Source organism: Anabrus simplex, chromosome 3, assembly GCF_040414725.1.
Source record: "Anabrus simplex isolate iqAnaSimp1 chromosome 3, ASM4041472v1, whole genome shotgun sequence".
Taxonomy (NCBI): Eukaryota; Metazoa; Arthropoda; class Insecta; order Orthoptera; family Tettigoniidae; genus Anabrus; species Anabrus simplex.
Genome location: NC_090267.1, coordinates 343,862,822 through 344,151,179, shown reverse-complemented (window position 1 = coordinate 344,151,179; position 288,358 = coordinate 343,862,822). Strand labels below are relative to the sequence as shown.

Genomic DNA, 288,358 nt, shown 5'->3' with positions numbered 1-288,358 from the left:
CATGGAACGTAAGAACACTTAATGATAACCCTTTAAATGAGAGACCCGAAAGGAGAACAGCCCTTGTGGGTAGAGAGTTACGAAGATACAATATCGACATAGCAGCACTCCAGGAGACCCGTCTTGCTGAAGAAGGTCAGTTGAATGAAAACGGAGCAGGATACACTTTCTTCTGGAAGGGTAAACCTACCAGCAAACACCGAACACATGGAGTAGCTTTTGCTATCAAGAATAAGCTTCTCAGAGACCTGCTGGAGCTTCCAACTGGACGTAATGAACGCATCATGACATTAAGACTTTGATTAAATGGCGACCAGCATGCCACAGTAATTTGCGCATATGCCCCCACATTAGACTCTGATGTTGACAACAAAGAAACATTCTATTCAGATATGGACAACATCCTATCAAACATCAATAGCCTAGATAAAATCATCTTTCTTGGTGATTTTAATGCCAGAGTGGGAAAGGACCATAACGTATGGAATGGTGTCATTGGCAAGGAGGGAGTTGGCAGTGAAAACTCCAATGGTATTAGACTCCTCTCAAAATGTGCTGAGCATGGGTTGATAATCACCAACACCATCTTTCGCCAAAGGGATCGCTTCAAAACATCATGGCATATCCTAGATCGAAACACTGGCACCCCATTGACTATGTAATCGTCTGCTAGCAAGATCTATGCAATGTTCTCATCACCAAAGCAATGACGGGAGCTGGTGACTGTTGGACAGATCACCGACTTATTAGATCAGTGATGCATTTTTCACTATCCACCCAGAGGAGGAAACAACAGAAGAGCTTCAGACATACTTTTGACAGTGAGAAGTTTGGCAATACAGAAATTACTTCAAAATACAGAGAGCTCCTTCATTGGACTTTGCCAAAGGAATATCAACCTGATGTAACGCAACACTGGGAGAGTGTGAAGACCACTATTCAAGATGCTTGCAAAGAAACAGTAGGATATAAGACCAGAAAACATCAGGACTGGTTTGATGAAAATGATGAAGAAATTGAAGCATTGATCTCAGAGAGAAGAGAAAAGCCTTGCAAGCATGGCGAAGGGACATGAACTCCCACTCTAAGAAACAAGCCGTAAGTATTGCCAAAGCAAATGTCTAAAGAAAAACCCGTGAGCTCAAGAATGCATGGTGGACAGCAAAGGCAAAAGTGTTGGAATATCTAGCAGATAAAGATTCACAACAGTTCTTCCAAGCGACAAAAGCAGTTTATGGTCCCACCACCTTTGGGAGGAATCCTCTTTGGTCCAGCGATAAGAGTACACTTTTAAAAGATCAGTACTCCATCATGAATAGATGGAAAGAGCATTTTGAAGACCTCTTGAACCAGGATTCGATTATTGATGAACAGGTGTATGATGTATTAAAACAAGCTCCCATCAATGAAGAACTTGGCTCCCCACCAACACTAGATGAAATTAAGCATGCTGTCAATCAAGCAAAGCATCACAAAGCCTCTGGTCCTGATGGTATACCAGTGGAAGCTCTCAAAGAAGGAGGTGAAGAACTAATAAGACACATACATGAACTGCTTGTCAAAATTTGGAGCACAGAAGAAATGCCTCCTGATTTCAGAGACAGTCTGGTAGTTCCCATATTTAAGAAAGTGGATCGAACAGACTGCAATAACTATCAGGGAATATCCTTACTGTTGTGCCTGGGAAAGCTTATTGCTCGAATCTTGGCAAATCGTATTGTACCCCTGGTGGAGAAAATACTTCCAGAGAGTCAGTGTGGCTTCAGGCCTTCTAGAGGAACCACAGATGTGATATTCACAGCTCGTCAACTTCAGGAAAAATGTAGAAAACAAAATAGACTTCTTTATAATGCCTTTATTGATCTTACTAAGGCATTTGACTCTGTGAACCAAGAAGCTTTGTGGAAAATGTTAGCTCTATATGGCTTTCTACAGAAATTTATTGCCATCTTAAAATTGCTCTACACTGATATGATGGCAGCTGTCATTGGCAACGGATCTATTGGAGAGCCATTCCATATCAATACCAGTGTTCAGCAAGGCTGTGTGATAGTACCCACTTTGTTTTCCTTGTATGTTACCGCTGTCATGGAACTTGTCAGAGATGATCTCCCTCCAGTAATTCATATAACTTACAGGATGGATGGTAAACTTTTTAATTTGAGCCGTTTAAAGGCAGGAACTCAGACATCGTCTGCAGCATTAGTTGAGTTACAGTACGCTGATGATAATGCTGTCGTAGCTCAGACACAAGAAGAGCTTGTGATAACACTGAATGCTTTTTCTGCTACATACAACAAGATCGGACTCGAACTGAATACCAGCAAAACGCAGATCCTATACCAACCAGCCCCTGAGGAAGGTCAAAGAGATATCAATGTCACAATTGATGGAGTGAGCCTTCAAGTTGTAAACACCTTCCCATACCTTGGCAGCACCCTCTCATCAAGCGCAAATATAGATTCAGAAATCCAACACAGAATTAACCGTGCATGAGCATCCTTTGCTAAGTTAAGATCTCGAGTTTTTTACAATCATGATGTCAATATCACAACAAAGATTCTTGTGTACAATTCTGTTGTAGTTCCAACCTTACTCTACAGATCTGAATCCTGGACATGCTACAGTCGACACCTTAAGAAACTGGAACAGTATCATCAACGTTGCTTGAGGAGATTACTTCAAATAACCCGGCAAGACAGGCACACAAATATCAGCGTTCTTGAAGAGGCACACACCACCAATATAGAATTGATGGTTTTAAGATGCCAGCTACGATGGAAAGGGCACGTAGTTCGCATGCCCAATAACCGCATTCCCAAACAAGTGTTTTACTCTGAGCTATCAGTAGGTAAACGCTGTGTAGGCGGTCAGAGGAAGTAATTTAAAGATGTAATCAAGGCTAACTTGAAGAGATGTAACACTGATGTTGATAACTGGGAGAACTTAGCCCTTGACCGTTCATCCTGGAGATCACTAGTCCATTACGGCACAATGTCTTTTGAAGAAAACCGCCGACGTACAGCGAATGACAAGAGGCAATGTAGGAAAGAAAAAGAAGTGCTGAGGAGACATAGAAATAACATGACTGATCCACATGGGACTACCTGTCATCACTGTGGCAAATTGTGTAACTCCCGCATTGGACTGTATAGTCACCTCCAAATGCATAGATGAAGAGGCATCCTGCCTGGAAGACAAACCTACTCGATTACAAGTGTTTGCTAACATCATTGTGCTGGTGAATATTGTGCCCCTGTATGGGAAAACAGCGCTCATACTACTAAGATTGATGTGCAACTCAATGAAACTAAGAGAGTTATCACTAGTACTGTTAGATCTACTTCCACACAGTGACAACCAGTTCTAGCTAATATCGCTCCGCACGATCTAAGGAGGAAAGCAGCTAAGGTAAGCTTGCTCAAGAAGATCACCTCTCATTAGAACTCTCCGTTGTATGATGCCCTGCAAGATCCACCAACAACACGTTTGAAATCATGCAAGCCACCCTGGGTTGATTTAGAAGGTATCAATTCTTTCGACATGATCTCCAAGTGGCAACAACGTTGGAACGAACATCCACCCAACAACACTCACCTGGTTGAATATTCTACAAAGAAGATAGAGGGATTCCAACTACCACACCAAACCTAGTCGAAGCTGAACCGCATTAGAACGAGTCAAGAGAGGTGTGGTCACACCTTAAAGCACACCTTAAAGAAATGGGGGTTTTATACATCTGCTGCCTGTGACTGTGGAGTGGAGGACCAAACCAAACAACACATTGTTTAGGAGTGCCCACTTCATGCATCTGACGGTGGTCTGAAGACTCTACACCAAATGACACCATGTGTTCTGGAATGGTTGTCAAATTTGGATATTTCCATTTGACTATTTGTGAACTTATTTATATTTATATTTATATTTATATTTATATTTATATTTATATTTATATTTATATTTATCTATATCTTTCTTACAACTTTCTGGTAATGAATTAACACATTTTAGCAACATAATTATACATTCTTTTGCTCCATGAAACATTTTCAGTGTAAACTCTGATTTATGTGCTTGTGCTTTCTGTATGTTTTGTCTAACAACTCAAAATGCATCACTTAAATTTACATAAGTAACTACTTCCCAATCTATCGTGGATATTGCCACATTTCCTTGATCCTAAAAGTATATTCCTGAGGTTCTCTCATATGGTAACACTTGAAAATCTAATGCTTCTCTAATGATAATTCCATGTGTCATAATGTGAATGACTGTCATGACCCAAACTACCTTCCATGTGGAAGTCTCCATCTCATACCTCCAAGGAAGTGACCTGCAATTGAAAGAATTTTCTGCTATTCTCTGTGAGTTCGGGTTCCCATTGCTTATCAATAATACAACTACTTCCTCTGCAATAATGTACCAATTAATTATTCAGCAGACTCTATGACGGTAGAGTTATATCACCCTAAAAATACAAACACACCGAGCTCGATAGCTGCAGTCACTTAAGTGCGGCCAGTATCCAGTATTCGGGAGATAGTAGGTTCGAACCCCACTGTCGGCAGCCCTGAAGATGGTTTTCCGTGGTTTCCCATTTTCACACCAGGCAAATGCTGGGGCTGTACCTTAATTAAGGCCACGGCCGCTTCCTTCCCACTCCTAGTCCTTCCCTGTCCCATCGTCGCCATAAGACCTATCTGTGTCGGTGCGACGTAAAGCAACTAGCAAAAAAAAAAAAAAGAAAATACAAACACTACAGTAGTGATGCAAGTTCTCCATGTATGAGATGAAGAAATTGGGCAATGAAACCTTGCATTCAATTCATACACCTGAGAGTTCATCACGTTCACTTACAGATGACTTCTCTCTTAAAATAGTCCCCTTTAAACCAATAAATGATTAAGATGCTCTTTGTTGTTTACTATGGAAATAATTGGCTTCTCAAATCATCTTACATAATCACTACTTCTACTCTACAAAGTGAGGTCCTCACCAGAGGATGGTAGTGAAGCATGCATATATTTCTATTCTAGAAAGGGAGATCCTCATCAGAGGATGGTAGTAAAGCACACGCTCATTTGGACTTAGGGTAGATAGGGTTTGATGACGTTGTTGGTTACTGCATCCAATGGTACTGTACCTCATCTTCAACTAATCAAATGAACCAACTAAGCTCTTCTGGAAATGGAAAAGAGTAAGAAGAAAATATCTTGTATCTGCCTAGATAGACAGCATAAGGAAAAGATGGAAAAGAAGGTATTTTTTTCTTGCCTGCTACGAGAGACAGAACTAGCCGTGGCACTATTTTGCATGTGTATTTGTCTTTCACTCTGCATCTCCGTGTGTCTATGTGTTGTTTTGTGCTTGCCCGATGCCACACGGGCAAATAGAATCACTCCTTGTCTACTAACAACATAAGGGAATGGGCTCATTAATCAAAACATCTAACCAGAGGGCAATGGGTGTCCCATTGTCTGGACTGAACTCGCTAGGGTAAACCACATTCACTCTCACCTTCTCTAGCCTACCTTTCTGTCAACCAACATCTGAAGGCTTTCACTATTGTTCATTCATAACATGTGTTCTTTTATTTACAGGCATAGCCTCTTCGGGTAATTTGAAGATCTGCAAGAAATGTACTTTAGTGATATGTTTCATTTTCAAGTTATACCGGTAGCTTTTACTATGTAAATGACTATGTTCTCTAACTTCTAGTGGGTTTTCCCATATATAACAGGAAAAATGGGGATTGAACTGTGATCTCCCAGTGTTGCGGGGAGACATCTGGACTGTGGCCTCGCATCACACAGTCCCACTGATGAGTACATACAGCTACACACAATGTGCACTGCGTATTATATATTCCCAAGGCTCCTTCTACTGTTAGATTAAAATTCCTATTCTCCCCTAAATTTGGTCATGTGGTTTGGCTAGGTATTTCAACTATCCCTACCAGCAACCATTCATAGTTCCAAATAATCGTAGAAGTGGACAGGGGTGTGAAATCCACTATGATCAAAAAAGGAGCCAAACTATCCTCAACTTCTTGGCCCAATTTATTTGTAAAATTTCAATCTATTGTTATGTACTTTAATTATCTTACTCTTTTTATTAATTCTCAAAAGACGGTTCACACCTTCAACCTTCTCTACCAGAAAATGGACCCCTGTACGGTTAGGTAAATTTGGAACTTCTCCCTCGCCGTAACGTTTCATCTCTAAGCAGTACGTGATCACCTACTTGAAAGGTCACTTCATGATGCGTTTTGTCATCCCAGCTTCTCTTTCTCTTTATTTTGGATTAAGGTTTTTCGTGCGATCTTATGATTCTCTTGTAACTTACGGGTTAAGTATTCTACCACATGTTGATACTCGTACAGACAGAAGTGGCGGTGGGTAAATACTTGTCCCAATCATTCTGATCTTACATATATAATGTCTCAAGGATTCAGTGAGTGTTCTATGCTTCCATTAGATTGTGGCCTGAAAGCTGCCGTATGAACTTTTTCTATCCTCAACATTTTACACAGTCTTTTAAAAGTTTGACTCATAAAATTATACCCATATCAATCAAACACTTGGAATTCCAAAAATACTAATCACATTCATCGCTAGAGTCCTTGCTATGCTGTCTGCTTCTTGATTAACCATTGGACTGGCTATTACATATTTAGACAGCTGATCTTGACAGGCAAGTATATATCTGTGCTTTCTTTCGGTTAGAGGGAGGGGGCCCATCATGTCTAAAGCCACCTTTTCAAATACTGTACTAGGGGTATCAGTAACAACCATTGGCGCCTTAATTTCTGGACCTAAAATTTTATTCTTTTGACATAAAGGAACTGAGCGTACAAAAGCTTCTACGTCCTTCTTCATGTCCGACCACTGGTAAACATGTTTAATTCACGCTAGATTTCTAGTAATACTCTGATGACCACCTGTGCATCCTGCAAGATAGCTAACTTTTCTTCTTTAGTTAGCTCCTTCGTTACAACATTAGGCAAGCTCTTTTAATCATCAGACTCAACTTCCTCTGCTTCCGCATTTTCAGAATTAGAGTCCTGAGCTAAATCCTCATTTCCTGACCTCTCTGCTCTCGCATCCTTGAGATAATTCCATTTACCAACCTTTCCTTGCTCACCTATATCTTGGTGGGAATGCTGCCCTTCAGAACCTATCACTCCACTGCCTTCTCAGGCGTAGTGGGAATCCTACTTAACGCATCTGCATTCTAATTCATTTTCCCTGTCTTATATACTATGGTGAAGTCATACTCAGCTAATTTGATTCTAAATTTCATTAACCCATTCAAGTACAATTTGTTGGAATAAATATCTGACACAGAATACCATTTTTAAAATGCAATTCCAGCAGCTATATACTATAACCTTCCAATGAATGTCAGGTTGAAGCCGGTGAAGACATTGGAAGCTTATGATGAAAAATAAAATCAAGGAAATCGTATGTCTGACTACTATACGTCCAAGTGTGTCAGAAGTCCAGATAACACGCTCAACTGCATGAATAACAGGCAACAGATTGGCGGTATCAGTAAAGTTTGATAAGCTCCGAACCCCGTGGTACCGGGTATCTCATCAAATTACAGTGGATAATAAATGTCACAGCACGAGATAGAGAATTAAGCAGATATTGCGGTTTCTTCAGTAAAAGTTTGTTACATATGGATAAACAGCGAGAATGTCAATGATAGAATGCATTGGAGGCCATGGAACGTATTGAATTAATGGGGATGTATTAGTGATGGGACTATCGAATGAAAACTACCGAATTATTCGATAGTTGTCAACTACCGTTACAACCGATTGTTTCCGTTTGCATTCGGTTTTTCATTCGGATCGCAAATTCCAATTGTTTCCGCTAGTTAGCGCTGAAATCGCCACCTCTTTCGTCACGGAGTGGTCAGTCATTTATGATAAAAATGGCTGCGGTAGTTTTCAACATATAAGTGTACGCGCCAATTCACTCCGCTTCTGTGTATTTCAAGACGGTAATCAACCAAATCTCTAATGAAAATAAAATGCAATTACTAATATATAGGCCTACTTATACGCAGGTTTATGAGTAAATTAATGAGCACTTACTTTGAGCAGCACTGATAGCGCAACGGTTAAACTAACGAACTTCAAGCAGTGGGGATTCAGGTTCGAATCTTCCTCTTGGCGACTGTTTTTAACATAGGAGTATCGTTTTATCAGGGAGAATTATTACCGTTTTATATTTCGTTAGTGAGTTATGCAGCCGTTTAAAGCAATTATTTATTCCGTACAACTGGTAACCAGTTCATCCCTCATTATGACCGGCGCGCATGCGTCATTAGCAATCTTTTGGTGCTAAACAAGTCATCCAACACGGCTTTATGCCAACTTTCAAGGTATCGCATCGTAATCTGTTTACCCTCCAGGGTCGGTTTTTCCCTCGGACTCAGCGAACGAACCCACCTCTACCGCTTTAAGGGCAGTGTCCTGGAGCTTCAGACTCTGGGTCGGGGGATACAACTGGGGAGGATGACCAGTACCTCGCCCAGGCGACCTCACCTGCTATGCTGAACAGGGGCTTTGTGGTGGGATGGGAAGATTGGAAGGGATAGACAAGGAAGTGGGAAGGAAGCGGCCGTGGCCTTAACTTGGGTACCATCCCGGCATTTTCCTGGATGAGAAGTGGTAAACCACGGAAAACCACTTCGAGGATGGCTGAGGTGGGAATCGAACCCACCTCTACTCAGCTGACCTCCCGAGGCTGAGTGGACCCCGTTCCAGCCCTCGTACCACTTTTCAAATTTCGTGACAGAGCCGGGAATCGAACCCGGGCCTCCGGGAGTGGCAGCTAATCACACTAACCAGTACACCACAGAGGCGGACAACTTTCAAAGTACAAGCTCAAATTTATCATTCCATAGGCAGTCTATTGCCAAATGCTCATCAAGATCCTGAATTTTTACAGATTTACTTTGTTGGTGAAGATGAAAGAGAAGCACTAATCTGACTCAAAGTTATATAATGATAAATGCAATTTTAATATTGTGCACTTTATCAATAGATAATAATGTTATAGTTTATATAAATACTTCCCATATACGAACCATGAACCTCTAATGATTGAACATTAACCTTACATGAATGGAATTATTTTAAAATTATATCCACTATATTTGTTCCTAGGAAAATATGTTGTCTTTTCATTTAGTTTAGTTTGCTGCATTCATATTACTTTAATATGTGGTGTCGTTACAATAAGGACATAACCTTCGTCTGAAATTACCTAGCATTTGTTATGAACAGACGATCTTACATTCATTAACTTGTGGTTAGGGACACAAAAATACATTTTATATAAAATGAATCATAATGACCACAATTACTTTAATCGGGACATTTTATCTTATTTTATAGAACAACGTATTTCAGTTTCCAATTACTTCACTCGAACATTGTGTGTAACGTTGGTTACTAGTCGTAGTGTCTATATTTCCGCTTATATTAACAAAACAAACATCTATACAAATCGGTAGTATAATACAACAATCCACATTTCGGTAGTTACTAGCAAATGACTTATTACTAGTTACTAGTACTACCGCAGTACAAACCGTATAGGCTATTACTACCGATTTCAAACCGAATGAAAACTATCGAATGTTTTCATTCGATAGTCAAGCCTCACAATCGGTAGTCTACCGATAGTTTAAAACATTCGATATTCCCATCACTAGGATGTATCACGCAAAACTTGTCCGCTAGGCAGCGTAATGGTAATACCCGGTATGCGCTTTCCGCTGCTCGATTGTTTTACATGAGACTTATATGGAGTATTCCTACATTTGCGATCATCGAAACGAAACTTTTGCTTTAAATGCATTAAAATGGAGTTACCATATTCTGCTAATGTTTTCAACAAGACGGGAAATGGTATACCGGTAGGTGCAACGACGATTGTGGATTTGGAAGCAGAATTAAAGAAAAGGGGCGAAAAACTATCCGGAAAAATGCCAGAGTTGATTGAAAGGTACCAGTAAGGAATAAATGCAGCAACTCCTTCTTCTTTTAGCGTTTTTGTTAAGATTGAATTCTCAAAGTACAAATAACATTTTGATAACATTCCTAATACGGTATTTTTTTTCTTTTCTTTGCCGGTTATAGGCGTACATAAGGTACGACATTGGTGTGACAGCAATGCCTGGGGCTACATCCAGTACCGTACGACTGAACTTCATTTCCGTGTAGCGCACGAGTTTCAGGATCTTGTTTCGGACCAAAAGACAAATACCGGTATAAACATTTCAAATTTCGAAGTAATGAGTTATTTCCTGTTCAGGAAGTCTGAAATTGATGGTGCTCCAGTGTCAAATTATAGGTCACTCTATGATTCAGGGTACTGTACCGCACACGGTGTTATGACTGTCTTCCTACTTCTATATCTTCTTGCTCTCTGAGTTATTTCCAAGGTACCGGTGCCACACCATGAAAATATCGAAGGTACAGCGTTCTCCTGAAGTCTTTGTCTTTCGCCTAAAATTATTGAAATAGGTCATATTAACTTTTAAGAATGTACTGCCAGTTTCAGTAATAACATAATCTTCAACTGTAAAATGTTTCGAGTAGACCAAAGTCTGGAGTCATATTTTTAGGAGTCATATTTTTATTTCGTAGGTCTTGCCTACGAATCGCATGCAACCACTTTTTATGGAAAGCATCTTGCTTAGGAAATTGATGGTCCTTGATTTTGGGACATTGGGACACAGCAATAGTCAGGCATCACAATTTTCTTGTCGTCTTTGTTGTCGTAACGATATATTAAATCTTTAACTTCAGCATTTAACTAAGTAACTTCCATTAAAAACACACACAAACACATGACGATCGACAAGCGCATACCGGGTACTACACGTGAGACATCTATCGGTAGTGTTTCAGTACATCCCTATTGGTCTAAGTTCGATCTACATATGACGGCCATACCCTGCCTATCTAGTCCGATGCGATTCGATAATCTAGACGGGCGACGAAAATTGTCGATTAGCAACCAAAACATTGTACGGCAGATTGTTAAGCGACTTACTTTGCCAACGTAAATGATTACATAAGAGCTCTCCATTTCAAGAAGTCAGGTGTTTTGATTGTCAAAACCGTTGCCTACGCTATAATACAACGCCTTGAAATGCACTCGTGGAAACGGATTGCTTCCTAGTTCACCGTTTAGCCGCTAGGATGGCCGTATATGTCAATAAGTAAAGTATATCCTAAATAAAAAGAACTGAATGTTTTTGCGAGTATTGACAGTACTTTATTTATAGAGCGGTACTGCACTGGCTTGGATATGTCATTGAATTTTCAAAACTTTCCTTCTAAGGGCCTTCTTATCAAGTTTCAAAACGTTCTCTCTTCTACTTGAATGGCTCAAAGCAATGTTGTCTAACAGAGGTCTCAGAAATTTTCATAGTAGAAAAAGAGGCGGTTTGTCGCCTTTACACTTTCCACACTTAATTTCACTGTTGAACATGTCTTTCGAAAAAATAAACGTACACCTTTTAGTAACTCTCTTCGGGGTAAGTACTGCGTAGCGGAGGTAACAAATTCCGTCGTTCACTGTAGAAGTGCCACAGACGATGATTTTCGGTATCAGAGGGCTCCTCGATCTTAAAAACGAATAAGACACAATGTTGGACTTTGAGTAGCTGGAGAACAGATATGTTCTAAACAGCCTTTACAGTCTGTTTTTTCTTTTGCCACACGAACCATAGTGTCATTGTATTCCGCTTGGCGTCTTAGGTAGCTGAAGAAGAGCTCGATGTCATAGCTCGTTAGGTTCCTCGTCAATGCATAATGCAAATGTATACTTATGAGGTATTTTACGCAGGCCACATTGGACTGGATAGTCAAGATCTATGCCTGATACATTTCTCTCATGATTCTTTTTTACTTTCTCTGAATGCATTTTAAGTTTCTTAATATATGACAGGAAATCATTAATTAACCAACGGAGGAGTTCATCTTCAGTACTAAAAGATGCTTTTTTGCTAGTGACTTTACATCGCACCGACACAGATAGGTATTATGGCGACGATGGGATAGGAAAGGCCTAGGAGTTGGAAGGAAGCGGCCGTGGCCTTAATTAAGGTACAGCCCCAGCATTTGCCTGGTGTCAAAATGGGAAACCACGGAAAACCATCGTCAGGGCTGGCGACAATGGGATTCGAACCCACTATCTCCCGGATGCAACCTCACAGCCGCGTACCCCTAACCGTACGACCAACTCGCCCGGTTAAAAGATGCTCGTTTGTTCTCGTTCCTGAATATGTTCCATGTGAGGTGTTGCAGACGTTATGCGCATTGAACACTTTAATAAAATACTCCATAAAACAAATGCCGGCTCCATGGTGTAGGGGTAGCGTGCCTGCCTCTTACCCGGAGGCCCCGGGTTCGATTCCCGGCCAGGTCAGGGATTTTTATCTCTGGTTCGAGGTCCACTCAGCCTACGTGATAAGAATTGAGGAGCTATCTGACGGTGAGATAGCGGCCCCGGTCTAGAAAGCCAAGAATAACGGCCGAGAGGATCCGTCGTGCTGACTACACGGCACCTCGTAACCTGCAGGCCTTCTGGCTGAGCAGCGGTCGCTTGGCAGGCCAAGGCCCTTCAAGGACTGTAGTGTGGTTTTTTCCATTAAACAAATGGCTTATTTTAAACTGTATTTTATGCTCTCGGGAAAAAACCACCTCCATACTTTTCAAACCAGAGATTATTTCAGGGGAAAATTCAATATGTTTAGCTCTTGCTACATTTATTTTCGTGAAATTTGTTGGGCAAATTATTTTCCTCCTTGGTTTCCTAATTTAAGATTTCTGAGTTTGAAGATGCCTCTCAAATGATTGCCGGTCACGGTAGCATAGTTTTAAAAAAGTCCAGTGACAAATTTAGGGATCGCTCGATTCTTATGACGTAACTCGGATCAAAACTTAGGAACAGAGGCCTACTTCGATCAGCTTGAAGTCGTATCTCATGCGTAATACTTCGTTTGTATCATGCTTCGAACATTGAACATTCACTGGTAACTTGTGAAACGAAATTCCACTACCTTTAATTTCTCGTGAATAAACCATGACTGGAACTGCGAATGCTTAACATCAGACAAATACATAATATATTCACAACCAACTCAGTTAATAAACACGTTTAAAGGCGCGAACCTGGTAGACAGGGGGCAAGAAAGGGATCCTAGCGACCCGGCATTGAACTTCAGTGTAACCACTTCCATAGCGTTTTACGGGCTCTATTTCCAGGCCTTGTATTATAACGTAGGCAACGGTCAAAACCATATGGGAAGCCAGGAAATATGGAGAAGTGTTTCAAATGCAAACCGTCTGCTATTGTTGTGATCTGGTCTTAGATTTTTGTTTCAAATAAGAGAGGTTGACTGTTCTGTAAATGACTTGGAGAGCATTGGAAGTATAGCACACGTATTAGAAAGATTGATCAGACGAAAGGCAATATTGTTAGCTAAAATAAGAAATAACTTTTGTGAAAAATTAGATACGTATCTGATTTTCTTCATAATGTTCAGGCAAGTGTTGCGTACGAATATTACGGATGATATAAATGTAAGTGATTCTATGTTAATAGATTTTGTACAAGTTTCATGTAACATGAAGATAGAGAACGTTGGTTACAATTGTGAGATGTTTATGGATTCCAGCATGCATAACTTAAAAAAAAATACAAGGTCTCACTGGACCTTGACGAGAGCTGAGATGGTTACCAATGGCTAAGGAAACCAATATTGGATGATGAGACGTGTCTACATCACGAAGCTGCAGAACAAGATGAGTACCCAAATAAATGTCTTTTATCCCGCTATGTAGCTGCTTCTAAGTAGAGTAGTATATTTTTTTTGTGTGTGTCAAAATTTGTGACATGTTAAATTGCAACTTGAAGGCAACCGTCTTATTTTGTTGATCATTACCTTACAGTAGATAAAGGTGTCGTGAATCACGTCGTGAATGATCCTGAAATATGGTACATCGTACGTTACGTCGTTTGAAATTTTAGAAATCGCTAGCAAAGTTACACGGATAGGTTTAGACATGGATAATACCTGTGCTAGGGTAGTGTCATTATAATGATATTCCAGTTAAGTTACGGTTCGAATATATGCTAGAACGAGTTGAAATTTAATATGTACATAAGTTAGTCATCAGCGATCATATTTTATGTTTAACATAGTGTTCGGGAATGTGATTGTGATGTTGTTGTGGTGATATTATATTAAATATGGTGATGATAAATAGTCTTCGTAATGTAAAGTGCCAGAGGATACTTTCCTAATGAAATAAGAATTTGTTAAGCATGACGCATGTGTGATATGATGAAAGGGTGTTGTAATAGGATCGTCGAAAATATGTACATGGTTAATGTTACATGGATCATTATGAAGGTGTCATTGGGATTACGCGTTCTATAGAACGGTGAGCTACAGAAGTCCTGATGAGAGTTATTGCAGTAAGGATTGATGTAGTCATGCGATGAATTTGAATTTTGATATGATGAATAGTAATAACTTAGGCATGAGGCGATATTTACGACGATATTTCAAAGCGTTTCGAGAACACTGTTAGTATGATCGTCTAAAATGGATTAATCAAATACAATGTAAACAGCTTGAACATAATACGTGGGTGATATAAGATCTTCACGGATTAATAATGCTGAGTGTTTGTGAACCATGTCATAAAAGTGAAGTGTATGATTCTCATTTATACGGTGAGTAGATTTATTCCTTTTGCTAGATGATTTCTTCCTGTAGATCATTTGTTTGACGCTTAGAGCTGGCGTAGTTTTTTCAGGTTGATTTCACGGAGGACACCAGAGCTGCAGTTACCGTAGTTTTGAAATTATTGTAGTTGGTGACGATTTTCGAAAGTCCATTTGTCTAGGTGCAGATGCCGATGGAGTTCAGAAGAGACCTGTTCCATTTATTATTTATTCAATGTTATTATTTGAAGGATTATAGTGTTGTATTATGCCATTTAATCATTTGCTTAACCTGGATGATAGCTATGAGCATAGGACCGGTGCGTTCAAGTTATAGGTAGATTTTTGACAGATAGATCGATGATTCAACTGGAATAACGGGATTTTGAGACATTCATTTGAGTTAATGACTAACTGTGCCAAGTTAACAAGTATTATTGACTTTAAACCATCATTTTGAGGATGTATGTTATGAACGATGGACTCATTTTTAAAAATTTAAGCCTTCAGCATTGTAGTATTGATTTTCTTTGATATTTTCCAGTTAACTTAAAGTTATTATTAATATCATGGAAAAATGATGACAAGAGTCGAAAGTTAAGATTGTTCCCTTTTAGTTGATGTAATGTTTAATCACTTCCAACATCCATTTGTGTTGTTTTCTCATGTTAATTAAAGTTGTAGTTGTCATTTTTAAATATTACTTTTAATCATTAAACAGAAAATCCTTCCATAAGAAAGTCACATTTTCGGTGTTCTCATTTCATAGTATGAGGAATGTCATAATAATAGCCTAGATTTAGATAGTAATTAGTAGTAGTCTCTCTGCGTCAGTCGAATCGACTTAGGGCCAGCCATACGATTCTGTGACCCAACTCAAGAACTTTCACGTCCCTTGAGTGGAGGCTTATGTATCTCCACATGACACCAGCCGAGGCGCAATCTGAACATCGAGAATTCCAAACCGAGGTATTCGTGAAAGGTCACAGTGAATTGAAACACTTATATTTACATCAATATAACAAGAGGAAATGGGTACCCTGGTGTCAGGTTTACGTTGAGAAGTCCTTAGTTGTATGAAATACCATTAAACAGTTCTCCACATGTAGGGCCACCTTGCATTTATGGCATTCAAAAGACAATTCCTTCCGCAACCCACGGGCAGTGCAGATTTTGCATTTCCTTGATGGAATTTTTTCATTAATGTTGGTGGTATTTTGGATGGAAAATGTCCCCACTGCTTCCCCTGAAGTCTCAGTGATGTGTCCTCTGGGCTTGTACATCCTCTAGTTGTGTACGAAGGCAACACAACACTCACCAACAGCTGCTCAGCTACATTAATTCTGAAGGTTGTAAACCCTTCTAGCTTTTTATCAGCGTTGAGAAGGTGATGAATAACACTAGGTAGCATTTAATAGGGCCATGTCCAACATATAAAAATAGTTTCTTGTACCCTTTTACGAATTTCCTCATCAATGATAATGATGCCAGCCGCTGATCATGAGAATGTACCCCACCCATTCCACAATTGTAGTCAGTGACAAGATTGGGTTTGTAGCTTCTTTCTACCATCATGCCTTTTCACTTCAACAGAATTTGGCCTATCATGAAGTGTAGAAAGCATATGAACTGCCTTCTTGTCTGCCCATTTCACTGCTAAAACCTCATTAGTGGAAAAAAATGTAAGCTCGCCCCTTCTCAGTTTTGTGTCACCAAGTTCCTTAGGCATGAACTTCCTGTTTGGCCTATCTGTTCCAACTGCATAAGTCTTGTTATCCAGCAGATGTCTAAAAAGTGTGGGAGAAGTGTACCAGTTGTCCATGTATAGAATTCTCCAAGTGCCTAGCAGTTCTCTGCATGTTTCCATTACTAATTTCTCACTTGCGAGAAATTGGGACTTAGTTCCAGACACATCAATATCACTAACCTTCCCAGTATAAACCTTGAATTTCCAGCAGTAACCATTGTCTTATGAACAAACCTTGTAGATTTTTATGCCAAATGTAGCTCTCTTTGATGGATTGTACTGTATGTAAGATAATCTACCCTTGAACTTCATCAAACTCTCATCGGTGCAAACTTTTTCACCGGGCATGTACATTCTCTGAAACCTCTCTAAAAGTAATTCCATTACAGGTCTAACTTTCCTGAGTTTATCACTGTCTGTGTGCTAGGAGAATCAGTAGAAAAGTGGAAGAATTTATTGATGGATTTGTATCACTTGAATGGCATAGTTTCCCTAAATAATGGGGTCTCTATTACCCTGCGTTTGGACCAATTATCCTGTAATGAAGGATGAGGCTTCCTATTCTGGCATGTCAAAATACAAATGGCAAGATGTGCCTTCATTTCATCAGCAGTAACAGGAAACCAGTGCTCCTCTTCATAGTAATTATTCAGTCGAGCATCCTCGGCAACAGATTCCACAAGTAAATTAGCATAATCATTGGCTTCCCTGGTTACTTGCTCCCAAAACTGTTCAGTCAGGAATACGTTCGCTATTTCTAATTCACTAGGAGCTTCTCCTAACTGTCTCTGAATTACAGCATCAATTTCACCAATAACACTGCCAATATTATTCTGTGGAGAATTACTTACGTGCTCCCATTGCCACTTATTTTCATAGAAAATACAATAAGAAACACTGGTGATACATTGACGACAAGCCTGACATTCAATGGCGTTCTTGCCAGTAAAATGTTTTAATCATTGTCACTGACAAAGTCATCACTGTCAAATGAACTACTATAATTTCCAACCCAATCTTCATTACTTATATCGAGTTCTATGTCACGTTCTTCTAAAAATTTGAGTATCTCTTCTTCCTTGTTTTGCTCTAAAGCTGCCATCTTGATACACATGCGTCAAAGCCACGGATGCTTAGATACGGGATATTCTACTCGCTCGTATTATTTTTGTTCCGAGGTATCTGTGGAACAGCAGAGGTGAAAGAAGGTGCTGGGTGGAATAGGTCTCAACTTACGAAATTAAAGTTAATTTAAAACTTTAACAAAGGTTATATTTTCTTTTCAAGATAAATAAATAACAGAATATAACAGGTACCAAGTAGCAGATCAACAAATTAAGAAAGTACAATTTTAGTTCATTATAAAATTTGGGCTTCGAGCCCGACACTCACGAACCTTGAGCTACAAGCTCAACTTTACCTATATACCAAGTTCAAACAAAGGGGCAGAAAACCCCAATCATGCCAAGGAGCACTGGCTCCTGATTACCATATTAAGCCTCCCCGAGGCACACAGAAACCAAATTTAAGAAAGAGCAAACCCGCTCTCAAGATTCAAGCCCATCAAAGGCCACAACAAACTATACTTCAAACTGCCCTCAAGGCATACCAAGAACAGGGGTAATAAATACCCAACCTACTGGCCCTATTCAGTAAAGCAGGTTAATTACATGGCCCAAAATACCAACTTGACTGGAGGCGTAACTTGCACTCTTAATACACTTTTAAAACCTACTTGGCACTAGGCCGCATATACAAGGACTAATACCATACTAAAGAGGTGACTTGTATAAGAAGACTTAATTACATTAAGAAAGGAAGAAACGGTTGTGAAAACAAAGTCACCTCAAAACAATAGGAGTGGGAGCTCGAGAGGGTTTAGCACTCTCTATCCCAATTTATAGTTAAAGAGACGAAGTTTTACCAAGTGTTTATTACATTTTAAAGCTAGGTTACATGAGAATACTTTCGAACCTGCCCCGAGGATTAAACTGCTGAGCTAGCGAGAAATGAAGTTATTAAATGGCCATTACCTTATGGATGAACCGCTACCCGAAGAAAGAGGCGCTTTCCGCCCCCTGTTACATAATCACACTAGGAGAGATGTTACTGAAGTGGCGAGGAGACCAGAAAATCAGCAGTTTATATACCCTCGCGGAAAATTGAGACGTTTCATGAATGATTACAACCCGCCCACAAAATTTTATTGGATAACAGCAAAAACTAATACACCAGACGAAGACGAAAGACCTTATTGGTGGAAAATTAATTACAGAAATTCCTGATTGGCTAAATTCAAAACAGGCGGAAAGAAAGGATTATATTGCCAACCTACAACTGACAGAACAAAATTTAGTTAAGACAAAACTTATGAATACAAAATTTCTTCAGGAAGGTACATTCCTTTACACCAGAGTGCGATATTAGTTTCGGTAGAGACATATGTTAGAGAACGTCCAAATTTCTTGATCCGGAGGTAACAAATACAAGTCGAAATAGACACCGTTCAGACACGGCAAAATTACCAAATTTACTGTGGTGACATCTTTCGAGAAACCATTGGATTAATGTAGTTTGTTAAAGTTCAGGCGTTCTATTGTAGAGGAGTTTAAACAGGCGCAATATTAGAATTTGCATTGTGGAGGTGTACCGCCCGGTACAGACCTCCTCCCCCCAAAAGTCCTTCCACGGGGTGACACAGAAGAATACAAAATTTTGTTTTTAAAAAAGGTCCAAGTTATTCTGTTAATTATTGAACTTAGTTGCAGAAGGATTTAAAAGAGAAACTAAAGTTTTCCGGTAGCCGAAGGTTTCTTAATTTAGTTTGATATTGATAGGTGGGATTGACTTAAATCCATTTTCAAAAATTCTTTGTAGTAGCTTTTCATAAAATGTCTTTATGCTTGTAGTAATTGAATTCAGAAAAGAAAAAACTTTAAATTCTTGAAGGAAACAAAAATTGTTCTAACTCCACCAAATGTTGCAGTTGAATCCAAAAATGAAGTAATTGAGGATATGGTATGTCCACGTCACTGCATGAGTACGTTAGTTGCCGATTACTTTGACGGCCAGAACAGCCGCCGCTGCTTGTGTCCCGAGGAGGCCGCTCGGACTCCTCAAGTACCCTGAGATACGCCTCTCCCGCTACTATGAGAAGGGTAGTGGTGGTGAAGCACGCCGCACACGCGGCGAATGTTGACAGACCGCGGGCAGTTTGCAGGTGGTGCGCCGCACATGAGTCTTGGCCGGGAGGAGGGCTCCGGCTCGCCGTACACTGGTTGACCTCACTGGAGTAGAGCGGGCCCGTACTCCACCACAGTGGCGGTACGGCGCCGCACGGCTGCGGGGGCACTGAAACATTAAGATCTCGGCGGCAGAATTTGTTGGACCATAATGATTTTAGGGTACAGTATTTGTGGCGAGGCAGAGGGGCCAGCGGCGTGGAGGTTTTTATTTCATTTTAATTAGCCACTGGTGTGTTTGAGCAGGAGACGGGAGCTTGGTAATGGCCTAGGTGGACAGGACAGCAGTTTAACTGACGGGAGAGGTTGTACAATGAATATTTAAATACAAAGAACATGATTCAAAGGGCAGAAGGCCTCAAAATGAAACCAAAAATATAACCTTCAGATTTAAAATTATACAGAGCAAGTTAGCACAGAAATTACACAGGTTTCACCTGCGACAGGTGAACCCTAAATATCCTCTCGGTGGCTGGATTGCTTAGTAATAAGGTAACGGGTGTAAGGAAATCGAGAATAATACACGGCCCGTGAAATCTGGGGGCAAGCTTGCCCGCGAGAACAAAATTCTTGACCATAACGTGGTCGCCTACCTTCAAATGGGTGGGTCTCCGGCCAGGATCATATCTTTCCCTAACCTTTTCATGAGACACTTTAAGATTGGCCTTAGCCTTCTTCCAAAAATCTTTAATGTTATAAGGATCTATTGTCTCAGGTAGAATGTCACTCAGAGGCCAAATGTTAGAGAGCGGCGTGTTTGGAACAAACTTGAACATCAAAGAAGCTGGAGTAAATTTATGGGATTCATGAACCGCCGAATTCAAAGCAAAAGCTAACCAATGCAGGGATGTGTCCCACCTAGAATGATCTTCATGATGATAGGCAATAAGAGCCGACCTCAGGTTACGATTGACCCGTTCAGCCAGAGATGGTTGAGGATAGTAAGCAGATGTTGATACATGAGAGATAGATAGATCAAAACAAAATTTACGGAAAAGATTTGAAGTGAAAGCTTTAGCGTTGTCGGACACGATATATTGACAAGGACCAAAAGAAGCAAAGATAGAATTTAAACAGGAGATGGTGGACTGGGCGGTATCAGCTTAGTCGGAAATAAACATGAAAATCGGGTGAAGCCATCTACGCACACAAGGATAAACTTATTGGCATTCCCCTTTGACTGGGGAAAGGGTCCGACGTAGTCGATATAGAGTCGTTCCATGGGGCGCGACGCTTGATGAGAAGACAAAAGCCCTTGCTTAGTGGACATGGTGGGTTTACTAAGCCAACAAGATTTACAAGAATTTACCAATTCACGGATTTCTCCGTCCATACCTTTCCAGATGAACATTTCACGAATCTTTTCTCGAGTTTTGAAGATGCCTAAATGCCCCCCTATGGGGTCTCATGGTAGTATTTGAAGATCATTGGTACAAGAACCGCTGGAACTACCACTTTCATCTTCTGATCATGCCTCGACGGGCAACATAAAACACCCTTCCTCAATACATAAGGAACAACATGTTCCCCATAAGAAAGTGTTTCCATGATAGGGGCCAGCGTCGGATCTTCACGTTGATATTTCTCAAGATCCCCAAACAACATGGGAGCATCAGTTAAAATGGCATTAACCTCGGGTCGTATGGACTCGGGAGGTGAAGAACTATCGACCAGTTCGTGGGTCTCTACATCATTGGAAAACATACGGCTTAGTCCGTCTGCGACAACGTTTTCAGTACCTCTGATATGCCTAACGTCAAATTGGAAGGCAGAAATTCGGATGGCCCACGGGGCTATACGACCAGTACGACGCGGCCTAGCTAAGACCCAACTTAAGGCTTGGTTATCGGTCTCCAAGTCGAATTTGACATGTTCCAGATAGAGCCGGAACTTTTCTAAAGCAAATAAGACTGCCAAACCTTCGAGCTCATAGATGGAATATTTGGCTTCTTGAGCCGATAGAGTCCTAGATGCATAGGCGATGGGTCGCCTCCCTAGTTCGGTCTCTTGATGAAGGACCGCAGCCACTGCCGACGCCGACGCGTTGGTTTGGACGATGAATTTCTTAGAGAAATCGGGCATAGCGAGGACAGGGGCATTACAGAGAGCTAATTTGAGGTCTTCGAAAGCGGCTTGTTGGGAAGGTCCCCACTCAAATTTGACGCCTTTCCTACGAAGAAGGTTCAAGGGCGCCGCTCTATTGGCGAAATTTGGAATAAATTTCCTGAAGAAATTCACCATACCAAAGAATCTGGCAATACCTTTGATGTCCTTGGGAGGTTTGAAATCACGGATGGCCTGTGTTCTGGAATGATCCACTGCGACACCATCAGGCGAGACAATATGCCCTAGGAATAACATGGAAGGCTTAGCGAATGCGACTTTGGACAACTTCACCGTTAACCCAGCCTTACGAAGGCGACTGAGAACCTCTTTCAGATGATCTAAATGTTCTTCGAAGGTCTCCGAAAATACGACGACATCATCGAGATAGTGGTACAAGTACTCAAAATTGATGTCGGAGAAGACCCTATCTAGCAGTCTCGTAAGCACAGCTGCTCCCGTGGGGAGCCCGAACGGCACGCGGTTGTATTCATACAAATTCCAATCCGTGGCAAACGCTGTCAGGTGCTTGGATTCCTCTGCTTACGGTATCTGGTTATAAGCCTGATTGAGGTCTAAGATTGTGAAGAACTTCGCTTTACGAAACCATGAAAAACAAGAATGAAGGTCTGGAAGGGGCACAGATTGTAACACCACCTTCCGATTGAGAGCCCTATAATCAATCACGGGCCTGAAGCCACCTTGCGGTATCGGAACAAGGAAAATAGGCGATGAATACGCCGACTTAGAGGGCCGAATATTACCATCCTTCAGCATCTGATCTATGATTTCTTTCAATGCCTTCATTTTAGGTGGAGATAGCCTATAAGGTGGAAAACGGACAGGAATTGAATCCGTAACCTCAATCCTGTATTCAATAAGGTCAGTAACACCAAGAGTATCCGAGAACACCTCTGGAAACGACTGACAAAACTTACGAATACTATCAGCCTGCTCCTCAGGTAGATGTCTAAGATCTAACAACATCTCATCTTGGGTAGGCGAAACAGATGAACAGGACACAGAACTACATTTAAGTAAAGGGATTTTACAATTAGAAGCAAATTTGAATGTGCACGACTTGCTCTGAAGATCGAGCACTAGACCAGTGTGAGATATGAAGTCTGCTCCCAATATTTTGGGGCAGGGCAAACAATTTAACTTTCGAAGTAAATTTAGAAATACGAATTTTGGCATTTAAGGAGCCTAAAATTTCTAATGGAGAAGAATTAGCCGAAACATATTGAACCGAAGACGAGCAATAGTCAGGAAGTTTACAAACAGATTTCAATTTCGAATACCATTCAGCCGAAATAATAGAACAAACACTGCCAGAATCTAAAAGAGCAGTTACAGGCTCATTATTTAATTCAATTTTGAGAAAAGGAACAGGTGCGGGGTATCCGCCGCAATCCTACGACATTCTTTAGGGCCTTCAAAGGATGAATTCGAAAACTGAGTTTTCCTTGGGAATTCGGCAGTTTTACTTGGGGCTGAGCCCCGGAAGGTCGACCCAGCCGAAGCCACTAGTCACTTGTTATTATTGGGATTGGTGGAAGTTGCACCAGAAGTTGAGCAGGAGGGGGTGCTATTCGAATTTGGGCAATTCTTGGCTATATGAGAAAACGCGCCGCATTTAAAACAGCCTTGGGATGACCGTGCTCCATTCCTTGTGCCACTAGACTTGATCAATGGACATGTATTGCGAAGATGGTCAGGCGACCCGCAAGCGTAACATTTACGGGGTGTGACGGGTCGGCGAGGTGGAGGCCGAAAACTAGTAGAGGATGGAGGGGGTTCTCTCGCGACACGCAAGGTATCGGCGTATCTAACTCCTTCGGCTGAGACAGCCATAGCCTCTAACTCGGCAAAAGTTTGCGGACGCGACGCGAAACACAAGTATGATCGGTATGATGGAGAAATACCTTCCACTATGGCCTGAACAATTTGATCTTCGGGAAAATGAAGGGCAAATACCCTAGTATAGAATTTGATGTCTTGTGTGAAGTCTGCCAGGTTTTCATCAAGTCGCTGCACTCTATAATAATACTTCTGAATTAGAGATGACCTAGCTCGAGCTGGAATAAAATTAGCTAACAGATGGGCGTGGAAGTCTTCTATGGATGACTGTTCGGCAATTGCCCTAACTATTTTGTCCGATAGAACACCAATAGAATACGGGTAAATAATCTGAAGGATTTGACACGGAGAAAGAGATAAAACAAGGGCATGATCTTGGAACTCAACTAAAAATCTTAGGAATGAAATAACGTCGCTTGTGGAGTTAACGGAAAACTTACAAATACACCTGAGCAACATTGCTAATGGATGCGGCAAACTACTGAACCCGGGTGACATAGTAGGTAACGGCCTATGGGGTGTAGAAGCTGTTTCAGAGGGCGCATTATTTAACACAAAGGGTGGAATGGACGTGCGACGACCGGACTCCGTTTCTAATGGGGCAGACGTTCGTTGGGTAGCCGCCGCAGTACTACTTCCTTCCTCTTTAGAGGAATCCTCCATTTACTACCATAGGCTGGTCGACTTTAGGAAGAGCAGATCCAGATAACAAATGGCTAACTTTACTAGACATTTTAGACAAGTTTTCGGCAAGGACGCTAGCTTCCTTACCCTGAACATCAAATAACTTCAGAAACAAAAGATCACACACCCTATTATAAAAGTGGTACAACCTTGCCTGTACTCTTTTGAGTTGATTAGGAGATGGATCACTTACTTCAAAAAAACTAACTACAGATGCTAGCTCAGTAGTATTATCATTGATCGCGGAGAGAGCGTCGTCAATCCCTTTTTCTCCCAAAGTCGGGATGGTAATATGCAAATCAAGGGAATCTTTAAACTTATTAGTGTCTATCGCAACCGTGCCTCCAGATTGAACATTTCTAATGGTTAATTCATAGATTAATTCCTCCTTGCGCAAGTAGCCGGGGTGGAGGACTTCGCGAGAGCCGGACATGATGACAAAAAATTAACAGTTTTGAAATATGCGAAAGAAAAGTCCAGCGACAGAGAAAATTGTTAGAGTTCGAAAGCAAAGCAATGTTTAGCCGTCAAAAGGGGCTAAATTGAGACCCATTCAACCACGCTCTGCTACGACTTGTTCCGAGGTATCTGTGGAACAGCAGAGGTGAAAGAAGGTGCTGGGTGGAATAGGTCTCAACTTACGAAATTAAAGTTAATTTAAAACTTTAACAAAGGTTATATTTTCTTTTCAAGATAAATAAATAACAGAATATAACAGGTACCAAGTAGCAGATCAACAAATTAAGAAAGTACAATTTTAGTTCATTATAAAATTTGGGCTTCGAGCCCGACACTCACGAACCTTGAGCTACAAGCCCAACTTTACCTATATACCAAGTTCAAACAAAGGGGCAGAAAACCCCAATCATGCCAAGGAGCACTGGCTCCTGATTACCATATTAAGCCTCCTCGAGGCACACAGAAACCAAATTTAAGAAAGAGCAAACCCGCTCTCAAGATTCAAGCCCATCAAAGGCCACAACAAACTATACTTCAAACTGCCCTCAAGGCATACCAAGAACAGGGGCAATAAATACCCAACCTACTGGGCCTATTCAGTAAAGAAGCAGGTTAATTACATGGCCCAAAATACCAACTTGACTGGAGGCGTAACTTGCACTCTTAATACACTTTTAAAACCTAATTGGCACTAGGCCGCATACACAAGGACTAATACCATACTAAAGAGGTGACTTGTATAAGAAGACTTAATTACATTAAGAAAGGAAGAAACGTTTGTGAAAACAAAGTCACCTCAAAACAATAGGAGTGGGAGCTCGAGAGGGTTTAGCACTCTCTATCCCAATTTATAGTTAAAGAGACGAAGTTTTACCAAGTGTTTATTACATTTTAAAGATAGCTTACATGAGAATAGTTTCGAACTTGCCCCGAGGGTTAAACTGCTGAGCTAGTGAGAAATGAAGTTATTAAATGGCCATTACCTTATGGATGAACCACTGCCCGAAGAAAGAGGCGCTTCCCGCCCCCTGCTACATAATCACACTAGGAGAGATGTTACTGAAGTGGCGAGGAGACCAGAAAATCAGCAGTTTATATACCATCGCGGAAAATTGAGACGTTTCATGAATGATTACAGCCCGCCCACAAAATTTTATTGGATAACAGCAAAAACTAATACACCAGACGAAGACGAAAGACCTTATTGGTGGAAAATTAATTACAGAAATTCCTGATTGGCTAAATTCAAAACAGGCGGAAAGAAAGGATTATATTGCCAACCTACAACTGACAGAACAAAATTTAGTTAAGACAAAACTTATGAATACAAAATTTCTTCAGGAAGGTACATTCCTTTACACCAGAGTGCGATATTAGTTTCGGTAGAGACATATGTTAGAGAACGTCCAAATTTCTTGATCCGGAGGTAACAAATACAAGTCGAAATAGACACCGTTCAGACACGGCAAAATTACCAAATTTACTGTGGTGACATCTTTCGAGAAACCATTGGATTAATGTAGTTTGTTAAAGTTCAGGCGTTCTATTGTAGAGGAGTTTAAACAGGCGCAATATTAGAATTTGCATTGTGGAGGTGTACCGCCCGGTACAGACCTCCTCCCCCCAAAAGTCCTTCCACGGGGTGACACAGAAGAATACAAAATTTTGTTTTTAAAAAAGGTCCAAGTTATTCTGTTAATTATTGAACTTAGTTGCAGAAGGATTTAAAAGAGAAACTAAAGTTTTCCGGTAGCCGAAGGTTTCTTAATTTAGTTTGATATTGATAGGTGGGATTGACTTAAATCCATTTTCAAAAATTCTTTGTAGTAGCTTTTCATAAAATGTCTTTATGCTTGTAGTAATTGAATTCAGAAAAGAAAAAACTTTAAATTCTTGAAGGAAACAAAAATTGTTCTAACTCCACCAAATGTTGCAGTTGAATCCAAAAATGAAGTAATTGAGGATATGGTATGTCCACGTCACTGCATGAGTACGTTAGTTGCCGATTACTTTGACGGCCAGAACAGCCGCCGCTGCTTGTGTCCCGAGGAGGCCGCTCGGACTCCTCAAGTACCCTGAGATACGCCTCTCCCGCTACTATGAGAAGGGTAGTGGTGGTGAAGCACGCCGCACACGCGGCGAATGTTGACAGACCGCGGGCAGTTTGCAGGTGGTGCGCCGCACATGAGTCTTGGCCGGGAGGAGGGCTCCGGCTCGCCGTACACTGGTTGACCTCACTGGAGTAGAGCGGGCCCGTACTCCACCACAGTGGCGGTACGGCGCCGCACGGCTGCGGGGGCACTGAAACATTAAGATCTCGGCGGCAGAATTTGTTGGACCATAATGATTTTAGGGTACAGTATTTGTGGCGAGGCAGAGGGGCCAGCGGCGTGGAGGTTTTTATTTCATTTTAATTAGCCACTGGTGTGTTTGAGCAGGAGACGGGAGCTTGGTAATGGCCTAGGTGGACAGGACAGCAGTTTAACTGACGGGAGAGGTTGTACAATGAATATTTAAATACAAAGAACATGATTCAAAGGGCAGAAGGCCTCAAAATGAAACCAAAAATATAACCTTCAGATTTAAAATTATACAGAGCAAGTTAGCACAGAAATTACACAGGTTTCACCTGCGACAGGTGAACCCTAAATATCCTCTCGGTGGCTGGATTGCTTAGTAATAAGGTAACGGGTGTAAGGAAATCGAGAATAATACACGGCCCGTGAAATCTGGGGGCAAGCTTGCCCGCGAGAACAAAATTCTTGACCATAACGTGGTCGCCTACCTTCAAATGGGTGGGTCTCCGGCCAGGATCATATCTTTCCCTAACCTTTTCATGAGACACTTTAAGATTGGCCTTAGCCTTCTTCCAAAAATCTTTAATGTTATAAGGATCTATTGTCTCAGGTAGAATGTCACTCAGAGGCCAAATGTTAGAGAGCGGCGTGTTTGGAACAAACTTGAACATCAAAGAAGCTGGAGTAAATTTATGGGATTCATGAACCGCCGAATTCAAAGCAAAAGCTAACCAATGCAGGGATGTGTCCCACCTAGAATGATCTTCATGATGATAGGCAATAAGAGCCGACCTCAGGTTACGATTGACCCGTTCAGCCAGAGATGGTTGAGGATAGTAAGCAGATGTTGATACATGAGAGATAGATAGATCAAAACAAAATTTACGGAAAAGATTTGAAGTGAAAGCTTTAGCGTTGTCGGACACGATATATTGACAAGGACCAAAAGAAGCAAAGATAGAATTTAAACAGGAGATGGTGGACTGGGCGGTATCAGCTTAGTCGGAAATAAACATGAAAATCGGGTGAAGCCATCTACGCACACAAGGATAAACTTATTGGCATTCCCCTTTGACTGGGGAAAGGGTCCGACGTAGTCGATATAGAGTCGTTCCATGGGGCGCGACGCTTGATGAGAAGACAAAAGCCCTTGCTTAGTGGACATGGTGGGTTTACTAAGCCAACAAGATTTACAAGAATTTACCAATTCACGGATTTCTCCGTCCATACCTTTCCAGATGAACATTTCACGAATCTTTTCTCGAGTTTTGAAGATGCCTAAATGCCCCCCTATGGGGTCTCATGGTAGTATTTGAAGATCATTGGTACAAGAACCGCTGGAACTACCACTTTCATCTTCTGATCATGCCTCGACGGGCAACATAAAACACCCTTCCTCAATACATAAGGAACAACATGTTCCCCATAAGAAAGTGTTTCCATGATAGGGGCCAGCGTCGGATCTTCACGTTGATATTTCTCAAGATCCCCAAACAACATGGGAGCATCAGTTAAAATGGCATTAACCTCGGGTCGTATGGACTCGGGAGGTGAAGAACTATCGACCAGTTCGTGGGTCTCTACATCATTGGAAAACATACGGCTTAGTCCGTCTGCGACAACGTTTTCAGTACCTCTGATATGCCTAACGTCAAATTGGAAGGCAGAAATTCGGATGGCCCACGGGGCTATACGACCAGTACGACGCGGCCTAGCTAAGACCCAACTTAAGGCTTGGTTATCGGTCTCCAAGTCGAATTTGACATGTTCCAGATAGAGCCGGAACTTTTCTAAAGCAAATAAGACTGCCAAACCTTCGAGCTCATAGATGGAATATTTGGCTTCTTGAGCCGATAGAGTCCTAGATGCATAGGCGATGGGTCGCCTCCCTAGTTCGGTCTCTTGATGAAGGACCGCAGCCACTGCCGACGCCGACGCGTTGGTTTGGACGATGAATTTCTTAGAGAAATCGGGCATAGCGAGGACAGGGGCATTACAGAGAGCTAATTTGAGGTCTTCGAAAGCGGCTTGTTGGGAAGGTCCCCACTCAAATTTGACGCCTTTCCTACGAAGAAGGTTCAAGGGCGCCGCTCTATTGGCGAAATTTGGAATAAATTTCCTGAAGAAATTCACCATACCAAAGAATCTGGCAATACCTTTGATGTCCTTGGGAGGTTTGAAATCACGGATGGCCTGTGTTCTGGAATGATCCACTGCGACACCATCAGGCGAGACAATATGCCCTAGGAATAACATGGAAGGCTTAGCGAATGCGACTTTGGACAACTTCACCGTTAACCCAGCCTTACGAAGGCGACTGAGAACCTCTTTCAGATGATCTAAATGTTCTTCGAAGGTCTCCGAAAATACGACGACATCATCGAGATAGTGGTACAAGTACTCAAAATTGATGTCGGAGAAGACCCTATCTAGCAGTCTCGTAAGCACAGCTGCTCCCGTGGGGAGCCCGAACGGCACGCGGTTGTATTCATACAAATTCCAATCCGTGGCAAACGCTGTCAGGTGCTTGGATTCCTCTGCTTACGGTATCTGGTTATAAGCCTGATTGAGGTCTAAGATTGTGAAGAACTTCGCTTTACGAAACCATGAAAAACAAGAATGAAGGTCTGGAAGGGGCACAGATTGTAACACCACCTTCCGATTGAGAGCCCTATAATCAATCACGGGCCTGAAGCCACCTTGCGGTATCGGAACAAGGAAAATAGGCGATGAATACGCCGACTTAGAGGGCCGAATATTACCATCCTTCAGCATCTGATCTATGATTTCTTTCAATGCCTTCATTTTAGGTGGAGATAGCCTATAAGGTGGAAAACGGACAGGAATTGAATCCGTAACCTCAATCCTGTATTCAATAAGGTCAGTAACACCAAGAGTATCCGAGAACACCTCTGGAAACGACTGACAAAACTTACGAATACTATCAGCCTGCTCCTCAGGTAGATGTCTAAGATCTAACAACATCTCATCTTGGGTAGGCGAAACAGATGAACAGGACACAGAACTACATTTAAGTAAAGGGATTTTACAATTAGAAGCAAATTTGAATGTGCACGACTTGCTCTGAAGATCGAGCACTAGACCAGTGTGAGATATGAAGTCTGCTCCCAATATTTTGGGGCAGGGCAAACAATTTAACTTTCGAAGTAAATTTAGAAATACGAATTTTGGCATTTAAGGAGCCTAAAATTTCTAATGGAGAAGAATTAGCCGAAACATATTGAACCGAAGACGAGCAATAGTCAGGAAGTTTACAAACAGATTTCAATTTCGAATACCATTCAGCCGAAATAATAGAACAAACACTGCCAGAATCTAAAAGAGCAGTTACAGGCTCATTATTTAATTCAATTTTGAGAAAAGGAACAGGTGCGGGGTATCCGCCGCAATCCTACGACATTCTTTAGGGCCTTCAAAGGATGAATTCGAAAACTGAGTTTTCCTTGGGAATTCGGCAGTTTTACTTGGGGCTGAGCCCCGGAAGGTCGACCCAGCCGAAGCCACTAGTCACTTGTTATTATTGGGATTGGTGGAAGTTGCACCAGAAGTTGAGCAGGAGGGGGTGCTATTCGAATTTGGGCAATTCTTGGCTATATGAGAAAACGCGCCGCATTTAAAACAGCCTTGGGATGACCGTGCTCCATTCCTTGTGCCACTAGACTTGATCAATGGACATGTATTGCGAAGATGGTCAGGCGACCCGCAAGCGTAACATTTACGGGGTGTGACGGGTCGGCGAGGTGGAGGCCGAAAACTAGTAGAGGATGGAGGGGGTTCTCTCGCGACACGCAAGGTATCGGCGTATCTAACTCCTTCGGCTGAGACAGCCATAGCCTCTAACTCGGCAAAAGTTTGCGGACGCGACGCGAAACACAAGTATGATCGGTATGATGGAGAAATACCTTCCACTATGGCCTGAACAATTTGATCTTCGGGAAAATGAAGGGCAAATACCCTAGTATAGAATTTGATGTCTTGTGTGAAGTCTGCCAGGTTTTCATCAAGTCGCTGCACTCTATAATAATACTTCTGAATTAGAGATGACCTAGCTCGAGCTGGAATAAAATTAGCTAACAGATGGGCGTGGAAGTCTTCTATGGATGACTGTTCGGCAATTGCCCTAACTATTTTGTCCGATAGAACACCAATAGAATACGGGTAAATAATCTGAAGGATTTGACACGGAGAAAGAGATAAAACAAGGGCATGATCTTGGAACTCAACTAAAAATCTTAGGAATGAAATAACGTCGCTTGTGGAGTTAACGGAAAACTTACAAATACACCTGAGCAACATTGCTAATGGATGCGGCAAACTACTGAACCCGGGTGACATAGTAGGTAACGGCCTATGGGGTGTAGAAGCTGTTTCAGAGGGCGCATTATTTAACACAAAGGGTGGAATGGACGTGCGACGACCGGACTCCGTTTCTAATGGGGCAGACGTTCGTTGGGTAGCCGCCGCAGTACTACTTCCTTCCTCTTTAGAGGAATCCTCCATTTACTACCATAGGCTGGTCGACTTTAGGAAGAGCAGATCCAGATAACAAATGGCTAACTTTACTAGACATTTTAGACAAGTTTTCGGCAAGGACGCTAGCTTCCTTACCCTGAACATCAAATAACTTCAGAAACAAAAGATCACACACCCTATTATAAAAGTGGTACAACCTTGCCTGTACTCTTTTGAGTTGATTAGGAGATGGATCACTTACTTCAAAAAAACTAACTACAGATGCTAGCTCAGTAGTATTATCATTGATCGCGGAGAGAGCGTCGTCAATCCCTTTTTCTCCCAAAGTCGGGATGGTAATATGCAAATCAAGGGAATCTTTAAACTTATTAGTGTCTATCGCAACCGTGCCTCCAGATTGAACATTTCTAATGGTTAATTCATAGATTAATTCCTCCTTGCGCAAGTAGCCGGGGTGGAGGACTTCGCGAGAGCCGGACATGATGACAAAAAATTAACAGTTTTGAAATATGCGAAAGAAAAGTCCAGCGACAGAGAAAATTGTTAGAGTTCGAAAGCAAAGCAATGTTTAGCCGTCAAAAGGGGCTAAATTGAGACCCATTCAACCACGCTCTGCTACGACTTGTTCCGAGGTATCTGTGGAACAGCAGAGGTGAAAGAAGGTGCTGGGTGGAATAGGTCTCAACTTACGAAATTAAAGTTAATTTAAAACTTTAACAAAGGTTATATTTTCTTTTCAAGATAAATAAATAACAGAATATAACAGGTACCAAGTAGCAGATCAACAAATTAAGAAAGTACAATTTTAGTTCATTATAAAATTTGGGCTTCGAGCCCGACACTCACGAACCTTGAGCTACAAGCCCAACTTTACCTATATACCAAGTTCAAACAAAGGGGCAGAAAACCCCAATCATGCCAAGGAGCACTGGCTCCTGATTACCATATTAAGCCTCCTCGAGGCACACAGAAACCAAATTTAAGAAAGAGCAAACCCGCTCTCAAGATTCAAGCCCATCAAAGGCCACAACAAACTATACTTCAAACTGCCCTCAAGGCATACCAAGAACAGGGGCAATAAATACCCAACCTACTGGGCCTATTCAGTAAAGAAGCAGGTTAATTACATGGCCCAAAATACCAACTTGACTGGAGGCGTAACTTGCACTCTTAATACACTTTTAAAACCTAATTGGCACTAGGCCGCATACACAAGGACTAATACCATACTAAAGAGGTGACTTGTATAAGAAGACTTAATTACATTAAGAAAGGAAGAAACGTTTGTGAAAACAAAGTCACCTCAAAACAATAGGAGTGGGAGCTCGAGAGGGTTTAGCACTCTCTATCCCAATTTATAGTTAAAGAGACGAAGTTTTACCAAGTGTTTATTACATTTTAAAGATAGCTTACATGAGAATAGTTTCGAACTTGCCCCGAGGGTTAAACTGCTGAGCTAGTGAGAAATGAAGTTATTAAATGGCCATTACCTTACGGATGAACCACTGCCCGAAGAAAGAGGCGCTTCCCGCCCCCTGCTACATAATCACACTAGGAGAGATGTTACTGAAGTGGCGAGGAGACCAGAAAATCAGCAGTTTATATACCATCGCGGAAAATTGAGACGTTTCATGAATGATTACAGCCCGCCCACAAAATTTTATTGGATAACAGCAAAAACTAATACACCAGACGAAGACGAAAGACCTTATTGGTGGAAAATTAATTACAGAAATTCCTGATTGGCTAAATTCAAAACAGGCGGAAAGAAAGGATTATATTGCCAACCTACAACTGACAGAACAAAATTTAGTTAAGACAAAACTTATGAATACAAAATTTCTTCAGGAAGGTACATTCCTTTACACCAGAGTGCGATATTAGTTTCGGTAGAGACATGTGTTAGAGAACGTCCAAATTTCTTGATCCGGAGGTAACAAATACAAGTCGAAATAGACACCGTTCAGACACGGCAAAATTACCAAATTTACTGTGGTGACATCTTTCGAGAAACCATTGGATTAATATAGTTTGTTAAAGTTCAGGCGTTCTACTGTAGAGGAGTTTAAACAGGCACAATATTAGAATTTGCATTGTGGAGGTGTACCGCCCGGTACAATTTTCACAGCGAATATACCAAGGAAAACATATATGTTAAACATTCTGTCATCTACGGAGAAGCTCTCGTACTAATACGAAGTTGATAAACAAAACACAGCAGTCAAGACAGCATTCATAAACACGCGCAGTACCAGGACGGAACTTTCCGTCTTAGTGCAAGAAGACATGGCATAGCTCGGACAGAGAGATCCGTCTTTGTACGGGAATGGGTTAACCTGGAATATATATCTTGTACAATGAATAGCCATTTTAAAGGTTTGTGGTCCGTCACCTCTGTGAAGTGTCGACCAAATAGGTATGGCCTAAAATACTTCACGCTCCAGACGATAGTAATTCTCACAGGGGTCTCTTCCCGCATCGCGCTCACTTGTTTCTCTCCCTGTCCGCCTTCTGCGTGACGTCATGTGGTATGAGACAGCGGTCGCCTGTCCTGCTGACACGTATTACCACTGCAGTCTAAAATGGTCATAACTTCTGAACCATTCATGCATATAATGTCCTGACAAGGTTATTGTAATCCTTATAAAACACTGGAGGAGGTCAAACAATTTATTTTGATGATGAACTCGAGGATAATATCGAAATATTTATTTAATTTTAAGGAGTTACATTTCCTATCGCGGACTGTAGCATAAAATCGCTTCTAGAGATCAGCCGGTTGGAAATAGGTATGTGCCATCGCGGACTTTTTTTGTAGAGGATTCTATGCTCTACATTTCGTACGCTTACACTTGCGGTCTATCGTTGATGGTTTACGCAGTGTAAGCCAAGGAAGCAAATGACCGACCGACCGACCGACATTTTTATCTCTTTCTACGTATTTACTGTATATCGGATCACGGATATATAGTAATTTTTAGTGGTTCACTACGTGAACAGTGTTCGTATTGTCAGTATCAGAAGTAGAACCACTGTACTGATTAAAATGCAGTCAACATATTATGGAAACATGTGTGGCGCTATAAATTGTCGGCACGTAAAAGATCTCCCGTGGAACAAAATTACGGCACCTCGAGTCTCAAAAAACCGTAAATGTTGTTAGTGAGACGTAACACAAATAACATTATTATTATTATTTCGCATATTATAAAGACAATAACGACAACAACCATCATAGCCAGTTAGTTTGCTACTGTGATGGCATAACAATACTTCCTCGTCAGTAATGCTTGGTTATTGAAACACTTTGTAATAAACTCTTGAATATCTCCATTATTACATCCCGTACGGTAAAAAGGTGTCAGATATAAACGACTGAATGAAAATCATATTTTCTATAATTATTGTTATGTGCTAATAGCCGGGCTGAGTAGCAACTCAAATGGTAGATCGCTGGCCTTCTTAGCCCAACTTGGCAGGTTCGATCCTGTCTCAGTCCGGTGGTGAAGGTGCTCAAAAACATAGTCAGTGGGACGTAAAATCCAATAACATTAACATTATTATGTGCTAATCTATATATATAAAATAAGAGTTTTGTCTGTACATTGCTCAGAATTTGAAAAGAATGGTATTTCTGCATCGGTCATGTCCACAGTAACAAGAAAATGCATTTTTTACTTTTCCGTAATTTCTGTCTGTCTGTCTACCTGTCTGTACACGCATCACGAGAAAACAGCTGAAGAGAATTTAATGAAAATCAGAGTATAAAGTCGGATGATGAACCGCTACAACTAGGCAATAAATTATTTTAATCACGCTGAGTGAAATGGTAGTTTAGGGGAAGGCCTGAAATTTAATTCTCAAATATTTATGTTATTAGTGGTCGTGTCTTAATGAAAATCGCTAGACAAAGATGGGAAATAAGTCGCTACAATATAGGCTATACACGCTGAGAAAAATGGTAGTTTAGGGGAAAGCCTAAAATTTAATTGTCAAGTATTTATTTTATTAGTGGTTGTATCTTCACCAAAATTGGTATGAAAAGTCGGGGAATAGGTCGCTATACTCTAGGCTATCAATAATGTTATTCGCACTGAGTGAAATGGTAGCTTAGGGGAAGGCCTGAAATGTAATCTATATATATATAAAATAAGAGTTTTGTCTGTACATTGCTCAGTATTTGAAATGAATGGTATTTCTGTATCGGTCATGTCCACAGTGACAAGAAAATGCATTTCTTACTTTTCCGTAATGTCTGTCTGTCTGTCTGTCTATGTATGTACACGCATCACGAGAAAACGCCTAAAGAGAATTTAATGAAAATCGGAGTATAAAGTCGGGTGATAAGCCGCTACAATGTAGGCTATAAATTATTTTATTCACGCTGAGTGAAATGGTAGTTTAGGGGAAGGCCTGAAATGTAATTCTCAAATAAGTTATTTATGTCATTAGTGGTCGTATCGATAAATCTATATATATCAATCTCACAGCTGCGCGCCCCTAACCACACGGCCAACTCGCCTGGTCGTACCGACTGGAACAGCCTGCCTGTATATTGGCGGGAGGTAGCTGGGGAGTAAGATAACGTTCTTCTTTAGCATTCCATTCCTCTGATTCATACATTCTCTGATATATCTGGTTCGTAACACACTGGTTCATCATAGTATTCGAGCTATTCAATTCCTACTCTGAGGCACTGATTGGAATGAGTAGTGTGCATGTTTAACAGAATAATGACAGAGGAGTGTTCACGGCAGTCTGCGACCTGGTTATTCCAGCTCTGGAACTTTGGACTCTTAGATCGGCACCGTAGTACTGTTCGTTGAAAGTGTGCAGTGTTTCATTTGATCGAGTATTTTATATGATAACATTGCTTTCAATCGCTACATACCTACTGACGTTTTTGTAATGACCTATGTTGGATTAAGTTAGGAAAACCACCAAGTCAGTCTTTCTGAGAATCCCGTATTTCTGAGAATCCCTTGGCGAAGCATGGGTACATCAGCTAGTAACTTATATTTCTGAATATATTTTGAAGCTCGTGAAATAATACAGTATCCGTGATCCGTGTAATGGAGTTTGAATAACTACTCGCCATGGTACTATGTTGTCTCCATTACATTCATGCGTTCATATCATTTGTCTGCATCTCCGCGTGTTGGATATCGTGACTGTATGGGCTTTCAATTAATTGCTGATGGTGAGCTATCTAGTGGTGGATTTAGTACTAAAAATTCGAAGTGACTAGTTGGTGCTGCTATCTGGCCGCGAAAAGATAAGCTTGCTCGGCCGTGAACGGTGGCTCTAACAATCAACGTGGGCAGTTGTTCTAATTCTTGGCTTTTAACTGGAAGACGCGTCGAGCTAATCTCTGCTGGTTGTGCTTTAAAGATACAAATTATCTTACAAGAAGGGAAGATGGTGTGGACATTTGACCCCGGCTGATGGATTCTCCATCTGGCATAAGTGCCGAAGATGTGTTTTTTTTAATGATTTAATTTCTCGTAAACACCGACCTCGTAAGTAGCTTCATTGGATGTCATGACTGTTTTAACCTGAGGGACTAATCCTGTTATTTTATGATGTTAAGACGCTGAGTACTTAAGTGTACGATATGTAAGAATTTCTAAATGTGATTTTTGGGTCATTTGTGGTTTAAAAAAAATTAGAGTCTAAAACAGGTCATCGTCGTTAACTTGTAATGTGAAAATGTTTGGGGTTTCAATTTAATTTAAGAAGATAATTATATGTTAATTTTTGCTTCTGCATTCATTTATATTAGGTTTCGTGCACGAAAGGAATAATTATGTTCAAGGAGCTCCGACAAGATGGTGTACGAATTAACTGTATAACCTTAAAAGCCTGGTTTTATTTCATTTCCTGTTTTAAAACATAATCAAATATTTATTATTTAAAATATTTTCAAGCCATTTCGGGCTGTTAAAAGAAAAACTAGTGGTTTAAATGAAAGCTGATCTAATGACTTACTCGGTACATCGTGTTCTCATTTGATCATGGCGGTCGTCTTGTGTAACACAGCTGTGTAATAGAATGCAAACGCAATGGGGGCGTTGCTGTGTTGAATCTGACATTTGAGTATCAGCTTATTATTGTGGTCTTGACATTCATCTGAATTGGAATTTTTTTGTGCATGGGATGATTTCTGCTGTGTTTGACTTACTCTTTCGATTTTAGTTATCGTCTCTGGCCGATATTGGATTATTTTATCTTACTTCTGAATTTTATTGCATGTTCTTGAATTATTTCTTTGATTTCTGATATAGTGTGTTTGGTGGGTTCTTACTGTTTTCACGCAACCTGCGAAAACCGAGACAGTCCATTAGATAGGTTTTCATTATCCATTCTGTAATGGTTGATTCAATTATTTAATTTTCAATTGAACCACGTTTATTTATTATTCTAAAAAGGTCTTCTGTTTTCATTCAATAATTGTTGATGTAAGAATTTAATTTTCAACTGGGTTATTTTTTAATTGATCAGAATAGAATTCAGTATTTATCGTATTATTAAATTTTTTTAAAAAAAATTGAGGTCGGTAAATTATAAATGTTTTGAATTATTAAAGTTTTCTTTAAATTGATCAAGGAATTATTATTTCAGCCAATTAGTTAAGCTTAAGCTGATTCGCTTGGCCTCTTGTGTCCAGTGCTTCCTCAATCAGCGACGGCCTTTGGTTGGGATAATTGTAAGTATTTCCTTTAAATTTGCTTATTTATCCCTGGTCGTGCTAACACTCTTGATTTTACCTTACGTTGTGAGAGTGTGTTTGGTATCAGATTGCGTGGTTTTCTGTACAGCTACGTTCTGATATCTTGTGAAAGCATATTTTTCTTTCTTGTTTCTTGTGACCGTTGGCTATTTCGTCAGACCATCGATATCACCTTGGCTGAAATAATAAGTCAATTGAGACTAGGAAATTAAACATGTGAAGGGAAAGACAGGCTTGTGTTGAGTGCTAACCTTGGCGTTTTCTGTTTCATATCAAAATGAGTGCACGTGCCGTGTTGTTGCCAAGAATGCTGAGGAAGGGTGAGCTGTTGTACGAGCTCGATATTCGGGGTTTGGTGTCCACTGGTTCTATGGAAGGCGATGTTACCTTGCTTCTGGCCTCCCTGTAAATCCAGGTAACATGAGCATCGACTTGGGTAAGTCAGTGCATGCAATGTCCAGTTCCATTAACGAATTATTAGTGTTTATAAAACAGTTAAAAGAGTGTAGTCCATTAGATTATCAATTGAGAAGATTAAAAGCCCGTACCAATCACTTTATTAACAGGGTGCAAGATTTGATTTCTCTTGGACCTGAAGGTGAATTGATGTCTCAATGCACTTCGTTGTTAACTTCAGTAATTAATGTTTCGGTTGAACTCGATTTTATGATTAATATGAAGAAGGTTGGTCAGTTGTCATTAAGTGATGAGATTGAAACTAATGAAGGTAACAACCTTGGTGCCACTAATGAGTTAATTACTCCTCAGACCGTCACTAATCCGTCCTCATCTCATTGCTGCGGACTTAGTCCTGCGGTTGAGAATTTGTTGGTTAGGTCATGTTCGGCTCCCAATTCTATTAAGGATCTTTTCAAAAATGCAATGACCTTTTCTGTAGATTCCATTGACGAAACCATCAGATTCCTGCAGTTTCTAGTAGAATTATCTGGGTCGGCTAATGTGTATTGCATGGATGCTCTGGGAATTTTTAGAGTGTTATTTCCCAACTGTCAAGGTGTTCTTAAAAGAGACATTTCTAAGGCTATTAGCAGTAATTTAAGTGTAAATGAATTTCACGAGTTAATCTTGGCAAGGTTTATTCCGTCCCTTGCGTTACAAAGTCTGGTTCCAAAACATTGTTATAGAACGCAGTTCTTGCATGAAAATCTATTGGCCTATGTGTTGGATTTGAAATTTTATTGCGAGGTTTTTAAAATCATGGTACCGGAAGAAGAGATGGTAGCTCGTATAATCAAAGGCATTACTCCCCAATATCGGTCCTTTTTATCCTTGACTAAGTGCCCGAGTAATTTTGCAGAACTTGAGGAAGCTTGTACATTTGCCGAGGATGTAAAACATGGAGATGAGTCCCGGCACACTAGGTATCCCCCTCCCTGTGTTTCATTTCGCTCTAACAATGTCTCCACTCAACCTGTGCCTTCGTCTTCCTTCAAAAAATGTTGCGCTTGTGGATCTAGAGATCACCTGAAGAATAATTGCCCTTCCGAGAGAAGAAAAGATACATTGAGTCATAGACAAAATGGTAGTTGTTATGTTTGCGGATCCAAGTCACATATGAAAAGGCAGTGCCCTAAGGTAAACAATAGTAATTTTCAATGACCGTGTGGTATGCCCAATGCAGATAATGAGAGCTGGTCGGTTGAAGGTCATGTGAATAATGAGTTTCCTTTACCTCGAATGTTAGGTATTTCTAGTAATGTTGTTTCTAAAACCTCGACCATTGGTCTTGAAGTGAATAACGAACCTGCATTGGGATTGATTGATTGATTGATTGATTGATTGATTGATTGATTGATTGATTGATTCCGGTAGTGCTGTGTCACTTATGAGTGAGACTTGGTATTCGAGGATGAAGGTTTGTTGCAAATTACCTGAAATTAGGACTTCTAAACTTAATTGTGTGACTGCTAATGGAGGCAGATTAAGAATTCTAGGTTGTATATCTGTCAAGATTAGAATTGCCGAGTTTACTTGGAAAACAGATTGTCTCATGGCTTCTGATTTATCTTATCAAGTAATTTTAGGGACGGATTTTATGGGCAAGGTTGAATGATTTTGAATTTACAAGATAGGAACTTTAGTTTTAAATTTTGTCCTAATAGAATTTTCAAATTTCATGAAGATGTAGTGTTTCAAGGGTATTCTGCTTGTGCATTGATTGAGGATGTTGAGGAAAGCGAGGGTAATAAATTAGATCTTGATCACTTGCCTCTCGATTAAGCTCGTAAAATTCGTGATCTTTGTGCTAGGTATCCTGAAGTTTTCACTGATAAATTGGGATTGACTAATGTGCTTAAATACCACATTGATATTACGGACAAGATTCCTGTTAGATCTCCGCCCTATAGGCTGTCACCACCTAAGATGGTTGAATTAAAGAAAATCATCGATAAGATGCTTCAGGATGGTGTTATTCGACCTTCTATCTCTCCATACTCGCCTCCGATGTTTCTGGTGCCCAAGTCATCTGGAGGTTTCAGGCCAGTGACGGATTATAGAGAGTTAAACCGTAAGATCGTCATGCAGTCTGTGCCCTTACCGGATTTGCATACTTGCTTTTCTTCGTTCCATGGTGCTAATTATTTTTCGACCTTTGATTTGAATCAGGCATACAATCAAGTACCTCTTGATGAGGAATCTATTCCTCTCACTGCTTTCGCCACTGACTGGAATCTGTACGAATACACGGTTATACCTTTTGTGCTCTCGACGGGAGCGGCTGTGTTAACTCGATTACTGGATTCTGTGTTTGGAGATGTGAAATTTAAGTACGTTATTCACTATCTTGACGATCTTGTTGTATATTCTTCAAATTTTAAAGATCATCTCAAGCATGTGCAAGAGGTGTTTGAAAGATTGAAGAAAGCAGGTTTAACTGTCAAGCTTTCCAAAACCAATTTTGCCAAATCTCAGATCTCCTTCTTGGGACATATAGTATCGTCACAGCGTATTTCAATTGATCATGCCCGTACTCAAGCTATTCATGATTTCAAACCCCCTAAGGATATAAAAGGAATCGCCAGATTCATTGGCATGACTAATTTCTTCAGGAAGTTCGTTCCTAATTACGCTGAAATTGCTGCTCCATTGAATTCCTTACGTAGAAAAGATGTCAAATTTGTGTGGGAAGAACCACAACAAAGAGCCATTGAAACCTTGAAGAAAGCTCTCAGTAATGCCCCTATACTTGCTATTCCTGATTTTGAAAAAAGGTTCATTATCCAGACTGATGCCTCAGGCAAGGCTATTGCCGGAGTCTTATTGCAAGAGTCTGAAATGGGTAGACGTCCAATCGCTTATGCATCTAGAGCCCTCTCCCCTCTGGAAAGGAAGTATTCTGTCTATGAATTAGAGTGTTTAGCGGTGCTATTTTCGTTGGAGAAATTCCGTATTTATGTGGAGCACGTTGATTTTGATTTAGAGACCGATAATGAGGCTCTTTCCTGGGTTCTGAAAAGACCTAAAAGAACTGGAAGATTAACTAGGTGGGCGCTGAGAATTTATGCTTTCAAATTTAATGTTCGGCACATTCGTGGAACGGAAAATGTAATCGCTGATGGGCTTAGTCGCATGTTTGATGAGCAGGATGTTTGTGAAAACTTGGAAGTGAATTGTGTATCTCAAGTTGGTTTGGTGAATGTGAATACTATTTTAACTAATCTTCCAATGTTGTATCAAGATATTGCTCTGCATCAAAACGATGATCCTCTGTTAAAGAAAATTCTGGAAAAGATTAATTCTGGTAAAATGATCAAACCCTATTCCTTGGTGAAGGGGGTACTCTGTTGTCAATCTCGTTATGATAAAAAGATAAAGATTGTTGTCCCCAAGGTTTTAATTCCTGTCATATTTCAGTATTACCATGATAGTCCGGTTGGTGGACACTTGGGAAACTTCAAAACTAGGTCAAAAATAAGGGAGTTCTCTATTTGGAAAAACATAGATCGGGATATCACATCCATGGTTAAGTCTTGCAAAAGTTGCGCCATTAGTAAACCTAACCTAAACAAACGTGTAGGGTTGTTGTCATCGACTCAAGCTTCCAGACCTATGGAGCGATTGTTTATCGATCATGTTGGACCCTTTCCACGTTCCAGTCGAGGAAATACTCATGCATTGGTGTGCATTGATGGCTTTACCAAGTTTTGCTGGATCTTCCCGACTAGATCGACCAATTCGCAGTCCACTATTTCCTGTTTAAATTCTATTTTTGCCTCCTTTGGAACACCTTTCTTGTATCTGACAATGCTGCTGGGTTTACTAGTCATTCATTCAGGAAGTACTTGTTTGACTTGTGCATCTCCCATGTGACCACTACTCCATATTATCCCAACCCCTCATATTCCGAGAGAATGAATAGAAATTTAAAATCTGCTCTCATAGCTTACCACCACTCGAATCATACTAAGTGGGACACCTGTCTGCATTGGTTGTCGTATGCATTTAATACTGCTACCCATGAGTCTCATGGCAAAACTCCTATTGAATTAATGTTTAGTTTTGTTCCATTTTCTCCCCTATCTAATCTCCTTCGAATTGAGGAACTGCTACCTTAAGTCTCTACTCCTCGTGATGTGCGAAAGGTGTGGGATGAGGCCAAAACGAGGTTGGCTGTGTCGTATGAAAAGGTACGAAAGAACTATGACAAGGGCCGAAAACCCACCAAGCTAAATGTTGGAGACCAAGTCTTCGTAAAATGTTATCCTGTCAGCAAGGCTATAAATGAATTTACTTCAAAATTAGCTCCTAGATTTCAGGGACCTTGTACGATATTGCAGTTTTTGAGCCCTGTATCTATGCTTGTCAGTGATCCTGTGGCGAAAAGAATTCGGAGAGTTCATTTATCCCACGTGAAAGCGGCTTGATATATTGTGTGTCTGGGGTTGAATTCAAAATCTTATTTGTGATGGGTGGTATTGTCTACTGATTAGGTGTTTATGCCATCTTGAAAAGGGGAAGTAGCCTATAAGGAAAGTTGTGTTAAGTGATTCATCCTGTGGAAGTATTGAATATTCGTGTGGACTTCACGTTGTAAGGTGCACTGGTACCCTGCTTATTCATCGCTGTTATCATCATTTTCTAAGGTGTCTGTAGGGAAATTACTACTTATTTTCCTGTATATTGTTTAATTTGAGTTGTAGATTCATGTAATGTACTTAGAGTTTTACTTCTTCCGTCCGTTATGGTGAAGTGATGTTTGAGATAACTAAAGGATTCATGACCTAAGGACTGTACCTCCTTTTGACCTGTAGGGTATGGTTTCTGATCCTTATTTTGGAGGTGTGCTTTGGTATTATGGGTTTGATTTTGGGAATTATGTTGGGGTGGCATTATGGTTTCGTTGAGAGGTGACTGTGTTCCTCTGAAGTCAAGATCGTGGTTATTGCGGTTGTTGTGATGATATTGGGGTGGGCACTCTGTGATTTGTGGGATGCTGTCGAGGATTTGTATGTCCTTTACCTTCGAGGCTGACACATCGGCACTGGTGGTCATTTGAGTGGTAATGTATTGTTGTTGTTAGTGGAGTAACTTAGTATGTGGGTTGTTGTAGTATGGACACCTTGAGGAGGTTGTACATTGCCTTTTTATTTTTCTCTTGGTGTCAAGGTGGATTTGGTGAAAACTCATTTAATGTATCTACAACTCATTTTGGGAAAAATTCTTAACTATGTGTTTATTTTGGGGTCTGTCACCTGACTTGTGGCTCAATTTCTTGTATTCTCTGCCATATCTTGTTCATCTGAGGTCATATTACTTATGCTTGTGGATTTAAACGTTCATTTCAATTAACCTGCCTGGCTAAGGCATTTAATTATGGGAGATACATCTGAATGATGTCGTTGGTGTAGTAAGTTATCGTTCTGTCATGAAAAAGAATGAGAATGGGATTATTCGATTCGTGCAGTCGGTACTGCAGTCATCGATCCTCTACCTGCATATGGGGGCTTGTAGAAGGAGTATGTGATTTCAGAATAGTGTTGTCTCCCGTGTTTCTCCTGGTCATTTTCTGTCCCGGTGTAGATGTGATACTGTGTGTTGATTGCCTGGTAATTGCTGATAGTTCGGTTGTTGATGACCCACCTTAACGCGTACCCTTCATCCGAATTATACATATGTCTCCAACTGTGATTAACCTTTTATCATGGCTCTGAACATTGATATCGCCTACTCTAGTTTATTTCTTTGTATTAATGTGTTATCCAGTATCCTTCTATTTATTATTGTTTCTAGTTTTTCACCTTCTGCTTAGAATGAGTATATGTGTAGTAGGGCTATGAAGTTGAAGCTGTGTGAATGGAATATTAATTTAAGCCAAGAAATGATTTGAAATTTAAAAAAAAGGTATATCATCTTTTGATTTGGGGTTTTGATTTCACAGATATGTCTGTTAAAATTTTAACTTAATTGATATATTGTTTTTTTGCTACACTTAAACTTGATGTGATAATTATCGTGAGTGATCTGATATTCAGGTTACGGCTCTTGCTGTGGTATTCTGATCGGATTGGAGGAAACTGATGATAAAGCGATTAGTGTGATAAGTTACTTAAAGAATTATCTAATGTTTGTTGCACTGACTTACTTCTCGTAGAGGCTTATGTTTTCCTATTTATTTTTGTCTTTTCTTTCTTCTTCTTCTTCTTCTTCTTCTTCTTGTGTTTTCCTTTTGGGGTATTTGTGTGGTAATATGGTTATCACTCATGAAGTCTTGTCATTCCCTATAACTAAAGCCCTGAATTATATTCGAATGAGAATTATGCTATGTTCAAACATTGTAAGACTTGTTTTCTTGTGTAGGTTGTGCCTCTGAAAATTTATTGTGATTAAGCGAACTCCGATTACCTTAGTAACCTTGGTATTATCTGAACATTTCAAGGAAAATTGGCGTGCTGATGATATTGCGCGTGAAAACATGGACTTAATTGAACACTAAACAACTGCGTGTGGTCTGTATCACTGTTATATGTCACCCAAGTATACCTCTGTTCACATTGAGACGTGTTTATGTTAAATTATTGAAGATGGAACTTTTCTTACATATATTCTTGAGACAACAGATGGTTTTCAACTATGCCTGCTTGTTATACCCCACCCCATGTTGATGCTTTCGGGGGGGAGGCTGTAATGGAGTTCGAATAACTACTCGCCATGGTACTATGTTGTCTCCATTACATTCATGCATTCATATCATTTGTCTGCATCTCCGCGTGTTGGATATCGTGACTGTATGGGCTTTCCATTAATTGCTGATGGTGAGCTATCTAGTGGTGGATTTAGTACTAAAAATTCGAAGTGACTAGTTGGTGCTGCTATCTGGCCGCCAAAAGATAAGCTTGCTCGGCCGTGAACGGTGGCTCTAACAATCAACGTGGGCAGTTGTTCTAATTCTTGGCTTTTAACTGGAAGACGCGTTGAGCTAACCTCTGCTGGTTGTGCTTTAAAGATACAAATTATCTTACAAGAAGTGAAGATTGTGTGGACATTTGACCCCGGCTGATGGATTCTCCATCTGGCATAAGTGCCGAAGATGTGGTTTTTTTAATGATTTAATTTCTCGTAAACACCGACCTCGTAAGTAGCTTCATTGGATGTCATGACTGTTTTAACCTGAGGGACTAATCCTGTTATTTTATGATGTTAAGACGCTGAGTACTTAAGTGTACGATATGTGAGAATTTCTAAATGTGATTTTTGGGTCATTTGTGGTTTAAAAAAATTAGAGTCTAAAACAGGTCATCGCCGTTAACTTGTAATGTGAAAATGTTTGGGGTTTCAATTTAATTTAAGAAGATAATTATATGTTAATTTTTGCTTCTGCATTCAGTTATATTAGGTTTCGTGCACGAAAGGAATAATTATGTTCAAGGAGCTCCGACAAGATGGTGTACGAATTAATTGTATAACCTTAAAAGCCTGGTTTTATTTCATTTCCTGTTTTAAAACATAATCAAATATTTATTATTTAAAATATTTTCAAGCCATTTCGGGCTGTTAAAAGAAAAACTAGTGGTTTAAATGAAAGCTGATCTAATGACTTACTCGGTACATCGTGTTCTCATTTGATCATGGCGGTCGTCTTGTGTAACACAGCTGTGTAATAGAATGCAAACGCAATGGGGGCGTTGCTGTGTTGAATCTGACATTTGAGTATCATCTTATTATTGTGGTCTTGACATTCATCTGAATTGGAATTTTTTTGTGCATGGGATGATTTCTGCTGTGTTTGACTTACTCTTTCGATTTTAGTTATCGTCTCTGGCCGATATTGGATTATTTTATCTTACTTCTGGATTTTATTGCATGTTCTTGAATTATTTCTTTGATTTCTGATATAGTGTGTTTGGTGGGTTCTTACTGTTTTCACGCAACCTTCGAAAACCGGGACAGTCCATTAGATAGGTTTTCATTATCCATTCTGTAATGGTTGATTCAATTATTTAATTTTCAATTGAACCACGTTTATTTATTATTCTAAAAAGGTCTTCTGTTTTCATTCAATAATTGTTGATGTAAGAATTTAATTTTCAACTGGGTTATTTTTTAATTGATCAGAATAGAATTCAGTATTTATCGTTTTATTAAAAAAAAATTTAAAAAAATTTGAGGTCGGTAAATTATAAATGTTTTGAATTATTAAAGTTTTCTTTAAATTGATCAAGGAATTATTATTTCAGCCAATTAGTTAAGCTTAAGTTGATTCGCTTGGCCTCTTGTGTCCAGTGCTTCCTCAATCAGCGACGGCCTTTGGTTGGGATAATTGTAAGTATTTCCTTTAAATTTCCTTATTAATCCCTGGTCGTGCTAACACTCTTGACTTACCTTACGTTGTGAGAATCCGATATACAGTAAATACGAAGAAAGAGACAAAAATGTCGTGCGAGAAGAGACCTGTTACTGGATCTCGGTTATTTCAAAAGGGGGCCTCACACATCCCAGTCATGAGTGGTTAAAAATATAGCCCAGTTCGAAATTTCATTTGGTGTGTTTCACGGTAAGACTGTATCCAGGTGCAAAAAAGTGAAAACTCTTACTTCTATTATTAAGTCAAAATATCCAGTATTCCATGACAAAATAATTTGTCTCTACGTAAGGACTAGGACATTTATTAGGATATGGCATTTTAGTGCAAAGAGTAAGGAGCTAGCACTGAGAAAATATGCCAATAAGAAGGCTAAGCTTTGGGCTGGTTCATCAAGTAATTAAGTCTCCGGACACGTACGTTTTAATAATTTAATATAATTCCATAGAGATGTCGATATGATGAATATTTTCCTATGCCATTTAATCTAAATATTTACTTCATCAAGAAATAAATTAATTATTTTGAGTTGCATGGCAATATTTTATTTCTTATCGTGTTATGTGTCATGTATTTGATAGTTGATGTTCTACCTGCTCATCATGTGACGAAATTTAACGCATTTTCACGTTTTTAAATCAATTGGAAGTGCCGTTACTTATCGAATCGGACTAAACCAGACCATTATTTGATGAAAGATTGAGAAGATGATTCACAGAAACGAGAATTCACAGGCTTGCTGTACTGCGACTGTGTTCCTTACTCGCTATCGTTCATACCGCGTGGCGTCAGAGCGCTCCAGCCGATGGAAGCTTCAACCGCCGGAGTAGCCTACCTTATATTCTAGTTACCTTGAGTAATTCTTTTGAGGTAACTGAATAATTTCTTTCTGATTTATTCAAAGTTCTCCTAGCATATGCTATTGGCAAGTCCTTGCCTAATTTGCCTTGTGAGATAACCACTCCTAGAGCTTGGCCACTGGCATCTGTCGTGAAGATAAATGGTCTCTCAAAATCTGGGTACTGTAAGATGGATCTCCCTGTTAGCTTCTGTTTCAGGATACAGAAAGCCGTCTCCTGTTTATCCATCCACATATAAGGGACATTATTCTTTAGAATTTCATACAGAGGTTTTGCTACCTTACTATACTCTGGGACGAACCCTCATTAGTACCCACTCAAACCTAAAAATCCTTTCAACTGTTTAGTAGTTGTGGGTCTGGGAAAATATCTCACTGCCTCTTTCGCTCGTCTGGCTGTATCACATGAGCAGTAATAACATGACCTAGAAATGCCACTTCCGTTCTAAGGAATTCGCATTTTCCCTACCATTTCATTTCTATCTTACACCAATTATTTACCAACCTTAGCTTCCAAACAAAATCGTTTAACAGTAGATCGACTACAATTTTCCGCGTTACGTATAAGTGTGGGTACTCTCAAAACAACACCGACTAACGCCCTGTTAGTTGAAGCCTCAGAAGAGCCTCTTCATATTCGACGGTTAAAAACTGCGAAAAAATTCTTGCTCAAGCACATCAGTAGATCGAACTCTATTTCAATTCCCTAAACTGAAATTACTATATAAATGCTACCAACAGCGTCCCCCAAATAATCACCAATACCCTGCAATATATACGGCATATGTTGAAATGCAACATATTCCCGATTCCATTCTACGAACACCGCGTTTCATCATGTACTCATATATTTACGATATTACCATATTCCGTTTATCCATACTTATAGCGTCCTCTTGTCCACCTACCCAATACTCCAGTGGGATTAACTTGCGAACTTTCCCTCATAAGAGATTTAAAGGTTTATTATATTCCCACGATTATCATCTATTTACTGATGGGTCAAAATCGTCTACTGGAGTAGGAGCAGTATTCTATGATCCCCAAACACATACAAGTTTTAAATATCCGTTGTCGAATAGTTTAACTATATTTACAGCGGAACTCTCTGCCATATACCAAGCTCTTTTATATGTTCAAAGATTGAGTTCCCGAAAAGTAAATATTTTTAGCGAATCCCAAAGTGTGCCTCAGACTTTACAATCTTGTTCACAAAGTTACAATGCGTATGTGTACGAGGTTAAATACCTTCTTTTTCACCTCGAGAAGTCTGGTTTTTCTATAACGTTACTTTGGATAAAAGGACATAGTAAACACGTTTTGCTATCTTACTATACTCTGGGACGAACCCTCATTAGTACCCACTCAAACCTAAAAATCCTTTCAACTGTTTAGTAGTTGTGGGTCTGGGAAAATATCTCACTGCCTCTTTCGCTCGTCTGGCCGATTTAGCAGCCAAAGAGGCAAGTGCTGATATCACACATGTATTGCAACTTAAAATCCCGGTTTCTGATTTCTTTTCATGTATTAAACAGGATGCTCATCAAGCGTGGAACACAATATGGCGACTTTCTGCCGGTACGAAGGGACAACACTATTATCAATTACAGCCTACAATTCCGAAACAACCATGGTTTGCCAGCGGTAAGTACACGCGACGCCATATTATTAATATTATAAGGTTACGTTTTAATCATTCACTAACCCCTGTTTATCAATATCGCTTTCACTTAACAAATAGCCCTTCTTGTTCTTGTGGATATAATAATGGCGACAGTGATCATTTATTTTTTTCAATGCCCCCAATATGCGCCTCAACAGAGACTCTTAATGCGGAAATTAATCAGTCTTATCATACCTTTGCCCACGAGAATTTCAATCTTGCTATTCCAACCTTCACCACAAATCATCACTATTCTTAACGAGTACCTTGATTCCACTCAAATATCTATCTCGCGATAGTAATTCAGTTGTTTTTCACGAATGCTTGGAAGTGACAGTTCTATAAGTTGCCTGGGCGAGCATAGCATCCCTCGTTTTTGTGCGTCATATGCCTTTTTCATAGTATTACCTGCTATCAAGTATTTTAATTATGCTAAAGACTACTAGTGATGCGAGTGTAGCTTAAAAGTGAATTAAGTGTGATATTCAGAAAGGCTCGTGACTGGGAGACAGAACAATCAATCCCAACCAATCTCCTCAAGAAAGGAAGAAAAGAAGAAATAATTCGCATTTATCTGGCTGTAATTTCAACCGGTGTCCCTCGATCTCTGGAGCACATCTCTAAGTCTCTGATTATGTTCCTCAATAGAATTAGCAAATGTTAAAATGTCATCAAGGTAAATCACACATTTTACACCAATTAACCCTGACATTGCTACATTCATTATACTCACGAACGTACTAGGGGCATCCTTCAAACCAATCAGCATTCGTAGGTATTCATAATACTTACCTAAGACAGAAAATGCCGTCTTCTTAATCATTGCGCCTCAACAGGACTTGATGGTAGCTGATGCTAAATTCATCATTGAAAATTAGCAAGCCTTCTCCAGTGCATCTAATAACTTTGAAATTAGCAGAATTGGATAAGCAGAACCTATGGACACAGAGTTCAGTGCTCTATAATCTATACATAGACGATATGTCTGCTTCCCTGAGGTGTCCATTTGCTTTGGGCCTAGCAACAATAGGGCGCTCCAAGTAGAGGTACTAGGAGTAATTATCTCGTCCTCTATCATCTTGTCAATTTGCCTTTGAACTTCTTCCTTCTGAGCTTTGGGTAACCGATAAGGTCACATGTTAATCAGAGGTTAATTTTCCCTAATTCGAATCTTGTGCTGTAGTAAATACACATGTTTAACTTATCACCCTCTAAAAGAAATATGTCAATGAATGCAGGACATATAGCATACAATTGCTCCTTTTCCCTGGGTGCTGAATGATCTGCTCTTAATTGTTCTATTACCCTCTGTTCTCGGGGTTTTTCACTACCTTTTTTGCACCTGAATCACCTGATTTATTTCTTTTGACTGTACCCATTCAGAGGATTTGATGGGTTTGAATTCTTGAATACTAAACAATGGGCTCTCAAATTTAACTTTAGTTTCTCTCATATTTAACATGCTAACTAAAGCCTTATGATTACAAGCCTTTGTTATACAGCTTGATATGAACACCCCTGGCAACCCAACCAAACTGGACCTCAGGACCAATTGGCGAGTGATAGAGGAGTAACACCTCTTTAAAAAACCTTGGGTCGCCTGCCCCGGGTGATAGTACAATGTAAGGGGGCCTAACTATGAAGAAAAGAGAAGGAAAGTAAAAACTATGTGTAGAAGGAAAAAGAGAGAATTTGAGAAAAACAGACTGAAAGACATTGAAGAATGTAGAAACAAAAAGGATGTAACAAGAATGTTTAGAGGTATAAAGGAGATAAAACAGGGATGGCAGCCCCGTACAACAATATTCAGGGACAAAGAAGGAAAGATGATCGGTGATGAATTGAGAATTATTGGAAGATGGGAAGAATATTTTAAAGAATTACTGCAATTGCATGAAACCCAGGAGTGGGAAGATGAGGAACATGAAGAACAACAGGACAACTATGAAGAAGAAGAAGAACCAACATTGGAAGAGGTAACTGAAGCTGCAAAGGAGATGGGAAATAATAGAGCAGTGGGAGAATATAAGATATCAGGTGAAATATTCAAGTATGGTGGTATAGAGTTATTAAAGGAAATGCATAGATTGATAAAGAATATTTAGAGAAGCAAGGTAATACCAACAAACTGGAACACAGCCATTATTGTACCAATATATAAAAAGGGTGATAGAACAAAGTGTAATAATCATAGAGGAATAGCGTTGCTTAATGCAGCATACAAAGTTTTTTCTAGGATATTGAACAAGAGACTACGACCATATGCAGAAGCCACTATAGGAGAATACCAGTGTGGGTTTAGGGAGGAAAGAGCAACAACGGACCAGATGTTCACCCTCAGAATAATAATGGAGAAGTGTTACAAGTACAACGTAATGGTTCACCAAATTTATGTGGACTTCAAGGCAGTTTATGACAGTGTTAACAGAAGGGGCTTGTTAAGGTGTTACAGGAGTTGGGAATACCACCAAAGTTAGTGAGACTCGTAAAAATGACTCTAAGCAACACCAGTTGCAAAATAAAAGCAAATGACAGACATACCAATAATTTTCCAATCAATCAAGGAGTAAAACAAGGAGATTCTGTATCACCGACACTCTTTAATTTGGTACTGGATGGGATCATGCGCAAACTGCCAGGCAAATTAGATGGCACTATATTTAACAAAATGGCCCAGAGTATGGCCTTTGCAGATGATATAGCCATGCTTGGGAGGAAAAGAAAGTACCTGCTCTAGAACTACACAGTTCTGGAAAGAGAAGCGGCTACATTGGGCTTGGTCATAAGTAAGGGAAAAAAATGATCAACAAGAGAAATAAAACAAGGTGGAGAGGTATAGAGCAGTTTGAAGGGATTGAAAGAGTAAATTGGTTCAAGTATTTGGGAGAAATAGTCATGGAAGATAATGTAGTACCAGCAGAGATTTAACGCAAAAATAGCAGCAGGCTACAGATGCTATTATAGTTTCTATAATTTGTTACGATCGTCAAACATCTCAAGGCAGCTGAAGTTGACAGTGTATAGAACGATTATAAAACCTGTGGTTATGTATGGACCAAACACATGGACAATTACTCAACAAATTAGAAATACGTTGGATGCATGGGAATGAAAAGTGTTGAGGAAGATATATGGTGCAGTATATGAGAAGGGTGGCTGGAGAATTAGGACCAACAAACAGCTGTGTGAACTCTATAAGAATCCATCAATAACTGCAGATATAAAGATTAGAAGATTACTGTGGTTGGGACATGTGCAGCGAATGGAGGAACAGCGAGTGCCAAGGAAGGTGTTAGTCACCAAGCCCGAGGGAAGCCACTCAGTAGGACGAACAAGATTATGATGGCTGGATGATGTAGAGGTGGACTTGAGAAGACTAGGAAGACGGAACTGGAGAAGGCTGGCCGCTTCGAGAGACGACTGGAGGAAACAAGTGATCGACAAGGCCCAGGTCCTTCAAGGACTGTAGCGCCGGATAAGTAAGTATGTACACTCCTGGCAGAATTTCTTGCTTATCATTCACACCTTCTGCCTCTTGTTTGTCTGTTCTTACCTCAACAATCATCTCTGTCCTGGGTTTGAGACAGATATGCACTCTAGCACTATTTTCCGTGTAATATTGGATTCCCTTTATAATGGCATAGCCTTCCTTAACATTTATTATACTATCTCTTAGTATATTCCTTCCAATAACCCCATCGCTATTTAGGTGTACATCCTCACCAACTATGTAAAATCAGTATTTGACTCTCCTACTGGGAGTTTTACTCTCCCTCTGGTTCTAAATTCTCCTGAATCTATACTTGTTAACTGTGGGACAGTTTCCCTTACAATCTATGACTCAGATGGCACAAAGTGCCATTTTATGAGAGATACTTTGCTTCCAGTATCCAACACAAATTGAAGTAGATTCTGCTGATGCGGCACACAAATTTCTATTCTGCCTTCTACACTTTTCGGGATTTTACTACGAAGTACAATTATCTGACACACTTCTCGAACACTCCAACCCAACAAGATCCTTCCTTTGAAGATCTCCACATAACTATCAAGATAATTTATAACACTTTCTTGCAATAGGTTTCTCCCTATTAATCTATCATCAGACAATCGAAATGTGTCCCCTACAACATAAAATTCGGGAAAGGAGTCTCTTATTCTCAAAGTGACACTTCCCTTAGTACGGGATATTCGCCCTGTTACCCCACTATCAAAGGGTAAAAGGGTCCACCTATTCAATACCATTAGAATGTATAATGTCTTATAAAACTGGGACTAGCTTCAACCCCATATATATTGAGTCATCTTCAGTCATGCTCCAATTTGAAGACATAAGCACACATATAACCAATAATAATATAAACACTCTGGTATGACACAATTTACAGTCTTAATTTAAAACATTGATGAGGTCCGAACAACATATCCAAACTTGAAACTAAATGACACATTAATCTGCTGTGGTTGATGCCAAACTATTTTGTCGTTCCTAGAGCAGCCAACGTTCCTGAGTTGATCTGGGAGTTGGTATTGTTATCAGTGTAGATGAGCAACTTGATTGATAAAATAAGTTTGTTCATCAGTAATATGGGTAATGACTTACGTAGCTTTAAGGGGAACATTCGTAATTTGAAAAGGTATTCCTTTTCATCAGAAGTAGTGGTCTATTGTTTAATATGTTTTGAAATGAATGTCTGAAAAGAAAATACTTTGAAGTAAATAATTGAGAAAAGAAGGGAAGCTAGAAGATCAAGATAAATATAAATATGTATAGCTATATGAGATTTACCCCTATGTTCTTCGTAAGTTGCGTGCACTTGGTACGGATACCAACACCAGACTGATTGTTGAGAGGGAGCAGGAGTATAGCTTATGATGGCAGGGACTGGAGGAGGAATGTGTGAGGATGTGTGAGGAGGGGCAGGGGGTAGGTAGATTTGAAATGATTGGTGGATTTAACGTCTCTTTTTCTCATTTATACTTTGTGTATATAGGAATGATTTTATCGAACGGAATATTATAATTTTTATTAATTCCATTAACATTATGGTTAGGGTTAAAGTGCTGTTCTAAATGAATGTAACAGTTCTCCAATATGTTGAGCATGGTACCCTTCTTATCCACTTTTAATATGCTTAGATCTTGGTCAATTGATGTGAAATTATGTTTTAAGTCTGTCATGTCTTGTGCCATGGCAGAGAAATGATTGTATCTCGAAGCATTGACATGTTCCATGTATATTATTTAAAAATTACGTCCTGTTTGCCCCACCCGCCCCTCCTCACACATCCATCCTTGACAGGAAGGTTGGCCTTTAGTAAGTAGAAGCTATGGCCCAGCTGCTGATCCACCTCGATGGAACCAACCCACTTGGGTGCGAGACCTGCGTGAAACCCTCCATTCTTATTACCGACTGGGTAGTTGCGTCGCAGTACTTGGTAGGAAGATCTGGGTCTCATCGACATCTTGAGCCTTGGCCTGGGTAAGGGATCTCTTCTCAGCCAAAGCTTGCTTCTCCTCGATGTCCTGCTGCTGCTGCTGCTGCTGCTGCTGCTGCTGCTGCTGCTGCTGCTGCTGCTGCTGCCACTCTTCCAGGGAAGCAGATGCATCATCTTGACTAGAAGTGGATGTTGGACGAATCTCCCAATCCCCGGTGCCGTATAGTTGTCAACCAAGGAGCAGCTCCACTGAGGAATAGCTGGTGACATGGTTGATGTGTCGTTGCAGGGCAAAGAGTGACTGCGTTATCTGACGGTCCCACAGTCAATGTTCTTTGTCCATTAGATGGATCCGTAGCATACTTTTTAGCTTTTGGTTCTGTCGTTCTGTTGGATTGGCCCTTGGGTTGTAGATAGGGATAGTCCAGTGCCCCACACCCCATTTAGTCATCATTTGCTGCACCTTCCTTGCTGTGAACTGACTCCCATTGTCTGAAAAAATGCACCGTAGATAACCATAGCGGATGAATACCTCATCTTGTAGAAGGCTGGTGATGCGCCCTGTCATGGCTTCTGGTATCGGAAAAGCCTCAGTCGATCTTGTGAAGAGGTTGGTGATTACTAGGAGTCCTGTTTTACCCCTTGGTGTTCTAGGGTAAGGACCCATCAAGTCCAGGGCTATGACCTCCCAAGGGCGTTGCAGACGTCTTTCTTGCTGACTGGAATCTGCCTTCCTGTTGCTCGCCTTGGTGCAAGCACAGATGTAGCACCCCTTCACGTAGTCCAGGATGTCTTTCTGCATATTGACTCAGAAGAATCTTTGTCGGATAGACTCCTGGATGTCCGGCTCCAGTGCTGTCGTGGAACTTCTCGAGGATGTCTGTCATGTGCTATCTGGGGACCACCACTACTGCAGGCATGTTGGAGAGATGCGACCTGTAGATTAAGAGTCCTCTGTCAACTCGGAAGTTCTTGTAGCACATCTTGAATTCTCTCGGGACAAGTCGACTATCGGTGTTCTGTCTCCTAATCCACTGTGTCATGGTCCTACAGGGCTTGTCTTATTCTTGCCACTGTTTGATTACTCCTAGATCAAGTTCCTTCTTGATGGTCATAAGGACAGGTTCCTTAGGCTCACTCTGGTGTTTTCGTGGGAACTCCCTCTCGACAATGGTGCTCCTAACTTCAGGTTCCATTGCTGGGTGCCTAGATAAGCTGTCTGCTTCTATATTCATTGGTCCTGGGACGTGACACACATCGAAATGAAATTCTGCGATTAACAGAGTCCACAGGAGCAATTTAGTTTTTGAGCCAGAGACAGAGTTCAATCATTTGAGGTCGGTGTTATCGGTGTAGAGCTGAAACTTCCTTCCCTCCAAGTAGCCTCTGTATTTGCCCATGGCCCACACCACAGCTAAGACTTCATTCTCGGCAGTTCAGTAGAGTTGTTCGGTGGGACATAGCTTTCTGCTGGCATTCTCGATGGTGTCCCTTCTGCCGTCACTCCTCTCCTGGGATAACACTGCTCCTAAGCTGGAGTCGCTGGCGTCCGTCTGCAGGCAAATTTTCCGTTGAGAGTCGGGATGGGCTAGACCGGGAGTGATGCATATCGTAGCCTTAATGTCCTGGAATGCTGCCTCTTCCTTGGTGGTCCATTGGAACAGGTGGTTGTTATGGAGTAGATCGGTGAGTAGTATTGCCTTCTCTTTTCAGTGTGGGGCTCGAAGCTGCTATACCATCCAAACAAGCCAAGGAACTGACGTACTTGTTGCTTGGTATGTGGGCGTTCAGCTTCTTCAATAGCTCGATTCTTCTCTGGTTGCCTTTCTAAGCCTTCAGATGTTAGGACATGGCCAAGATATTCTATGCGGGAATGGGCAAAGTGGCACTTCTCCAGTTGGCAAGTCAGTCCATGAATTTTCAGTCATTCCAGTACTTAACACAGATGTACAAATTCTTGCTGTGAATTAAAATGCCGTCGAGATACACTTGGCAAAAATCTCCAACATATTCTGATAATACCTTATCCATCAGTCGCATGAAGATGCCAGGAGCATTCTTCAATCCAAGAGGCATTACTGCAAACTGGTATAACGTAATAATCTCGGTGTCATGAAGGTGGTCAGTGCTCTAGAACTTTCCTCGACCTCCACTTGCCAGTATCCAGAGTTGAGATCCAGCGTGATGAAAATCCTAGACCCACTTACTTGTTTCAGCGATTCTTTCAGTTCATGCATGGGGTTTCACTTTACAATGGCGAAAAATGAAAGTATCCTCCTATTCAATACATCATATATTCCGTCATTAGACGGAGTAAACAAGTTCAGACATGTTTCGGCTCGTTTGAGCCATCTTCAGTGGAAAAAATTAGGGGGGTTGGAATAATTTACATAATATGAGTTGAAAAAATGCTAAAAAACATAATGAAAGCGCAAATGAAAAAACAAACAAAAGAGAGCCTAGACGGAAACAAAATTAACACAAATATACAATATTTACATCAATATGCAGAGCAAAAAACAACTTATTGCGACAAAATTCAGTGAAACAGGTGTTAATTTGAAATAATAATTGATACTAAAAACTGCGTTAACCTAAGAAACAAGGGAATGAGAAAACAAATGATGCAGATGGAAATGAATAATAGTAGCACATGGTGAGGTTGTGGACCTCATAGTTTACAAATTATTAGTTTATAAAAACGACGAAACAGTTTGAAATCGCTGTCAAAATCCTAGTGGAAACCCATCACAACAAATTGGTCAGGAGGAGAGCGGGAGCAAACATTTTGAGAGAAACCAAGCCTGAATTAACCTGCAGGCGAAAAGCCTGTGATAAGGAGAAAAAACACCTTAAATTTTAAGGCTTCAGAAATGGCAGCATTCTCAATATCTTCTCAATCTAGCGGTCCCTTTCTTCATTATTGTTTCATAATGTTGGCTGGTGTTTTGCCTTATTATAGAGGGGTCGGAAGGGCCTCATATAAAAATATGAGAAGCTGTGTTAGGTAGAAGACAGATGCATAGTAAATTGTAGTAATCTAGTGGAAACCGTCAATGAAGTTCTAATGGTGTGCAGTAGGTGGTTGTCCTCTCTAGTGGCCTGGCTTTCTCAAAGTAACGGTCTCGTTCGCGTGATCGAGTCTATTGTTGGTTCGGCTGTCACTAATGGTCTTCTTGTTCAACTGCGGTAGTCCACGCATAGTCGATACTTCCCATTCTTCTTTTTCAGTAGGACGATAGGTGGAGCCCAAGAGAATGTAGAGGGTGCGATGAGACCTTGCCCTTCCATCTCTTGAATTTTCTGGATGACGAAGTTATGCTTATCCGGGTTGATTGGATATGGACGTAGCTTGATGGGTGAGGAAGTGCTGCATTCAATGGTGTGCGTTACAGTGGTAGTCCATCCTGTTTTATTGGTGATGACTTCCAGAAAGTCCCTAAAGGTGCGTCTCAGCTCCTGTTCTTCACTCAGTCGAAGATGCGTTAACGGGATATCTCCCAGGGCTACGTCGACTTCCGCATCCTTGCGAGTCTGGAGATTTCCATCATGCCAGGCGACCCTCAGACGTCTGTCTTTTCCCAAACAGACTTCATGAGCTGCATAGTCTAGGATCACCTTGTATTTCACCAGAAAGTCATGACCTAATATGATATCAGGTATCAGGTTCTGAATCGCTGCAACGTCAATTACAATAGGCATGCTCATGCATTTAGCGGTTAGATTAGGCTGTCCTTGGATGGAATAGGTTACCCCGTCTGCTGCTTCTACTACCCTTCCGAGATGATGAGACTTCATACGCGGTTCTAATCTGGCAACAGCCCCGTTGACGAATAAATGGCTTGCTTCGCTGTCGAGTATGGCTGAAAAATTCTCGTTGCCAATTCTTAAGATGATAGCTGGGCAGGGTTGGCCTGTTTTACTCACAATCTGGCCAATCCCTCTCCTCTTATCCGTCAGGTCTTGAGGCGCATTCCTGTTCCCGTCCACCCTCAATCCAGAAAGTGCCGGACCTAGTTTTCCGACGTCAAGGCTGGGCACTTGTTCTTCAGGTGTCCAGTTCTTCCACATTGGTAGCACTTCCTAACTGCGCTGGTCTCTTCCGTAGCTTTGCTCTTGTGTTCCTCCTCCAGCTTGGCGATGATTCTGCGTAGTTCATCAAAGGATCTCCATTGTGATGCTTTCACTAGGGGTCAAATCTTATCGTGGAGTAGCTCTGTGATGTCCGGTATGATCTTGTTTTTGCTTCCTTCCGGGTGCAGACGCTTGAAGAGTTGGTACTACTGTAGGACGAAGTCACTAACTGTCATGCCAGTGGGTTCTGCTTCAGTCAGTAGCTTCCTTTTCAAGGAGCTATGGAATTAAACCTAGCAAGGAATTCCCTCTTGAAGTCCATCCAGTTTAAATTTAAACCCTTCAAGTTATTCCACCAAGTAGTGGCTTGCCCCTTCAATCGCAGTGTGATGAGTTGCACGAAGATGTCCTCTGGTAGATTAGTCCTTCATAATAGGCTGACCGATCTCTCGACAAAGCTAGTCAGGTTCTCCTTCAGTCGCCTGTGGTATTCTGGAAGGTTCTCTATAATCACCATCGGGTCTAGGTGTCCTGTATTGCCAGTTAGGTTTGAGGGGGTTAGAGGTGTGGTGGTACGTCCTGCTTGGGTTAATCTATCTTCTACTGCATGAAGGATGCTTTCCCTCAAACCGGTTTTCTAACCTTCCTTCAACAGCAGAAATACGGCTCCCAAAATTTCTCTCGACGGCAGAGATACGCCTTTCAAAATTTCCCTCAATGGTAGAAATTCTCCCCTGAACCTGTTGCTTTAAGCCGGAAACCTGGATTTCCACCTCCACCTTGAGATATCCCCTTCCAGCTGGCTTACCCTACTATTGATCTGTTCAACCTGTCCCAGTGTTGACCTGATATCTGATATCTGCTGCGTTAATCGATTGGTGACGTTGCTAATTTGAAATGAAATTTTGTCATTTACAGTTGAAATTTTCAATTCTAGGCCCTGTTCTACTTTGCAAACATGCATGTACACTTGTTCTATTTGTCTGGTCAAAACTGTATTTGCTTGATAAATTTTGTCATTTACATCTGAAATTCTGTCATTTACTTTCAAAATTTGATCTGCAATCTGTCCTGTTAGGCCATAACTGACGTCTGAAATTTTGTCTGAACGTTTGTCATTTACTTTCGAAATGCTGTCTGTTAAGGTGGAATTGAGTGTCTGTATCATGTTCGTTAAATTAGAACACATTTTTGTTATATTTACCTCTTCTTCTGTTTCCAAATCTTCGTCGATTTCGATTAAATACTTTTCGGGATCTTCTCCTTTTTCGACAAGATCTTCCCGTAACTGTGCCTGCAGCAATTTCTTTTTCCCGTCCGTCGGGAGATTTCTCTTGGCGAGCTCATCTTTGAGCTGTTGCACGGACATATTTCCAAGTATCACTTGCATCTTGTTCTATTTCACAATACACTTGTATTCACTCGTAAATTCTTACGTCCTCGTCACGGTCGTCAGTTGAAGTATCCACAAAGACAAAACCTAACTAACTGCTGTCACAAACAAAACACTCACATTGGAAACATCAACAAACCACCATTTTAACAACTGACTATCACTAAACACGTGCTACATGGAGATTGCAACCTTAAAACAATTGTCTGCTGACTGCTTACAAACATATCTGCCTAAACACAACACGAGGTCACAAGTATTACTTCTGTTAAACCATAACTCTTACTGAACAGTAACTCGTCTCCACCTCTCAAGACCACCTCCTTATATATGTGTCTGGCCAAGGTTCTAGAAAGATATGCCATAACAGACCTTCTCGTAAATTCTAGAGTGTTTAAAGCCTAGATATAAAGTGAAGAATATTCTCCATAATTCTCGTCTTACCTAGTGCCATTCTGGATGTTACAGTGTGTTTCACAATACTCTAGTGGATTACAAATCATATATACAGGTAATAATAAATGATATACAGTACTATTAATTACAGGTTCTTACATTAACTGAACTCATATAAATATCTATATACAGCCCAAGTTTCATGACATAACCTCAAAAACAATGTGATCATCCGACTACGTAAATAATAATAATAATAACAATACTAATACTGAATGAATGGGAACACTTCATAGCCGTACATTAAGTAATATTAATAATAATAATAATAATAATAATAATAATAATAATAATAATAATAATAATAATAATAATAATAATAATAATAATAATAATAATCATAATAATAATAATAATAATACATTGAGCCAATACTTGTATTATTTACCCATGGGTGAGAGAATATTGTTTTCAAGTTATATCAATTTATCTCACTTGCGTCAATGTCCATTGAGATGACTGCATGTTACATGTTGTCTAGTGTGTAATGATGATGATCATAGTGATAATGAGGTAGGAAGAGAATAAAACTTAGTGTCGGTGCACAGCCTACTCCTTTCAAATTACACCAAGGAATTTGCTCGAGGCTTAATGGAAGAATCACTATCTATCACATTATATGCCCTTAATCCATATGAATCTCTTTGAATTCATGTGGCCAGGAGACTGTTGGTGTTTAGGCAGCCAATTTGTTTTTGCTCCTATAGCACAACTCAGGGGGGAAATGTGCAGGGCAATAAGTAGGTAAATCCTGTAGATGTGAGCAGTGTTCATCTATTTAATATTTGCCATACATTTAATAAATACTCCCTATGAACACAGCGGAGTTACACTTGAACCCTCACTTTTGGCACGCAATTTAGTGATTATAAATTGTAGCCTATACCACCACCTTTCCTAGCATGCCAACCGACGTTCTGATGATGAAATATTTTTTGATCAACAAGAATCAAACTAAATAACTCTGGTGTAAGTCAAAAAGGACTTGATGCCTTAATGAACATGGCCATCAGCTGGGCTAATCTTTGTAATCTATGGTAAATCATAATAGTCTCTGCTGATTTCTATAGTGAACCTACATACCTATGAAGCATTCTAAAGTTATAATTTTGGTGCAACGTAAAGCCCCTAGCAAAAAAAAAAAAAAAAAAAAAAAAAAAATAGTTATAATTAAATTTATAACGGGAAGTATAACATATATTAAACCATTCTAATAACAGTTAGTTACATGAAACACTGAAGGTGGGAAGAATGTTCTTACCCCATTTGCGTTCAGATTTGGGATGTCTTTCTTTCCCGGTTTCTCGAGCCGTCGGTAATTTGGTGTAGCAAGAAGTTCCTCATGGCGTTGTCTGGAGAGATGACTTCGAGCAGTGTTGACTCTCCAGAAGTTGGTACGACCCGTTTCCCTCCTCTCCGGCATTTTGACCTAGCATCTGTCACCCAATCTGCAATATAAAAAAATATTCTCTTATTTAATCCGTGAAGGAAAACATATTATATGTAATCTTTTAATAAATGCCGTAACATATGGTTGTTGGTCAGTTCATGATATTCCATGAGTGAGTTTTTGGAGGCAGATGAGGCTAAACTTAAACAGTTTCTAAAAGTAGGAAAGACCATTATATCTCTTAAGATAAGAGGCAACTTGTTCTGGGGTGTACAGATCCAGCAAGGCTGGCACTGATGCTGATGCGTAATTACTTGATAAGATAAGCAGTTATGTGGGGAACGAAACAGAAAGGAATATTATTGTAACAGGTGATCTAAACTTACCAATTGTTAACTGAGAAGGGAATGTGAATGACAGGAAGCATGACCAACAAGCGGTGAATAAGTTAATATGTGAAGGACAGCTGAATCAGAAAGTGACGGAAGCAATTAGGGAGAAAAGTATTCTAGACATGGTGCTGATAAAATCATATGACCTCTATAGAGGAACTGCAGTGATAGATAGTATAAGTGATCATGAAACTGTCTCTGTTGCAGTTAAAAATACATGTGATAGAAAGAAATGTTGTAGAACTAGGACTATTAGGCAATATCATATGCTTAATAAGAGAGGTGTGGGGAAATTTTTAAAAATCAATTGTGATCAATGGAAAATGACAAATAAAAATGTAAACAGCCAATGGGATGGGTTTAAAGCAATTGTTGAGGAATATGAAAACAGGTATGTACCTTTAAAAGTGGTAAGGAATGATAGGAACCAATTATATTAAAATAAGGAAATAAACAGATTAAGAAGTAGGTACAGATTAGAAAGAAATAGACTTAGTAATGATTGCAAGAGTAAGGAGAGATTGAAGGAGCTTACTAGGAATTTGAAAACAGCAAGAGTCCGCTAAGAATAACATGATGGCAAATGTAATTGGCAGACATAACAATTTTAGGGAGCAATAGAAGGATATGAATAGATACTTTACTGGAAGGATATCCCAGGGATTGTTAATGAATGAGGGGAGTGTATATGTGAGGACATAAAGAAGGCAGAAGTATTCAGTCAGCAGTATATAATTGGATATAAGGATAATGCCCAGATAGAGGAGGTGAACTAATACTGGCAAATTATTGAAATTTACCTATGATAATAAAGAAGTACAATATAAAAAGATAAAAAAGTTGAAAGCCAGAAAAACTGCCGGAATTAAGATTCTGGGAATATATTAATGGCAGTGCAATATCCTTATTTGAGAACTGTTTGAAGGAGCTATAATAAATGAACTGAAAGTTGCAATAGTAGCCCCAGTGTAGAAGAGAAAGGGTGATAAACGTAAAGCAGACAATTACAGGCCAGTCAGCTTGAAATGTGTTGTTTGTAAGTTCTGGGAAAGCATTCTTCCTGATTATATTAGACACATTGGCAAAATTGCTAACTGGTTTGATAGAAGACAGTTTGGGTTAGGAAAAGTTATTTCAGTGAGGCTCAAGTTGTAGGATTCCAGCAAGGTATAACAGATATTTTAGATTCAGGATTCAAATGGACTGTATTGCTATTGACCTACCCAAGATTTTTCCTAGGGTAGATGATGGGAAATTACTGATGAAAAAGGGCTATTTGACTAGACAAAAGTGTGTTTGAATGGGTGGCTACATTTCTAGAAAACAGAACTTAGAGAATTAGAGTAGGTGAAGTGTTATCTGATCTTGTAAAATTTAATAGGGGGATCTCCCACAGCATAGCATTATTGGGCCTTTATGTTTTCTTATATATACTGTATATACATGTTGAGTAAAGAACTGGAATCATATATAAGGTTATTTGTGGATGATGTTTACTGTATAGAGTAGTAAGTAAGTTACAGGATTGTGAGCGACTAGGCAATGTTGTGAGATTGATAGTGGTCAATAGTATGATGAAAAGTAGGATGAAAAGTCAGGTTGTAAGTTTCACCTAGAGGAAAAGTCATCTCAGTTTTAATTACTGTATTGATGGGGTGATAGTGCATGATGGGGATCACTGTAAGTACCCAGGGTTTAAAATAGGGTAATCACATTAATGAGGTTGTAAAGAAAGATTACAGATCGTTTTGCATGGTTATGAGGGTATTTATGGATTGTAGTAAGGATGTAAAGGAGAGGGTATATAAATCTCTAGTAAGCCCCCAATTAGAGTACGGTTCAAGTGTATGGTACCCATACCAGAACTACTTGATATGAGAACTGTAAAAGATCCAGAGGAAGGCAGCACGACTGTTTTGGGTGATTTCTGACAAAGAAGGAGTAGTGTTACGAAAATGTTGCTAGCATTGGGCTGAGAAGACTTTGGAGTAAGGAGATGAGATACTTGACTAAGTGGTATGTTCCAAGCTGTCAGTGGAGAGGTGGCATGGAATGTCATTAGGAGACAAATAAGCCTGATCAGAGCTTTTAAAAGTAGGAAAGATAATACCGTAATTTATATACATAAAAACTGTATGTACTCCTAAACCACTGGAGCAATTTCAACCAAACTTGGAACACATGTGACTTAATATCTACAGACAAACGCTGTGGGGATAAGACACCCCTAGCACCCTTAGAGGAGGGCGGGGGCAAGATATAAGAATATACAAAATAGTATTGAATCGGCAGTTTTTAGTGCCGCTGGGATGAAGAGTGATATGCTGAATGATTTATAAGTTCAAGCTTACCCCCATTGGCAAGAGGTGTGAGGAGGGAGTGGAAAAATAAAATGTCCAAAATGACCAAAATTATGGATGTATTTATGTATGTTCCAGCAAAGCTCAGAAACAAACTTGGTACTGTACCCGTCCTGAGGCTCGAATCAAGGTCCTGATCAGCATGATTTCGATCTAGATGGATGGGCTTGCATGCACTCTGGGTACGGAAGGCAAGTACAACTTGAAGCCATGGAATTTTCCACTGCAATGAGAGAGAAAGCAAATGTGGTGTGACAGAGTAAGAGACAGTGTGAATGTTTGAATTTCAAACGAATGTCTTGAAATGCAGGAGCGTGGAAAAGGCCGAGCAGAGAGCCAACACCCTGAATTATCATTTCCCAGTGTGCCACAGTATCACCATCCCAGCTTTTATTAGAAAAATTAAATTAGCACCAATTTTGGACCATCAACTAGGAAAACAAAATACACAGACTGCACTAGTGTAATTTTACAAAACCTTTGACCAGGAGAGTTCTTCTAATTCTCATCCAGTTATGTATGATGCATAGTTACAATGGCAGTTGGGCAAGAAGTTTTCCCTTTTGAACAAGTAGGTCAGCCATTGGGATTGTAAACTTTTCGTTAGCGTGCTGGACCGAAGCATGAGAATCAAGCCACTTGTGGGACATACGATTCCAGTGATAGGGTGATTTTGATGTTCCTCTGGATCTTGTGAATGCAGCCATGTTGGTTTGGGTGCAATATAAGGACCTACGTCAGAACATTCACCAGGCAGTACGATTTTGACTCTGTCTTTCTTTCTGTTGAAGCTAAGGCAATGATCTAGTACATTTGAGCAATTGAGATATGTGACATGCAGTAGTGCATAAACGGTTTAACTATACTTGTATTAAGAATGTAAAGAGATATGATAGTAACATTCGGCAGTAAAATTCATAGAGACAGTATGCTGCAGTATGTGCCGAATTCTACTAGACACAATGGACTGAGTATAATATATAGCGCCTAGTTAACATGCCAAACATGGCACAGATTAAGTCATTATTTTAAGGCAGTGCAGGTGTTAGCAATGAGTGGATTCTAAGTTGGAATTATAGAGTTAAGTTTTTGTCCAAATAAATGTATGCTGTAATATCTAGCCAGGTTTTTTTTTTTTTTTTTTTCCCCCAGTGTCCTGAGTGAGGCAATCCATAGATCGTTAACTCAAACCCTGCCCATTGGTTGGACCACCGGCCTGCCCGTGTTTCCTCACAAATGGTGTCTCATCACAATGTGTTCCAGTGTATTACAGTTAACTTGTATTTTGTGTGTTTACATCTAGGTCAGTTGTTGTATGTTTGTTCTTGTGTTCTGTTTTCTTTCCATTGCTCTGTGGACACTGGTTTGATTCACTTGGACCAATAGCTAGGTCAGTTGTCAAGTGTTGTTTACGTGATGCGTATTATTTTGGAAGGGAATTTATTAATTAGGCAGGCCTCTTCTCCAAGTCATTTATGTGTGTTATTTTAATCCCAGTGCTGGTGGGATATTAATTATGTGTGCACATCATGATGTCATGCTAATGAATCTCTATTCAGAAGGGAATTTTATCGTAAAACTACCTGAAGCATACATGGAAGTCCGAGGCATTTGAACTAGGGGTTTGACCCTGGAGTTTGTTTAATGTCTGTAAATACTGCCTGTTGATAAACTTAACCATAATAGGTATTTTATTTGATCCTGTATTGACTTGTCTGAATCTATTGAAGAAACAATTGTAGTTTTATTTCGAGTCCACCTTGTCAATACACCTTATAATGATAGAAAATTATGAATTTATGATTTCAGAAAAATCATCCATTCCCTTCATAAGTGATGTCAGTTCAAGGAATAAAACATATAACACTATCTTTTGTTTTTCTTACAATTTAAAGAAGTATTGTATCCTAATTTCACCATATCAATGAATAAAGAAACTAATGATATATTATGAAAATGATCATTACATAAAATTTAATATTTTGTTGAATTGAAAGAGAATACCTAAATAAATTTTTTATGATCTTCAAGTTTTTCTTCTTTTTTTCTTCTTTTTCTTCCTTAAATGATCAAATGCTAGTTTTTACAAAGGGTTCTCTTCTGTGCTTCTTTCATTTAAACTTGATTCAAGGTCATTTTTTATTTAAGTATTCTCTTTCAATTCAACAAAATATTAAATTTTATGTAATGATTATTTTCATGATATTTCATTAGTTTATAATTGAATTTTCACGACCGCATTGTAATCGGGAGGTTGTGGGTTCGGATCCCACTGGTGTCCGGCTGGCCATTTTTGTTCTGTACTTAACATCTCTTCAACACGTACTACATGTACGTAACATGACCTAAACGTTGAAAGTCTGTTTTGATTTCATTAGTTTCTTTATTCATTGATATGGTGAAATTAGGACACAATACTTCTTTAAATTGTAAGAAAAAATAAAAGATAGTGTTCTATGTTTTATTCCTTGAACTGACATCATTGATGAAGGGAATGGATGATTTTTCCGAAACATGTATGTTAAATTAATAATTTTCTATCATTATAAGGTGTATTGAGAAGGAGGACTCAAAATAAAACTTTAATCATTTTTTTTTTTTTATAGATTGTAAATACTGTCTGTACAAAATTACGTTGTATGCATCCATATGGGGTTTAATAAACCACTTTTAACAGTTGTATATGACACTCTTCTCACTCATAGTTTGCTGTCCCCCACTATTTATTTTAATTTTAATTTTTTTATTTTGGCGAGTTGCTGCCCTGTGAGCCATTACACACCTTAATGATTGTCGGAGTCTCTGAAGGGGAAGTGCAGTTGGGAACAGGGATGTTTATTAACACCCCTTTTAAACATCTTGATCGATCGTTCGTGGCTTAGCCGCGGGACGTGATGGGTCGCAACCAGTCACTGAGATGAACTATGGCACGCTGAATGCTGTTTAAGCCAATGTTCAGCCCCAGTAGGAATGGGGTTTAGAAGCGGGGAAAAAAACATCTAAAATGACCGAGATTATGGATGTATGTGCCAGCATAGCTCTCACCAAAATTTAGAACACATATGACTTAGTATCTGGAAAAAGTGTACTCTAGGGTACTCCTAAGTGGTGGGGTAGAAAGGAGGTTAAATATAAAAATAATAGAAAACAACCAATATCAATGTAGAATACATAGCTTTTGGGGTCACTGAGATGAATAGTGACACTCCAGATGTCATTTAAGTCCAAGTTTAATCCCTATAGGCATGGAGGTAAGAAGGGATGAATAAGAAAGTGTCCAAAATGACCAAGATTATGGGTGAATGTGTGTATGCTCCGTCACAGCTCTCAACCAAACTTGTTACACATGACTATCTGGAAAAATTACTGTGGGGGCAAGACCCCTAGGGAAGGGTGTGAAATGTAAAAATAATCAGAAGCTTTAGTTTTTGGAGTTGCTGAGATTAGGTGTGACACTCTATGAGCTATATAGTTCAGCTCCAGATTGAGAAGGGGAAAAAAACAATGTCCAAAATGACCGAGATTATGGATGTGTGTATGTTCCAGTATCCCTCTTAATCAAACTTGGTACACATATTACTATATGAAAAAAATACAATTTGTTTTATATCACACCGACAAATATTCAGGGTGCCAACAGTGGGATTTGAACCCACGGCCAATTCACCCAGTATGAAAAACATACTGTGGGTTACATATAAAAATACTCGAAAACAATCAACATTAGTGCGGAATCCATAGTTTCTGGGGTAGGTGAGATGGATAGTGACACATTGGATGCCATTTAAGTCAAAGTTGAGCTCCATCAGCATGGGGGTGAGTAGGGGTGAAAAAGAAAATGTCCAAAATAACCAAGATTATAGAGGTACTTGTGTTTGTTCCACCATAGGTCTCAACTAAACTTGGCAAACATATGTCTTACTATCAGGAAATAAATACAGTGGGAATAAAACACCCCTAAGAGTGTGGAAAGGGAGGGAGTGACATGTAAAAGTAATTGAAAACAACCAATATTAGCGTCAAATCCATCGCTGAGATGAGCAGTGACATTCCGGATGCCATTTAAGTCCAAGTTCTGCCTTCATCAACAGAGAGAGTAAGAAGGGGTGAAGGGTGAAAAGGAAAATGTCCAAAATGACCAAGATTATGGATGTATGTGTGGATGTTCCAGCAGAGCACTCAAACAAACTTGATACACATATGATTTACCATCTCGAAAAAGAATACTGTGGGGTTAAGACACCCCAAGCACCCATATGGGAGACAAATATTGGTGTCAACTCTGCAGTTTTCTGGGTCACTAAGCTCAATGGTGACAGTCTCAACAAGAGTTGGAATCGTGTACATATCTATAGCGTGATGCGTAAATGCATACATTTGTAATTTATTTGAAAGAATCGGTTACTTCCCAGACGATTTGTGCAAAACTAAATCATCTCCAATTTAAACTTAAATTAAACATATAACAATAACTATAAATCTGCCAAAGAGTTTGTAAAATATCAATCAAAGTCACAATAAAGAAAACTACATAAATTCACTTCAAACAGGTAATACAAATCCTAAAATTAAACATTTGATTAAGTACCCATGCAGAGCCGGGTATTACTGCTAATATGAAAATAAAGTTGGAATGCAAGAGTACAAATGAGGGCAAAGATATATAAAATAAAAGAGTTTTGTCTGTACACTGCTCAGAATTTAAAAAGAATGGCACTTATCTAGCGGTCATATCAACAGTAACAAGGAAATGCACTTTTTAATTTTCTGTAATGTATGTATTGCCCCCTATTTACCCAGTCTAACTCAGCAAGCATACGAGAGATCCCAAGGTGGACCGTTCATTTGCTAGCTGTCCCAATGTAAGAGGCATTTAAAGGACAAGGGTTGACGAAAATACAAAAGAAACAATTTAAAAACAGGCTTGACATTTATTTAACATATGCACATATAATAAAATGTAACAAAAATTATCTCTTGATGGACGTTGCCTTATAAACGCATGAACTTTTACACTTGCTAAATAAATACATAAATAATTTCACACATTGTTGGATTGATGCTGACATTTCTGGACTATTCTGTAAAAGAGTAAATAAGAAATATAAGCCTTCTCTTCTGGCTATGCAAAAATGAAAATAAATGGATGAACTCTATCCTAATAACATCCATAAATAATCTGAGATATCTTAATGCTTAATATCAGCTGCATCATTTTGAACAAGAAAAAAAAAAAAGAATTAAATGACTACTTAATGCGCGTGGTGACCACATTCTCCTCAACCTAATCTGTACAATATTTTACAGAAAAACAGTCGACTCTATGTCAAATAAGGATAATCTCTCACTAACACAAGTTAAGATTAATAATTAGCAAAAATGGATCATAAATATCTTTTAGAAAATTATTCTTTGAATATTTAGAGTTGGTTACGGCATTACAAAATTTTTAAAACATTCGTTACATTTACCATGGCAATACTTTCATATGCCTTAAATTTCTTTGCTTTTACTTGCTTGGATTTAAAAAATTTATTGATCTTATTCAAACCACTAAATCATGTTATCACTGGATTAAATTTGTCACTAATCTCTGTCTTCAGAATTAAACAACAATCTATAAGAAATGAACAAAAGCACAGACAACGCTGGAATAATTTGGTCCACCGTGATGAAAACGTGATCAGATTAAGAACCAGATTTCAAACAAATAACACTGAAAAATATTTCTAACTAAAATCACATTACAGTAATTCCATGCACACAGGATACTTGAAATTCATTTACAAATTTATCTTTGAATCTGAGACTCTATTTTTATCCATGATTATTATGGAAAAAGAAGGTTGAATGGTACTGACTGATGACTTTCTGTTAAATTCTATACTCTCAACAATCTCATTTATCCAAGAGAGTAATGATTATTACTAAAGCCTTATTTTTATAAATTGCACTGAGGTAGTAACATTTTTAGAAGACAAACTAGTGTACATCTAGTCTAATAGAACCAAATACACACATGTTAACTCTAAAAGCTAACTTGGCAGATTAAATCATTATCCAGATATATTCATAACAATGTTCCCAGAAATTTTAGTTCACTGCTGTCTGCGTTTAATTTTTTTCTTCTCTAACATCTGGGATTGCTCCTGGCGTAACCTTGCATTGTCAGCCTCAATTGCTGCACACAAAAAAAGTAAATCTCTCAGAAGTTTTGTTTGTAGATCTTGACATACCTAACATGTTTCTTCTGGCATGTTAACCTGGGTTGCTACATGGTGGTAGGTTGGATCTTCACAAATTTTCCCCGGTGGATGATTTTCCATGTGAATGGCATTAACTTGAACATCTGTCCTCTGTTTTGTATTTTTTTTTTTATTGCTCCTTTGTCATATTCATTGCTCCTTTGACTCTGGTCCGGCTCTCTTCTTCTTTCACCAAGCTCGATAGCTGCAGTCGCTTAAGTGTGTCCAGTATCCAGTATTTGGGAGATAGTAGGTTCGAACCCCACTGTAGGCAGCCCTGAAAATGGTTTTCCGTGGTTTCGCATTTTCACACCAGGCAAATGCTGGGGCTGTACGTTAATTAAGGCCATGGCCGCTTCCTTCCCACTCCTAGCCCTTTCCTGTCCCATTGTTGCCATAAGACCTATCTGTGTCGGTGCGACGTAAAGCAACTAGCAAAAATATAATAATAATCTTCTTCTTTCTTCTTGGTATTGAAGACTGCCTGCACCTACTCTATGATATCAGGATTGGTGTTTTGGTCTTGTATCGCATGCTTCCACCTTTCCTTCTGCTGGGCAGCTTGTTGAAGATCATTTAGGTATCTCTCTTTTTCTTCCTCACACTGGTCTCTCTTCTCCCTTGATTGATGGAAATCCTGACTTCTTTTCCAATATTGTTGGTAGTTCACGTATGGTCTTCTCCAGTTGTTTCTTCTGGAATATTCCCATGCTCTGGAATTTGTCTGGAGATTGGTGAAAGAATTTCTGGAACAATCCCTTCATAATTTCTTCTCCATATTCTCCAATTTCTGTCATCAATCCAATTTTCAGGGTTTTCCAGGTTGTGAACTCTCTTCTCATCTTCTCTGCAAGTTGTTGTAACTTGATGAATCTGATGTTCCTGACTTCTAACATAACGGACAGGCTCCTTAGATGTCATGTCTAATTGTTACAACGTCGACTATGCCTCATTGCAGATTGGACGTTAGAAGCTATCATAATCTTCTAAATATCGGGTGGTAGTTTATGAATGATGACCTTGACAAGTTCATGTTCAGATGGAGGTGAATTAAGTTCCCTGAGCTTCTTTAATTGACTTGAAAAGAAATTTGAGTACTTGGTTGGCAGTGATGATGCACACTGGCATGAAGTTCTGTTTCAAGATTATGATGAATATCGCTGTTCCAGTATTTTTCTAAGAATGCCTTTTTAAATCCTTCAAAGTCATCGAATGAAAATCTGAAGGCGACAAACGATGTGTGTAAAGAATTTTCTAGATATCGTTCTGTTACACGGAGTTGCCGTTCAGGAGGTATCTTGGCATCTCGGAAATAATCCTGAAGATCATTAATAAATCCTTTAAGAGTAATTCCTCTCACATTGTTAAATTTCTTCAGCTGGTATTCCTGTAGTCTAATAATATTCACAAACTGTGATTGACTTGTTTTGCTAGTTGCTTTACGTTGCACTGACACAGATCGGTCTTATGGCGACAATGGGAGAGGAAAGGCCTAGGAATGGGAAGGAAGCAGCTGTGACCTTAATTAAGGTACAGCCCCAGCATTTTCCTGGTGTGAAAATGGGAAACCACGGAAAACCATCTTCAGGGCTGCCGGTGTTATTATTACCTAATGAAATGCTAGGTTGATTCGTTATATTTAGGTCCTGTAATATCAGAGGAGTTGAAAATTTAGGCTCTCCACTAATTCGTTTCTCAAGCTGGTTTTGTTTTTCGAGCAACGAGGCAGTTATCAAACTTGTGCTCTTATTTTGGAGTTTTAACATACTCATTTTCCTTTCTAGGCCTTGAACTCCATCAGTGAGTTTTCTTTCATATGATTCAGCTTCAGTTTTGGACTCTGACATCATCTTCTGGATCTCCTTCACCAAGGTTGATTTTATTGTCTTAAGTTGGTCTTGATTTTCTTCTAGGACCTTGTAGTATTAAAATTTTTGAGTAGTATTTACCTGAGGTACTTTAATTTCCTCATGAAAACCACTTTCTACTTCTCAGATGTTTTCACTCACTCCTATAAAACGCTTGGCCCAAGCTGATTTAACAGCTGCTAAGTCAGAGATGTTATTTTCAATTTTATATTTCACACTCTGGATTGACTTCTCTACTTTGTCCTTATATTTATCCAGTCCCTGCTTGATGTCTTGTTTCACGTAAGCTAGTCTTTCACTGAATTCGTTAGACATGCCTGCCATTGACTTAGTGATATTTTTTGTACGTCCCCTTCATGGTTACACAGTCATTTTTAATGACTAATTCACTCTGAACTGAAGCTCATTTTCCATGAAATAACTTAGAATGCAACTTTCCAATGTGTTCATTGGTCTGTTTCTGAATGTTTTCGAGTGTACAGCTTAACTGCTCCTGATTTTGCTGTAAGCACTCCTGATTTCTGATTAATCGCCCTTCCAACTTAGCCTGGTATACACTTAAATTCTCAGTCAGTTTGGTCTGAATAGTATTAAATTCAACAGTTAATTTTGCACTAAGATTTTCTTCAAACCTGGCCTGGTTTTCAGTAAGGTTCATTTCTAACCTAGTTTGGTTTTCATTAAGGTTTTCACTAAGAGTCTTTTCTAAGTTGGCTTGATTTGCAAATAAACTGGCCTGATATTCACTAATGTTCCTTTCTATTCTAGCTTGATTTGTATTAAGATTTTCACTACGATTCCTTTCTAAGTTAGCTTGATTTGCTTCAAGAGTTTCTTTGAACCTAACTTGCATGTTGGCCATAGCTTCCGGGTTCCGCCTTTCCATGTCCTCCAACAATTTTTGTAACCCTTCCATATTCATAAATTATTAAATAGCATCTATACCAACATCAAAGGAATCACAATCGGAACGCAAGGATTCAGGAATCAAACCAATCGAGCAAGTACATGCAAAGTTCCCTAATGTCATGAGTTTCATAATTTCAACATTAATTTCCATTATCTGCCTAAATTAATTTCATCATCACAAACAATCCTAAAATTCCTAATTCATCAGTAAGGATATAAATTTTCCATCAACAGACATTAATTTTAGATCTGGTGCTATATCAGCCACAACTGTCACAAAATCAGCCTTTCAAGAAAATTGTTGTCACATCTTGTCAATGTCAAAAACACTGGATAGCACAAGATCGAGCCCCATGTTACAAAAGCCATTTAAATGCCTCCTATTTACATGGTCTAAGTCAGCGATCATACGAGGGATCTCAAGGTGGACCATTTGTTTGCTAGCTGTCGCAATTTTATAGGCATTTAAAGGACAAAAGTTGACGACAATACAAAAGAAACCTTTTAAAAACAGGTTTGACATTTATTTTAAGATATGCACACATAATAAAACTAGCAAGATACCCGTGCTTCGCTACGGTATTACATTGAAATTTTTATTTATATGCCAGGATAATCTACTGTAATCTAAGAACGTTCTCCGAAGGAAAAGATGGCTGTTGAAAACGAACGCAGGAAAGATTAAAAATGATCGGTTTATGATCAGAATACGTACATCAAAAATCTACAGCCTGTTTCCAGTCATTCGATAGGGGCAGGAATGGAATGAATAAAGCCCCATCTAGCGGCGACAATAAGTATTGTACCGGCTGCCGATGCACACCTCTGGGGCAATGATCGATGAATGACAAATGAAATGAAATATTGGACAGTGTTGCTGGAATGAATGGTGACAGGGAAAACCGGAGCATCTGGAGAAAAACCAGTCCCGCCTCCGTTTTGTCCACCACGAATGTCACATGGAGTGACCGGGATTTGAACCACGGAACCCAGCTCTGAGAGGCCGGCGCACTGCCGCCTGAGCAACGGAGGCTCCTTATAAGTTACATTATGAACAGTAAAATCAATTGGTCTCACCTCCTTTTACACCCCACCGTAGTTAAGTTTCTTTACCCCCCCCCCCCGCACCAAAAAATTAAAAGAAGGCGTGTTTCTTTATGTTTAAAGGAGATCCCAAACACCAATGTTCACGGCTATTACCTTCAGTTTTGAGATATAAGTACCCCATAAAAAATTCACTTTTTTCACTTCCTTTCACACTCCCCCCCCCCCCCCAGTTGAACTTTTCCAGAAAAAAATACTTGTTTCTTTAATAGTAAAGGATCTTCTAAATACCAATTATCATGATTCTAACTTCTTCAGTTTTTGATTTGTGTGTCCTCGTGAAAGGAATTCAACTCCTTTCCACTCCCGCCCCCCCAAAATGTCCCCCCCGCCAAATGCGATTTATTTGGTTTTTAAAGGAGATCAAAATACCAATTATCACCTCTGTAACAACTTTAGTTTTTATTAGATGTATGTATTCTCATAAAATTAAGTCAATTAATTTTTCAATTCTTTAAGCCCCCCCCCCCCCTTCATTGGATTTTCCGAGAATACGTGTTTCATTACTTTTAAAGCAGATTCCGAATATCAAATTTAACGTCTGTAACATCATCATTTTTGAGATATAAGTAGCCTAATAAAAGAATTCCACACCATTTTCAGTCACTTTTAAACCACCCAAGTGGTATTTCCGAAAACTAAAAATACACATTTCTTAATTTTTAGTAGAGATAAAAGTACGTATTTCACTTCTGTAACATGTTAAGTTTTTTGAGATATACTGTAGGAATTTTCATTTTAAAATTTCACCCCCTTTTTAGTTCCCCCTGAGTGGAGTTTCCAAAAACAAATCACCTATGTTTCTTTACATTTACAGGAGATTCCAAATACCGACTTTTTACGTCTGTAACATTTTACGTTTCTCAGATATTCTGTAGATATAGTCTATCAAAAAATTCACCTCAATTTGTCACTCTTGTTTAACTGCCATTAATTGGATTTTCCAAAAGCAAGAATATACGTGTTTCTTTATTATTAAAGGAGATCCAATATACAAATTTTCAGTTCTGTAATATCTTCAGTTTCTGAGATATATGTATCCTCATTAAAGGCATTCAACCCATTATTCACCCTTTTACACCCCTCCCATTGGGATTTAGAGAAAACAAAAAAATACGTGTTCCTTTATTTTTAAGGAAGATTCTAAAAACCAATTTTTACATCTGTAAACTTTTAAAGTTTTAAGATGTAGACACACTCATTTTAAAAAATCACCCCCCTTTTCACCCACCCCCATTATTTGGATTTCCCCAAAACAAAAAAATGCCTGTTTCTTTATTTTTAAAGTAGATCCCAAATACCAGTTTTCAGGTCTGTAATATCTTCAGGTTCTGAAATATAAGTAGCCTCATGAAAGGCATTGAACCTCTTTTCCACCCTTTTCCACCCTTTTCCACCCTTCCTATTGTGATTTTCCGAAAACAAAAAAAGTGTGTCTTTATTTTTAAAGGAGATTCTAAATACCAATTTTTACATCTATAAACTTTAAAAGTTTTGAGATATAGACACACTCATTTTAATAAAATTCACCCCCTTTTCACGCCCCCCCCCCATCTATTGGATTTTCCAAAAACAAAAATATGTGTTTCTTTATTTTTAAAGGAGATCCTAAACGCCAATTTTCAGGGCTGTAATATCTTCAGTTTCTGAGATATAAGTATTCTCTTTAAAGGAATTCAACCGCTTTTTCACCCCTCCTACTGGGATTTTCCAAAAACAAAAAAATATGTGTTTATTTATTTTTAATGAAGATTCTAAATACCAATTTTTTCATCTGTAAACTTTAAAAGTTTTGAGATATAGATGCACTCATTTTAAAATTTCACCCCCCTTTTCACCCTCCCATTAATTGGATTTTCCAAAAACAAAAAAATACGTGTTTCTTTATTTTTAGAAGAGATCAAAAGTACCAATTTTCAGGTCTGTAATACCTTCAGTTTCTGAGATATAAGTACCGGTATCCTGATTAAAGGCATTCAACCAGTTTTTCACCCTTTTCACCCCTCCTATTGGGATTTTCCGAAAACAAAAAAATACGTATTTCCTTATTTTTAAAGAAGATTCTAAATACCAATTTTCACATCTGTAAACTTTTAAAGTTTTGAGATATAGATACACTCATTTTAAAATTTCACCCCCCTTTTTTTCACCCCCTTAGCAACAGAATATCCCAAAATCCTCTCTCAGCGAGCACCTACGTCTTAATATAAATGTATCCCCAAAGTTTCATTTTTTTATGTCCAGTAGTTTTGGCTCGGCGATGATGCATCAGTCAGTCAGTCAGTCAGGACAAGTTATTTTATATATATATAGATTTAACAAAAATTATTTCTTGATGGACGTTGCCTTATAAACTCACGAATTTCTACACTTGTTAAATAAATACATAAATAAGTTCACAATGCAGGATTGATGCTGACATATCTGGACTATTCTGTAAAAGAATAATTAAGAAAAATCAGCCTTCACTTCTGGCTACGCAAAAATGAAAATAAATGGATGAACTCCATCCTAATAACATCCATAAATAATCTGAGATATCTTAAATCATAATATCAGCTGCAGCATTTTTAACAAGAAAAAAAAGAATTAAATGACTACTTAATGCGCGTGCTGACCACATTCTCCTCAACCTAATTTGTACAATCAATAATCTGAGATATCTTAAAGCATAATATTAGCTGCATCATTTTGAATAAGAACAAAAAAATGTTAAATGTCCACTTAATGCACGTGGTGGATGACCATGTTCTCCTAAACCTAATCTGTACAATATTTTACAGAAATACACTCAACTCTATCTCAGATAAGGATAATCTCTCACTGACACAAGATTACTAATTAGAAAATATGGATCATAAATATCTTTAGAAAATTATTCTGTGAATGTTAAGAGTCGATTACGGCATTACAAAATTTTATAAATGTTTGTTACATTTAACATGGCAATACTTTCATATACCTTAACTTTCTTTGCTGTTACTTGCTTGGATTTAGAAAATTTATCGATCTTGTTGAAATCACTAAATCATTATATCACTGGATTAAATTTGTCACTAATCTGTCTTGAGAATTAAACAACAATCCACAATAAATGAACAAAAGCACAGACAACGCTGGAATAATCTCGTCCACCGTGATGAACACGTGATCAGATTAAGAACCACATTTCAAATAAATAACACTGAAAAATATTTCTAACTCCAATCACATTAATTCCATGCACACAGGATACTTGAAATTTATTTACAAATTTATCTCGAATCCTAGGCTTCATTTTTATCCATGATTATTATGGGGAAAAAAAGGTTGAATTGTATTGACTGATGACCTTCTGTTAAATTCTATACTCTCAACACATGAGGTGACTTGTGACTGAACAAGAATGATCACTTAGTTGAACATTGCTCTAACATTACAATGGCAATATATTCAAAATCAATTTTATTACTCAGAAGACTGGGTAGAAACAATAACCATGCACATCACCTGGGTTAACATTAACACGTGGTTATTGAGTGTCCATAAATTATTATTCCTTAAATATTGAAATACATTTCAACACTTGCTCCACTTTCAGTGGAATGCATTGTAACCCATTATTAATGCTTCCAAAATTATATAATTGCCTGCAGGCCTACCATTTTCCAGGTAAATACAACTACAGTTGAGCGCAACTTCACATATTCCACATGAACAACTCTAACTTAATTTATCACTCACAACAATTATATTTCCATTTATCCTGATTTTAAGTGATATATTATTATTAGCATTGATTTTTAAGTCTATCATCAATGTGTGAAATAAATCTTTCTAGAAGATGACACAACTGGAATATCGTGTGGCAATGCAATGAATGAAACACAATCTAAAATTTATCCCACTATGTTTCATAAGACTCAAAAATGATTATTTTACATTCTCATTTATTCAAGAGGGTATTGATTATTAAAGCCTTATTTTTATAAATTGCACTGAGGTAGAAACAGTTTTAGAAGACAAACTAGTGTACATCTAGTCTAATAAAACCCAATACACACATGTTCACTCTCAAAGCTGGGTAATAATGAAGTATGAAAATATCTCAAAACTACCCAAAACTAATAGAAATACTACTCTACTGAAGATCGTTAAATTATCTAAATAGATGGATAGATAATATTACAAAATGGTACTTAAATCTGATGATGAAACTTGATCCCTTCTGCGGTCTGCAAGGCTCCTTTGATGTCCGTTATGTCCTTCCTTCGATGCTGACGGCGCTTACATGTTTAGTGCCACAGCTAAGGGCCCTGTGGTTTCCAACCCACCCTCCCAAGTTCAGAGCCTCTGGGGTCACATTTAGTCGCTTCTTACAACAGGCAGGGGATACTGTGAGTGTTATTGTACCACCCAAACTTACAGGGAGACAACTATAATAAGAGAATTCATGAGTTCAGATGAATTTAGACTTTCTTGCTTAGTCCATATCAATGCCAAGCATTGCTGAAATGGAAACATTCTTCAATAGTGTTAATTGACAATGGATTTTTTCATGATTGTCTTAAGGTGTAAAAATGCATGGTCACCGGTGCATATTGACAAGGAAAATTATGAAGATAATTATAAAAATGAGAAAAAATCGTAAGAGGGAGTCACGAAAGGAAGGAGGACTCACTTTACATTAGATGTCAGAAGACAACTAAATGTGAAGGCCTACAACATAGGAAGTTCATTGACCATTGTTTGTTGGGACGTGCTTTGTGGCTTCTGCTGCCACTCATCTTCGATAGATGGGATTACTGCTGCATACGGAGTATAACAGCCTGCCTGAATAGTGGCGGGAAGTAGCTGGAAAGTTAGATAACGCCATTCCTCTGGTTCATAAATTTTCTGATATTACTGGTATAAAACACACTGGTTCATCATAATATTCTGATAACCTAGCTGTTAGGTCCCTTTAAACAGCAAACATAATCATAATTATCATCATTATAGTATTTCAGCTATTGGATTCCTACTCTGAGCCACTGAGTGGAATGAGCAGTGTACACACTTAATGGAATAATGGCAGAGAAGTGTTCACAGCTGTCTCGGACCTGGTTATTCCAGCTCTGGAACTTTGAACTGTTAGATCGCCAGTGTAGTACTGTTCGTTAGAAGAGAGAAAATGTGCAGTTTTTTATTTGATCGAGTATTTTATATAATAGCATTGATTTTAATCGTAACATTCCTACTGATGTCACTGTATGACCTATGTTAACTTCAGTTGGTAAAACCACAAAGACAGTCTTTCTGAGAATGTAAAAAGGCAGCTGGAGAATGAGTGTCTGTCATTATAATGAAAACTGCCTAACTTGATTTTGACTGGCAGGAGACAAGTGGGCTTACCATCATAATGAAAACTCTCCAATGTGATTGTGACTGATAGTAGGCAAGAGGGCCTGCCATTACACTGAAAATTCCCTAATCCATTCTTCACACAAGAAAAGATGTATGGTGACTTCCCCATCGCGTTTCTGGGGTAATGTTAAGAGAAATGGAATTTAATACAATCTTGCTTACAACATGTACAATTCTTAACCTAGAGTTCTGCATACAGTGTAGAATTCCGCAGCAAAGCAGAAGTACATTAGCTAGGTCATTTTTTTTTTGCTACTTGCTTTACGTCGCACCGACACAGATAGGTCTTGTGGCGACGATGGGACAGGACGGGGCTAGGAGTGGGAAGGAAGTGTCCGTGGCCTTAATTAAGGTACAGCCCCAGCATTTGCCTGGTGTGAAAATGGGAAACCACGGAAAACCCTCTTCAGGGCTGCCGACAGTGGGGTTCGAACCTACTATCTCCCGAATACTGGATACTGGCCGCACTTAAGCGACTGCAGCTATCGAGCTCGGTAGGTCATTTATAAAATGAGGAGTAAGGGAGTAAGGGAGTAAGGGATTGGAATAATTTACTAAAGGAGATGTTCAATAAATTTCCGAAGTCTTTGACTTCTGTAGCAAAATATCGTGCTTTTATAAACTTTAACAAAAGAAAATAAACTACAATAAAAGTAGCATTTCTTCAACCAACCATGTTGATACAGAAGTCATTCCCTATGTAGTGCTTCAATTCTGCTTTAATTTTATAGTTACTGCTTCCAGATCTGTACACTCCAAAAACATCATGTTGCCTATTGTGAGCCATACACCTAGAATTTCATGTTTCTCATTCATATTTTTTCCATAGCTTACAAATTCTTCTTTCAGCAGTATGAATACAGTATGAACCTTTCTCTGCAATAATCTCTCTAGTTCAACGAAAATATTTCTACATCCATATTATCATTTCTAATTCATGATTCAATTCCTATTAAAATACTGTATATACTGTATATCTATTTACTTAATTCTACTCCTTTCTTTACAAAACTTCTGTAGTTTATTACTAACATTTTTATGTCCTTATGACTTGACTTCCAGCTCTGTGTGCTTTTATCACCTCTCCCTAGTCCATCCCATTTCCCTGAATGTACTTTTCAATAAAACCTCCAACATATCGCATTGCAACAAGTTGCAAAGACATTATCTAATGGTTCTATGTCCTTACTATATTTTAATGCTTCTTGCTTGTGACTGAAGATGTCTCAAAAGCGGAACCAAACACGTCTCATTAATATATTTTAACATAGTCTTAACAATAAAGATGATTCACAGAATTGTAAAGATGGAACATTTGAGGTAAGGATTTCACAAGTTAATACTTAACAACAATATGGGCTCAAATATGAAATTTATCACGTGTTATCTAGAATACCGTACACTATCAATCAAATCCCACTTCTAACAGTGGATGTTGTTCTCAGGACACGGTCTCCTGGACAGGGTATCTGTGACTGCAGTGTTTCCTTCCCTGTTTGTGTTTGCTAGTGAAATCATATTCCTGTAAATGTTGCACCCAATGAGCAGGCTATCCCTCCAGAGTTTTTATTTAAATTTAGAAGCTATATCAAGGCAAAACTGACCTTTACAGGTATTTGTCAAAGTACTCCAGTGTCCTCTTAGCTTTGGATAATGTCTTACTGTAGTACTGTGTTTATGACAGTATCTCACAAATGTCCACATTACTGAACTTCTCTCCATGCTTGGGATAACCTCACTATAGGTAATGGGCATAGGGACTCCTTGAGTGGCCAGAATGCAGCCTTTGCCTTTGGTGACCATCAGAACAGCCTGTTCTCTTCTCTTGAGATGAATGAACTTCTGGTAGTAGGTACACAGGCCAAGAAAACTCCTCAACTCCCACTTGTCTTTTGGCACAAGGTCAGTCTCTGAAGCTTCTAGCTTTCTCAGGTGACACATGTGGCCTAGATAGCATACCTCCTGCTGGAATAGTTGGCACTTGCCACAGTTCAGCTTCAGGTAAGTACCTTGCAATCTCCGGTACACTTTCCAGAGGTTTTCCAGGTTCTTCAGTAATGTGTGTCCTAACATGATAATGTCATCCAGGTACATCAGGCAGTCTTCATGCATGAGCCCTCTTAGCATGAACTTCATCAGTTGCTCTGAAGTTGCAGGTGAATTACATAGTCTGAAGGGCATAATGATGAACTGTCATACCCCTAACGGGTAGAGAAAGCTGCCTTTTCTTTCCTGTATATTACTTATCTTTTCCCTCAAGTTTTGATCCCCAAACTAAATCTGAAGTTGGGATATTGGCATGAGGCATTGCACCTAGAGGAAAAAGAGAAGACTGATTCACACTTGTTGACTCTGCTCTTTATATAGCCCAGTGGAAGATTCTTGCAGTTTCCACTTCCAGATCATTCTGGATACCTTCTTCACTATTGACCAGTTTCCAGCTTCTTTTAAGGAGTTCCCTCATCACAAGCCTGGGTCAGCTTTCCACAAAGTACAGTCATCAGATGCAACAATTTTTTTGTACCGTATAATGTTATATGTCAAAGAAAATGTAACTTATGCAAGTATTACTATTAAGATTTATTAAGTACACTATGCACAGAATAAACATACAAAATATTGAACGGTCACATGATCTCAGCAAACTAGTTCCAGATACTCTTGGCAATGTCATCTACAGAGAGTACAGAAGCATTGAGTCGATGCCTGGTGGTATCCTCTGTGGTTGCAAATTCTATAATGGAAACCATGGACTGCAGTCCTTGTAAACACATGCCTCAATGCAAAGTAGGCGTTCTTTAATTCACTCATTTTAGTAAAAGTCTGTATCTATCATCACAGCATTTTTTCTACCTTTCCCTGATGGGAGCTTCATATGCTGGTGTATTTGCTAGGATGTTTTGATCTTTATCATCTCTCTAACAAAGAAGTCTTTGTTGGCCAGCTGGTACACAAGTCTAATATGTGGAAGTTCTTTGTAGGCAAAATGCTCTTCTAAAATGTGCAGCTTTCACTGCTTACAGTCTCTTCAGGTTTGTAGGGGTAAGATAGATATGTATTTTATGGACTGTAGAGCATACTAATTGTGCAAAGCTGTTCTCAGATAGAGTCTCTCAAAGTTCTTTCTATCAAAGATGACCTCGAATGATGCCATTCATCTCCATTTCCCAGTTAATAGTGGAGTTATTCCCAAGAACTTATAGGTGTTACTTATTCTGAGACAGCCATTACCACAAGTGAAGATGACTGATTTTGGTATGTTCTCCTTTTACCTCAATTTCATAATCTTTGTTTAGCTTGTGTTTATTTCTGAACCATTTCTTTGGGACTATATGTAACCTGTCCAACCCTCCCTGTAATGGCAGTTTGGTTCTTGACAGCCATATCATATCATTTACGCATAGGAGTATTGTGATTTCTTCCGAAGCTGAAGGTTAATATAATCTCTTAGTTTCTATAGGAGATTTCCTTGCCTAAGCATGTCAGTTTTCTCATCAGTATGCTTCTGTTGACTCCCACCAAATGGTTCAGCAAAATCTATGAAGGCATCATATAGTTATCCTCCTACTGTGCATGTTGCTTCCCATATGAGGGTGAGTACCCTATCAATAGCCTGAATTGTGGATCTCCCAGCTATGAGCCCATATTGTTCTTCAAACATGTACGTGATAGTTTGTGATAGGATGCGGTTCAGCATGATCTTCCTGAGTACCGGTACTTACTTTGTAAAGTTGCACATTTAAGAGTGATTCCATGATATGCATCTGGCCCCTCTTTTGGTCCTCTTTTTAGTATAATACCTTGATAACAGGCTCTTTAAATTTCAGGGTATCCTTCATTGTTTAATACACATACTGAATATTGTTGTGCAGATTTTAACAGTTAGTGGTTGAGATTCCCTCAAAACTTCGTTTATGAGATTGCCAGGCCCAGAGGCTTTGTGTTGTATTTTGAAATTTATTAACATACCTTAAGGTGCCCCAGACAACTTGCCAGAACATACGCAATTCATTTCACATGTGTAAGCATTTAGAAAAGCTGAGAAGAATACGGTAGTTACCCCTTTGTACTGTGTCATTAAAAGAATAATATCCCGTGAAATCTAAGGTAACAGCAGTGCTTCATCCTCCATTATAACTTTTTGGGATTAGTAAAATTTACTTAGATATCAACGACATCTGCTGAGAATACCATGGCCATCCAGAATTGCTAATAAGATAATTTGGACCAAAAATGGATGAAGAGAGAGAAGGAGAAGTCTTACTTTAAGGACTTTTAAGGGCATTTTATCTTGCTATATGGTGTGGAAACATGGACTCTCAAGAACATATCAGTGAAACACTTGGAAGCCTTTGAAATGTGGATCCACCGTAGGATGCTCAGGATTTCGTGGGTTGCACGACTAACAAACCAAGAAGTATCAGAAGGGCAAGAGCAAGTCAGGAACTCATTCAAACATTAAAACACCAGAAGATCTCTTACCTTAGCCACATCCTTAGAAATGACCGTTACCTCATCTTAAAGTGGATTGTACAAGGCAAAATACTGGGTCAAAGAGGTGTTGCGAGGAGGCAAATATCATGGCTTAGAAACATCAAAGAATGGGCTGGAATTCAGTGTTGAAAGACTTTTCCACCTAGCAAGAGATCGTACTGCATTCACCACAGTGATCGCCAATGTCAGGGGGACTAACTCTATATTACGAGTATTCATAGCCAGAAGATTATGGAACTGGGCCAAGAGTGAAGAAACAAGTTTTTATTACTCCAATAATTAAGCAATTTATTTTTACTTTTTCTTATTTTTATGGATCATTTGCTGAAAGGTATTAAGTACCAGGGTGGGATTCAGTTAGGTGGAAATGTAGTAAGCAGTCTGGCCTATGCTGACAATCTGGTCTTAGTGGCAGATTGTACTGAAAGCCTGCAGTCTAATGACTTACAATTTGAAAATAGGTGCAATGAGCATTGTATGTAAATTAGCCTTTCTAAGACTAAATTGATGTCAGTAGATAAGAAATCCAAGAGAACTGGATGTCAGATTGGGAATACAAAGCTGTAACAGATAGATAATTTCAAAAACAGTATTTAGGATGTGTGTTCTCCCAAGATGGTAACATAGTAAGTGAGACTGATTCAAGGTGCAGTAAAGCTAATGCAGTGAGCTCACAGTTGTAATCAACAGTATTCTGTAAGAAGGGAGTCAGCTCCCGTACTAAACTATCTTTACATCGGTCTGTTTTCAGACCAACTTTGCTTTATGGGAGTGAAAGCTGGGTGGATGCAGGATATCTTATTCATAAGCTAGAAGTAACAGACATGAAAGTAGTGAGAATGATTGCTGGTACAAACAGGTGGGAACAATGGCAAGAGGGTACTCAGAATGAAGAAATAAATGCTAAGTTAGGAATGAATCTGATGGATGAAGCTGTACGCATAAACCGGCTTCAGTGGTGGAGTCATGTGAGGTGAATGGAAGAGGATAGGTTACTTAGGAAAATAATGGATCTGTTATGGAAAGTAAGAGGGGTACCAAGACTACGATGGTTAGACTCAGTTTCCAACTATTTAAAAATAAGAGATATAGAACTAAACGAGGCGACAGAACTAGTTACAAATAGAGGATTGTGGCGGTGATTAGTAAATTCACAGAGGCTTATAGAATGAACGCTGAAAGGCATAACAGTCTATAATGAAGATGTATGTATGTTACAATTTGCTTTAAGTTGCTCCAACACAGAAAGGTCTTATATCGACGATGGGATAAGAACGGTCTAGGTGTGGAAAGGAACCGACCGTGCTCTTAATTAAAGTATAACCCCAGCATTTGCCTGGTGTGAAAATGAGAAACCATGGAAAGCCATCTTCAGGGCTGCCAAATGTGGGGTTCAAACCAACTATCTCCCAAATGCAAGCTGACAGCTACTTGACCCAAACTGCGCAGCCACCTGCTCGGTTTAATATGTTTTAAAATAAGCTCAAACAAAAACGGTTGTTATTATATCGTCAGCTATTCATGCTGCTGCCTGAAGGGAGCAGTCACAGGTCTATTGCAATGGAATTTCTACAGTAATCCTAAAAGAAGCAAAAACATGCAATTATCAACAGAATCTATGAGAAAAGATGCTGCCAAAGTCATCCGTGGAGTTAAACATGGATTCCACTAACAACAGTTGGAACAGATAGACCAAGATTTCAAAAAGAACAAAACCCAGGATTTCTACAAATCTTTCAAACAAAGCATAAGTAAATACACCCCTCCAAGCCTTCAAAGAACCTAGATGGCAAAGTTGATTACAATGATAAAGAAAATTGTCAGGTTTTTGCAAAGTACTTCGAGTTCCTGCTTAATTGTGAAGTTCCAAAATCAAAATTTACCTTTGATTAAAACTTGTCCACTAACTCAGACATGTCTCCACCTACACTCTGGAAGTACGCAGGTGGGAAGGCAATTAATAAGTTAACAGATATCAACCAAGATATATGGGAAACTGAGAAACTGCCAAGTGACTGGACATCGGTCCTGATTCACCCACTTCACAAGAAAGGTGACAAAGCAGAGGTGAACAAGTATCGTGGCATATCACTCCTCTCAGTAACGTACAAGGTTCTCTCAAAAGTACTTCAAGCCAGGACAGAGGCACAACTAGATATGCAATTGGGAGAATCCCAAGGAGGGATTAGGAAAGGGCATTCATGTGTTGAACAAATCATGAATCTAAAGACCATTATTTCTTACCTGAAACTGAGAAATAAGGAATTTGTGGTAACCTTCAATGACTTCCAGATGGGTTATGATTCAATTGTTTTGAGATACCTTATTCCAGATCCTAAAGGTATTGGGCTTGGATAACAAGATGAGAGCAATCATTCAACAGAGCCTGTTAAACATAACATCCAAGGTGAAATTTAGGGGAGAAATTTCAGATTTCAAATTAAGACCGGAGTGAGACAAGGAGATGGACTCTCTCCAATGCTCTTCAACTGTGTTCTGGAGAAAGTAATTCGAGAATGGTGCAAAAACATGAGGAACGAAGGTGTTGAGAATGGGTTCAGACTAGGCTGTAAGAGCAAGAACCTAACAATTGATTAGGCCTACTTACCTTTTGCAGATGATCTGGCAATTTTTCTGATTCACTTGTAACAGCCAAAACTAAATAAACCAACTTCAGATGCAAGCGGCTAAGGCGTGCCTCCAGATTACATTTGAGAAAACACAGTTCATAACAAACATCAAGACAACTCCCAGAAATCTACAGATCAATCAGGGCAAAATAAAACAGGCAGAGAAATTCAAATACATAGGCGAGTGGATAGAACCTAATATTTCTGAGAAAGAGGCATTCAAATCAAGAATCAAGAAGATGGAAATGACCTACCATCTCACCAAAGATATCTATAACAAACAGTCAATATCTTTCAAATCCAAGCTTAGACTTCACAGTCATCTGACCTGAAGCTCTATATGCAGCACAATGCCTCTCAGTGAATAAGAAAGGTCTGGCAGAACAACCTAAAGCCAAAGAAAGGAAGGTTCTAAGGAAGGTCTTGGCCCCAGTAAAGGAAAATGGAGAATATAGGAGAAGGCACAATCATGAACTATAGCTGCATATGGAGAAAATAACAAGACACTGTTAGGAAAAGGTCACTTAACGCAAATCTGACCAGAAAGATCGTCCACTCGAATCTTTACCTATTTTCTGTGTAAGAAAACTAAAGGGGTCTAGTTCCCTCAGGTGGAAAAGGATTTACAAGAATTAGGGATCTTACGTGATGACACCTTGCAACGTGACTCTTTAAAGAAGAAACTTGAAGGTCTACAAAGTTTTCAAACCAAACCTACAATGAAGACCAGCAAAACGTGGATCACAGAATGGAAGGAAGTTCACCGAAGAAGGATGCAGTAATACTGAGCGACTGTTAAAGCTCAAGACAGAAAATTGTTGAAAGGAAACGAAATAAATAATAATAATAATAATAATAATAATAATAATAATAATAATAATAATAATAGAGCCTCCGTGGCGCTCAGACGGCAGCGAGTCGGCCTCTCACCGCTGGATACCGTGGTTCAAATCCCGGTGACTCCATGTGAGATTTGTACTGGACAAAGCGGAGGCGGGACAGGTTTTTCTTCGGGTACTCCGGTTTTCCCTGTCATATTTCATTCCAGCAACACTCCATTATCATTTCATAGCATTTATCACTCATTAATAAATCACTTTGGGAGTGGCGACCCCATTGTAATAACAGCCTATATGTTTCATTCATTACATCCCTGATCCGGTCAATGACTGGAAAACAGGTTGTAGGTTTTCATTTTCAATAATAATAATAATAATAATAATAATAATAATAATAATAATAATAATAATAATAATAATAATGTTACTTGTTTAACGCCCCTTCGGAAGATTTTAAGAGACGCCAGAATGCGAGAATTTTATCCCAAAGATAGCTGCCTCTGTGGATCCGTGGTTGAGTGTCGGCCTCCGGATCCCAAGATAGCGGGTTCAAACCTGGCAGAGGTAGTCGGATTTTTGAAGGGCGGAAAAAAAGTCCATTCGACACTCCATGTCGTACGATGTCGGCATGTAAAAGATCTCTGGTGATACATTTGGTATTTACCCGACAAAATTCATTAAATCTCAGCCATGGTCGCCCAAGAGAGATCTGGTTTACTCTGTCCGCCATCTAGTGCCTTGAGTAAAACGGAACGTCGAAATTGACGAGCAGACAGCCAGATGGCGTCAAATCGAAATGTCTGCACACGGTAGCTGAGGCCATACGATGATGATGATGATGATGATTATTATTATTATTATTATTATTATTATTATTATTATTATTATTATTATTATCCCAAAGATGTTCCTTAATGTGCTGAAAACCAACGGCACCGAGTTATCGCATTTCAACACCCTCAAATGCGACCGAGCTCAGCGAGGATCGAACCCGACACCTAGGGAACGGAAGCACAAACTAACCGACTGTACCACTGGGGTCTACTATAAGATGAATATGATGATGACGATAATTATTATCATAATTACCCGTATTATTATTATTATTATTATTATTATTATTATTATTATTATTATTATTATAGCCTACTTAACTTAGCGAAGCTTCTCTCTCTCTCACTATGCGATCGCGCACGCGAGTGCATATTCCCTTCGGGGTTTGGGAATGCTAGTGGTTTTACGTCTCACCGACACAGACAAGTCTCATGGAGACGATGGGATAGGAAAGACCTAGGATTTGGAAGGAAGCGGCCGTGGTCTTAATTAAGGTACAGCTCCAGCATTTGCCTAGTATGAAAATGGGAAACCAAGGAATACAATCTTCAGGCCTGCCGACAGTGGGATTCGAACCGACTATCTCCCGGATGCAAGCTCACACCCGCGTGCCTCTAGCCGGACGGGTAACTCGCCCTGTGGTTGGGAATGAAAGATAATTTCTCCTTGAGGAATGTAACTGGCTAATCTACAGTACAGTAGTTGCAATGTTGCGTTCTGCCCATAACCACACCATGTGGTTATCTCGAGATGTCAGAAGTTAGTCTTTTGCTAGAATTTACTGCAGTGACCCACTTTCCTGCCGAAAGAATCGGAACGAAGAACGTAAATAATACTTACATCTTTTAGATCGTGATGATCTCTAGAATTGCCATGTTCTCTTTCGACGGAGGAAGAGATGAATGAACGTCTCCACTTTGGTGCGAGACATTCTGAAACATTGTGTCTGTGCCAATTATTAATGTCTGAAGTGTTTAAAAATCAGCAGTCGGCTAAAATGACTGATTAACATTAGCTGTTAAGGTTTCTGAAACATATGATTCCCCATTGTAAATGTAGATAGTGATGTGCCCCTCTGTTCTTCAATGGCGCTCCTGAGAACACGGCGGATGTTTAGCTCATGATACCGATGGCTGATGGAAGTCCATCGGAATTTGTTAAAGATTGACGGTAGTTCATTAGAAGTTGTTGCCAAGGTTATACAACAATGACATCTTAAGAAATAGAAACAATAAACCACACCTACGTAGGGCGGGATTAATTTGATCGTCCACATATACGTATGGACAAAGAAAAGAAACCGAGAGAGATGTTCGAAGCCAACGAGCTGGTTACGCGGCACGGGACATGCAGCTCTAAGTTTGCATTCGGGAGATGGTGGATTCGAACCTCGTCGTCAGTAGACCTGAAGATGGTGTTTCTCACATTTCCCATGCAGCTGGCCAATCTACAGTATCGGGGAATGCTCGTGGCTAGAGCCCTGCACGAATGGGGTTTTCCGCGAAGTTAGTGTCTTGGCGAATACAAACTATGACTGCGGATAATTTTGCTGATAATTTCTAAATAATTATGTTTATTGATTTTCACTCAGGTATACTGTAGGAACCATAAGTCAGTCTTTCCTATATTTCATGCAGTTATTTTTGCTTAGGGTGAGATGACTCTTAAACGGGAAAATGTTGATATATAAAGATCCTTGAAAAGCCGTAAATCTGACCTAAGCCTAACTAACAAAGTTTCCGAAAGGAAACTACTCAATGTGTCGGTAGTTACTGTACGGCAAGAGGAAATTCCTCATAACCTATCAGAGTAGGGTGGCTGGTGCCATGTATCAGGCCTATCCGTTTCAATACCTTAGGTGTAATATAGGTTAATATTTACTATATCCGCGATGCGGGTGAAGGAAGTGCAGATGTGGAGCGGATAAAATTTTGTATATCCGCGCAGGGCTCTATTCATGGCCACGTCCTTCCCTTGCCTATCCCATCGTTGCAGGCACAGACAGGATTTGAAGTTTCTAGAATCTGTATTCGCCTTTAGAATAGGCTGTCCCGCAGCACAGGAAAAAGAGAAAGGCTGCGGACAATTAGGGAGTTTCCACTGAAAATCTACTTCACCGAAGCTCCTGCTCCTGCAGGCTCCCTACTTTCTGAGCTGTATATATTTGAAGTATGTGATACATAAATGAAATGGCGTACGGCTTTTAGTGCCGGGATTGTCTGACGACATGTTCGGCTCGCCAGGTGCAGGTCTTTTGCTTTGACACCCGTAGGCGACCTGCGCGTCGTGATAAGGATGATATTATGATAAAGACGATAAAGCCCCCGTGCCAGCGAAATTAACCAGTGATGGTTAAAATTCCCGACCCTGCCTGGAATCGAACCCGGGACCCCTGTGACCAAAGGTCAGCACGCTAACCATTTAGCCATGGAGCCGGTCATGTGATACAGAAAAGAGATGACTAAAAATAACATTCCTTGTAATTTTGGTCAATCACCCCCGTGGTGTAGAGGTAGTGTGCCTGGCACTTACATGGATGTTCCGAGTTCGATTACTAGCCAATCCAGGAATTATATTTCTAGACTGAGTGCTGGAATGGGGAGCGTCGTGGACCCAACAAAGGAGTGATACGAGAGGCAGCGGACCCGGTCAAGAAAATCAAGCAGTAAGGCTGAGGATGTTGTCGCGCAGACAACATGGCACTTCAATATCTGCAGGCCATCTGGCTGAGCAGGAGTCATCTTGGCAGGCCAAGGCGCTGATGAGTCACATGTTTATTTTGTCGTAATGTTTCACTCCGCAGGCTTGCATGAACGGAAAGTAGGCGTTCCGAAAATCCGCCCGTTTATAACAGGTGTTTGTAGCAAACCGTAAGTGATATATTCGATATTCCGTTATCTTTAGGTAATTCAAGGCCTCGGCTAAATGCCACAACAATAAATGGAGCACGATAACGCAACCTCTCTCCGCGGAGACTTCGTGCTTTAAGAGTTCTATTTCGCTCACTCAGTACACTTGAGTGCCACGGTACCGTAGCGAGTGAACGCGTTTGACTGATTTGAAATATACGTCTCGTTTAGCTCAAAGATAGATAGGATGACAAATATAAGTTATAATATAGTGATTACAAGTGTAGTTTGTAAATTTGTGACTGTGAACATAGAAAAATTGCAACAAAATGTTTGAAAAAGCTGCGTTTTGCCTTCTAAAATATCAATTCCGTCCCTTTATGTGTGGCTCCATTAGAAAGCTCTCAATGAGTAGTATCACACGGATTCCCCTACGACCGAGCCCGATAGCTGCAGTCGCTTAAGTGCGGCCAGTATCTAGTATTCGGGAGATAGTGGGTTTGAACCCCAATGTCGGCAGTCCTGATGATGGTTTTCCATTTTCACACCAGGAAAATTTTGGGACTGTACTTCAATTAAGGCCACGGCTGCTTCTTTCCCACTCCTAGCCCTTTCCTAATCCATCGTCACCATAAGACCTATCTGTGTCAGTGCGACGTAAAGCCAATTGTAAAGAAAATATCTCCCACGACCCTTTGGGGAAAAGTTATGCGGGGTCGAAAATGTGATCATTTCTTAAATTGCTTCTTATCTTATTCTGAATATAAAGTTTGCCCCATGATGCGTGTATCATTCAATAGAGAATCTTACACTCGACATAACGGTACACTACCATTCTGGTAGACTTAGGGCAATTAGGGCACGAGTTTTATGGTGTACGGAATTATGAAAATGACCATATCGCACCTAGGAAGATAATGAAAGAATTGGAAGGATCTTGTCAACAGAATGGGAAGGGGGGGGGGGGGGGCGGATCTTACAATACCTACCAACCCAGAGAAAGTTGCTCTATTCGACACCCAGCTAAGAGATGGGTCGAGACCGTAAAAAGGCACTTGACCTATGATTATACCTGTGGTCATACTCATTTAACAGGGGTTCAGGGTTATCATGTCCGATAAACCGCAAGCAGTAGTGGAAAAAAAAGATGATGATCTAGTACATAGTTGAATATATGTTGGGAGAAGGCTTTATTTCCAAAGTTGGAACAGGTATTCTTCCTAAGCGAACTGGCTACGCAGTGCGCGTCGTGCAGCCGTATGGTTACATTGGGAATTGGAAGCCCACCAGCGTTGGATGGTTTCCTGTGGTACCTCAAAGCTGGGGTTGTAGGTATCTCAATTAAGGCCAATGCTGCTCCCTACTTACTACAAGCTCCTTCCTATCCCAGTTTTGGGAAAACTTACAGTACGAGGTGATATATGTATTGATCCCGTTACCTAATTCCTACATGCGTAGAGCGTCGTCATTTGTGAGTGCTGCTAATCGCGTAACCCTTTCTCCACATTTTCTTCCGTGATCATGTGTTTACTGTTTAGAAGGGGAAGAGAACCTAAGACTCTAATCTCACAGGCCACAACATTTGTTCCACGAAAGCTATCTCCAAAGAGGCGGAGGTACACCTAATTCGTGATGCTGTCACTGAGCTATTTCCAGGAAATGAGAGGATAATTAGAGTTGAAATTAGAACGCCATAACATTAGAACTAAAATTTATCTTCCTGGGTCACAATATCGGCACATGGCAATCCAGGAGTGTTCAAGGCTAGCCGACACAGCGCGTTTATGGAACGTAACCCATGAGCTTACGGATGAAGAGATAGGTCTACCAAAGCGCAAGGGCTTTGATCAAAACCTATGAATGAAAAGTTGCGTATCTAAAATCTGAATTTTTGGAGAAAGACCAGCTAATTTAAAATGAAGAAAACCTGCCGGTTCGGAAAAGGAACCAGATCACCACAAAACTGCGAGGCAAATTTGGCGCCAAAGCAGGCGGTTACTTAAGCTTGGGAGGGTGAAAACGAAGTATTGCTTCTGCTGCTGTCTCATGGACATGGTCTGCGACACTTTGCATCGGGATTCATACTGAGAATCTTTTGATTCTTCCACTCTGTAGAATAATGTTTGAAGGCGGCACATACACGCTTTCCTATCACGATCCAGAGTAAGTATTGCAGGATTCGGAAACTGCGGCAAGCGCCGTCCTGTTAAGCGGGAAGTACGTCTGATGGAACATTTTTACTGTGGACTGGTATTTTCGAGCACCTGGATGTTTCAACTATATTTTCAAGTAACTGGGGGTACCGGTACAAATTTACGAACATATTTTGGAAACTTAATAACTTTTTAAGCACATAAATAAATACACATTTCTGAAATGTTAAGCACATAATTTTCTGAGACCTACTCATCATCATCATCATCATCATCATCTGCATTCACTTGCTGGCGAGTAAAATTACTTATCATCATAAGCATTCACTTGCTGGCAAGTATAATTAGACTATCTGCCGAGAGTATTAGTGTTGCTGATTTTGAGTTCTTAGATGCTAACCACAAGCTTTTTCACAGTGCTGGCGCATTAAATTTACGAAAGCTCCTTGTTGTAGTACCAAGTCAACAGTTCATTTTCTCATTATTGTCTATGTTTTCTTTTATTGGACTCATGCCTCTGTTGTTCAAAATGATGCGAGACCCGTGGACAATATGTAGCCGTATCGGCCAATCAGACGCTACATCTCTCTGGTAGTTGCAGTCAATTTGGCACTTCCTTATATTTGTCTTAAGAATGTTTTTTCTATAATTTTTACTGTCCTCCATGATTGTATTGTCCATCCTTTAACTGTGACTACATCACAAGCTTTGGAAGGTGTATTAGACACAATCTAACAATCTAAAACAATGCTGATGGCATTTTTGCAGACATCTCCCTTACACTGGACATAACAGTTCAGGTCAAAAATACACTCATGTTCATAAAAAACAAACACCTTTAAAGACTAGAGATAGGAAGTTCATATTCACAGGACATGTTCATTAATATGTTCTGCAGAAATGATTAGCATTTCAGTCACCTAGGTTCAGCATGTGCCCTGTTGCCTAGAAGACACTGGGTCCTCCATGAGCACTGATAACTTGTTCCATGCGTGATGGCATCGACGCGTATAAGGCGCGAATGGCGTCCTGGGGTATATCCATCCATGCTGCATTCACCTGGTTCCACTGTTCATCTTTGGTGGTTGGCATTGGGTCACAGCGCCGCATCCATCGCTTCACCATATACCACACATTTTTGATTGGCAACAAATCCGGTGATCGGGCGGGCCAGGGCAACAATCTGACATCCTGTGACAACAAGAAGGCACATGTTCGTGCAGCAACATGTGGTCGCGCATTGTCCTGCTGAAATATGGAGTCTGGGGTGTCGTGCAGAAAGGGTATGGTTACGGGTCGCAGGATGTCATTCATGTAGGTCAGACTGGTCACAGTGCCCTGGACACACACCAACTGTGATTTGTGATTGTACCCAATAGCACCCCACACCATAAGGCCTTGAGTTGGCGCTGTATGTCTTATGCGAATGCAGTCAATGTGATGCTTCTTACCCTGTCAGTGGCAAACCAAAATGCGGTCATCATTTTCAAACAAACAGAACCTGGTATTGTCCAAAAACACTATCTGCAGCCATTCCTGTCCCCAGTGACATCGTTCCATACACCAATGCAGTCTAGGATGTTTATGCACATTAGTCAAAAGTAGGCGGAGAAGTGGACGAAACGCCGGTAACCCAGACCATAATAAACGGCGACGGACTATCACTCCTGATAGTCAACGATGTGTTACACTGTTCCACTGTTGCGCCAGAGCCAAGGAGGATGCACATTTGTCCTGCAATGTCATTCGGAGGAGGTGTCGATCTTCTCGGGGGGTGGTCTGGGTGCTGCGACCAGACCCATCTCGTCATGTTCTACGGCATTCTGTGAACTATTCTGTACACACCTGTTGCACTGCCGACACACTTCGTCCCACACAAGCAGCAATTTCCTGGATGGACGCATGCCAATAATGCCAATAATGCGCCTTCTTTCAAACTCACTCATTTGATGGTACGGTTCTCGCATACGTCTGTGAGGCATCCTGCATGTCTACTCAAGTTACACTGATCCATTACGTTTGGTTTATAGCAATGAGAGCCACAGGCACATTTTACCAGTTGGTGGTGGTGCGCCGAGATATCGATATGGACCTTGAATTTGAGGGCCGACATGGTTCAAATGCTAATCATTTCTTCAGAACATATTAATGCACATGTCCTGTGAATATGAACTTCCTATCTCTAGTCTTTCAAGGTGTTCTAGTTGCTATGAACATAAGTGTATATTAAATACAAGTGAGTGGAAATATGGTGCAGAGGTGGCAAGTTTTTGATACCAAAATTAACAACAGTGAATGTTGTTCTTAATCAATACAGAGGGCACCTCTCTCAAATATTTCCAACAAATGACTGAAAACATAAATTACTCTTAAGTGAAAATGAAAATCCACAGCCTGTTTCCAGTCATTCGACCGGGTCAGGAATGGAATGAATGACAGATCAAATGAAATGATATTGGAGAGTGTTGCTGGAATGAATTATGACAGGGAAAACCAGAGTACCCAGAGAAAAATCTGTCCTGCTTCTGCTTTGTCCAGCACAAATCTCACATGGAGTGACCAGGATTTGAACCACGGAACCCAGCAGTGAGAGGCCGGCACGCTGCCGCCTGAGCCACAGAGGCTCACTCTTAAGCCATCTTATGAAAAAATATAGACTAGTTCTGATTGCAAGGTGCCTCGGGACCAGGCAAAGTGTGCCAACTGTCACGACAGCCAAACCACTTCCTTCCCTGGGTGCCCATACATTAAGAAGGCAATTAGAGCACACTACAGACATGCACATCACCTAAAATACTGTACATCAACAAACATCCTGTTTCACTGCTCAGCCTCCCCAACACAGCACCCTCAAACCCATGTACCCTTACCACCCAGTCCTTCCAGCCCAGTCAAGACACAATACCCTCTTCCATATACTCCTTCTAAACCTCCTCTTGACCCAATACAGACTACCTCCTCCATCTGTACCACCCCAATACCATAACCAACCGGTCTAATCAGACCCCCCCCCCCCCCTCCCCCAACAAGTACTGTACAGTAAGACCAACAATTTCTCACTTCTACAACCATTAACTGCTCAAACATCCAAGCATTTTAACCTTGAGTACAATTAAAATTAAAAGTACAATAGTTCCACCTTTTCAATACAAATTAAAATAATGTGGGTTACTTTACAGAAGAAACATTTATTAGGTACTAGTTTCAACCCATTATCAGGTTCATCATCAGACAAAAGCACTAGTTGCACAATGAATCAAATAGTCCATAGAAATTGTAAAAATGTTGCAAAAACATAGTGGAATTGACACTATGAAGATGAAGAAGAAATAGTCACAATTGTGATAAAAGTTTCAGGTGATGCATAAAATGTATACAATAATGCACTTAGCTATCGTTGAAGGAAGAACTCAAGATGATCAATTTGGATGTTGAAGAATATTTAGACTTGTAATTCTTTAATTATGAAGTTCTGATAGCTGGTGCTGTGATGTGTTGGACATATTGCATAACTGATATGATGGGAAGATAACAATGGTGATAAAAGTTTCAGCTGTTGTAAAAGATGCTTAAAACAATACCACTCTCAATAACTTATTAATGCACAGGCTAAATAAGTAGCATCAATTTAACAGTGCAGCCAGTTGCAACTTCTAAAGCAACATCGGGCGTGGTCAGTACCTGGATGGCTCACCATCCAGGACTGCCGCAATGATACACTAAGATTCCTGCGTCAGCCATTTCACAAACGGAATACAGAGTCCCCTAGCAACACACACAACACTGAAAACACCCCACAACACAAAAACCATGAAAAATAACAAATATTACATTAAAATGATACACAACCTTACACACACCCAACAAGACCGAGTGAGGAGCGCCAATGGGCGCACCGGTGTTGGTACTTCACACACCACCAATCTCTTCGGAGATAGGTGCACATGCAGATTCCCAGGGACTAATTATTCCAGCACAGGTGGACACTAAATTTACGTTCAATCACGTTCATCACACACAACATTCCAGCAGCACTAAAATGACCCCTACAAATGCTAGCATATTTCTTTACACAAATTCTATACACTGCATGCACTGAAGATCTCAGAAAGAAGTATGAGATTAATAAATGGTTGTCATTGGGCTTATGGTTGGCACTAGAGGGACAATTCCAAAGGAGACGCTGAACTTTCTAGGAATAGAAACAATCTTGGACACCATCATCCACACCGTAGTGGACTCTGTGCTAAAAATTCATTGGCAACTGTTTAGACACCATTTGTACTCCCCGACCTGAAACACCATGTAATGGATTTTCTTTTTTGAATAAAATCCAAAAGAGAAAATCCACCTGATGGCTGACCATTGTAATTTTTAGTCTTAACTCAAACCCCACTCACACACAAACAACAGATAAATGAAATATTTTTCATATTAACTGATTAGGAGGTTGATCATTTCAATTCCCTTATAGAGGCAGCTATCTATTGGATTATCTCTCATACAATTTTCTAAGTTAGGATTGCGCAGCTGTGAGCTTGCATTCAGGAGATAGTGGGTTCGAATCCCACCAAAGGCAGCCCTAAAGATGGTTTTCCATGGTTTCCCATTTTCACATCAGGCAAGGATGCTGGGGCTGTACCTTAATTAAGGCCATGGCCCCTACCTTCCCAATCCTAGCCCTTTCCCATCCATCCTTCTGTTGCCGAAAATCTTCGATGTGTCAGTGGGAGGTTACCTTTGTAAAGTTAAACAAGTAGGGAAAAAGAAGTAAAATAATTTGAACATTTTAAAACCCATTAACTGTTGTACGAGTACTTGTTTATTATGATGCGTGTGCCAGCTTGCTATCAAGTTAGCACATAGGAATTTGTGAAGGGGAAAGATACATTCCATTGTTATTTACATAGTATTTGTATCAAGGTATGTCCCATGTACAAAAGATTTTTTAAATTGCATAATAGAAAATTATAATGAGGTGGGGAAATTTTCATCTGTAGTATCACTACTAGTAGGAAGAAATGTTATAGTAGGAGAGCTGTGGATAAAATCACATATATCAATGCACCAAGAAAAGCTTCTATAAGATCCAATTATTTTAAAATGTTATTTATAATGAAGTACATATATTGTTATTGTAATTAACCCCTCTAACCAGTAGTATTCATTGTTGCAGAATACCCTTACAGCAGTGATTAATTCTAACAAGTTACCACAATTTTACATGCTAACACAGACTTTGCAATCAGTTCTTATCATCATAATGTGCCAGCAAACAATCGTAACATTAATGATTAGAAACTGAATCAATCCAACTGAATAACTTACCTTCGTAGAAATCCAGTTGAGTGCGACATGTTTTGAAGTAAGTTTCAACACACAGGCCCACATCGCAGTCTGGACACCAATAGATGCTCTCCTTCCTCTTCTATTCTTCTTTGGGGTTTTCACTTCTCTTCAGTAGGAGGGACTTTTTGATAAAATGCTTCGCCATGAGTTGCTTTGATGGTAGACTGATGGACTGCCTGCCAGCAGACGAAGCACGAGGAAGTTTTTATTTGAGTGTCAGTATCAGGGCTTTTATCGAGTCTAGTCCTCATGTTGAGGATTCTGTGCACTGTGTAGTATATAAGCAATATGCACTGCAACATTGAGGATTCTCTTCAAATATTTTATATACCACTTTGTGCATCTCTTTCCCTCCAAAGAGTTGCAACTTCTGATCTTTGAGATCTACCCCTCTCAAAGTTTTACTGTACGAAGTCAGAGTAATAGGTTTCATTTTCACAACCCCTCAGATACTAATAGATGCAAGTTGGAGGTCATGTACTGTATTGTGCAAATCATTACAACAACCTTATCATTCCACTTCAGTACCATGACATTGTTGGAATGTGCAGCAACACACTCACCTTTCTTCAGTTTTGCATTCTTTATGTCCAATGGGATGTGTTGTCAATTTTAGTCATAGTGTCCCTACAACATTAGAGCCATGGTTGTGTGAAAGTTGTGTTAAATGTGGGGAATTGCAGTACCTGTCCCTCAACAGCATACGACCTCCATTTATGTAATAAATTTCATTGCTAGGCCTGTATTGCTGGATATGACTTACTTTTTTGTTTACAAATTTTAATTTATTCTTCCATCTAATCAATATGTATTTTATATCGTCGAATAGTACTAGTTTCGGCTGTTCATTACAGCCATTCTCAGCTATTCACCATAAATCTTTAAAATCAAATGGAGTTGAAACTCATAAGTTAAAATTACAAAAACAAAACATGCACACAGATACAAATTTAAAAATTTCAAACATTTAACACTTGGAGTAATGGTCTTGTGGATTTGAGTTCCAATGAGACTATAGTTGGGTCACAGAATTCGTGTAAATTGATATTTACAGATAATTCAGTGTAGCTGCATTCAAATCAACATTCAATCAAATGAAAGCACATAAAATGTCATTGTCTAATAATTCTGCAAGAGAATCATTATAAAAGTATATATATTAAGAAAACTGTATCATTTTCAAAATGAAATTATCACAGCATTGATACAGGTAAAATCTATTAACTGTTGTGGTACATGCTGACTACTGTATAAAATTACATAAAATCAGCTCCATGGTCCGTATCGCACTTCAGTAGATTCACAATTAAGTATTTATTTATTTTCCACCTAGTCGATACAATGACTGCTTAAGGCAATTTTTAATGGTTAAAAGTGGTACATGTTTCGTATATTATCAACATCTTAAGCCACATAACACTGTTTAGATGAAAAATATACAAATTGACAAAGTAATGCTTTAGAGGAAGTGTCCTTAAAATTAACATGTACCACTTTTAACCATTAAAAATTGCCTTAAGCAATCATTGTATCGACTAGGTGGAAAATAAATAAATACTTAATTGTGAATATACTGTATAAAAGGTTCAATCTTCCTTAAGCTACAATTAATGAAGTATATCCCGATGTTTTGAAAAGAAAGTCATATCCGTCCACAAGGGCGTTAGTGGGGTTGATATCTAAAAGAAAGAAAAAAAAGAATTTTAACACAAATTATTATGAAAGAAAGAAAACAACTTACCTTTCCAGGCTGCTGCGGGAACACCTAGCACAGCTGTCAGTGTCGACAGTAGCTTTGAACTTCTTGTGGCATGGCAGAGAAGGAGATGGGAGGGGAGCTATGGGAGGGAAGGAAGAGAGTGGGGAAAGTTAGAAAGGAGGAAGGAGAGGGAGGGGAAAGAGAAGAACTGTTTAGAGGATCATTTGTACGGCCTGTATTACATTTTTTGGCATAATACTTACATGTTATGGTTTGTTTTTTTACAAGTTACTTTATGTCGCATCGACACAGACAGGTCTTATGGCGACGATGGGACAGGAAAGGGCTAGTAGTGGGACGGAAGCACCCGTGGCCTTAATTAAGGTACAGCCCCAGCATTTTCCTGGTGTGAAAATGAGAAACCACAGAAAACCATCTTCAGGGCTGCTGACATTGGGGTTCGAACCCACTATCTCCCGAATACTGGCCGCACTTAAGCGACTGCAGCTATCGAGCTCAGTGTTATGGAAATTATTGACTCAACAAGGATGTTAGTGTACCTGGAAATTTCATTCATTAAAAGCAGAATTAATGAACTAGTCTAAAGATATAAAATACTCTTCCAGAAAGTTGAGGATGGGATCTTTTTTGACTGAAATAAAGAATATTTAAATCTTGTTGAATGTTAGTGAAATGATGATTCAATTCCTTAACATGTAATCCTATAGCATAGAATCTGTTACGCTTAACAGCAATAACATGCTCTAAATATCGAGAATGAAAGCTCCTCTCTGTTTGACCAACATACGTTGAATTGGAGTGGGAACATTTCAGTCTAATACATGCCTGAACATGCAAATTTAACAGGATTCAATGAACTGGAATGATAAAATTTATGAAAATTATTGTTTGAAGTCCTGTCCTTCTTCTGTCGAGCTTGTTTCTTTGAAGAACTGAATCATTTCAGTCACACTTGTTCGAAAAGTCTGAGAGCGTATATATACCGATAATAGTTCACTCCACATTTTGCCAAAACTTTATTTAAGAATCAAAAACAAGTTATCAGGAAATCAAATTTTGAAGCACTAAATTTCTTTGAATTTAATAGCTCAAGAAATTGCAAATCACTGAAATCTTGATATCTCACCTCCATTTGTCCAACGACATTATCAATAATTTCATTGTAGGTAAGCACATATTTCATTTTTGGATTCAATGGGCCATCTTCTTGAGCTCGTTTCTTAGGAGGTTCCACATTATCATACACTGACTGACAGAGCAAATGCAACACCAAGAAGGAGTGGTCAGAACTTTATGCCAATTGCAGGGTAGACTGACGTCACTGAGGTATGCTCATGATGTGAAATGCGCCGCTGTGCTGCGCACGTAGCGAACGATAAATGGGACACGGCGTTGGCGAATGGCCCACTTCGTAGCGTGATTTCTCAGCCGACAGTCATTGTAGAACGTGTTGTCGTGTGCCACAGGACACGTGTATAGCTAAGAATGCCAGGCCGCCGTCAACGGAGGCATTTCCAGCAGACAGACGACTTTACGAGGGGTATGGTGATCGGGCTGAGAAGGGCAGGTTGGTCGCTTCGTCAAATCGCAGCCGATACCTATAGGGATGTGTCCACGGTGCAGCGCCTGTGGCGAAGATGGTTGGCGCAGGGACATGTGGCACGTGCGAGGGGTCCAGGCGCAGCTCGAGTGACGTCAGCACGCGAGGATCGGCGCATCCGCCGCCAAGCGGTGGCAGCCCCGCACGCCACGTCAACCGCCATTCTTCAGCATGTGCAAGACACCCTGGCTGTTCCAATATCGACCAGAACAATTTCCCGTCGATTGGTTGAAGGAGGCCTGCACTCCCGGCGTCCGCTCAGAAGACTACCATTGACTCCACAGCATAGACGTGCACGCCTGGCATGGTGCCGGGCTAGAGCGACTTGGATGAGGGAATGGCGGAACGTCGTGTTCTCCGATGAGTCACGCTTCTGTTCTGTCAGTGATAGTCACCGCAGACGAGTGTGGCGTCGGCGTGGAGAAAGGTCAAATCCGGCAGTAACTGTGGAGCGCCCTACCGCTAGACAACGCGGCATCATGGTTTGGGGCGCTATTGCGTATGATTCCACGTCACCTCTAGTGCGTATTCAAGGCACGTTAAATGCCCACCGCTACGTGCAGCATGTGCTGCGGCCGGTGGCACTCCCGTACCTTCAGGGGCTGCCCAATGCTCTGTTTCAGCAGGATAATGCCCGCCCACACACTGCTCGCATCTCCCAACAGGCTTTACGAGGTGTACAGATGCTTCCGTGGCCAGCGTACTCTCCGGATCTCTCACCAATCGAACACATGTGGGATCTCATTGGACGCCGTTTGCAAACTCTGCCCCAGCCTCGTACGGATGACCAACTGTGGCAAATGGTTGACAGAGAATGGAGAACCATCCCTCAGGACACAATCCGCACTCTTATTGACTCTGTACCTCGACGTGTTTCTGCGTGCATTGCCGCTCGCGGGGGTCCTACATCCTACTGAGTCGATGCTGTGCGCATTGTGTAACCTGCATATCGGTTTGAAATAAACATCAATTATTCTTCCGTGCCGACTCTGCTTTTTCCCCAACTTTCATCCCTTTTGAACCACTCCTCCTTGGTGTTGCATTTGCTCTGTCAGTCAGTGTATTCTACTTTCCTATACATCTCTTCAAAACCATTTCTTGCATTTCTAAGGTGAGATATCATCTCTTTTATTTTCTTGATGCAGTATTTCACATTCAAGGTTTCACTTTGAAGAATGTTGAATAGTGTGTCCGTGAGCAGGAAAATATGGCAGAAAACTTTAAGTAAAAATGCAAAATCGAAATCCTTCAATGACGGTACATAGCCTTTTGCAGTAATGAAAGCTTCCATGTCCCAGCTGTGTGGATCTTCAGCAATACCCTAAAAAAAAAAAAACCTATAAGCTGTGATTGTTTTTCATTCACTGCATTCGCTCTTCTGGAATTGACATTCCATCTTGTATTGGCAATACTTGAAAATTGTTTCGTTACTTCAGTAAGTGCGTTAACGCATTTTGACAGATGCAAAAAGACATTTGGATGTCAATCAACATTTCAAAAAATATTGTACATTCCTTGATATGGGTAACAGACTGGGAAAGAATGAGTTTGAATTTGTGATCATAGTTGTGTATGAATAATGTACTGGTGCATCTGTTTTTCACAAGGAATTGTAAACCGTTTGTGTGTTCAGAAAAAGTGGCAGCTCCATCATAACCTTGTGCTATATGCTTTTGCTCACAATTGAAATGAGAGAGGATTTGAAAAATATGACTGCTTACAGCAATCACAGTGCGATCACTAATGGGTCTGTAAAACCAATGAATCTCTCATGAATAATGCCATCTTTCACATATCGAATGACAACTGAAAGTTGAGAGAGCTCTGCAATATCCGTAGTTTCATCCAACATTATTGCTGTAAAAAATGCATGGTATAATTCTGACTTAATCTTATCCAGAATTACGTCACTAACACTTTCAATAATATTGTTCTGAATCCTGATCGATGTTCGTTTAAACACTTCCGTGCTGTGAAGATGAAAATTCAATTTACTATCGTATTTAGAATGTAACTTAATTAGGTCAATGTAGTTTCCCTGATTGACAGAATCTTCCTGCTCGTTATGACCTCTGAGTGGCAGCTCTTGTTTAGTTAACGAACAGCAGATATCAATCGTTTAATTAGTTATCGGCTTGAATTGAACTCTGCATTGTTTTAAAACATCTAACCATCTTTGTTCATTCAACTGAAAATTAATTCTGGTTCTCCCAAAAGTTTTCAATTTTGTTATTGTGGACAGGTGTGAATGACACTTTCCGTGGCTAGCTTTGGCTCTGTAAAAAAATACTGATTTCACAAAATCCATCATTATTCTACACTCCCTTTTCTGTTTTGAACAGAATGCAAGGCCAACAACTAGATATTCAATTGTGAAGCTTTGTTTCTCATCTGTATATATATATTACTGATATTGTTTGTATAAGCCATACACTAAATAAATAAGGCCAACAATACAGTTTGTTTCTTGATTTTAAGAAGCATAATAGTCAGCTTTGAAAGAAATCTAATCATCATTTCACTAACATTCAACAAGATTTAAATATTATTTATTTCAATCAAAAAAGTCTCATCCTCAACATTCCAGAAGAGTATTTTATATCTTTACACCAGTTCACTAATTCTGCTTTTAACTTGAATGAAATTTTCGAGAATACTAACGTCCCTGTTGAATCAATACCCATAAAATAGAAGTATTATGCCATAAAATTTAATACAGGCCATACAAATGATCCTTTGAACAGTTCCTCTCTTTCCCCTTCTTCTCCTTCCTCTTCCTAACTTTCCCTGTTCTCTCCCATAGCTTCCCTCCAGTCTCCTTCCCTGCCATACCACAACAAGTTCAAAGCTACTGTCAACACTGACAGCTGTGCTAGGTGTTCCCACAGCAACCATGAGGGGCAAGTTTTTTCTTTCTTTATTTTTCCTGCTTGCATTCCCATAACTTTTATATCAATTCGTGTTAAAGTTGCTTTTTTCTTTCTTTTAGATATCCCCCATTAACGCACTTATGGATGGACACGACTTGCTTTTCAAAACATCAGGATATCTTTCATTAATGTGGCTTAAGGAAGATTGAACCTTTTATACAGTAGTCAGCATGAACCTTAACAGTTAATAGACTTTATCTGTATCAATGCTGTGATTATTTCATTAAAAAAATTATACAGTCTTCTTAGCATATATACTTTTATAATGATTGTCTTGCAGGATTATTAGACAATGACATTTTATGTCACTTTCATTTGACTGGGTGTTGATTTGAATGCAGCTACGCTGAATTATCTTTAAATACAAAGTTACATGAATTCTGTGACCAACTATAGTCTGACTGGAACTCAAATCCACAAGACCATTACTCTAAGTGTTAAATGTTTGAACTTTTTAAAAGTGTATATATGTGTGTGTTTTGTTTCTGTATTTTGTAATTTTAACTTATGGGATTCAACCCCATTTGATTTTAACCCTCTAGTACACGCGCCACGGTTTTTCGACCGCAAATTTGTTCTTTTTGTTTCAGTCCAGTGAGTAGTTATCTCACCAGTTTTGCCTTCCGCCTTATCTTAGTTCGGGTCTCTCCCTTCCGGTCTATTACAACAGTTAACCTTCAGTTCGCCATCTGCCGGCTCTGGGGATGTTTTAGTTACTGTGTGGTGCTTTCCATCGTGTGCGTGTAGTAGTGTGCTCCGTTGTGATGGTCAGCTGGGTTGTGGCTTTCCCTGAAATGGATCCAGAAGAAGTGAAAAGGATAAATAACTTACTCGATAGTGTTGAAAAGGAATATATACAGAATGAAGCACTACTGAGAGACCAATGTGCTGCCAGAAAGAGACTCTTTCATGAAGACAACGAAGATGAGAGTGAAATGTTATCCTCAGAAGAGGAGATAGACAATGCGAACAATGACACAGAGAGAGTGAACACGACACGGACGTTTCGGCTGATACTGAAGAAGAAGAAGAAGAAGAAGAAGAAGATGGAACTGAGGATAACAGTGTCAGACTTGAACTCCTTCCTCCTCCACCTTAGTATACTGGAAGAGACTTGCAATCAAATGGAACATACACTGCAGCGCTTATTGGGGCCTAATGAAGAGACACAATGTCATAACACACATCCTTGGCACTGAAAATATTCACCCTAAGGCTTCGGCCACAGTGCAGGCGGCGAGCGGAGCGTTGCGTTGTGTGGCGGCGAAGATGAGACTCAAACCTGCGTTAGCAAATGCATGTGGCCATAGTGCCAGCGGCGCGTCATTTTGGAGGGGAAGTTGGCTCAAGGACAACGCTGCCTGCCGCCAGCCGCTCACTCCTGTTTGAGATTTCAGCGGCGCCGCTCGCAATGACTGTTCGTGAGTTAACAGGAGAGGAGATGAAAGTGTTAATTTCTGAAGTTCAAACCTGAACTTTCCTATGGAACGACAGGGAGAACAACTTCGAAAACCTAACAGCGACAAGGGAAGCCTGGAAAGAGATTGGAACGATCTTAAATGTACGAGATAAAGTCAGTTAAAAATCAATCACGGTTGTGGACATAAATAATATTGCCTTTAACGCATCATATTATTATTATTATTATTATTATTATTATTATTATTTTACGTCCTATTGTTATTGCTTAATTAATATTATTATCCTTTGTGATATATTGCCAATATGAAAACTTGTGTTCGTCATTACATCTGACTTTTATAGGTCTCTGAAAGTTGGTGAATTGCTTCTGCAGTCGCGCTTTATGTTTTAGAAAGAAGTCAAAAGTTTGAATGGACATAGAAGTATATTTGAAAAATCTTAGCAGGAAATCAATTCAGTTCTCTATATAAATGATAAAATTCCGAATGCATTTCACGTTATTTTTTACCTACTAGATGATTACGAAATTCTCTCCTAGTCCTGAGTCGAATTCTTCAGTTTAGATTAAAAACATTCTAAAAGCAGAGACAAACGAGAAACCTTTGAAACTGCCATTATCTAATCACCTCGTGCAGGGGAGACACCGCGCCGCTTACTGACTCTCGCTAGATGTCCACACAGGCGCTCTCTCCTCCCCACTCTTCAACTTTTCGACAGCGGCAACGCTCCGCTCGCCGCCTGCACTGTGGCCGAAGCCTAATAGACTCCAGGACATTCTACACGCAAAATATGGAAATTATGCTGGGAAACAAAAAGAAGGTCCCTATAAAGTGAGCAATAATGGCAAGGATGTGGTTGAATTTATTCTGCCTATTTCTGGATCTGGTCGAAACGTAACTGGGGATAATATTGGAATATGTCTCTACCATTAGCCCACAGTATGCTGGCTAAGCATAGGTTAACTAAAAAAAAAAAAAAAGAGGAAATTCCTCCCCTCTTTGTACAAGCCAAAGACAGGCAACCTCAAAGCAGTTTGTTTGGTTTTGGAAACATTGCAACTCTGCTATCATATGTGCCCAGGAGGAACAATGTGGTTTTGGTGTTGTCAACTATGCACAACAGTGATGAGATTGACGAAGAATCTGGTGATGCTCGAAAAGCAGAAATGCCCACTTTTTACAATCTCACAAAGGGAGGAGTGGCCGTGGTTGATAAGCTAAAAAGTGCATATTCTGTTTCACCCGTAAGTCGCCGATGGCCTCTAGCCCTGTTCTACACACTTCTAAATGTAGGAGGGATTAACAGCTTCAACATTCAGCAAGCAAAGTGCAATGTGAGTAGACGTACATTTCTGAAAACACTTTCAACTGAACTGTGTAACGAATATTTGCAGTATCGCCTGAATGGAGACTGTAGCCCCCAGGGAATGAAGCACAGACTTCAGGATTTACTTCAACCACAGCTGGTTCAGAAATGACCTGAAGAAAGGCCCCAATACCCTGGAAGATATATCTTTTGTGACAGGACCAAGAACTGGAAAATGAAGACTACTTGCCCAACATGTTCACACTTTATCTGCTGGGAACATACTGTCTTCACTTGTAAAGATTGCAGTTTGGGAAGAGAAGAAAATGGATGACGATGACTTATAATTAGTATGAACCAAGAAGCTGTCACTTGAAGCGATTATAAAATGTATAAAGAGAAAGTATTTGTTACAATATACTGGATATTTGCATTTTGTAGCTGAAGAAACTCAATGGACCAAGACATATCTTTCTAAGCTTTATTGTACATATCTACTTTTAGTATCTAAGTTTTGTGAGTTTTATGTAAATACACCGTCTCTTTAGTAAAAAATAATCTATATGTCTAACTACAGATGTGATAACTTTTGTGATATTAGTGTTTCATTGGTGATTAATTATATGTAAATAAATGGCTATGTACCTTACTTCCAAGAAAATAAATGTAGAAACAACAAAATAAAACATTAATATGATTAAAAGAAATTCTACCATAATAATACTGCGAGACATAAATTACGGTCCTTCCCACCACGCACGTGTACTAACGTAACACTACCCCACGCCTATCCTGGAGGGTTAATGATACTGTGTCCTAACGATATATGGTGAATAGCTGAGGATGCCTGCAAACAGCCAAAACTATTACTATTCGATGATATAAACTACGTACTGATTAGGTGGAAGAATATTATTAAAATTTGTAAAAATATAAGTGACCTCTCTGTTTAGAAGAGGTTCTACTAGCTTGATGACAATTTTAGTGCCCTTCAAATTGTCATCAACAGTAATGGATGTAGTAACATTACTGTAGGTGTACACTTGAAATGCCTTACATAGCTAGGGTTAGATTTGCTACTTTCAAAAGATTTTACCCAAAATTTAGCAGCCTTCAGTTGAATGTCCTGTCTAATACCCAGTCTGCTTTTCCATAAAGTTATCATCTATGCTGATATTTTCTTCAGGTAGGTACGCATTTTGAAATCTGGAATTTACCATGTCAGGAATTATGCATTTTGTTGAACATTTTATCTCTGCCTGTGGATGTGTCTTTCGTGCTGTCAATTAGTGATGGGCAGTTTGAGATGGGGTCTCAAGATTTCTCGAGACTAGCACATGCACTATTTCTCACGAGAAATTTAGAGAGATCTTGAGAGCGTGTCGTAGGCCTACAGGTAGAATGAGATGAGTGTTGTTTGTGCCGAGTATGCGAATAGCCAACCATGGGTCTTCTCCATTCCGTAAGTACGTGTCTACAAGTGACTGGGTTCTTTCATTTCTACCGAGGTCTATTTTGACGCACTATAACATAATTATAAAGGATACACATTCTGGCATTGTATGCAGCAGCAAGTACACGAATGATTAGGCTAAGTAGTGAAACTGGCAGCTACTGTAGGTACACCTACCTGGATACTAGAGGCATGCATTATTCGAACTCAAGATGGGGCAAGATGCGCCTTGCTGCATATGTAACCACCATTATGCATAAGTGAAATGTGTAATATAAAATGCCTGAGTTTGCTATAATTCTTTCAACAAATAGGTGCACATTGTTTTCAGACACCACATTCAATATCATATGACCACTGTTTGTGTTTACCGATATTTTGGTGACGAAGGAAACAATTCCCTGCAATGTTATAAAGTATAATTAGGTACTTTGGTATATGACAGTGCAATGTGTAATTATGTCTAATTGTACGCGACAACTTTAAGATGATGTTCGAAGCGCAGTGTAGGTCGTGGATGCCAGTTATTTTGAAAAGATGCCACATAGCACAGCCCGCTGTGTTGTTTGTTCAAAAGAAGTAAAATACGTTGGCAGAAATATTTCAGGATGATCCGGCACTTAAAAACACATAATATCAATGTAGGGGAATCGTCACAGATCACCTCCGGCCTGGTCTGCATCACAAGAAGCTGCCCCGTAGACAACAATTGTGAGGTATCCAGGTAGGTGTACATCTACAGTTATTCACAAATTATACAGGGTTATTCAGCTAAGATGTCCAACTCAAATAAGTCTTGAACAGTTTAAGATACTGATATTATGTTCTCACTTTCGTTAATGATATTAAGGGGTTCATAGTTGCAGAACTTTTCCAGGATTTTGACAAAATTTATCGCCTCACATATTTTCATATGAGAACTGTAACGTGCTCCCCTACGTATTTATTACTTCAAGATTTCTACTTTACCATCTGTCAACTTCTCTGGCCTGCTCTCACAACAGCGTGTGCTTCGACTGCTTACCCAACCCGCTATGCACTCTACTATTGCTCTCCCTCCGTCCCTTCCCCTCTTCTGCTGCCTGTATACGTCACGTCTATTTCTCGTACATTCTGGATTCTGCTATCTTCCACTATAAATGCCTGCCCTGGCCTCGAACAGGCAGTCAGACATCCAGTGACGAACTGTGTGGAGGGAGGCGTTTGCATTCGCATTACAGCTGGCCCATATGCGATATCTTATTTTAACTGCAACATCACTTCTGAACTTTTGACGGCTGGCTGGGTGAGCAAAAATTAATCATATTGTGCTTTCAATTTCTGAATAAGGAACTATTATTCTCTTCCATTATGCCCTTCAGGCTGGATTCGCAGTATTACATTTTGTGTGGCAACTAAAATTAGCTACCAGTATGTACATTCTGAACTTGATTTGTCATTTTCAAACCGTTATTGCCACTACACTTACTTCGTGTACAGACGTTTGAAGAGATAATCATATCTGTGATTTTCCTTGTTTTGGAACAGTGTGTATGCCTAATTGTGTGCGTGGCTTAATTACTTTCTGGAAACTTTTATGCAGGCTGAAAATCTTCCATACCCGTCCACTTGTCAGCCCTTTGATTTCCTTTTTCCCCCCTATTGCTCCTTTTTTTCTCTTTCTAGCTAACCCTGGTGGTTCTCTTATTGTACAGTGGCCTTTGTGGTTTTATATATCTTTCTAAACATAGTGCTGTTTTCTTTAATAGGGTATTAGTCATATTGTAATCTAGTCGTGATTTGCAGGATCTAACCTTATTAATTAGTCCTGCGTATTAAATTTTGTAAAATTTCTCTCTCTCTCTTACTGATTGAATCTATACTATTACGAATTTGCCCCTTTTTAGGGTGTTAAAATTTCTAGTTTCTTGGTTTGAATTAAATCTTGTTATCTACTCTGTAAAAATCAGCTTAGACACTAAAACCTGCCTATGTAACCATATTTTTTTATTGGTATTTATAATATAAAAATGTTGTGCTAATCTGAGTGGTTGTACGTTCCTGATAGTCCTTTCACCATTCCCTTGTCTCTTGCCAATTTGTACTTAACAGGTAAGACTTCTGGAAAGGTCTCAGCAAAACGCTTCGTGCAAAACTCTGCCCACTAGCTGCAATTTGGATTTTGAATTATAACTTGATTAGTCTCCTATTAATGAAGCATCTTGTTAAATGCTGGGCACTCACAGTGTAAAGGTGTCCACGGTCTTTACTGTTTACATCGCCAAACCGCAGTTCTTTGCCCATATCGCCTGCACCAACTACACTAGTCAGACTGGTGTCTCAATTTTGGAGTATATTTCTATTCTAAACTGTTATTTCAATTTTTACTTATCTGAGTACACATTTGTGAGTAAGTGTAATCGACCATAAGCCTTATTATTTTTTATATCATGTCCAATCAGTCACAATCAACAAAACAACAATCTAAAGTGTACGTCACAGAACGTTATTTAACACAATAACTGCTTACGGTATACTATCAAGTTTACAATCATAGTTACTGGGACGTCACACAGATCGCAGCACAGGACAATCAATCTCGAGATCTGTGACGTCAGTCTCAAGAGTCTTGAGCGAGAGCGTTGCCCATTACCACTGTCAATGAAATGTAACCATTTCAAAGCCGGTTCAAATCTATGCAGTGCCTTAGTTTAGGGGAAGTTTGAGGTCTCAAGAAAGGGGTCCCTACTGAAATATGACTTTGGTTTTTGAACTAGACCCATCAAAAAATCACTAGAACTATGAAAATTTATTCCCTACCAACATCCTTCCACTGATTCATTCGAGACTGCTCTCCTTTTATTACACCTGCTATGTACATATTTGTCTCTCTCATGATAATTTTCGCCAATTCTTGATCAAAAAATTAACATAAACACTTTAATTGGACCACATTTTCCTAATAAATGGGATTTTTGTAGGCGCATACAAGGAATTGACAGGTGTCCATGACCATTCAAATTGTTCATCATTAACTTGTCTCACATAAGTTAAAAACTTGTGTCATGTAACTATCAGTTGACTGTATGATGGCAAAGTGAACCTGATGGAATAACTTCTTTTATGCCATACCCAATGACACAATACCACTGAAAGAAGGTTCACTCCAAGGGGACACTCTCTATACTTCAAACTGTACTGACAGATTACAAGACGTCATGAAAGTGAACATGCCCTACATGGCTAGTAGAGTCTGTATGTTGAAACACCCGAGATATGACTGCCAGGTCCATACGTGTGTACATCAAACTAGAGCTGAGAGGTTAAACAAAAGCATGGGGGCATGTTTCTGTATGCACATATTTTACTTTGTTATTGCTGAGTTTTGAATTTTTGTCACTTTTACCCTACTTATGCAGAAAGAACTGACATCTACCATGGCTGGTTCTTACTCTATTCCATTTATAAACAATAAAAATACTGTATGTTTTCTGCAATGTGCTAGGCAAATATTCTTCTCCATCATGAGTGAATATAATCATTCTTCTCTTCTTAACCCTCTTGCACTCAGAATGCCAAAAACACTCAGAGCCGATGCCTTGTTGTATTTAGCTCTTTCAGTCATTTGTGAAGCTCCCACCTAATAGCAATAGAGGACCGTAATGATAAATTAATGCATTAGTTTGTATTTTACTCAACAGATCGATTCACCAGTTCTACAAATAATTTTAATTTTTGAGAAATGAAAGCTGTTAACCATTAATATTTATGTTGTGGCAGTTCAAGTTGTCATTGAGTGGATCTGTTTTTTCTTGGCTTACAAATATTTTAATTTAGTTTTGTTATAAGTTTAGAGTTTATTTTATTTTGTAAATATTTCAGGTGGTTGCTATCTTTCCCCAAAACCATAATTATATATATTTCTATTATTCCTTTGCTATGTGAACTTGTTGCAGTGTTTTTCTTTCAATGGCTGGGCTAAATTCAAGGTAAATTATTCTGAATATTTAAATGCTTTAAACTTCATAATTGAAAGTGATTCTGATTATGTGGAAAGTGATGATTGTACTTTTGAAAATACTGCCCACAAGTAACAGTCGCTCACAGTGCATCTGACTGTGGAGCAGATGGGATGGATAAAAGTGACATGTGCAGTGAATAACCAAATAACTTTGATATTTCAAGGGTTAATTGCAGTACACAAATCATACAGATATAAAATTATTCAGAATTAAATGTTCTTTCTTTTGGGTTTAACAGTCAAGAAGCGGGATAAAAAATGTGGGATATTCGTGATTGGACACCAATTACTCTTTTTCAAAATTTAGTCATTTTTGATGTGACATCTCAGTCTGCAGGTCTTCATGCATGGAATATTGGCATTACAAAAATCACAGGCTGTTTGTGGCAAACTATAAGTGATACATTCATTATTCCAATATAGCTAGGAAATTCAAGGCCTCAGCTTGTGCTTTGAGCGCTCAATTTTGTGCACTCAACAGTGAACATCGGCAATGGTTAAGTCTCCGATCACAATGAAACTTGGAAAACACATTGAGGTACTGTACACGTATAAAGGATGTCAGCATCAATTTTGGGTGCTGACATTCATTAGGGCATTAACTAAGGGGCCTAAAAGTTGCGACATTTCAAGTTCCGCGCGATGCCTGGATACCTACTGGCCAATGCTAAGCCTGCCTCGTGCCACATCTTTGCACCTGCTCCCCTCCTTCTGGTTCCCCGCCGTATGTTTTCCTTCTACCCGCGCTTGCCTGTCTGCTTGGCTGCTGAACGGGACAGGTGCTACACTTTACATACTCTATCAGCCCTCCTCAGTTTGCTTTTTCTGAAATGTTTATGAAAACGTTTGTGACAATTCCAACAATTCCATAAGCATAATGTCATTGAGCATGTCATAAAATTAGTTTTCATCTTCAAGCAAATCATGGAAGTCACGGTGAAGAAGGTCCTCTGAACTTTTGGGAGCTGCAGCTTTATGATGCGATGAAGGGTGAGTGTTAAGCAGTCAGCTGTTTTCAGATAGGTTTTGACACTCACGAGGAGATGTCACACTGTGTGACATAGGCCATGCTAATGTAGATTGAAGCGTGGCCTTTTGTGCTGCATGTGGAATTTTAGGTTTTAATTTTCAGCACTGGACCGTCTGATATGTTGATACCGATAACTCTCTCGTTTGTTTCTTTAAACAAACATTTGTGTTTTCTGTTGTTTCTGCCAATGAATATACATGTAACAGCATGTATTTTAACTATTTTTATTTTATTTTTCATAGCTTATAAGTTACTCTCTTGAAGGTGGCAGTCTCTATTTGGAGGATGTTACAAGTCTGATGTACAGGTCTGATCAGTCGGAGAAAAACGAAAAGGATATTGGCTATAGCGAGCCAGAACCTAGACAAAGGCAAGACAGTGCCAATTTGATAGACATCGCAGACTTACAACATAAAACAAGAGGAGTAGAAAATGGAAAAATCTGAAATTTACAAATGTACAAAGAAATACAGTCATTTGCATAGTGAGGCACAGCTGTCCGCCTGAAAAAAGTAGTGGATGAAAGGCTCTCTCCAAAGCAAATTTGGTCTTATTGCGATGGATTGCAAGGAAACATTTGACATGGAGTACCGTAAGTCCACCATCCATGACGTCACAATCAAACAGTGGGCAATGCAAAGAGCCTGCTCTCGAGGCATCCATGACTTAAAAGCGTCCTCAGGCTGGTTGTACAACTCCAAAAACAAATTTGGAATCACATCCTAAAAAATTAATATCGTGATAACAATGAAAAACTTGATAGGGAATCTGAAGTTATGGCAGAAGCCGAAATATTGGTGAAAAACATAAGAGAAAAAATACAGTTACACAGTCCATCAAAGGTTTTTTAACAGTGACCAGAGCGGCTTTAATTTGGAAATGTATAACGGCAGAACGTTAGCGTGCCAAGGAGAAAAGTCGATTAGCACGGTGGTCCAATCAATTACTACTCGCTTGTGCCTACCATGTCAGCAGAAGGTGGAGCTATTCTCCCAGTTGTTGATAGTTTTAAAGGAAAGAAATGGTGCTATTTGTTCCCTTGTTAAGAGAAGAATATTATCACATGGAACTATTAATAGCTTTGCTTTATGTTAGTTGGGAGCACATGATTGGTGTGGTGCAGAGTAATCTTGTAGCTGTCATTAATAAATCCCGAGGTAAACTACCTCAAGTGCTTGTAGGGAAATACGGGGCAGATCAACCACTAGTTAAGGCATGTGCATGAATATGTTAATTTTTCAGTTCGAAGCCAGACCAGCATTATAATTAAAATTTACACCGTTGTGAGCGAGTTTCATTTAAATTGAACCTGCGATGGACTAAACTGAACTTAAGGCCTAATATTATGAGATGATATGAGGCGAGATTTTAAGAGATTTTATAAGGGGAACTTGAGGCCAGATTGCGCTTACGGGATCAGATATATTGCTGATATAACTGGGATCTACTCGCGAGACGACAGTATTTTGAGAGGCGGTACATTTAGCCGGGATATGAACCTGCGTCCTTTTGATATGAATAGCCACGAGTGCTAATGTGTGTATTCGTGTTGAATACTGAGTGTTGTATGCCTATGAATGGCCTTATTATTGACACAGTTGATGAATAGCAAAGCAAAGAATGCTAAGTTGTATTTTGTTTCTGTGCCTGAGCACAAGGGAAACATATCTGAGAGAGCCCCTAGGGCAAATGTATTGTGTCAAGCAGGAAGGCTGTATCAAAGAACCACATGATCCTCGGGCATGTTCACAGAATTCCGTTAACTGGCTGGAGACTAAACTCGGTCAGTCTCGCCTGCAGGTGAAAGTTTTTCATTCTCGTTGCTGATTGTACTCTTCGACCAGCTGGTAAGCTTCGCCATCTGCATTCCAGAGGCCCGCCCACACGGGCTGGTTACGAGATTTTACGCCTCGTAAAAGAAGAATCGATATCAGTCTCTGATATGAGTGTATTTCATGTCTTTATATTCCTGGATGTGTCCCTAACATTGTGCTTGTGTATATACATTTTCTTGTTTGTGTGTTGTCTTTATATTATAAACGACGTTGTTTAAAGTTCTCGCAGCACGTGCTGTAATTGGTCGTGAGTTCCGACTCATTTAATTGCACTCGGGCGGTCCCGAGATATAGCATCTGTGTTGTTTTTATGGTGGGGCTTAGTCTGTCAGTCTCCAAGATAGTATGTTTGTGTGTGTATTACCGACTAGTTCGGATTTACCGTGTGAATATTGGGCGAGACGTGAGTCCTTTATTGTGTGTAAATGTAAACTATAGATAACTCGTTGGCTGTATGCCATATTTTAGATATGCTCATTTGATTAAGTCCGCTAAACGTAATCACCTACGATACTCTACACTTACGGAAATTTTTGTCACGGGTTTATGACCCGTTTTCTTTGACACAGATGCGAGATATTTATCTCTTAATACAGATGTTGATTCCCATAGGGAATTTAAAATATTTGTCCCGAATGAGTAAATTTATAATACCAATATAATGGTCCGTTATTGGACATTATAAATTTTCCAGCTAACTCATTCTTGGTTGCCTGCGTTTCGCCCTCGTGTGCTATGTTAGGCTCATCAGTTGGGACTTAGCACACCACCCAAGACGCAAGGCTAGTGCATACCATGGAGGCCACTGCATAGGCTACTTGAAGCCACCAGCAGTGCCAATGCACTATGTATATTGTTGTACCAGTGCATACAATAGCCATTTTAATTTTTACGTATGTAACTGCCATTGAATCCAGAAGACTGTATGTGACAGGTTAATATCGGCACTTGTTGAATTCATAGACCATCGTTAGCAATAACGCAAAAGTACCGGTAAGGTAATAATGTTATTTGCTTTACATCCCACAAACTAATTTTACGGTTTTCTGAGATGCCGAGGTGCTGGAATTTAGTCCTGCAGGAGTTCTTTTACATGCCAGTATATGTACCGACACGAGGCTGATGTATTTGAGCAGCTCCAAATACCATCGGACTGAACCAGGATCGAACCTGCCAAGTTGGGGTCAGAAGGCCAGCGCCTGAACTGTCTGAGCCACTCAGCCCGGCACAGGTAAAGTTAGAATACAGGTCTGCCTGTAATTACAGTATATCTGCTACATATATAAATACACATCATTTTTATTTTTCAAGGCTTTTCTTATTACGTCAAATTTTACTCCATTCCATGTCGTACCGTATCAAAGTTGTCTATGCATTAAATTCATTTATATTCGGCAACCACTGCTGCAATTGAAATGGGTTTTCTCTTTTTTTTTTTGTTTGCTAGTTACTTTACGTCACACTGACACAGATAGGTCTTATGGCGACGATCTGATAGGGAAAGGCTAGGAGTGGGAAGGAAGCGGCCATGGCCTTCATTAAGGTACAGCTGCAGCATTTACCTGGTGTGAAAATGGGAAACCACAGAAAACCATCTTCAGGGCTGCTGACAGAGGGGTTCGAACCCACTATCTTCCGGATGGAAGCTCACTGCTGCGCGCCCCTAACAGTACGGCCAATTCGCCTGGTATGTGTTGTGTCTGTCACTGCAAAACGTAAATAAATCGTTCAGTACAACCACAAATAAAAACATTCTACCTATATTCCTCATGCCAGAGTACGCAATACGGAAAATACCAGTAGTTTCAAACTCGGAGTATATAATTTTTGTTGTCCGCGATTTCGTTATGACACAACTGATAGCGTACACAAAGTGGGGGGGGGCATAAAAAGAAGGTCTTGATCTGTAACCTGGTTTTGTTATCCCGAGGTACCGAATCTCATTACATTCATTGAGATCCTCTACCTGGGCATGTAATTTCTTTAAATAAAAAGATATTTAACGTTGTTTAAAGGTGGATGATTTAATTTAATTTCATATGTATGCTCACTCTAAAGGACACTACCAACAGCTTTAAGGTGGTTGTAGAAGTAAATAATCATTTAAGTGTAGGTTGGACGCGGCACCCCATCCCACGTTTGACCACGCCCGATGGTACTTAACTCGGTGTTGTACCCAGGAATGTGACAACTCACTGGAATTAGCAGGAATGAAAGTATAAAATTTGAATGAAATATGGGTATATTAGTTTAGATTATTTATCATCATTATGTCTGAAAAGGAACATTATTTAAAGGATTTTAATAATTATAGACTACTATTATAGTACGAAAAGAAGCAAAGTATAGCGCAGGTCCCGTTCAACAGCTATGCAGATGGACAGGTGCAGGGAGAAGGGAAACGGGCAGCAGGGAACCAGAAGGAAGGGGGAGGGGGAAGAGGTGCAGAGGTGTGGCACGAGGCAGGCTTACCATTGGCCAGCAGGTATTCATCTCCGTTCGCATGGAAATAGAAATGTCGCAACTTTTAGGTCTCTTAGTTAATGCCCTAATGAATGTCGGCACCCAAAATTGATGCTGATGTAATTTTTACGTGTACCTCCATGTGTTTTCCAAGTTTCATCATGATCGGAGACTTAACCATTGCTGATGTTCTCTTGTCAGTACACTTTGGAGTGTTGTAGCAAGAACGCATCGACCAATTTAAAAAATATTGATCGTTTTGTTTACAAATAAACAGACTAACAATATAAATGACATTATAGCAAATACAAGTACAGTTTGTGAACACATGACTGCAAATACTGAAAATTAGCAACAATTTTTTTTTTTTTTAATTTGGTATTTGATAGTCTAAACATTAGTTTTGACCGCTCACGTGGGATACCATTATAAAGCTATCTCTGAGCTCGAGATGATGGTACCACAACAGTATCCCTCCTATCCTGAGGGATACAAAGTTATGCTTGGTTGAATATGTGATAATTTCTTCATTGGCTTCACATCAATTTCTGAAGGTAAATACCAATCCGTGATCTGCGCATCATAGAATCTTACACCTGATATAACAGTACCATTGGGGTACATCTACGACAATTAGGGCAGAAGATACATGGTTTACAAAATTTTGAACATTACCAAATGATTTGAAGCATATGCTCCTCCTAGGCAACTAGCCAGATAAGTTATTTTGCAATAAATAATATTAATTACATCTCATCCATAAAGACAAAATCAGTTAATTGTTTTTTCTTAATTTAATTTTAATTATTTATTGATGTGGCAGTTGCATAGTGCCTTTTACTGTAGTTATCATCGGTTAATTGTAGACTCTTGTGGATAGCCTGATTGCAAGATAAATACACTTCCGTCATCCTATAGTTAAACTATATAAATATACCTTGAGCAGTTCTCAAAATTCCTGTCTTTACCTTCATTTGCAGGTAAACAATAGATAATTCTAACAGTTAACATCCATTAAACTATTGTTAGATTAAAGGGCACCATCAGTAGGTAAAAACTGATGGAGGAGGATCAGAATTTCAGATGAACTGTCACCAAGGAGGCAAGAGGCAGGATGATATCACACCAAATAACTAATATTCAAATTTCTGAAATAATTTATTTTCACAGAAAATGTTATAGCACGCACTGGGAATCAATTGCAGTCACCCTCATGGGACTTCACAGTCTTGATATTCTCCTGCTGGCAGTTGTAGCAGAGCTTCAGTTTTGTACAATAAGTTATATAAATAACATACAATGTAGAGTCAGATCAACTACATGCGAGAAACTGGTTTAATACCAAGAAGGTCAAAACACTGTACCATGATAAGAGCAGATGCTTCACACAACAACAAGCGATTCATGTGAACAGTCTTTATGTCACCTGGAAGGAAGATAAATATAACAATTAATTTACACAGAACTTCACAACCGCATTAACTTCATATTAATGTATAGTATGTCAATGGTGCACTCCATCTTTACTATGAGAGTTAATGGAAAGACATTGGGAATATGGTAAAGATTCAGTGATGACCTTTCTTGATTTTACAATGCTTAGTAAAGCTAAAGGTTCCACCTATTCAATACATTATCGTAATGGTCTATTTAGAACATCACATATTTATTTAACTTATCATAAAATACATCTTTGGGACCGGTTTCGGCAATCCACTATGCCATCATCAGCCATTGAGTTTTTTATAGCAAGGAACATTCAAAAATTTAAAAATATAGCTAAATAGCATAAGCCCATTGTACTATACAAATAACACGTCTTTTTTGAAAAATACAATATTATTTAGTGCATCTAAAATTATTTTTTATATATAATTGGAAAAATCTATGATTTGGTGTAGCTTATGTACAATAGAATCATGTAAAATTGATAAAAGAATCTATTTTTGCCATTTAAACCACAGTTTTAAAACAACAAGTCCTATTTTGCATGGAAAATATTAAAAATTAGCTAGTTAGTATTAACCTTTTTTTTTATGTTATACAAGTAACATGTCTTTTTAAAAAATATAGTATTATTTGGTGCGTCTAGAATTGCTTAAAGGTGCTTAAAAAGACTATGGTTTGATATAGTTGATACCCAGGAAATTTTCTATAAAATTGATGAATGATTCTATAAAAACCTGTCATTTTTTAAGCACAGTTTCTTAGTTCCTCATAATATGCGACTTGTACTGTTTTAGATAATAAATACAGGTTCTTCTTCCTTAAAACTTATTGACACAACAGTCTGTTTGACTATGTAAGGAGTAGCAGATTCTGATGTGTTTTTTCTTGTTTGAGTATTTGAACCTTGCTTCTAGTATTTTCCAATGTAAATAACTGTGTGGCTGAGGCCGAAACTATGGTTAAGATCTTGAATATTATTTTATGTGCCAGATGGAAATGGGCCGTAAATAGTGTTAATCTCGAAACAGTACGGACTTAAAAAAGGAAATAATGAAATGAGTATGAGTTATTGAGAACGATACGCGGTACTATAGAAAAGACTTGAAGATATGAAACTCACCTCAGGTTGAATGCAACAGCGTGCAGAGAGAGTGAGGAACAACTGCTGAATGTCAAACGCCAACCAGCCGGCTCAGCTGTAAGGCGGGGGGCGTATTATGTAGGGGAAGGGGACGCAGGAGAGATTGCGTTCGCGTGTGCCTGTGTGTCAGGGGGGCGTGGGCTTTGCCGGGGATAGTAGGCTGGCGCGCTACGTAATATTTTATATACTGATTGATTTTTAGGAATTTTTAAACTGTTAATCAATGAAATAAGCATGTCAAATAAAATTGTAGGTTTTTCCGAAATATTATTTAGATTGTAATTGGGATTGTAATATTGATCTAAAGTAATGTAACATTGCTCTGTTAGGTCTAGGAGTGGGCCTTTATTTATTGTTTCGATGATGTCCAAGTCCTTGTTGATACCGTAAAAATTGTGTTTGTATTCCTGTATGTGCTGACCTATTGCCGAAAATTTTCTATATTTTATGGCATTGACATGTTCATTGTATCTGATATTAAATGATCTCCCAGTCTGTCCAAGGTAAACACTGGTACAGTCGTTGCAATGAAACCTATATACACCTGATCTATCGAATGGGTTTTGTATATTAACCGATTTGGAATTGTAAAAAATATCTAAATTTCTATTATTGGTTTTGAAGGCAATATTGACATTTCTTTTTTTAAATATATTGGTTAAACGGAAAATGTCAGAGTTAAAAGTAAAAGTAGCATATGTTTTTGTTTTGGGTGTTTCTTTTTGTAATTTAGTATTGGGTTGATGTTAAAATTTATTTATTATGCGTTCTATAAAACATTTGTTGTAGCCATTATAAGATGCGATTTTGCGTATAGTGTTGAGTTTATGGAGTCTTGGTTGTAGGCGGCTCCACATCGTTCATAAATAAACCAGCCCTCATGGATAATAAGATTTATTTACACCACACACAGTTTTAGTACACCTTTGCATGTGAGGAGATAGGTTACACTGATTACACCAACAAGACACAAACAGGCGTGATGCTCATGCTCACTCCATGCAGCCGAATGACGCTAGTTTAGCAAGCTATATCCTGATGCAATGTTGCATCGTGCACAAGGGTGTGTTCTGTATGTGGGGCGAGTTCATTCTTCCTGATGCCGCCACAAGTTCTTTTTTACGTTCTATATTGGACATGGGTATATTAAATGCTCTCTGTATTAAATTATTGTATGTAGCTCTTTTATGACTAGGAGGATGTTCAGAATCGTGTTTGATGGTCGTGGCTGTATGTGTCGGTTTTCTGTAGATTTTGTATTCAAAAGAGGATGGGCGCCTGGTAATGGTTAGATCTAAAAAATTTAGGGTTTTATTGCTTTCAGATTCTATTGTGAATTTTATATCATTATCGATGTTGTTGAGCCTACTATCCCCGGCAAAGCCCACGCCCCCCTGACACACAAGCACACGCAAACGCAACCTCTCCTGCGTCCCCTTCCCCTACAGCTGAGCCGGCTGGTTGGCGTTTGACATTCAGCAGTTGTTCCTCACTCTCTCTGCACGCTGTTGCATTCAACCTGAGGTGAGTTTCATATCTTCAAGTCTTTTCTATAGTACCGCGTATCGTTCTCAATAACTCATACTCATTTCACTATTTCCTTTTTTTAGGTCCATACTGGTTCGAGATTAACACTATTTACGGCCCATTTCCATCTGGCACATAAAATAATATTCAAGATCTTAACCATAGTTTCGGCCTCAGCCACACAGTTATTTACATTGGAAAATACTAGAAGCAAGGTTCAAATACTCAAACAAGAAAAAACACATCAGAATCTGCTACTCCTTACATAGTCAAACAGACTGTTGTGTCAATAAGTTTTAAGGAAGAAGAACCTGTATTTATTATCTAAAACAGTACGAGTCGCATATTATGAGGAACTAAGAAACTGTGCTTAAAAAATGACAGGTTTTTATAGAATCATTCATCAATTTTATAGAAAATTTCCTGGGTATCAACTATATCAAACCATAGTCTTTTTAAGCACCTTTAAGCAATTCTAGACGCACCAAATAATACCATATTTTTTAAAAAGACATGTTACTTGTATAACATTTAAAAAAAGGTTAATACTAACTAGCTAATTTTTAATATTTTCCATGCAAAATAGGACTTGTTGTTTTAAAACTGTGGTTTAAATGGCAAAAATAGATTCTTTTATCAATTTTACATTATTCTATTGTACATAAGCTACACCAAATCATAGACTTTTCCAATTATATATAAAAAATAATTTTAGATGCACTAAATAATATTGTATTTTTCAAAAAAGACATGTTATTTGTATAGTACAATGGGCTTATGCTATTTAGCTATATTTTTAATGTTTTTCATGTAAGAATAGGACTTGCTATTGCATATTTTTAAATTTTTGAATGTTCCTTGCTATAAAAACTCAATGGCTGATGATGGCATAGTGGATTGCTGAAACCGGTCCCAAAGATGTATTTTATGATAAGTTAAATAAATATGTGATGTTCTAAATAGACCATTACGATAACGTATTGAATAGGTGGAACCTTTAGCTTTACTAAGCATTGTAAAATCTTGAGTCAATACGGACAAAAAATGAAGTTTTTAATACTAAAAAAGACCTTTCTTGATACATTAAAGGCATTCTGTAGGATACCCAGGGAAAAGGGAATGAACAGGAAACCATGGTAAGAAAGGGAGATGGAAAATAAATTATGGCAATTCTAGAAAGAGTCTCGTTCGTTATCGGAATTAACCAGACAAATCGCTCCACCAACTAAGAACGGCCATGCAACACCACCCACCGAATCAAGAAAGAGCTCTCAATCTGTCAATCCTTCCGGTGTCCGGGCCTGGTGAGGTTTCTCGTGTTGAGTCAAATTAAGCCGCAGGCTCCACTCCTGGTGGTGCCCTTCCGTCAATTCCTTTAAGTTTCAGCTTTTCAACCATACTTCACCCGGAACCCAAAAGCTTTGGTTTCCCGGGAGCTGCCCGCCGAGTCATCGGAGGAACTTTGGCGGATCACTAGCTGGCATCGTTTATGGTTAGAACTAGGGCGGTATCTGATCGCCTTCGAACCTCTAACTTTCGTTCTTGATTAATGAAAACATACTTGGCAAATGCTTTCGCTTCGGTCCGTCTTGTGACGATCCAAGAATTTCACCTCTAACGTCGCAATACGAATGCCCCCGCCTGTCCCTATTAATTATTACCTCGGGTTCCGAAAACCAACAAAATAGAACCGAGGTCCTATTCCATTATTCCATGCACACAGTATTCAGGCGCAGCCGGCCTGCTTTAAGCACTCTAATTTGTTCAAAGTAAACGTGCCGGCCAACCTCGACACTCAATGAAGAGCACCGCGGTAGGATTTCATCAGGGTCCGCCTACGGCGCGCAGGAACCGCACGCGGATAACCACGGCGGCCGCGCGCTTTTGACTCGCCACCACCGGCAGGACGTCCCACGAACCATGCCAGTTAGACACCGACGAGCGATGAACCGACAGCGTGGGACACAAATCCAACTACGAGCTTTTTAACTGCAACAACTTTAATATACGCTATTGAAGCTGGAATTACCGCGGCTGCTGGCACCAGACTTGCCTTCCAATGGATACTCGTTAAAGGATTTAAAGTGTACTCATTCCGATTACGGGGCCTCGGATGAGTCCCGTATCGTTATTTTTCGTCACTACCTCCCCGTGCCGGGAGTGGGTAATTTGCGCGCCTGCTGCCTTCCTTGGATGTGGTAGCCGTTTCTCAGGCTCCCTCTCCGGAATCGAACCCTGATTCCCCGTTACCCGTTACAACCATAGTAGGCGCAGAACCTACCATCGACAGTTGATAAGGCAGACATTTGAAAGATGCGTCGCCGGTACGAGGACCGTGCGATCAGCCCAAAGTTATTCAGAGTCACCAAGGCAAACGGACCGGACGAGCTGACCGATTGATTTTGATCTAATAAAAGCGTCCCTTCCACTTCTGGTCGGGACTCTGTTTGCATGTATTAGCTCTAGAATTACCACAGTTATCCAAGTAAAGTGGTACGATCTAAGGAACCATAACTGATTTAATGAGCCATTCGCGGTTTCACCTTAATTTGGCTTGCACTGAGACATGCATGGAATGTATAGCAAATGTTTTATCTGTGTCCAAACCCAAGGCAGGAAGGCGAAATGGTTTAGGAAAGTCACTGGGCTAAGATAGGGAAGCATACTGTTACAATTCATCACCATCAATTTCCCTTTTCCAGCTGGGTTGGGATGTTAATGGCACTTTTCCATCTTCCTATATCCAACCCCCATTGCTGCTCCTCAACTGTGTTCCAATCCACTGTTATCACTAATATTGATAATGGCAATTAATTAAATTGTGAATGACTCAAAAGAAGTATTTGGTGAGAGAGATAACGGTGGTGATATTGAGATGTGAGGAACGGACAGTAGGGAAATACAACAACAACAACAACTACTGAACATACCGTGCCGATTAGTGGCATGAACCAGTGACCCTGGCAGATAAATTTAATATTTTATATACCGTATACTGTCAAATACCACCCGCCACCAAATAAGACCCGCACCCTTATTTTGAAAGAACAAAATTTAAAAAAAAAAGTGAAGTCACAATTATTTACAATCTTTATTAACACACATCAAATGATTAGAAAATACAAATAAAAGTAAACAAACATTTCCAGAACGATATCCAACGAGTTCCTTTGCGATCTCTAATGCCTTTAGCTGACACATTTCAGTTGACACACCATATCCCAATTCCCGCCTTTCTGTCATATATTTATAAAGTTTTTTTCCGATTTATGGAAACTGTACACTCAGTCCACGAAAAACTCTATGATCACCACTACATTGTCCGACTCGTTGGCTGAATGGTCACCGTACTGGCCTTCGGTTCAGAGGGTCCTGGGTTTGATTCCCAGCCGGGTCGGGGATTTTAACCTTCATTGGTTAATTCCAATGGCCCGGGGGCTGGGTGTTTGTGCTGGCCCCAACATCCCTGCAACTCACACACCACACATAACACAATCCTCCACCACAATAACACGCAGTTACCTAGACATGGCAGATGCCGCCCACCCTCATCGGAAGGCCTGCCTTACAAGGGCTGCACTCGGCTAGAAATAGCCACACGAAATTAAAAAAAAAAAACACTACATTTTAATAGCACATTTTTCTTCTTCCTCCAATCGCGAATACACAACTCGTCAATATTGTATTTCCTACCGGCGGCACGATTTCCAATAATTTCGGCTTCCCGAACTACTTTCAGTTTCTCACTCGCAGTAAAAGATCGCAAACGCTTTGTGGAATTCATGTTGATATGCCGAGAACATGCGTGAGACTGACGCAAAGCACGGAAGTAGCGTATACTGAGAGCGGAGAAAGCATTGTTGCTAAGCCGCGCCGGCGGTGATGCCTGATTTACGCGCATTTGGAAAGATAAATTTCCCAAAATTATAAATAAGACCCACACCCAATTTTGGAAGCGATATTTTAGAAAGAAAAAACAGTGTGGGTGATATTCAAGATTATACGGTAATGTCTCTGTGTTAAGAAAGTGAAATATAATCCAGGGATGCGCGGAGTGTGAAGCTTTGGAAATTTTCCACTCGATGAGTAAGTGAGATAGCCTGAGTTTGCGCGAGATCAATGAAAATAATGGAGTCCCAGATGGGCCACGTGACTTTGTCGCGAGGGGTGTGACTGCAATGAACCAACATCCCGAACAAAGTTTTCCAGGCTTGTCAGCCCAACTTTTAGTGAAAAAATTAAATTAGCACATAGATTACACTCTAATTAGAGAAACAAAAGCCACACTATGTATCTACATAATTTACGAGAAAAGCTGACTGGAGGATATGTGCTAGATGTTCCCAATTTACATAAACTACACAGTAGAGATATTGTCACATAAAGGAAGCTTCAGCACATCAGCCAGCCAGATGACCCTGCGAGGGGATTCATTCACTTGCTTGAAATGCAGGAATGATGCTTAGGCTGATTACGGAACACACGATCGAATTCACTTCTGCACAAGATCAAAAATCATAAAATCATTCTAGCCACCTCTGAAACATACTGCTTCAATCATATTCGTGATACCAAAGGAATGAGTTATCCTCAGTTGAGAAGTTACCCGCTCAGCCGTTTTACACCCGGGTTAAGAAAAGGGGCAAGCTAACTCCAACACCAGGTTCAAACTTTGGGAAGCTATGGAGCTATCCACATCAGTTGATCACGGGAGTTTGTTTTCTTTATGCGGTGCTAAACTTAAATAAACAGAAATACTGTGCTAGATTATGCAAGGAGTTGTTTAAAACAGTTGACGACGTATTTGAGTGATAGCACCTGAATTTAGTAAAGTTCCTTAGACATTTATAGACGGGACTGTGAAATCTTGAGTGCCACGAGTGAAAGAAGCAGAGCCGACCATATAACAGAAAGGAATTTAGTGTGGGCTATCTAACTACTGAAAAGGTAAGTAAAGGGAAGTCAAACAGTAAACCGTGCCAAAATACAGATCATGCATAAGCTATGGATTAGAGATGTTCGACAGGAGAAGAAATTTTAAAATTCGCAATGACAGACACTTGAATTTAAATCCAAAGTAGATGTTTTCAGTTCAAGACTAGTTGTTTAATAAAAGTTTTTAAATAATAATGTTATTTGCTTCCCATCCCACTAACTACTTTTACGGTTTTTGGAGACGCCGAGGTGCCGGAATTTAGTTCCACAGGAGTTCTTTTATGTGCCAGTAAATCCACCGACATGAAGTTGACATATTTGAGCACCTTCAAATACCACCGGACTGAGGCAGGATCAAACCTGCCAGGTTGGGGTCAGAAAGCCAGCGCCTCAACCGTCTGAGCCACTCAGCCCGGCAAAAGTTTTTTAAAGGTGTAGCTAATTTGACAAATGTGGTATCTTATTCAGATTGAAATTTCAATACATAGAGATCTTGATGTTTTATTTAAAATGATTTACAATAATTTTGTTCTTAGGTTCAAGGGGTAAATATTTATTCAAATGATATGCAAACTGTAATTTATTTAATAGCAAGAAAAGGCGTTTTGGTTTTTTGTTTGTTTGTAGAATTTGCTTTACGTTGTACCGACACAGATAGGTCTTATGGCGACGATGGGATAGGACATCTTCAGGGCTGTCGACACTGGGGTTCGAACCCACTATCGCTTGGATGCAAGCTCACAGCTACGCGCCCCTAACCGCACAGCCAACTCGCCCAGTAGAAAAGTGGGTGATGTTAGCTAGTCCTAGAAGTGATTGGTGGATCAAACAGCTGCTGAAGAAGAGAACGAGTACGTTCTCAAAACATGTACGGAACTTAGCATAATAGAAAAGACTGTAAAGTATCGACATGGTGGAATTATATGATTTAATTTGATTAGGTGGTAGGTTTGAGTTTGATTGGATGACAGCGCTCGCTAGTGCACATAGCGAGAAAACTATACCGAAAATGATCATTCACATTCAATATAATAGCTGGAGTGCATAAATATTGATAACGGAAGAAAAAATGAAATGAAATGGCGTATAGCTTTTAGTGGCGTGATGTGTCCGACGACTTCGGCTTGCCAGGTGCAGGTCTTTTGATTTGATACCCGTAGGCGACTTGTGCATCGTGATGAGGATGAAATGATGATGATGACGACACGTACATCCAGTCCCCGTGCCAGGGGAATTAACCAATTATGGTTAAAATTCCTGACCCTGCCGGGAATCGAACCCGGGACCCCTGTGACCAAAGGCCAGCACGATGACCATTTAGACATGGAGCTGGATGATAATGGAAGAAATAACGCACGCTTAATCGCTCGTGATAACGGTTGTATCAGTGATAGGGTACTTTAGCTGTAACCGAAGGATAACACAGTTTAACATAGGAATTTTCAAGGGACAGAAAAGAAGAAACTGTCATTACAACAGAGTTCTCAGTGTATGCCGGACTCTGATAGGGTACTTTAGCTGTAACCGAAGGATAACACAGTTTAACATAGGAATTTTCAAGGGACAGAAAAGAAGAAACTGTCATTACAACAGAGTTCTCAGTGTATGCCGGACTCTCTAGAGTGGACTTCTAGTGTGCTTTTTTAAAAAATGTCTAAAAATATAGTAAATATATGAAAAGTGAACAAAAATAATAAGAAATATCATCTGAACTGGCAAAAGAATTTCAAATTATTTTTGCATGAAAATTAACCTTCTACTGCATGAATTATTTTTCATTTTCGTTTGGTGAAGAAAATTTCAAGCTTTAATGTTCAACATACGTTCAGTGTATTAGATGTACCAGCAATTCTTAACTACGGCTAATATGTGATGTGGATTGCCATGTTGAATATATATACGATACCTACTGGCCATGGGTACGTACTGCAAGGCGCAAGTACAGCTTGCAGAACCGTAGGTCGGTAATGTCTTTGAGGTTGAGCCAGAGGTACTCCTGAAGCCTGTGGTAATGTGATGGGGAGGGCCCACGTAAAATAAACGGTGGTTGGTTCGCGTGGATGTTGACGGGGTGGAAGGAGTACCTTTGGTTGTAGGGCTATTTTGTCTTATGTTATGTATATATATAAAACAAGGCATCACTGGGATAAGTGTTTAATTGATTGTACAGTTGAAGGTGTGCCGTAAAACTACCTCTGTCTACAATATTTATCCTAAGTACTTCGGGAATAGTGTAATGGCACACAAGCAATATCGAATACTGATGTCAGGAAAGGTATCCGACCATAAAACATAGCCAAACCACTTGTGAGACACAGTTTTCATCCATGACCCTATCCAAGTGTGGGATAAGCGGTGGAAGAGAAGAAGAAGAAGAAGAATAAGAAGAAGAAGAAGAAGATGATGATTATTTACTGTATAAACTTAATTTTAGGTGTAGTTACATTATTGTGTTTAAACTTACTCTTAACCCTTTGAGGGTCAGGGTTTTGAAGCTCTGACGTACCCCACAATTTAGATTTTTGCACGCTCATAAATAAACCCCATTATAAATTAATGTACAGGCACATAATACATTATACAGTAGAAGTCCGTTATAGCGAGAATTCACAACAGCGAAAAATTTACTCGCTATAACGGATTGTCGTTATATCCGATTTTTGTATAAAATTCGGAAAACCCTTCACGCCCTTTAAAATCGGTATGAAACGGCAATCAGTTTGTTCAAAACTTGCGTATCCGCAGATGATATCCATCCTACGGCTTACTTGTTTGTTATTTTTCGTAATCCGATACTACATGAAAGTGTATGTTTAATTTCATTCTGAAAAAATATGGTAGTTCCGTATTTCTCCGAATCCAAGATGAACCCCACTTTTTGCTTCAAAAAATTTTAATCAGGCTCAAAAAGAAGTTTGTAAAATCATACAGGCCTACGCATTTTTAGACAATTTTTAGACGCCAAACATTGACTTTCGTCACGCCGTATTTTTTTTTTGTTTTTTTTTTGCGGCTGCACGATTATTCTTTATTTCCGCGGGTTAAAGGACCATTAACTTCACATTGGCATCATAATACCGAAGAGAACTCGTTGAAAATGTTCCGGCAATACCTATTCCATGCGTCTCTACAATACAATGATCCATCAGGAAATTATTCTTGCTGCCTATAAAATTACTTTTACGCAGCGTCAGATATAACCGGCTACCGCTACACGCACGTCTCGCTTGTCGGGTGCGGCCAAATTCAACGGCTAGCGATGTATAGGCCTAATCACGAACGTTGAAAGTCAACGAACGAGTTTATTGCGCCACGGTATGGCCAACCGCCCTTGTGTTTTTCGTGCACATACCTCACAATTTCATCATCGACTTCGTATTTTCATGCGGCTGCACAATTATTCTACATTTCCGAGTGTTTAATAAACATTAACTTAAAATCGGCATCATAATATCGACTAGAACCCGTTGAAAATTTGCTGGCAATACCTTTTCCACGTATCTTTACAATACGACTATCCATCACGAAAATATTCCTGCTGTCTATAAACCTTAATTTTACTAAGCACAATAGACGCGTTATGACTCTGCCACTGAGTAGCCATGGCTTTTCTAAGAATTCGAAGGGTCACATATTTTGATGCCATTCTGCAGATTTGAGAAAAACACAGGCACTGTACACTGTACAACCGGTAGCGATGTGTAGTAAAGAGGCGGTCGTTTATTGTCAATGAGTTCTGAGCACGTGTGAAAAGAAGCAGCGTGGTTACCGCGGTAGTTGCCAGTGGTATCCATTAACTTACTGTTAGGCCGCGAATGCAACAACCCTTGAGTTTTCGCATGAGATTCTGAGACAAAAAAGGTCTTGGATTCGGAGAAATACGGTATCACCCCAGAGATTTCTGTGGCAAACATCTCAGCTTTCTTCTTCAAACAGTGTCACCTAACCTAACCGTATATGTAGCCTATCATGAAAACATATTTGAAACACATGTAGAAAAATAACCTCCTTGCAAAAAATTTACATGTAAATAGCTGTAACTAGACGCGAGAAGATATGAAATATCCTCTGAAATCAGTGATGTACTCTGCCATATCTTGAGGTACCGGTATATGACATTCTTACGTAATTTCCGTATATATCACTAAAATTAAGATATCGTTTATTCAGTCTCTATTTTTATGAGTTAACAACTGTTATCGGCCATGTTATTTACGCATTTATTACGAAAACGTGTTATACTCATTCATTTCGAATTTTCTTCAGAGAACAGCAGTCGATGGGTATTACTAATCAACTCCAACATCGCCTTTGAATGTCAACGAGAGAGCTCGCAAATGCACAAAGTGAGAAAACTATACCATACCGAAGATGATCGATCGCATTTTGTTGCAAACGTTTCAGTTTTCTTATTCAAACAGCGTCACGTATCCTAACTTAACCGTACTACACGTATGATGAAAACACACTTCAAGCGCCGGTAGAGAAATAACTTTCTCGCTATAAATTTTCATAATAGCCTTTCCGTAGTTTAACCAGACGCGACAAAATACAAACTAACCTATGAAATCAATTAAGCACTCTGCCATATCTTGAGGTGTATCCCATTCTTACTTAATTGCAGTATTTAGCCTCAAAATTAAGCGGTCGTTTAGTCAGCCTTAATTTTTAACGAGTTAACAACTGTTATCGTACACGTTATTTACGCATTTATAACGAAAATATCTTCTCTTTCATTTCGAATTTTCTTTATGGAACAGCTGTCGACGGATATTAGTATTACTAATCAACTCCGACATCGCCTTCGAATGTCGACGAGAGAAATCGCTAGTGCACATAGCGAGGAAACGATGCCGAAGGTAATCGATCGCATGCAATATCATCACTGGGGTGCATTAAATATCGGTAACGGAAAAAATCGCGCGCGCTTAATCGTTCGTAACAACGGATGCGCCAGTGATAGGGTTCTCGCTGTACCCGAAGGACGATACACAGTTTAATATAGGAATTTTGAAGGGACAGAAAAAAGTCGTCGGTATAACGGAGTTCTCGTTATATGCCGTACTCGCTATAGCGGACTTCTACTGTATTTGTAAAAATGGCTGTCATACATGAAAAAAGTGAAAAATCACAAAATCTTCACGAAAAATAATATTTTTTGTGTGGTATTTCACAAAATGTGGTTGTGGACACAGATGTTACAGTCTTTGCACTAATATATATGATATGGTCCTTTGGTTCTCCTTTTGGGATGATTTTGTCACTTTGATGTAGGGAACTGTTATCACTGAAATGAAAGAATTGTAGAGTCGATTTATAATGGATACAGAACATGAGCTGAGAAAATACAGGAGAGTGGATGAATGGATCAGTAGACTGGTATTCTTATATTCCTATGGTATGTTTGTGTTCATGGCCCTCAGCTTAATGCCTAAAAATCAGCGCAGTCCTTTCACAATATATCAGTCCGTTTTTGTACTCAAGCTAAGAGAGGAGTTCCCAGGTAATTATTTTCTACGAAATGTGCATGATACAAGTTTTAAGTCTATCTTGAAATTCTTCTTAGTCACTATTACTTATTCCTTCACCCTCAATTATGATATTTTCAGGAAGGAAGTAGTCATAAACTACTTCATCCACATTGGAAAAAAACAGAATCGTCACTTATATCATTTATCAAAATTTCAAACACTTTCTCATTATCTTGTACTACTTCAGCATGACTGTGAGTGGCAGTGCTCGTCAGCAAGCAGGTGATTCAAAAAGCTGTAGACAGTCACATACAAAAACTAAGTTCACAGAACTTCCCGTGATGATATGAACAAGTGCAAGCTTCAGTAATGTAGCCAATAGATGACATCGTATGTTTATAGCGAAGCAAAGCAGATATTAAAATGTATTGTACCGTGACCCACATTGGGTTGAAGAATGTTCTAATTTTCTTTAATTTAATGTTTATAAATATTTCTCACTACTTTAATGATCTTCATTATCTGATATTTACTTCAAGTCTTAAATTTAATTTCAAAAAAGGCTTTTTTTTTTGTTTGTTATTTAAATTCATTCTTAATTTTATTAATTTATTATTGTCTGATAGGATATACTGGACTTCTTCAGCTAGTTTTTGATAGAAGTGGTAGGAATAGGCCGATGCATGGATACGTCAAACAGATTAGAGTAGAAGGTTTGTAGAAATGAAAAGGTTAGCACAGGATATGGTAGGATGGAGAGCTGCATCGAATGATCTATAGATAAGCGGTACCGAGCTCGGTAGCTGCAGTCGTTTAAGTATAGCCAGTATCCAGCATTTGGGAACATTTGAGGTTCGAACCTCACTGTTGGCGGTCCTGAATGTGGTTTTCTATGGTTTCCCATTTTCACACCAGGCAAAAGCTGGGGCTTTACCTTAATTAAGACCACGGCTACTTTCTTCCCACTCCTAGCCCTCTCCTATCCCATCGTCGCCATAAAACCTATCTGTATCGGTGCGATGTAAGATAAGTGGTGGTCAAGACTTCCATTTAACTGGTGATAGTTTTTTGTAAATATCAAAAATGCAAAACCAACCAAGCAAATGAACTGAGCTATACGTTCTCCAAATTTTACTTGAGCAAATATAGGGTTACTGAGATATCAAGTACCAAATATCATTCAATATCAGATTGAAAGATTACTTCCTGCTTGACACAAATAGAACATGATCATGTTTTCTGAATAAATATTCAAGAAGGCAATATGACTATAATTTATCACTAACCTGCAGAATCCTTTTCAATACAGTAGCAGTTGTCATAAAATTCAGTAAATGATGATGATATTTCATAAAGATATTCACAGAGGCGATGTAAACATAGATCTTTCGTGATATCCAGAACAACATCCGGAAAACGAAGAAGAACCTAGAAAATATCATTTAACATAATGTAAAAAATATAATTTGACACTAATCCCAAGCAGAAAGCAGAATACTAACGCAATAAAATTTGACAATGATACCAAGCAGAAAGCAGAATACAAAGACAAGCTTGCTATGGTTTACTGCCAACTGGAACAGTGTCAGTTTTTTTTCTCTCTAACATTAGTTAAAAGTTAAACTGAGAAAATTTTTAAATTCTTTGACTGAACTATATCTGTTAAGAAACAGATATATAAAGCAAGTCATGCATTTGTTTCAACACCCTCAATTCTGATGAAGAATGACACACACTGCTGCGGCTCAATGTCAACAACAAGATAAGCCCGTATGTTTACATTATTTCAGCAGCACGGTATTACAGCTGCCAGAAAAACCATGTACTTACCGAGCAGTAATTGGAACAAAAGGGGTGACACACAGACGAGCGGAGGGTTTTAACAGCGTAGCGCTAACAGACATTGTTTTCTATTATTTCCATTATTTGGACCATAAATTGATTTACAATGTATCAGTTTGTATATAATGGATGCCTATGTTTCTATTTTAATTTAAAATGTACGTTATCTGAAATATCACTATAATCTACTGCCTAAAAAATAACAAGAAATAGAGTTTTCTTAAGATGAATTTAAACTTTTTGATGCTAACTTCACCAATGAGACAGAAGTATTATTTGGACTTCAAGGTTTAGCCTGAGGCAATGATAATACTGTATATATGCGAATATTCCACACATAATTTTTATGGAATTTAACGAAGGAAAACTTGGGTGCACGCATTATTTGAAATAAGGTTGGTACTGATTTGCCTCAAATAATGGATCCTGTTATACTACAGCATTGTCTGGCCTTGGTCTGTGTGGCATCAGTAGCACATTAGATGTGAACTGTGAACCACGTGTTAAGTATCTTGTAATCACTCATTCACAGCTAAATATAAGCTTAGAGTTATTGAAGGGCCAATGACCTAGATGTTAGGCCCCTTTAAACAAGCATCATCATCATCATCATCATCATCATCATCATCATCATCATCATAGTTATTGAAGATGCAGAGAGCAATGGAAATTGGGCAGCAGAAAGAAAGTAGCCTACGATGTCAAAGAACGTTGTACTCACAACTGGCAAAAAACAAAACAAGACTTCAAATTGGCCGGCATTTTGCACAACACATGCCTCTACAGCCAATACCAGACAGCACACTCATTACAACACACAGGCAAAACTAGCTAATTACACAAATATCAGGATGAGGTAGGCAAATCACGACAATTCTGATTAGTGGGTTGCACACCCAATAGCATGTGAAGATTATGATGCGTTTCTCATTTTTTTTTAAAATTACAATTTTGCTTTACGTCTCTCCAACACAGTTAAGGAAGTGACTGTGGCCTCAAAGTACAGCCCCAGCATTTGCCTGGTGTGAAAATGGGAAACCACGGAAAACCATCTTCAGGGCTGCCTCAAATTAGGGTGCATGGATTATTCTCATATGTATATGGTAATAACAAAGACAAAATCTTTCCATGGATCACCAAGCAAGTGGATCCGTGTTTGGGTCACGTAGCTGTCAGCTTGCATTCAGGAGATAGCAGATTCGAATCCCACTGTTGGCAGCCTTGAAGATAGTTTTCTGTGGTTTCCCATTTTCACACCAGGCAAATCCGTACCTTAACTAAGGCTACAGCCATTTCCTTCCTACTCTTAATCCCTCTCTTTTCCATTGTCACCAGAAGACCTATTTATACGAAATGGAAATGGCGTATGGCTTTTAGTGCCGGGAGTGTCCGAGGACAAATTCGGCTCGCCAGATGCAGGTCTTTTCATTTGACACCCGTAGGCGACCTGCACGTCGTGATGAGGATGAAATGATGATGAAGACGACACATACACCCAGCCCCCGTGCCAGCGAAATTAACCAATTATGGTTAAAATTCCTGACCCTACAACGAAAAAAAAAAAACCCTATGAATCTATGCCAGCATTATAAGTTAAATAAGTTCCACAGTTGAAATGATTTGCAGAATATTGGTCTACAGGATTGAAATTCTTACATCCCTACGCCACAATATGTGCACAGGAACATGCAGTACAATCGAAGTTATCAGAAATGCTTTCCAATACATACTTGATCAGCTTAAGGTAATACATACCTTCCCAAGCTTCCATTCCTTTTCATGTTCCAAAGAGACAGTTGTAGTTTTTGCTGCCTCCTTCAGTTGTTCAGAAGTGATATTAGCTGTCCTTGCTATGGAACGAATACGTGTTAAGGCATATAGAAGATACACAGCTGTGTTCCCTTTATCCTCAAGCATCTTGTCGAAGGAGAAGATATAATCGTTATTGCGGTTGTGAGACAGATCTGCATATTTGATGCATGCGTATGCCACATTCTCCTGAGCCGCTTTCAATTCCTCCGGAGACAACACCTTATCACGACCTTTCTGTACCAATGTGTCCATGGCTCTCTTCAGTCCTAGAAGAACACAGAAAATTATAGAAACATTCTTTATGTCATTCTCCAAAGAACTATAATGCTATTCATGATAAATATACATTTGCATGAAAATATTACATTTTACCTCTATAGCCTACACCAGTTAATATTCAGATCAAAAAACTCTGTGATCACTTAATTACTGTAACCTCATCTGTCTCTACAAATTTATGATACCTCACAAGACCTAATAGACCTTTTTCTTTTTCACTTCCCATCTCTGTGTTCATTCCAAACACAATTTCTAACCATCCATAGCTATCTAAACAGAACAGTTTCACCTATGTTCAAGTATATCTACATTTATACACAACATATCTTCCTGACCAGATACTACAGTAATCATTTGTTGCTCTTTAAAAGTACTAAAAATAAAAGTTCAGCTGCCTGACTGAACCCAAAGGTTTGCCAATAGCTGAATCATCCACATCCCTTGAATCATCATCAAGCAACAAACTATGTTCAGAATCACTCAATACTTTCTCTAAAACATTCTTGATTTCCTCACTCGATAAGCTCAAGAAATACAAGAATCCTAGCACATAGGATTATGTTTGTGTTAACAGAAAAAAACAAGGTATAATCCAAGATGTATGCATGATCATTAATAGGTAACAGACAAATGCCTTGCTATAGTTTTTATTGGAAATAAATAATTTCCAAGAAAACTCTTAGCAAGAATATATATATGTTCATGCTGACACTTCAGACCTTCACCAAAAGGTAAGGAGAATATATAATCCATACTCGTCATTATAAAGCAGATAGCTCCCTCTGTCGATCAGTGGTAGTGTTGGCCTCCGGATCCCAAGATAGTGGGTTCAAACCGGCAGAAGTAGTCATATTTTTCAAGGGCAGAAAAATGTTCATTTGACACTCCATGTCCTACGATGTCGGCATGGAAAAGATCTCTGGTGACATGTTTGGTATTAACCCGACAAAATGAATTAAAACTCAACCATAGACGCCTAAGAGAGATTCGGTTTACTCGCCATCTAGAAGGCCTAGAATAAAACGGAACGTCGAAACTGACAAGCAAGCAGCTAGATGGCATCAAATTAAAATGTTTACATACGTTAACTGAGGCCATACAATAATGTTAATATTATAAAACAGATAAATAAAGGAATGCATCTGGAAGTGGAGACTTGACTTCTTCAGAATTCTTGTACAAAAAACAATGGATATCATATTGCACTGAAAAAACTGGTTACTACTCAAAATGTTCAGAAAGGAATCACCAGATAACTGCAATATCTCTCACAAGAGATGTGTACCGCTGATAAGCACTGCTTGACAATCCATGCTGATGAGTTAGCTTGTTTCTAAAACGAGTTCTTAATAAATAATATACCATTTAATAACTACATGCTAAATTTTCTTGCAGAATTTAATTCTATAAGTATCAAGCTTATTTATTTTTAAGGTTCCAGCTCCCCTTTGAAAGAATACAAAACAGTATTTAGAGTACTGTACAACATTAAATACTACAACTGTATTAATGATAAGTACTGAAATCAATGAGTTGAGCATGTCCAGTACCAGGATGTGTAACTGTCATACCTTCATCTAAAAGTTCTGTAAGCTTCACAGTGTCTCCAGAACGTGTCTTGAACTTCTTCTTGTCCTCACCAAGAACTACACCAAAACCTACATGACTCACTCTAACGTTAGGCTTCAATATGCCAGCCCTTTTGGCACAGCTTTCAAGAACTTGGAAATGGGTGGCCTGAAAAAATAAACAAATTAGCTAGACTGGTTTCAAAGGAAATAAAAAATAAAATAAAGTAGCAAAGTCATTTCTTTAAAGGATCTGTAGTTTTAAGACTACAATATAGAAATTAAAACTGTTCGTTGCAGAGACATATATTTTCAATACCAATTCTCACATTTAATTCATATTGGAGAGTAAATTATAATCTTTAATGGATTATGAGCTAAGACACAAACCTCATCATTTCCTGGCAAAATATTTCTCTACATATAAGTTCTGAGTGAGTGTTGTGTTCCAGCCCTCAATAAGCACAGTGATTTTAGTGTTCATGAAGCAGTGGTCAGATATAGCATTTCATCTCGCAGCACCCAGATATGAGTCAAGTAGTGGCGATCAACAGAAAAACTGGTTGAAATTATGGACTGATTTTAGAACAGTTTCTACCAAGGACAACAGTTCGTTGTTACCTCTGAGGAGAGTCCATTTTTATACGTGTGTGTTCTGTAGCCCAGGCACTTGGATATGAGTCTACTTGCCATGATGATGGGCAGTTGTTCGGTTTTCATTTATTATGTGTTCCATCACTGGTCAAGGAGTAAGCCACTCTTTGCCTCAAGAGGCACATCATTATAAGAGCATATGTGTGTGTGGGTGGTTATCCAGCTAAAGTCATGAGCAGACAGTACAGCTAGTATTTCAACGCCAAGTGTCGGGCGGCAGTAAATAACCTGATCCCTGATAACCTGGGCAGATGAGTTTCATTAGGTGGGGTGATGGTCCCCTCAGTGTAGGAAATGACTTTTGAAACCATTGAGTAGTGTCTGACCCCAGGTTATGGGTGGCTGTAAAAGGTGTCTGGCGTCTGTACTTCATGTTAGGAACAGCTTGATCATCTAGTGGCAACAACTCTAAATTACTTTTTGGAGTGGTGAACCCACTGTAATAACACCCTACAATGAAAATGGCACTTTTAAATCAACCTCGGAAAAATCTAGTGTGTTCCCGGAAGTGGTGTACAGTTTTATGCTGGGGGAACTGTGAGAAGTTGGCGACCAGTAGAGAACATTATGAAGGTGGGAATCAACCTCATGTCATCACTCACTGGAAAGTCAGAAGAGGTGATTTGAGTTCATGGAAAAGGAGAATATAGCTACGATGGGAATGAGTGAGGTTAAGTGCAGAAGAAAAGGAAAGAAGTTGAGGAAGGGATACACACTCTGCTGGAGAGGACATAAGGCAAACAATGGAGGCGATAATGACCAACAAGTTCTTAGATGAGTATGTACATAAAGTGGCCTACTTAAGTGATAGAATAATAAAGATCCAGTAAAGGACAGAGAATGGAGTAAAGGATTTCATCTCAGTGTATGCACCCAAACTGGATGCAAAGAAGATATGGAGGAATTTCTTGAGACACTGGAGAAAGAAATAAAGGATGTGGAAGTAAGTTTCATGGGAGACTTCAATGCAATGGTGGGATGCCGCAGAAAAGGAATGGAAGAAGTAACTGGACCTTTTGGATATGAAAAGAGGATTGAAGTGGGGAAGGAGTTGGTGGAGTTTGTGTAGGAAATGGGGTTAAGTGTGCGCAACATGTGGTTCAGGAAGAAGAATAGTAGAAAGATTACACAATATAGATGGGGAAATAGCAGGACAAGGACAGTAATCGATTGCTTCATGGCAGAAAGAGCAAACCATAAATTAGATCTAACAGCCTTGCTAGAAGTAAGAAGTAACTTTGATGGAGACAACAGAGTAGCAGTAGCCAAAATAAAATGGAAAAAATAGTGAAAATGAAAGAAATAAGAAAATAAAAGCATGGAAATTAAAACATACGGAATTAAACTAAAATTTCCAATATAAACTGAAACAACACATACTCAGAACTGAGGTAGAGAGTGTGGAAGTGGAATGAGACATGTTCAAGAAAGGATTTGTAAGGTGTGCAGAGTACTTATGGCAGAATAGCTGAAAGAGTGAAAAGGTAGAGAGATCTCACGGTGGAATGAGAGGGTAAAGCAAGCAGTTAAAACTAAGAACGCATGGTGGGAATAAGGATAAAATGGAAGAAAGTATCAGGAAATGAAATGAAGGAAGAAGTGAAGAAAAGCTGGAAAGGATTTAAATGAGAGTTGGAAGAGGATGTGTACAGCAGTAAAAGGATGCTTTATAACCAAGCGATTTGACTGCGCAGTTAGGGTTGTGCATCTGCGAGCTTGCATTTGGGAGATAGTGAGTTCGAACCCCACTACTGGCAGCCCTGAAGATGGTTTTCTGTGGTATCTCATTTTCACACTAGGCGAATTCTGGGGCTGTACCTTAATTAAGGCCACAGCTGCTTCCTCACCACTCCTAGCCCTTTCCTATCCCTTCATCGCCGTAAGACCTGTGTGTGTCGGTGCAACGTAAAGTAAACTGTAAAACTACAAAGGATGCTATATGGACTCATAAAAGGAAGAGTCTACACAAAGCAGGTGAAAAGGGAATGAAAGGAGAGATAATAACACAACCAGAGGAGATAAGGAAAAGATCGAAGGATTACTTTGATGAACTCCTGAATGTGAGAAGGGGTGTAGATGAGATGATAGAGCTAGAGTGTGAGGGGACAGAAGCCAAGAGTTCAATCAAAATGGAAGTAGCGGAAACTGCTGTCAAACAAATTAAATTGGCAAAAGCAGCAGGACTAGAACCAGTGTTCTCCCTAGGACCTTTTTGATGGGCGCACCGCCCTGTCGTTTTTACAGGCCGCCCGGCTAACATAACGTAGGTAATTGCTAATTACATAATATTATTTGAATAACTGGTTGCTCCAAATTAAATTGTACATACTGTAAAACTGTTTATTTACACGGTAATCACTTTTATCAGCATAATTGCTTCAATTACATCGGCGATTAAAAGTTTAGCTTGGCTGTCATGTAGTGTAGTATTCGAGCAGTTGTCTAGATTAACATGGAATCGCATGCGTGCATTCGATTCCGCATGACATCACAAAACCCGTATGGCACTCCACAGCAACCGAGTGGTAAGCCTCAGTGTTAGGCCTGTATGATTATGAACGAGCAGTAGTCGAACCCCACTTTCGGCAGCCATGAAAATGGTTTTCCGTGGTTTCCCTTTTTCACACCAGGCAAATGTTGGCGCTGTACCTTAATTAAGGCCACGGTCACTTCCTTCCCACTCCTAGCGCCTTACTATCCCATCGTCGCCATAGGACGTATCTGAGTGGGTGTGACGTAAAGCAACTTGTAAATCAAATATAAAAAGAGCGAGCAGTAGAACGCTAGAAGTTCGAAATACTCTTATATCTTGTTCGTGATAATAACACTAAAATAGTTATATTTTGCAGTTAATGTATACCTGTCTGATATTATTGTCAATACCTGGGAGGAATAAACTGAAATTTTTAGCATGTTCATTTTTTACATAGTATTCTCCGCCCGGCTGCTCATTCCTGCCACCCAGCTGACGAAAATTTCTGGGGAGAACACTGCTAGAACTGTGTGTGGAAATGATGATGCAATGGCTGTATAGGCTATTTAGATGTATTTAGAAAGAAAAAACTGTGGTATATTATTAAGTAGAGAGTTCTCGAAGGGATGGAAAAGAAATATAAACTCGTATCTTGTAAACAAACAGGCTTTTGATGTTCAGCTCTCGAAGGAGGCTTTTGACTGTAGGCTGTTAGACTGTGTGGGCCGGAGGCCATATCGTCCAGTGAACAGACAGTTAGTCGGCCAGGGAGAAACTGTTAAGAGTGCTGGTAGACTTTGAGTAGAGCTGCGAGTACGCAGTAAAGTAATAGTAAGTCAGAGGGATAACAGGCTCTTGAACTGAGTGTGATTCGTTAGTGAACAATCACAGGGTTCTCCACACCAGTAGTCAATTAGATGTTTTAATTGATTGTACTATAATTAGTAATAAACCAGCATTCACTCCTATTTGGGAGAGTTTCGTATCGCAGTCGAAGCGACGGGTTCCAAAGACTTCAGCGCAGAAGAATTCAGCCGCACGGGGTTCAGCTTCTTCCCGTTGTTAAGTATTCAACCAGTGAATATATATTCTTGTGTGTAATTAGAGACTCAAAGACTCACAACAAGATTTGAAAGAGATTTAAAGGTTGAATGGGGTCAGAAATGTATATGTGCTTTGTATATATGTGTATATTATTTCTAGGGTTTCAGAATATAAGTGATATTCAAACAATCTTTGCCAATCTGACTATACGCTCCCGAAAATCCGAACCTAAGTCCTTAGCCTGCCATATTCTTAGGATACGACAAGGAATTACAAAAATAAAGGGCCAAAAACTTGAAATTGTGGAGAGCTTCAAGTACTTGGGAAGCAAACTGATGCAGGATGCAGGGCTGGACATGGAGATCAATGAAATGAAATGGCGTATGGCTTTCAGTGCCGGGAGTGTCCGAGGACATGTTCGGCTCACCAGGTGCAGGTCTTTTGATTTGACGCCTGTAGGTGACCTGCATGTCGTGATGAGAATGAAATGATGATGAAGACGACACATACACCCAGTCCCCGTGCCAGCGAAATTAACTAAGGATGGTTAAAATTCCCGACCCTGCCGGGAATCGAACCCGGGACCCCTGTGACCAAAGGCCAGCATGCTAACTATTTAGCCATGAGCTGGACATGGAAATCAATAAGAGGATTCAACAGCGAAGTACATTCTATCCAAGTGTGAGAAACCTGGGGAAGAACCAATAAGTATGAAGAGATAATATATAAGATGTACTACTACCCAATACTGACATATGCAGCAGAGACCCAGACACTGACAGAAAGACAGGAGAATAAAATTCAGGCCAGCGAAACGATTATTTTAAGAAGTATCATACGAAAAACAAGAAAGGACAGAGTAAGAAATGAGGACGTTAGGAAGGAAATTGGAGCGGAAAAGCTTTACAACAGAATGGACAGGGATGAACTTAAGATGATCTGGATATGTTAAGAGAATGGAGGTGGGAAAGATGATGGAGACCCAGATGGAAGGAGGTAGGGCAAGAGGGAGACCCAGACTAAGGTGATTGAAAACAATCAAGTATAGGATAATTAGAAGAAATCTGGATTGGAACACAGTTAATGAGGAACAATCGTGGTTGGATAGAGGAAGGTGGAAACATGCCATATACATCCCATATACATTTTTAGTCTAGTTAAGCTTTTTACTCCACTTTTAATCTCAGAAACAATTTTAACCCCACGTAATCGCAAATGATATGACGATAACATCTAACCCACAACCCCATCAGACATCCGAGTGCGCTAATGGATGATGACATCTTTGTAACACATACCAATGCCTAATGGATGTAATATTTTGATCTATCAGCTGATGATGATTGTATACAGTCAAAACCGGTACTGATGTTAGTCTGATTCATAATAAATGGTATTGATAGGTGGAATACCTTTCTTGTCCATATAAGACTATGTTATGTGTTGTGTAGTGTGTAATGATGATGATGATGATGTACGGCAAGGGTGAAACCCAATGTCGGTGCACAACCTACTCCTGTCAAATAACACCAAAGGGTCTGCTCAAGGTTAATGTCCCCATCTGACATACTATTCACCATCAACAGTATCATATGCCTTCACTCTATTTGTACACTGCTGGTCAACATCCTAATGTTTTACACCAACAGGATTCAATTCAACTAACCATGGTGTCAGACCATTACGACTTGACACCTAAAGGATCCTGACCACCAGATGGGATCTGATTTTAAACACAGTCCAAACTATTTTTTTAATTACTATTGGTTGAGTGGAAGGTTTTTGGCAACATAGGGATGGGAAAGGACTAGGATTGGGAAGGATGTAGCCATGGCCTTAATTAATCCATTCACATACCATTTAATTGAACTTATGTCATGATTTTCCATTTATTTTCATTACTTTACATGATATTATCACTGACACTGAAAAAGCATGCTTTACAGCAACCTAATGAGAGGAAATATCCAAACTACTGTCAGATGTACTTTGTACTTGCCAACAGCTGTTCGCCCAAATTGATCTGGAAGCTCGCAAATCCTAATCGGTTGAGGAGGTGATGAATGATGCTCGAAATCAGAAGTGTCATGTCTAGCATGTCGAAGTATATTTTTTTGTATCCTTTTACATACTTCCACATCAAGGGGAATGATGCAAGTCTCTGGTCATGGGAATCAACACCACCCATTCCACAGTTGTAGTCAACAACAAGATTGGGTCTGAACTTCTTCTTGCCATCATACTTTACCACTTCAAGGTAATATGGCCTTCATTTCATTCACAGATACAGGAAACCAGTGTTCCTTTTCATATGACATTACCCTATTTATATCCTTGGCAGCTGATACAAGACATTTATTTGCATAAGTATTTGTCTCTTTGGTCAGATATTCCCAAAATTCTGCAGTTAGAAATTCGTTCACAACTTGCAGTTCGTTCGGGCATTGTCCTAGGTGCCTTTGAACAACACTATTTATTTCACCAGTGGCATTGCATGAATGATACTCTGGAGTATTACTTATGTACTCCTAGTTCCATTCCGTATTGTGTACAATATTATTAGACGCCGTTGGTGTGGCATCAGATGTAGGCCTAAAATTCAGTGACATATTTGACAGCAAAACAGCACTTTGTTTACCCCTACCAACGCTCACGTCACTGTCACACGAACTACTTTCACTTCCACTAAATTCTTTGTCGCTTATTTCTGTATCTATGCCACTCTCTTCTAAAAATTCCCTTATAATCGCTTCGTCACTCAACTTGGAGGCAGCCATAATTTTGCTTACGATGAGGTTGCTAAGATACAGGTTATTCTTTCCATGGAAAAACTGCACAGAAGTGTTTACTGAATACATCAATGGAATAAAACAGTGCTTCCATCTGTCAAGAGGTTACTTTACTAATATCAAATCCTTTCACAAAGGAAACCGTCTTGGAGCGGGTCCAGAAATAAAAACTATGCACAGACAGAGAGATCCGTCTTTGTACTGGAGTGCAGTTGAGAGCCAGGACAGAGAGATCCATCAAAGTACATCAAGTGGTTAAGGTACAGCCTCAACATTTTCCTGGTGTGTAAAAGGGGAAACCATGGAAAACCATCTACAGGACTGCTGATGGTGGGGTTTGAACCTACCATATCCCGAATGCAGGTCACGGTACACAATCCGCACTGTACATGCAACTTTCTCAGTATAGTCCGAAGTCACCAATTTCCCCAGATATTCCCACGTTGTCTGCCACTGATTATGCAATGCTGATGTTGATTGTTACAGGGTTGCTCTTAGAACACTGTGTTTGGAGTTATGTCAACTTTGAAGATGAGTCTACCTGCAACTCAATATTTGTATATTCTGTAGAATATTATAGCTCTGAGTGAAAGAATGTGTTACTTGTGATGGGGTGATACAGTTTAATTTCTCAATTCATGCCAGTCATATAGTTCAAGTTTTGATTGCTCAACATGTGTACACAGAATTTACTGATTGGCCTGCTGAAACTCCATCCTTAAATACATATGATGATCTGTTCGGATACTGCTGCATCAGAGAAAACAAACAGAAATTCTTTATGTATCCCCAGAAACATTGCTCTTGTGTCTTCAGAAGAAAAACACATCTGTCCACAACTAAGACTTCTGTAACATCTCTGAGAAATATAGAAAATATTCTGTTTGTTTTCTTTGATATGGCAAAAACCAAAAATATTATCATGTGTATTAATACAGACCGTGAAAGCAACAATCCATACTTAAATCCCACAGAACATATCTCAGGTGATATGAAGCATTACAGGTGGTAAAACTGGCTGCATGTATAGCACACCAATTCTGGAACATCATATCATATGCACGGATGATGTGTTAGACAATAAGGAACTTTTGCAGTGCAAGACCTCAACATATGAAAGAAGAAATGGACGCCATAGGAAATTGGAGTTTATACTAAATCCATCCATGCAACAGTCCCTCACCAAGACCACTAACGATCAAATCATAAAATCCAGCCCTATGAGTGGACATGGTGGGAGAATAGAAATTCAGTAATACTGAAAGAGAAGAAAAACGAGAGGATCTGAATTTGAACAAATGTACCTTGTTAAGGGAAGTACACACTGGCACTGAACCGCCTGAGTCACACCAATTACTCTGAAGTAATAGGGCTTCATAATATACAATTCATTAATGACCAACTTATGTTTCCACTTGCTTGCACCATTCCCTTTCTTGCTATTTGTTTTATGTTGCACCGACACAGACGGTCCTAATGACAATCATGGGATAAGAAAGGGCTAGGATTGGGAAGGAAGTGGCTATGGCCTAAATCAAGATATAGCCCCAGCATTTGCCTGGTGTGAAAAAGGGAAATCACAGAAAACTATTTTCAATGCTGCCGACAGTGGCGTTTAAACAAGCAATCTCCTGAATGCAAGCTCACAACTCTGTGACCCGAACTGCACAGCCAACTCATTTGGTCTGTACTAACTGTGTTTAGAGGTGATGAAAAATTAAACCTTTTGAGATTTAAAGATTAGTAACAACAGAAGTTTGGAAGTACTAAAGGAAGTGTGATGATGATGATGATGATGATGATGATGATGATTATTATTATTTTATATATATATAATTCGCTGGGGCCATCAAGGACCACGTTAAGTCTTGTTGCATTTGACACTGAACTGGCCTTCTTTAGAGCCCTAATTTCCCTCATTCTTTGTGAGTGGGCCTGCTTACGCTCCTCTGTCCAAGGGGCACCGTCTCTTCTCTTCGGTTGCTCGTCTCGGTTTAGCCCGTTCGTCAATATTTTCTTGCGGAAGAGATCTCTGTTAAGGGCGTCTTCAGCTGAGATATGTAGCATTTGAAGGTCTTCTTTGGTATTTCTAAACCAGGGAATTGTGGTTTTGGGGTTTGAATCAAAAAAGTGAAATATTTCTTTAGTTAACTTTCTTCTGTCCATTCTTTTCAGATGACCGTAAAATCGTGCCCGTCTTTTTCTGATTGTGTCGGTAATTTTCCCTATTTTGCTGTAAACTTCCTTGTTGGATCTCTTTTGATGGACTCCATTTCTGTACTTTGATCCCAAGATTCCTCTCACAATTTTGCGTTCTCTTTTCTCCAGTTCTTCAAGGAGTCCTTTGTTGGCATTTAGAGACAGGGTTTCGGCTGCATATAGAACTACTGGCTTCAGAACTGTTTCATAGTGACGTATCTTGGTGCTTTGGGAAAGGCATTTTTTGTAGTAGATTGTACGGGATGTTTGGTAGGCTATTTCCAGTTTGCGTACTCGCTCCTGAAGTGCTTCTTTGTCCAGTCCATTTTTCATGATGATCTCACCCAGGTATTTGAATTTGTCTACTCGGGTGATGTCCCCGTATTTCGTATGGAGTTTTGATGGAGCCTCTTTGATGTTAGTCATTACTTCTGTTTTCTCAAACGATATCTGCAAACCAGTTTGTTCGGCAATTTCCTTTAAAATTTCAACTTGAGCTCTAGCGGTTTCTATGTCGTTTGAGAGAACAGCAATATCATCGGCAAATGCTAAGCAGTCTGTTGCGATCCCCTTAGATTTGGTTCCTATTCTCAATGGACTGTAGTTGGTTTCCTGTAATCTCACCCACCAGGTTCTGATGATCTTTTCAAGAACATAGTTGAAGAGTATCAGGGATAGCCCATCACCTTGTCGGACTCCTGTTTTGATGTCAAAGGAATGCGAGAGACATCCGTGGAACTTCACCTTGGATTTTGTATCCGTCAGAGTGGCTCTAATTAATGCCAGCAGTTTCAAATCAACTCCAAATTCATTTAAGATGTTTAGCAGGACTTCCCGGTCAATGGAGTCGTACGCTTTCTTAAGGTCCACAAAAACAGACACATACTGCTTGGACCTTAGTGTACAATATCTGATGATCGTTTTGAGATTTTGGATCTGTTCAGCTGTTGAGCGACCTTTTCTGAACCCTCCTTGGTATTCACCTATTTGATGTTCGACTTGTGCCTCCAAACACTCCAGGATGGCAAGTGATAGAATTTTGTAAGTCACGGGTAGCAAAGATATTCCTCTGTAGTTATTGATGTTCTTCATGCTGCCTTTTTTGTGTAATGGATGGATCAAAGCTATTTTCCAATCTTCGGGTAGGGTCTCCAAGGAGATCCACTGAGTCCAATCTTGTTTAACGCCTTCACATGCGATGTAGGGGTAAAGATAAAAGAAAGTACCAATGCGAAAATGTATATCTACGCGGATGACATGGCGATCGCTTCAGAGAACATCGATGAACTGCAACGAGCTATGGACCTACTCGTGGAATGGGCAGAAGAAAATGAAATCTGTATAAACGAGGACAAAACAGAAATGATGATTTTCAGGAAGGGCGGTAAATTCGCGGAGGCTGACCAAATAATGTGTAGAGGATCGCGTCTAAGAAGAGTAAATCATTTCAAATATCTAGGGCTAACTCTGCAAACAAGTGGGCATTGCTTCCGAATACACATCAGATCCAGGATGGTTGCTGCGATCAGAGCAATGAACGACATAGGGAATATTACCCTTATTGCAGTAGAGACAGCTATGCAGCTATTTAAGGCAAAGGTAATACCGGTGCTGACATATGCTCTTGAACTCATAGGAGAGTACCTTACTTCTTCTTCTTCTTCTTCTTCTTGCGTTACGGCCTCTGTAGGACCACGGACAGCTCCTTCACGGATTGCATTTTCTTCTTCTCCTCCCAGAACCTCTTCATCCTTTCTCTTCTTCTCTCCCGCTCTTCTTCCGAGATATTCAGTATCCTCTTCTCTTGTCTACTCCACTGGTGACTCTCAATCCTTTTCCTGTATCCATCCCTATCGTTGATCTCTGGCATATTAGTCGGTATGTACTTCCTTTTCCAATTTTCCTTTTCTTCCACCTTGATCCCCAATTCTGACCAATCTTTCCGGAGTTCAACTACCCACTTGGTTCCTGTCTTTCCTCGTGTCCTCGCTGTTGTTTCCCATACTCTTTTCGTCATTCTATCCATATTCATCCTGATTACATGTCCCGCAAACCGTGCTCTTTTCAGTCTGATTTCTTCTGAGATTGTCCTCATGTTCCGGTATAGTTCTTCCCTGGGTCTCCTCATCCATCTCTCACCTCCTCTCTTAGGGCCTAGTATTTTCCTCAATATTTTTCTCTCTTCTTTCTCTAGTTGTTCCGCACCATTTCTTCCTAGTGCTATAGTCTCAGCAGCATATAATACAGCATTTCTCACCGTTGCCTTGTAATGTCTGATCTTTGCGTCCGTAGATATATTCTTTTTATTGTATATATCTCTGGTCATACAGAAGGCTGATCGCATCTTTTTTATCCTCTCTGTTATTCCTTCATTGCTCCTATTCCTTCCTGTTATAAATTCTCCTAGGTACTTGAATTTGTCCACCTTCTGCACGGTGCCTTCCGGTGTTGTCCAATCCTCAGTGGTATTCAATGTCTTTGTCTTGTTGTAGGCGATCCTCAGTCCTACCCTTCCGGCTATATTGCTTAAGTTGTTGAGTTGTGTCTTTGCATCTTCTTCTGTCTCACTTACTATAACTATGTCGTCCGCAAAGGCTAGACAATCTACTTGGGCCCTATTGTCCTTTTTGTCCCCAACATGCGTCTTTGGTATTCCCATTGTCTCATTCATTGTTCTCCACTGTCTGATGACTTCATCCAGAGCTATGTTGAACAACATTGGTGATAATCCATCTCCTTGTTTTACACCAGTGTTGATATCAAATTCTTCAGAGAGTACTCCTCTGAATCTCACCCTTGCCTTTGTGTCTGATAGAATTTCCATTATGAGTTCATGTGTAGTGCCATCTAATCCTCTGTTCTTCAGGATTCTTCCAAGAGTTTGTCTGTCGATGGAGTCATATGCCTTAGTGAAATCTACAAAGGTTACCACCGTTTTTTTGTTCTTTAAGGCCCTATGTTCTATCAGTTGTTTCAGTATAAATATCTGTTCTATGCATCCTCTTCCCTTCCTAAATCCTGCTTGGTAGTCTCCAATTGTACTTTCTAACTGTTCTTCCAGTCTATTGAGCAGGACTTTCGACAACACCTTATAGCCAATCTCTAGTAGCGAAATTCCTCTATAGTTGTTTGCATCCCTCTTGTCTCCCTTCTTATGTATTGGTATTATGATCGCATTCTTCCATCCTTCTGGTAACTTCTTTGTTCTCCAAATCTGGCCGATGATGTTGGTCATGTTGTCTACTGCCTTGTCACCTCCCCACTTAATCATCTCAGCTGATATTCCATCTTCTCCGGTTGCTTTGTTATTCTTTAGATCGCTTATGGCCTGCGCGACCTCATCTCTAGTTGGAGGACATGACTCTCTCTCTTCTGTGTTTGTCCCCAGCTCCAGCTCTTCTTCAGGTGGTTCACAGTTTAACAGGTCATGAAAGTATTCTGCAAGTATCCTACAGTTCTCCTTCGCACTAACTGCCAGATCCCCATTCTTATCTCTTATAAAGAGTTCTCTGCCTTTATATCCACTCAGGCTCTTTTTGAATTTCCCAAAAAAGTCTCTACTATTGTTTTTCCTGAAGTTGTTTTCAATTTCAACTGGAGGAACTGGAGAAAATCAAAGCTCGCTACCTCAAAAGGGTCCTGGGAGTATCAAAGTCAACCCGATCGCGGTTGGTATATGAGCTAATGAGGGAAACGTACCTGACAGAGGACCTTCGGAACGAGCTGATACTGCCAGTTAATGCGGCATACGAGAAGCTTCTACAAGATCTGAAAGCCAAGAAAATGGAAATTTGGGATTCCTTCTACACTACCTAAGCCATGATGGACAAAAGGTGGATGGGCACAAATTACCAGCTGCGCCACATCGCTACAAGAATGGCGGTCCATGCTTTCCATTTTAAGTTGTGCTCAGAGAAGAAATTCCATGACCCAAGTGATCAGTGTGTGTGCAAGCTCTGTGGTCAAATCTGCGAGCGATATCATATACAGGAATGCTCCGAGCGAAAGTGCTCAATTAGTGAATTTCTGAAAGCCTGATAGTGATAGTGATTTCTGCCCGAACTAAGCAGGTATGGATGTATATATATGATTGTATTCTTGTTTTATGGCCAGTGGCTGCATTAAAACATTATTAAATTTCTTCTATTTGCTTTTGCAAGATATCAAGTGATTCCTCTGGGGCATATTTCCATAGTTCTGCTACTACTGAGTCTTCCCCCGGCGCTTTGTTATTTTTGAGACGGGCAATGTGGCGCTTGATTTCATCTCTGTCGGGTGGTCTGGAAACTGGGTACCTGAGTAAGGGTTCCTTGGTTTCAATGGGGTTTTGCGGTTTAGAGCAATTAAGTAAATTCTTGAAGTAGTCTGCCAGAATGCTGCAATTTTCTTCATTTGACGTTGCCAGTGAGCCGTCCTTTCGCTCAAAGCATAGAGATGGTGGTTTATAGCCAGTGAGTTTGCGTTTGAAGGCTTTCATTCTTCCTAAAGTTTTGTTCTATCTTTTCAATGAGAGATTTTTCATATTTACGTTTCTCAGTTCTGAACACCCTAGCTGCTTGGGCACGTTGGGTTTTGTAGGTTTCCCAATCATTTTCTGATTTCGTAGAGTAGTACTGTTTCCATGCATTGAGTCTTTCTTGGAGGACTGATTCGCAGGTATCATTCCACCAGGGATGCTTTTTGCTTCTCTTGATTTCTGCAACGTCTTTGGCGGCCTCAACAAGGAGACTTTTGGCGTTGTTAAAGTCACAGTCATTTGGTCTAGCCTTCTCCTGGAACTCCTGGACCCTTTGCTGAAGTTTATCATTGTCGAAGCGTATGATCTGTCTGGTTGTCTTCCTTGTGTTTGCGGGAATTGGTTTGAATTTGATAAGAGACATATAATGATCTGAGGCCACATTGATGCCTTTCTTTACCTTGACATTCATAATCTCAGGGCTGTTTCTCCTGGAGATTGCAACATGATCAATTTGGAACTCTTACCGGGCGAGCTGGCAGTGCGCGTAGAGGCGCGCGGCTGTGAGCTTGCATCCGGGAAATAGTAGGTTCGAACCCCACTATCGGCAGCCCTGAAAATGGTTTTCCGTGGTTTCCCATTTTCACACCAGGCAAATGCTGGGGCTGTACCTTAATTAAGGCCACGGCCGCTTCCTTCCAACTCCTAGGCCTTTCCTATCCCATCGTCGCCATAAGACCTATCTGTGTCGGCGCGACGTAAAGCCCCTAGCAAAAAATAAAAAATAAAATTTGGAACTCTCCGAGAGCTTGGACGGGAGAACGCCAAGTCATTTGCTTTCTGGGTAGATGGCGAAAGTGGGTCGACATGACCTGCAGGTTGTGATTTTCGCAAATGGACACCAGTCTTTTGCCGTTGGGATTGGTTCTTTTGCGAGCAGGGTAATTTCCTATAACTTTCTTGTACTTCTGTTCACGACCTAGTTGGGCATTGAAGTCACCCAAAAGAAGCTTGACATGGTGTTTGGGGATTTCGTTTAATTTTTCATCCAGTAGGTCCCAGAAATTATCAACTTCGTCTGGATCAGACTTGTTCTTATCGTTTGTAGGAGCATGTGCGTTAACTAGGGCGTAGGTTTTGTTCGCGCATTTAATTGTGAGTATAGACAATCTGTCATTCACAGGTTCGAAATTTGCAACTGATTTAAGGATCTTGGTTCTAACAGCAAACGCGGTTCCAAGCATTACAGCTCCATTAAGGATTCCTCTTTGCGCTTTGCTCTTGAAAAATCGGTAGCCTTCGGATTCAAAAATCTCTTCATCTGGGTACCTTGTTTCCTGTAGGGCCATTATGGATATCTGATTTTCGTGATAAGCTTTGGTGAGGGTTTTCAGCTTGCCAGTTTGTGTAAGTGAATTTATGTTGAAAGTTGCTAGAAAGGTTTTAGATTTTGGCCTGAGTTTTTGACTCTTCGGGGTACACCGAGACGCTCCGACTCGTCTCTTGCATGATGTCGAGTCTCCCCCAGAATCCGAACGAGACTCGTGCGCCGTGGCGTTCACGACGAGGGATTTATCCGAAGATTTACCCCCTGGGGTATGTTTCTTGAAATGTTGTGCCATCATGCTTTTTGACTTGACTTTGCTTTGGATGGGTACCCATCCTTTTACAACTAGGGTTGTTAGCCCTAGAGGTTGCCTCAAGATGTTTTCTGGCTTCTGGTCATTTACCAGTCTTCGCCGTAACCCTGGCAAGGGACCAGTTTTTTTTTCACGGTGGTATTTTATTTCCCTACTACCCTCTGACTCTGCTGGCGGCAGAGCCAGCGAGCTTCTCCAATTCCAATGAGACGCGCCCGATGGAGGTAACCGGTAAATCCCCACACGGGTATTATTATTATTATTATTATTATTATTATTATTATTATTATTATTATTAAGCGTTCTGTCTGACGGCAGTTCTCTTGTTCTGTCCAAAGAGAATTCACCAGTTTGTCCTATTCATAGCTTCTTGTTTTAGCTGCTGATATATCGTATTCCTTCTTGGTTTGAGAACATTTGGTAGCTATATTCTCCTTCGTATTCCTCTCTTTCCTTCAACCTCGTCTTCAATAATATCATTCAGTAATTCAATTCCTTTGAATAATATGCCTTTTCCAATTGACTTTTCTCTGTCAATCTCCTGCAGAATGGTTCTTTAGTCGTTGATTTTCTCATGACACCCACACTGCTCACTTGTTCTGACCATGTGATCTTCCCAATTCTTCTTCAACATTACATTTCAAAACACTTCAGGTATTTTTGTTCTTTTTTTCTGACAGTTCATCTTACTATTCCATACAGGGTGACACTTCAGATGTAACACTTCACTTGTTTTTTCATCTCCAAGTCCAACTTGCTCCTTATCCAACATCTAGAACCACGGATCAGCTTCACTTGAGCTCTTAACTCCAACCAGAAGCATACTGAGGCATACAGCACAGCCAAATCTGTGATCTCAACCACCTTTCCTTCATGATAGCTTCCTTGTCCATGACTATCCTTAGCAGAGGATGTGTATACATTTCTTTTTCACCTTTCCTTTGTTCAAATTCAGGACTACTGCAGTGTTCACCAGCCATACTGTGAACTTCTTACTGAATTTGTAGTCTCTACTTTAGTATAAGTCATGTATTTGTATTAATTTACTTTGTTATGAGTGGCACATCATTTTGTAATGGTCAGATACTGAATATACTTCTCAATGTTTTCTCTTGTTCATAACATGTTTTGTTGTAGCTGTATCCGGTCAAACATTCACCAGTGAAACTTACACGTAATTGTGCAAAAATTTGTTAGTCAGAATAAATAATAATGTTATTGCCTTTATATCCAACTGACTAATTTTATTATTTTCTAAAATGCTGGAATTTTGTCCTGCAGGAGTTCTCTTCAAATTGTTCTTCGTATGTCTTATATGAATTTGGACTTCTGTAATGGTAACGAGTTCTAATAACCGTAGTCTCCTTGTCCACCATTCAGAACCATGGACCAGTTCTACTTGAGCGCTTTACTTCTACTAGGAGTATATTAAGGCATACAGCACAACCAAATCTGTGTTCTCAACTACCTTAACATTTCCTAACATGAATGTTTCAACAGTGATGTCAGCAGAGAGCAAGAGGGTGTACTACAGACTGGTGATGTATTTATAGTGTATGGGAGTGGATGATCATAGCATGATAGTTAAAGGAATGAAGATGAGCATTATAATCCTTGCTTCACTTTACAGCAGTAAACATCCCTTACTACTGTCATGATGGTCTGAAGAGCTATTGCACAGGAATATCATTTGTCACTGGTAGTTATAAGAGGTCAATTGACAACAGAGTAGTATGTTGAAGAATTCCTAAAGTTATCACATCCATTGTCACATGCATTCACTAGTTGGCAAGTACCGTATTTACGCGAATAATACCTGCACATTAAAAAAAAATTTGAGGCACGAAATTGGGGTGCGGGTTTTATTTGCGTCAATGTTGGCATTTTTTTTCAAAATCAGCCTTCCCAAATTTAGGGTGCGAGATTATTTGGTGGTGGGTATTATTCGCGTAAATACGGGTTTTTACGCTAATAATTCCCGCCACCATATTTACGCGAATAATACCCGCAAATTTTAAAAAAAATTGAGGCACGAAATTGGGGTGCGGTTTTTTGCATCAATGTTGGCATTTTTTTTCTTCAAGATAAGCCTACCTAAAGTTAGGGTGTGGGGATTATTCGGTGGCGTGGATTATTCGCGTAAATACGGTATAATGCTGTCTTCCAAATGCATTAAGGCCACCAATTATGGGTTCTGAGATGGCTGAAGAAACTAATCTGCAAGTACGAGCTCCACTGGAATGCTGGCAAAGCAGCTGGGATTGATAATATTTCTGGGGATATACTAAAGGCAATGGGTTGGGTTATACTACATATCCGAAGTACTTGTTTGATCACTTTTTGCATGAAGAAGCTATACCAAATGAATGGACAGTTGTTATAGCAGCTCAGTGTATAAAAGGGCAATGAACATAAAGTGGATAATTACAGGCCAGTCAGCTTGATATGTGTTGCTCTGGGAGAAAGCATTCTTTCTGATTACAATAAACATATTTGCAAAATTACCAACTGGTTTCATAGAGAGCAGCTCAGGATTAGGAAAGGTTATTCCAGCAAGGTATAGCAGATATTTTAGAATCAGGTCCAACAGACTGTTTTGCTATTGACCTATCCAAGACTTTCGATAGGGAGGATCATGGAGTCTACTGACAAAATTGAAAGCTATTGTACTAGACAAAAGAGTGATTGAATGGGTGGCTCACTTTCTACAAAACAGAATTCAACAGAATTAGAATATTGCCACTGATGCTTTCATGGCCCGTACTTATAGACATGATGATGATGGCACTGTACCCTGTGAAACGTAAAGAATTTCACTTTATTTTCTTGACACGGCATAAGTCCAAAAGCCTATACAGCATCATGTCTAGAATTAGAATAGGTGAAAAACTATTTGATCCCATTATGATTAACAGAGGTTTTTCTAAAGGTAGTATTATTGAATCTTTATATTTCCTTATTTATACTGTTATGTGATCATGCGACTGCCAGCCCTCTGGAAGCCTCTTTCAGTACTTCCTGGAAGCAGAGGTGCCAACCTTTAAAGGGTTAACAGTAATTCCCCCCAACCTGCACCCCCATCCCCTCACACAAAGTTTTAGTCAAATCCTAAGCATGCTCCTCTCCTCTATCGATTACGACATGCCATGTGCCCTCCGCGACAGCAATGTGTTCTAAAGTATATCATATTACACAATATAATTTGCACATTACCTGTTAGTAAAAGCAAAGCAAAGTCACCTCCGTACAGGCCATGAAGGCCCTTGGAGGAGTGGAAGGTAAAGGCTTCCACCATTGTTAACCTCAACACGTGATGGGGTAGAGTGGTTAATTCTGCGCCCGGCCGTCTTTGGCCCCAGGAATTAATCTGGTACTCATTTTTGGTGTAGGCTGAATGAACCTCAGGGCCATATGCACCTCCGGAAGTGGAAATATCAGTTCTTAAATTTTACGTTTTCCTGACTGGGATTCTAACCCACGTGCTTCCGGGCGAACCGAGCACGCATTTACCGCCTCGGCCAGGCAGCCCCTCATTAACTGTTAGTACCATGATAAAACAATCTTTGTAGCTTATTTCGCACCCAGCAGCTGCTTTTCTGTGTAGGTATTCTTGAAGAATCCTTCCCCCTGAGATGATATTTTCGTCTTCTGGGCCTAAATTCTGTTTGAGACAAAGTGAAAACTCCTTTTGAGGGAAATTTACTGTGAGGTACACTTAATACAGCACTGCAAATTCAACATTACAGGTTTTATGGTGAAGAAGAGTAGAGCTTCTTCAATCACAATGAATTTCACAACGCTCACAACAAGTAAAAGGAACTGACGATCGAATAAGTTTAGATAAGAACTCACAAGCAGTGAAACTAGGAGGGTTAAACAGTAATGTTCAAAAGAATTGAACGTGTTTCATATTTAATTTATTTCGGAGAAAATTATTTTCACGATAATGTCACTTTTCCGTAATAATTTTCCCTTAGAGCGCAATGCTGTAATCGTGACGCGAAATCTGTAATAACTTTGGACAATCCGTAATAGTTGGCACCTCTGTGGAAGGAATGAGTGAGTCGGACCAGGAATCTCCTGGCCAGCCTGAGGGTATGTGATGTGCTCTACATCTGGTGTCTCCGTGGATTTGGTGGAAGGCAAACTCCACCCCAAAGGTACCAGAACTTCATCAGCATGTATATAAAAGCAGGCTCGCTGTGAACAGGAGGGAGTATTGGGAGAGGGTTGTCGTGTTAGACTGTTTGGAGTAGTGAGAGTTGAAAGAGTGTCATCGTGATGCAGTGTTTGGAGTAGTGAGTGTTGAGAGAGTATGTCATCGTGGTTGTGGACTGCTCGAGTAGTGAGCACTGAGAGAGGTTTTTTTTTCTTGGTGGTACCTGAAGCCATCTCTTTTCAGTTTTGACTCAGTTAATTTTTGAACTTGCATACTCCAGCAGTGCGTGGAGAGGACTCCATTAAGATACAGTAAGTACCAAATTTCAAGTTTTAAGAATTTAAATGAAATAAACATAAATGTTTATACATTTCTAAATATATTTTAGTATAATTTGATATAATTTGATGATGTTCCTTCAAGAACAAAGCATGCCAGTCTATTTTAATTAAGTTGTTTCTTCTTCAGGTATAATTCTGTTACCACGTTTTCTTCTGCAAGTAGTTCATAAACGTATTTATTCAAAATTAGTTTTGGCAGACGGAAGAACCTAACAGTTATAAAGAAATAACTACAGTTGAGAGTGTGTTGTCGTGATGCAGTGTTGGAGTAATGAGTGTTGAGAGTGTCATCGTGGTGGACTGCTGGAGTAGTGAGTGTTGAGAGTGCCATTATGGTGAATTGTTGGAGTATAAGTTTTGAAAGTGCCATCGTGGTGGAGTGTTGGAGAAGTGAGTGATGTCGTGGTGTACTGTTGGAGTAGTGAGTGTCGTCATGGTGGACTCTTGGAGTACTGAGTGTTGAGTGTCGTCATGGTGGACTCTTGGAGTACTGAGTGTTGACAGTGTTGTCAAGGTGGACTGATGGAGTAGCAAGTGTTGAAAGAGTCATTGTGATACAGTGTTAAGAGTAGTGAGTGTTGAGAGAGCGTTGTGATGGTGGACTATTGGAGTAGTGAGTGCTGAGTGTCATAGTGGTGGACTATTGGAGTAGGGAGTGCTGAGAGAGTGTTGTATCGAGATAGTGTCGCGGTGGACTGCTGGAGTAATCAGTGTTGACAGTGTTGTGTGGTGGATTCTTGGAGGAGTATTGAGAGAGTGTCGTGGTGGACTGCTGGAGCAGTGAGTGTTGAGAGCGTGTCTAGCGATGCAGTGTTAGAGTTAAAAGTTGTTGTTGTTTAGTGGTTGGTGTTGAGCTGTGCAGCCGGCCCCGTGGTGTAGGGGTAGCATGCCTGCCTCTTACTCGGACGCCCCGAGTTTGATTCCCAGCCAGGTCAGGGATTTTTATCTGGACCTGAGGGCTGGTTCGAGGTCCACTCAGCCTACATGATTAGAATTGAGGAACTATCTGACGGTGAGATGGCAGCCCCGGTCTAGAAAGCCAAGAGTAATGGCCGAGAGGATTCGAAATGCTGATCACACGACACCTCGTAATCTGCAGGCCTTCGGGCTGAGCAGCGGTCACTTGGTAGGCCAAGGCCCTTCAAGGGCTGTAGTGCATTGGGGTTTGGTTTGGTTTGTTGAGCTGTGTGGTGTAGTTGTCTTACTGAGTGATATGTGTTCAGTGATTCAGTGTGTGGAGAAGTCATGTGAGTTAATTGTGCACGTTATTGGTCTTGTCTAGAGTCGAGCCAAGTGAACAGCAGTCATATGCTGCGATAGTCAGTAGATATGTATTTGAATCCAGTTACAGGAAACTGCTGGGTGGAATGACAGGTTTATGCGAAGCAAAGTGAAAGGCACGAACTGTCAATCAAGATCACGGAGAGATTGCCTGTTTCAGGTAAACACCAGCAGCCGAAGACCTGCTCTGAAGACAAGTGACTTTTGTAGTCACTAATTAGTGAAGTGTTGTTATTCATTGTCAAGTATAACTCTGTGTGTGTGTGTGTGTGTGTGTGTGTGTGCGCGCGCGTGCGCGCGTGTGTTTTTAGTGTTAACTGGATCATCCAAGTTTAAATTAGTCCAATGAAACCATCAGTATTCTATTCATAACAATATAAATGATCTGACTAAAAGAAATGGCATCACAGATAAGGCCTTTCGTAGATGATGTTATACTGCACAGAGTAATAAATAAGTTACAGGATTGTGAGTGGTCACAAAAAGAACTCAACAATGCTGTGAGATGGGCAGTAGACAATGGCATGCTGGTAAATAGGGTGAAAAGTCAGGTTGTAAGTTTCACCAAGAGGAAAGGTCCTGTTTTAATTACTGCATTGATGTGGTGAAAGTACCTAATGGGGATTGCTGTAAACAGCTGTCCGGAAAGATCTTTGGGGTAAATAGATGTTACAAATCCCTTCATACCGGTACAATTATGAGTGTATTTAGCGATTATAGTAATGACTGGGACACACTGTTGGAGGAGGAGTGGTGGAAAGACCGAAGAAAGTGGAGAGGAACCATATTTGCCCCTACCCGGCTACAGTTGGATAAAGGGAAGTGATGATGATGATGATGATGATGATGAGTAATGATGTAAAGCAGAAGATGTATAAGACCAAAATTAGAGTATGGGACCCTCATCAGGATTACTTGATAAATAACTGGAAAGGATTCAATGGAAAACAGCATGATTTGTTCTGGGCAAATTCCAACAAAAGAGTAGTGATACAAAAATGTTGCAAAGTTTGGGCTGGGAAGACTTGAGAATAAGAAGATGAGCTCCTCAACTAAGCAGTATGTTCTGAGCTGCCAGTGGAGAGAAGGCATGGAATGATATTAGTAGACAGATAAGCTTGAATGGAGTTTTTAAAAGTAGGAAAGATCATAATATGAAGATAAAGTTGGAATTCAAGAGCATAAATTGGGGCAAATAGGATGAGAAATTAGGGATAATATTTTACCAATGGAAGGAGATGTTCAGCGAATTTCCAACTGCTCTGAAATCAGTTAAGAAAAGAATAGGCAAGCAACTGATAGGGAATCTGCCACCTGGGCAAAAGCCCTAAATGCAGATCACTGACTGAAAACTGCACAGCAAAGCTGTGGTGGTAATTTCTTCTGTGACTGTCTCTTTCTTTTCTGCAACCCCTATTATCAAACGTGACCTTTCATCACTGTTGTTCAAATTTGTGAAGAATGAGCAAATAATAAAAGTATACAGAGGAGACCAAAGCATCCTGGAATATTATATGATGCACTGAGGTTGAGAGTATTGGGTATCACTTTAAATACTTAGATGACAGATAGAAATGTTTTCTCTACTTGACCAATCTGGAGGCGACATATTTTGCATTTCTCCAGTACTTCGATGCAAGTCTATCAATACTGGAACACAATACGAACACAACATAGTCTCAAGAAGGGCTCTAGTACTCACCTGCCCAAGATCTGTGACATATATAAGCCAGTCGGCCTTTTCTTCTTCAATTCGTTGTTTGATGCATGCCATATCTGATGTGTCATATGTAAATCCACCATCAGATTTTATAATAGTAAGAGGAATGCTATCATCTTTCACCAGTCCCCACATCACTTTCCTCCCTTCGTCCTCTTCTAGAAAGCCTGTTTTTGATACAGAAATGTTCCATAAGAAAAAATAGATTTAAAGTTGGGTAACAAAGAAATGAATTGAAGAAAGCAAGAAAAAAGACTACCAACTTTGTCACCTCTGAAAATACTACATCAAATGGTGAAATACACTGGAATTTGTATTGATGCATGCTAGCAACTACTCTGAATGTTTTGGTATCCAGGAAAAGAATGGAGGATGATTGTACCATGATAAAGCAGGAAAGCAGAAATAAGCTTATCACAATTGAGCTGTCATCATGTTTATCCATGCAACTAACTTCATAAAGCTAAAATATTTCTTCCCTTTACTCCTCAATGTGCATGTCTTTGCATCCTGAGGTAGGTGAACTCCAAGTTATTATTTCTTTCTTCAACGAACCTGATTAGAAAATAAAAAATTTAAATGTGGATGTCCAGTGCTGTTCTGTTTAAAGAAATCTAATGATCAGCATTTTATGGGGCATTTTAAAAATAATAACAACCATGCAAAGTTTTTTTTTTGCTGGTGGCTTTACATCATACCGACAGATAGGTCCTATTATTATTTATAAGTTTCATATTCCGTATTGATTGGATTCAATGTAATAGATAAGAAAAATGTTCCACCGATCAATACATTTATTGTGGATGAATTATTACACTAGTACCGGTTTCGACCTATCTTGGCCATCATCAGCTAGCACACAAATTTACAGTCACGTGCCAAATGTTGTCCAGAAAGGCGACCGATTCGGACAAGGTTCTATGATGGTTTGGGGTGGCATCAGTATTGATGGCTGTACAGCTCTTGTTTTCATCCATGGTAATCTTACCGCTGCGGGGTACATCAAGCAGATACTGCTACAGCATGTGTTGGTTGCTGCATACAGTGTTGGCCCTGAATTCGTACTCATACACGACAATGCCAGGGCTCATGCAGTGCGCATCACCAGAGCTGTCTTGCAAGAACTGGACGTTCACGAGATGAAATGGCCAGCAGTGGGTCCCGACCTTAATCCCATCGAGCACGTGTGGGATAGGCTTGACAGAAGTGTCCGTGAGTGTCCTGTTCCACCACAGACTCTCCAAGACCTCAAACAGGCTCTCATTGAAGAATGGGAACTGAGACCGCAACGCGGCATCCGTCGACTTATACGGAGCATGCCACATAGGAGCCAAACTGTGATAAATGCTCATGGAGGACGTACACCATACTGAAGCTCTCCAATTGTGATAGAAATCCACCCTTGAGGACTGTTATCACTTTGTTTTTGCCCCTATTTGGACATTTCCGTATGTGTTCTGAAAATGAACGTGAATCCATCAATGTTCTTGTACAGTATATACTTCAACGGTAAAGAATAAAGGTTTAGTTGGTAATATACCTGGGTGTGAGGTATTGTTTTGTGGAGCATGGCATACGTTCAAACACATGTTCTCCTAATTTTTTTGAACTGTGTAGTACTAATCCCTGGTAAGGCAGAACCATGGTGTTCCTCCTATAGTGATACAAATCACAGATAATGCAGACTCATAGTGTTCCTTGCATGGTGGTACTAATCACAGGTAATGTAGATCCATGTCATGTCACGCATAATGGCACCACTCACAGGTAACACAGACCTATGGTGTTCCTCACATAAGGGTACAACTCACAAGCAACGCAGACCTATGGTGTTCCTCATACAGTGGTACTAATCACAGACAACGTAGACCCATGGTGTTCCTCATACAGTGGTACTACTTATAGGTAACACAGACCCATTCTGAACATGAACCAACACGTTGGAGCGCAGCGCTCGACACCCATTCCCTCTAGAAGCTAGTTTCTGCAACCAAGCGCCCGCTCCCCCATCTCGGTGGAATGCACACGATGGAACTGATCACAGGCAATGCCCAGACCGTGGTGTTACTAACATAATGGTTGAAACTTTGTCAATGTATGTGCCTTCATCTCATATGACCCCTGCGAGTGGTTTTTAGCGATTTCAAATTAAGTTACCAATAAAATGCAAAATTGGTTCAAAATGCAAAATTATACAATTTATGCAAAATTCTCAATTTTATGTGAAATAAACATTTTTAAACGATGCATTTTCTTAAAAATAAGATTTATGTTATTTATTTCAGGGGAAATTATTATTATTATTATTATTATTATTATTATTATTATTATTATTATTATTATTATTATTATTATTATTAAGGCGCCTTAAATCTTTCAGTGTGTGGAGTATCTTTCAACGGCCAAAGAGCAGTGCAAAGAACAACCAATCAAACAGTTTAATACACTTTCAAGTACACGCGTTCATTCACTCTGAGTTGACCCTTGCCCATAGGTGTTGAGTAGTAGTTCTGTTTTAAAGTACAGTAGCGATTTATTGTCTGGTAGCCATGGGTAAGAGTGAAGTGACGATCAAACAGCGTGCCCAGAGTTACAAATCGGAACATTTTTATGTAAGCGATACAGATACATTGATGTGCCGACTTTGCAATCAAAGACTTGAATGGAAGAAGAAAGATGTTTTGGATAAACACTGCAAGAGCAGAAACCATGTGCTACTAAAGGAGAGATTTTTCTCCAACCAACATGTGAACAGTGTGGCGTCAATCCACAATAGCAGAAATCGATAGAAAGGCAACAAGAGCAAAAAGCGACAAACAATCGTTCATTGAGAATACTGTGAAGATATCCCTGCAGACTAATATCCCCATCCACAAGCTGGACCATCCTGCTTTCCGAGACTACCTTTAAAAGTAGGTGCCAATTTCAGATATATTTTTGGGTGTTACTTACGTGTTTAAAATACATTACACCATCTTGAGTGGTACAGCCAAACTTACTATGAAGTATTCATAAACTAGCCTATATCTACCCTTCCCCCCCACCCAGGAAAAAGAACCACGTGGATGGTTGTTTTGAAGTATTACGATTGCTATACAGCCTTGTTGAATTTGAGGTTAGGTCTCTCAAACTTTTGACCAAAAACCACTTGGATGCATGTTTCCTAATATGACAACTTCACATGGAATTTCAGGTTGGGTTATTAAAATTTTCGACCAAATATATCCAAACAAACGTGGATGGATGTTATTTTAAAATGTTACAATTTAATGCACCATCTAGGATGTAAAATAATCGCTTGTTTTCATGTAAATAAATGGAATTTTATAGGGAAGAGTTTCAAAACTCATTCAGTGATCCGCTAGGCACGACACCAAATGTTTAAGTATTTGTCCCTACCCCTAAACTTTATTATTATTATTAGCATGTTTAACAAAATTTTATTGGCCCATAGGTATGTTCCCGGATCAGAAGATCTGCCTCAGAGATCATGTTCCACGATGAGGAGGTTCAACAAGGGCAGAGGTAAATGCTGCATTGGACAGGAAGCCCTTTGCAGTAATCGCAGATGAGACGTTGGACAACTGAGGCAGATGTTTCTTTGCTGTTCTATTCAGGACAATCATGCCAACTGGAGAACAAGTTTATTTGGCAAGCTTTTCACTTTTGGATGCTGCCAATGGGACAACATGCAGTCAGGCCATCATTGATGCTCTCAAAGACTATGAAAACGTGCTGGGTTTAGTGTCAGCCTGCTAGATACATGGATACATGTTTCCAGGCATTTCAGACAATAATTGGAGACCATCTTCTTTACTTCCAGTGCTTTGCACATAAATTGCATCTTGTGGGGAATGTTATTCTCAAGGAACTGTAACATTGAACAATTTTGTTTCAAAACTTAAGATGGCTTTTCTCCTCTGCAGGAAGTTGAAGAACACCTATCTAAAGTTTTGCAAGACAATTTCCCTGATATGAATGCATTGTTGTTCCCAGCTTCTGTCATCACTCGATGGAACTCTTAGTTTTGCTCAGTCTAGTATCTTGACAAGTACTTCACACCCCTGGTAGAATTCTTTAGCTGTCTTGATGGGAATTTCCTAAATAGCCGTGGCCATTCAGTACTGGATATGTTTCGAGATCAGGATATGCTTCCCTTGCTGAAAGTTCAGATACAGTTTGTTTCACAGATATCTGTGAAAATTAATGCACTCACAGTACTGGAGGGATCGTCCTACCAGTATGCTCACAAGTTGCGGGATGACCTTTCCACTATTTGTGGAGAATTGAAGAGGTGTGCTGAGGGATGGTTTCCATGGAAACAAGTAACCTGCTGGAGAGTTAAAGAAACAATATGATAAGAGGAAATTAAGGCGCAATTTAAGCAGTGTATTCTTTAATGCATAACTAAGCTCTCGAAGCACATGAACTTCAGTGATACTAACGTGTTTTTCATCACAGTGTTCAGTTTATTTTATTATTATTATTATTATTATTATTATTATTATTATTATTATTATTATTATTATTTTGTATGGCAAAACAAGGATACAATATAAATACATATTTCTTAAATAAGTATGTAATTTACAAGTCAGTATTCAAAACTTAATGTCCAGACTATTCAGCCAGTCCACTGCTTCTGTAGAGGCACTATGTAATTCTTGAACAGTTGCAGGGCAAAACAGTGCTCTGGAACCCATATCACTTGTGTCTTTGAAACATAAGTTGTTTAAAATGTATATAGGAAAATATGTAATATTTATTTCCACCTATTCAATATAATACAAGATGTTGGCATTTAAGTTAAAACATTTTTCAAATGTGAGACATGTTTCGCCTCTTACTATGAGGCATCTTCAGTCACTAATCAAAACCTTATTATTTTTGTCAGACAGCATTTCCAAACATTTTACAGTTATTATAAAAATGTTCATGAAATAACTAAAAATCTAATATAATGATAAACTCATGTGTAGTTCACTTGATGAATAGGACGTCATTAGATGGTACAGTAGTACAGATGATGGCTTGAAGCCTTAGTCAATATTAGATTTTAAATACATAGTGGAAGGCATATAAAATCATTTCATTGAAAATATACAATACATTTAAATGATATTAAAATAGTAGAATCTTAGATGGTATACTTAAAAATGGAGGTATCATATAATTATAAGTGACAGTTGATGGCTTAAAGCCGTAGTCAGAGTTTGAAGTATAAGTGAAATAACATGCTAATATTTAGTAAATGAATATGAAAAAGATTACATGGTGAATATAAAATGTAAAGGAAAAACATTCCAAATGCTGGGCAATTGTTATTGATGTTAGCATATATTTGCCCGTAATGTTTAATGGTCAACAGTTCATAGGATTATTTGTAGATTGGTTCAGCGAGATTGTGTTGATACGTAGTTTATAGTTGGCTTAAATTTATTTTAAGTCATCTGAGTAAGTTTGTAGAGATGATGATGAGCTGTTATTCTCTACGTTGGTATGATTTTGACAAGAAGGTTGAATGGCTGTTGTTTTCTTATCTGATTGACAATATATTTTCAAAATGTTGATATTGGAAATTTTATATTATTGAAGAATGTTGTTGAAGTTTGATGGGGCTGTTGAAATAATGTTGTGATTGGTTGGTTCTGAAATGAAGAAAAAACTGTATTAATTTTGATGAGAATGCAAGAAAAAACTTGGGAAGGTTTTGTCAAAGTGTTGATAGAGAGAAGATGTTGGTGCTTACCTATGGCGTTGTTGGCCCGTTTGACTTGTTGTGTGAATCGTTGTCAGGATAATAGTGGTCACTAACGTTTTTACTCCTTGTGTTGTACGCATGTCGTCTGTGCAGAGAGGGATGGGTTGGAGGGGGCGGGGCTGTAGGCTTGTGATTGGCGCACGGAAGGGAGTTGTGTATAGTGGGGGAAGCGGAGGAGCGTGAAGCATTTATTGGCTTAAGATTGGCCCGTGGACGTGAGTTACGTACGTTGGGAGGGGAAAGGGGGTGTGATATGTTTGTTGACATGGAAGGAGTGTCTATTGATACTGTATTGAAAATATTGAAGAAATTTTTGTCCTGAAGGTTTACTTTATTAAATAATGTTACTATTTGGTCATATAAAGGGCTTCTATTGTCCACTGGATCATTTAAATTCTTATTAGCATTGAATTTTTTGGTCCAAAAATATATATAAATTCTCGAATTTGGTCATGAGCCTACCTTTTTTTAATCTTTTTAAAATTTGAAGGTCTTGTTCAATTGTGGTAAAATTGTGCCCAGTTTCTTTCATGTGATTGCTCATTGCTGAGTGTTTATTGTGTTTCTGAGCATTGAAATGCTCGGAGTACCTAGTTATGAAGCTTCTTCCTATTTGTCCGATGTATGAGCTGAGGCACTCATTACATTTTAATTTATAGATACCGGAGCCTGAGTATTTATTATTTTCAGAATTTATTGTATTGTGGTTGAAGAACATTTTTTGGTTTGAATTTTGAGTTTTGAAAGTTATTTTGATCTCTTGATTTTTTAAGGTACTGGTTATTTGATGTATGATTGGGTTGGTGTATGTAAAGGTTGCGTACTTTGATTTTTCATTTTTTATTGGGGAGAGGTTTGTGGATAGTTTCAATTTAACCTTATTAATTAGTTTGCCTATGATGTCAAAATCATACCAACGTAGAGAATAACAGCTCATCATCATCACTACAAACTTACTCAGATGACCTGAAATAAATTTAAGCCAACTATAAACTTCGTATCAACACAATCTCGCTGAACCAATCTACAAATAATCCTATGAACTGTTGACCATTAAACATTACGGGCCAATATACGCTAACGTCAATAACAATTGCCCAGCATTTGGAATGTTCTTCCTTTACATTTTATATTCACCATGTAATCTTTTTCATATTCATTTACTATATGTATTAGCATGTTATTTCACTTATACTTCAAACTCTGACTACGGCTTTAAGCCATCAACTGTCACTTAAAATTATATGATACCTCCATTTTTAAGTATACCACCTAAGATTCTACTATTTTAATATCATTTAAATGTGTTGTATATTTTCAATGAAGAATGAAGAACTGGCAAGATGGCGCCGAATGAGACGGTAGAGTAAAGTTGCTCTTGCTATACCCTGTTTAAATTGCAAGTTAATCAGCTGAAAGTGCTAATCAGTGTTAAAAAAGTGATATATTTAAGTGCCTTCTTCTTTAAAATATAATTATCATGTCGGTAAAGGAAGTAGCTAAGAAGATATCGGCTTTCGAAGATAGCATGAAAGACTTTCAAGCTCGCCTAGACTCAGCAGTCAGTGCCGCTAACCCACCGAATGTGCTCCAAGCGCTTGGTGCCGAGTTCCAGGAATTCAAGAAACAGGCCAGCGAAGACATCTCCATGCTTAAAGGGGAGTTGAAGGCTCTTGAAGATCGGCTCCAGAAACAAAACGACGCGTTGGACGAGGCCGAACAGTACAGTCGCCGGAACTGCCTATTATTGCATGGTGTGCCGGAACAGCCGTCCGAGGACGTCTACATTAAAATGCTGGACACTGAAAAATAAACTTTTGGTTGAACTTTCAATTCTTGATGTGGATCGCTGCCACAGGCTAGGCCGCCGAAATAGAACGTCTGCTGAAGTGGTCTCACAGGGAAATCGGCCTATCATTATAAAGTTCCTACGATACCATGATCGTGATCGAGTGTGGCGTGCAAAGCGAGCTTTGAAGGGCAGTGGGCTCATGCTAACTGAGTCCCTCACAAGTGCGAGAAAACATATACTTAATCAGGCAAGGGATTTATGGGGACTGCAGAAATGCTGGACTCAAGATGGACGCATTTGTGTATTAAGAAAAGATGGAACCAAATCTCAAATATCCACGATGGCACAGTTAAAAAACATTGCAGGGAGTAGGATGAACTCGTGAAATTAAGAGAAAGATATTATGTGTGTAGTACTGATAATTAATTTATATTTGTGTGTGTGTATGTGTGTGCTTGTGAAAGTCAGTGAATCTACTCACCAGGTTGCTGGGGTAAGCTTATTTTACATCTTACTTAACTTTTGTTTTTCATACTGCTTACTTTCATATGATTGTTGACCAGTATAACGGTAATACCATTGACCTGCATTCCTCTCCACAGCCCTCACCCTACCCTTCTCTTTTGTCCCTACCACCTTCAACAGGACTTGTGTTGCAAGAGCATCTCAGTAGCCACCCGCGATCGTTACGTTGTTGTCATCTAAATGGCCAGTCATTATTAGCTCATATAGAAGAGATTCAGGCTATTTTTGAAGTGAACAATGTACATATTATTGGAATCAGTGAAAGCTGGATGCGTACAGACATGCCGTCATCGACAGCTAACCTTGACAGATACTCAATATTACGTCATGACCGCATTGACAAAATAGGCGGTGGACTTCTACTTTATTACAGAAATGACCTGAAATGTAAGATAATTTCCACTTCTGACCCACGACTTACACTGCGACCGGAATTTATGTTTGTAGAATTAGACTGCCATAAAAAGATATTGATAGGGATTGTATACAAGCCGCCTAAAATAAGACAGACTGATGATTTTGAAGAGGCATTAGCAAATCTTATCTCGGCATACGATGACATTATAATCATGGGCAACTTTAACACTGACTTTTTGAAGCAGACTAGTGACGCGAACAATCTACTGAATTTATTTATCGCTACAAACATGACAATTTTACCCCTCAACGCTACTAATCATGTTCATTACTCTGACCGCACAAGTCATACCTTAATTGATCTTCTTGTGACAAATCAACCTCAAAAAGTAATTAAGCACGGACTGATCCCTGCTCCTGGCATCTCTTCACATGACCTACTGTACGTGTGTTATTCTACTCGAATACCTAAGTACAAACCACGCTACATTACAATACGGGACTTACGACATATGGACCGGAATAAACTACGCTACGATGCATATAACTTGCCTTGGGATAGTATACGTAATTTTCAGAACATTAACTCTAAAGTAAACAAATTCAATTCACTGGTACTGGAAATATTTGACAAGCACGCACCAAAGAAACAGGTAAGAATCACCAGCCATTCTTCCGCTTGGCTAACGGCCGAGATAAGATCTGCTATGGCCAGTCGTGACAAACTCTACAGACAATACAGACAGACGCATGACACAGATGATTTCCAGCAATACAAGATTCTGAGAAACAGAACCAAACAGTTAATTAGGAATGCTAAATATAAATACTTTCAGGAACTGATGAACAATAACAGCCCGAGACAAAAATGGAATAAATTACGCATGTTAGGTATAGGTAAAGCCGTAGAGCAACATGTGCCAAGCATATCGCTAGATGTTTTAAATGATCATTTCGCACGGCCAAGAATAGCCTCTACCTCCTTCCCAGAAAATTCACTACCCTTGTTACAAGAGCAGCCTGTGTATGAGAAATTCTCTTTTAGAAATGTCAGCTCGAATGAAGTTAAACGTGTGATATACGCTATAACATCTAATGCCACAGGTAATGATGACATTCCTATATCGCTTATTAAGGATATCTTAGGAGCTGTTCTGCCAATACTAACTCATATATTTAACTACTGCCTGACAAACGGAGTTTTCCCAGATGTTTGGAAAGATGCACTAATTAGACCCATCCCGAAGAGCTCCAAGTTGGATTCTCCTTCAGATTATCGTCCAGTATCCATTCTACCACCCTTATCCAAGGTGCTTGAACGTCTAGTTCATACACAAGTTACTGAATACCTTACCAAGCATTCCCTCTTGAATCCCTTTCAATCCAGCTTCAGGAAAGGACATAGCACTGCGACAGCTTTACTACGAGTGACAGATGATATCAGACGTGCAATGGACCAACGGGACATGACTGTATTGACATTATTAGATCTCAGTAGTGCCTTCGACACTGTTAATCCTCAGTTACTACTGCAGAAACTTCGAGAGCTAAATTTTAACAGTGTATCACTTCGTTTCTTTTTATCTTATCTTGAAAATCGCCGGCAACGTGTAACAGTTGGAAATTTGAGTTCAGGATGGCAAAGGAAGACCCTCGGCGTCCCTCAGGGGTCGGTTCTCGAACCACTGCTATTTATCATCCAAATTAATGATATATCAAAAGCTCTTAAATTCTGCAAATTGCAAGTGTACGCGGATGATATACAGATTTACTATCATTCAAAACCGAGTGATATTGATACTGCAATTACTAAAATAAATTCTGACCTTCAACATCTTAGTGACTATGCAAATAAAAACAGTTTATTAATGAATCCAATTAAGACTCAAGTTATTATTATCGGTACCAGTAAAAACCTTTATTCCCTCAAGCAACAGAACATCCCCCCAATAATTTTAAACAATAAAATCATACCCTACTCTACTTCAGTGACCAACTTAGGAATTATAATGACTGAGACTCTAAACTGGACTCAACAGGTGATAAGCACATGCAATAAAGTACATAAAAGCTTATATCCCCTGAAACGGTTCGCTAATATATTCTCTGTTCGACTTAAAGTACAAATAATTCGCTCTCTTATACTACCTATATTTGACTACTGTGACACTGTGTTGACTGGAATAACCTGGGACAGTAACAAGAAACTGGACCGGAGCCTGAACAGCTGCATAAGATATATCTTTAATCTGCGATATGATGCTCATATATCACCTTATTATAAGGAGCTGTCGTGGCTTCGAGTGCACCAGCGCCGTGAACTTCACATGCTATCGCTTCTGCACAAAGTTCTTTCCACTAATACTCCCGACTATCTGTCTTCATCTTTTTCTTACCTCTCGTCCTATCATGAACACAATACAAGATCTGGTTCCTCTCTTGCCATACCTATAAACCGCACTGCTGTGTACAACCGCTCCTTCATAATCTCTGTGTCTAGGTCATGGAATTCGCTACCTGCGAACATTAGAGAAAATCCTTCTCATCGCAAGTTTAAAGTGGCTTGCCGGGAGCATTTGCTGGGTAGATCCCGCTGACTTGCTGGATAATTGTTGAGTGAATGAAGGAATGAATGGGATGAATGAATGGATTACTGCAGTTACATAATTTAAGTGTACGTTATTTTGTGTATTTTAAAATTAAGGATTCTTTCATTATTATTATTATTATTATTATTATTATTATTATTGCTATTAGTATTATTTGTTTTATTTGTATTCGAAATTATAAGTTATGTACATACTCATCTAGTGGTTAAGTGTAAGAGAGGGCCTTGAGCCCTAACTTCGCCACCAATAAAGGCATTATCCATCTATCTATCTATCTATCTATCTATATGCCTTCCACTATGTATTTAAAATCTAATATTGACTAAGGCTTCAACCCATCATCTGTACTACTGTACCATCTAATGACATCCTATTCATCAAGTGAACTACACATGAGTTTATCATTATATTAGATTTTTAGTTATTTCATGAACATTTTTATAATAACTGTAAAATGTTTGGAAATGCTGTCTGACAAAAATAATAAGGTTTTGATTAGTGACTGAAGATGCCTCATAGTAAGAGGCGAAACATGTCTCACATTTGAAAAATGTTTTAACTTAAATGCCAACATCTTGTATTGTATTGAATAGGTGGAAATAAATATTACATATTTTCCTATATACATTTTATGAAACTTTCAATACGGACAAAAATGATTTTCATCACTTGTAACATAAGTTGCCATTTTTTAGAAATGTTCCTGTTGATAAGTTGTCGAGGGCTGCGAGGCATATCACCAACAGATGCTGCAGAACATTAAAATGAAAAAGACAGACACTGACACTTTTCAAATGTTGATGGCACTAGGGTTAAAGTTTCCTTCCTTTGCCTCGGCAGCACTGCAGTGCATTTGGGCCCCTACGCACAATGTCGATGTAGAGAGGATTTTTAGCAAGTACAACATGATTGTAACTGTTAGGCAGTCTTGAATGAAGGAGGGCACCATTCAAACAATTGGCATGTTGTACTTCAATCGTAATTGAAATTCCTCTTCCTTGTAGGTCTGTTGTACTGTTATAAATGAATACGTTCAGAATAGTATTTTTCACTTTGAAATTGTGTTTGTAAATATGCATATTCGTGTGTCTTATGTCTTGCAGTCTTATGTTGATGTTTGTCTTATTTGCCACAGTGTGTTCAAACTGCATGACGATCAATGTGTGATTAAATAGTATGATTTTACTCCCAACTCTTGTGGTTGCACTTTCACAAGAATGCCTATTTTTAACCAATTTGCTACAAAACGCTAAATTTGAGAAGTATACATGCTACAAAACGCTAACTTGGAAAATCAAAATGCTAAATCTCTGATTTTTAAATGCTATAAACCACTAACTCTACCTATGGTGTTCCTCACATGGTGGGACTAATCGCAAGTAATGTTGAACCATGGTGTTCCTCATATTATGATACTAATCACAAGCAGTTTCATGGTTCTAATTCCATCATCCCTTGATCGCCCCTTTTAGTCACCTCAAGGAATACTCTGGGTGTATTCTTCATCTGCGTGCCCCACCTACAAGGGGTATGTCCTTGTGCCACACATTCCTTGAAACAATCCCTCATATTCTTTTCTTTCAACTTGTATAGATACCATCTCCTTGCATTCCTTCTTTTCTTCAATTTCTTCAACTTCAGATGGCATTTCATGACCAACAAGTTATAGTCAGGGTGCACATCAGCTCCTGTGAATATCTTGTAATCCAACACCTGGTTTCTGAATCTCTGCCTAATCATAATGGAGTCTATTTGAATCCTTCTAGTGTCTCCATGTCTTGTCCATGTATACAGCCATCCTTTGTCGTGTTTGAATGAAGTATTAGCAAGGACTAAATTATGATTGGTATAGAATTCATCCAGCCAACTTCCTCTTCCATTCCTTTGTCCCAATCCAAATTCTCCTATTGTTTTACCTTCTCTTCCATGGCCTACCACTGCATTCCAGTCTCCCATCACAATTAGATTCTCGTCATCTTTTACATAATGAATTAAATTTTCCATCTCTTCATATATTCTTTCGATTTCTTCATCCACTGAACTAGTAGGCATACAGACCTGCACTACTGTGGTGGGCATGGGCTTGGTGTCTATCTTGACAACACTAATCCTTTCACTATGCTCGTGGTAGCTTACCCACTGCCCTATCTTCTTATTCATTATTAAACCAACTCCTACATTTCCCCTGTTTGATTTTGTGTTAATAATTCTGTAGTTGCCTGACCACAAATTCTGCTCTTCCAGCCAACGTACCTCACTTATACAAACTACACCTAACTTCAGCCTATCCATTTCAGTTTTCAGATTCTCTAACTACCACACTGATTCAGGATGTCAGTATCCATCTTCCTGATGATGGCCACCTCTCGTCTAGTCCTCACCCGGAGATTCGAATGAAGGACTGTATTACCTCCAGAATATTTTACCCACAAAGAATCCATCATCAGCACATTATTCATAGAGAGAGAGCTCCATGTCCTCGGGAGTTAGTTATGGCTATAGCAGTATCAACATAGCTAAGCCATGTTAAGTACTATTACAAGGCCATATCAGTCAATCACCTAGACTGCTGCCCTTGCAATTTCTGAAAGGCTGCTACCCCCCTTTCAATGAACCATTCGTTAGTCTGCTCTCTCAACAGATAACCATCCGATAGGTGCCGATATGGTTGCACCTACGGCTCGGCTATCTGCTTTACTGGGATTTATAAGCACTCGTCTACTGAATGGTATAAGGTGGCAGGGAAGGGATTCAGTTAGGCGGAAATAGAGGAAGCAGTTTGGCAAATGCCGACGGCTTGGTCTTAATGGTAGATTGTGCTGAAAGCCTGCACTCTAATATCTTGGAACTTGAAAATAGGTGCAATGAGTATGATATGAAAATTACCCTTTCCAAGACTAAAGTGATGTCAGCAGGTAAGAAACCTAAGAGAATTCAGTCAGGTTGGGAATACAAAGCTGGAACAGGCAGATAATTTCAAGTATTTTGATGTGTATTCTCCCAGGATGGTAGTATTGTGACATTGAATCAAAGTGCAGCAATGCTAATGCAGCAAGTGCACAGTTGCAATCAACAGTATTCTGTAAGAAGGAAGACAGCTCCCAGATGAAACTATCTTTACACTAGTTTGTTTTCACACCAACTCTGCTTTATGGGAATGAAAGCTGGGTAGACTTAGAATATCTGATTCATCAGTTAGATGCAAGAACATGAACACAGCAAGAATGATTACTGGTACAAACAGGTGGGACAATTGCAAGAGGATACTCAGAATGAGAAGATACAGGCTAAGTTAAAAATGAACTTGATTGATGAAGCTGTTTGCATAAACTAGCTTCGATGGAGTCATGTGAGGGGAATGGAGGAGGATAGGTTACCGAGGAGAATAATGGACTTGGTCATGGAGGGTAAGAGAAGTAGAGGGAGACCAAGATGAGGATAGTTAGACTTGGTTTCTAATGATTTAAATGTAAGCAGTATAGAACTAAATGAGGCCACAGAGCTAGTTACAAATAAAGGATTGTGGTAGTGTTTAGTAAATTCACAGAAGCTTGCAAACTGAATGCTGAAAGGCATAATGGTCTATAATGAAGATGTATATAATATTCTACGTTGGTTACGAGTAACAGACTATTTATACCTCTGGGTTGTTTTAAAATTATTTTCTCCAGTTTTATTTATTAAAATATTTTATGTGAGGAAAGAGAAACTAAGATTATCTCTGGGTTGGTATTCAAATTAAAGTATTTTTTTATAATTTATTTATTCAATTTTTTGCTATTTGCTTTACGTCGTACCGACACATATGTCTTATGGCGACGATGGAATGGGAAAGGCCTAGGAGTGGGAAGGAAGCGGCCGTGGCCTTAATTAAGGTATAGCCCCAGCATTTGCCTGGTGTGAAAATGGGAAACCATGGAAAACCACCTTCAGGGCTGCCGAGAGTGGGATTCGAACCCACTATCTCCCGATTACTGGATACTGGACGTACTTAAGCGACTGCAGCTATCGAACTTGCTATTTATTAAATTAATTAAACTAGTGTTTAAATGTGTGTTCTTTTTTAAGCCAGTCACAGTCTATGTCATCGGTGTCATTTGTCCCTTATTATTTTTTTAAAAATTGGTTATTTCCCTCTTAGCTGCTAATAACAGCAGGGTGGTGCTTGCAGTACCTTCCACCTGCCTCACCCCCAGCGGAGTACACTTATTGTACACAGTGAGGCACGTTACTTCCTTCATTTTATCATGTCAATACTGACAGTGAACTGTGGCCCTGAAAACATCTGTTGAGCAGTCCTCTCAGTAAGAGGACCTTGCACCACCGTTGTGTATGACCTCTTCCATTCCATACATATGGCCAAGGAATCAATTACGTCAGAACAGTATGTATTGTTGTCACCTGCCACCTCGTCCCAGTCTATACCTTTTTTTTTGCTAGTGGCTTTACGTTGTACGGACACAGATAGGTCTTATGGCGATGATGGGATAGGAAAGTCCTACGAGTTGGAAGGAAGTTGCCGTGGCCTTAATTAAGGTACAGCCCCAGCATTTGCCTGGTGTGAAAATGGGAAACCACGGAAAATCATCTTCAGGGCAGCCGGCAGTGGGATTCGAACCCACTATTTCTCGGATGCAAACTTACAGCCGCGCGCACCTAACCACATGGCCAACTCGCCTGATACTGGCCTATACTAATAACATCCAGGAGAGGCTCGGGATCAGGCCAGGTCTCCACCATTGCCTTGCAAACCATTCCTGAACAAATTGGGACTTGCAGATTAGAAACAGGTCCTGCTGAAATTGTATAATGCTGGCGCAGCGGGGATGAAGTACCCGCACTGAAGGGACCACAATAATCTCCAAAATGTTCACATATTGCCTGGCAGTGAAATGTGCTTGATTTTATGCAACATTCCTATCCTGTGAGAGCTCATCAAACCCCAACACACACCAGATACACAGCCAGAGTGCCGATACTTGGCAACATATGCTGGATGGTGTCAGGTGCCGAAAGGGTAAAACATGCATACTGTCCCATCATTCGCTGAGGAGGAAAACATGCTCTCATCGAGGAATATAACATTCGACCAACCACGTAGTTCACTGTCCTTGACGAAGGCCGTGGTACATTCTCTGCTCATGAGTGAGGTTTTGTTTGTTAGTGGCTCGCCACAACTGTGAACCTGTCGCATTCGGGATTCTCAAAGCCGTTCTTGAGCTGCCGGGAAAACGCGTGCCATGGTGTAGCTGCACAGTGGTTGTAAATGTGCTTGAATGACTTCAGGTATCAAGTGATCGTTCTGTTCCCGGTTCGAAATAGTATGACATAAACCCAAGACAGCACGTCAGCTTAGATCTCCCGATTTTTAAAAACATCTTATTCAACGCGTAACCACACACTACAGGTTGCCGTAGCGTTGTCTAGCCTCTGTTGTGGTTAGATTTCATTGCTGAATGAGAGCAACAACCTACTCGTGGATATGATGTCTTTGGTGTGCCACAGTTGTGGTGAGGGCATCCTAAAATCTCACTGGATTGTCTACTTTTGTTACCAATGGAGAAAGAAAAAATTTCTCAAGCGGATTTGAACCAGCCACCTTCCCCCTGAACTGAAGTCCGTACCCACCCTGAGTATCGAAGTAGGAACAACAAAAGTGCACGTGACAATGCTCGTCACTGCACAGTTTGACTTAAGATTTTTCAGTATGCTTTTTTGTTGTCAAGTGTACAGGAAGATGTGTATTAACATGAACACCAACAACCAACCCTCGAGCTAGAGGAATTAACAAGACACAGCTAATATCACCCGCCTGGCCAGGAAACCAAATCCAGGCCCCTCTGAACTGAAAGTCACTATGCTGACTACCCAGCCAAAGAGCCAGATAGTGCAATGTTAAACCACTAACATAAAAGAAGACATTTTGATACGGAAAATGCATAGTGATGTGAAGAAGAATTTAAACTCTTCTTGCAAACAAACATTACACAATATTTCTTAACATAGACTCTTTCTTGGTATGTTTTAAGATACCCTATTATGTTGTCAAGAAATTTTTTATTGAATTGGATTATATGTTTTTTGATTTCTTGTAGAGGTTTTCCTCTTCATTAGCCTGAATAACCAGTAGTTTACTGCAGTAATCTTACAAAGACAGCATGATGCATGAATACAGCGCACAAAAGTAATATGTTGAAGATTTCAGAAAAGAACAGTTCTCAGCAGCAATATGACAGTCTAAAACACAGAAGAACAGGCAAAAATATTATGTACTCATGAGCAATTGAGTCATATATATGAGAGAGAGAGAGAAAGAGAGGGAGAGGAACAAGAAAGGAACACGTAATAGGACAAACCCAATCACAGATCAGTGCGAGAAGAGGTAGTAACAGAAACAGGGGACAATGAAGATTTTTTTAAAATATACAATTGGCTTTGTGTCGCACCGACACAGATAGCTCTTATGGCGACAATAGGATAGGAAAGGGCTAGGAGTGGGAAGGAAGCGGCCGTGGCTTTAGTTAAGGTGCAGCCCCAGCATTTACCTGGTGTGAAAATGGGAAATCATGGAAAACCATCCTCAGGGCTGCTGACAGTGGGCTTCAAACCCACTATCTCCCGAATGCAAGCTCACGGCTGCATGCCTCTAACAGCACGGCCAACTCGCTCAATGAGACTAATGAAGGGAGAAGAGGCTATCTATTTAAAGATGTGGAGATTGTCCTTATTTTTTTTCTTCTTCTTCTTGTGATTGTATGTTTGTCCTGTCCTGGTTCGACGAACACTCGATGGATTTGAAGACTTTTGCCTGGTCCCCAAGGAGACCTGGAGCCCCAACCTCAATCTGAGTGAGTTCATCAGAGATACTGTCAAAAGGGATGTGCGTGCACTGGACCTGGCTCAGATCGATCTTTGCCGATTATGCAAGACTGTGAAGCGATTGTAGAATACTACGGCTATCTGATGCTACCAGTGTCCTGTGGAGTCTATGCCACGCCGCACTGCTGCTATAATCATGGCGAAAAGGGACGTTGTATACTACTAGCCAAGTATCTCTAATTCAATTGCTCATGAGTTTATTGTATGTATTAATGAAGACAAAGCACTTGGCTCAATATATTATAATAAAACTAAAGCCTTAGTTTCATGAGGTCACATGTGAAGTAAATACCAACACTAAATTTATCTTAAAGCATGTTATGACCATAACACTTACCTCTGAGGTCCAGTTCTTTTACAAGACTTTCCATTCTAGTTTGATAGAAGGACTCTCCTCTCTCAATAACATTTATTCCAAGCCTGTCATATACCTTCTGAAATTCTGAAATTTAAAGTAGGTACAAGATAATTAGAACATGAACTACCCTAACTTGCACTTTACCAGAAAGTTAAAACAGTAACTAAGATGTCCCATTACTTTGGACTTGTCATTATTAATAAATTATAGAAAAAGTGTGAAAAACAATACAAAAAATGAGAATCTAGGAAAAGAACATCATCATTGTTATAATTATTCTTCAATGCTGTCCTTTACATACTGAGGATAATGATTTTATGGAAATAAACAGAATTTACTATCTTGCTATGGTAAAGGGATTATCTTGATGGACACCCATTATGAGGTAGTATTACAAGAGAGTGGTGAAGTTGGTTTACTTCCAAATATTATAACCAAATCACTATTTACAATCACTTATGAACCAATAAAAAACTAGGAAATAAAATACTATGCTTATTTCTGTAATTCACACACACTTTATTCATGGAGAATAACGGTCAAATGTTCTGATTTATAAATTATGCAAGATATAAGAAACAGCTGTTGAGAATCCAACCAGCCTTCAGGCTGAAGACTGAACATACATACATACATACATAAGAAACAGGAGATAAAAGTAATAATTTCCCACTACTGCTTTGAAGTAAATTGCAAAATTTGTTTTTATTATTTATTTACTTTATTTTTTTACAATTTGTTTTATGTCGCACTGATACAGATACGTCTTAAGGCGACGATGGGACAGGAAATGGCTAGGAGAGGGAAAGAAGCATCTGTGGCCTTAATTAAGGTACATTTCCCTGGTGTGAAAATGGGAAACAACGGAAAACCATCTTCTTCATCTGCTGAGAGTGGGGTTCGAACCCACTATCACCCGAATGCAAGCTCATAACTGCGCGCCCTAACCGCACGGCCAACTTGCTCGCTTCCAGAAATTAAATATGTAAACGTAGAAAATTTGAAAAACTGAAGTCGTAATCTTGCAACACTCACATATACAGAAGTTCTGTCTTAAGATGTACAAACAAGATAATGATAATAATAATAATAATAGTAGTAGTGCTAATGCTAATAATAATAATACCGGGCGAGTTGGCCGTGCGCGTAGAGGCGCGCGGCTGTGAGCTTGCATCCGGGAGATAGTAGGTTCGAATCCCACTATCGGCAGCCCTGAAAATGGTTTTCCGTGGTTTCCCATTTTCACACCAGGCAAATGCTGGGGCTGTACCTTAATTAAGGCCACGGCCGCTTCCTTCCAACTCCTAGGCCTTTCCTATCCCATCGTGGCCATAAGACCTATCTGTGTCGGTGCGACGTAAAGCCCCTAGCAAAAAAAAAAAAAAAAAAGGATGATGTTGGATATTTTAAAAGATCGTTCCAAAACTACACACAGTCAGTATCCAATTAAGGATTTACATTACTAATCTATCTTGTATCCTGTAGTAAAACTGAATTGTTGCTCATTTTTCAGAAATTACGTGTATTCCTTTTGCGCACACAATCCGTCTCACTACTTGGCCCAGGTTCAGCGGCCTTATTATCATGTGGCCGTGAGCACAACAAATCTCTTGTTTCTATCGTGCAGTACCCTCAAATGTTGTCGAAGAAATATTTTGTTAAAAATCGTTCAAGCTCTAGGCCTTTTCAATAGTGAAATAACCAGATTTTTGCCCCCGTGTAGCAGTGGGCTCATCAGTTGGATTACTGAATCCTTTCCTAGACGCTGGCAGATAGTGTACTGTTGAGACACCACAACAAGCCTCCTATGTAGGACAATGCAGTGACGGTGCACTGGGGGAATGCCAGGCTTGGCCTTTATATCAAAACTTCTGGAGATATTTTGTTCTTTATGCAGTCATGCTTTCTGTATTTGTGATCTTATCTCTCTCCAATTTTCCTGTCTTTATCGGGATTTGTGATATGGAAAAGTATATTTTCTTGCATGATTTTTGCATCTTTTTTTTCACTTTTCTCTACATTGCATTCCAAATGCAACCAATTAAGGCCAGTTCCATTATTACAAATTACTGCTATAAGCAAAGATTACAGCAATAAACAGTATTTTCGGTGAAATCCAAGCAATTTTCAAGAAGTAATAAAATCAAAATAGCTTCCAGATAAATCGTATAATGACAGTATACAATACTTCAATGTAAAAAATAAAAACAATGTACCTAGCAACAAGAGTCTGACTTCCGTATGACATGCGGTATATGAGTGACGCCATAGTGACGTCATCTTCAGGCAGTAAAATCGCCATGCCGTGCATCTAACAATTAGTATAGTTCTTGACTACAGTGTGGCAGCAGGTCCTATGAGGTGGTGCTTGATTCATCTCAGTGACTTCTACATATATACCGAAGAAGAAAAAGGCAAATAAGAAGATTTGAGAAAATTGCAGTGCAAAGAAGAACGAAAAACTGTGTAGCAGTGGGCTCATCAGTTGGATTGCTGCACCTTCCAAGACGCTGGCAGCTAGTGCACCGTTGAGACACCACTATAAGCCTACTTGTGGTCCTTCCCACAAAATATTGCAACATATGGATAATAAGTAGCTTCAAAGTTATAAAAACTGCATCTGAGGGGATAGATTAGATTGTCAGAATCCACTAAAGTTTAAGGTCAGCAATGCCAAGCATCAGAAGTCTTATAGTGAGTGTTTCAAGTGTTATGGCACCACAGCATTGTGAGGTGAGTTCCGTGATACTGGAACTACATCTAAGCACACCTACTCCCCAGAGGTTCAAACATTTCAAACCTATATTGACTATATACTCTATTTCGATAATACCTATCAAATGGTACATATTTTACTCAAAACTTGCAGCCAAGATCATGGCTGCCATCGACGGAACCTGCCTACAACTATCTACACGCTGTGAATGACCTCCAGAGTGATCTAAAAATAATAGTTTGAACTACCTGAAGCTAGATATAGATTGGAACAAAAAATCCCATTACCATTTCACAGGGGTGGAAAGAAGAAACAGTTGAAACTTGTGCAATGTTATCCTTTGATTAAAATCTATGTGCAAAATTCCAAGCATCTGTCACTGTAAAAATTTTTTTTTTTTTGCAATGTCATTATTTTTGTCAGTTTTGGTTTTCCTTTTTGACGACATTATTGGAACTATTACAGGTCTGGTAATTGAACTGAACATTGTAATTGATTATGTTACGTATGTCCATTTATAAAGGCCTAATATTCCAATTTCATTTACGCATCCCAAACAGGTGTAGTAAAATAGAAAAACAGGTTATAGCTAATAAATGCTATTTCTTCAAATAATTCATGCTATAAAGTACCTTTTAAAATATTATTTTTGCTATAAATAGAAAAAATACTGCCATAATTTCACACCTCTAACAATAATCAGTGCCATCAGAATTTTTTCACACACAGTTTTTTTTTACCACAAAAATTGCAGCCATCAGATCTAGAATCCTGCACTTTCTACGACATATCTTATAATTACAAGTAATAAATCTCATTGTAGACTGTATTGGACATCAGCTATGAACATTAAAACAAGAATAATAGTTAACACCACCTTTCCAATACTTATCTTTCCTTATATTTAGGAAATAAACATTACAACAGGCGTTGTAAAATGGGACATGTTTCGCTTAACAGTCGTAAGCATCATCAACCAAAATTAAATCTTAGCCTAAGGTTAGGTCAGGGCCCTGAACCTAGTGTCCTTAACATATATGGCACCCTAAGAATCAACATTTATATTTAGAAAATGAAAATAGGCTTAAAACTAGTGTGAAAAAAACATAGAATGTTACAACATGGCTAAGAGAAAAAACACAATCGAGTTGAGACAGAGGATAAGAACAGAAAGTACATTACAGAGCTGGTAGTGAAATAATTAAAATCATTAGGATATCATTGTTACCAGTCAGTCAATCAGAATGTTCAAACATAAAAACAAGAGTGAAAATATATAAGAGTGTTCATCATGGCTGAGTTAGAAAAAACACGTAATCGTGTTGCCAGAGGTTAAAAACATAAGGAGACAGAGGATAAGAACAGAAAGTACATTACAGAGCTGGTAGTGAAATAATTAAAATCATTAGGATATCATTGTTACCAGTCAGTCAATCAGAATGTTCAAACATAAAAACAAGAGTGAAAATATATAAGTGTGTTCATCATGGCTGAGTTAGAAAAAACACGTAATCGTGTTGCCAGAGGTTAAAAACATAAGGAGACAGAGGATAAGAACAGAAAGTACATTACAGAGCTGGTAGTGAAATAATTAAAATCATTAGGATATCATTGTTACCAGTCAGTCAATCAGAATGTTCAAACATAAAAACAAGAGTGAAAATATATAAGTGTGTTCATCATGGCTGAGTTAGAAAAAACACGTAATCGTGTTGCCAGAGGTTAAAAACATAAGGTGCAACACAGAGCTGGCAGTGTAATAATCAAACTCATGGCTGCCAGTCAGTTAATAAGAATGTTCATACATAACAAAACATGATGGTTATATTCTTTTAAGTGAAGAGATAATTAAATCACACTCTTGTATAGATACGTGAGAACGGGCGAGAGAAATCATATATTGTGACAGACATGGAGTAGTAACACTTCAAACAGGATTGATCACGCCTGAAGTCGCTTCATTTTTGCTGGGAGTTCAAGACCAAAACGGAAAAAAATAAGACGCCAAGGAAATCTGAATTTTCTTATATCGGACAAACTGGCCGCAGTTTTAGAACTAGATACTTGGAACATTATAATGCCTTAAAGCATAAAAAGTACTCTTCCATGAGCAACCACATGAGGGATTACGGCCACAATTATTCTACAATTGATCAGGATCTCCAAATTATAAAATATGTAAATAAAAGCAGCTTAATGACTGAATTGGAAAATGCATACATTTTCTTGGATCAACATTTTAATAATAATAATAATAATAATTTGAATGATGTCCCTGAGAACAACAGCCCATTAATTGAACAAGTCCCCAATTTACTCACTAATCTTAATATAAATGATAACAATTTCACAAAAATCTTCAATTATAAAACTTTAAATACCCCTCCAGTCGTCATAACAGATTCCACCTTACCCCCTCCCCATAATACAACTCCGCCGCCAGCTTCCAGCACTCTCATTGTTGCGCCTACCCCTCCCGTCCCAACTTACTCTCCGCCTAGGCAAGCACACAGATACAACACACGCAGCAACGGGCATAAATTTAACAGACCCCCTTGAACGGCTAATGTCTCCGGTCAACGCTCATCCAACATAAGAGGTAAGCAATCTTAGTCTCTTATTTTGAACACCCTATTTTCAAGGCACGAGTACATCTTTTTCCTGTTTCCATTTTCAGATTTCAGTTCACGCACTTGGCATCTTATTTTTTTCCGTTTTGGTCTTGAACTCCCAGCAAAAATGAAGTGGCTTCAGGCGTGATCAATCCTGTTTGAAGTGTTACTACTCCATGTCTGCCACAATATATGATTTCTCTCGCCCGTTATCACGCATCTATACAAGAGTGTGATTTAATTATTTCTTCACTTAAAAGAATATAACCATCATGTTTTGTTATGTATGAACATTCTTATTAACTGACTGGCAGCCATGAGTTTGATTATTACATTGCCAGCTCTGTGTTGTACCGTATGTTTTTAACCTCCGGCAACACGATTACGTGTTTTTTCTAACTCAGCCATGATGAACACCCTTATATATTTTCACTCTTGTTTTTATGTTTGAACATTCTGATTGATTGACTGGTAACAATGATATCCTAATGATTTTAATTATTTCACTACCAACTCTGTAATGTACTTTCTGTTCTTATCCTCTGTCTCAACTCGATTGTGTTTTTCCTCTTAGCCATGTTGTAACATTCTATGTTTTTTTTCACACTAGTTTTAAGCCTATTTTCACTTTCTAAATATAATGTTGATTCTTAGGGTGCCATATATGTTAAGGACACTAGGTTCAGGGCCCTGACCTAACTTCAGGCTAAGATTTAATTTCGGCTGATGATGCTTATGACTGTTACGCGAAACATGTCCCATCTTACAACGCCTGTTGTAATGTTTATTTCCTAAATATAAGGAAAGATAAGTATTGGAAAGGTGGTGTTAACTATTATTCTTGTTTTAATGTTCATATCTTATAATGCCTTAATCCGCATGACTATCTTTTCAATAACATGATGGCAACCGAGGTCACGGAAAAATGGGAATAAAGATACCACAAGAAACTATTGTTCACAACCAAAGCATGTGGAGTGTGAGTTTGGTTGGAGTATGTTCAAAGTCACAAGTATACAGTTCACTTCAGAATGCACACAAGACACATGTGAATTAGGACTAGAACTACATGGGTTTATACAAGGTCTTTTTTTGGCTCGCTCCGCAGCACCACTCAGAGCATGGCATGGCTGGCGCAATGACACTCCGTCGCTGGCCGGTATAACGCGCGCCTTTCCTCCTCACTACTCACGGCAATTCACACGTATACAGATCCATTTCTAGTGAAACTATTCGTCTAAAACCTACCTGACCTTACATTTGATGTTCAAAATGTTGTCCCTCAGCTGTCAAACACGTCTGACACCTCGTAAATAGGTTTGCAGACACTCTGTGAATCTCAGCCCTTGTGATGTTCGAAATAACTTAGTGTAATGTTCTCTTGTAGTTCTTCTCTTGTGTGAGGGTTGTTCACATACACTTTCCCCTTCAGCATCCCCCCACAAGTATTAATCACAGAGATTTAAATCAGGAGATCTAGGGAGATAATTAACCATACGATCTTCGAAAACTTTCTGTATTACCTCCATAGACCGATTAGCAGTGTGTGCCGTCGCATTATCTTGCATAAAGTAACCATTACTCCTTTCTTCTTCCGTCAGCTCTTGAAAGAACGGACAGAATGAGGTCCATATATCGATCAGCATTTATTGTTTCACGGAAAAATATAGGCCCCATAATTCTGCGAGCACTTATTACGCACCAAACTTCTACCTTTACATCATGAAGTGGACGGACATGCAGCTGGTGGGGATTTTCTGCACACCAGTAGCGATTGTTTTGACTATTTACATAGCCACTTAAGTGTAGCCATGCTTCATAACTATAAAATAAAAGTTCTGAGTCAACATACCCATCGTGAACTGACTGAAGCAACCAATTACAATACTGAACCCTAGCAAAACTGTCAGGACCTCTTAAATATTGGGCAGGTGTGGGTTTGTACGGTTTTGCTTTTAACAGTTTTGTTGCTTTGTAGGCAGAAGATAATGGCATATTAGCTTGTACGGTGAGACGTGACAGGGATTTTGTTGATGTTCTTTCCAAGAGAGCTCCTATTTCGTCAAGCTTTTCCTCTGTTAAAATGGTTCGTCTCCTGCGTGATTTCTTATTAAGAATGGACCCCGTAGTGCGGGACATCTTTACTAATTTATGTACCGTACTCCTGTGGGGAGGGAGGATGCCAGGAAATTTGCGAATGAATCAAAAGTGGCATTCTGTATAAGAAGAATGCTTCGCATAGCACAACACAATGAATACACGCGTTTCTACTGTATACATCATTCATTAAACACACGATTAGTATTTCTACAGAAACTACGCTATTTTAAAGCAAACACATTGAACACGCTACCAATACCACAGCTCGCTTCCAAAATAGGGTGCGGGTCTTATTTAAAATTTGGGGAAATTTATCTTTTCGAATGCGCGTGAATCGGTCATCACCGCCGGCGCGGCTTGGCAACAATGCTCTCTCCGCTCTCAGTATATGCTACTTCCGCGCTTGGCGTCAGTCTTACGCATGTCCTCCAAGTATCAACATGAAATTCACAAAGCATTTGCGATCTTTTACTGCGAGTGAGAAACTGAAAGTAGTTCGGGAAGCCGAAATTACTGGAAATCATGCCGTTGGTAGGAAATACGATATTGAAGTGTCGTGTATTCGCAATTGGAGAAAGAAGAAAAATGTGCTATTAACATGTAGTAGTGATTGTAAAGCTTTTCGTGGATTGTGTGTACAGTTTCCAGAAATTGAAAAAAACTTTATAAATATGTGACAGAAAGGCGGGAATTGGGCTCTGGTGTGTCAACCGAAATGTGTCAGCTAAAGGCATTAGAGATCGCAAAGGAACTCGTTGGATATCGTTCTGGAAATGTTTGTTTACTTTTATTTGCATTTTCTAATCATTTGATGTGTGTTAGTAAAGACTGTAAATGATTTTGATTTCAATTTTGTTTTCAATTTTGTTCTTTCAAAATAAGGGTGGGGGTCTTATTTGGTGGCGGGTGGTATTCGAGATTATACAGTACCTCACTTATCAAGTCACAAATTTTCGCTATTAAAACTTAGTCACAAATTTTCACTATTAAAGCTTAGAATGATCACATTTTTCCTAGACCTGAAAATGTTACTGTATTTGTCATCCGTCTGAAAGAAACGTGATTTCCAACTCGAGTAAGAGCCGTCGCCAGAGATGCGTGATTATGGGAAAAGGCACTTCCCAAACCTCAAAGGATAAGTTACACTTTCGGGGAGCAAGCCGTTAGTCTCAGGAATGTTCAGTTTTGCCTGCCAGTTAGCAGCGAGATTGCTGAATAGCAGAGTGAACCTGTTTGTGCTTGTATTTTGCATTCCATTCAGAAGGTAGAAATGTATTTTGTATTGAGTGGTACAGTGAAGTGTAGCTAATATTTGTTGCGTGATCCAGTAGCCTATGTCTGGATTAGGTACATAATCGTGTGAACTTGACTAGCATTGTGCATATATGTCTTGTGATAGCCTAGTTATGGATACAGAAAATGTGAAATTCCTTAATAACTTAATGAAGAAAAAATTAAAATCTGTCAGAAAGAGGGACTGGCATAAGCATAGAGAGATCGCGAATGCTGAAACTCGCACCTTCGAGTTTCAACTCGATCACTCAAGTTGGATGAAGATTTGATTGATTCAGAATGGCGGCCCAAATCATTCCTCGCAATTGCATATGCATGTGTAACCTCCAATTCGTTGTCTAAGAGTGTGACCAGAAAATAATGTTTAATTCAACTAACACACTGCTCTGAAATAAAAGGCTTCTAGTAACATTCGTTTTCGAATGAGTGTGATCCACAATAATACTTCAATATTTTTGTTGGCCCCGGTGCACATGTTTTCATATTTGCTGTCTGGTGATTTTCACACCTTTCACTGTATCAGTACTTGTTATTTTATAATCCCCAATAGAAAAGGTTTTCATATTTGTTCTCTCGTGTTTTTCACACCTTTTAATACTTTCCTCTCATCTTTAGAAATGGTAGATAGGCCTATAGTTTTCACTGTACCCGCGGATACACAACATAAAATGCCCTCATGTCGGAAAAAATCGTATCTAGTGTTTCCATATCACTGTTGGATAGTTTTTATTCGTATATTCATTAGTACATTTTCTCGCTTAACGCGTTCTTTTTCCTTGTCTCCTGCAAGAAACGTCTTAACAAGGTTTCACTATAATTGGAAAAGGTTAGAAAGAATAACAATGAAGAAGTATCTATTTGAAAAATTAAAGATCTTTGTACAGGTACTATCCATTACGATAATTTTTTAAAAAAGCTCACCTTGTCGGGACACATCGCAAATCATCTTCCAGGCTTTAGTATAGTCTGGATCAAATTTCTGGAGTTTTACAACACATTCATATGCCCTCTTCTTGAACTCAGGATCTTCATCAAACCTCTTTTTAGATTCCTTGTAAAAGGCTTGGAGGTCTGCGATAGGAGGAGACACAGATAGATAGTCAGGAAATTTGTCCTTTAAATGAGCTATCAGCATACCAAACTGGGTACCCCAGTCACCCACATGGTTTATCCGAAGTACATCATGACCCAAGAATTCTAAAACTCGGCTGATAGAATCACCAATAATTGTAGACCTAAAATTAAAAAAAAAAAAAAAAAATTAAAATCTACACTGAGTAATGGATAAATGCTTTCAGAGCAATTCTAAAAATAATAAACATAATTAAACTGGCCAATTCAGGACATGCATGTTTGTACCTCTATCAAAGAGAAAGCTAGTTCAAGTGTGCCTGAAAGTTTCCCTGTTAAGCTGGTGTATATCAGGGATCGGTACCGAGCCCGATTACGTTCAACATTGTCATTAACAACAACTATTATGGATCTTGCTGAACAGGGATGATATTATTCTGGTAGGTGAGATGCGTGAAGAGGTTTTACAGCCTTAGAACAATGGAGAACATCGCAGGATGGAAGAAGACTCCGGATTAGCCGTAGCAGACAGAATATAATGTGTTATGCAATTTTGCAGAGCCTAAGTTGTTTGGTCTGTACAACACTGTCTTCCTAACTGAGATGACTGAGAGGTTCAATCATCTTGACAATGTCATTACCACCAATGCTGCAATTGACCACAATGTTAAGCTGGATGAAATAGCAATCACTGACAGATTATCTTGTGCAACAGACAGATGCCCATAAAGCTTCAGGAAGTTTCCAAGATGGTTGTCAGAAATGCCTTCATGTATAGCTCAGAATACAGGACACGGCAAAAGAAGCACGGTCAGCAAATGCACACCACAGAGATGCGCGTGTTGCTATGGTCTGTGGGTGTTACTCACACTGACTGCACCAAGTGCATAATGAGCATGTGCAAGGAGGTTTCAGAATCATTGCTATTGGTGAGAAACTGGAGAAAAGCGGGCATGTCAAGTAGTGGGATGAAGATCATCCTATACAGAAATCTCTTGCCAATGCAGAACCAAGGAGATACTGAGGAAGCCCAGAAGCAACTTGGAGGCGAAAAGTTGAAACCACCTTATGGAGAAAGGACATCCCTGTTGCCCATATACAGCAGCAGAGGGAATACTCTCTACGGATCAGACGAGCCAACCCTTGAGTAACACATGGGAGTGCCTGTATAGCGAGCACGTATATAGCCAAGAAAGAGAAGAAATATACACATATAAACACATTCAAAAGGAAACAGGATGACCACTCAGACTGACAAACACAGCCTAGTTACGCTAAGAAATACCTACAAACTATTGAAAAGCCTACAAAAATTGCAATGTATTTTTCATACTATCCAGGGTGAGTTTAAAAAAGAAAAGCAGAATATGAAAAGAAAACCAATGATATATGATCAATACATAGTAATGAAAGTTCAGCTCTTTGGCTAAATAGTCAGCATAATAGCCTTTCGTCTAGGCCATCCTGGGTTTGATTCCTGTTCAGACCGGAGATTATACTCATGGATGGTTGATTCCTGCAGTCCAGAGTTTGAGATTGTCTTAATACATACCCGTGACCCCAACAGTGAGTGGGAAAAGTGGCAGAAGAATACATAGCGGTGATAACATGATGGCAAGCATAAGTGGTGGTCATACAAATTTTTGTGAAAAATGGAAGAGTATGTATAGGTACTTTAAGGCAGAAACAGGTTCAAAGAAGGACATTAAAGGAATCATTAATGAACAAGGGGAGTGTGTATGCGAGGATCTTCAAAAGGCAGAAGTATTCAGTCAGCAGTATGTAAAGATTGTTGGTTATAAGGATAATGTCCAGATAGGGCATGTGAGTAACACTAAAGAAGTATTAAAATTTACCTATGATAACAATGACATTTACAGTAAGATACAAAAGTTGAAAACTAGAAAAGCAGCTGGAATTGATAAGATTTCTGGGGATATATTAAAGTACCATATTTGAAATACTTATTTGATTATTGTTTGGTTGAAGGATCTATACCAAATGAATGGAGAGTTGCTATAGTAGCCCCTGTGTATAAAGGAAAGGGTGATAGACATAAAGCCTAAAATTACAGGCCAGTCAGTTTGACATACATTGTATGTAAGCTTTGGGAAAGCATTCTTTCTGATTGTATTAGACATGTTTGCAAAATTAATAACTGGTTTGACAGAAGGCAATTTGGGTTCAGGAAAGGTTATTCGACTGAAGCTCAGCTTGTAGGATTTCAGCAAGATATAGCAGATATCCTGGATTCAGGAGGCCAAATGGACTGTATTGTGATTGACCTATCAAAGGCATTTGATAGGGTAGATCATGGAAGACTACTGGCAAAAATGAGTGCAATTGGACTAGAAAAAAGAGTGACTGAATGGGTGGCTATATTTCTAGAAAATAGAACTCAGAGAATTAGAGTAGGCGAAGCTTTATCTGACCCTATAATAATTAAGACGGGAATTCCTCAAGGCAATACTATTGGACCTTTATGTTTTCTTATATATATCAATGATATGTGTAAAGAAGTGGAATCAGAGATAACGCTGTTTGCAGATGATGTTATTTTGTACAGATGTAACAAAGGCTTTTCAGTCTGTCAAACACACAGCAAATACAATGTAAATTATAACACTATAAACATATCTGTAAAATACACACTAACATACAAAGAATGACATGTTTCATTCTACAAGAACATCCTCAGATTCTATCAAACCACTTAGAAACAAGCTTATATATGTACAGTATTGTTTACGTAGCGTAAACTTGTCAATGGTAGAGAGTTTAGTGATAACATGAAACAGTAATGGCAAAAATAAAAATATATACAAGTATTAATATAATGAAAACTTACGTACTTATCTAGACTGCCGATGTTAAGTCCGTTGTCACCAAACACTATTTCAGGACTGTGGTCATGGAAAGTTTTTGGTGAGGCACGCTGCGCGTGGAGAGGGGGGGGGGCAAGGATGGGAGGGGCCTTGTAGAGCGATGTGAATCTCTCCTATTGGATATTATATCGAGTATACTGTACAGTGGAGAGGGGAGAGAGAAGTAGGGCGGAGCGGCTGGAGCGCTGTGGAACCTTCCATCAACATTGGAGAGGGGAGAGAGGTTATTGACCTACTTCATGTTAAATGTACTTTTATGTAATATGGATGAATGCAAATTAATAATTTAGGTGAATAAAGTAAGGAACGGTATTATTATTACTATTATTTTATATATATAATTTGCTGGGGCCATCAAGGACCACGTTAAGTCTTGTTGCATTTGACACTGAACTTGGCCTTCTTTAGAGCCCAAATTTCCCTCATTCTTTGTGAGTGGGCCTGCTTGCACTCCTCTGTCCAAGGGGCACCGTGTCTTCTCTTCTTTTGCTCGTCTCGGTTTAGCCCGTTCGTCAATATTTTCTTGCGAAAGAGATCTCTGTTAAGGGCGTCTTCAGCTGAGATATGTAGCATTTCCAGGTCTTCTTTGGTATTTCTAAACCAGGGAATTGTGGTTTTGGGGTTTAAATCAAAAAAGTGAAATATTTCTTTAGTTAACTTTCTTCCGTCCATTCTTTTCAGATGACCGTAAAATCGTGCCCGTCTTTTTCTGATTGTGTCGGTAATTGTCTCTATTTTGCTGTAGACTTCCTCGTTGGATCTCTTTTGATGGACTCCATTTCTGTACTTTGATCCCAAGATTCCTCTCACAATTTTGCGTTCTTTTTCCTCCAGTTCTTCAAGGAGTCCTTTGTTGGCATTTAGAGACAGGGTTTCAGCTGCATATAGAACTACTGGCTTCAGTACTGTTTCATAGTGACGTATCTTGGTGTTTTGGGAAAGGCACTTTTTGTTGTAGATTGTGCGGGATGTTTGGTAGGCTATTTCCAGTTTGCGTACTCGCTCCTGAAGTGCTTCTTTGTCCAGTCCATTTTTCATGATTATCTCACCCAAGTATTTAAATTTGTCTACTCGGGTGATGTCCCCGTATTTCGTATGGAGTTTTGATGGAGCCTCTTTGATGTTAGTCATTACTTCTGTTTTCTCAAACGATATCTGCAAACCAGTTTGTTTGGCAATTTCCTTTAAAATTTCAACTTGAGCTCTAGCGGTTTCTATGTCGTTTGAGAGAACAGCAATATCATCGGCAAATGCTACGCAGTCTGTTGCGATCCCCTTGAATTTGGTTCCTATTCTCAATGCACTGTAGTTGGTTTCCTGTAATCTCACCCACCAGGTTCTGATGATCTTTTCAAGAACATAGTTGAAGAGTATCAGGGATAGCCCATCACCTTGCCGGACTCCTGTTTTGATGTCAAAGGAATGCGAGAGACATCCGTGGAACTTCAGCTTGGATTTTGTATCGGTCAGGGTGGCTCTAATTAAAGCCAGCAGTTTCAAATCAACTCCAAATTCATTTAAGATGTTTAGCAGGACTTCCCGGTCAATGGAGTCATACGCATTCTTAAAGTCCACAAAGACAGACACATACTGCTTAGACCTTAGTGTACAATATCTGATAATCGTTTTGAGATTTTGGATCTGTTCAGCTGCTGAGCGACCTTTTCTGAACCCTCCTTGGTATTCACCTATTTGATGTTTGACTTGTGCTTCCAAACGCTCCAGGATGGCAAGTGATAGAATTTTGTAAGTCACGGGTAGCAAAGATATTCCTCTGTAGTTGTTGATGTTCTTCATGCTGCCTTTTTTGTGTAATGGATGGATCAAAGCTATTTTCCAATCTTCGGGTAGGGTCTCCTCGTTCCAAATTTCTTCTATTTGCTTTTGCAAGATATCAAGTGATTCCTCTGGGGCATATTTCCATAGTTCTGCTACTACTGAGTCTTCCCCCGGCGCTTTGTTATTTTTGAGACGGGCAATGTGGCGCTTGATTTCATCTCTGTCGGGTGGTCTGGAATCTGGGTACCTGAGTAAGGGTTCCTTGGTCTCAATGGGGCTTTGCGGTTTAGAGCAATTAAGTAAATTCTTGAAGTAGTCTGCCAGAATGCTGCAATTTTCTTCATTTGGCGTCGCCAGTGTGCCGTCCTTTCGCTCAAAGCTAAGAGATGGTGGTTTATAGCCAGTGAGTTTGCATTTGAAGGCCCTGTAGTACTCTCTGCTTTCATTCTTCCTAAAGTTTTGTTCTATCTTTCCAATGAGAGATTTTTCATATTTACGTTTCTCAGTTCTGAACACCCTAGCTGCTTGGGCACATTGGGTTTTGTAGGTTTCCCAATCATTTTCTGATTTCGTATAGTAGTACTGTTTCCACGCATTGAGTCTTTCTTGGAGGACTGATTCGCAGGTACCATTCCACCAGGCGTGCTTTTTGCTTCTCTTGATTTCTGCAACGTCTTTGGCGGCCTCAACAAGGAGACTTTTGGCGTTGTTAAAGTCACAGTCATTTGGTCTAGCCTTCTCCTGGAACTCCTTGACCCTTTGTCGAAGCGTGTGATCTGTTTGGTTGTCTTCCTTGTGTTTGCGGGAATTGATTTGAATTTGATAAGAGACATATAGTGATTTGAGGCCACACTGATGCCTTTCTTTACCTTGACATTCATAATCTCAGGGCTGTTTCTCCTGGAGATTGCAACATGATCAATTTGGAACTCTCCGAGAGTTTGGACAGGAGAACGCCAAGTCATTTGCTTTCTGGGTAGATGGCGAAAGTGGGTCGACATGACCTGCAGGTTGTGATTCTCGCAAATGGACACCAGTCTTTTGCCATTGGGATTGGTTCTTTTGTGAGCAGGGTAATTTCCTATAACTTTCTTGTACTTCTGTTCACAACCTAGTTGGGCATTGAAGTCACCCAAAAGAAGCTTGACATGGTGTTTGGGGATTTTGTTTAATTTTTCATCCAGTAGGTCCCAGAAATTATCAACTTCGTCTGGATCAGACTTGTTCTTATCGTTTGTAGGAGCATGTGCGTTAACTAGGGCGTACGTTTTGTTCGCGCATTTAATTGTGAGTATAGACAATCTGTCATTCACAGGTTCGAAATTTGCAACCGATTTAAGGATCTTGGTTCTAACAGCAAACGTGGTTCCAAGCATCACAGCTCCATTGAGGATTCCTCTTTGCGCTTTGCTCTTGAAAAATCGGTAGACTTCAGATTAAAAAATCTGGATATCTGGTTTTCGTGGAGAGCTTTGGTGAGGGTTTTCAGCTTGCCAGTTTGTGTAAGTGAATTTATGTTGAAAGTTGCTAGAAAGGTTTTAGATTTTGGCCTGAGTTTTTGACTCTTCGGTGTACACCGAGATGCTCCGACTCGTCTCTTGCATGATGTCGAGTCTCCCCCAGAATCCGAATGAGACTCGTGCGCCGTGGCGTTCACGACGAGAGATTTATCCGAAGATTTACCCTCTGGGGTATGTTTCTTGAAATGTTGTGCCATCATGCTGTTTGACTTGACTTTGCTTTGGACGGGTACCCATCCTTTTACAACTAGGGTTGCCTCAAGATGTTTTCTGGCTTCTGGTCATTTACCAGTCTTCGCCGTAATCCTGGCAAGGGACCAGTTCTTTTTTCACGGTGGTATTTTATTTCCCTACTACCCTCTGACTCTGCTGGCGGCAGAGCCAGCGAGCTTCCCTAATTCCAATGAGACGCGCCCGATGGAGGTAACTGGTAAATCCCCACACGGGCTATTATTATTATAAAAGCAATTTAATGAGTAGGTGTTGTCAGATATTATATGAGTAGAGCGAATAGGGGGGAATTATTTAAATGTGTATGCTCATTCAGGTTATTTGCATTAGCATTTTTTGTGATGTAAATTTCTATTGCTTCTTTTATATTCAAAGATTTACTTTTATTTTTGAAGTGTAAAATTTTTAGATCAGTGTCAATAATAATAATAATAATAATAATAACAATAATCGTATGGCTTCAGCTACCGTGTGCAGACATTTCGATTTGACGCCATCTGGCTGTCTGCTCGTCAATTTCGACGTTCCGTTTTACTCTACGCCCACTAGATGGCAGACAGAGTAAACCGGATCTCTCTTGGGCGTCTACGGCTGAGATTTAATTAATTCTGTCGGGTAAATACCAAATGTATCACCAGAGATCTTTTACATGCCGACATCGTACGACATGGTGTGTCGAGTGGACTTTTTTCCGCCCTTCAAAAATCCGACTATCTCTGCCGGGTTTGAACCCGCTATCTTGGGATCCGGAGGCCGACACTCTACCACGGATCCACAGAGGCAGCTCAGATCAGTGTTGATGTCTGTGAAATGGTGTGAACAGTCGTACATGTGCTCCCCGAAGGCTGAATGCCGATTATATCTGATCGCATTTTTGCGTTCTTTGTGTCTTGTATGGAAATTACGTTTTGTTTGACCTATATATGTGGCGTTGCAGTTAGGTTCTTGGCACTTGAGTTCATATACTCCTGACTTTGAGAAAGGGTCCTTTTTGTTTAGGTTGCACCTGCTGATGTGTCTCTGTAGTGTGTTATTCATTCGAAAGGCTACACTGTTGCCATTAGTTTCATGTTATGACTAAACTATCATTGACAAGTTTACGCTACGTAAACAATACTGTACGTATATAAGCTTGTTTTTAAGCGATTTGATAGAATCTGAGGATGTTCTTGTAGAATAAAACATGTCATTCTTTGTATATTAGTGTGTATTTTACAGATATGTTTATAGTGTTATAATTTACATTGTACATACTGTGTGTTTGACAGACTGAAAAGCCTTTGTTACCTTTAACTAAGTCAACACTGGAAAACATGGCTTCATTCTTAACAAATTCTGTACAGAGTAATAAATAAGTTACAAGATTGTGAGCGGCTGCAGGGTGACCTCGATAGTGTTGTGAGATGGACGCTGGACAATGGTGCGATGATAAACGGGGTTAAAAGTCAGGTTGTGAGTTTCACAAATAGGAAAAGTCCTCTCAGTTTTAATTACTGCGTTGATGGGGTGAAAGTTCTTTTTGAGGATCATTGTAAGTACCTAGGTGTTAATATAAGAAAAGACCTTCATTGGGGTAATCACATAAATATAATTGTTAATAAAGGGTACAGATCTCTGCACATGGTTATGAGGGTATTTAGGGGTTGTAGTAAGAATGTAAAGGAGAGGGCATGTAAGTCTCTGGTAAGACCCCAACTAGAGTATGGTTCCAGTGTATGGGACCATCGCCAGGATTACTTGATTCAAGAACTGGAAAAAATTCAAAGAAAAGCAGCTCGATTTGTTCTGGATGATTTCCGACAAAAGAGTAGCGTTACAAAAATGTTGTAAAGTTTGGGCTGGGAAGATTTGGAAGAAAGGAGACGAGCTGCTCGATTAAATGGTATGTTCCGAGCTGTCAGAAGAGAGATGGCGTGGGAGGACATCAGTGGACGAATAAGTTTGAGTGGTGTCGGAAAGATCACAATATGAAGATAAAGTTGGAATTCAAGAGGACAAATTGAGGCAATATTCGTTTATAGGAAGGGGAGTTAGGGATTGGAATAACTTGCCAAGGGAAATGTTCAATAATTTTCCAATTTCTTTGTGATCATTTAAGAAACGGCTAGGAAAACAACAGATAGGAAATCTGCCACCTGGGCGACTGCCCTAAATGCAGATCAGTAGTGACTGATTAGGTTTGAAGATAGACCCCCCCCCTCAAATTTTGGGACTCGTGAAAAACCATGAAAAATGTAAGGCAAATAAAATGCATTTGCAGAGGATGTGATATACTATTGCCTCTATCTCCTAATTTCTCCCTGTATTTGAGAAATTTAGTTCAAGGGACTATTTTGCTCATGACTCAAATGACCAATCCAGTATACTAGGAACTTCAATCAATCAACAGCTGTGTAGTGCGACAATTTTATACTTTTAGTGTTATCACTTTCATTTTATTGCATCTACACACACTTGTTTCTAAATACATTTATCAGAATAGTGCACTGAAACATGTTGAGTAATACATTTGACCACAGACTGCACAATCAAGAGCATGTAACTATGTTATTCTGATGAGGCCAACAGACACATATTAGGAGGTTAACAGAGAATTCACGCACTCATCTCCAAATTTATGTGCAGTGTTCTTTATTAAGAGATATTAATGTTAAGAATTTCTAAGAAGGGTCAACTATTTGAATGTGTATAGATTAATTAATTAATTTTAAGAATGTATATTTTATGGAAGTGTTTTAGTTTATAATAGAATGATTATTCTTTACCATTGCTTGTCAGCTGATGATGGCTTGAAACAAGTCAAAACATGTATTGACCTATTGTAACTCAACGTAATACAAGTATTGATTAGGTTGACCTTAATTAACAATAATTGTTAATAATAATTATTATTTGTAACTATTAGGAGACTGCCACTCAAAAATGAAACATTGTATTTCTGTGCTGGAAGTTTTGCTCTTTGTAAAGGTTATAAATACCTACGTAGCCTATTTGATGCACTTTTGCTAACATCACCTGTATGGTAAGGAACCACCTCCATATTAATTTTTTTTGTTAAATTTTAGGGACAAAGAAGAAGTAGGTGGAGACCCCAGAAGAATGGGTTACCCAAAGAAGCATCCTTGCACCATCCCTTTTAAACATCTACACCAATGACCAGCCTCTATTTGAAGGAATGGATAGCTTCATCTATGCAAATGACCATGCTATTACTGCACAAGCTAGCTAGTTTGAGACTGTTGAGCAAAAGCTGTCTGATGCACTGAATGGACTCACAACCAACTACAAGGAAAATCAGTTGAAACCAAATCTTTGCAAGACGCAAGTCTTTGCTTTCCATCTTAACTCATTGCGGACCGTGGACGGCGTAAGACGTTTAAGCTTGCTCCTATGCTGCGGGCCGTGGACGGCGTAAGACGTTTAATGTTCCGCGCGAAGCAATGCTGTTTATATTCGTCATCTATGTATTCCTACACCTTAGTCAGCGTTACTGGCTATAGCAGGAAGTTGGTTGACATTTTTGAGATATCCCCGCGTTGAGTGGGCTCATGTTTATCTTTGCTGTTTTAGCGGGAATATCTCAGCACTTCCTCGCGTGTCAAGTCGGTACTTGAGATTCCAATACAGTGCGTGTCGTTCTTACCGAGTGTAGTATAATGGCTTATAAAACAAAGTTTCTTACGGAAGAAAACTATCAGATATTGTTCACAATGATGATTCTGGTGATGAACTTATTCCTGAAATAGACTCGGATAATGAAAGTGAGAGTGACGAGGAAATACCGATTCCCGAATCCAATAGGCCTATAAAGGAAAGTGCCTGATACATATCATCCTAGTTATTGTCCACCTGTTCCATCATTTAGAGAGAATTCAGGTATAAACGTTCAAACAGAAAATGAGCAGCATATTTTGAGTTAGGTGAGTATTTTCATGAATGACGAATTTTATCAGTATGTCTGTGAGCAGACCAATCTATACGAGAGTCAAGTGATAGGCGCGGCGCCCCGGCTTTTCACGAAGAATTCGTTCATGCAATTGTGGAAACCGATTATTACAAAATCCTGATATAAAAATGTACTGGACCGAAGACCCTGTTTTTCATACCCCAATATTTCCTAAAACAATGTTCCAAATACGCTTCCTTCATATTCTTCCCTTTCTCCACTACAGTGACAGTAATCATTATGCCGAAAGTACAGATAGGCTGTATAAAATTAGACGTATTTTGGAACCTGTGACACCAGATATCACACCCTAAATATTTACTAGAGGTTAGCACAAAGTATCAAGTTTCTAACACTTATAGTTCAGGATTAATGGTAAATTTTATTAAGTAATGCTCGTTAAGAGGGCCGGGCATGAAAATGGCTGGTCCAGACATTCAAGTGTCCCGCTCAGAAGCAGGTACTGAACGTGTTAAGAAGAGAGGGGAAGCTAGATTACACCAGATGATCCGGGAAGGTGTGGCCGCAAAGTACTTGGGAGGGAGTCTGGATCATAATCTCACCTTTAAGAAGCAACAACTGTCAGCTTGGAACAATGTGGTGCAGAAAGTGAGAGGCACCAAATGGAGAACACAGCCATGTACACTGAAAACATCTTCACTCGCACGGTGCTATTCTGCTGCTGAGTATGCATGCCTGTTGTGGTACAAGACAGGAGGACATTGCACTTAATGAAACCTGTAACATAATCAGAGGCTGCGTACAGCGTACAGCCTACGCCTTTGGATAAATTGCACTGCCTTGCTGGAATTGCACCTCCTGACATCTATAGGGAGATAGCGGCACAGAGCAAGAAGAAAAATGCTACCATATTTGAAGCTGATTTTCTGTTTGGCCACTAGCTGGCTTGCCCATGCTAGCTTATGGAAACAGTTCCTTCAGAACAACAGAGGGGCAGCACACCAAGCCCGGCTTTGTAAACGGCGAGGGAGACTCAATTATGCTGGAGAATGGATGACACCAAGTGAGAAACTTCCTCCTGACCATACAGAAGGAGGGTTGACATGGAAAGTACTCAACAGGTTGTCCTCAGGTGTCACAAGATGCAAATCTAACCTGTTGAAGTAGGTTTTTTAAGTATACTGATAACATTTGTAGATTTCAAGAAAGATTATGAATGCATCCATAGAGAAGCTCTGTTTAAAATTTTAAGACACCTTGGACTACACCCCAAATTAATAAGCATGATAAAATCGACTCTCACTAACACCAAATCAAAAGTGAAGTTTAGGGGGTGAAACATCAGAGACATTTGAAATTAAAACTGGACTACGGCAGGGAGATGGGCTCTCACCACTATTATTTAATTGTGCTCTAGAAATGGTAATGAGGGAATGGTTTAGGAAATGTCCCCCCAAAATAAAGATTGGCCGAAAAATCAAAACAAATTGCCTGGGTTTCGCTGACGATTTAGCATTACTAGCAGTAGACATATAAGAAGCAAAAACCCAGATATCAGAACTTCAAAACATTGCAAATAAAATTGGCCTCAAAATATCATTCAGAAAAAAAAAAAAATATGCCCCAAAAATCAACACAACTAAAAGAAGTTACCATAAATGGTAATAAAATCAAAATAGTAACTCAATTTAAATATCTTGGAGAAGTAATAACACACAACCTAAATGAAAAAATCTCAATCCAAACAAGAACAAATAGATTAGCTAAAGCACAAAAATTAACATGGGATTTCTAAAAAAAGAAATGTCTATCAATGAATGCAAAAATAAAACACTACAACACAGTTATAAAAACCAGAAGCTACATATGCAGCAGGAACACTTTCTCACCTGAATAAACAATCAAAGTCTGACAGACTTCAGAAAATTGAAAGAACCTGCATCAACAAAAAATACCAGAAAGATGGACAGTGGCAGTTAATACCTAACAAAGTCATGTACAAAGAGCTAGAACCCATTACAGATACTACACATAAGAGGAGACTGGAATTCTTTGGACATATCATGAGGATGCAGGATTCGAGACTTCTGAAACAACTTGTACAACACAATCTCGCCTCGAAAAATACCACAACAGGATGTAAATGGATCAGAGAAGTAAGAGAGGATCTGAAAGAAATAGGCCTTACAACAGAAGACACCACAAATACGATAAAACTGAATACAAAACTCAAGAATGCAAACCTCCGCTTCACCCTTACACAAAACAAACCAACAACACGCATATTTTCAACTGAGGAAAGGGCACAAAGATCGGAGCATCTGAAGAAGTACTGGGAGGACCGCAAAGCCCGAACAATCCCTTCAAATAGACCTAAACGACGGACAGACTGAAATGATCCTACATGGTCATAAAAGAAGAAGAAGAAGCAATTAAAATGTTTCATTCAGAGAAAATATTGCATCTTAGATAATTCTATAGCTATTCTAAGATACTAACTATTGTATATTAAAAGAATACACTGTATTACACAAATTTTTAACCACCTACCTGTAACCCTCTCCTGGGCAAAGGATGAGCAGAATGACAAAGGCAGTGTAGTCAACAGTTACTACAGTACAGTAATTAAGTTACATGGACCTTTATTTGAGGTAAGTACAATAAATCGATTGCAACTGAAATACTCTATAAATTAATAATATGCACTTGTGTAACATTTGCTTCCTTTTCCAGAGCATTTTAATATATATCTGTACAAGTTGTTTCCCTTTTACATCAGTATTCCTTGGTCGCTTGAAAAGTGTAAAAGGAGGGGTAATACTTTATTAGCTTATCATCGCTGCACCTCGAAATACCATTAAGTTACAATGTTGAGAGCAGAAATACCGACCCACAGCACATTTTTTAACTTAGAATGAAAATTTGTTGATAAAGCTCATGCAATACTGAACCTTAGATGACAGAACCTTTCTGGTCAGAGTTCTAAGCTGAAATATTACCACAAAGTAGGATGATGGTGATGAGACTCCAGTTTGAAAATGGCATGAAAGATCTATTTCAGTTGTATGCCCCACAAACGGGTTGCATAGATGAACATCTAGAGGACTTTTAAGAGGAAGTGGAGAGACAGATACAAGATAAAGAAGTGCTATTGATGGGAGATCTAAATGATCACAAGTTCGAATGGAAAGACAAGGAAAGGAAGATGTTGTAGGGCCCTTTGGATATGGAAATGTAAATCTAGAAGGCAAGTTGCTGGTGGATTTTTGCATGAGGAACCAAATGATTGTTGGAAACACCTGGTTTAAGAAGAAGAACAGTCAGAAGATTACAAGGTATGGCTGGGGAGATAGACGAATGAAAACCATGATTGATTATATAATCATATAGAAAGAACACTGGAAGAACCTTTTAGATGTTACAGCCATGCCTGAAGAAGTTTTGGTGGGGATCATAGAGTTGTGATAGGAAAACTGAAAGTGGGTAAGATTAAAAAACCCCCATTAAGAAGAGAGAAAAGAATTAAAGTATGGAAGTTGAAGGAGAAAAGCATACAGGAAAAATTTCAAAGGGTAATAATACCCTTGGTACCCAGGACGGAGTTGGGGAATGTTGAAGATGAATGGAAAAGATTTAAGGAAGCGCTGGTTGGATGTGCAGAAAAGGTATGTGGTAGAACATCAGGAAATGTGAAAGACAAAGAGACACATTGGTGGAATGATAGGGTAAAGATTAAAGTGAAGGAAAAGAAAATCGCATGGAAAACATCTAAGAAAGTAGAAGAAAATACGTGGAGGCAAAGAATTTGGTCAAGAAAGTAGAGGAGGAAGAAAAGAGGAAAAGCTGGGCCTTATTCACGCAGAAATTGAGAGATGATATGGAGGGAAGTAAGAAATTATTGTATGGTATCTTAAGAAACAAAAGGAGAGAGCAAGTAAACACCAGTTTTGTGAAGGATGAAGATGGCATAATATTAACAAAGCCAGAAGAAATAAGAAATAGATGGACAGAGTATTTTCAGAAGATGCTGAACATGAGAACTAATGACAGTTATTCAACAGACCACCTTAAAGGCAGTTAGTTGATGAAGAAACGGATAAAGAAATTACAATGAATTAAAATTGAAATGGCAGTAAGAAAGATGAAGAATGGAAAAACTTCTGGAATAGATGAAATTTCAGTGGAGATGATAAACTCAGCTGGAGCTGTAGGCCTGCAGTGGACATATTGAGTTCTCAGGATTGTCTGGAAGAATAAGGAGGTCCCTCACAAAAAGGAGTAATCATCCCAATATTCAAGAAAGGTGATAAGAAAGCATTTAAGAACTACAGGGGAATTACTCTGATATCACATGTTGTTAAGATAATGGAGAGAATACTGGAATGTAGGATAAGGTTGAGGGTTGAAAATCAAATACAGGAAAATTTTGTTTCAGAAGTGGAAGGTCAACATTAGAGCCCATTTTCATTAAGAGACAACTAATGGAAAAGCAATGTTTGTATGGGAATGATATGGTGATAACATTTATTGACACTGAAAAGGCATATGATAGTGTCCCCAGGACTAAAGTTTGGGACAGTCTGGTGCAAAAAAGGAATTGGACAGGGATTAACAAAAATGATCATGGCAAAAGGAATGTTGTAGTTGTGTGCAAACATACGTTGGAAGGACAAGTTGTTTCAAAATCACTAGTGGGCTGAGACAGTGAAATGTTCTATCGCCAATCCTGTTTACAATACTAATGGATGACATCATAAGAACAGCATAGGCAGCATATGGAGGAAGAGGAATGAACATGCTGTTATTTGCAGAAATATCGTGATTTGGGGATAAGGGGACATGAATGATCAACAACAGTTGGATGTGGTGGATGGGAACATCGAAGAATGTGGATTGAAAAAATAAGTGTAGAAAAGAGTAAAACTCTTGTTATGACTAGAGGGGAGAAAAAAGGGAAAGGTCAGATTAGACTTGCAGACAAGCCCCTGGAAGTAGTGGAGACGTTCAAATACCTGGGGAGTGAATTAATGGAGAATGCTCGACTGGATGTTGAAATTAGTAGGAGGATTCAAGCTGGAAGCGGTTTCTATCTTAGTGTAAGAAATCTGTTATGGGACAAAGATGTGCCAATGGAAGGAAAGGAAACTATGTACAAGACGTATTACGTACACATAACAACTTACGAAGCGGAAACTTGGGCAATGACAAAGAAGTATGAGAGTCGAATACAGGCAGCCGAAATGTTCTTGAGGAGTATGATACAGAAGAGTAGAAGGGACAAAATAAGAAATGAGAAAATCCGGTAAGAACTTGGAGTAGAAAAAATGAATGATAGAATAGAGAAGAACCTACCAAGATGGTTTGGGCACATAAAGCGAATGAGTGATGAAAGAATGCCAAAAACAAAGGTGATGGAAATGCAAATGCAAGGAAGGAGAGGCCGCGGACGACCACGATTGAGATGGAAGGGCCCAATCCAACGTAGTATTACAGAAAGAAACCTGGACTGGGACACAGTGTTGGAAGAGGAGTGGTGGAAAGACTGAAGAAAGTGGAGAGGAACCATGTTTGCCCCTACCTGGCTACAGCTGGATAATGGGAAATGATGATGATGAGTGATTTTTCTAGGCACAATAACATTATGATAAACTGTTTATGCAATGTAAACAATACTGTACATATATAAGCACGTTTTAAGCGATTTGATAGTATCTGAGGATGTTCTTATAGAACGAAATGTCATTCTTTGTATGTTTATAGTGTTATAATTTATATTGTAATTGCAGTGTGTTTGACATACTGAAAGTTTTTGTTACATTATGATAAATGGAAGTCAGATGCAGGTAAGCTACAATATGTTATGTTCTATTGTGAATGCTATGCATGGAAGAAGGCAAATGATTTTGGAGAAACTTTAATCAGGATTTAGCTTGAGTGACAAGAGGGGAAAATACCTTACATATCCTCATAAAACAAGTGAAGTGAATATCGAATTTATTAAACAGCATATTTCCTCATTCCCTGTTAAGGAAAGTCATTATTCTTGATCTTCCAATAAAATGCTAAGCCTTGATCCTTATTCTGAAGATCAACAGAATGTACAATCTCTTTTGTGCCAAGAACCCTGACACAATAATTCAACTGTACAAGTATAAAGACATCTTAATGAACATTTCAATTTGCGATGTGGATAACCGAGCTCAGATACACGTCAGGTATGTGAAAAATATTTCATAGAGATGGCTGCAGTTGAAACTGAAACTGAATGGGACCAAATTAAAGCAATCAGAACTTCACCATAGGAAAGCCAAGAAGCCATACTGCTGTCTGGATAATGATGTAGAAACTGCTAAAATTCATCTGAATCACATTGTCTTATGGGTTGATTTACAACAAGTAATTCTGACACTTTATGTAACTCATCATGAAGTATATTACCAGAGATAGTACTCTAAATTATAAGAACCGCAACAATGCACAACTGTTCATCATCATCATCATCATCAGTTTTCCACTCCAGTTGCCCGGGTGTGGTTTACGAGCTCTCTCCACTTCTGTCTGTCCACGTACCACTCTTCTCTCAAGACGACATCCCAGCCGACTCCTCTTGTTCCTATGTCCTCTTTCACTTGGCCCAGCCATCTCTTCCTAGGTCTTCCTACCAGTCGTTTTCCGGCCACGACTGTGTGTAGCCATTGTTTTGCTGTCCTTCTATCGTCCATTCGTTTGACATGGCCAAACCATTTCAAACGGGCCCTTATCATTTTTCATTCAGGGATGGGTATACACTAGCTTCCTCCCTTATTCTTTCATTCCTTACCCTGTCCCTTTTTTTCTTCTGTACCAAAGTTCGTAGGAACTTCATTTCTGTGGTTTGTAGCTTGCTATCCACTTGTTGGGTTGTTGTGCAGGTTTCTAGGCCATATGTTATTATGGGAGTGAAGTATGATTGGAATAGAATCTGCTTTGATCTTAAGGGAACTTGTTCGTTCCAGAGGAGGTTCCGAACTTGATGGTAAAACTAAGCTGATTTTTGAATGCGGTTGTTAATCTCATGCTGTATTCTGTTATCACTTGAAATGATGCACCCAAGATATTTATATTGGTCTACTGTTTCCAACCATGTACCTTTCAGCATTATTTTTCCTTTCTTCTTCTGCCTATTGACAGACATAGTAACAGTTTTAGATTTATTTATTGTTAATCCGTGTGCTTTCAAATGTTAATTCCAGGTGTTCAGCCTCTCTTGGACTTCCTTCTCTGTATTTCCCCAAATTACTACATCATCTGCAAATAGATTCATAACTAAGTATTTATTTATTTTCCACCTAGTCGATACAATGATTGCCTAAGGCAATTTAATGGTTAAAAGTGGTACGGACCATAAAACTAATTTTATGTAATCATTTGCAAATGCAAATGCATTGATGTCCATATTGTTCTTCTGCTTAATTTCTTTCATGACTTCATCCATGACAATGATAAAAAGTAAGGGTGAAAGGGTACTGCCTTGTTGCACTCCTTTAGTGGTTTGGAACCAATCAGAATTACCGTTTCCTATCTGTACGCAACTGCAGCAGTCTTCGTAAAGCATTTTAACTTTCTGGATAAGCCCTTTGGATACATTTTTCTTTCTTAAGCATTCCCATATAGTCTTCCTTGGAACACTATCAAATGCTTTTTCGAGATCCAAAAACACTAGTGTTAAGTCTTTGCCCTTCTCCCAATGCTTCTCTAACAGTATTCTAAGTGCAAATATGAGATCGGTAGTTGATCGGTGTTCTCTGAATCCATATTGTTCTTCCTGTAGTTGTGGTTCTATTATTTTCCTTAGCCTTTTTTCAAGTATTTTCTCAAATAGTTTCAAACCATGAGACAATAAAGTGATCCCTCTATAATTGCTAGGTACATTTCTTCTGGCTTCCTTTTTTGAAGAGAGGTATTATTATTCCCTTTTTCCAATCATCTGGGACTTTCCTATCCTTCCATATTGCATTAATTACTCTATGAAGCCACTGTATTCCTATTGCACCAGTTGCTTTGATCATATCTGCACTGACTTCATCAAATCCTGTTGATCTTTCTTTGGGCATACTATTAAGAGCCGTCTCTACTTCCTTCCATGTTGGCAGGCTCTCTTGGTCAGGCTCATCATTACAGCTTAAACTGACCTGCGTGGTTACATCATTGGAGTCTTTCCCAGTACTGTTGTATACATTATCAAAATAGGATTTCATGATCTTCCTTATTTCTGTCTCTTCCCTAACTATGTTACCATCTGGTTCCTCTATTGCTGTTATGTATTCATTGTCTCTTCTTATATTTCGTATTGTTCGATAAAGTAGTTTAGAATTAACTTTGCTGTCTTGCTCTAGTTTATCTGTGAAATCAGTCCAAGCTTTCTGTTTTTCTTCGGCCACAATTTTCTTTACTCATAGCTTCTGATCTCTGTATTTCTGCTGCAGTTCGTTTACTCTAGATTCATTCCTTTGACTTCCTTTTTGCATTTCTTCGTCTCTGGCTTTCCTGGTTTCATTTTTCGCTTTCACAGCAATCTTCACCCGATCGTTCCACCAAGGAGTATCTTTTGCCTTCATTTTGCTATTAGTTTTACCATAAACTTCTACTGCAGCCCCGACAATGCTTTCTTTGAATCTAGTCCACTCGATGCTGTCTTCTTGTAATGCATCTGATGGTAATTTATTGGTCACTTTTTTTTTTGTGTATTCAACTTGTTTCTCTGCCTTCTTTAGCTCTCATGTCTTGATTTTTGGTTTCCTGTATTTCTTAGGTCTATAAATTTCAATGTGCTTCATTGTTGCGAGGAGAAGTCTGTGGTCACTGTCCAGGCTTTCACTTGGTATAACTCTGACATCACATATGGTCTTTCCTGCTTCATTGTCTGATATAAAATAATCTATCAGAGTTTTAGTATCTCCATTCCAACTGTATCTTGTTAGTTTATGACTTAGCTGCTTCTGAAACCAACTGTTTTTTCTCAAGCCATTCCTTACACATAGATCTAGAAGACTTTCTCCTTCTGGGTTCCTGTCTCCATAACCATGTGAACCTAGTACATTTTCATATCCAAGCCTGTCTGATCCAACTTGAGCATTTAGATCTCCCATTACTATGATATTTTCCTCTCTTTCTATAGATTCTTCTAAATCAGTTCGGAATTGTTCTTTTTCCTCTTCGTTACAGCCAGTCTATGGGGCATACACCTGGACTACTGTCAGCGCACTCTTGTTAAGAGAGATGTTCAACTTAACAATTCTTTCATTAACATATATTACCTCACTGATGACATCAATGTCCTCTCTTAATATAAAACCTACACCATTTTTGGCTTCTGTAGTTTGTATCCTTTTCTTAGCTTTCTTGTTCCTCTTCCCTTCCACTTTGCCTCACTCAGACCAAGAATACAGAGGTTCCTCCTTTCCATCACATCTATCAGCTCCTCGCTTCTGCCAGTCAGGGTCAGGATATTTAATGTTCCAATTCTGTGTATAGGAGTCTTTCTTTTGGGCTTCTTCTCAGAACATCGCACTTGAACATCAGCCTTACGGTCATCATATGTTGCAGATGTTTGAGAAGATGTGTATATCCGGTATTTTTGCGTTCCCGAGGCTCGTTTTGTAGTTGAAAGCAATTGATATAACCCTTCAGTTGACTTGCTAAGCCTAACACTGCTGGGGATTTTCTGTCAGGGGTATTCTCCCTTAGCCTTTGGCAGTCCCCTACCTCACTGCAAGGCAGCAGCTGTCGCATATGGTAGCAGGATCACTCCTGGCCTGACATGCACAACTGTTACAACAGGTAATTTTGGCACCTTATGTATCTCATCATGATGTATATTACCAGAGATAGTACTCCAAATTTTAAGAACCGCAACAATTCACAACTGTTAAGAGACAACCAGGAAGTTGAAGAGTTCTGCTACCTAGGGAGTATTATCACTGTGGATGAGGGATGCCTGGAGGATATTGGAAATATTGACTTGCATTTAATTCACAAGGTTAAGGGCGCATTTGCAATGATGAGGCCAATCTGGAGATCTAAAGACCTAAACACCAAAACTACACTACAAATCTTTAATGTGAATGTCATATGTCCTGCTCTATGGTTGCAAAACCTGCAAGTCAAATAAACAACTGATCAGGAGCCTTAAGACTGTTGTGAACAGGAGTCTGAGGAACATCCTGAGGATATGGTGACCACATGTCATCTCCACTGGAGAGCTGTAGGAAGTGGAGATGGATTGGGCACATGCTGCGACACAATACGAACAACATTGCCAGACAAACACTGGGATGGAATCAGCAAGGCACAAAGAGAAGAGGTAGACTGAAGAACACCTGGAGGAGAAGAACACAGGTGGAGGGTATTGTTACGTGCCAACCCTGTTGTAAGCCCCTTTGGTACTTACTGGAAGGAGCTAATGAGTCAACTGGGTGCTACCAGCCTGGGGGCATGGCTGGCCTCTCCCTGTGTTGTTATCTCCACCTGTTTTTACCCTGCACCTTATGGAACACAAAATGGAAAAAGACTCATTTCTAGCCAAGCCCTCAATATTCTAGTAACCCATTATCGAGATATAGATACAACGTTGTTGCGCATGAGGTGTTGTTGTTGTTGTGCTGGAGTGTCGAGGTGGACCTGGACTTGACTAATAGCTGTCAGCAATTGAAATGAGACATTCCACTGGCTACAGAAGACTTGGGAGGTGGAGCATGGGGGCACTTAAAATGTAAAAGCGTGTCCTCAGCTCTTTTCAGGCACACCCCCAGTAGAGGTAAGCTGCATGTACCATTTCAAACATATACCAGCCCTCCAGCCATTCTTAAATTTCTGCCAGTACCGGGAATCGAACCTGGGCCCCCTGAGGACAGCACCTATTAGTGCTAACCGTTATGCTATGGAGGCGGACAATTGCAAGTGATATAAGCCTTAAGTTTTTCTGTCTGTCGACGCACGAAATATGAAAGTTAGAACACTATGACATACATTTAATGGAACATTAACAATAAAATTACAGAAAACCTTGTTAATATAAATCCATTGGGATGCAAAAATCAGACTTCAAATGACGTGATTTCGAATTAACCACCAACTCGTAATTCAGAAATGCCACCCTCGCAGCATCATGAAATATTCTAAGACCCATTACTGCATCTAATTAACCTTAATTCACAGTTTAAAACTTTCAAATGCTTTGAAAAAAAAACTATTTCCAAAATGTATCCATAAAACAAAGTGCATTTATAGTATTCAAATAATGCACTTGGATAACTCACTGGCAAACATAACGTCACACAATTAAATTTTTAAAAAAGAAAAGAAAAGATTTTTTTTTTTTGCTAGGGGCTTTACGTCGCACCGACACAGATAGGTCTTATGGCGACGATAGGATAGGAAAGGCCTAGGAGTTGGAAGGAAGCGGCTGTGGCCTTAATTAAGGTACAGCCCCAGCATTTGCCTGGTGTGAAAATGGGAAACCACGGAAAACCATCTTCAGGGCTGCCGATAGTGAGATTCGAACCTACTATCTCCCGGATGCAAGCTCACAGCCGCGCGCCTCTACGCGCACGGCCAACTCGCCCGGTGAAAAGAAAAAAAAAAGAAAACATGATTTAAAGACGAGGAGAAATCTATACTGATTCCTCTGTGCAGGTGTTTTATTCAATGAATTACTGTACTCTATGCATTTTATATACCTTGTACTCGCATGGAAAGTATCCGATCCCCTTAAAACATCGTGGTTTATCGAACTTTCGTATGACAAGGGAAGAAAGTCTCTCGCTTCCGTCTACATTACAACACAGTACAGTAACTCTATACTTATACGATTTCTTGCCATGGCACTTCTCTCGTAATTCAGAAATGCCAACACTTGCCGTGTCACAAAGTATTCTAAGACCCATTAATGCGAGCAATTACTCTGAATCTCTGTTTAAACCTTTCAAATGCCATGGAAAACACTATTTCTGAAATGTATCTAACAAGGTGTATTTACATTATTCAAATAATGCACTTGGATAAAACACTGGCAAACATAACATCACGAAACGAAAGAAAAAAAAAACACGATTCAAAGACGAGGACAAATTATGCTGACTACCCTGTGCAAATGCTTAATCTCTTGGATTACTGTACTGTTTGCATTTTTAGATACCTTTCACTTGCATGGAAAATGCCCAATGCCCTTAAAACATTGTGGCTTATCGAACTTTCATATGACGAGGGAAGGAAGTCTCTCGCTTCCATGTGCATTGCAATACAGCACAGTGACCCCCACCTTTGTACGATTTCCCTGCTGGCACTTCTCTCCTTTAAAACTAAGTCAGTTTGGGCTGAGCATTAAAAAACAAAACAAGCAGTTTCAATGGCACCGACAATACTGTTCGGTGCGTTCGAACAGATTATATGAGCCACGCTTTCTCGCCAACTGTCGGCATCGCCAGTACTTGCAGATACTGCTTCTCCGCACACTGCTGTTACGTAATATTGTGGCATTCCTTGAAACGCTGAATACAAAAGAATTATATCATTCGTACTTAGCAAATATGAAGCACACTGTAGACACACCAAAGTGAGTGAAATTGGAGAAAGCTACCCCTACACGTTCTGGAAGTCACGTTCTTTCATGACGCAGGGTAATTTTGAATTTAAATTATTCTTTAAAATACTAGTTTATAAAAATGTAAAGGCAGTTTTGAATTAAAAGTGTGAATTTCGGTAAATGGAACAATATTGTTCTTCGAATTATGAATTATACGCATTTTGGTTTAAACAATTTAAATAAACTGCAAAACCGTACCTCATGCTTCCGGGAACAAGAGCTTCTTCGAAAAAGGTGATATTTTCAATGAACCAATTTCAAATTATAGAGGTTCTACTGTTTTCGTTCTACAAGAACATCCTCAGATTCTATCAAATCACTTCCAAACGTACGTATATACAGTAGGTACAATATTATTTATGCTGCACGAACTTGTCAATGACTATGAATGGGTGATATTATGAACACGTGTGACTAATTACTGTATATAATATTGAAGTCTGTTATTGACACTAATAGATCCGAGAAAGTTTTCTCTTCTTAACTTAAATACAGTTCTAATTCAACATGTTTATCTCCAGTCCGTGCCTGGACTAATTTGAGTTTGTTGGCTTGTTAACACAAACCTACCTGTATGGCAGGTAGGGGAATGTAGAACAGGGGGAGGGAAGGACTCTATTTGGTGTATAGAGGTGATACGAGGCTATAGCCTATTTGTCTTTACGTGAAGTAGAAAATGAATCCATGATAATGAGCACTGCCTCGACTCATGATCACTACGGGATGAAGTCGTTTACATGGCAAGTAAAATTCTAGCACTCCATAATATAATTTTTAATTTGCCAGAAAACAACAATGTAGATTTAAAATGTTGAGAAAATCCTTCAGAATATGATTGATTCTTTGAAGATACAAATGCTACCTGAAAAGAAACTCTTACACTTCCATAAATACTGACAGTTTGTCAGGACAGTCTTTGAGTGTCTATCCAGTTGTGTTACAAAACTGGCCAAGTTAAGAAAGAGTGAGTGAGTAAGTAAGCAAGGACACAACCTTGTAGATTTACGTGCTGTTGAAGTTATCAATTATAGCCATGGGACCTCCAGTTTAACACTGAATTCAAACCACAAGGACATGGCTTTTTATTTTAAAAGTCACAAACAAATCGACTACTTCTTGATGAGATCCCAAAGACTATGCTGCTCAGCAATCCTGCCCTGGAGAGAAGAAAAGATACAAAATCAGAAATATACCCACCCTTCTATACTTTACCTCAAGTGTCCCACATGCATTTCCTTTGCTACATTGGGCGAAGAAAAATCCACAACCACCCTCAAACGTTTCTCAATATTTGGTGGTTTAATGCCATTTTGAACAATCGATGTAAGAATTTTGGCTGCATAAGATTTGTTAAGCGTGATATTGATATAGCCAGGTCCAGCAACGTCACATTTCTCAATCAATGGATTCGGATGCAGGTGTTCAACAATCTTCTTTCCAACAGCTGGAGGGGAAACTTTAATGCCTGCCAATTAAACATGAAAAATAATACCCAGTGAGATTCTAGAATACATAGTAAAATTTATTGATGAAATTCATAATAAAATGGATAAAACTCACAATATTTACAACACTTAAAAGCCTATAGTTAAATATAGCACATGGTAGCAGAGGCCATAGTGCCCCTCCGTGGCTCAGATGGCAGCGCGCAGGCCTCTCTCTGTCGGGTTCCGTGGTTCAAACCCCAACACACAACACGCGCCAAGCGCTCAAAGAGAGCAGATCAAGGAGAGCCTAGACACCGAGCTCGCACCCTGCAAACTGTCAGCTCGCCATCACTTTCCACCAAGCGCTCACCATGGTACAATATAGTACCGCACCACGCCACCAGGAGCGCACCACCGCACACCCAGCCGCCGCGGGCCCCAGCTCGCCCCAACCACCCGCCGCTAGCCAAACAGAGAGCCTGCCATCACGGTTCCCAGTGCAGTTCGACCTGTTGGATATAATACCAATATAATGGTCCGTTATTAGACATTATAAATTTTCCAGCGAACTCATTCTCGGTTCCCTGTGTTTCACCCTCGTGTGCTAAGTTGGGCTCGTCAGTCGGGACTTAGCACACCTCCCAAGACGCAAGGCTGGAAAATTTATAATGTCCAATAACGGACCATTATATTGGTATTATAAATTTTCTCATTCAGGACAAATATTTTAAGTTCCCTATGGGAATCAACATCTATATCATCTGTTGGATATACTCAAACAGGACTTTCTGCGGTCGCCACCAGTCATGCAGCCATAGCCGACCAGACCAGACAGCCAGCCTGCCTTGTGCGGGCACACACTGAAGAAAAGCAATTTGTCAGGCCCTTAGTGAAGTATTGGTTTGAGTCATGTCACGGTGAGATCCGGTCAAACTATACCTGACTCGACCATACCCACTAAGTGAGCGCAATTAACAGGCGCTGGTCCTCAATTTCAGTTTGACCAACCAGTGCTTCACCTAACCCAACCCCAACCTTACCATGGACCTCAACGAACAACTCAATCAACTGCAAGCCACTATGGCAAACTTCCAAGCTATAACCCAGCAACTATTTCAACCATCTCACAGCCCAAATAGTCAATAGTCAAATTTCTAAGCGTTGTGTTACTTTGTAAGTTTGTAAGTTTGTGTGTGTAAGTTTTTAAGATAAGTTTTCACTGAAAATTATGAAACAATATATCATGAAGGTCTTTCAGAGGTATAAGATAGAAATGCAAATGTGAGATAGAATCTATGTTTTGTGTTGTTGTTTGTAGAGAAGGCTACCTTGGTATTGTGTTTCTTGAATAAGTTGGTGATTTCGTAAATCTTCGGGTTATTAAAGGTGAATTTTACATAGATTCTTTAGTCATAATAAAGCTAATAAACTTAAAGATGACGAATTCCAGGAATCAGGTATTTATAAGCTGACTTGTGCTCAATGTAAAAAAAACTTACGTGGGACAATCTGGAAGGAACTTCTCAATTAGATATCAAGAACACGTCAATGCTGAAAGATACAAAAGATTCTCTGCCATGGGATCCCATATGAAAGAGTCCAACCACAAATTCACCAATATAAAACAGGACCTTCAAATTATCTGTATGATTAATAAAGGTAATCTTATGAACAACCTGGAAAACATCCACATCGTTCTTGATAAATTGGAAAACGGTGAAGAGAATCTCAACGAAAACAACGAGCATAAAAACATCTTATATGAGAATATTAGCAAATACTTAGAATGGGTAGACATGAAACAGACTAGACGAACGAGAGATATAATCAAACACGACATCGCAGAAGCACAGCCCAATCTCCCTCCTCCCTCACATGTTATTTTAGATGACGATAAAACTCTACTTCCCTTCTCTCCAGAGCTTTCCATGAACTGTCGAACTGTATCACATCGTTACTTCACCAGGTCGCGCTCAAAGACAGACCCTCTAGACAGCGCAGAATAAACATCTTTTCTAAACAAGAACGAGAGGCAAGATGACCTATTCTGATGACCTCCATTTTTATCAAAGGAGTCTCCAAAGAACTTTTATTTGTGCTTATTGTCATAATGTTTTTCTTTTCAGTTCTTTATTTATACAGCTGAAGAGGACCACTAAGTGGTCGAAACATGTCCTGTAAGTTTTAATTTTATTCAATTTTTCCTGAGGCATTAATAAAGTATCGATTAGGTGGTTATTTATACTTACTTCTTGATTAAACATCGATACGGTCATGAAATGGACAACTTGTAATGAGAGCAAAGTAGTCAAGAGACAGTCAGCGAGTCAGGAGAAAATATGATGATGCTTGTTGTTTGAAGGGGCCTAACATCGAGGTCATCGACCTCTAATGGTACGAAATGAGACGAAATGAATTGGCAAATTAAAAGCCCAAGAAACATCCACTGATCACAATTCAGAATGTGAGGACGAAGAATGAATGGATGGATATAAATTTAAAACAATCAGTGGAACCGACCCACAGTGCCTCACATGCACAAACACAGGCATAGAACAATAGTATTTCTGACCAAGGGACTGCTATAGCACAATACTGAATTGATGATACTTGTAGTCGAAAGGGGTCCAAAATCCAAGTCAGCTGCCCCTCACAATGGTACTTATCGCTAGAAAAGTAGAACCATGGTATTTGTCACATGGTGCGGTACTAATCAAGAGTAGCGTAGACTCGCGGTATTCCACACATTATGGTACTACTCACAGGTAACAAAATTAGCACATCACAGACCTTCGGTGTTTCGCACATTGCGGTGCCACTTTTTTTTTTTTGCTATTTGCTTTACATTGCACCGACACAGATATGTCTTATGGCGACAATGGGATAGGAAAGGCCTAAGAATGGGAAGGAAGCGGCCGTGGCCTTAAGGTACAACCCCAACATTTGCCTGGTGTGAAAATGGAAAACCATCTTCAGGGCTGCCAACAGTGAGGTTCGAACCCACATCTCCCGATTACTGGATACCTGTTTTCACTCAACACTGGGGACAGTTCACACAGTACACAAACAGTGTTTTTTCTGTACTTTAAACCTGCGGGTCACAATATGAATGTCACGGTCAAAATTAAATTAAACATGTACACTTATTTACAAAATTCTGTCAATTTCACAATATGCAGGCTATTATCCATCACAAGTTGTAGAGGACAGATGGAGATGAGTTGCTTTCTTCAGAAATTCTGGAGGAAAACTACTTGAGTAACATGGACCAGCACTTCACGTTTTCAAAACAGAAATAGAATTCAGAATTTCATTTGCCATTGAGGACCTAAACCCCTAAACCGATTTTGGTTCTTTTTCACCAAGCTGAACAAAAGTTTCCACTCAGCATTGCTGTGCAGTAGAGTCAGAACAGAAAGCATTAGCCTGGATATCCTACCATACTTAGGAACACCATCAGCTCCACAAATGTTCATCAAGCGAGCCCATTTGGTGTCATCTGTCAGATTCTCAATCTCAACAGTGGCACAGTCATTAATGTGAAGAACTACAAATTGGTTCTGAAGCACATTCATTGCATCCTCAACCAACTCACTTTCCTTCCTCGGCAGCAATGATGGAAATTTTTCTATAAAGAATTGTACAGAAGAAAACTGGGCATCTTCAATTTTTGAAACATCTGCACCTTTGCATGTTTCAGTATTTCATCACTGAGAGGAGACTTGTTAATAATATGATCACATGCAGTGCAGAAGTAACCCCTGGCAAATGAAAAGAATGTTGATTTATCTCTATCATGTTTCTTCACCAAGTTCACTGTCTCAACACCAATGACTAGTTCACCATTGTCTCTCTGATTCTCAATAGAATGGTATGGAAATTTTAATCACTTTTGTTTTAACAAACCTGGAAAGCAGCTGCTTTAACAGGTTTGTCATTAGTTCTAGTAGTTTATGAATGTGAGGGGAAGCACTCTCAAGTGTAGAAATGAGATTCTCGAATAAAAGAACGACAGCATACAGAAAGGCATAGTACGCCTTATTTAAGCCTGATGACAGAACCATAAAAAAATTCTTCACGATTTTGAATAATGTTCTTATTCTTTAGCACAGGAGTATCAGATTTTGAGACACATGCAAATCTTTTAGGAGCGACCAAATATGACGACTCAGTAGCTTTCCTCTTTAATTGGTCTTTGGAACTACCAGGCTCGGTTTTTGGGATAGTAAATGATGTTAAGCTAGTAGTTGATGCACAATGAGCATTAACAAGCACCTCATCTTTAAAGAAACCAAGTACTGGATCCCATTGTTCTAACAGTCTCTGCAGACACCTTCCAGCGATAGCGTTCTTGTGCAAACGTATTTCAGTATCTTCTTCGTTCTCTTGTTGTGAAGCTCTTGGAATTTCTTATGGCGTTCCTTCCTCTTACAACTCTTTTCTAAATAACAGATGATGTCGACTAATAGTTCATCAACTTTAACAGGCAAACTGCCTGCACCTTTCTGAGCAGCCAAGTTAATCAAATGGCATGAGCAACCCAGTACAAAGACAGAAGACTGTGCTTCCCTGAAAACAAAAGCAACTCCATGCTTCTTTCCAATCATGACTGGAGCATTGTCGGAACAGAACACTACAAATTTTGAATTGGTATTTTGTAACTGTGAAATTACCAAATTACCAATATTACATACCATTGAATCACCCAAGGCTGGGACAGACAACACTGAACTAAGTATCTTTAGACATAGTTTGTTCCCTACTCTGTGACACTGGACATCAGCTGAGGAGCTGTTCGATTTGATTCCCCTGTACGGTTCGACAACAGATGAACACATATCTCAGTGCTTGGAAGATGTGATCGAAAACAGGGGCTTCAGAACGAAAATCTGTTATGACCGGACCTTAACCAAGCTTAGTCGGAGAGAACGGTTTCACTAAGTATCTTTCCCTGCTTTGCCACAAAACAGGTGACGACAATGGGGTAAGGCTTAGCATTACTATTATTGCTCCCATCCGTAGCTAAAGAAACTGGTTCACATTGCATGTAACTAATAAGTTCAATTCTTGAAGCCAATTCTTTCAAAATGTGTGTGGTTTTCGTACGACCACAGCCATATTTTTTTGCAATTTCGGAATAAATGAATTAATTTTCTGACTGCCATCCTTAAATTTTGTATTGGAAACGTGTTTAACAGATTTAATGTGATTTACTAATTCTGTTCTTCCTCCGTGAGAAACGTTTATATCACATGAGTACATGGAACAGAGTGTGAATGTTTCGCCTTTCCGTGATTGTATAAAACAAGGAAACTCAGCAGAATATGCCTGATATTGATATTGTTTCTTAGTTGAACTCATTACGAACACCACCAAAAAAATACTAAATCGTTTACAAATTTGTTACACAATTCCATGAGTTTCAGAACTACCGCCAATGTTACTCACACCCACACACAAGCCTTTCAGCTGCTATGAAGAACGACACAGTTACTAAAGTTGTTATATTTAAATTCACAGCCTGCTACTTTTCACTGATTTCTTTTCTTCAAAATCACAGCCTGCTACTTGTTCGGGAACATCTCAGTGAATGAAGTAGCAGTTGACGTCGAACAGGTGACAAAAGTATGGTGATAATCAATAATGTGATTACCAGTATCTACACATTTACCGGTCGAATTTCAAACACTGCATCTTGTAATACCAGCTACTATTGAAAGTCAAACAAATCCAATTCAACCGCAGAAAGCGAAAACAAGCGCGGATATTCAAAATCCGTACAATAACGTTGTTCAACCATACAACCATAAAACACACTCAAAATCCGAATATTTTACAGAAAAACCGGAATACTTGGCAGGTATGTCCTAGTCTTTTACCACCTGTATTCATATTTATCTGCTTTTTTCCCTCTCTTTACTTGATTTTATCCAGCTTTATTCTTATTCTGAACTTCCCACATCAAAACTCAAAATCTATCCTGGTGGCCAGTCAATGAGTGTTAATGCCTCCATCCTGATTAAGCAGGGAAGCGGAAACAAGCTCACCTGGAGGTGTGAAGAAATTCACGTAGAAAACCTGATGAGGAGAGAGCCTATCTATACCTAATGAGTGCAGTGCATGAAAATGCAGAGATTTTCCTCGTTCTTTTTTATGTTTAACCTTGTCTCCTTGGTCTGTTGCTCCCTCTTCCTCTACACTAGTTCATTTCTTTCTACATTTGTTGGCTGATCTGTTACTTAAGCAAAGTGGATGGGATTAAACTTCTTAAAAATGATAGGTGCAAACTATCCGAAACTCAATACACTGCAGAGAATTCATGTGTATACTTGTTTTTGTTGTTGTTAAATACTTCAATGTTTTATGGATACTGTATAATATCATTATAAGTATTGGAAAGGAATAATGAAGTGTCAAATTCCACTGTGATCCTTTTCTCCTTTTGTGCTAGTCCAGTGTTCCTAATCTTTTATTTGTCTTTTCCTGTATTATCTGGTTTTCTTCTTATCGAACACAACCTGCATCAAGCCTGAAAATCTGTCAAGGTGGTCCCCCAACAATGTTGAAGTCTACCCTCCTGAAGAAGCTGGGAAGCAGAAACAAGCTTTACAGGGGCTCAGAAGAACTGGGACTTATGAGCCTATCTACTTGAAGATGGTAGTGGATGAAGATGCAGAGACTGTCCTTGTCCGTTTGTGTTTGTCCTTGTCTTTTTCTGTTGCTACCTTCTCTTGCCACATTGATCTTCACTGTGTTCATACTGTTGTGTGTTCCTTTACCTCTACATGTGACCAGATACTGCCTACTGCCATTTCTTGATGGATCCAGTACTTTTGCATCTGTTTCTTGGCACAGGCCGAATCCCTCCTAGTCAATGTTGGCAACGATCTCTCTCAGGAGTCCCGGGAGTAAAAAGGTTCCAAACAATGTGACTTTAATAGGTGCGTCTCATCAATGGGGCACACCATACAGCCCCTCAGAGCAAAATGTAGCTTCCACCAAAGTCAGAGTCTTATCGATGGCTGCGACAATACGGAAGCAGCTGGAGTGTGTTTGGTGCTGAGTAATGACATTCGGAGCATGACCAGTGCATTTGTTTGTTATGAAAGGTGTTGCTCATAGGGTCAGTCGTGTTGCCATAGCATTTCCTGGCCCAGTGAGGAAAGCGATGGCAAACCACATCAATTCTTATCTTGCCTAGTACACCTCATTTTGGTGCTGCCATTGGTTTTTGTGGTTTCCCTATAACCATATAACCTTTAGTGGTGCTACTGTGCGATCCAAACAGCCTCTGGGCTGATGACCTGACAGACAGACAGACAGACAGACAGACAGACAGACAGACAGACAGACAGACAGACAGACAGACAGACAGACAGACAGACAGACAGACAGACAGACCTACATATAGATTATTTCATTTTGTTTGCTTTGTGTTCTCGTCACAAGAGATTATCTCAGACTGCTATCCTATTTTACAAACATTCATGCCCTCTATTACAATTATCATACTCAAAACAGAACCTTCCAAAGATGACCATTAAAATTTTTACTATTAGATTACACCATGTCTTACTAATCTTGTCTATTTTACTCTGTTTTTACTTTCTTTTACAAGGTAAATATACTGATATTTACCCCTAATTCCAATAATCAGCAAATTTATGTTATCTTTTGCTTATGTATTGGCATTTACGAGAGTTTTGATATATTTGATATGCATATGTATATTTTTAAATGTATTATTTGGGGCTCTTTTCAGGTGCCCATGGTTATTCTTTATCTCAGATGAACAGAAGGAGAAGCGACTAACAGATTATCATCAGGCATGGTGAAAGCACTATCACATCAAGTTATTGGTATGTTTAAGCAAATGAGCTGTGTTCAAAGGAATTTCTGTCGAACAACTTTCTGTCTATGCCTTAATGCATCCTATCACTTTTAAAATATAGGAAAATGTATAAAATATTTTCTTCCATTTATCCCTTCACAAAACAATGTATACACGACACACTCAGATCTTCAGTTTTGATGTGGAAAGTGTTGGATAACAAGGAAGCGGGATAAATACAATAAAAGAGAAGAGAGACAGAGAGAAAAAAAGAAGAGATATTTTAAGTTCCTGGAGATATAGAACATCATTTACATGTTTAAATATTAATTGTTATTTACCTTGCGTTTGCTGCCCATCTGATGGCCATAGGTGTCAAGTCTATATGGCCCGACACTGTGGTTAGCTGGTACGAGTCCCGTTGGTAAAAAATATTTCACTATCAAAATGTTGGCTGGAAGGGTAGGAGAGGTGGTGGTATACAATTTCTAATCACTATATTGCAGGCCTAAAAACCGGATTAAATTCCAAACCTCTCCACAGAGTTCGTATGCAGTGAGGAAGATGATTGTGACAATGATGATTGTCAGTAGTTGAACATTCCCATGTGTTTTAATGAGGTGATTAGTGTCCTAGAAACAATCAAACATTATGTGATGCATCATAATGTGTCTGATGAAATAATCAAAGAGAATCAATCAATCACTACTGATCTGCATTTAGGGCAGTCGCCCAGGTGGCAGATTCCCTATCTGTTGTTTTCCTAGCCTTTTCCTAAATGACTGCCACGAAAACAAATATTGCCCCAATTTGTTCTTTTGAATTCCAACTTTATCTTCATATTGTGATCTTTCCTACTTTCAAAGACACCACTCAAACTTATTCATCTACTGATGTCACTCCATGCCATCTCTCCACTGACAGCTCGGAACATATCACTTATAATACCAACGTAGTTGGTCCGTTATAGGATATTAAAAATTTATTTACTCATTCAACATAAATATTTCAGGTTCCCTATGGGAATCAACATATCACTTAGTCGAGCTTGTCTCCTTTCTCCCAATTCTTCCCAGCCCAAACTTTGCAACATTTTTGTAACGCTATTCTTTCTGTAGGATGCTAAAGGGTTTATTGTGTCACCTATTCATCATTCCTACATTCAGTATCTTCAATACGGATTAACAATGATATTTATCACTTGCAACGCTACTCTTTTGTCGGAAATCGCCCAGAAAAAAAATCGAGCTGCTTTTCTTTGCATTTTTTCCAGTTCTTGAATCAAGTAATCCTGGTACTGGAACCATACTCTAGTTGGGGTCTTACCAGAGACTTATATGCCCTCTCCTTTTCATCCTCACTACAACCCCTAAATACCCTCATAACCATGTGCAGAGATCTGTACCCTTTATTTACAATCATATTTATGTGATTACCCCAATGAACATCTTTCCTTATATTAACACCCAAGTTCTTACAATGATCCCCAAAAGGAAATTTCACCCCCATCAACGCAGTGATTAAAACTGAGAGGACTTTCCCTATTTGTGAAAATCACAACCTGACTTTTAACCCGTTTATCATCATACCATTGCCTACTGTCCATCTCACATTATAGAGGTCATTTTGCAGTTGCTCACTATCTTGTAACTTATTGATTACTGTGTACAGAATAATATCACCTGCAAAAAGCCTTAACTCTGATTCCACTTCTTCACACATATCATTGATATATATATACAGTAATGAATGAAACGAAATGCACATATTTGTGCATATTTAAATAGTTAGTTCTCCTTGCTGTACTCTATGAGACATTTCACTCTTTTTGCACAACTGAGTAGATGGCATCTTGTACATGTTTTGTTGCAAAATTAACATTTACACTTATCTCCTAGCATATGGAATGAATTGATCATGTATATTTTCTGATGGAGACCATTGACCGCGTAACAAGTCAGCATATGCCTGAGCTTATAGTTTGCCATCGTCCAAGCTCTGTTCATCATGGCTTCGGTGCTGAAAAAATCTTCCCAAATACTATACTTGATCTCTCTTCATACTGGTCTTTTATGTGTTTCTCTGATGCAATCGTGTATGGAAGTCCTAGTTTGATTTTGATATACTCTATATAGAAAGACGCCTTTGCCAGTTCATATACCAGCCTCGTTTGTGTGAATTTTGACATGCACAGAGTGCGTTTGAGGAAGCTTGCTTTCACTCTTTCTATTGACTGCCAGGTCTGCAGTTGTTAGATTATTCCATATTAATTGAATCCCGTATGTAATTATGGGCGTTACCTTAGTATTGAAAAGAAATAATGCTGTCTTGAGGTCTAATAGTTCTGGGTGTGAGATGTCCTGAAAGGCTCTGATTGCTGCTATCGCTTTCTCTTTTACATGCATTTTGAACAATGTTCTTGTTGACTGTAGTCGTATTCCTAGGTAGTTATAGTGATTCACCACTGCAAGTTCTTCTTTTACATATTGTATTGGCTATTTTGCCTCCCTTTGTGAAAATCATTTGCACGGTTTTGCTTCTGTTTATAGTGAAGTCATTCTGCTTAGCCCAGTTTTGTAGTCTGGCAAAAGAGTTTTGTAGTTCTTTGTCACTGGAGCCAATGACCATGTCATCTGCATACATGTATATCACTACTGGTACATTGTCATCTATGACCATCTCCAAAATATCTGCTGTTGCCACGTTGAATAGTACTGGGCTTATTAGGTCTCCTTGTAGGACTCCATTTGTTTGTATAATACTATCTGAAATACTGGTTCCATCATCTGTAGTTATTGTGTTTACTGTGAGGATGTTGTTTATTATGGTGACTAATCTGTTATTTTCTCCTAAGATCGCTTCTAGTTTCTTGATTAATTTCTACCTGCTTAGGAAATCAAATGCCTTGTTGTAATCAATGAACATTGCGAAGAAATTTTGTTTTGGGTGTCTTAACGTGTCGTCAATACTATCTAGTAGATTCTGTACTGCATGCAGAGTCGATCTTCCTTGACGAAAGCCGAACTGGTTGTCCGGAATCTTTTCATCTCGTTCTTTTGTTAATCGTTGTGTAAGGAGTCTGGTGAAAACTTTGAATATATTGCTCTACATAGCTATGCCTCTATATGAGTCTGGTGTGCTTGCATTACCTTTGTCTTTGTATAGGATTTTTACTGTAGATTCTCTCCACATTTGAGGTATATCCCCTTTCTCAACGCATTTATTGAATAGTGAGGTCCATACTCCAATAAAAGATCCCATTGAGGTATTTATAGGTTCATTTTATATTCCATCAGGGCCCGCTGCTTTATTAGATGCTAGGTGTTTTATTGTTGTTTCCACTTCCTCTTCAGTGAAATTCTGAAATGTCTGATCTTGTTCAGTGACTATCTTCTTCTCTGTTGCATGCATACTATCTTCTCTATTTAAGACACCAGAGAAATGGGTCTTCCATGAATCCATTGTTATATCATGAGGGAATCACGGTTTCCACGGGTTTTGGGCTTGAAACGGTCTTTCTTTTGCTATTTCTGCCAATTCTTTTGCCTTATTCTCAAGGTACGGTTGTTTCTTTTCTTATATCATCATCTTAAATGCTTTGCATTCAATGGCATATTCTGCCAGGTTGGTGGTTTTATTTTCAGCTTTAACTTTGTGTAATGCTTGTAATACTAGTCTCCTGTGTGCATAACATTCAGCATCAAACCATTCTTGCGCTTTCCTTGTGTTTTGCTTGACCAGAATGAGAGCCTGTCTTAGTCTGTCTGTGATGTCTCTTGTTGCTTCCTCAATCATATTCTGTTCTACTTTTTGTATTAGTTCTAGTGTTTCCTCAGTTGATGTGAGTTTCTCTTTGTCAATTTCCTTGAAAATTTGGTCCTTCGTGCGAGATGGGGAGTCCGACTTTTGACAGTGTAAAGGTTATGATTATCGGAAGGTGTTTCCTCAATGGATAGTTCTCAATCTTGCATGAGTATACGTGTATGTTCTTGTTTATAAATATTAAATCAATCGTACTGGTGCCATTGTAGCAGATATAAGTTGGTTGTGTCTTTGTATTCAGCAAGTGGAAACCTTCTTCTTCGAGGAACAAAAAACCCTATCACTTTTCCTGTTTTGGATATATATAAGAAAACATAAAGGCCCAATAATACTGTCTTGAGGAATTCCCTTCTTAATTATTACAGGGACAGATAATGTATGTCAAACTGACTGGCCTGTAATTTTCAGCTTTATGTTTATCACCCTTTTCTTTATACACAGGGGCTACTATAGCAACTCTCTATTCATTTGGTATAGCTCCTTCATGCAAACAATAATCAGATAAGTACTTCAGATATGGTACTATATCCCAACCAAATGAATAGAGAGTTGCTATAATAGCCCCTGTGTATAAAGGAAAGGGTGATGAATATAAAGCTGAAAATTACAGGGCAGTCAGTTTGACATGCATTATCTGTCCCGGTAATAATTAAGAAGGGAATTCCTCAAGATTTTAGTGAAAAATGGAAGATTATGTATAGGTAGTTTAAGGCAGAAACGGGTTCCAAGAAGGACATTCCAGGAATCATTAATGAACAAGGGGAGTGTGTATACAAGGATCTTCAGAAGGCAGAAGTATTCAGTCAACAGTATGTAAAGATTGTTGGTTACAAGGTTAATGTCCAGATAGAGGAGGTGACTAATGCTAAAGAAGTATTAAAATTTACCTATGACAAAATTGACATTTACAGTAAGATACAAAAGTTGAAAACTAGATAAGCAGCTGGAATTGATAAAGTTTCGGGGGATATACTAAAGACAATGGGTTGGGATATAGTACAATAGCCCCTGTGTATAAAGGAAAGGGTGATAAACATAAAGCTAAAAATAACAGGCCAGTCAGTTTGACATGCATTATCTGTCCCTGTAATAATTAAGAAGGGAATTCCTCAAGGCAGTATTATTGGGCCTTTATGTTTTCTTATTTATATCCAAAACAGGAAAAGTGTTAAGGTGTTTTCGTTCCTCGAAGAAGAAGGCTTCCACTTGGTGAATACAAAAACATAATCAACTTATATCTGAGGGCATAGTTTATGCTATAACAGCACACAATAATAAACAGCCCAAAATAAATGATTTTTAAATACAGAATATTGTATGATGTATTCTGTGAATTTATGTTACCCCAAAAATATATTCAATGTAATACACTCCTTTATTTGTCTCTATGTCCTGTAGGAACACTTTCAGTTACGCACTTAGGCCCGGTTTCATCACCACATATTAGTACTTAACAAGGTGTAAAATCATTTTAACATACGATTTAAGAAAATTTGTGTTTCATCAATAACTGTTAACGTTAACATATGTTAAACTGCATAATAAAGTTAACATCAGCCATTTCCAATGTTAAATGTTGTTTAGCAACCTGTTCCAAAATGGCTGCTGTGAATCTCCCTTTAGATGCGGAATTGCTCTATTTAGATCTTTTACACAATAATCCTGATCGAAGAAGAGTTCAGCGACGTAATGGCTTTGAAAATTTGAAGGATGCAGAATTTCTTCAGAGATACAGGTTATCGAAAATAGTCGTTGCTAAGGTTGTTGAAAAAATTCGAGTGAGGTTGGAATATCCTACGAAGAGAAACGTCTTTCTCCAATGTTGCAGGTACTGATAATATTACGATTTTTTGCTACTGGTTCTTTTCACATAATGGTCGGAGACAAAGCTGGAATTTCTAAAGCCACTGTTAGTCGAGTGTCCGCAGCTATAGCATCCATGAGGAGGTATGTAACATTCAGTAGAAGAGCGTCAGCAAATTAGCCGCGACTTCTATGAAATAAGCCGTTTTCCTGGTGTTCTAGGTGCAATAGATTGCACACATGTAAGAATTCAATCACCTGGAGGCAATAGGGCCGAAAGATATCGTAATCGGAAGGGGTATTTCTCTGTTAATGTTCAGGTGATTAGTGAGTCTAACCTCCAAATCAGGGTTTTGTTGCTAGGTTGCCTGGTTCTGCACACGACAATACAATATTTAATAATTCCCATATCAGAGCACAGTTTGAAGAGGGGACAATTAACGAAATGATTTTGTTAGGTGATAGTGGAAACCCGCTAAGAAAGTATCTGTTAACCCCATTGAAACCCTCACGGACTTTCTCCCACGCCTCGTCCTTTTCTTTTATCGTCAAGCCATAAGTGCGCTTGCACTCGAAAACTTATATATATTTACTAATTCAATTAACAACTCTTTTTCGAAGGAGGAAAAATTAGAACTACGACTCCGTTTCACTTACATAAAATCAGTTTCATGGTCCGTATCGCACTTCAATAGATTCACAATTAAGTATTTATTTTCCACCTAGTCGATACAATGATTGCTTAAGGCAATTTTAAAGGTCAAAAGTGGTATGTTATCAACATCTTCAGCCACATAACACTGTTTAGATGAAAAATATATAAAATTGACAAAGTAATGCTTTAGAGGAAGTGTCCTTAAAATTAACATAAGATTGACAAGATTAAAACAAACAAATAGCTCAAGAGAAAATATATAAATTATTTCTACAATAGAAAGCAGTCGTCAAGGAAACACTTGTATAATATTCCATAGAGAAATTGTCCTAATAAATATTCTTTTCTTAATAATTCATGAAAAAAGATCAATTTATAAATTAAAAATTATACAATTTATAAGTAATTATCGAAATGAAGAAATCTTGATAATTACTTATAAATTGTATAATTTTTAATTTATAAATTGATCTTTTTTCATGAATTATTAAGAAAAGAATATTTATCAGGACAATTTCTCTATGGAATATTGTACAAGTGTTTCCTTGACGACTGCTTTCTATTGTAGAAATAATTTATATATTTTCTCTTGAGCTATTTGTTTGTTTTAATCTTGTCAATCTTATGTTAATTTTAAGGACACTTCCTCTAAAGCATTACTTTGTCAATTTTATATATTTTTCATCTAAACAGTGTTATGTGGCTGAAGATGTTGATAATATACGAAACATGTACCACTTTTGACCTTTAAAATTGCCTTAAGCAATCATTGTATCAACTAGGTGGAAAATAAATAAATACTTAATTGTGAATCCGTTTCACTTCACGCGCCATATTTAACAGCTGTACTCAAACAAAAGCGCATCGGAGCGCGCTGTAAAACAGCATGTTCGCACCACTGCCTCCTTGATTCGGACCAGTTCGCAATGATGGGAGAGTCAACAGTCGATTAGTTAACATTTCACATGAAAAGTTTGATGAAACGCAAGAAACCTAACAAGATGTTAAATTTTTAACTCCGTATTAACTAACTACGTGTTAGTATATATTTAACATGTGTTGATGAAACCAGGCCTTATATTTTTTTGTCCAGGCCTCTGAAAAATATTTAAATGAAGGTTTACTGCAGTTGCGTCCAAACAGGCAGATTACTGTATTGGCTTTCAATCATTTGGCTACACTGGTACCTTAAAGGCAGCTTTGTAATTCGATATTGCACAATAACTTCTGTAGCATTGAACCACATCATATTTCACACCAATGTGTGCATATTTCTTGTGTTATTTAATGGACAAACGTTAAGTCTAAAAACGGCCACCAAACTGTAGCCTTATCAGTACTTTTAACACAGTCTGCTATCTTTTCTTAAATGTTACTTCATCTTTTCACTGTTCTCCATTACACTAAACACCACACATTTCTGCAGTCTGCACATTATTAGTATGCCTTGCCTTGTGTAAACCCACAATTTGAAGTTTATATTATAACCTCTCTCTCTCTCCTTCATTTAATTAAAGTGATAAGTATTCTCTCCTTTTCACATGATATCCCATGACCGTTTACTGACCAAAACCAAACGTATTAACAAAATTATGTAAACCCAAGCAATTTTGAGTTACAAATTGGAAAAATTCGTCAAAGCCTGAGGAATTTCATATTTGTGACCTTGAGCTCAGCTGCATGACTTCTCTCGTACAAATCAGTACAGATGGAGAATCATACAAACAGACCTTTAAGATAACTGAATTTTTAAATACAGTATTCCCTCGCATTTACATTCCGGGCTTTTACGTTTTCCCGTATTTTGCAACATTTTTTGTTGGTCCCCCTGAGATTTCCTAGACTCACAATGTACTGAAATCCTCAAATTTAGATTCTGAGGTAAAATGGCATCGCAACTAACCTAAAATGCTTCGAGTAACCACGGCATGACGACCAAATCAAACAACCATGGTCTATAATAACTCTTAGAACTCTCAGTATTGAACTTCCGCTTAACCAACGCAGCGCATTCTTTGATATCAGGTGTTTTCCACAACGTCCTAAACCTTATTTTCAAATCCGACAACGAGCTGAGTTAACTCTCTAAATCTCACACACAAACTTTCCACCATAATCCTATGACCTTTGAATGCAAGTAAACAAAGACCAATAGAAATCAAAAACGTGTAGTATAATACCGCACATACAGTATCTGGGTAATGGCAAAATGCAGTGCCCACAAAACCGCAAAGGAGAAGAAGAAAAAGAAGATATCAGGTGTTTGCTTTATTGCTAAATACAGCATAAGCCACAAAAAGGAGATATTATCAAGTGATTCAGTGTTTGTCTTGCCCGAGTTCGTTATTTCACAGTTACTATTTTACACTTGCGTTTGTTGTTGAGTTGTTAAAGTTACTGTCGCTGATTCGTCACATTTATTTTTGTTATTTGTTACGTTTTTTTATTCTTGTTATGTGAGTAGTGGTCAAAGTGAATTGCCGTAATCTTCCTTTTCCGTCGTGAGTATTTGTTAATTCTTCTTTGTTATTACTTTATTGTTTTCCTGCTAATAATGGAAAAAAAAAAGGAGAGAAAAACTTTCACTATGGATGAAAAAGTTTGAATATTAGAAAAGGTTGATTCGTACTGCGGAACACGTGTTTCATTGGCACGCGAATTGCAGCTTCCTGTATCCAAGCTGAATACAATTGTGAAAAACAGGAAGCATTACATCAAGTGCTTCAGAATGCAGACCAAACTCCAAGAAAAGGATGTATGCGTCATACTGCAAATACGAGAAAATGGAAAAAATTGTATAAAGTTGGTTTGAAACTTCTAGAGCCGCATGCATTCCAACTGATGGTGTGCTCTTAAGGGAAAAGGGCGCTTAAAGCGGCAAACATTCTTGGCATTGAAAATTTCAGCACGTCCAATGGCTATAAAACCTATAACCTATAAACCTATAAAACTGTTTCTGGGAAATTTAATGCAGTTAGTGATGAAATTGTGGAAGAATGGATCGATAGAAGATTGCAGCAGCTGACCAAGGATTACGAACCCAGGAACATTTTTAACCTAGATGAAACTGGACTGTTTTTCAGTGTGTTGCCCAGCAAGACTTTGGCATTCAAAAGGAGATAAATGCCATGGTGGGAAACACAGCAAGATGAGGCTCACAGTGATGTAGGGAGCCAATGCTGATGGCTTTGAGAAGCTCCACCTCTATGTGATAAGGAAATCTAAAAAGCCTCGCTGCTTCAAGAATGTGCGATCATTACCTACTGCCTACGATGCCAACCATAAAGCTTGGATGACCTCAGATCTTTTCCACAAGCAGTTAATTGCTCTGGATTCAAAAATGGGTGCGCAAAATAGGAAAATCCTTCATTTCATCAACCGCTGCCCTGCACATCCCGTGGATGTTAATTTGAGGAATGTGCAGTTAGAAATTCTGCCTGCTAACAAGCTACAACCTATGGATTTAGGGGTTATTCACTCCTTTAAGACACTTTATAGGAAGAACCTGGTGCAGCGAATTTTATTCCTTTTGGATGCTGGAAAGGATCCATCATCATTTGAATTTTCACTGCTGGATGCGGATCACTTCACTGCTAAGTCTTGGAAAGCTGTGAAGCAGACTACCGTCTCAAATTGTTTCTTGAAAGCAGGATTTTTCAAGAATCATCCCGAATCTCAGCAGCCAGAAGAAGAACAAAAAGGCCTGCTACCTGATGTATGGAGAATGTTGCAGTCAGACTGCACTACTGAAGATTTTCTTCGGGTAAATGATTCTGTGATCACTGCAGAGGAAAGAAGTGTGGAATTGATTGCTGAGCAAAGAGCAGCCGAGTCTCCCACCAGTGACAGTGATGAAGCAGAGGAAGACAGTGAATTGATGCCTACCAGTGCTGATGCAAGTGCAGCAGTGGATGTTTTATGCAGGTATCTGTCATCTGTAGAGGGGGGTGAAAATAATTTTTATAACCTTCATGAGCTTGAAACACAAATAGAGATCATAAGAAATAAGAAGTGTAAACAGAGAACGATTCTGGACTATTCTGGTAAGAAGTTTTCCATCTGGAATAAATTTGTGTTAAAGTTGTAAAACAGGTACAATAGTAGCAATTAACCTCTTACCTGGGCATGACGTATATATTCGTGCACTGAATGTTACAGGGTAAAGAGCATGACGAATATATACGTACACGTCTTTTACCGCGAATATCTCCTGGGTATGACGAGCTACTTTGCCGCGTCGTGTATTGTCGTCTTAATTGATGTTTTTTTCTGCGCGATGGCAACAAATACTACATGTCACGCTTTTTCAAGTTTATTTGTTTATATTTTACAACTGTACGGTGCTACTTGTCCGCAGTAGGCCAAATATGGCAGCATCTAGTTCAAAGCGTAAGTTCGAAACGCTCGAAGAAGACAAATTTATTGAACACTTAGAGAATGATTGTGACGACTTATCTTCTGATTGTGACGACTTATCTTCTCAGAAATCCAAAGATGAGTGGTTTGATACAGCTGAAGGTGAGTCTGATAGTGAAGGTGGTTCAAGAGAATGAGAATGAAGAACAAGATGAACAACATGACGAATCGGATGAAAGCGAAGTGTTAGACATGTTTCAACCTTTCCCGCCGCGTGGTGTTTCACGTCAGAAATTCATATTTTCTGGTGCTAGTGGTGTAAATATGGATGAATCCAATGTGTTGGAATATTTTGAACAGTTCATAGGTGATGATATGTTTCAACTTATTGCCGAACAGACCAATGTGTATGCTGAACAGTTTTTAGAAGCTCATCCGGACTTGAAACCACGGTCACAAGCGAGAGATTAGATGGATACAAATCCAACTGAGATAAAAACTCTAATTGAACTTCTAATGCTGCAGGGGATAGTTCATAAGCCAGAAAACAGTATGTACTTCTCAGAATGGGAAAGTATCTCAACCCCTTACGTTTCAAAAATTACCTCCAAGACAAATCACTGCAGTTTTAGTGAGGTAAATGACGTAACTGACCGTGAAGTTAATGTAAAATCTTTCACAATACCACTAGCATGATTTGTAATTCGTAAATATTCCTTTCTTTTATTTATTTTAATTTTAGGTGCTAACTTATGAACAAAACACTCGAATTCCCACCAGGTAAATGACCTTGCAGTTAATGTAAAAATGGTTTAAAATTACTCTAACATTAAAATTAATTAATTAAAACTCCTTTATCTTATTTTTTGCATCAAATATGAATGATATCAATGATAATACTAACTTTTATGCCTATCGTGCAGTGTAACAATAATCTGCTAAAAAATACACAGGGCAGGTTACACCAAGCATGTCGATAATACCCAAATTAAGAGGTTAAAATGTTTCATTCAGATAAAATATTGCATCTTAGATAATTCTAAAGCCATTCTAAGAAACTAACTACTGTATATTAAAAGAATATATTACACAAATTTTTAACCACCTGCCAGTAACCTTCTCCTGGGCAAAGGATGAGCAGAATTACAAAGGCAGTGTAGTCAACAGTTAATACAGTACAGGAATTAACTTACAAGGACCTTTATTTGAGGTAAGTACAGTAAATAGATTCAGAGTGAAATACTCTATAAATTAATAATATGCATTTGTGAACCATTTACCTCCTTTTCCAGAGCATTTTTATATATACACCTACCTGTACAAGTTGTTTCCCACAATTTACACTTTCCCCCCTTTTACACCAGTATTCCTTGGTCCATAGTCACTCTCTATTTTTAATCTTATTTTTTAATTAATTACCTGTCACTGGAGAGCTTCTTTATAAATGGCATTATTAGTTTTATTGGTACTGTCTCCTGTACAAATGTAAAGATTTTAATTTATGCTTACTTTCGCAGCAGAAACTCCAGCCAATGTCAGTTAAAGTATGCGTCCAGTAATTAAGCTGCTTTGTATAACATGACACCTCGATAGGCAAGAAGTGCTAATAATGGCACCTCCAAGTAGTACACCACTATAACTGAGGTCTCGAAACAACATGTGTGGTGCTAGAATTACGTACTTTGGTTGGCTTTGGATTCCATTAAACAAGTTGCAATCAAAAGTAAGAATGTCTACAATTTAACATGAAATACTACTGGCATCTTAAAGCGATACCGTCCAAAAATAAAACTGAAGTATCACAACAACTTATGCAGTGCTAGAGTTATCGGTGTCTCCAAAAACCATAAAAGTAGTTAGTGGGACGTAAAGCCAATAACATTATTATTCATTACTAGTGTTATTGTACATATGGGTGTAAGGTGATTAAATTCAAAGATCTCATTAAAGCAACAATCAGGAAAAAGAAAGAAAAAAAAACAGAATGTTGCAGTCAGTGTGCATGTGAAGGACGTTAAAAGAGTTTGAATTGCTTTGGATTCTACACAGCAAGGGAAGAAAGTATCAAATGCAACCGCTACTATTATCGAGAAACCAACACAGTGAACGCACGTGCAGTGAAGTGCGAGTGATGAGACAAGCACAGTCGACCTGGACGTGATATATGTTGGCTGAAACGGATGTCTTTGAACTCCATGTTTGCTTCTCTCCAGCTGATAGGCAATATTCTCAAGGTTATATATACCGTATAATCCCAAGCACCACCCGTCCCTGAATAAGACCTGCATCCTATATTTTAAAGAATAAAAATTTCACTCAAATTTATTTACAATATTTGCTACAGAACAAGAAGGTCATTTCACTACGTATGTTTCATGAATTTAAAATAGTTTCAGACAGTTTTTAAGTATCCTTGAAATAATACCCAATAAGTTATTTAAAACACACACAGACAAAGTTATCAATCACAGAATGATAGTCAACATTTCATTCACCACCAGAAGTACCAACTTCGGAGCTTTCACTCTATCTCTTTGAACATCACTTTCCCACGTGTCATTTACACTACCATCCATAGCATTACAAATAATGCACTTCTGGAAACTTTTCCGGACGAGGCCACCAGAGATAAGATTCTTTACCCATGAACAAAGCAGCTGAACTTCCGGGCGCTTAATACTACCAGTTGATGTCAGTGCACGATTGTCAGCTGCCACCCACTCAGTATACAGCTGATTCAGGGCTGCTTTGAACGGAGAGTTTACACAGACATCCAACGGCTGTAACAAAGAAGTCAATCCACCCGAAATTATTACTAGATCGGTTTTTGCATCCTTGGTTTTCTTCTTCACAGCTTATGTTGTGTGACCGCAGTAGCTGTCCATAACAAGCAAGCTTTTCCATCCAAGCAATGCACCAGGGCGACGTCGCCAAACACATTTCAGCCAGTCTTCCAATAGGAGACTGTCCACCCAACAGGAGTCTTGAGTGAGTTCTGACGATAACAGCAACAGGTAGATTTCCTTTCGGAAGCACCTGTCTCTTCAAGACAACATACGATGCAAGTTTAGTTCCACTGGCAAGTGTACATAACATTACTGTACACCTTCTGATGGTAACACTTTTTGACCCCTTAACACTCACAGTACCGTCCAATAGAATTTCAAAATACATGGGCATCTGATCTGCATTTCCAATTTGGCAAAGCAGATATGTATTTTTCTTTCACAACCAAATTATATGGCACTGGAAGAAAAAGAGTTTCTCTTCATAGGCAGTGGGAACACACTGTGAAATTCTGGTATGCCTTCTAATGGTCAGTCCATTCTTCTTATAGAAATTTCTGATCCGCCTCGGCTCCTTTTAAAGTCTGGTCTAGAAAGTTCTTTTGCAATTTCTAATGCTTTTAATTGGCACATTTCTGTAGACATGCTGTATCCCAATTCCTCCCTTTCTGTTGTGTATTTGTACAGAATCCTTTTCAATTTCAGGAAACTGTGCACTCTGCCTGCAGAAAGCTCTAAGATCACCACTACTGTTTAAAAGAAAATATTTCTTCGTCCTCCAATCTCGAATACAAGATTCATCTGCCGGGCTGAGTGGCTCAGACGGTTGAGGTGGTGGCCTTCTGACCCTAACCTGGCATGTTCGATCCTGGCTCAGTCCAGTGGTATTTGAAGGTGCTCAAATACGTCAGCCTCGTGTCGGTAGATTTACTGGCACGGAAAAAAACTCCTGCGGGACTAAATTTCAGCACCTCGGTGTCTCCGAAAACCGTAAAAGTAGTTATTGGGACGTATAGCAAATAACATTAATTATTAAGATTCATCTGTATCATATTTCCCACTGGTGGCATGATTTCCGATAATTCCAGTTTCCTTTATAACTTTATAACGCGTTGTTGAATTCATGTTTACATGTGGCACTCTAAGAAAGACTGTAGACCGAGACTACCGCTGAGCGCTTCTGGTAAAAGAAAAGTGTTTGGGGTAGAGGGAGTGCGCACTGAGAAACTCAGTTGCCAAATCACAGCAACCATGAGTGTGCCGATGTTTGATTTCAGGGCTGTTCTGTACTTAGAAACAATTTCGTGAGTTTATAAACTACAGCCGACTTTTAGGAAAGCTTTACACACATTTATACGCACTACTCTCCATTATCACATGAAATACATGTGAGAGAACAATACGGTATACATATGTCCACTTGTTACTTTCAAACAAACGCTATCAGAAGACGTGGCTGAATCCAGAGCCAACCCTTAAAACTAAAACACACTAAAAAAATTAACATTAAAATATGCATGAAGTATCGCACCACGAAATGAATGGCTTGAATAAGACCTGCACCTAATTTTTAGAAGCAATATTTTTGGAAAGGAAGTGTGGGTGGTATTCGGGATTATACGGTATGTTATTTCTAATCTCCTATCTTAACGGATTGACATAAAATCTACTGCAGGGAAATTCTGGATGGAAAGTTTCATAAGAACTGAATTAGCAGCTTTTGTGTTCGAACGGAACAACTGATAAACAGACAAAACTTTTAAAAATTATAGATATCGTCTCCACATCATGTATATTGTCATGCATACATTCATATTCATTACAAACTGTTATGCTCTCCAACGTTCGGTCTGCAAGCTGTATGCTGGCAACCCGCTCAAAATTGCAACAAAAACGAAATGTAAGAACACATACTACATTCTTATTATATTAGTCAGACAACTGAAAGAAATTGATTTACCCAATAAAGACAAAAATAAAAGTGATCTGCTAAGTCAAACATGGAATGTAATGGTAATCTCACCCTGTCCCTTAAGGAGATGCGTGAGTGGTAGAGCCGTATTGCACTGGTAGTCGCCAAACTTCGGAGATGGAGCAATAATAACTGGGGGATCTGGAACATCAGGGTAGGCCTTTTCAATGGCACTAGCAAACACCTTCTCTAATGCTCCTTGGATTCGAATCATACTGTCAACAGATTCTACACATTTACTTTCTTGTTCTGCAACAGCCTGAAACAGAATTTGCACATGGTGAAATGATCACAATACTATACTAAAAGTGTAGCAGTGTCAAGTAATTTTAAATACCAAAGGAATGTGTTTAAGGAGACCTAGATGTGGGAAGAATAAAAATTTTTGAAAAACATGTGTTATGTATATCTTGCCCCCTGTGTATAAAGGATAGGGTGATAGACATAAAGCTGAAAATTAGAGGCCAGTCAGTTTGACATGCATTGCATGTAAGCTTTGGGAAAGTATTGTTTCTGATTATATTAGACATGTTTGAAAAATTAATAACTGGCTCAACAGAAGGCAGTTCGGGTTTAGGAAAGGTTATTCCACTGAAGTTCAACTTGTAGGATTCCATCAAGATATAGCAGATATCCTAGATTCAGGAGGTCAAATGGACCGTATCGCGATTGACCTATGTAAGGCATTTTATAGTGTAGATCATGGGAAACAACTGGCAAATATGAGTGCAATTGGTCTAGACAAAAGAGTGACTGAATGGGTGGCTATATTTCTAGAAAATAGAACTCAGAGATTTAGAGTAGGCCTCTAGTGCCGTTTTCTTCTGTTGCCATTGTTAGTGGGCTTATTTTGACTTATAATGGATGTAAATAACATTCATCTGCATTAGTTTGAGCCAAAACGAACGTTTGCTGATGTCCATTCAGATAGCGATCTTGACACGGATACACTAAATACTATAGGCTGAGCTGGTACGCAAATTTGGCGTAAATGTAATGAGTGTACCACCATGATGTTGTGAACTAAGACAATGAAAACACAGTGAAATCACAGAAATAACAGGAAATCCCTCATTTTAATGCTTATTTTAGACCACACCAAGTGTTAATAATGACTAGGCATAACATGAGTTTAAAAACAAGGAACCGGGCAAAGAAACTTTTACTGACAACTTTAAATCTATCAAACAGAACTCGGCATTTTATTTGTTACAAACAGTTCACTTCCTGGGTAAATTCATGGACTGCGACTGGTAAAAAAAGAACAGAGTTGACGTACCATCATGCGTTGTCCACACAATAAGGAACACATTTCCGTAACCTGATGGCAACTACGTGGGCATAAAGTTGTAAATTAAAATAGTAGAATTATGTGAGAGGTTCCTAAGATTGTTAATGATAAATATAGAAAATATATTATTTTTACATCACTAATATCACTTTCAATGCCACTTTCATCTGGTTCATAGAAACTGTCATTCAAACACCATTTTTTTTAATGCTATTTGTTCGGGGTGTTGACCTATAGAGATCTTTTGCCCCTACTTGAACCATGTGATCATGTGATATGAATCTGCGTGTAATTGGAATGGAGGAAGTGTATAGAACGTTCCAACCTTAAATTGCATTACAGCATAGATGAAGCGCGCTATTGCAAAATCAACTCGTGAAGATCACGCTCGAGTGTGACTCATACGGGGCGTCACAGTTCTACATTTTTTGTATGTAATTTTGTAATTTTAAGTTCATTCATAGATTGATATTTGTAGGATGGTAAAATAATACAACATACCTTAATCACTGTCATTGCTCTCAGACATTTGACGTACATCTTCTATCATTTCTGCAAGGCCTGATATTCCCGCTTTGGATGAACCGGGTTTGGAAGATGAACTTGAGGATGATCCGGACAATAAAGAAAGTCTTATTAAAAACTGTTCATCAACGAGATCATCCTGTAATTCGTCTGCTTTCCACAAATCTCTTTCATTTATCTTTACTTCATTCACGTAATTTGCCCAATTGTCCACCTAATGTTCTTATATGCAGCGGTTATTAAATTTTCCATATCATTTTTCTTGAAGGATACGTTATGATACCGGATGTAGTTTTTCACCTGGGACCACACCATGTCAATAGGGTTTAACTCACAGTGATAAAGCGGGAGATGCAGAATCTGCCGACCTGCCGCTTTTGCCATTTCATCTATTCTCTGCTTACCATACAGGGCCCTATGCTCGGAAGAGATGTGCAATAATTCTCACTTGAGCATCCCGTCCTCAAAATATATTTGTTTTTTACGTAACCACTGTACGACATCATCTTTTCGCCAAGAAGCCACCGGCAAAGGATCCAACTTACGGGAAAGATAAGCAGCATTATCCACCACGATCACAGCACCTTCGGAAGTGTTCGGCAACAGTTGTTCCGAAAACTACTTCTCATAAATTTCACCAGTCATTTCCTCATGGGCGTCCGCCGTGTTGTTATGGCATAAAAATGTTAGTTCAGCATTTAGAACAAAACCATGTTCATTACCCGCATGGACAAAGGTGAATCGCGGTCCTCGGCTTTTCGGTGGCGTAAGTCCCAAACTCACCCCTTCAATGGCGGCCTGCCGTGCACTTTTCACTGTCGTATTCTTCCATTCTTTTGTCACTTTCTGCCCAATATTTACCCACGATTCACCTGTGTAAATTACAGCTTTATTTTGTGCCCTCAAACGTTTTATCTCCCTGAGATATCTGTGCTTCCAATTAATAATTTCATCGGTTTAAATGAAAGCCGCTTTATTACCCCGTCGTAAATAACGGAAGCCTTTATCATGTAAGAAGCGATACAACGTAGTTTTGGAAAATCGTGGCAAAGAATCTTCTCCATTTACCCGACTCAAAATCACGTTCAATGTTGGTGGTATGTTAGTAAATAAAAGAGAGTGAACCACCCGACGCACTCCACTTTGCACAATTTCATCATATTTAATGTTCCTTGCATTTTTCTGCCGTCCTTCTCTTGCTTTTTTTTTTTTCTTTAGCAGAAGTTCGCAAAGGACCATGTGTGTGTTCCTTCCTTACAGCATAGATTGTTCTTTCGGAACAACCTGTAGCTTTAGCCGTTTCACTGACAGCGCTACTCACATTCATAGTCTTTAAAAAATAATCCAGGACACTCATTATAATGAGTTTACCTACGGAATGTTTCTTTTTAATTTGACGATCCATTGTACATCCCTCTGCACTTTTTCTTCGAACTACGAACCCCCCCCCGGACGAGCATGAACTCACAACTACACAGACTACACAAAAATCCACTTGTCCTCAAGAACTATACATTTATCACTGATCTTTATTTAATCAATCTTATAATACTAATGAAATGAACACCACTGCACACGACTGTGTGTATATTTAAATGCTCACTGTTTGGGAGATCCCTACTGGCCAGTCAACCAGCCAGCCGAGTGAGTCACTCGTGAAATGTAAACAAACGAGACGTTCTCCCTGTCATAAATTAAGAGATAAGCGAGATAAGGACTCGAGGTATGATTTAAAATAACTTCTATATCCGAAGACCGTTTGCTTCGCTTTAACCACGCCATGCCAAATCAATAGCAAAGACGGTGGCCAGCGACTGACTTTTTCGTGTACACATTTCTGCCTTTGTTCTTTGAACTACGGAACGTTTCTTTTTAATTTGACGATCCATTGTACATCCTTCTGCACTTTTTCTTCGAACAAAGATCCCCACGCATGAGCATGAACTCACAAACCACACAAACAAAAAACACTTGCCCTCAAGAATTGTACATACATCACTGATATGTATTTAATCACTATTATACATACTACTGACAAAACGAGCATTGCACTGCATGTGTCTGTATGGAAATGTTAAAAGCGTATGTTTGGGATTACTACCGGTACTTCAGCCAGCCATCCGAGTCACGCGCGAAACCAAAATTCAAGGAGACATTCTTCCTGTCACAAATTAAGAACTAAGCAAGATAAGAACTTCAGGATTGTTTTAAAAATAACTTCCATATCTGAAGTCCATTTGCCTTGCTTTGACACCCCCCATGCAAATTCAACAGGAAAGAAGCTGGCCAGCGACTGATTTTTTCGTGCCTGCACATAAAAATCCCTGGACATGACTGAAAATAAACACATATACTGCATTTTGTTATCATTTAAATTTGAAAATAAACTTATCTACATCGACCTGAAATGTTTCTTTACCAGTAGTGAAAAAATTAGGAAAATAATGAATATAAAATAGCACTTATGACATGATAAGTTCTATGCAATGAAGATTCTGCATTTGCCATAACTTTCTATTATATTACAATTTTCACACTATTTTTTTTACATTTTTTTGTTAACGGCATCAAATGTGCCTTGAAATTCTGTACAAAACACAAAATTCACCCATTTTAACTGATAACATTCTGATTTACGGATATTTGGCAAACCCGCTGCATTGGAGTAAGACAACGCTACCTGCAAAACATGGGAGAAGGAAAGAGACGGAATTATCCCATTACTGCTGTACTGCATTTTAAGGTTGGAGCGCTCTATAGTGTGTTGAATGCGAGGAAAGGAACGTTAAGGATGACACAAACACCCAGTCCCCAGGCCAGGGATATTAATCATTTACAATTAAAAACCCCTGACCCAGCTGGGAATCGAACCAGGGGCCGCCGGGTGACAGGCGGACGCGTTGCCTCCTACACCGCAGAGCCGGACTACCATTATGTCACTGTTCAAGGCTGGGCCAGAAGTTGCAACGTCTACGTATTTTTTTAAGCTATTTCAATTACTGACTCACGCTGTATTTCTAATCTACATTTGTTTGGTAGAATATTTTCACTCGTTAAATTCTGAACGTCATGTACATGTTTATCGTTATCACTTTTGTTTACTATTGTGTCAACAAACTCCCTTGCCTTTTAGTCTCATACCTTTCCATCCTGCTCTTTTTAGTTACCGATGAGTACGCTCACAGTGTATTTTGTGAAGCAGCTTCCGTATGAATTTGCATTCCTAAGAATCTTATTGAGGGAACAATTTTGGACCCTGTAGCTTTTCTGTAGGCATCAACTTCATTTTCATTTTCAAAAGTTACGTTTCATCATAGTCTGTATTTTAAAATGCAATGAACACACAGCATCCCCCTTACGGGGAGAAAAATGTTTCCTCTTGAAAAATTCTACCCAAATGTTAAACCTACTGATTTCGATTTGGAAATATATGGAAATGTATTGTTTCTCTCTCCATAGTTTCGGTTTCTACTCGTCGTGTTGTTATAGCTGTACACAATGCAGGTAGGCATTCTGACAAACAGTCATTGCACTCGATTATAATAAACAACTCTTCAAATAAATGGAAGATTGACAGCGCATGTATTGTAACAATCACCCGGATGGAGCGGATAGCTCACTCAGCGCTTACAGCACAGCAACGTCAGAGCTACTCGTGTTTCCTTGGTTTACTGGAGTAAAAGCAAATATATAGTTGAACAATGCCCGATGACACTCCTTGATTTTGAGGCAATTTGAATTTTTTGTTTTGGTCTCCTTTAAGGTGCAAAATTATTGTGTCTTTGTTCTCTGACCAGAAAAACATGACTCAAAGTGTGCATTACATAAGACTCGTGAAGCATATTTACAGTGACCAAAGAAGTATGCAACTGGATATCTTCCCATGAACTTAATGTTTCACAGAATATACGGTGTACTAATAGTGTAAGACTTTCAACAGGACCATCTTTCATAAACAAGATTTGCAGAACAATAATTTTGCTCTTACTGAATTGCTTCCATTGTACGCAGTTGGGCATGTAGAAGATCTTAAGACATTCTATTACAGTAAGTGGTAAGGAAACCATGTGCCACACCCTTCTTGGAAGAAACTCGTCCCCTTTTGCATTAATTTCTGGTTTAAAATCAAAGAAATCAATGGAAGTCCATTTATGTGCTTGGTTTTTAATAGCGTCAAACGGGGTAACTTTGGACACAATGCAGATCTTTCTTTTGTTTCTCTGGTCTCTGATTCATCATAGCAAAAGGTACTTTTAGCTTTGTCACGTTGCTAGAACACGACTACTGAATTTACATCACTTCCTGTTGTGTTCAGTTATTGTTTTCGAGGTAAAGAAGGATCCAGCATTGTTTTACTGTTATTGAAAGATATGTCAAACTTTCTATACTATTGTATCAACCTCTTGTAGCTCAGAATAATTTATGTTATGCCACAGATACATTGTTGATATGTTTAAGACAAATTTGCAACAGTAATGAAATTTATGCAAACATTGGTTTTCCTAATAATGGAGGTTCAATTTTTCGGGTGTAACTTTGAACGGTTACCACAAATAAATCCTGCAGCATTAATTAAGAGTTTCACCTTGTTTTCTTGACACGGCATAAGCTCAAAAGCCCATATCATGTCTACAAGTATGGGCCGTGAAAGCATCAATGTTAGCATTAATGCTATTTTAAATTTATGTTTTACTCATTCCAATGTTGTTAATTAACAAGTTAGTAGATAATTTTGTGAGATCTCTGTTTTCCCGCACTATTGGACCAGCTTATGTCCAGATTACATGAAGGAGGATGAGATTCTACAAATTTATATAATCCGGAATACATTCTCTGGATGAAGAGTGTGTGCTCAAGCAGATGCCAGAAGAGAGGATCGGTAAAGGTACCACAGAGCTTGAAAGTTCTGCTTCCTCTGCTGTGGTAGATATTCTTGAAAAGTTGCACTGTGAGACTCCAACAAGGACAAATGGCAGAAAGAAAATGAATGTTCAGCCTGGAAAAAGTATTACCAGCGAGAACTGCTACCACCAGTAAGCCTGCCAAGAGAAGATTGACACCTCTACCAAGTGCTGCTAGCAAAGATCCTCGGCCTAAACAACGCACTCATACATCCTCCCTGAAAACATTCTCCAGTAACCTTTACCTTGATTTATTGTGTGTGGTTTATGTGATTATAATTATTAAGCGTACGATTATTGTGTGTTCATTTAAAATTTAACATCTGTTTCGTAGTTAACTTTCCTGACCTCTTTCTCTATACTAGCATCTCCAAAATTACTCCAGAGAGTGTATACAGACAGCTATCATGTGTTTTTATACCCATGTCCAATGATGATGATGATGTTTGTTGTTTAAAGGGGCCTAACATCCAAGGTCATTGGCCCCCATATCCTTAAGGGGTAACATAGGGCACTAATAAAAAAATATTTGTAATTTCAATGCGCTAATTTGTTGAAGATAATAACATTAGCAGTAAGTTAAGATCATGATGAAGGTATTACAGCAATTTTTCTCCCCATGGAGTGAGCAGTTTTAGTATTGTAATGAAGAATGTGAAAAACATATGTCCAATGTTACCCCGTTTGATAGTGTTCCTCGAAATAAGATATGGGAATGTCTGGAATACCTAAAGGTTCCAAAGTACTTAAGTGACAAAGTCAAGATGCTATACCAGAAGTGCTACAGCTGTGTCCAGATAGGCAACGGACGATCAAAATGGTTTGAAACAAAGAGAGGTGTCCAACAAGGAAGTGCTCTGTTACCACTCCTGTTCGTAATAGTAATGGACAAGGTCATCAAATCTATCAAGAAAATGGACAGTGAACCATACGCCCTGGTATTTGCTGATGATGTGCTTTTATGGGGAGAGACAGAAGCTGAAGTTCAGAAGAAACTTAATGAATGGAATAACACATTCAAAAATTTTGTACTGAAGATGAGCAAAACAAAGACCGTGCAAATGACCATCAACAGGGAAGGAACAAGCTCAAATATATTCCTGGAAGGAGCAAAAATTGAATCAGCTTCCCACTTCAAGTACCTCGGAAGCACAATATCGAAAGACAACACTGTTAGGCAGGAAATACTCAGCAGGACACAGAAAGCATCGAACTTCTACAGCCAAGTCAGAAATCTCCTCCGGGACTGCAAAATACCACAGAAAGCGAAAACAATCATGTACCACACTTACTTTGTACCAATCCTCACGTACGGTTTAGAGACATGTACCTTACTAAACAAAGACTTCAGTAGAATCCAAGCAACTGAAATGAGATTCATTAGAACCATGAACCAAACAACCAGAAAGGACAAGATCAGAAATGAAGTGAATAGGAAAGTAGTTGGTATTGAGGTTCCTATTATCAGTGTCATAAAGAAACGCAGACTTCAGTGGTATGGGCACATAATGAGAATGAACAGGGAAAGACCTGCCAGAAAATATTTTGACCTTAATCTCATAGGAAGAAGGCCACAGGGAAGACCAAGAAAACGTTGGATAGAGACTGTAAAGCAGACCCTAAACGGTCAATAAAACTGTCAGTACCGAAAAATACTGACAGTAATACTGATCGCGTGTGGCCTGGAATGATGGAATGAAGGCCAGTACTGAAGCAGATCCGGATTTCCTGATCTGCGAGCGTCAGTACTGTAGAGTGGTGGGGATACTGACAGTTATACTGACCGTGTGAGTGCGCTTGTCATTATTTCTGTCAGTATCAATGGAGCAGCGGTGGACGACAAATGCGTTTCTCAGCAAGACCAAGTAGAGGTGCTTGTGGGACCGTCAAGTAGGCCTATTGCAAAAGTTTATCGAGCTATATGAAACGCTGTCAGAATAAACGTAACACAATACTTTACATGTTTCCACAACTGCTGTACTGATGAAAACTGGTGACATTATAGAGGAAAACTTTAAATCTTCAACATTTATACCAGTTGCAAGATACCTCACTGTCACCGCTAATCTCTCTGCCACCGATAAACAGCACCGCATGTTTGTATTTTACCTTATTACAAAACGCTCTACCATTCATAGTAATTTCGCAAAAGTACCCTCACGCATTCGGAGATAGTTCTGATAATCTTTTGCTTCGGTATATTGTTTCCCTCAACACTTCATATGAGAATACTCTTCTCTTCTAAGCCAATCTTTAATCCATCGTTTACGTTTAAACTGCGTTTCGTGCAGTACTAATATGATAACTACAAAATGCCCGTCTTTTACGATCCATTTTGATAGAATACCACAATTGCCTGTTATAAATCTCATTCCGTAGTTATTGACTTTATTTGTAAAGTGAGAATACCGCAATGGTAAGCTAGTGCACTGGTACTGACCAAAATATTGACAGTAATAATGATCGTGTAAGGTCGCTACAATATTGATGCGTACTGTCAGTATTATTGACTCAGTATTACTGATCAGTATTACTGACCGTGTAGGGTCTGCTTAAGATCAGATGTGGAGGAGAGAGGATACAAATGGGAGGGTGTACTGGATCAGAAGATGTATGAAGACAGGAGATGGCGAGCACTTGTACACCACACCCGGGAAACTGGAGTTGTGAAATGATGATGGGTATTAATTATCTTTATCTTACACTATGATGTCATAACTTCTCTGTTGACATGTGTTGTCCTAATCATATTTAGCACACTACTAGGCTATTCATGTCTTTATATCTTGTGTACCGAGCTCGATAGCTGCAGTCGCTTAAGTCCGGCCAGTATCCAGTAATCGGGAAATAGTGGGTTTGAGCCCCACTGTTGGCAGCCTTGAAGATGGTTTTCCGTGGTTTTCCATTTTCACACCAGGCCGAGGCTGTACCTTAATTAAGGCCACGGCCGCTTCCTTCCAATTCCTAGGCCTTTCGTACCCCATCATCGCCATAGGACCTATCTGTGTCGGTGCGATGTAAAGTAAAAAAAAAAATCTTGTGCAACTGTATCACAGTAGTTTTTGCATCTCAGCTTGTTCCTCATACTCCCATGAATATACCTAACAGCATTTAATTAAGAGCACCTTTAAGTAAATTAGCAGTGATTGGCTTCTTTATCCAAGTCTCATTAAAATGACTGGCCTACATCAGTTCAATTAAGAAAAGACAGTTTGATACCATCAACTAATATCTACAAGTTTTAACATTTCTATTGAGGGCAAATTGTGTTTGAGCTTCAGAGAATTTACTTCACATTCCATATTAGATTTAGGTCAACAACAACTACATGGTGTACTCTTTTGCATTATAGATATTAGAGATTTTGTTGTAGGCCTACTCCTTAGAAGAGATCAAATTTATTGAATGAAGAATTATTACGCAAAGCCGAGGCTGAATCTGAACTAGTGCCAACAGTCTTCAGTCTTAGGCTTAAGCAGCCAGTGTTTTTATTTAATGCTTCTGCCAGTGTGGAATGTATCAATTTATTCATTGCACTTTACTGGCAGGGGGGGGGGGAATTTTTAAGGAGAAAATCATGTAAAAATGATGTGAGACGATACCTAAAGTACTGAAAGGAGAGATCCTTTATGCTTCCAGGGACTCACCAACCCATCCCTACAATTATTCTTACTCATATAGAAAAATGAAAATGAACACTATGTCAATCTCTGAAATGTGAACATTTCATTTGTTCAAAAATTCAGAACAACTTACATTTTCCAGCGCATGCATCTAGGCGCGATTACACTGTCATTTGTTTCTCTCTCACTCGCGTCTCGTGAAGGACTTGATCGTGCGGTGGACAGAGCTGCCAACTGTTCATATAAAGAACTAGTCCTAGTGCAGCGGCGCTACTTTTGAATTTACGAATCTCGTGACAAAGCTATTGGTCTGGATCAAGCAAAGGGGGTCTGGGGGCAAAAGACCCAGGTTAGAAGCCGTGCAGCGGCCCTAAGCATCTAGTATCCCGCGTGACACCTCCATTGGTCTGGACTGGTTAGGGTAGGTTAGTGACAAAGCCATTGGTCTGGATTGGTTAGACCATTGGTCTCGATCAAGCAAAGGGGCCAGGTTAGAAGCCGCGAAGCGGCCTTAGGTCCCTAGTATGCCACGTGACACCTCCATTGGTCTGGATTGGTTAGTGATAAAGCCATTGGTCTGGACTGGTTAGACCATTGGTCTGACTGAAGCAAAGGGGGTCTGAGGGCAATAAGCCTCCAGGTTAGAAACCGCAAAGCGGCCCTAGGCCTCTAGTATCCCACATGACACCTCCATTGGTCTGGGCAGTTGTGTATTTCTTGTGCGCGGGTTGGTAACAGAATTCATTTTACTTCATTGCTGTGAGTGACGTACTATCCCATTGTGTCTCACCCAATGGAAATGCTGGTACATAGTTAGGCGATGGACTATGGCGCGTGATAAATTCTATTAGGTTATAAAATTCATATTGCCAGTTTCCATCATCTCCGATAAAGCTTGCATCATGCATAGTCCACTGCTGTCACATTCCGTAAAAATAATGAAACCATGGAGTCTGAAAGTGATCTGTCGTGATGTGTGCTGGAAGTAATTGAAGTGTCTGTGATGTTACTACAATAAGTACCAAAGAAGTGAAATTCACAGTTGCTGTGGACTTTGTAACAGAGATCTAAAAGTGAAAGTGTGGGATCAATGGTCTTGTCACAAGCCAATACTAGGGGATATTAAAGGCATGTGGGCCAGCACACCCCCCACCCCCTTTTGCTTGCTCCGAGCATACTGGTCTTGTCACTAGCCGGACCTAACCAATCCAACGCAATGATCTGATCACTAGCCAGATCTAATCAATCCAGACCAATGGTCCTGTTACTAGATGGACACAAGTTGGCAGACTTACGTTGTGCACAGCGACGTGGTGTGAGTTGCGCCTTTGTATTCCAAACCTGTTAGTAAAGTTTTAGTTTATTTCCACCATTGGATATTTCACTTATACTATGATATGGCATTTTCAACAGCAATGATAGTTCCAGAATAAGCACTGGAGAATGTCCCTAAGCAGTATGTCCTTCACAGAAGACACAGCATGTCACAGAAGGAAAGAATAGCTTCAGATTGAATGATCAAGGAGGTAATTATGTTAATAACTCATAACATGACTCAGTTCTTTATGACGAGTTTCCAGGCTGCAACATCCTAAATGAAATGATAAGTTCATGCTATACCAATACAAACTACAATGTTTTGTGACATGGACCAGCTCTCCACTAGAAGAGGATTAGATAATTTAACCAGTCTCTAAAGGCTTAATAAAACATCCTTTAAAGAAAACCCTCCGGCGGTTTTACTTACTTTTTTCAATATTTCTAGTCTATACTTCAACTTGTTATTCTGTACCAGCATGTCGGAAACTTCCTTTGGGATTTCATCATCGCTGAAGACAGTACAACCACTTTTGAATCCATTTTTAATATTGTCGATTTCTTGGGTAAGGAACTTTATTTCATTTTCCTGTAAAACACAAATAATGAAGGTAGTTTCTGCAAAAACGAATTTCTTATTTCTTCATAATAAGGGAAAGAATTCACGCTTACCGCTGACTGAGCTCTAATCTGTAAGTCCGCAATCTGTTTTTCCATTTCTCTTCCCTACTATCAGAAAGATATTCATTAAGCGTTTGGTTTGTAAAGGTCTACTACCACTAGCGTTAACTTTGATTTGTAACAACAACAACAAATTGTCCTTCGTCAGTTCTTCAACACTACCAATACATAAGACACGTGTCCTGGAGGTGCACGACCGGATTCAAAGAATACAATCGGTTTCAGGTGGAAGATATCCTACTCACAATACCCTCTTTACTTCTATTCTATCCTCTTTGCTCTTTACCAAAGAGAATGCTCTTTACTGTATTTGATATGAATAAACCACCGCGCAGCGCACCGCCGTTAATAAACAAAGCTGTAGGAGAAGCGCTCTGATGGTTTAATGTCAAAGATCTCGGAAAGATAATTCAGTGGAATTATGAAAAGTGTAACACCTTTTCAGTCCATGTACCGTACTAATTTGAACACACACTGTGCTGTATAGAACCTAAGCCCTAAGGTAATCCACCTCATTTATCCCAAGCAGTCCCTGTAATTCGGGAAGTCGGGGCTTAGCCCAAGGGGCCCACGACAATCCAGAGTGAGGGCATGTGGCATTGTTGATACTGATTCGTCCGTCGGATGGAGGCGTTAACCCTTGACCGACATCTCGACAGTGTGTTTTGTTTCAGCACGTGGTGGTTCTGCACAGTCGCTTCAGTCGGTATCAAAGAGATCCGTGTCCAAAGAGGAGTGTCGGACCTTGATTGAAGTCGGTGTGAGTAGTGTTTAAGAACCTTGGGTGTGAGGTTGGTTGGTACCGCTGGTGTTGCAAATTGAATCGGGCGTGTAGTGTAGAAGTGTGGTTTTCACTCCATATTTCCTGGGTCGAGATTAATGATTGTTGTGTTTTCATTGCCCTTTTCCCACAGAATTTTGTTTTATCTTTGCGAAAATATATCGGCAAGGTGTGGTGTGACTTGAAACAACGCAAGTAATTCCTAACCTCAACTTTCTTACGCGTGTTGATGTCGACTTAATGGTTTTATGGTATTTTGCTGTGGAATTAATCTGAAAGAAGGTATGTAAAATGGGAAAATTCTACCCTGTTTGAAATTATGTTGTAGGTCAGGCCTTTTGATTTCATTATATTGGGGACTATATTGGCTTTTATTGTACTAATTTTTCCTCTCTGTCGTCCTCTTCACTAGCCAGTATTACAGTAGTCGCGGTGGAAATCTTTACCTGCATAAGAATACCACAAGAACAACAAATACAGTTTGATAAAACCACATCTTCCTTTCAATTTTACAACATAATTTCATTTTTGGGCATTGAATCTGCCACGTTTTCCAGGTATTTCTTATCCTTGTGCACCCATAACTTATTTAGCTCCTTGATGGTTGTGACTCTTGACCCATATTTTTCATATTTTCATGTGGTTCCAATGTTTTCTATGGAGTTTAGGTCAAGTAAGTTACTTGGCCTTTCGAGCACAGTTATATGGTTATAATTGAACCATTACCAAACCACGTTTGTTCAGTAGGCAGAGGCACAATCATGCTTGAAGTAGACATATTCATGAATATGCCAAAAAATTAGCAAGTGAACCTTCAGAACCTTAAGATACATGTTTCTATTCATGGTGATATTTGTTGGGAAGAAATATAGCCCTTCCCTATCATAAATGCTTCTGAATGTATCCCACACAATCATGGTAGGATTTTTAAGAGTCTTAATGATCCTATACCTCGTTTTCAGGACATAGCGGGTTCAAATCCCACTGTTGGCAGCCCTGAATATGGTTTTCCATGGTTTCCCATTTTCACACCTTGCAAATGCTGGGGCTATACCACAATTGAATTTAATTTAATGCAGCCAATGGCCATGGGATAGTTATATACATAAATACATGGATAAATGTTCACTTAGAATACCATATGTAGTTCTCTGTGTTAGTCGCTACAAAATTTGGTCAAGAACACTACTCTTTCTCTACATTCCTGGAGGTGATAGCGATCACAACGATTCTTGCCCAGCCGATACATACAGTCCTCGTGCAGATCATGATTTTATCGTATTGTCACGTATTCTGTGATGGAAGCCTTGTACGGCAAATCGTGTCATGACATGTCATAGCTCATAATTTGATTGTTTCCAATCTTGAGTCGTCATGGTATCCTTGGTATAAAATGTGCTCCATATTTCCTTTTTCTTTGAATAAAGTTCTTGTAGAACACTATTGTAGGCAGATGTAGAATATAGTAGCATCCACTCTCGCAGGTCCTCTATGAAGAACCTTTCTCTTACTAGTTCATATACCAATTGTGAGGGAGTATTGGTGAGATCTTCACTTTAAAGAGTTTCATCGCTGTATCCACTAAGAGACTCTGCAGATGCTTGATTTCATTCATGGCTATTACCGCAGCAGCAACCTTGTCTTTTATATATAGCATGAAAGTGGTACCCTTGACCTGTACAGTCATCTCCCACTCTTATAATAAATTGTGTCTTTCAATGCTATTTTCCCTCCTCGTCTGAATGTCAAGACTACTGTTTTACTTGCATTCAGCTGTAAATCGTTTCTACCTGCCCATTCCACTAATCTATCAAAAGCTGTTTGTAGATCTTCAACTGAACGAAGACACAATTGCCATATCATCTGCATGGACATAAATTTTTACATTCTCCGCACTTACTTTCCTGATTGCGTCCATGGTCACTATGTTGAACAGGAGTTGAAGCAGTCCTGTTGTTTGCTCTATCGGAAACAACGTTGTCATTTTGTCGTCAATTTGTACATAGTTCTCTGCAAGTATATTTTGTACCAGAACAAATCGGGCATTATCGCTTCCAATAAGCGGCTCAAGTTTTTCTATCAGTAATGTTCTGTTGATCGAGTCAAAGGTCTTTGAGAAGTCGATGAAAGCAACATGTAGTTTCTGCTTCTGTCTCCCTGTTGTTTCTAGTATGTCATTTTGTAAGCACCGAACAGCCTGTAGAGTAGATCTACCCCTTCGAAACCCAAATTGCTATTCCACGGTCCACAAGTTCTTTTAGTCTTTTTTTCAAGGAGCTTAGTCAGTATTTTAAATGGAATGCATTCTAATGCAATACCCCAGTCCGGCCCCACGGCGTAGGAGGCTACGGGTCCGCCTGTCACCCGGCAGCCCCGGGTTCGATTCCCGGCCGGGTCAGGGGTTTTTAATTGTAAATGATTAATATCCCTGCTCTGGGGACTGGGTGTTTGTGTCGTCCTTAAGGTTCGTTTCCTCACATTCAACACACTACATTTCCGCATTTACACTTACACGCAGGTTCCTGTCATATGGTGAAAGTAGTGGCAAAAGATCTGCAGAGGTCGACGCCACAAAAAAAAAAATGCAATAACCCTGTAAGCGTGTGGATCCACATGATTTGCTTTCCCCTTGTATAGTGCCTTTAGTGTGGCGTATCTCCATCTGTCTGGAATGGATCCTCTTGTGAGGCATTGATTAATGACTGATGTCCAAGCTGTTTTGAGCTCTGCAATGCTCTGTTTCAAGTGTTCATTAAATAGGTTATCTGGACCACAAGCCTTGTGGTCTTTACTTTTCCGAATTGTCTCCGCTACCTCGTCTTCTGTGAACAGCCGGGTAATGGTAATGTTGTTATTGTCGTTCTTCTTGGATGATCTGGAGTCCTTGGCCTGTAGTACCTTACTGAAGTATGATGTCCATGTTTCCATTGTTATGTACCTTGGGAAATGGCGTTTGCTGGCAGGTGTCTTGTGCAGTAGGCTATAAAGCTGAAGGGCAAGGCAGAGCTAGTATGATCATCAAATGCATGTCACGGAGATGCGCATGCTGCGATGGTCAGTAGGTGACACACTGTCTGACCCATTGTGCAGTGAGCATATGCGAGGATCACTTAGTACTGCCCCCCCTATGGAAAAGAGACTGTATAGAGAAGTTGAGAATGTGTAAAAAAAAAAAAAAAAAAAAAAAAAAAAAAAATAGTTCTAAGAACTAAGGATATTGAAAAGCAATATATTGATGCACAAGGTAGAAGTAAAAGGTCATTAGAAGAATTTTGTAATGTAAGTGGGAGAATGAGGATAAATGTAGAGATTATAACAAGAAAGGGAATGAGGGGTATAATATGGTGGTTAATGGGGATACATAAAAATAAAGCATACAGACAAAACTGAGATGAAAATAAATGTTTACTATGTTCTGAAGAAATGGGATGGGCACACCTGATAAAAGACTGTTCAATGACAAAGCAAATACGAGAGAAATTTATAGATGAGGAGGATGTAAAGAAAATTGAGAACGAAAATCAGTTGTATACAATTGTAAAGTTATTGAACAGAGAATGCACCCGGGGAGAATCGCAAAATTATTTAACATTATTAGGGGAATGTGGAGCAGGAAACTGAGGGAAGGAAAGGATGTGATACATGTCAGCCAGGAACTGAATAGTACCTAAGGTATCCTAGACAATATAACTCCGTTGAAGTTTAGAGCCATTAGGTGCATAGGCTTAAGGTATAGTATGGAACTACCTTGTTGCAGTAGTTCTATTAGTCTGCCGTATTGCCAAATACTTTTCAAAATGCCATCTATCAATGTAATTCCGACATTCAGTTTACATTATTCTTTCTCTGTTCAATCTCTAACCATCTGTTTTATATTAATAATCATCAAATGTACCAGTTATTAACACAATTCTCAATACTTATCTCAAGTTACTCCTTCTAATTTTGTATACTGCATGTATCACAAATTATGAAACGGTTACAATAAATAATACCCTCTCCCTAATCTATGGTTTTCGAGATTAAGGGAGACGGGTATCTTTGACTTCGACTTTAGTACTGCCCCTATCAGTGAGAAACTGGAGGAGCGGCAGTTGCGCTGGTATGGGCACGTACAACGTCGAGATAAAGTTCATCCCATACAAGAGAGCCCTTCCCATTGAGGAACCAAGGAGAGGACGAGAATATCCTAGAGCAACATGGTGGTGAACAGCCAAAAATGATTTAAAGAGAAATGGCATTTCAGTGGCGCAGACATCACACCAAAGAGAATGCTCTCTGAAGATCAGAAGAGCTGACCCTGAGTGATACACGGAAGTGGCCGTTATGGGCACATAGACGGCCAGGAAAGAAGAAGAAGAAGAAAGGTACAAATCAGCTGTCTCATGGTAATATCCAGTGTAGGAAAACAAAGTTTTTGGCCACTTATCCACGCACAAGCGTTAGCCTATAACAAACATGTTTGAAGGAAAAGAAAGACCATGTGAAGAGATGATAAAAGATGAAATGGAGGTTCCAGACATCAGAATTACCAGGAAATTAAGGGAATGGCAGAAGAGAGAGAAGAATGTTTGCAGCAATAAGGCACACAGCCTTTGGAAGTTGATGACATTCTCTGTAATTGGAAACAGATGCCCAGATGTCATTAAGACAACACTTATTGGCATAAAAGGGGACAGAGTAGGCCTACTATGTTTTGTTCATTAATAAGAAATACTGGCATAATGGGTTCGCAGCAAAGATCAACAACTCTGATAGTGAATTACTTATTCCTATTGCTTACATTGGTTACTTATTGGTTGTCACATCAAAAATACCACAAAATCTGCGTAAGAGTTCTCAGTTTGCCCATGTCAACTGTTTCTGATGAACTGAAAATGTGAAGGCACAATGAAAGACATAAACTGTTGAGTGTTGAAGAATGTAACTTGTAAAAATTGCCAGACATAGGATGAAACAATTGTGGGAATTCCTCATTGACATTAATTGTCCATGACTGTGTCACAAGTTCAGAGGAATGGGGATCTGTGATAGACCTGTTGTGGATAAACCAGACATTGTGAAGCGACTCATAAAGTGATGTAAAAAGTTACTGCACTAGATGATGGACAAATGGAAATATGCTTCTGAGTGCTAAATCCTGGTATATTATGTGACAATCCAATTGATGGATTTGATTATGGCATATACTTAGAGTAGGCTATGATATCTGCTTCCACATGTACTGTAGTGCCAACATTGAAAATTGGAGAAATTGTTGTTATGGGAATATTTTTCATGTAATGGACTTATCCCTTTCATTGAACAGAAATCTTAATTCTGAAGGGTACAAGAACATCTTGACCATTTGCATATTGTCCAGGGTAAACCAGTTTGGTGATTACTGCTGTTTGTATTGGTGTAATAATTATGTAAGTGTAGTTCGTGGACAGTTCGTGGAATACTGTGAAGGAGGGATACTGACTGGAAGGTGATTGGAGATTTAAATGAGACTATGGAGTGGGTATGTGGGAAACTGGGAGTGAGATTTCTAGATCCTAATGGGTGGGTAGGAGACAGAGATCTGCGCTCAGATGGCCTTCACTTAAACCGCAGTGATACATATAAGTTAGGAAACTTGTTTAGAAGGGTTATAGGCAGATACATTCAGGGAAACGGGGTGGCCTAGGGAGCGGTGTGAAGCGAACAGGGAACTGGAAATCAAGTAGGGATGACATAAAAATGTTAGTGCTCAACTGTAGAAGCATTGTAAACAAAGGAATCTAATTCATTTAATAGATACTGTATATACTTACCAGATATTGTAATAGGAGTTGAATCATGGCTGAGAAGTGATATAATGGATGCAGAAATATTCTCACAGAACTGGAGTGTGTATCGTAGAGATAGGATAGGAATAATAGGAGGGGGAGTATTCATTCTGGTGAAAGAAGAATTTGTAAGATACGAAAAAGTTAAGGATGAAAAACATGAAATTCTGGGTGTACGGCTCATCTCTAAAGATAATAGGCAATGTGATGTCTTTGGAGTGTACAGACCGGGAAAGGGTAGTACTGATGCTGATTCAGAATTATTTGATAAGATAATCAGCTATGTTGGAAATGATATGGAAAGGAATGTGATAGTAGCAGGTGATCTCAATTTACCAAATGTCAATTGGGAAGGTAATGCAAACGACAAGAAGCATGAACAACAAATGGCAAATAAGTTAATATGGGAAGGGCAGCTGATTCAGAAAGTGATGGAACCAACTAGAGGGAAGAATATTTTGGATGTGGTGCTGATAAAACCAGATGAGCTCTATAGAGAAACTGAAATAATAGATGGTATTAGTGATCACGAAGCTATTTTTGTCGTAGTTAAAAATAAATGTGAAAGGAAGGAAGGTATTAAAATTAGGACTGTTAGGCAGTACCATATGGCTGACAAAACAGGCATGAGGGAGTTTAAAAAAAGTAACTATGATTGCTGGAAAATGGTAAATAAAAATGTAAACAGACTCTGGGATGGGTTTAAAGCAATTATTGAGGAATGTGAAGATAGGTTTGTACCTTTAAAAGTGGTAAGGAGTGGTAAAGATCCACTATATTATAACAGAGAAGTAAAGAGATTAATAAGGAGGTGCAGGTTGGAACAAAATGGAGTTAGAAATGGTTGTGGAAGTAAGGAGAAATTGAAGGAACTTAATAGGAAATTGAATCTAGCAAAGAAGTCAGCTAAGAATAACATGATGGCAAGCATAATTGGTGGTCATACAAATTTTAGTGAAAAATGGAAGGGTATGTATAGGTATTTTAAGGCAGAAACAGGTTCAAAGGAGGACATTCCAGGAATCATTAATGAACAAGGGGAGTGTGTATGCGAGGATCTTCAAAAGGCAGAAGTATTCAGTCAGCAGTATGTAAAGATTGTTGGTTACAGCGATAATGTCCAGACAGGGGGGATGAGTAATACTAAAGAAGTATGAAAATTTACCTATGATGAAAATGACATTTACAGTATGATACAAAAGTTGAAACTGGAAAAGCAGTGGGAATTGATAAGATTTCTGGGGATATACGGTACTAAAGACAATGGGTTGGGATATAGTACCATATCTGAAATACTTATTTGATTATTGTTTGGTTGAAGGAGCTATACCAAATGAATGGAGAGTTGCTATAGTAGCCCCTGTGTATAAAGGAAAGGGTGATAGACATAAAGCTTAAAATTACAGGCCAGTCAGTTTGACATGCATTGCATGTAAGCTTTGGGAAAGCATTCTTTCTGATTATATTAGACATGTTTGCAAAATTAATAACTGGTTTGACAGAAGGCAGTTTGGGTTTAGGAAAGGTTATTCCACTGAAGCTCAGCTTGTAGGATTTCAGCAAGATATAGCAGATATCCTGGATTCAGGAGGCCAAATGGACTGTATTGTGATTGACCTATCAAAGGCATTTGATAGGGTAGATCATTGAAGACTACTGGCTAAAATGAGTGCTATTGGACTAGAAAAAAGAGTGACTGAATGGGTGGCTATATTTCTAGAAAATAGAACTCAGAGAATTAGAGTAGGCGAAGCTTTATCTGACCCTGTAATAATTAAGAGGGGAATTGCTCAAGGCAGTATTATTGGACCTTTATGTTTTCTTATATACCGGTATATCAATGATATGTGTAAAGAAGTGGAATCAGAGATAAGGCTGTTTGCAGATGATGTTATTCTGTACAGAGTAATAAATAATTTACAAGATTGTGAGCGGCTGCAGGCAGGCCCCGATTTACAAATGGGCGGACTGGGCATTTGCCCAGGGCGCCAGTTTTTGGGGGGCGGTGGCCGGCGGAACGAGTAATTATGGCCGGCGTAATTACGTCTTAAATTCATTACACTCAAATTCATTTTACATTCCACAAATTATTCCAATTATATTATTAGCCTATATAAAAGAATTTAAACTATTCTAACTTTAAAACCTGAATTTAATCTATATATTTAAATTTTATGAAGAAAATGTGTCTTATTTCTAAAATTATTTACTTACATACAAACTGTCAAACTAAACCAATAAAAATAAAAACAGTACGATTCTTATTTGGCTGTTACCTTTATTTGGCCTGGTAAGTTTAATTATGAGAATTAACTGTATTTGCATAATGTGCTGTTTTAAAACTCATAATCTTGAAAATTGTAATATTTAATTTGTAAACAGTTATTTTTTTAGAGGAACAGGAAAACGAGCAGAGAGGGGGTGGGGGGCTGCTAAATATTGTTTGCCCAGGGCGCTAACTACTTGAAATCGGGGCCTGGCTGCAGGGTGACCTCGATAGTGTTGCGAGATGTACGGTGGGCAGTGGTATGATGATAAACGGGGTTAAAAGTCAGGTTGTGAGTTTCACAAATAGGAAAAGTCCTCTCAGTTTTAATTACTGCGTTGATGGGGTGAAAGTTCCTTTTGGGGATCATTGTAAGTACCTAGGTGTTAATATAAGAAGAGACCTTCATTGGGGTAATCACATAAATATGATTGTTAATAAAGGGTACAGATCTCTGCACATGGTTATAAGGGTATTTAGGGGTTGTAGTAAGGATGTAAAGGAGAGGGCATATAAGTCTCTGGTAAGACCCCAACTAGAGTATGGTTCCAGTGTATGGGACCCTCACCCAGGATTACTTGATTCAAGAACTGGAAAAAATCCAAAGAAAAGCAGCTCGATTTGTTCTGGGTGATTTCCGACAAAAGAGTAGCGTTACAAAAATGTTGCACAGTTTGGGCTGGGAAGACTTGGGAGAAAGGAGACGAGCTGCTCGATTAAGTGGTATGTTAGATGTAACTAATCTCATTATTTGACCCGTATTGAACTATGCTATGATATACTAACAATTTGTTGGTTATTTTGATCCACCTTTTCAATACAAATTACAGTTTGTGTTGCTAAGTTGTAATGTTACAACACTAATTTACCGGGACATGTTTCGCTTTTATTCATAAGCATCATCAGCCTATACTATTGCCTCAAGGTTTGTCATTTTTGGGTTGTTGTTACAAATTTCATTACATTGAATGTAAATCTGATTTCAGTGATAACAATATTTAAAACAAGAATAATATACACATTAAAAATTATGACAATATGATTTGAAATGTTAAAATGGATTAACTCTTAATTCTAAAACACATTGACGTCCAAAACACAGTTTATAATTTGGCTAAAAAATTGTTTGCAATGTTAAAATAAAATTGATTCAACTATAATTTGGCATTAAAATTTGAGTCATAAATATAAATATAAATATTGGATGTTAATATATAGGAGCCATAGTTTCTGAAGTGCGTTGGTTTCTAAGATTACAGTAACATTTCAGTATTGAGAATTATAGTTAAGAATTGTGCTCTCTAAATAATGTTATAATAACGCACTTCAAAAACTATGGCTCCTATATATTAACATCCAATATTTATATTTATATTTATGACTCAAATTTTAATGCCAAATTATAGTTGAATCAATTTTATTTTAACATTGCAAATAATTTTTAGCCAAATTAAAAACTGTGTTTTGGACGTCAATGTGTTTTAGAATTAAGAGTTAATCCATTTTAACATTTCAAATCATATTGTCATAATTTTTAATGTGTATATTATTCTTGTTTTAAATATTGTTATCACTGAAATCAGATTTACATTCAATGTAATGAAATTTGTAACAACAACCCAAAAATGACAAACCTTGAGGCAATAGTATAGGCTGATGATGCTTATGAATAAAAGCGAAACATGTCCCGGTAAATTATTGTTGTAACATTGCAACTTAGCAACACAAACTGTAATTTGTATTGAAAAGGTGGATCAAAATAACCAACAAATTGTTAGTATATCATAAGTGGTATGTTCCGAGCTGTCAGTGGAGAGATGGCGTGGGAGGACATCAGTAGACAAATAAGTTTGAGTGGTGTCTTTAAAAGTAGGAAAGCTCACAGTATGAAGATAAAGTCAGAATTCAAGAGGACAAATTAGGGCAAATATTCTTTTATAGGAAGGGGAGTTAGGAATTGGAATAACTTACCAAGGGAAATGTTCAATAATTTTCCAATTTTTTTGCGATCATTTAAGAGAGGGCTAAGAAAACAACAGAAGGGAATCTGCCACCTGGGCGACTGCCCTAAATGCAGATCAGTAGTGATTGATGGATTGATTGACAGTAAGTTTCCAGAAATGGACTGACCAGCCGAGAGTTCTAACCTGAATCTCATAGAATATCTGTGGAGTGAAGTAGACTGCTGATGACTTACATAATGATCTGTCGTGATTACTGCTCTTCATGAAGAATAGGCTTCCGTTCCACCAGGCACATTCAGACACTTATTAGATGGTCTCCTGGGCAGAGGTAGAGTGCGAATTAATTTTGTATTGACCACAACTGGGAAGTGTGTCACAGCAACAGGTGATTACAGCTTCAAATAGTTGTTGTGTTTGATATTTATCAGCTGTAAATTAGAGGATTGAAAGAAAATTTCTGCAAGTGACAGGGGGAAAAAAATAAGATTTTTCAACTAAGAGAGGAAGGGTGACCTATTCATTATTTTCTTTTTGGGTAAACTGCTGCTTCTCATCAGCTCTCTTTATTGTATTGGGTTTGTTTTTCTCCATCTGATCAGTAACTGCTCTGTGTATTACTTTTGAATTCAGTGTGCTCTGCTTGCATTGTTGTGTTGGTTTTTTAAATATTTTTTATTTGTGTGCCTTGTGTGAGCTATTGTTTATTGAAGACATCTGTTGGTTTGTTTGCTCATTAAACAATTATTGATGGCACATAGAGTTTTTGTGTCTACTATTGCAGTTTATGAAGACTGGAGTATACAAGGATAGGAATGTGGAATGGAAAATTTACTCTCCTTTGCATCAAAGAAGGAAGTCACCCAAACACTTTCCAAACTTGTTCCACTACAGCAAATGCGAATAAGATATAAGTGTTCATCACTATACAGTGGCGAGCAGTTAGAAGAGATAAAAAAGAAATCAACAAAGAAAGTATTAGCAACTAGTAAATCAAATTCACATCCACCAAAACAGAAGGGAAAGTCATCCATTCTACAAACAATTAATCGAGGTGCTCTGGAAAGTTTAAACTTAGTTTTATCTGAGTGTCAGCCCCACAGTTCAAGAAAGGAAATTGTTGATCATGTTACAGACAAGCTACATGTGCGTAGGGAAAATATTGTTCTTGAAGAGGTGCATGCTACTGTTAATAAGTATGATTCTCAAAGTTCAATTAAAAACAAAAAGAATAGGAAAGGTCAGCCAAGTTCTAAAAGTGTAAATGATGAGAATAAGAATGAGAGCAGGTGGAATGAAGTCAATATACAAATGTTGTCCCCATCTCTGTTCTCACAATTATTTGGTAGAGATCAGGAAAGTAAGGGACCCAGCACAGAGCAGGTTGAAAGAGCCCAACAGGAATTAAGCAAGCACAACCTTCTCAATGTTGAGAAGACGTTAATGGATGATATTACACTAAAGCTTCCCAAATTAGAAGGACAGAATATAGAAGAACATTTTTATGTTATAGGTGAACGCCAGTGTGCCCCATATAGACAGCTGCTGAATGAATTAGTTTCAGGCATTCCTAGAATACCAGAGAAATGGATATTGCAGCCTGGTTGGACAAGATATTGTAATGAGGTGGAACCACACTCTGTACCATTCCCTCAGGAAGATGCTTTCGTGTTTGATGTAGAGGTATGTGTGAGTAATGGGCAGATGCCAACTCTAGCTACAGCAGTCAGCAATAAGGCATGGTATGGCTGGGTGAGTCACTCACTCCTGGAGGGAGCTGTGAGTTCTGTGAGAAAACAGCATTATATGATAGAAGATCTTATCCCTTTAGAGTCTGGACCTACCCGACGGGGATGGGGCGGCAACAGGCAAGATCTCAAGAAACCACGTGTTGTTGTGGGTCACAATGTCTCTTATGACAGGGCTCGAACAAAGGAGCAGTACTGGCTTGAAAGCACAGGAACACGTTTTGTCGACACCATGTCCATGCATGTATGTGTAAGTGGAGTCACCAGCTATCAGAGGGCAGTGTTGAAAACTGAAGTTCAAAGTGAGGAAGATAATGAGTGGCGAAAGTATTCTTCTCTCAACAGTCTTAGTGAAGTTCATAAACTCTATTGTGGGAGTATGTTAGATAAAAGTAGTCGTGATGTGTTCGTGACTGGTTCTTTGTCGGAGATATTGGAACAGTTTCAACAACTCATGATGTATTGTGCTGGTGATGTTATGGCTACTCATAATATCCTAACAAAGCTGTTACCAATATTTTTGGAACGTTTTCCTCATCCTGTCACTTTGGCAGGAATGTTGGAACTAAGCATAGCTTACCTGCCTGTCAATTCAAACTGGTGCAGGTTTCTTTCTGATGCACAGCAAACATTTGAAGATTTAGATAGTGAAGCCAGGTTTCTGTTAAGTCGCCGAGCTGATGAATCTTGCAAACTACTGCACGAAGAAAAATATCGTGAAGATATTTGGCTGTGGGACCAGGATTGGAGTGTTCAGAAAATTAATTTAAAGAAAGGTGTTGTCAAGAAGAGCTCTATAGAGAAGAATAAACCTGACAAGTGCAGTATAGGTAGTGAATTACAACAGAAGAAAAGTATAGAAACAAATTATTTTGAGAGTGAATTGGCCATAATAAATAGTGATGAAAGTATTACAAGATCTGAAATAGAACATTCTAGTGATGAAGAGGATGAAGATAGCTTAAAAAAAAAGTTTGAGTATTTGGATGCAACACGTGAAATGTTACCTGCCCGAATACCTCACCTAGCAGGTTATCCTGCTTGGTATAGAAAGTTATGCCGTCGTCCAAATGAACCAGACTGGGTACCTGGAGCACAGCTGATCAGTACTTCTATGCAAATAACACCCAAATTGTTGTCTTTGACGTGGGAATCATATCCTTTGCATTACATCCGTGAGCATGGTTGGGGATTTTTGATTCCTTTTGTTGAAACTTTTGATGAAGACAGTAATTCACCTCAAGTTCCTTTGAAGCAATTGTTGGAACGTTGCCCAATACCCACTCTGAAACCTCCATGTGCAACATTATCAGAAAGTTCTGCTGTGTTGGAAACGTTACACCAAGATGTTGAGAACAAATTATCATGGTGCAAGTCTCAATCTAAAAACATGTCAGAAAATGTGCCAAAATGGTACCATGGTACTGGTTTGTGGTGTAATGTTGAAATTGGAGGATGTTGCTGGTTTTTTAAATTACCTCATAAAGATGGAGTTAATAACAGAGTGGGCAATCCTCTTGCCAAAGATTTCTTAAACAAGTTTTCTGAAAATGTTTTAGCCAGTACTAATGAAGGTGCAGAAAAAGTACTTGACATTGGGAGGAAGTTATCCTACTGGCGGAACAATCATGAACGAGTTGAAGGACAGCTAGTGGTCTGGTTGGGACAAAGAGATTTACCTCGTCATTTACGTGTGTCGGACAAAAACTTTGGTGCTATACTTCCCCAAGTCGTGGTGTGTGGTACTCTTACTCGACGTGCAGTGGAGCCCACGTGGATGACTGCCTCAAATGCACAGAAGGGCCGCGTCGGGTCAGAACTTCGAGCTATGGTGCAGGCCCCTCCAGGTTACAGTTTCGTTGGTGCAGATGTAGATTCTCAAGAACTGTGGATTGCTTCTGTAATTGGTGATGCACATTTTGCTAAAATGCATGGGGCTACTCCTTTAGGATGGATGACTTTAAGTGGACGTAAAGCAGATGGAACAGACATGCACAGCGTCACTGCAAAGGCTATAGGTATTTCCAGGGACCATGCTAAAGTACTTAACTATGCTAGAATATATGGTGCAGGTCAACAGTTTGCTGAAAGACTTCTAAAGCAGTTTAATCCATCCATGTCAGATTCTGATGCCCGAATAAAGGCTAACAAAATGTTCACATTGACAAAAGGACGTCGAATTTTTCGCCTTAGGCAAGAATATCGCTCTGTTCTGGAAGATCGTCCATACACAATGTACGAAGCAAGGAAGATTAGAGCTCAACATGGATTGACCTTGGCAGAAATGTTTGAAGATCCTCAGTGGGTTGGTGGGACAGAGTCAGCAATGTTTAATCGCTTGGAGGAGATAGCAAACAGCCTTAAGCCTGTCACACCTTTCTTGAACTGTCGACTGAGCAGAGCACTCGAACCCAGCAAGGGTAATGACGATCGATTTTTACCCACCCGTGTGAATTGGGTTGTTCAGAGTGGTGCTGTGGACTTCCTCCACCTTATGCTAGTGTGTATGCGCTGGCTTCAGGGTTCCAGTACACGCTTCTGCCTCAGCTTTCATGATGAAGTACGCTACTTGGTACCTAATGAGCAACGTTATCAAGCTGCCCTGGGCTTGCATATAACCAATCTTCTGGTACGTGCATTCTGTTCTCGTCGCTTGGGTCTATATGATCTTCCCCAGTCGGTGGCGTTCTTTGCATCAGTGGAAGTGGATACTGTGCTCCGCAAAGAAGCCCATCAAGACTGTATAACACCATCCAATCCACATGGACTGTTTCGAGGTTATGGCATTCCCTTGGGAGAATCATTGGACATCCAACAAGCTGTGGAAAAGGCTGGCCATTCTCTACGAATTCCTAGGATGGAACGTAGGAAAGGTACTCATATCAGGACTAGAGATGAACTGAGGCCTATAAAGCTCAGAAGAAGATATTATAGTAAATTCTCAAACAGTTGAATATTTAAAAAAAAAATTGATCAGAAGACAGTTTATATTTCACCTTTTTTATTTTAATCTGATATCACAATAAGTTATGTCAGGCATTTATCACTCTCACAGTTTGTATTCTTCTTTGCTTATAGGATCAGTTAGTCCCTGGTTAACTTTTTTCTTTTTTTTTTTTTTTTTTTTTTTCTGTTAGAATATTTTGCTTGATATATCCATCTAGTTATAATGTTACATTTTTCATTTATGGCCTCATTGTTCCAGTTGAATAATTCTGATACTGGTCTCTAAATTTTAGTTTCTATTACTATAAGCAGGAAGAAAAATCTTGTTCATTTAACACAATTTAAGAGGCATTATAAGGATTTTTGTAGTTGTAAAAGATTGTGACAATTGTCAGTCATTATCCCAAGTTTGCTACAAATTAGTAATCATTTCTTTCTAATGTAGCTGTGGAAAGTTATAACACTTGTTACATGCATTTTGTAGTATTGCAGTATAAATGAACAGTAAAAGAAATGCACTGAGTATTATGGATGGGAGTGGTTTAATCAATCTTACTTATAGTCATTACATATTTGTTTTAGAAACTACACCTTGCAACTACCTTAACAACAGTTCTACATTGATAAGTGTGGAACATCACATCACAGATAAACTTAATTTTTAAGATTGTCAAAAATGTTATTTTATTACTTTGGTATAGGGTTCCTCAAGTTGAGTCTACAATATAGCCAATATCTAGGGTCTCAAGCTCTATAATATTATTCCACATAAACAGAATGTCTTCAATAAGTGCAACACTTTGTGTTTAGCAAAAATGTTTTTATTTTGGCTGAAAGAGTAAAAAATAACAGACCCCATGGTGGAATCAGTCAATCAGTCCCTACCAATATGCATTTAGGGCAGTCGCCCAGGTGGCAGATTCCCTATCTGTTGTTTTCCTAGCCTTTTCTTAAATGATTGCAAAGAAATTGGAAATTTATTGAACATCTCCCTTGGAAAGTTTAACTTCATATTGTGATCTTTCCTACTTAAGACACCACTCAACCTTATTCGTCTACTGATGTCATTCCACGCCATCTCTCCCCTGACAGCTCGGAACATACCACTTATGTTAAAGATCTTGATTCCCATAGGCAACCTGAAATATTTTTTCCAAATGAGTAAATTTATAATACCAGTATAGTTGTTCCATTATTGGACATTATAAATTTTCCAGCTAACTCATTCCTGGGTGCCAGCGTTTCGCTCCAGTGCGCTAACTTGGGTTCATCAGTTCGTAAATAGCACACCTACCATGACACGTGGCTAGTGCATACCGTGGAGACCACTGCATAGGCTACTTGGAGCCAACGGTAGTGCCAGTGCACTATGAGACTTTGTCTCATTTTCAAAAATTGATTTCTGCCTGGCCATCAGATGACAAAGATGTTGATTCCCATGGGGAACCTGAAATATTTGTTCCGAATGAGTAAATTTATAATACCAGTTTGGTTGGTCTGTTATTGGACATTATAAATTTTCCAGCTAACTCATTCCTGCTTGCCAGCGTTTTGCCTCAGTATGCTAAGTTGGGCTCATCAGTTGGTAAATAGCACACCTACCAAAATGCATGGCATGGTATTCACTAACTTTGGGCTGGCTCCTCAATTCAGAGAAAATTTCTGCACCCCTGTACTGGTAACATTTCCCTCACATAACATTTACTCACGATTTTCATAGTTTCCGGAATCATCATCACTGCTACATTCATCAGAATACAATTCTGAACCATTTCACTATTTCCACTAACTTCTAACATATATCCATTTTCACATTTTTTTTTTTTTGAAACCTTTCGTCACTACTCCACTATAAGTAGACGCCAGACATGGTGTGAACTTGAACATGAATAATCTCTAACCGGAAGACGATGTTTATAAAGCAGGTCTGCTTGTGAAATACACAGGAAAGACTGTCAGTAAGGTGCTGAGAGCTTGCTGAGTCATGGGAATGAAGCATGGTATCACAGGACCCTTCAGTATTTCTGTCAACACACTTCTAATGACCACGTGTGATGAGTGCTTTGGAGCGTTCAGCACGGCAGGCAAGTCATAAAACTCGAGCGATCTGGAGTGTTAGGAATGTCAAAGGGTTAAAAAGGTAGTAAATGGAAGCTGTTATATTTTGAACTTGTACTGTGTGTTATGGTGGTGGTATTGACCATTATTTTATGGATAAAACAGAAGGACAATGAGATTTTACCATGCGGTAATGACCTAGCTGTGTTTTTAAAGTCTGGTAGCTTTCAGGCACCAATATGTTATACCAGAAAGTCCAGTAGCTTTGTTCTGACAAGATCATCACTCTACAGTATGAAACCTCTTGACAGTCTAGCTCCTTGGCTGAATGGTCAGCATAGTGGCCTTCAGTCTAGAAGGCCTTGGGTTTGATTCCTGGATGGATCGAGGATTAATAATGGCATCGTGAAGATGTTAAATTTGTTCTTATTCTTTTTTTAATGTCAATTTTCCTCTCTCTCCTCTGTTGCTGCTATCCACATGAACCTGTGCTTACCCTTCCTAGCTTTGAGTCATCTAATCATGTTACCCTATTTAATAGCACATACTACAATGAAACTGTGAAGCTGCCATTTACAAAAATGTAGATGATGATGATGCTTGTAGTTTAAAGGGACTTAACATAGAGGTCATCGGCCCCTAATGGTACAAAATGAAATGGCAACAAAAAATTCAAAATCATCTAAAATAAGAAAATGTCATGAAGAATGAATGGATGGACATGAACCCCCCCCCCCAAAAAAAACCAAACAAACAAAAAACAGTGGATCCGACGCAAAAAAAATATCATACATAATACTATTACTGACCAAGGGACCACTTATAAAGCATAATCCTGAATTGAGGATGCTTGATGTCTAAAGGGGTCCAAAGTCCATGTCTAAGGCCCCACAGAATGGTACATGTTGCAAATAAAGTAGAACCATGGTATTTGTCATGTTGGGGTACTAATCAAAAGTAGCAAAGACTCAGTGTTCCACACAAGATGGTACTACTCACAAGTATTGTACTTCGTACAGGTAACGCAGACCATTTCTCACACAGTGGCGACACTCATAGCCAACGCAAACCAATGAGGTTCCTCACATAGTGGGTACTAATCACAGGCAACGCAGACCCACAGTGTTGCTCATATAGTGGTACAACTCACAGGCAACGTCCCGACCCGCAGTGTTGCTCACGTGGGTACGACGCACAGCCCACAGACCAGCCTCTTTGCTGCTACTAATCACAAACCTATTTCGTACCTAATATAGTGGTACTACTCACAAGTACAGGCAACCCACGGTGTTCCCCGCGTGATGGTACGAATCAAAAGTAGTTTCATGGTTCTAATTCAATCATCCCTTGGTCGCCCCTTTTAGTCGCCTCTCACGACAGGCAGGGGATACTGTGGGTGTATTCTTCATCTACATCCCCCACCCACAGGGGGTACAAAAATCCTACAAGCAGTACCAGTTATCAGATAGTTCTTGTACTCATTAGTACACAGGGCTGATTGTCAGGGATACTCTGAGACCTTAATATGTATCAGTATTGGGATCCCAGATTTTTAAAGTGAAAAATAGGGATGCTTTAGTCGTAGCTCTACCATAGCTGTAAATCGTATGTAGGTACAGTATAGCCATGTCCTATTGGCTTTCATGGGGCATTTCTAAATAAAAACAAATAATATAATCTGAGCATTATCAATCAATCCATCACTACTGACCTGCATTTAGGGCAGTCGCCCAGGTGGCAGATTCCCCATCTGTTGTTTTCCTAGCCTATTCTTAAATGATTGCAAAGAAATTGGAAATTTATTGAACTCCCTTGGTAAGTTATTCCAATCCCTAACTCCCCTTCCTATAAACGAATATTTACCCCCATTTGTCCTCTTGAATTCCAACTTTATCTTCATATTGTGATCTTTCCTACTTTTAAAGACACCACTCTGACTTATTCATTTACTGATGTCATTCCATGCCATCTCTCCACTGACAGCTCGGAACGTACCACTTAGACGAGCAGCTCGTCTCCTTTCTCCCAAGTCTTCCCAGCCCAAACTTTGCAACATTTTTGTAACGCTACTCTTTTGTTGGAAATCACCCAGAACGAATCGATCTCCTTTTCTTTGGATTTTTTTCCAGTTCTTGAATCAAGTAATCCTGGTGAAGGTACCATACACTGGAACCATACTCTATTTGGGGTCTTACGAGAGACTTATATGCCCTCTCCTTTACATCCTTACTACAACCCCTAAATACACTCATAACCATGTGCAGAGATCTGTACCCTTTATTTACAATCATATTTATGTGATTACTCCAGTGAAGATCTTTCCTTATATTAACACCTAGGTACTTACAATGATCCCCAAAGGGATAGTATAAAGGGATCAGAACTTTTCAGGCATGAGATTGATGGTTTGATGTGAGTGACTCTAAAACTGAATCATCCAAAACAGATATAATAGAAGTACAGTTAAAATTTTTGTGTAGTAAAACTGCATTTAATTAATGTTTTCCAAAGTGAATATATGTTTCTTCTATTTCTTTGAGATCCTATAGCAGTTACTAGTAAGTTATTGTTATGTAATTTATTTTTATAGCTCTAGACCTAACTGAAGAGTTAAAAAGTTATTATTGTTTTCAGACACAAAGTTAATGTTATTTGTAATATGCTAGTTGTTGTTAATTCCTGTTTTGCTTTTCTTTAATAGATGTCCAGAGCTACAAAAAGGAAACATGTGATCAAGGAGGTTTTGCTGGACAATCTCGAGCTGCCCAAGGATGATCAAAAAGTTGTGCGAGTTTTGGCTGGTAGAGGTAACAACCTGCATGAAGTTGAGGACTCTACTGGAGCTCAGTTCCTAGTGTCTATGCCCACAAAGTTTCGACGGAATGTGTGGATTAAACGTGGTGATTTTGTGTTGGTGGAACCTATTCCTGAAGGTGACAAAGTTAAAGCTGAAATTGTTCTTATTCTAACTCGGGAACATGTACATTACTACTGCAACAATGACTGCTGGCCAAAGGCTTTTGAGCCTAGTGTTGATAAATCAACTGATGTTGAGCTTTTTGAAAACACAAACAGACCTCCAGTTGAAGAGACATCTAGCAGCAGTGGTAGTGAATCAAGTGGTGGGGAAACCAATGATGAAGATGATGATGAGACAGACAGTGAAACAAATAATTCATGAAATATACTTTTACTCTAGATTGGAGTGAATTTTGTCATTATTTGCAGTTGCAATATTGTTAATGAATAAATCCTAATTAACTTCCTATATTTTTGTACTTTGTTTTCATCCCATATTGCATCAATCTAGCTGTTGAACAGAATAATACAAACACTAACTTATTTGTTAGTATAATTTGATGATGTAGGTTGTCAGTGTGCAGGTGTTCACACTGTAATATACAATTAGAACCGAAGCATCATCCACTCAACCACATGATGTACACAAGGAGAACCTACAATTTCATACTATGCCGAGAAATATAATCTGGACTCCATAGATGTTTTAGGATTGATGATAAGAGCAAGAGGCACCATTACTCACACATTCCACAACTTTTGTAAGAAATTTGATTTACACAACCAATGTATTAAGGACATTGGGTTAGCAGCCCAATAGCAATAGTAAAAAATAATTTATACTCTTAGCTATATCTTTGTCCCATGAGGAATTCCTCATGGATTTCAAAATTATTGACTGATACAATTTATTATTATTAAGTAGGCTGTACTATGGTATACCTATCATTTATAGACATATTTTAAACGACCCTTGTAATTATTAATCAGATTTTAATGCAGCCTTTGTCTTTTTGGCAGCCTCCAAATGGGGGAAGCAGAAATAAATAAATAAATAAATGCATTTCAGAGTATTTTAATTCCACAATGCAGTGTGAACTGGGGTGTTTGTTGATAGACCAATTTATTTTTAAATATCAGGTCATGAAACAATCAGTTGACATTTTAGTGTGTGTGACCTATGCAGTTAAATTTATAGGACTAATGTGTGAACCCATTTCAAAGCAGAAATCTTGCACTCGGGCTCCTTTTTTTCCTATCTTTGATATTTAGCATTACAGTTGAACCTGACTTGTACAAAAAAAAAACCAAACCCGATGGCACTACAGCCGGTGAAGGGCCTTGGCCTACCAAGCGACCGCTGCTCAACCCAAAGGCCTGTAGATTATGAGGTGTCATGTGGTCAGCACGACGAATCCTCTCGGCCGGCTTTCTAGACCGGGGCCTCTATTTCACCGTCAGATAGCCCCTCAATTCTAATCACGTAGGCTGGGTGGACCTCGAACCAGCCCTCAGGTCCAGGTAAAAATCCCTGACCTGGCCGGGAATCGAACCTGGGGCCTCCGGGTAAGAGGCAGACACACTACCCCTACACCACAGGGAAATTATATCAAGGGAAAGAGAAAAAAAACTACTTGTAACTCAGAATTACTTAGAAATTAGACTTACACAATACATTACATATTTATTAAAAAACCAATGGAATAGACCTACATGTGTAAATCCTTGCAAATAATAAATACATTAAGACAGAAAATATTATTTTGAACTTGGTCCAGCCTTAAAGAAATCAGATAGTTTGGCTTGCTCCACTTTTTTGTATTAAGAGTATAAACATCCTTTTGCAAACTTAGTAATGAATTCAAAGCATTTTGACTACAACTTTTCACACTAATGTAATGCCTACACACATCAATTGCACTTAACACTTCACTCAGTTCAGGTGTTTCAAGATTCAAGTCGTTATCTCCATCACTGTCACTATCGCTTGTAGCTGGTCCATCACCACCACGTTGTTGGCATCCGTCAGCAATAATCTCTTCATCCGGTTGTTCTCCACATACAGCCAGATTATCATCAAAATCCACAAAAGTATCGAATTCTACACCCTCCGGTTAGCTCATTGCCAGACAAAACTTCGTCCCCATAATCATAATTGGAGGCAGCCTCTTCTAGTAAGACACCAGCTTTGCGGAAACAGTTGCTGATTGTGGAGGATGACACCTGCTTCCAGCCAGCCGAAATAAAGTCCATGGCTTGTAGCAAATTAATGGAGAGAGGTTCATTTCCTGCATCACTCAGTATTATTAAATGTTGAACCAGCATTTTTCTATAATGCACTTTGAAATTTGCAATGATGCCCAAATCGAGTGGTTGTAGAACACTGGTACAGTTAAGAGGGAAAAATTCCACTCGGAAATTCTCCAGAACGATTTGAAGTGGATGTGCTGCACATCGATCCATAAGAAGAAGGATCTTCTTCTGTTTCTTTTTTGTTTTAATGTCCACTTTTTTCAACCACTGTTCCATTAGAAGCATAGTCATCCAAGAATTTCTGTTGGATTCATATTCGATAGGTTTTGTTTTCGCACCCTTAAAACACCTCGAATTCTTTGATTTTCCTATCACAAGTGGAGGAAGTTTGTCAGATCCATCTGCATTGATGGGGAGAAGTACTGTTACACAAATTTTGCTTTTCTTCCTTTTTCAACTAATGTTTTATTAGAAAGGAGATTGTAGAACAGGCCGGTCTCATCACAGCTGTAGTTGTTTGGAGGCTGATAATCGCTTATGATACCCGGCAGAACCTCTTCTTTCCAGTGTTGCACCATGACATCATCCAGAGCTTTTGAGTCACTGCAATTTGTTCTCTATGTGATTCCATGATGATCTTTAAATCCTTGCAAACATCTTGATGAAGCCTTGAAATCAGTGGTGATACTCATCATTTTAGCTAAATCTATCGCCTTTGCCCTCAGCATCTCGCCACTAATTGGTAGAGCTGCAGCCCGCTTATGCTGGAACAACGTGAAAAGTGCTTTCTCCAAATCTACGTACCTTCCGTGGTATAAGCAATTCCTAAGTCTGAAGCGATTTCCGTTTTTGTTTGGTGTGGATTAGCATCCACTTCTTGTATACATTTTACTTTTTCATCTAGGGATTAACTTTTCCTTTTCCTGTTTTCCATGGCTAATCAAAAGCAACTGAATGACAAAACGACTGTTCAAAAGTAATCACCAGATACCGGCACCGTGGACATTTTACTTCTCCGTTGTTCTCACGAAAGAAATTCTCATATTCAAACAAATTTACTGTATTTTCTTTTGTTTCCACACCGAAACTGCCCACTTTGCTTGTAATGTACCTTAATCTTTGGCAGCATTGTGAAGGTAAAAAACGACGAAGGTAGAGGAGGAGCGAGATAGAGAGCGAAGGGGACTCGCTCGGTTGGCCTTTGTTAAGCCGCCAGTAAGTAAGGGTCAACAATGTCACTTGGCAAAACTCTTTGTGTTCTGTTTCAGCACCGAAACCCGACCGCTCTACTTCCGCCTACGCCAACCAAAAGGAAACGTCGCAGATACAGTAGTTTCTTTTAAAAAAACAATGTGCTCATTACAATTACGCAAAACTCAGTTATGTATAACAGCAAATTACGTATAAACGGATTACGTATAAATAAGGTCTAATTAACATGCTTTTAAATGACATTTTGCCGGGACCTAAAGGAAATTACGTACAAATACGAATTACGCAGAACATGGTTACGTATAAAGCCGGTTCAACTGTATTTGTTATCTGGTACCTGTTCTATGGAGGTCTAGTCCTATGTTGTCTGGTGTATAATCTTAAGTTCTTGCATACTTTCAAAGAGATGTTAGCCATACTGCAGGATTATGGTATTAGGGGTAGGTTATTAGTGAGGCAAAGGCATTTATGTTGACAGTCGACTGCAGAGAAAATTAACGGTAGAATGAGTTCTGAGGTCAAATTAGTGCTATGGAATTAATCAATTGATTGAACAGATTAAATCTAACTGTGGGGTGAAGGAAATTTCACTGGTTTTTGAATCCTGGTTATTGCTTGTTCACCAGCAGGTAAAGATTTGGCTGCCATTCATGTATGATCTTTTCAAAGCACTGATTTATTAGCACACATGAGTTATGCATAGACTCTAGAAAGAGATGAAAATGAAACAATAAATTATTGAAATGAATTGGTTTTGGATTTTTCACCTGCAGGCTCATTTGTAAGTAACAGAAATGGAACACCAAACAACTTCCAGAATTATGAATTCCAAGAATGTATACAGGACAGGAGAAACAAATGACCTTCCCCCATCCCACTGCCTCCTGAATATCTAGTGGATAGTTTTGTACATGAAATTAAGCTTTATCTGTTGGTATTTGTCTCCACCAAGTGAGTGGCAGGGGGCCTGGATTTATTATTTTCCAGGAATTGGGCAAGGTTAGTACAGAAGATGGGTTGCCTCAAAAATGGGATTCTAGGCAAGGGTCAAGTAGGGCAGGGATTTTAAATAATACTGCTAGTTTTGATAAATTATCATCTCAAAGTTGTGATTTTTTGAAGATTTACATACATCTCATCAGTGAGACCCAGCAAATATAATTGTGTGGCCTAAATATTGCCTATTATTGGCAGTAGTTTTCCATAAAACTAACAGCACTTTTAGGAAATCTGAAGTTCCACATTTGCTACAAAATTCAAGTGATGTTTCAATCAAATTATCAATTACACTGTCACTGTTAATACCCATTTCCTTCTTCTTTCTTAAAAACTCTAAAAGCTCATCAAGTACATCCATTGGATATAATCTTTACAAATGCTTGGGAATCTTATCTAACCCTAACTTCATATTCATTATAATTATTATGTTATATAAGAGAAGATTAAGAAGATACAGAAATTTACATTGGAAATAATATTTTAACTATAATAATAAAGTACATTTACAAAAATAATAGTATGGTAAGAATAATAGTGGGAGCACTAAAAATAATAGTAATAAAAAGCTAAAGTACACTTCAGCATGTAATTATCTAACCGGAGCAAAAGTTTAACTGACCAGCTAGGCAGCTGAGCTCACGCCAACAACAGAGTATTTATTACACCACCTTGCATCTTGCATTCTATGCTAGACTGGAGAGAAGTGAGGACTTCATCAAGATAAGTTACAAATTTCAAGGATTTAAATGTTTATGCATTTCTAAATATTTTTGAGTGTGATTTGATAAAATCTGAAGATCTTTCAAGAATGAAAACTTATCATTATACTTTTAGATGAGTTGTTTCTCTTTTTTTTTTTTTTTTCCAGGTATAATTTTATTATTATATGGTTTCTTTTTCAGGTAGTAGGGTAGTAAAGATAAATTAGGACAGTCATGATATCAAGACTACAAGGTTATTGCAGTGAGTATAACCTAACAATAGCGTCTACAGGCTAGTCTGTAAGTAAAGAATACGTTTCAGCTAGTTGGAAAGTTAGGTAATTTTAGGAACTACAGTAAAATCCTGTTATTACACTCTTCAAGGGACTATGATTTAAATGCGTAATAAGCGGGACAGGGAACACAATTGGGAAACAATCTTGCAGTAATGTATTTTATTTTACTGTATTATTCATGGTTCATGTTTGTGGGTTACAGTAGTCGCGTCCTAGTTCGTGAACCATGGGCAACGGCTGAGTGGCCTAGTAAGTGGTCCTGAGAGTCGGGATACCAGTTGCTATGGAATGGGAGTGGGCATCTCGGACATATTCTGAGTCATGGCCCTCCTTGTGCTCAGGCGGCTAGGACTATACAATTCACCGGTGGTCCATAACCCGTTAGAGGAGAGATCCTCACTTGGACTATGTGCAAGTAGGGTAGCATCCTGCTTCATGAATTTACCGAGCTCAGAACATTTTAAGCAAGCCTCGGACCTATGGGAGTAATGGAGTCCCACTCCCATTTGACAGGCGAGGGACTCCTTGGAAACAACTTGGCGAACAAAATGGAATTCAATGGGGAGCTATCAATATTAATGGGGCTTATGGAAGAAAGAAGGTAGAACTGGCTGAGTCAGCAAGATGCATCTGGTTGTGCTAGGAGTAAGTGATATTCGGGTAAGGGGAGATAATGAGGAAGAGATAGGAGATTATAAAGTGTACTTGACGGGTGTTAGAAAGGGAAGGGCAGAGTCTGGGGTAGGGCTCTTTATCAGGAATACCATTGCACGGAACATAGTTTCTGTTAGGCACGAAATGAGCGAATGACGTGGGTCAGGGTCAACAGCAAGGATAGAATAGTGCTAATGGGCGATTTCAATGTGAGAGTTGGGAATAGAACTGAAGGATATGAAAGGGTGATTGGTAAATGTGGGGAAGATATGGAAGCTAATGGGAATGGGAAGCGTTTGCTGGACTTCTGTGCTAGAATGGGTTTAGCTGTTACGAATACATTCTTCAAGCATAAGGCTGTTCACTGCTACACATGGGAGGCTAGGGGTACCAGAGCCATAATAGACTGTATCTTAACAGACTTTGAATTCAGGAAATCTGTTAGGAAAGTACGAGTTTTTCGCAGATTTTTTGATGATACAGACCACTATCTGATCTGTAGTGAACTAAGTATCTCTAGGCCTAGGGTAGAGAAAGTGAAATCTGTCTGCAAACGAATAAGGGTAGAAAATCTCCAGGACGAGGAAATTAGACAGAAGTACATGGATATGATTAGTGAGAAGTTTCGAACAGTAGACAGTAAGCAGGTTCAGGATATAGAAAGTGAATGGGTGGCATACAAGGATGCTGTAGTAGAAACAGCAAGGGAATGCCTAGGAACAACTGTGTGTAAAGATGGGAAAAGGCGAACATCTTGGTGGAATGATGAAGTGAGAGCAGCATGTAAATGTAAAAAGAAGGCTTACAAGTTGTCCATTTCATGACCGTATCGATGAATATAATCAAGAAGTTAGTAAAATAACCACCTAATTGATACTTTATTATTGCCTCAGGCAAAATTGAATATAAATTAGCACTTACAGGACATGTTTCGACCACTTAGTGGTCATGAAAATTCTAAGTTCCCATGGAGGGAATTAGATATTTTTCCACCAATAGAGCATATAAAAATTCAGATCAAAAAGTAGATGTATAGCTTTTCAGGCATTTGCTCTATTAACCAGTTCTTCATCTGTATAAAGTACTTTATACAGCTGAAGAGGGCCACTAAGTGGTCGAAACATGTCCTGTAAGTGCTAATTTATATTCAATTTTGCCTGAGGCAATAATAAAGTATCGATTAGGTGGTTATTTTACTAACTTCTTGAAAAGAAGGCTTATCAGAAATGGCTCCAAACAAGGGCCGAGGCAGACAGGGATTTGTACGTAGATGAAAGAAACAGAGCGAAACAAATAGTTGTTGAATCCAAAAAGAAGTCATGGGAAGATTTTGGTAATAATCTGGAAAGACTAGGTCAAGCAGCAGGGAAACCTTTCTGGACAGTAATAAAGAATCTTAGGAAGGGAGGGAAAAAGGAAATGAACAGTGTTGAGTACTTCAGGTGCACTCATAATAGATCCCAGAGAATCACTGGAGAGGTGGAGGGAATATTTTGAACATCTTCTCAATGTAAAAGGAAATCATCCTGGTGGAGTAGCAAACAGCCAAGCTCATGTGGAGGAGGAAAATGATGTTGGTAAAATTATGCTTGAGGAAGTGGAAAGGATGGTAAATAAACTCCATTGTCATGAGGCAGCAGGAACAGATGAAATTAGACCTGAAATGGTGAAGTATAGTGGGAAGGCAGGGATGAAATTGCTTCATAGAGTAGTAAAATTAGCGTGGAATGTTGGTAAGGTACCTTCAGATTGGACAAAAGCAGTAATTGAACCTATCTATAAGCAAGGGAACAGGAAGGATTGCAACGACTATCGAGGTATCTCATTGATTAGTATAGCAGGCAAAGTATTCACTGGCATCTTGGAAGGGAGGGTGCGATCAGTCGTTGAGAGGAAGTTGGATGAAAACCAGTGTGGTTTCAGACCACAGAGAGGCTGTCAGGATCAGATTTTCAGTATGCGCCAGGTAATTGAAAAATGCTGCGAGAGGAATAGGCAGTTGTGTTTATGTTTCGTAGATCTAGAGAAAGCAAATGACAGGGTACCGAGGAAAAGATGTTCACTATACTGGGGGACTATGGAATTAAAGGCAGATTATTAAAATTAATCGAAGGCATTTATGTTGACAATTGGGCTTCAGTGAGAATTGATGGTAGAATGAGTTCTTGGTTCAGGGTACTTACAGGGGTTAGACAAGGCTGTAATCTTTCACTTTTGCTGTTCGTAGTTTACATGGATCATCTGCTGAAAGGTATAAAATGGCAGGGAGGGATTCAGTTAGGTGGAAATGTAGTAAGCAGTTTGGCCTATGCTGACGACTTGGTTTTAATGGCAGACTGTGCCGAAAGCCTACAGTCTAATATCTTGGAACTTGAAAATAGGTGCAATGAGTATGGTATGAAAATTAGCCTCTCGAAGACTAAATTGATGTCAGTAGGTAAGAAATTCAACAGAATTGAATGTCAGGTTGGTGATGCAAAGCTAGAACAGGTCGATAATTTCAAGTATTTAGGTTGTGTGTTCTCCCAGGATGGTAATATACAGTACTAAGTGAGATTGAATCAAGGTGTAGTAAAGCTAATGCAGTGAGCTTGCAGTTGCGATCAACAGTATTCTGTAAGAAGGAAGTCAGCTCCCGGACGCAACTATCTTTACATCGGTCTATTTTCAGACCAACTTTGCTTTACGGGAGTGAAAGCTAGGTGGACTTGAAAATCTTATTCATAAGTTAGAAGTAACAGACATGAAAGTAGCAAGAATGATTGCTGGTACAACAGGTGGGAACAATGGCAGGAGGGTACTCGGAATGAGGAGATAAAGGCTAATTTAGGAATGAACTCGATGGATGAAGCTTTACGCATAAACCGGCTTCGGTGGTGGGATCATGTGAGGCGAATGGAGGAGGATAGGTTACCTAGGAGAATAATGGACTCTGCTATGGAGGGTAAGAGAAGTAGAGGGAGACCAAGACGACGATGGTTAGACTCGGTTTCTAACAATTTAAAGATAAGAGGTATATAACTAAATGAGGCCACAACACTAGTTGCAAATCGAGAATTGTGGCAATGTTTAGTAAATTCTCAGAGGCTTGCAGACTGAACGCTGAAAGGCATAACAGTCTATAATGATTATGTATGTATGTATGTATGTATGTATTATTATTATTATAATGATCATCATCGTTACACCGAGCTCGATGCCTGCAGTTGCTTAAGTGCAGCCAGTATCCAGTAATCAGGAGAAAGTGGGTTCAAACCCCACTGTCGCCAGCCCTGAAGATGGTTTTCCGTGGTTTCCAATTTTCACACCAGGAAAATGCTGAGGCTGTACCTTAATTAAGGCCATGGCTGCTTCCTTCCCATTCCTAGGCCTTTCCTATCGTCGCCATAAGACCTATCTGTGTTGGTGCGGCGTAAAGCAAATAGCATCATCATTACAGTATGATTATTATTATTATTATTATCATTATTATTATTATTATTATTATTATTTTCATTACAGTATAGGGAACATGCATAATTTTCTAAAATATTTTATTTGAAAAGTACACCAGTTAAATGGTTCGGAAACATTACATTGTGGTAAGTTGCTTTGTTTTCTGTCATTTAAAAAAATATTTGAAAGTTTCCTTCCGCAAGGCAGTAAAATCTGTAACGTAGGCGGCGGCTGTGATGTAGCTGTCCAGTACCACGCGAAGCTCTAACAACCATTGTGCATCAGCTGTTACTAAAAGCTGAAAGTTTATTATTCGTGATCGTAAATAACGTCAGAATGACAGAAGAAGGGTCCAAGAAAGCAGTCAGACCCTGTGTAGATGACATCATGGTGGCATCATTCCTGAAAAATAGGGACTGTTTTGTAGTTTATCAGTAGCAAATTAGTTAGTAGCATCTTTTATATACATGCAATGTACTTTAACTCATAGTATTAGAATAACAAGAAACATGCATATAAATCACTTAAACCACCTTAACAGTTTATTTCTAGATTGGTTCCCATATTAGAAAATGTGATAGTGTGCACAGACAGTTGCTTAGGGACACGTTAAAGAAAAAGCAAGTTAACAGAGTGGAAGTGCAAATGATAAAAGTTATGTACAAAAATTGTGTTAGTAGCGTGAAGACTAGTATAGGAAAAACAAAAATGGTTTAAAGTTGAAACTGGTCTCCAACAGGGAAGTATACTATCCCCCATACTATTCATCATAATCATGGATGAAATTCATAAGAACATTAGACAGAGATTGGGAAGACAATCAACAAAAGCCATGTTGTTTGCATATGATATAGGTAGTGATATGGGGTGAGGATGAAACGGAAGTGCAAAAACAAGTAGATGTATGGAATCAAGAGAGAGAGAAATTTGGGTTGAAAGTAAGCATAGAGAAAAGTAAAACAATAGTGATGACAAGGGGAAGGAAGGAAGAGGAAAGATAAAACTGAATGGTAAAATTCTGGAAGTGGTTAAATTTTCAAGTACTTGGGAAGTGTGATCATAGAAGATGGAAAGATAATTGAGGGAAATTGGGAAAAGAATACAACAAGCAAAGAGCTTCTACCAGAGTGTAAGGTGTATTTTGTGGAACCAAGTTGTCCCAAAGAAATGTAAGAAAGTATTATATTCAACCTATTATGAACCCATACTAACTTATGCAGCTGGATCGTGAACTACAACAAAACGAGAGGAGAGTAGAATACAGGCAGAGGAGATGAAATTCCTAAGAGGTATCTAGGGCAAGACCAGAAAGGAGAGAATTAGAAGTGAAGAGATAAGGAAAAAGGACAGGAATCTTGAAACTTCAAGACAGGATAGAAACAACAAAGCTGAAATTGTATGGGCACGTGATGAGAATGGGAGAAGAGAGCGTGCCAGAAAAAGTTTTTTCAGAGAAGTTAACAGGAAAGAAACCACGAGGAAAACCCTGAAAGAGATGGACAGATTCAGTGTGGGAGTGCATAGAGAAGAGGGGAGGAAAATCAGATGATGTACTAAAAAAGGAGAAGAGTGGTGGAGAGAAAGACAGCGACGGAGGTCCTTGATTCACAACCCGACCCGGGAAGCTGGAAGCAGGAAATGAATATGATGATTAGAAAATACATTAAATTTTTAGGCTTTCACAATTACTAAAGTAACAGTCGGACTTCAGTACTAACATAAAAATATGGCTGGCATTTTAGTACTATACTTCTGTAACCTATCATTCCTGAAAGATACAGATTCATTAAATATCCTTAGTTCATTTCTCTAGTTCTTCACAAGCTGAGTATATCAAACAAGAACAGTGTTTTGGTGACATTTTAGTCACTCAATATAGGAGATTTTTACCCTTTGGTTTATTGATTTGACATATATAATGTAAAACTAAGGCTAAGTTTGAACAATATTTTAAACAACCAACATCACTATTATTTGTAGTAATGTATCCCCATGCAGCATGTGCAATTATGTTATTTATTTCATTAATATTATTAATAAGCCTAGGTAACTTAAAAGACTGAGGCCATTCCAACTGACAAGCAATGGGTTTGTAAAGATAATTTTTTTCTAAATTTGTATTGTTTTCTTTCATGATGTACACACCTACTTTCTGTTATATTACGGTATATTGTAGCCTAAATTTATTTACAAATGTAAGTTCTTCAATAAATAAATAAATACACTATAGACTATTATACCTTTCAGTTTACAAGCCTCTGTGAATTTACTAATCGCCACCACAGTCCTCTATTTGTAACGAGTTCTGCAGCCTCGCTTAGTTCTGTTATCTTTAAATCGTTAGAATCTAACCATCGTTGTCTTGGTCTCCCTCTATTCCTCTTAACGTCCATATAAATAAATAACTGTCACATCCCAAGATTAATAAATTAGTATAATTAGAGCAATCAATTTGGTTCATAAACACTTTGGTTTATTAATGTGACATGGATCACCCAAAACTTGGATTAGGTTTGGAGAATACTTTAATAATCAGCATTTAATTAAAGCATCATAGATACAAATTTAAAGTTTTACCACTAGAATAGCAGACATGGAAAAGTGATTAAAAGTTCAAACAAATTCTATTTACTTTAGAATGATATTCACAGCTAAACTGTAGACTTTTCCAATATATCACCAGCATTTCTCCGGCTCATCAAAATCCACTTCTTCCTAGTTCTACGGTCCTTTGGCACATTAATAAAAAAAGAATTGCTGTGGTATGCGATGTGTCAGTGTTCTCCCCAGAAATTTTTGTCAGCCGGGTGGCAGGAATGAGTAGCCAGACGGGGAATACTACGTAAAACTTAAATATGAAAAAAAAAAAAAAAAATCAATTCGTTCCCCTCAGGGCATTAACAATAATATCAGATAGGTAAACATTAACGGCAAAATTGAACTATCTTAGTGTTATTATTGCGAACAAGACATAACAGAGTATTTTGAACTTCTAGTGTTCTGCTGCTCATGCCAAATCATATAACAGCGGGGTTAGGCCTACCACTCATTTGCTGTGGACGTGTGGACTGCCATACGGGTTTGTGACATCATGCGAAATAGAGGTAACGCATGCGATTCCACGCTAATCCAAACCCCGCTCGCGCACGACACTATGTGGTGGTCAAGCTAAACATTTGATCTCCTACGTAATTGAAGGAATAATGCTGACAATAACGATTTATAATTTATATTAATAGTTTTACTGTATTTACTTGTGAATTTGGAGCACCCAATGACTCAAATATGTATTAATAATATGTAACTAGCACATATCTAGGTTATACTAGCTGGGCGGTCTGTAAAAGCGTCCTAGGGAGAACACTGGATGCATTAATAAACATTGGTATTACACACCATTTATAACTTTTCTGCCTCACTGTCTGTGCAAGATTCATTTTAAGTCCAAAATATAACTCGGATAATTACACAGTGTATAGAAATTGAACTTTGCCGGACACTAACATAAAGGAGAAATACATGAACTGTATCCTGTTTCTCAAAGCACAGTATGTGTTATTTCATCTGCATGACGTCAGACCAATGAGATAGCTTACTTGCGTCACGTGACCTTTTCATACTTTAATTTAGGGTTTTGTCATGTTGGGAATTATTATTATTTCTATATTCTGACCACATTTTTTAATTCTGCATAAAATTTTGAATCAGATTAGCACATTTTTAATGAAAACTCTGGACCAGCCTGTTCCCTATTATTACAGCACTTCACGTTATTGTTCATTACTGTAGTTCTGATGCAAAATGCAAATTTTTTCCTATTAAAAAAGTCTTTGATGCTTGTCGAGCGTGTGTACTGCTGCTGTGAATGATTACATTTTCTATGCAGTGTAATTAGCTATTCACATCATTTGATATGCTGCTAGGAATAACAGGGATCATGTAATTTTGGAGCATATTGATTATTGCTCCAAGAATTTCATTTCATATGGGGACATTTTTATCCACAGATTCAATCTCCTCATCACTGCCTTCATCTTGGACAGTAGCAGCAGCATGATCCGCAACCATGTCGTCGACATCGCAAGTTTTTGATGTCACTAGACCATTGTCAACTGACGCAGAATCTTCCAAGTTAACATCTCCTGACTTCTGTACAGCAGCCCAATCCTTGTCATTATCAGTTGTCACGGGCATTTGTTTCACCGGGTGTTGCACCATGTCCCTGAAAAAGATTTTTAAAAAGCAACTTAACTCCCTGATGAAACGAAAACATTTTATACAGAAACTGAAAATCCACAGCCGGTTTCAAGTCAGCCGACCGGATCTGGAATGGGATGAATGAAGCCCGTAACTGGTGCTGAGGAAAAGAATTGTTCCTGCTGGTGAGGCCCGTCGCACTCCGGGGCAGTGATTAACGAATGAGAAATGAAATGATTGTTGAGTGTCTTGCTGGAATGAACGATGATGGGAAACCGGAGTGTCTGGAGAAAACACTTGCCTCTGCTTTGTCCAGCACAAACCTCTCGTGGAGTGACTGGGGATTGAATTACCGGAGCAGCGGTAAGAGGCAGACTTTCTACAGTCTGCGCCACGGTGGGGCTTGTTTTATACAGAAGTCTGACAAAATACAGTATCTTTATCCATCGCCCTCTAGTATAGCTTTCAGCCTCCCCACTTCACTCGACTTGCGTGCTTCTTTGTGAACAACACGTTGGAACCACTTTGGCTGTGTGGCACTAGCAACGTGCAGTAGACCCGTGCTGTAGGCACATTAAGTACAACAAGAAAGAGAGAATAAGCAATGTGTTGAGTGTCATTTTTATGTAGTTTATTGAGCTTGTAATGATTTGTGATATTAGCAGAAGGTAGCAGGTAGGGACCCTCTGTAGAGGCAGCCCTACCCGGGGAGTGGCGCCCCTGCCTATGTGAGTCCCAGAGCACACTGACCCGGTGTGTACCATCTGGTAAGGGCCCAGAGCACACTGACCCGGTGTGTACCATCTGGTAAGGGTCCCAGCTCAGGGTTACGGGTGAAGACCTCAACGGCAGTGAAGGCGGAGATGAAGATCATTGGTATGGCGGAACTGGCGGAAGAGGCATCCTTGCTTTTTGGGATAGTTGGTGTCAGGTCAGAATATATTCTGCTATCGTATGCGATAGTAGACGGTACTACCTGCGACTGTCTGGCGGCCGATACCAAACCAGGCAAACTAAGGGAAAACCAATAGCTGCGAGCAGAGGAGTTTTCCCGTAGAAGATTGGATAAGATGTGACCTTTGTGTGGGAAATAACACATAAATTCATCAGCTGCTGCCTTGCAGTGAGGCACGGGACTGCCAAAGGCTAAAGGAGACCACCCTGAAAGAAAATCCTCTAGTACGTTAGGCCTAGCAAGTCAGTACAGGAGTACAATGCAGTTGCTTTCAAAATGAAAACGAGCCTCGGAAAGAAACATATTCTGAATGTCGACAATACTTCAAGTACTCTTGGAACTAATGACGACGTCATGTCCGATGTTCATTCAAGATGCACGAGAAGACCCGATCATAGAAACAAGCTTCGGATTGGAACCTTAAACGTTATGACTCTAACAGGAAAATGCAACGAAATCACGGATTTAATGAACTGTAGACATATTCACATCCTAGGGCTGAGTGAAACCAAATGGAAAGGTTGCAACACAAGAATGTTAGAGGACGGATATAAATTATACTGGAGTGGTAATCCTGCAGTGGCGAGGAATGGAGTTGGTTTTATACTCCATAAAGACATTGATAGTGTAACAGATGTCTCCATCAATGAGAGATTAATCAAAGCTAAAATATACCTAAATGGAGAAACTCAAACTGTAATCCAAGTTTATGCTCCCCAGCAGGGTTGTAGCGATGACCAAAAAGCAAGCTTCCTAGAAAAACTAGAGGACATCATCGATGAAGAGAACATAATGATAATTGGGGATTTTAATGCCCAGGTAGGAACTGATAGGTCAGGTTATGAAGGCATTATTGGTCCATATGGATTTGGTAATAGAAATGAGGAGGGTGAACTTCTGCTTGATCTATGTACACGAAACCAACTTCTGGTGAAGAACTCGTGGTTTCAGAAACGGGATAGCCACAAGATTAATGGTTATGAATTTCATGTTTTTGGTCCGTATTGAACTGAGAATAATATATAAGTAATAATAATAACAACGTAAACGTTTCCACCTTTTCAATACTAAAATATATTCACAAAATTATAAATTACACGGTACTAGTTTCGACCCATCTAGGGGTCATCATCAGCCGTATTGCTCTCTAGGGGTCGAAACTAGTACCGTGTAATTTATAATTTTGTGAATATATTTTAGTATTGAAAAGGTGGAAACGTTTACGTTGTTATTATTATTACTTATATATTAGCCACAAGATAACGAGATACAGTTGGGATGGTCAGTATAGATCAGTGATAGACCTTATCATCACAGATAGGTCAAGTGGAGAAAAGGTGCATGATGTAAAAGTGATACCTAGTGAGAGCCTTGATAGTGACCATAGACTCCTCATTGCAGACCTAAAAGTCACCAAACCTATTATTAAAGTAGACAAGAAGAAAAAACCATGAATTAAAGACTGGAAATTGAAAGATGTGGAAGTCAAACAGCAGTTTCAAGAGGAAATCAGAGCTAAAATACCAATAACAGACACAAAGAAAGGTAATGAAGAATGGAATGATTTTAAGGAAAGTCTGGTTGGTAGTGCAGATAAAATATGTGGAAGAACAAGCAGAAGAGTGAGAGAGAAAAGAACATCTTGGTGGAATGATAAAGTGAAAGAAGCCATAATGAAAAGGAATAAAGCCAAAAAACTTCTTGATGTGGCTAAGTCTGACAAGAATCAACAGTGACCAAATAGACAACAATAAATTGGAAGAGATAGCAAAGGAATATAGATACAGAAAGTTGGAAGTCAAGAGAATTGTACGGGAAGAAAAAGAGAAAAGTTGGAAAGAATTTACAACTAAACTGGAAGAAGACAGTAAAGGGAATATGAAAATGATATATGGAATAGTTAAAAGTAAAAGATCAGATAAAGAAGCAATTACAGCCCTGGAGACAGCAGATGGGAATATAGTTCGCAATATGAAAGATATCACGGATACAATGGGGCAGTATTTTGACAAGCTCCTAAATGGCCCTAAAGAGATCTCTGTTGAGGATGTAGGACAGAAAACAATAGAGGAAGATATCCCAATTACATGGACAGAAGTAGAGCAAGCTCTCCACAGGATGAGAAGTGGTAAGTCAGCAGGAGCTGATGAAATTACAGCTGACATGATTAAAGCTGCTGGTCCACCAGGAGTACAGTGGCTGTATAGAGTTCTCAGAACAATATGAAAGGATAATGAAATACCTGAAGATTGGACAAAAGGGGTGATAGTTCCTATCTTTAAGAAAGGGAGTAGAAGGAAAAGTGAAAATTACAGAGGCATTACCCTCCTATCACACGGCCTTAAAATTATGGAGAAGATCATTGAAGCCAGAGTAAGGGATACACTAGAGCCTATCTTAGAAGAGGAACAACATGGTTTTAGGACTGGAAGAAGCACAACAGATCTGATATTTGCTTTGAGGATGTTGGCAGAGAAACACTGGGAAAGAGGAAAAGACCTAATTATTGTGTTTATGGACCTTGAAAAGGCGTATGATAATGTTCCTAGATCAACTATTTGGAAAAGTCTTAGAAAACTTGGTGTACCGGAGTACCTTATTAGGAAGATCCAAATGCTATATAGTAATTGTAAAAGCTGTGTCAGAATTGGAGATGGTCACTCTGAATGGTTCAATACAACCAAAGGAGTACAACAGGGAAGTGCCTTGTCACCACTTCTATTCATAGCAGTTATGGATACCATTTTAAAGGAACTAAAAGGAAAAGGTAATAAAGATCTTCAGGCTCTGGTGTTTGCAGACGATGTGGCAATATGGGATGAAACAGAGGAGGGAGTGCAAAATAATCTGAATGCA

The 288,358-nt window shown here is 39.2% G+C and overlaps 2 protein-coding genes across 2 annotated transcripts; one reads left to right on the top strand and one right to left on the bottom strand.

The window, feature by feature from the left end:
- Positions 1 to 120,783: 120,783 nt before the first annotated feature.
- On the bottom strand, positions 120,784 to 250,655 carry ArgRS (arginine--tRNA ligase-like protein). Its single transcript, XM_067143223.2, has 11 exons — positions 250,423 to 250,655; positions 250,181 to 250,339; positions 238,145 to 238,352; positions 214,654 to 214,906; positions 190,348 to 190,661; positions 180,685 to 180,789; positions 162,407 to 162,591; positions 139,672 to 139,837; positions 137,765 to 138,087; positions 135,454 to 135,595; positions 120,784 to 121,070 (listed from the first exon to the last, which is right to left on the bottom strand). The coding sequence occupies exons 1-11, from the start codon at positions 250,465 to 250,467 to the stop codon at positions 120,961 to 120,963; spliced, it is 2,010 nt and encodes a 669-aa protein (XP_066999324.2). The 5' UTR covers positions 250,468 to 250,655; the 3' UTR covers positions 120,784 to 120,960.
- An 11,173-nt stretch (positions 250,656 to 261,828) lies between these two features.
- On the top strand, positions 261,829 to 270,926 carry PolG1 (DNA polymerase gamma, catalytic subunit tam). The gene is made up of 2 exons (XM_067143222.2): positions 261,829 to 265,870; positions 270,703 to 270,926. Exons 1-2 carry the CDS (start codon positions 262,072 to 262,074, stop codon positions 270,774 to 270,776), a joined length of 3,873 nt encoding a protein of 1,290 aa, XP_066999323.2. The 5' UTR covers positions 261,829 to 262,071; the 3' UTR covers positions 270,777 to 270,926.
- Positions 270,927 to 288,358: the final 17,432 nt, after the last annotated feature.

What these genes read in the sequence shown, in the direction of transcription:
- ArgRS (XM_067143223.2), bottom strand. Translation starts at nt 250,467, where the DNA reads ATGGAAAAACAGATTGCGGACTTACAGATTAGAGCTCAGTCAGCG. An exon ending in GCATCTCCTTAAGGGACAGG is followed by an intron (nt 214,907 to 238,144) that starts GTGAGATTACCA and finishes TTTAATTGGCAG; the next exon opens with GCATTAAAGTTTCCCCTCCA. An exon ending in AAAAGAACTGGACCTCAGAG is followed by an intron (nt 162,592 to 180,684) that starts GTAAGTGTTATG and finishes TATCAAAAACAG; the next exon opens with GCTTTCTAGAAGAGGACGAA.
- PolG1 (XM_067143222.2), top strand. Translation starts at nt 262,072, where the DNA reads ATGGAAAATTTACTCTCCTTTGCATCAAAGAAGGAAGTCACCCAAACA. An exon ending in TAGGATGGAACGTAGGAAAG is followed by an intron (nt 265,871 to 270,702) that starts GTACTCATATCA and finishes TTTCTTTAATAG; the next exon opens with ATGTCCAGAGCTACAAAAAG.